The 279,315-nt window shown below is 38.4% G+C and overlaps 1 protein-coding gene and 1 long non-coding RNA gene across 5 annotated transcripts in view; both read right to left on the minus strand.

Annotated features, from left to right (window-relative positions):
* Positions 1-72,668: 72,668 nt before the first annotated feature.
* Positions 72,669-223,153, minus strand: adamtsl4 (ADAMTS-like 4). Of its 3 annotated transcripts, none has more exons than XM_039767504.1 (18): positions 223,009-223,153; positions 208,346-208,450; positions 199,485-199,554; positions 194,644-195,323; positions 187,808-189,002; positions 169,210-169,312; positions 112,132-112,268; positions 98,746-98,950; positions 96,477-96,652; positions 96,212-96,320; positions 93,839-94,093; positions 88,671-88,800; positions 85,736-85,940; positions 84,893-85,066; positions 82,107-82,280; positions 78,409-78,588; positions 78,187-78,331; positions 72,669-75,156 (listed from the first exon to the last, which is right to left on the minus strand). In XM_039767504.1, the coding sequence occupies exons 2-18, from the start codon at positions 208,363-208,365 to the stop codon at positions 75,023-75,025; spliced, it is 4,092 nt and encodes a 1,363-aa protein (XP_039623438.1). In that variant the 5' UTR covers positions 208,366-208,450; positions 223,009-223,153; the 3' UTR covers positions 72,669-75,022. The 3 variants fall into 3 exon arrangements, with proteins under 3 accessions (XP_039623438.1, XP_039623423.1, XP_039623429.1); XM_039767489.1 differs by lacking the exon at positions 223,009-223,153 and adding an exon at positions 222,430-222,808; XM_039767495.1 differs by lacking the exon at positions 223,009-223,153 and adding an exon at positions 208,669-208,810.
* Positions 223,154-273,491: 50,338 nt separating this feature from the next.
* Positions 273,492-279,315, minus strand: part of LOC120538083 — a 36,660-nt gene continuing 30,836 nt past the window's right edge. For both annotated transcript variants that reach the window (XR_005635440.1, XR_005635441.1), the window contains exon 5: positions 273,492-275,913. This is a non-coding gene — a long non-coding RNA (uncharacterized LOC120538083). The remainder of the gene's footprint in view (positions 275,914-279,315) is intronic.

Consider the following 279,315-nt stretch of genomic DNA (forward strand, 5'->3'; position numbering starts at 1 on the left):
GCGATGAGAAAGTCACAAAATCAATGGAATGTTCAAGCAAATTATAGAAAAAAAAAACGATCTAAATCCATTAAGTGCTTCTCTTGTGAAAAGCGGACAGACATACAAACAGGTCTAAAAAAACTATAATAAATTTCGTGCTTGGACCATTTCTATGGGCCAAGGGTAACCTATGTTCCAAATTTCAAGTCCCAAGTCCTCATGGTTCGGGAGATTTTGTGATGAGTGAGTCAGTGGTATTTGGCTTTGATATACTGTACGTATATAGATTATAGTGCTGATCTGCAAAGTTAACCCTCCAACAAGCACTACTCTGTGCCAAATACACAGTACCAGTGTAACGGTAAATAATACAGAATCGTTATAATTTAGTACCTGAAATAAGGAACATAATAAGAGTGTTGTAAAGTGGGTTTTTAGAATTTCCATTCAAAGAAGAGAGAACGTCCGAGGTAAGTTTGTTAAATTCACTAATCATGGTTGCAGAGAGTGGGTACATGTCGCAAGTTAGTTGGCACATACAAGTAAGGTTTTCAATGTACTTTGTGTATGTGACTAATAATGACCCTGTAAATAATTGCTGCTAGGCACACACCACCTTTCTTTGGAAAGTCCCCTTCTTCTCTTTCTTTTGATTGCTGGAGATTCTCTTTTATAGTTTGATATCCCATGCGCTTTCTGTGTTAAGGAATGGATCATTCACGATTTATATTGAGAAATCAACCACAAGACCAGTCCAGTGCCAGCTGTTGACATTAACAACTCTCTTCTGGTTGAATGAGCCCAAATTGACCATTTTTCCTTTTTTACTTCTGTGTCTTTGAAAGTAATTTCTATCCTTGTTTGTTTTTGTTTATCTTAATAGAAATTTGACCACACAAAAAAAACAATACAATGGTATCAGAGAGAGGACCTGCAAATAAACATTAATTTATTGTGTAATCTAAACCAACCCGTTGATGTAAGAATCATAACCAAACTGTCACCCACACAAGTGACAGATGACCAAGCATCAGAATAATCATTAGTAACTTCCTTGAAAATAACAGTATAATATTACCAGTTTAAAGGTACACGGCAGCAAATAATGAAAGTTAGCTAGTATTTCATATCAGTTTCTCTACTTCTGTATTAGGATATAAATAGAGACAACATCCAGAGTTCTGTAAATATTATACTTCAAAAACATATACTTCACCCTGACAAATTAGAAATGAATGTACAGTAAATGTATTCTGGAAAAGTGTGAAAGTTAATTTTAATTAAATGAAAGCTAAAAACAGCATTTCAGCAACTGAACTGTGATTCGTCACTTGGGTATCTCTTTTGCAGCTGTTAATAAAAACTGCTTATCTGCACTTTTTGTAAGCCAGAAACATTGTGAATTGTGTGAAATGTGTTTTCTCTATCAATAATTACACCATACATCTCACTTACCTCAATTATGTGATATTTTTCAGTACCTTAAATTCCTCCTTCATAGGATCAGTTATTTTGTGATGTTAAGAGCACCAAGCAGGCAACTGGATTTCTTATTGGGAAGCAAGGAGAAGAGAATTCCTATTCCTTGACCCTCAGTAGGCACAGTTAGAGGCTTCAAGTAGTTTCTAGAATTTACTTGCTATCACAGACACAATAGAGGACACCAAAGCTTGTCTTAAAAAAATACAGTTATTTTTTAGTACAACAAATACTAAAATTCACATGTTAAGAACATTTTCTGCAGGAAAATGATACTCAAATTCAAATTGCAGTTTTTGCTTTTCCTGTCTAGTTTGCCAGACCATTTTGACCATCCAACCAGACTTCCCTCCTCCTTCCCAAACCTAACGGAGTGGTAACCCCCAATTACCTCAGCTATTTAAATGTATCAGGCTTTCATCTTTGGCTGCCCTATTTAAATTGTCCTAAAACCAACCACGAAGAAGAGACATTGAGCTGGTACCTTCATTTTTTGATTTCAGCGCTCCTTCTTTGTTTTGAATAAGGCTTTGGCTAAGTGTTATGTTCCTCCTTTAGTGAAAGACTGCTCTACAGTTAAACGATTTTGCTTTGTTTTAAAGTTTTCCTTACTTAGCTAACATTTTGGATTTGACCAGTGCTGGCTTAAATGTCGATAGCACCCAGTGCAAGTAAACTAGTTGTCACTCCCTGCCCTATCCCAAGTAATGTTAAATTATTTATTTAGTCCTAAATGCATTATTATCTCTCTATTATAAAAAAATCTTGGGAGGGAGATGAGGGAGACGAGACATGATCTTCTTGGAAGACATTTTGATATCACACAAGACAAGGCAGTGAGACAAAAGGACAGCTTCTGTACAGGCTTTTAAATGATCGGCGCACAGAGCGACAACCAGAACAGGCACTTTGGCAGAAGCAGCACAAAGCCAGTAGCTGATCCGTCGGCTTCTCCTTAGCATGCATTCAGCCCAGAGATTTAACCACGCAAAGGGCAGGAAATAAAGGACAAAGAGCAGAACGTCGTAAAAAATGGTGGCGTGGTACACATGCACAGCAAGTTAGAAATAATGGAAGTACGAAAATGCCAAAGTCTCAGAAAAAGAATAGGAAAGATCGCATTAGCGCAAACAAACGGAAATAATTACTCAGTGAAATAACAGAACAGTAAAAAAAGATGGAATATATTGTTTGGATTTAAACTTTAAGCCAGAGACTTGTATATCATCTAAGTATGTGAATTTCCCCTTGGGATTAATAAAGTATCTATCTATCTATCTATCTATCTATCTATCTATCTATCTATCTATCTATCTATCTATCTATCTATCTATCTATTCGTGTTGCCAGTGGGAATTAAAAGATTCCAAAAGTGTTGTTGTGGTATGAAGTCCCGTGAGATGAAGACTTTAAACATGAGATTCTTTCAAGTCACGCCCTACTTACAGCTATTTTCAAACAAGACCACGGTCATCTAACCTCATTCGTGTGAATGCTTTTGCCAGACACACTTCCTGCGCTCTCAGCACTTTTAAATTTTATCAGGACAATAATTTTATATGTTCTAGATGACAAGTCAATGACAAAGTGAAGAAGAAAGAGCATCGACAAACATTTGAGAAAGCTGTTTTATTTATTAGAGAGAAAGAAATGATATTCACTCACAGGCAGTTATATGTTGCGTTGTCACAATGCAAGTATCAAAATTCAATGCGATCTTGAAGAAAAGTTAATTCCAAATATTGTTTTAAAGTAAAAGTGAAAATAATGCATATGTAACAATTCCCGTGATAATAACAATCTCTTTAAATTGTATATCCGGTAAACCAAACCCGGGGGTGAGAGAGTGAAGCAAGCAGGGTGCAGAGCCACCTACTTTTAAAAATTAATATTTTAATATGCTACTAACATTAAAACACATTTTATAGTACTCTGTGTTTAAAACCATTTAATCTTACTCTCTATTAGATATTTCCAGCTATTCCATCTTTTTTTTCTACCTGAATTATCGCCAATTCCCTTTATTTTGGTAAAAATACTCTGCTGTACTAAAGGTTTATTCTGTTACTGTTAACAGATAAATGGGAAAAGTGCATGAAATTGTTTTAAGAGGGACTTAAGTTATATACCTGTATATAGTATATATGTGTATTTATATAAAATTAAGTTAGTGTAGGGCCATGTCAGCGTGAATCTGACAAAGAACAAAGGATAAAGATTATTTCCACGCTGAAAAGAAAATAAGGTAAAAGACACAATGTTTCATCAGGTGTGCAAATGAAAAGGAAAAAGCAGGTAACAAATATAGGAAGAGAAGGAGGGATCAAAGTCAGGGCAGATGTTAAGAAATGTTAAGAGGAAATGTGATAAAGCTGACTTTAGAGATGATGAAGGGAGAGATTAAAATGTTAGTCATTAAGACCTAGGGCCTCATGTATAATGCATTGCATAGAATTCACAATATAAATAGTCCCTTCCATGCAGTGTTTTGTTAAAAGACAATGGCAAAAGCATGTGGGAAAGAAATTATTTCAGTGAACGTGAAATGGAGGTCCTACTCAGTGGAGTGGAGGCAAGGAAAAAATACTTTTTGGTGGCTTAAGCAGTAGTATAAGCAACAAATGGAAATTGATAGAGATGGCACAGCGTGGCACTTCAAAGTTCAGAAAGTCGCTCAGTGTCTGAAATAAAAACAAGTGGTCAGATATCAAAGTCAACATGAAAAGGCGAGTCATAGCCCATCATCTGTGCGTCAACGCCACTGGAGGATGTAGCAGAATTTCATGGTTCACACTGTTTGAGCAGCAAGCTGCTGCAATTATTGGTGAGATATTTATAACTTCCGTTTTAATGTTGCTCAGTCAGTGGGTTGGCATGCAGAGTGAGAAGCCACTCGTGATGACTGAGAAATACCCAATTGATCAGCCAGTTCACATTGAAAAGCTCCTGTGGCAATAAAGCAGAGGGTGCACATAACTTGCAAAGCAACAGGTATAGCACAATTCCTCCAAGTCTGCCTTTGTAAAGCCGGCACCAGTTCAGCACACAGCTCCAAAAGGAAACCTTTTGTAAATCAAAATAGATTTAGATGCCAGTCATCATCATGAGAGGACAAGAAATCAATATTATCTTTAAATACTCTTCCTAAATTGCATAGTTGTTTTGTTTGTATTCAAATAATTTACCAAACATTGACGTAATTATATCTTTAGCTGTTTTCGGTGCATATTCACATTTCGTAAAATATGATAAAATTTAGGCATAGTACTGCTTGTCTGGGAATAAAGCAGCCAATGATCAATGAACATTTGGTCTGTTGACGTTGCAATTAATAAATGGCACAAGCAGACCATGGCAGGGCCACCAGCTATAATAGTGATTAGCTAGCCAGCAGAGGACCAATGTTAACCCTCTTGGTGGTTACCACTAGCGTTCTAGCAGCTACACGCCATTGATAAGCTATTAACTACTGAGCAACCAGCCACCAGCAAGCCAACAGTGGGCCACCAACTGAAAACTCGGTCAACTGACTGCTGCAACCCAGTTGTTGGTCCTCTCATGATCTGCTGACTGGCATGGCGTGCCGTCCCAAAGTGGACAGCGGACTGACAGATGCTTGCTTACTGGGATGCGCTCTGTTCTAATTCTTCCATTTGTGATATACTCTAACAATGATAAAGCAGCATGGTAGCTGGAATAGTTTGGCCATTACTTGCACCATTATATTGTTACAGACTGATTACAGTCAAGTGCCTTAAATTTGTAAGTGATATGCAATTAATTTCAGTGTATGTGATAAAGGCCTTCTTCATGGATGTGAATCTAAAAAAGAGTAATCTTGTGGTAACAGTACCATCTGACATCCTTCTTTCACAGGATGAACAATCGCTACTCAGTATGGTTCTGTCTTTCATTCCACTATCAAAAAACTTAACAATAAACATAATATCAAAATTCAAATCAACCTTTTTTATATTTTATTGAATTTATTAAAAGCATATAACATTCCATACAATCAAGTCAAACTTAACAAAACTTAATTCAAATCATACCCCGATCCGTGAGAAAGATAGAAAGGCCAACAGCCACAGTGAAACTATTAAGAGTAGTAAAGTGAGAAAGTGGTGTTTTCCCACAATATAAATGCTTATTCTAAAATATTATTGATTGGGTCCTTCCAGTTTTTAAAAAAAGGTTTGAGAATTTGAGAAATTTCTTAGTGGGATTTTGATTTGATCCAATTTCATACAGTATATAACATCAGTTCTTCCATGAGAACCCCGAATACCATGATGACTGATTGAGGTCATTTATGTTTGGTAGAATGCCTAGAGAGGGCTGGGCGGTCTTGTGACCTCTGAACCCCTGTAGATTTTACTTTGTTCTCCAGCTATCTGGAGTTTTTTTTTTTTTTCTGTCCTCTCTGGCCATCGGCCCTTACTTTTTTTCTATGCTAATTAGTGTTCCCTTATTTTAATTCCTATTTTTTTGTCTTTTTTCTCTTTCTTCATCATGTAAAACACTTTGAGCTGCATTATTTGTATGAAAATGTGCTATATAAATAAATGTTGTTGTTGTTGTTGTTATCCACTGACTTAAAAGAGGTGGGTTAGAATTCTTCCAGTTGCGCAAGACAAGGCAATTACAGTTTGTTTGTCTTTCTCCACTTTAAGTCCATCTGGGAGTACACCAAACACAGCTGTTAGTAGATTAGGAGGGATTGTGACACCTATGCTGTCTGATAGGCAGTAAAACATTTTTGTCCAGAATGATGTTCATTTTGGCACCTTTGGTTTGACTTTGTGTCGAATGAGCAGTTGCTCATGGAGTCCCAAATGAGGCACATTAACTGCATTGTGAGGCAGCATCAGTTACAGCACTACGGCCATGTGCCACATTTCCCCGAGGGTGATCCAGCTCATAAGATCCTCATTGTTGGGGACCTGAGTGACTGGACCAGGCCAAGGGGTTGCACACGTAACACCTGGCTGCAGCAGATAGAGGGTCATTTCCGGAGGGTGGGACTGGACTGCGTGTCTACCTGGGGGGTTGCATACCGGGATCCCAAGATGTTTTGTTGTGTAGTGGCTGCAGCAACGCACTGACCCAGTGCATGCTCCCCAACTTGACTTGACATACAGTGGTGTGAAAAACTATTTGCCCCCTTCCTGATTTCTTATTCTTTTGCATGTTTGTCACACAAAATGTTTCTGATCATCAAACACATGTAACCATTAGTCAAATATAACACAAGTAAACACAAAATGCAGTTTTTAAATGATGGTTTTTATTATTTAGGGAGAAAAAATCCAAACCTACATGGCCCTGTGTGAAAAAGTAATTGCCCCTTGTTAAAAATAACCTAACTGTGAGTGTATCACACCTGAGTTCAATTTCCGTAGCCACCCCCAGGCCTGATTACTGCCACACCTGTTTCAATCAAGAAATCACTTCAATAGGAGCTGCCTGACACAGAGAAGTAGACCAAAAGCACCTCAAAAGCTAGACATCATGCCAAGATCCAAAGAAATTCAGGAACAAATGAGAACAGAAGTAATTGAGATCTATCAGTCTGGTAAAGGTTATAAAGCCATTTCTAAAGCTTTGGGACTCCAGCGAACCACAGTGAGAGCCATTATCCACAAATGGCAAAAACATGGAACAGTGGTGAACCTTCCCAGGAGTGGCCGGCCGACCAAAATTACCCCAAGAGCGCAGAGATGACTCATCCGAGAGGTCACAAAAGACCCCAGGACAACATCTAAAGAACTGCAGGCCTCACTTGCCTCAATTAAGGTCAGTGTTCACGACTCCACCATAAGAAAGAGACTGGGCAAAACGGCCTGCATGGCAGATTTCCAAGACGAAACCACTGTTAAGCAAAAAGAACATTAGGGCTCGTCTCAATTTTGCTAAGAAACATCTCAATGATTGCCAAGACTTTTGGGAAAATACCTTGTGGACTGATGAGACAAAAGTTGAACTTTTGGAAGGCAAATGTCCGCTACATCTGGCGAAAAGAAACACAGCATTTCAGAAAAAGAACATCATACCAACAGTAAAATATGGTGGTGGTAGTATGATGGTCTGGGGTTGTTTTGCTGCTTCAGGACCTGGAAGGCTTGCTGTGATAGATGGAACCATGAATTCTACTGTCTACCAAAAAATCCTGAAGGAGAATGTCCGGCCATCTGTTCGTCAACTCAAGCTGAAGCGATCTTGGGTGCTGCAACAGGACAATGACCCAAAACACACCAGCAAATCCACCTCTGAATGGCTGAAGAAAACAAAATGAAGACTTTGGAGTGGCCTAGTCAAAGTCCTGACCTGAATCCAATTGAGATGCTATGGCATGACCTTAAAAAGGCGGTTCATGCTAGAAAACCCTCAAATAAAGCTGAATTACAACAATTCTGCAAAGATGAGTGGGCCAAAATTCCTCCAAAGCGCTGTAAAAGACTCATTGCAAGTTATCGCAAACGCTTGATTGCAGTTATTGCTGCTAAGGGTGGCCCAACCAGTTATTAGGTTCAGGGGGCAATTACTTTTTCACACAGGGCCATGTAGGTTTGGATTTTTTTCTCCCTAAATAATAAAAACCATCATTTAAAAACTGCATTTTGTGTTTACTTGTGTTATATTTGACTAATGGTTAAATGTGTTTGATGATCAGAAACATTTTGTGTGACAAACATGCAAAAGAATAAGAAATCAGGAAGGGGGCAAATAGTTTTTCACACCACTGTATATATATATAGCACAGTCTCAAGAGCATGGAGGAAATTCCAGGAGACAGGCAGTTACTCTAGGAGAGCTGGACAGGACCATAGAAGGTCCTTAACCCATCAGCAGGACCGGTATCCGTTCCTTTGGACAAGGAGGAACAGGATGAGCACTGCCAGAGCCCTACAAAATGACCTCCAGCAGGCCACTGGTGTGAATGTCTCTGACCAAACAATCAGAAACAGACTTCATGAGGGTGGCCTCAGGGCCCGACATCCTCTAGTGGGCCCTGTGCTCACTGCCCGGCACCGTGGAGCTCGATTGGCATTTGCCATAGAACACCAGAATTGGCAGGTCCACCACTGGTGCTCTGTGCTTTTCACAGATGAGAGAAGGTTCACCCTGAGGTTCACTCAGCATATGCAGGCTTGAAAAGAACATGCACAAAATAAATAAGGCTTTATGACCAACACCCTCCGAACCCCACCTCATTAACCCCCACCACTACCACCTACATCCACTTACCCTACCTTTCTTATTTGTTATATATTGTCATGTATTCCTGTATATCTAATCATTTCCCTCTGATTATGATCCTGATAGGAGCTGAAAGCTTAGGAATAAAAAGTAATTTTAAGATATGGGATTCATTTTCTCCATTGTGAATTTCCGGCTAGAAATATATATATATATATATATATATATATATATATATATATATATATATATATATATATATATATATATATATATATATATTCATAGCATTTGTACTTTGAGTCCAGCTCTGATTGTATGGATGGTTACCTACCATGTAACGCATGTGGTTGGTCTGCCATCTGCAGACATCTGCCACAGGCCCTCTCAGTTGCGAGAAGCAGATTATAGAATGTTACATACTTTTACTGTCAAATAATGCAAAGAGTATGCAACATGTGTTTCGCCCTTATTTGGGCTCATCAGGTATACACACTCCATTAAACCCCTCGCGCGGATCGGATGTCAGTGTCAGAGGCAAAGCCTCTTTACACTGCGCCACGGTGTGTGGTTCGTATATTTGGCAGCCTGGAGATCAGAGCAGTTACATTCATAGCATTCATAGTCTGAGTCCCGATCTGTGCAGTGGAGTGTGTACGCCTGATGAGCCCAAATAAGGGCGAAACATGAGTTGCGTATTCTTTGCAGTATTTGACAGTAAAACTATGTAACTATATATATATATATATATGACACAATTACGTATATATATATGACACATTTTCAATATTCATTGAGAAAACTGATAATCATTTGCAGTAAAGCAGATGTTTTACTTTTTGATTTAAACTTTAATAAGGCATGTATAAAGCCAACATTACTCAACCCTATCCTCATTACCCCTAACCAACTCTACAGAGTGCAAAGTTCTGAATGACTGAAATGATAGCCTGTGTGAACCAACAAAGTGAGGAGCAGGAACACATCAAAATTCCTCTGCTGCATAACAGAAAGGTAGAGCAAAGAAGGTGTATAAGTAGAAAAATATGAAGAAGAAGAGGAATATTAATAAAAAGAATGGATTCCAGAAAATAAGACATACCAGAGCAAGAAATAGACATTAAAGGGTAAATCTAAAACATAGTTTCCCAATGTGTTCAATGTATAGAAACTGACAGTTTGTTAACCAGATCAAACCCTAGGTGTATCACTTCAGATTGTGGTTTATAAATGATAAACAAACTTAAAATTGGTCTATTGATAATTTGAGTTCTAGACCCCAAAGAAATATTTTCAAAAACAAGATTTAATGAAACAGAAAGGATACAGGAGTGATTCAATAGCCAAATAGTCTTAATTGGTAATGATTTATACATTGCCTTAGATAGCATTGTGTAAAAAGCAGACACTGATTTCTGGTTAGCAGATAATGTAAGTAAGAACAAAGGGTGAGAAGTAAGAGCAAATGAGACTGGAGGCCAAGTTGTTAGTTAAAAGAACACATCTAAGTTGTAAATAAAAGAAAAGAGAAGAACAAGAAGAAGAATGGGTATATAAAGAAACATATAGGGGTAGAAGTATGTCATGTTGGACAAGGACAAAAATGTCTCTCCAAGTTATGCAAGGTGATTGGAGGATCTATATATTATAATAGTAATGAATAAGATAGTAGAAAAGAAGAGAGTGGGATATTAACCTACTCTAACAAAAAACGTAGACAAGATGGTGTGAACATCATCTGCCAGACAGGATGTCATGGGAGAGTTTTTTTTTTCATAAGAACTTAGACTAAAGTTACCTAAATGGGACAAGAAAGTGAAAACATTGCTTTAATAAAATTAAGGCATGAACAATATTAATTTTTTAAATTGCTAGTAAGCATGCAAGTGACAGAGGCATAAACAACTTGTGTGTCACTGAATCTCTCACATTTTTGAGATCCTGGTAATAATTAAGAGCAATGCTATTTTGCAACAAGACAGAGCAATGTCTAGATCTAAATAATTAATTGAGGTAGCTAAGGATATGGATAGAGGGAAGGTTTAATGTTCATAAGGAGAATTTTGGGATATGAGAGTAGATTTTGAAAAACATCTATTTATTATCTTGTAACATCATACTGTATAGTTCTGGAAACTCTAAGGGCATTATGTAAGGGGAGTAAAATGTCAGTGTATGACAATATTGTCACAATTCCCAATATTTCTCTTTTGTGTATTATTTTTGCATAATAATATTAGATTTTTCATTTGTTTATTTATTTATTTTTCTTGTTATGATGGTGACATATTTGCTTCACCTATTCAGACTTATTTGGGTCATGAGGGCCATCATTTTATTATTGTTTTTTATGGTAGTGAAAATGTTGTTTAATAAGATGATTGCCATTCACAAAAGCTTTGTATAAATTCAACAAATGTTCTTTGCCTGCATTCAACTTTTTCTGGTTAGGATTGGTTGTTCTACAATTTGCTTTTTTCATTTACAAACCCAGTCCGACTGTGAACCATGATTTTGACTGTTCCTTCATGTTCAGTTCATCTCCCAGTCCTTTTTTTATTCCTTTTCCAAGTGTGCATATTTTCTATATAAGATATACACTACACCAAACTTGGACCACTCATGAGTGACCTCAAAATAAACTGCAGCTGCTTCGAGATGAGCAGAAGAAGCTGCACAAACAAGTGCATGAGTAATGAACTCATTGACAAGATAATATGTATATCTTTGGAATTAAATAATTGCTTTCCTTGAAAGAAAAAGAAAGGAAAAAATACTTGTTTATTAGTGACAAATAAGTTTAACAAAAAAGATTCCCATCCTAAATAACAACCTCTCTCAGAAGGGGAACATATGAAACAAGCACAGCCGAAGCTTTGCTTTAATTGTGACAATTCATGGAATTTCAAGAGTAATGTAAAGCTGTATGCTGTTAGAGATAATGAATGATTACACAGATTTGTAATATGACTTTATGATACTAATCCATGCCATGGATCACCAGTAAACAATTGTTTACATTTTTATTGTTTAGATTTTTGGACTTTAATTGGCTTGGGCTCTGTGGAAGATTTTGACATTTCTTAGCTGGTAGTTAAATTAAAATCACCAAAAAACATTTAAAAATAAAGATATGAGTTTTATGAAATTATGGAGGTCTCAAGGGGAAGGAGCTGGTTGAACATACCATCCCTGGAACACACTGAGAATAAATCTTATTTAATATAAAATGAGTGACAGATTTTAAAAATTAAAGCACTGGTAGTTTGTGACACTTAAAATTTCAAATGGACTTGTCCATTAACTAATACTCCACATTATGTGTTACTAATGTCTATATTGATGTAAAAATCAATCAGCAAATGTCACAAACCTAACAGAGTGACATGCTAAAAATGATTTTTAAAGTGTTTTCTTACAAAAGTAGTTATAAATATTGGTTCTCATTGATTCATGAAGCACATCTATACAAATGTTTACATTTCTTTTTGTAATTTGATTTTAAGTGATATTATCTTTCAGTTACTGAAAAATGAAGTCATAAATTAAATTTATGACCAGTGGGTGCTAATAAGCCTACTCCTTATCTTCCAGCTCTTCAGCTTTAGTTCTATCACATCAGAACTACCACTTAATAAGCTCTATATTTACAATAGCAATAGCCTAGTAGTATACTTAAATGTAAAAGCATTCCAGAATCAAATGTGTGTGCTTCCCAAATTGCTTTCAGGTTTATCACAGCTCCTAAAATGAAAATCCAGCCATAAGCTGGGCAGCAGACAATAACAGGATCCATTAAAAAAGTAAAACAGGTTCATTTAGCATTTAAATTTCTGTTGTTCACATTCTCACTCAGCATCTCTTTGCTCATGCAGTCTGTGAAATATTAGATCATGCAGCTACATGCATAAGCTTATTTAAAGCCTGTTAAGCACTATCTACCTTTTATTAATTTATTTAATTGCACAACACACTTTTTACCTATCCTTATTTTTATTAGAAATGTGTGGGGGAAAAACTAATTAAACTGATTGTTATACCTTATTCACACTTTTTATGAGAATAAATGACAGGCTTTAAAAAATATTACTATATAAAGTGAAAATCAGTCCGACTAGCCAGCTCCAGTGGGACTGTTGTCACAGTCTACATACTCAGCAGTAGGACACTCAGACTGCGATCCTCAGTCAGTTCAGTAGCAGCCATCCTTAACCTCAGCATCTTTGAGTAATCTACTGAATGATTTCAGCCAACTCATCTGCTTCCAAGGGCCCAGTGGTCTTCCATCTAAGGCTGTTACAATAATTTGAAGAAAAAAATGTTAAAACTGACTAATCCAGAAATCAATGTCTTGTTAAGCAGAGTTTTGGCTCCAGTAGTACTTTTTTTGGAGAACGTTATAAAACAGGAAATATTTGGTAAGGGTATTTTCCTCTGAAATTCAGATTTTATTTTTGAAATTGTGCATAAAACAATCTTAAATTGAAGACACGGCTATGGCTGAACTTCCTGGTGTTACCAGAAATCATTCATTTATAAGAGATTATCAGTGGCCAGCAATGCACTAAGATATACAGTATAGCTATACATGAAAGGCTGAATTAACACAATAAGCTGTTGTAATGCAGGTCAATTTAACACATTACTTTTTCTTAAATGTCCAAGGGAAAGAAAACTTTTATAATAAAATAAAATATATACAGTACCTGATGACAGAAAGTCCAATGAATAAGCAGCACCTGAAGACAGCTGCAGTAAACGCCTGGCAAAGAATTACTATGGTAGAAACCCAGCATGGTTTCCAAACTTAGTCATTGACTATAAAGGATTTTCAACCAGATATTGAAAATGATCATTATATTTATGATTGTTAATTTGTCCACATACTTTTTGTTAAACCCCTTGAATTAAAGCTGAAAGTCTATATTTCAATCACATCTTGATTGCTTTGCTTCAAATCCATTGTGATGGTGTACTTATGGACCTGGCTGTATATACATTGTGGTCTATGGCCGGCTTGTTATCCCGGCCAATACCCCAAGGCCGCCAGGTGGAGCTCTCCCTTCAGCATGGAGGTGCCCCGAATACCAGCAGGGAATCATGGATGATGCAGTTTTCCTTTACATCCCTGCTGGAAGGGAGGCCCAGAGAGTCGTATGTGCCCTATAACCCGGAAGTACGTAGTAGGCAAAGCGACAGGGGAAATGACATACTTCCGGGATGAAGAAGAGGACTTTTTATTTGACCAGGTAATGATAAGAAGTCACATGGACTGAAGGATTGGAAACACTTCTGGGTTAGGGCCTATAAAAGGACGATGGGAAATCCCAGACGTCGGTTTGAGCTGGGTGGAAGGGTAGCAACGCATCTGGGAGTGGAGGATTGGTTTATTGTATTGAGAATTATTGAGATTTGTATGAGTATTGGGGAGAGGAGGGTGCTTTGTGCTGTTATTAATAATAAAGTCAACTTATTGGACTTTTACCTGGTGTCTGGCGTATAGTCTGAGGGTTCAGGTGGATGATAGCACCCTCTATCTGTCACAACATACATATATATATATGATATGATAACAGCCCAGTTTCGTTTGTCCTAGCGCATCAAAGTCACCACATGCTCAGAAGCTAAAAGGAGCATCTCTGGGTCATCGGAAGGACCCATCTTCATCATCAGATCCTTAGGATTAGCAGGAGGAGCAGGAGGTGGATCATCCTCTGGGTCGGGAGGAAGCAGAACATTTTGAGTGAATTGAAACAACTCCTCAGCATTCATCTGTGCAACCACTCCTGGTACCACTTGTCACACTTGGGTCACAGATTTGCACAGAAACACAGGAGATTGTAGAGACAGGAACTTTATTCAAACACTTCAAACAAACCACGGAAGAAGCATATCACTCAACAGTGCAACCACAAGTATGTCCAGCAAGTATGGAAGCAATGTCAAGGTAGTCTATCAGCATTTTTAAGAGGAGGTTTTTAAGGAGCATCTGTGTCTTCTAGGGGTGCGTTCAGCCACCCTGCTCACAATATATATATATATTGTATATATAAAATCAATAAACAAACAGGTATCGCTAGCTAAGTGCAGGCAAGGTTTCCTCCAAAACACAGAGGTAGACTGACTCAGACAGAAGCTGGCTCCCCCCTCCTGACATCACTCTTCCCCTCCCCTCGGCCAGAGCAGCCTCTGTCTCAGATTAGCATGAATATATTGCTCCTGCAAGTGAACTATGATCCTCACCAAGATGAGAAAAGTTGCAAAATCAACCAAAATGTTCAAGCAAATTATAGAAAAAAACCCAATCTAAATCCGTTAAGTAGTTCTCTTGTTCGCTAGCTAAGCGGAGGTAAGGTACATGTACTGAGGCTGGCATGTGAGTAGTGAGGGCCCCGCCCCCTCCCCTCGGCCCGCTGCATCTCTCTCAGATTCATGCAAATAAATCGGTACCGCAAGCAAACTATGATACTTAGTGCAATGACAGAAGTTGCAAAATCAACAGGAATGTTCAAGCAAATTATAGAAATGAACCCATTCTAAATCCGTTAAGTGGTTGGGCTTGGATGGCCTCAGTTGGCAAGGACAGGGGGAGATGGCATCCACGAGGCATTGTCTCCCGCAGAACACTATATGGCAGCCCCCTGGTTTGCAGCAGCACCATAGATCCTCCTTAGCTCTGTTGGTTCCAGAGGTTGCTGCATTGTCTGGAGAACCTTACTATGTCAGGCTTTGTCTCACCCAGAAGTGCTTCCAGGCCATGCTAATGGACCACCGGAAGTACTCCCAGGTGCAGCATAAAAGGAGCCTGCTGCCGTCATTCTGAGAGCCAGAGTCAAGATATGGAGGATAAACCTTGCTGGAGGAGGAGTGGAGGTGGAATGAGACAGAGATAGAAAGAAGAAAGGTGTGCTTATTGTGCTTATAGTACTGTGCTTGGTGCTGCACTGGTGGGAAACGATTTGGGAAGCCTTGTATCAACATTTCAGGCTGGTGGTGTTGGTGGTGTAATGGTGTGGGAGATATTTTCTTGACACACTTTGAGCCCCTTAGTACCAAGTGAGCATTTTGTAAATGCCACAGCCTACCTGAGTATTGTAGCTGACCATATCCTTCCCTTTTTGACCCCAGTATACACATCTTCCAAAGGCTACTTTCGTCAGGATAACATGCCATGTCACAAAGCTCAAATCATCTGAAACTGATTTCTTGAACATGACAATGAATTCGCTGTGCTCAAATGGCCTCCACAGTCACCAGATCTCAATCCAATAGAACACCTTTGGGATGTGGTGGAACGGGAGATTCGCATCATGGATGTGCAGCCGACAAATCTGATGTTATCATGTGAATAAATGAGGAATGTTTCCAGCACCTTGATGAATCTATGCCTTAAAGAATTCCAGCAGTTCTGAAGGTAAAATGGGGTACAACTCAGTACATAAAGAAGCCAGTGAGCATATATAAAAGACTTCAGGGTTGTTTAGGAACCAAAAGCACATAAAAGGCAAAAAACAACAAAAATACAGTAAGTGAAGAGGGGATTAAATAAGGCTACATTTTAAGAAATGCCTTGTTTTTTGCCAGAGAAATCAGCCTTCTCATTTCATTCATTAGACCTTTTAGATTGTTATTTCTTTAACTTTAGTGGGCTCAAGCAGAACTGCAAAAATACACTGATTTCACCTTGTCTTGCTTTACTGTCACAAACATTATAAATGGTGAACTTGGAGCTAAGACCAAATGTATAGAGGTTACCTGTTTTTTGTGCATTATTCGGTAGCTAAAAATGAAAGTCTGAGACACTTGTCCCTCCTCCTTTTTGATGTCTTATTCATAGCGAGGGGATTATAGAAAGCGCCTTGCTTCCTAGCTTGTTATCTCGCAGGGATGAACTTTAAACCAGGCAGGCGTGGTGTATTGCTCTGATCCACCATTGTTGCTGTGGGAGTAATGGGGGCCGAGACCAAGTGGAGCACGCAGGGATTATGGGGGCCATCTGCTTTTCACGCTACTCATCTTGGTTTAATGCCTTTAAACAAACAGGGATCTCTCTGACACCTGCTCTAATTCTCCTGTTCCCCTGACATTCTCTGCTTAGAAAGCTGTCCTCAGTACACTAAAAGTCAAGTATTAGGGAGCAATCTAAACACAGACATGGGGGAAAAGCAGAGGTGAGAAGAGAGAACATCAGAGAGCATACTGCAGTCACTAAAGGTGTGGCTAACAAAAGGAAAATTCAGGAGATGCAGCTGAGTGAACTCGAGGGAAATATTAAAAGGTTCTGTGGAACACTGCCTTAACGTGAAAATCATTGTTACAGAAAGCCTTCCATTTATACACAGTATGTTCCCTGTATGCATTTTACACTGGGCTTTTAGGTGGTACTAGAAATACAAACTGGGCTAAGACAAACAAAATCCAAACACAGACAACAATGTCTCAGTACAAAAAAAAGTCTCAATTGCTGATGGTTCTCTTTGTGTTGCATGTGGCAGGTAATGGAAAATGAAGTTGATTAAACAATGCTCTTGTCAGTTAGGCGCCGCCGTGTATGACTTTATATTTCTACCTTTTTCGCCATCTCTCTAATCACTCCTACCACTTTCCTTTATATGGATTCGCTTGCTGGACACTTTTTACTACTTGGATATGGATTTTAACACGCCAAGCAAGACATGTCTATTCAGATAGTCAACTTCTAGCGCTGAGAACAAAGGCCTGTGTCAGTGTGGTTCCCTATTTACCTGACGAGGTAAGAAGGCGGTATCGTGGCAGCTGAGCCGACGCTAAGCTAATGGGTAAGCGGCTAGCGAGGAAGAGGCAATACAAGCCTTTGGTGCCTTCTGTGATACTGGGAAATGTGAACCCACTACCACATAAGATCAACAAACTGGCTGCACTGGTGAAAAATGTCAGGACCTACAAAGAATGCAGTTTGTTGTGTTTTTATGAAACGTGGCTAAAAACTAACATCCCAGATGCTAACATGGAGCAACCCAAGTTTAGCACAGTTAGAGCGGACAGAGACGCAAATACCTGTGGGAAGCGGAAAGGAGGAGGACTTACTCTTTATGTGAATACAAGGTGGTGGTGCAGCCCTGGACATGTAAACGTTAAAATCTCTACTTGCTGCAGGGACATCGAACTGTTGGCCATAAGTCTGCGTCCCTATCATGGAGCGGCTGCTACTTCACCATCTGTGGCCACAGGTCCGCCACACTCCCTACCCTCTGCAGTTTGCATACCAGGAGAAGGTGGGAGTGGAGGATGCCATCATCTATATGCTACACCGATCCCTCTCCCACTTGGACAGAGGCAGCGGTGCTGTTAGAATTATGTTTCTGGACTTCTCTAGTGCCTTCAACACCGTCCAACCTCTGCTCCTTAGGGACAAGCTGACAGAGATGGGAGTAGATTTAGACTTTGTTAAATGGTGCAACTCAAACCACCTACACCTGATCACCAGCAAAACCAAGGAGCTGGTGGTGGATTTTAGGAGGCCCAGGCCCCTCCCAGACTCCATGATCAGCAGAGGGTACAGACCTATAAATATCTGAGACTGCAGCCCGATGATGAATTGGATTGGACTGCCAATACTGATGCTCTGTGCAAGAGAGGACAGAGCCGACTATACTTCCTTAGAAGGCTGGCGTCCTTCAACATCTGCAATAAGATGCTGCAGATGTTCTATCAGATAGTTGTGGCGAGTGCCCTCTTCTACGTGGTGGTGTGCTGGGGAGGCAGCATAAAGAAGAGGGACGCCTCACACCTGGACAAACTGGTGAGAAAGGCAGGCTTTTTTGTAGGTATGGAGCTGGACAGTTTGACATCCGTGGCAGAGCGACGGGCGCTGAGCAGGCTCTTGTCAATCATGAAGAATCCACTGCATCCACTGAACAGTATCATCTCCAGTCCCCGGGCGCAGCATCCAGGGGGCACCAAATTGATGTTACAAAATTTTAGATTGAAATGTTTTCCATTCTTAAATGCACTAAAAAGTAAATAAAAACATTTGCATACTCAGTCCATCACTCCATCAGTATGAGGATATCTTTTTCCTATTTTTTTTGTCTCTGTCTAATTTCGAAGCACGAATTAGTTCTACATACCCAACAGACAATAATTTATCCCCTCTACTACTCTAACATGCTTGACTCCCATCCAGAAACATTTTTGACATTATTAAACAGGTCGCATGACTGACATGAGGCATTAGTGTATCATTGTCTAAGTTGCTTTATACTAACTTCATTTTCAGGTTATTATATTATTATATCCAATGTAATGTTTAAGTTTTTGCAATGTTATATTTTAATAATACTTTAGAATAATTATATTTTCGAACTACCATTGTTGTCTTAATTATTTTACTTCATTCTCTCTTTTTAAATTTAGCGAACATATACGCATAAAAGTGCATATACCTGCCTCATACTCTCCACCTTGCATTTTTTAACTTGCATTGCGTTTTTATCACTCTTTAATTAATATTGTTTTTATCAGTGTGCTGCTGCTGGAGTATGTGAGTTTCCCCTTGGGGATTAATAAAGTATCTATCTATCTATCTATCTATCTATCTATCTATCTATCTATCTATCTATCTATCTATCTATCTATCTCTCTATCTATCTATCTATCTATCTATCTAAGCAAGGGCATGTCTCTGGCAAAAGGTTGTCCTGGCCAATTGCTAACTTTTCCATCTGTATTTCAGTAGACTATAAGTATAAATTAATTTACAATGGCTTCCTATACTGCTAGTGTCAATTTCATGGAATAGGTGACTAATTTTGGTATACAGAAACTGTTGTGTTTTTTTGTGAGTAGGAGGATTATTGAGATAGCCCCCTCAAGTGCTCCACTGAACGTCACAGGAAATCCTTCCTCCCCAAAGCCATCAGACTCTAGAACTCCTTTTCCAGTCACTCATCCACATTTTAAGTTATTACCCTTTTTCTTTATTGGATATCCAGGTAAATTTTTTCAAGTACTTGAAATGGGCAACATACAATCTGTTCTTGCGCAATAAATTGCTCTTCATATGAGAATAATCTTATTTGTTCTCAAATTTGCAATATTAACTTAAGGTGCAATTCTCTGTACTTTAGTTTGATACTTACATTTATTATATTTTATTTACATTTACATGATTACTTTATACTTGCTCTTAGTGTAACACGTCCCTTGTCTGTTGTTAGTTGTAACATAAGTAATTTCCTTCAGGATTAATAAAGTCTTTCTGACTCTGATTCTGATTCTGAAAGTAAAACATTTACTAGACTCTTTACATCCAAACAGGCAAACATATTCTAGATCTACCTACCATTCATTTTCTATTCTTACATTTATTTTATTCAAGGTCATATAAATGATAAAAATATCTATCCATTTTTTAAACTTGATTTTTCCATTACAGGGTTAATGGAGTCAAAGGCAAATGGAGCAGCAGCAATTTGAGGAACTTTGGCTACAATGCTAGTCCATCACAGGGCTCAGTCATGTGCAAAGTGACAGTTTCAGATTATTAATCAATGAAACATGATTGTCAATGGGATGTAGTAGGAAAGTGACGTTGGCAGAAAAAGAATACATTTAAACAAAGTAAGGATATGAAAACTCCACATCAGCAGTGAATGGGTCGGAAGCTGAACCCAGATCACTGGAGTTATTGGGCAAACACACTGACAAAAATATCAATCCAGTTACTGAACTCACTTAATCCAATTTTATGGTTTCTGGGAATTAAAGTCTATCCTACCGAACAGTAGTTACAAGCGCACACCCAAACTCATTCTTAAACTGCCAATCAACTTAGAATACATAAGCTCTGGACGAAAGGCAAAGTGCCCATAAAAAACCCTTATTAGCATCCAAATTCCCCAAAACAGTGTCCAAGTCAGGATTTGAACCCAGTCTCCACACAATGTCATGTAGCAGTATGAAGCAATATGCCACATTGGCACTCAGTAATATGTACAGCATACTGTAGAGTAATATATTGCTTGTGAATCAAGTTCTACACATTTTTGTTTTGGAAGACGTAGGAAAATAGGCATTACCCTATTGTGCAAAGCTTTCAGTGGCACACAAGGCCTTCTCTGCTAAATTAAGAGACTTGACAATGATGGAAAAAGCTAGCTGCCCCTTCCCCACTTGTGTTTTTGAAAGGCACTAGAACTTAGTGGATGAACTGTTTGGCCGCTCTAATGTTAAATAAAATGCAGTCTGCTTGCCTTCAGAACTCCATTTGATAATTAAATGTGTTAATTAACATTAGCTGACATTTTAACAGAGGCTCTTTCTAGACAAAGAGCAGCCTGGAAGGACATTCACCTTAAGCTTGAATCTGCAAGGGGAACTGCTGCTTACTTTGATGGACAATTTCATCTGCCTGTAAGCAGTCATGAACCTATACTTGAAAGTGGACTTAAATTGGCTTAGCAGAGGCTATACATCTGTTGTGATTCAGCATCCCACCAATGGCAAAAGATGTGAAGCCTCAAAAGGAAACCAAAAAGTAGACCAGAATCGTTCCCAGAGAAGGTAACACCCCATGGTAGCCTGAGTTCCTACACTATAGGCTGGCTTCAGCAAGCAATAGGCCAAATGTGGCTTTCACTTCAAATGTTCAAAAATATAAGCAATGTCCCAAAATAATTAAACTGTTTCACAAAGGAAGGGATAAATGACATATACATAAAACACATAATACTTACATAAAAGAGGGATTTATTGACACAAAAATGGAGGAATATAACAAAATATTCAAAAAAATCAAAAAGACAAAAAAGGATTTCACTAAAAGGCAATCCAAAGTGACAAAGCTCCAACAAAATAATCCAATAATCAAAATTTGAATGCCCTGAAGACTGAGCAAAATTAATGAAAACCAAGAAAATCAATAAAAGACAATAGACACAAACAAATCACAAATTAACTAAAGCACATCTGTCTTTATAGCAGTGAGGAAAGGGTGGCCCTGTCTCTTGGGGATCCACCCACAAAACACAAGAAATGAAACAGAACAAGATTACTCTCATAGAAACCAAACAATAATTAAATATGTGATAGGTATCTATCACATATGAGTTACAGATAAAGTATAATATGTAGTGAAATGCTTAGTTTCTCAACTACAATAAATATAAAGAACCAATAATATATCATTGGCGGCTGGAGAAAACATTTTGGGTGGACAAACTGAAGCAGCACGTATCTATCATACAATGTCTTTCATATCTATCTACTGTATCTATTATATTGTGCCATTCACATCTACCTATTGTCATTCCAAATGTTCTCGTGGTCTTCATCACAGTGACAATGCACATCTTAGCCTGTCCACTACCAGACCCATAGGACAAATCCAGGCTAAAATGTATTATACCCTTTCCACATGCTGCTCAATCTGATGCCCACTTTCCCATTTCTACTCTGCTCCAAAACTTCAGTCCATGATATCCACAGTCCCCTCATTCTTTCCATAACTTGTCCTAAAAATGAGGAAAGGAACAAGTGCACCTGCCACACAAATTTTATACTACATTTGCCTCTAAATTGCCCAGTTCTCTGCCACCTCCCCGTTCTGCAAAACTCCATACCATAATGTCTGCATCCCCTCCTCCATAATCTTCCAATAATGTGCACTTCTGTCTGTCCTATAACACATTCATAGCATAAGTCTAATCCAAATCTTGTTCTTCCTCAGCTAATTGGGTGCCCAGTGTGACACCCCATGTAGTGGCAAGGTGGGCACCAGACTACACAGTAGTTTGGGACTGACCGGGATCAGACTTGAGAGAAGTCAGAAATGGAGACATGGACACAAAAAGCTGGCATTTCCAAAACAAAAGAGGGTTTTATTTACAGGTTCACAAAAACACAAAATTAAAGTCCCAATCAAAAAAGTTAATTATAATTATATTATATTATAACAGTGAAGCAGTCAGTCCAAAAATGAAAAAATAAAGACAAAAATGTATATACTGTACACAAAACTATAGTCTTCCTAAAGAAAATGTGTACAGGAAGAAGCTACACAAGACACAGTCCACTGAACCCACAAAATATTTACAAGGGAAAAAAAGAGTGAATATACAAGAAAAACAAAAAGTACTCCACAAACCCAAACTATAAGATACCTCCACCAAAACAATACCACAACTAGAAGATAAAAAATATTAACAAATATATGCACAGGCCGTTGTTTTGTATACAAAGTGAAATTACTATACCAACCACGCTAAACACACTATCGAGTCTAAAGACAACCCCTTGAGGCAGGAAGCACCTCTTATGATCGGGGAACAAATTTTCAACCAATCCTGTGACACGATGCTCCTTTTCACCAATCGAAGACTGACGCAGGTGCCTTCTGCACAGGTGCACCTCTCAAGCCTTGCAAGGCATGTATTAAATAGGGCAGGCGGTCTCGCATACATGTGAACTTGAGCGCATCCCCTCGTGCTCCCCTTAGAAGAGCCGACACGCACTACAAAAGTAAATTACTTTTATTTGGGGATCCCGTTCTCAGACTAAGGCATACACAAACTTAACTAAACACTTTGCACAACAGCAGGTTGTAGCAGTGCTACTAAAACTTAAAACTGCATTTCCCAGCAGTCCTTGCAAAGGCTCTGGTTGGTCTTCTGTCTGGAGTGCAGGGGCTGTTGGGGTCAAAGGGGGTCAGCGTGGCTCTTAAAAGGAGGGCAAGTGTCCAATGAAAAAAAAGGTGTTTTTTTGTAGTATTCTGTGTTCCGTGTACCTGTCTGGCTGCCTTCTGTTGATTTACCGTACTTAGTCGTTGTGTCCTGGATTGTTTCGTTGTTGGGGTCTGGATCGTCTGTTGTCTACCTGTGTGCTGATGACTGACAGTGGATTCATGGCTTTCCTGCAAGAAAAGGAGCGCTCCTGAAATAGCCATCCGTGTTCACCTTTACAGTGTCTACTGGTAGGACTGTGCTTTCATTCCCTTTCAATGTACAGATCTCTGGACTTACTATCATCATTGTTTCATTACATCCGGTGCTGTTTTCCATGGACTTTGCTGTGGGAGGTTGTTTGTATTTATGTGTTTAATGTAATTTCGCCATAGAGATGCAGGTGGTATTGTTTTCATTTATTTCATTAATTTTACTGTAATTATATTCTTTAATTGTTGTTTGATACCAGTGTGCATTATTTTGTCTCTGTTTGTGAGTGTGTGCGGGTCAGGCCAAGGCTGGGAACGTCCCTGGGATCTCCTCCATAAAATTAAATAAATCACCGTCATCTTGATGATGTGAATCTTAGCAGCACTGGACCACTACAAGGTGGCTAAAAAGAAATGCTCAACCAGTCACTTGTGTCTCGCTGTGTGAACCTGCCGAAGCCAAAGTAAAAATGACTGCAAAAGCACACCCTGCACTTCAACGATTTAAACAGATAAGTGCTTTAACTTTTATTCCACAAAAGTTGACGTTAGTTTAAACTGGTAATGCCTGGCAGGCCCATTACAACACCCAGTCCTTTCCACTGTATTCCATATATCCACATCATCTAATCACCAGTCCTCTGATTTTTCTTGCATTCCAGTTTATCATTTAACAAACATAGATATTCCCACCCTAATTTTATTCTACACTTGCTGCAAGTTTGGCCAGTCCTATGCAAATGGCCAGACTTCTCTCCTGAGCGTAAATTCACTTTGTAAGATCCACAAACCCCAACATTAACATCTTAAAACATAACTTGTACCCCAACTTCTCTTGTACTACACCCACAGGACAAGTCCAAAGTAAATCTTATACTGCCTTTACAATCAGAGTATTTTCCTTGAACATAAATTTTGCCCTCCTTTCCTTCAGGCCTGAACATTTTTCAGTTGCTTTCTGATTAAACTTGAGTCATTTCATTAAGCCTGCCAAAAAATATAGCCTCATGCTATCATCTAGATCAGCGTTTCCCAACCATTTTTCTTTGATGGCACACTTTTTCTAACCAAAAATATCCCAAGGCACATCACTATCTTACTAACCACAAACACCATATATCTCATACACATGCTCAATTGTCAGAAGGACAGAGAAACTGGAAAAAAAGGAGCTCAAAGATCAGCGATCACAGACACAGCACTTAGTTATTACTTTGATTGCATATCCCAGCCCTTCTCTGCCTCAGAGGCAACTCGTATGCCCACTATGCACTGGTCCTGAGAGCCTCGCTGGCGAGCACAAACCCAGTCAGATGGACTCTAGCAACCTGGAGATGCGTTTTAAGTGTTTGAAATACAGTGTCTGCAACATAGCGATCACAGAGCTGCTTTTATGCCAGCTTCTCCAGATAGTTCTGTCCTCCTCGACCATTGTGGAGTTTGTCCCTCTCACATTCAGACCCAAGTGTGCTACACTATTATTTCCATGGTATACCCGGATAGCTCTCACGGCGCACCACTGTGCCACAGCACACTAGTTGAAAAACATTGCCATGCTGCAGTAACAACACTTTGAAATGGCAAAAAAGGCACTACTTGCGCCACATCGAGTTAGCCAACTCCATTTGTCATTACAAGAGCAGTCTGTTTGTAAGCTCATCCTCGATCTCTTGCCTACTGCTGAATTCTTAAGTCAGGTCAGTCTGGTCCAAGCTCCTTTATCTTCTTTTTTTCCTTCAAGTGAACGATTTATGAGGGGGTATTTCATTAAGGTAATAAATGAATATTCTAGGACTTCTGAAGTTCCACTTGAATTTACCATTTCCGTAGAGTTGCGTTTGTTCACCTTTAGTTATGTAACGTTAAAGGCATTAAGTCAATAAACCCATACTGGTAATGACAGTCCTTCTCTGCCTTCAAATGTGTAAAAGCAGACCCTACAAGGGGATAGTATAGCAAGCAGATGTTTTAGGCCCTGAAGAAAGTTTACCTGAGGGCACCAGAGAGTATGGAGGACTGGCAGGAAATCAAAAGTTCCCAAGTGTTACTGGGGACAGTATGTGGCCTACAGCTGAGAAAGTACAGACTATATTGTTAAGTATGAAGTCAATAAGTCAGGCAGGAGGCAATGTTTCTCCTCCAGCTCTACTGAGAGCACACAGACCCTGATCTAGAGATGGACATGTTGACAAGGACCATTAAGGACAACATACTGTAGGACTTACAAGTTCTTGCCTGATATCCCAGAAATCAAAATGAAACACACCTGACTCTCTAAGATACACTCAGAGGCCACTTAAAGAAGACCTGTCTCAGGGGAAGAACCCGCTTAAAACTGGAAGGAGACCTTGGAGAAATGTTCTCTCTCAAGAAGAAGAGTGGTATGAAATAGGCATAGAGAGACAGAATTGACAGCATATTCTGTTAAAACTGGCCCAGTGAGCACTTTCTTGTGTGTATTTTAAGAAATGAATGTATTAACTGTATTTTAAAGATCCTTGGCATTACTCTAGATAATGCCAAAGACAGCAACAGACTTTCCATAATATGTAATTTGGGGAAAGTTAAAAACAATCAGTATACATTAGATGTAAAGTAAAGTTAGTTATTACCCGGATATTGTAGCTTTCACTTTAATCTAGAGCTTTCTTAAAACACAAGGTTTGTGTTTCAACATTGCTGACTCCTTTGTGTCTGACCTTGCTCCTGTTTTTCATCTTACTTGTCAGCCTCTGTTAATGTATAAAACAAAATATTCCACCATGCATTTTAGTAGGGAGTAATTTAATGCTTTTGTTTGAAGCCCAAATGAAATTGCTCCCAAATGCTGAAGTTACCCTCTCCGTAGAGTCGCACTCGTTCATCTTTAGTTATGTAACGTTAAAAGCAGGTGTAAACTGTGAACCATTGACGTCAATATGACATAGTATGCCAATGATTGTCCAATCATATTAGATTAAAAAACCTAAAACAATACTAACTAGCCGTCAATAAATGTGGGAGTGTCTGGGGCGTAGAATGCTGCATCCCGAGAAAAATCTGAAAGCAAACCAATGATGACACTTCCGGTTCTGGCACATTTGAAGACGTCACTTCCATTTCTGGCATAATTGACACCATTTCCTCCACCAGCCTTTAAAACTGCCATCTTAACTTCACAGTTCTGTTTTTGGACTCAGTCTTGTAAACAACTCGATTATTTCCACCTTTTGCAGCCAGGAGCATAATAAATGGGTGGCTGCCCCAAACCTTTTTAACTGTCTTGAGTCGTTTTGTGACAGTATTCACAAAGAAATTAAACAAATACGAGCCAGAACAAATTTTTAATGGATGCTGTAATACGCTGACACTAGGGATGTTGTGCAAATAAATTTATTTCATAATTATTTCTCATTACCTAACTGATTTAACTAGAGATTTTAAAATATTTGGATAGGGGTTGTGCCTCAGCACCCTGCATTACAAACCACCACTGATTAACAAATAACAATATTAATAGAAAGGGTAATAAAGAGTTAATGAAATGAACAAAAAAGACATAAATAACAAAACATACATCATTAGGGGGGCCCTGGTTTAAACGTAACAATGCCTTCCCCGAAAAACTAGATGCATACATCTCTTCACTCTTTATGAAGTGTAAGCTCATCCATTCCCTTGGAAGGCAGGAAATTCACCCAGGCATGTCTCTTGTTATCTGGAAACCAGTAAAGTTGAGATGGTCTGACTAGCTCTATGATCTCTTTCAAGTTGAAGCTATGCATCAGTGATTGAACCCAGCCAGGAAGAAGTCCTACTGCAATAAGAGAATCTCAGTAGCTAAACCCTTGTGCCAGAAAGAGCTGGAATTTTTTCCTGTGTAGCTCCGAAGTACATGGTAAGGAGCGTAACATTAAAAGTGAGCTGAGGACGACTACATCATATGGCAAAGACAAAGACTGTACTCCACTTCAAACCAGGAACTCGACTGAACCCACAATTACAACATACAACTTCACTTACCATTGGGCATCCTTCTTAAAGCCTGGTGTCATATAACAGTGTCATGATAAACAGAATTCTAGGTTAGCTAAAAACCTACTTTCTCCTGTTAAACCTGTACTGTGTAACAGTCTTATGATCAACTGTGTCCAGTAAACTTTTAGCTTTTACAAGCTTTTGACTCAACAAAGCTTACATTTGTCTAATGGTTTAGCCCTTTCTCACCCATAGCTATGGCAAGCTGTGTCACACTTAATTTTCAAAAGTGAGACAATAAATGAAAAAGTGTGCAATATTAATAAACTTTGGAAAACCACTAAACAAACTAAGAACATTCTTTTCTATCCTTGTCTGTCACGTCCCACCTTTTATGTCAATATATATGAAGTTATCATATTTCTATAATCCTTGTGTTAATCAATAAATTGTATTATGCTATTTCTTAAATGTGTCTACTGCCATGGACTCCCATCCACAGAGAAAAGTAAAGAAAATACAGTAGAAATACAGTAATCCCTCCTCGATTGCGGGGGTTATGCGTTCCAGAACCCCCCGCGATAGATGAAAATCCGCAAAGTAAAAACCATATGTTTGTATGGTTATTTTTATATATTTTAAGCCCTTCTAAACTCTCCCACACTGTTAACATTATTAGAGCCCTCTAGACATGAAATAACACTCTTTAGTCAAAAGGTTCAACTGTGCTCCATGACAAGACAGAGATGACAGTTCTTTCTCACAATTAAAAGAATGCAAACATATCTTCCTCTTCAAAGAATGCGTGTCAGGAGCAGAGAATGTCAGAGAGAGAGATCGAGAGAAAAGCAAACAATCAAAAAATCAATACGTGCTTTTGGGCTTTTAAGTATGCCGAAGCACCGCGATAAAGCGGCATTTTGTAGAGGAGCGTCCGTATCTTCTAAGCAAACAGCTTCTGTGCAAACAGCCCCTCTGCTCACACCCCCTCCGTCAGGCGCAGAGAATGTCAGAGAAGGTGAGAGAGAGAAAAGCAAACAATCAAGCACCGCGCGGGAAGCATATCTTATATCATTGAGGAGTTTTAGTTAATATGTAATACATGCTCTGATTGGGTAGCTTCTAAGCCATCCGCCAATAACATCCCTTGTATGAAATCAACTGGGCAAACAAACTGAGGAAGCATGTACTTTAAATTAAAAGACCCATTGTCCACAGAAATCCGCGAACCAGCGAAAAATCCATAATATATTTAGATATGCTTACATTTAAAATCCGCGATAGAGTGAAGCCGCGAAAGTCGAAGCACAATATAGCGAAGGATCACTGTATTACCCAATTCTCATCAATTTTTGGCATAATTATAATTAATCAATTAATTTGATTAACATTAATCAATCCATTCATATTTCTCACTAATGTGAGTTCTAAAGGCAAAACCTTTTTTTCCTTTGAAGGAAAATCTAACTAAATCGAAATATATAGTTAACTCAAGATAAATTGTATATTTACAATATTAAATATAACATTTCATTCAACTGGCTTCTTCACAGAAAACTGACTCTGACAGAAATCCTAACAAAATCTCAAGAACTGACATTTCATTTCACTTTTGTGGTTTTATTAAGATGTTTTTGTGGTTTTCACCCCTCAAGAATGCCATCACTTTCAAGTGTTTAGTGTTTTTCCTGAAAATGTGATCACATTACCTAATTTATAATAGGATGTTTAAATACTATTACAAGTTTAAACCCTTAACCTAGAAGAATAAGCTCATTGATTTTTCATTGTAAGTAACACAACAGAGCAGTTGGTAGAGCTGCTATGTCACTGCATTTGGACCTGGATTTGAATCCTACCTACGTACATGCCTTTTATACTTGTTTCACTGAGCCTTTGTTGGCTTCCTCCAAGGACTCATGTTTCTTCTCTCACTCAAAACATGGTAGATTGATTACAGAGAGTAAAATGGCCATGCTTTGTGTCTTTCACCCTATCCAGAATTCACTCCTACTTTCCATCTATTGGTACTGAAATAGCCCTTAATTCTTCACGACCCAAAGATTAGGGTAGGAGATCCTAGAGTGATTATATCATTCTATGAACAAAAAGGCTCTTAATGAACACAGATCCCAAGTCTGAACATTTAAAGAACATATTGGAGATTTCATAAAATGAAAGTGCAGAATTACAGAAGAAGACTGTCAGGATCAGAATTTTGAAATACTACTGATTAATAAGCAGAAGTCAAGATTACTAAGTCTGATTTTGTATACCTAAAGGAACAAGATATTCAGTCAGAAATAAAGACTCAAAGATACTTAGAAAAAAGACAAGGATTTTACTATTGTTGAATTTCTCAGTCTGCACAATATTTCTGGGGTCAAGGTGATAGATTGGTATATGACAGGAGAAGGAGCCAGTATTATCCAGAGAAAGACAAGGAAATAGAGAGAGAAAGAGAAAGAGAAAAAGAGAGAGAGAGTTCAATAAACCCATACTGGTAATGACAGTCCATCTCCGCCTTCAAATGTGTAAAGGCAGACCCAACCAGGGGATAGTACAGCAAGCAGATGTTTTAGGCCCTTAAGAAAGTTTACCTGATATGTAATTTAGGGAAAGTTAAAAACAATCAGTATACATTAGATGTAAAGTAAAGTTAGTCATTACCCGGATATCGTAGCTTTCACTTTAATCTAGAGCTTGCTTAACACACAAGGTTTGTGCTTCAACATTGCTGACTCCTTTATGTCTGACCTTGTTCCTGTTTTTCATCTTACTTGTCAGCCTCTGTTACTGTATAAAACAAAATATTCCACCCTGCATTTTAGTAGGGAGTAATTTAATGCTTTTTTTGAAGCCCAAATGAAATTGCTCCCAAATGCTGAGCCAAAGACTAAGCCATGAATTAACACTGGTGAGGAGATTCCGGCACAGTTACAAATTCATGTTGCAATAACTATAGAAACTGGATGAAGGAGCTGAGGATCTTGGCTGCAAGAAGGAATTATTGTAATAAGAACTGGTCATTCAGCATGATCGCAGGATGGAGATACAGCTGGAAACAATCCAATAGAATTGAAGAATGCCAAACTGAGATCCTGCCTCAACCATCAGAATACCATGTATGATAATGGGAGTGTAAGTGGAGGGTAACAAAGCTACAGGTCTTCCAAGCTGCATGGACAGTGTTAGAAAGCATAAGAAAGCTTTTATTTATGTTCCGATATGACTGTCTAGGTTAATAGATAACAGAAAGCTCTCTTTTTGGTCAGGTCTGATTATCTAGGTTAATAGATAATAAAAATAATCCTCAAGTATTTTTAAAACAGTTGCTAATCTAAATCTAATATCATCTAATCTGTCAGGCAAAAAAACCCTGGGGTGTAGACTATCTTGTTTAATGATAAAATTTACAATGTAAGATCCCAGATTTCACTGTCAACTCACAAACGAAACATTGTACTTTCTTTCCTTGTAGTCACCACTTTAGTAGTTATAAATTAATAACAGACACTTAAAACAGTTAGATTGATATCTGCCCCTTAGACCCTGTGCCAACATAAATATTGAAAAGCTCAATGACTGTTCAAGAAACGCCCATTCTTAGCCCCATCAACAGATCATTACTAAAATGCACAGTTCTTGATGTACTAAAAGTGTCAGCTATCAGGCCGTTACTGATAAAATCAGAACTAGAAAAACATAAGCTTAACAATTATAAACTTATTTCTAATTTAACTTTTTTTTTAAAATATTTAAAATAGTATTTGCTACAAAGTTTCAGTCTCACCTTGATTTATTTGAAAAATTACAATCTGGCGTTCGTGTTGGAGACAGTACATGAACAGCACTAACGTAAACAGCACATGTTGTAAATGACTTTCTAAAGTCTTCTGATTAAAGAAATTCCACAGTAGTTATGTTGTTAGATTTAACCTGTAGCCATTTGACACCACTGACCACTCTATTACATAGTCTGGAAAGTTACTTTGGGCTCTCAGACACTGTCCTTGTGTGGTTTAGTACATATTTATCATGTCAATTTCAGTATGAAGAGAAATGTGCTGACAGTACTACATCATTATACTCAAAGGTTAAATATGGTGTCCCAAAGTGTTCAGTACTCGGACCTTTAATGTTTTCACTTTATATACTTCCTTTCAGTGCTATCTTTAGAAAGTATAACATACATTTTCACTCATATGCAGACAATATCCAGCTATACCTTTCTTTCAGAGAAAATTCCATTTATCTAATAGTGTCCCTAATTAAATGTGTCGGTGAATTAAAAGAAGGTAGATTACATTCTCTCTTTGAATACCAAAAAAAATCAGAAATATTATTTACTGGGGCAGTGATATCCTGTTATTTTTTAACTTAGTTAAAAACTTATGTGTTATCTTCTGCAACAGTAGGTACTTTAGAACAAAGTCTAAAACCTGTTTTTTCCAGCTATAAAATTAAGATTAATTTCTTAATGTGGAGAATAATGAGAAAATAAATAATACATTTATTTCAAGTAGGGTGAACTATGCGTTATGTGTTATACACTAACTGTTCAAATCATTATGCATGTTTATATAGCTCTCAGTTAATTTAAAATGCCACAGCAAGAATTTTTACAAAAACCAGAAAGGAAGACCTCATAACTCCTGTTCTTAGTCTTTACATTGGCTCCCAGTTAAACTTAGAGCTCATTTCAGAAGCCTTCTTTTTAAGTATAACACTTTAAATGACTAAGGCCCTCCTTACATATTTGAACTTATTACTTAAAAACCAGAGTGTGCATTAAGATGAATAACACGTTAAAAAAAGCTTGCCTTAATGCTAGATGTTTCAAAAATAAAACAAGTGAGCTGGAGTTGTATGTTGTGGAGATCATTTTTATATTATAGAATATAACAGAAACCTAACTATATAAAAAAGACAGGGATGAGTATAACCTAGTGGGATACACATTTTAGGAAGAATAGATAGAACAAAACAGGAGATGGGGTTGCTGTTTATGTCAAACAGAATTTATTTATTTATTTATTTTATAATTGAGTTGATTTTATTGAAATCACACAACATTCCATACAAATAGATCAATTTTACAAGAATAGAATTGAAAACAAATCAACCCCCACCCCTGAGAAGGAGAGCATGGGCAGCAGAATAAAACTTAAACCAAGTAAAAATAAGTAAATAGATAAATTAATAAGTGAATAAAGATGAATGGAGAAGAAAAAAAATAGGGAGAGAATCTGCTTCCTCAGTGCTTTAAAAGCTTATTCTAAAATATTATTGATTAGATCCTGACAGGTTTTGAAAAATTTCTGCACAGATCCTATAACTGAGAATTTGATTTTTTCCAATTTCAAATAGTATAAAACATCAGTTACCCACTGACTTAGAATAGGTGAGATAGGATTCTTCCAGTTGAACAAGATAAGTCTACGTGCCAATAGTGAAGTAAAGGCAATTACAGTTTGTTTGTCCTTCTTCACTTTAAGTTCATCTGGGAGTACACCAAACACAGCTGTTAATGGGTTAGGAGGGATTGTGACACCAAGGCTGTCTGAAAGGCATTAAAACATTTTTGTTCAGAATGATGTTAATTTGGTGCAGGCCCAAACCATGTGACCCAGTGAGGCTGGAACTTGATTGCAGCGTTCGTAGGTTGGATCTTGCCCTGGAAACATTTGACAGTTTTAAGCAAGACAGATGTGCTCAATATATAATTTTGAGTTGAATAATTGTATGCTTTGCGCATATGGAGCTTGAGTGAAGTCTCTGCATTGCTACCTTGTAACGGCCGACCCCTTTACCCAGCCGGCAGCTACACCTCCAAGACCTGTGGCCTGGATAATTTACTGAGAAATAATCTAACTATCAAGCCGTACTTCTAACCAATTAAACTTTTCCCTACAATCAACGGTGTAAATGTAAGTACACAAAAACAGGATGTAAAATTAAACGGATTAAATGTATTAAATGAAACAAGACATGCAAAAAACAGAAAACAGATATAAATATAAATATCCCTCCACCTCAGCAACAACAAGACACCACCAAATATAAATACAACAAAAACCCTCCCTTGCCCCTGTAACATATAACACACAACACGAATAACAAAATGACTGATAAACTGAATGATTGTGAACTTGAGTCCGGTTATAAAACTGTCCTGAATACGGATGACTGAACTAGCGGTAAATGCGTTGTTTGATTTTCCCGGCGTTTGGAGCAACCTCACCATGATTCCTCGGCGTATGGTGGATGGCAAATCGACCCCGGGGTCTCAGCAGATGGAGGTTGAAAGACAGTCTGGAAAAATTAAAAGCAAACTGGTGAAAAGGCACGATGTGAAAAAACAGCAAGCAAGTTGAAACGTGGTTGAAACAAAAATGGTCTCCTTTCTCCTTCTTCTCTCCTTCCCTCTCTCTTCTCTTCTCCTTCCTGATTACTTAAATAGTCTATGTGACGGCTGTGATTGATTAATTAAGAATTGGTGTTTTCCAGGTTTGCGGCTGTGGTCTCCTTCCATCATCCATCCTTCTTTACGGGGACGGCATTAACTGATACACATACAAACAGCAAACGGGACAATGAAACGAGATGCACTAAGAACTGACATTTAACACTAACTATGTGGCCCCGCTACACCTTCCACTCCTTTTCTGATATGTTGAAGTAGAGATCCTTTTCCCACTGTCCTCTTGGATCATTGAAAGGGAGGGACTGCAAAATGGTTTTATAAATTGCAGAGATGCTGTCTAAGTCCTTGAAACTGATCAATATCTTTTCTAGCATACAGGGAGGTGGAAGATGAGGAAAATTAGGCAGGTTCTGTTTAACAAAGTTTCTAGTCAAACAGAATTTAAACACAAGTCCTCTTCAATAGGATGATGAACCCGAACTTAGTCTGGAAACCATTAGGGAAAGAGGCCTTATTTTAGGAGTGTGTTATAGGCCACCCAATGTAAATAGTAATTTCAATTCACATCTTTTTAGTAATATTAAAAAGGCAAGTTTACATGGGGATATTATACTCATGGAGAACTTTAACTGCCTGAATATACTTGTAAATTGCAGAGTGCAAGAGTAGGAGCATTTAGTATTAATCACTGACTGTTTTTAACACCTGTGGTGGGCTGGCACCCTGCCCGGGGTTTGTTTCGTGCCCTGCCCCCTGTGTGGCTGGGATTGGGTCCAGCAGACTCCCGTGACCCTGTAGTTAGGATATAGCGGGTTGGATAATGGATGGATGGATGAATGTTTTTAACAAAGTATGCTAAAGCACCAATGTGGACTGAAGCCTGTCTGGATTTAGTATTTTGTAATATTCAAAATAAAGTTGAGGGTGTAGAGGTGATTGAACCCTTAGGGTCAAGTTATCATAATATAATATAGTTCACAGGATTTTGGAATAGTGTAGATGCAAAGATCCTAAATTATCCCTAGTGTGTGCTTGGTGTGTGGGTGGGTGTGTGTGTGTTCCCTGCGGTGGACTGGCGCCCTGCCCGGGGTTTGTTTCCTGCCTTGCGCCCATGGTTGGATGGGATTGGCACCAGCACACCCCCACAACACTGTAGTTAGGATATACCGGGTTGGATAATGGATAGATGGATGGATAGATGCAAAGACTAGAGTTTAAGAAGGATAGACTAGAATAAGCTTTTAAGTGTGGAGACAGTCAACGAACATTGAAAAAGATTTAATGGCATTTTACATATAATGCAGGAATGGTACATACATAAATTTGGAATTAGGAAATTTTAAAAACATCCGCATTGGGTTAATGAAGATTTGATAAAGAAGCTGCAAAGGTAAAAAATAGCTATATAAGGCATATAAGACTAATAACTCCAATGTGAATCGTAGGAAAAATGAGAACTTGAAGACAACCATTAAGAAGGATATTAGAGAAGCTAAAAGACAGTTATAGGGGAATATAGCAGAAAAGGTGAAAGATTATCCAAAGAGATTTTGTCACTATTAAATTAGTAAAAGAACAGTCAAGGAGGAGGTGAAGTGCATAAGGAATAGTCAAGGGGGATTAAAAAATACAGACAGTGAAATAGCAGATGCTCTCAATAAGCATTTTTTCTGTGGTCTTCACATGTGAGGAAGTGCATAACCTCCAAATGGTATATGGGATACTAAGGAGGTACTGAGTGATTTGGAAATTGTAGAGGGAGAAGTACAGCTCAGATTAAATATGCTGAAATCAAAAAAATCACCTAGACCAGATAATATATACTGTATATATATATATATATATATATATATATATATATATATATATATATATATATATATATATATATATAAAAACATTGATGCATATTTTAGGAAGTCACTGTGTACTTCGGAAATTCCAAAGTTTCCAAATACTTGGAAAATGGCAAGTATTATCCCATTATATAAAAAGTGTGACATGGCAAGTCCAAGCAAATATAGGCCAGTAAGCTTAACGTGCATCATAGATAAATTAAAGGAAGGATTTATTATCTTTATTGGAAGGATTGAGCAACACATGGCAAGAACAGGAGTTTTACTGAACAGCCAGCATGGGTTCAGAAGAGGGAGGTCATATCTTATCAATATACTGGTATTCTATGAGGAAGCAACAAAAGGATATGATCAAAGAGGAGCATTGGATAATATTTATCTGGAGTGGAAGTGGGAGTTCAGGGTGTTCTTTGCAAATGGGTGCAAAATCGGCTCAGACACAGAAAGCAGAGGGTGATGGTGCAAAGAATCCTTTTGGAAATGGCTGAAGTTAAGAGTGATTTTCTACAGGAGTGAGTGCTAGGGCCAATGCTGTTTTTAATGTATATATACATGATTTGGCTAGGAATATAAGTAACAAGTTAGTTAAGTTTGAAGATGATACAAATATATGTGGATTGGCAGATAACTTTGAATCTGCTGAATTATTGCAGAGGCACTTAAATAGATTTGTGGCAAATGAAATTTAATGTCAGTAAATATAAAGTATTACATGTAAGAAGTAAAAATGTTAGGTTTGAATACACAGTGGGAGGTCTGCAAATCAAGAGTACACCTTATGAGATGGATTTAGGAGTCATAGCTGACATGACACTATCAACTTCCAGGCAGTGTTCAGAATCATTCAGAAGGCTAACAGAATGTTAAGTTATATAGCACAATGTGTAGAGTACAAGTCCATGGAGGTTATGCACAAGCTTGATAACACACTGGTGAGGCCTCATCTGGAGTACTGTGTACATTTTTGGTCTCTAGGGTCCAAAAAGGACATAGCAGTGCTAGAAAAATTCCAGAAGAGCAACTACATTGATTCCAGGGCTACATGGGATGAGTTATGAGGAAAGATTAAAAGACCTGAACCTTTTCAGATTAAGCAAAAGAAGTTTAAGAGGAGACATGCTAGAATGTGTTTAAAATTATGAAGGGAATTAGTACAATGAATCGAGACTGTTATTTTAAAATGAGTTCATCAAAAACATAGGGACACAATTGGAAAATTGTTAAAGGGTAAATTTTGAGCAAACATTCAAATTTTTTATACACAGAGAAACAGAGACACATGGAATAAGTTACCTAGTAGTATTGTAGACAGTAGGATTTTAGGGACTTTCAAAACTTGACAATGTTATTTTACAAGAATTAAATGGATAGGACTAGTGAACTTTGTTGGGCTTAATGACTTGTTCTCATCTAGATTGTTCTAAATATTCTAATGTTCTAAATATCTAAACATGCTGGACTACTAAAGACTCCAAGGCTTAATCAAATAACAGTGACAAGTGAAGCTTTTATTTACAGAACCCCGAAGCTGTGGAAAGATCTACCTGCTAATATAACAGGTGCCCATTCGATTTCAGCTTTTAAATTTCAGGCTGAAAACTCGCTAGCATATCCTGACTAGAGCTGCTGATTAGCTGTGCATATTTCTTCTCTGTTTGTTAGTCAAATGTACAAAAATATTAGTATTACAATAATTATGAACTATTACTAACCCTTCTTTATTTTGCTTCTCTTATTGGTGTCCTGTTGTGGCACTTGGTGCCTTCATTCTACTTTCAAGCTGTTTTCCTGCCAATGGAAATACAATTGTGATAGTGGGAGCCTTAGAATCAACTGATGGGAAGATTATGTCATCATATTGTGATGGTGCGGGTCCACTTCCATGCTCCCTCTTCTCATTCGGGACGCTGATCACAATATTTTGTCATCATTTAACTCAGTTGGAATCCCAATTAATTTTACTGAATCAGCCCACAATCTAGGAGTTATCTTTGACTCTAGCATGTCATTTAAAGCGCATATTACAAAGTTGTCCAAATCATGTTTCTTCCATTTAAAAATGTTCGGAAATGAAGGCGTTTCCTAAATAAAACAGGATTCTGAGAAATTAATTCATGCATTTTTGTTTCTAGTAGGATTGACTACTGCAATGCAGTGTTCACTGGATGTTCAAACTGTTCTTTATGCAGCCTCCAGTTAATCCAAAATGCTGCTGCAAGAATTATTACAAGAACAAGAAAGTATTAACATATAATTCCAGTTCTTAAATCCTTACACTGGCTCCCAGTTAAGTTTAGGGCAGATTTCAAATTTCTCCTTTTAATATATAAAGCAATAAATGGACGAGGTCCGGCTTACTTGTCTGAACTTATCATGACTTACAAACCAGAGCGCACATTAAGATCTTAAGATACCGGTCTGCTTATGATTCCAAGGATTAATAAAATAACAGTGGGAGGTCGAGCTTTTACTTACAGGGCCCCTAAACTGTGGAATGGTCTGCCTGCTACTATAAGAGATGCCCCTTCAGCCTCAGCTTTCAAATCCCGGCTGAAGACTCACTACTTCAGTTTAGCATATCCTGACTAGATCTGCTGATTAACTGTACAGACTGCATCTATGTTGTCAGTCATTAGCACTAAAACATAAGTAACATGATAGTTATAATTTGATACTAACCCTCACCTATTCTGTTTCTCTTCTCTGTACTCAAATGTTCCACTTGGTGCCGCGGTTCACCTGCCAAGTTGTTTTGCCTGCCCAAGGTAAAGTCAACCCTGATGGAGGAGCGCAGGATTCGTGGGGTAGAGGGGTCATTTCATTGGAATGGCTGGTCCAGTGCTGTTTCAGCTGTGGAATGGCCAAATGGGGGAGGCAGCTTGATATCTGAAGTCTCCAGGACTCTAAACAAATCCAAATCATATTATGTGATATCATCTACTGTTAAATTCTGGTCCGTACTTGTAAAATTTTTATTTTTATACTGTATTGAGGACTTGTTCTGTTCTGTGTATTGGTTTGTATTGAACTCCTTCTTTTTGACACCTACTGCACGTCCAACCTACCTGGAAAGGGGTTTCTCTTTGAACTGCTTTTCCCAAGGTTTCTTCCATTTTTTCCCTACAAGATTTTTTTGGGAGTTTTTTCTTGTCGTCTTAGAGAGTCAAGGCTGGGGGGCTGTCAAGTAGCAGGGGCTGTTAAAGCCCATTGCGGCACTTCTTGTGTGATTTTTGGCTATACAAAAATAAATTGTATTGTATTGTATTCGGGAGCCTCTTGAACCCGACACCGCCGATAGTCGTGACCGGTATGAACTGGACAAATGAGGACACCACATGAACCAAGGGGAAGGTGCAAAAATGACCAGTGCTTTTATTAACCAAAAAAAAAAAAACAAAAACAGTGTCCACAGTGCAGTGCTCAAAGTTAATAAATAAATAATCCACAAAATGACTCCCCTGCTTATCCCATACGGGCCTTGCAGTAGGAGAATCGCCCTATCAGCAGGTGCAGCTGACCTTCAGCTGGTCCAGTTGCCTACCGTCCCTTGGCTACATATAGGCTCCATCACCGGACCAAGACTCGGGTTCCCCAACAACCAGGGAGCTCACGCTGGGGCTCTCCTCCCAAGCTTCCTTGACTCTGCTGCCTTTCTGGCCTTACGCAGTGAGCCGTTCACCTTCCTGGTCACTCTTGCTCCTTGGAACTGCTCAGCTGGAGTGACTCATTCCGACTGCACCCGAGTGACAGCCATACACTCTTTTCGGGGCTCTCCTCCCAACTGCCTGCCTTCACTCTCACGAGCCTGCTCTTTCAAAATGGCTCAGCTGACTCCTGCACCGGCTCTTTGCCTTCTGCCTTCATCTTCTCTCCACTAACCTCCGTTCTGTGTTTTTCATCTATTTCTCTTTCTCCCCTCGCACACGAGCTTGTCCTTTTAAAATGGGGACGTGGCACAGGTGTGACAGCAGCTCTCAGCATCAATTACGGACATGGGCGATTCCACACCTGTGCACTTAAGTGCAGGACCACCCACATCACACATGGGTACCACTCTTGCCACACTACCACGCCCCTTAAAACCGCAAGTGCGGCGATTATTTATTTAAAATGGCAATTAACCACGGACCTCACTTTACCACACATATCAGGCAGTTCCATGCAGACGTTACTGTGAATGCCTAGAATGAGGCTGGTGGCCATTTGAACAACGTTGCCAGGACTGTGATTATGTCTCTCTTTGCACTTATCTGTTATAACTTACTGTGGAGTCCCCAGAGTTTTTTTCAAGGGATCTTTGTGACTAGAGATTTGGTTTCACTTTCCTCTATTTTCAACTGGCCACAGTTCTATGATAATGTTAATGGGCAGATATTGTTAACCTAAATGTATGTTTATCAGTTTGGAACTGCTTTGTCTTACTGTGCCTTTATGTACATGCATTATGTGATTTGAAATTTGTAAAGTTTGCATTTATACCTGTTAACTTGTTACAACACTCTGAGACAGCACCCAGTGAAGAGCACTATACAAGAATAGACTAATAGAGAGAGCAAACCAAATGAACAACTTCTTTAATAGGTTTGATCACAGTAACCCACTCTCACCTCGGAGTACTGCATCCTCCAACCATCCTTCTGGTGATACCAGCATAGGTGAGACATCCCCACCCACAATTACAGCAGCCCATGTGAGCAGAGAGCTGAAAAGACTTCGTGCCAGCAAAGCAGCGGGTCCAGATGGTGTATCGCCACAAATGCTGAAGGCATGTGCGTTGGAACTGGGGAGTCCTCTACAGCGTATCTTCAACCTGAGCCTGGAACAGGGGAGAGTCCCAAGGCTTTGGAAAACATCTTGTATCACCCCTGTCCCAAAGGTATCACATCCAAGTGAGATGAATGACTTCCAGCCTGTTGCTCTGACGTCACATCTGATGAAGACCATGGAGCGGCTGCTGCTTCACCACCTGAGGCCACAGGTCCACCACGCCCTCGACCCTCTGCAGTTTGCATACCAGGAGAAGGTGGGAGCGGAGGATGCCATCATCTATATGCTACACCGATCCCTCTCCCACCTGGACAGAGGCAGTGGTGCTGTAAGAATTATGTTTTTGGACTTCTCTAGCGCCTTCAACACCATCCAACCTCTGCTCCTTAGAGACAAGCTGACTGAGATGGGAGTAGACTCACACCTGGTGGCATGGATTGTGGACTATCTTACAGACAGACCACATTATGTGCGTCTTGGGAACTGCAGGTCTGACATTGTGTTCAGCAATACAGGGGCACCGCAGGGGACTGTACTTTCTCCGGTCCTGTTCAATTTATATACATCAGACTTCCAATATGACTCGGAGTCCTGCCACGTGCAAAAGTTCGCTGATGACACTGCTATTGTGGGCTGCATCAGGTGTGGGCAGGAGGAGGAGTACAGAAAGTTAATCAAAGACTTTGTTAAATGGTGAGACTCAAACCACTTACACCTTAACAGCAGCAAGACCAAGGAGCTGGTGGTGGATTTTAGGAGGCCTAGGCCCCTCATGGACCCTGTGATCATCAGAGGTCACTGTGTGCAGAGGGTGCAGACCTATAAATATCTGGGAGTGCAGCTGGATGACAAATTGGACTGGACTGCCAATACTGATGCTCTGTGTAAGAAAGGTCAGAGCCGACTATACTTTCTGAGAAGGTTGGCATCCTTCAACATCTGCAGTAAGATGCTGCAGATGTTCTACCAGACAGTTGTGGCGAGTGCCCTCTTCTACGCGGTGGTGTGCTGAGGTGGCAGCATAAAGATGAAAGACGCCTCACGCCTGGACAAACTTGTTAAGAAGGCAGGCTGTATTGTAGGATTAAAGTTGGACAGTTTAACATCTGTGGCAGAGCGACGGGCACTAAGGAAACTCCTGTCAATCATGAAGAATCCACTGCATCCACTGAACAGTGTCATCTCCAGGCAGAGGAGTAGCTTCAGTGACAGACTTTTGTCACTGTGTTGCTCCACTGACAGACTGAGGAGATTGTTCCTCCCCCACACTATGCGACTCTTCAATTCCACCCGGGGGAGTAAATGCTAACATTAATTTTAGTTTTATTTTTTTCATTTTTTTCATTTTCATTTTTATTACTATTTAATTTAATATTGTTTCTTTGTATCAGTATACTGCTGCTGGATTATGTGAATTTCCCCTTGGGATTAATAAAGTATCTATCTATCTATCTATCTATCAATAAACTTAATTGATTTGAACTCGAGCATGGCATTCAAACCAAGTAAGCTGGATGCAATAGTTTTGGATCTGTGTTTTCCTGTTTTTGTGTGCCACATATTCACACATTGTCTTTCTATGCTTGTCTTTCTTTCTTATTTGCTGCTCACACTGCAGGTAGGCCTGGGGTGAATGCAGCAAACCACTGGAGCGTTTCCTTTTGTATTATAAAGCCACAGTATTTTCTTAAGCGACAGCCGACTGATGCCTGAATATGTGTGGACACGTCCCTTTATGTTTTCTGTATTTACTTTTGTTGATACATATTCATCTGGGTGAGTATTTCATTCCCTTGGCTACTTCTACTAGCCACTAAACAACCTTTGTGATAAGAAATTAATCTGCTTACAAAAGCATATGAGGTCTGCTGCTTACACAGCTTTGTCATTTTTTCCCTGCACCATGCAATTAAGGCCCTTTCTTAATGGTTCAATCAACCACGTAACAACATATTAAAATCCCAAAAGCTTCATAGTCATGCTTGCATTTCTTCCTTAAATATTAATAGATTTCTAAAATTCTGAGCCTCCCGACTCTGAATTATAGAGGTAATGCTTTGCACATTCTGGTCACGGATAATTACTTGTCAAGGGTTATGACAAAGTATAATATCTAAGCCTAAGGCATTGGATGGAAAGAACAACAGAAATTCTATGCCTCTATTTGTCCAGAATTGATTATTTGAAACAGGTGGTCTGAATGTGGTTTAAGACGCCATGTTTTGTTACGCAATATGAAAAGAAGCTACTTCATCTTCTGAATTTACCAAATAATTAAGGTCAGATGCCCTAAGAAAAGAAAAGTCTGTTCTGATTTAATTACACTGTACAGCAGGTATCAATGACTTTTTATGTCATTGATAGTTTATGAAACAATGTCCATCAATCCATCCTAAACCGTTTATCCAGGGCAGGGTAGTGGGGCAGCAGAAGGCACAAGGCAGGAGTAACACCTGGACAGGGCATGAGCCCATCACATGGTGAACACACACAAACACACACTAGAGTTAATTTAGCAATGCCAATTCACCTAACATGCATGTCATCCATGCAGACATGAGGAGAATATGCAAACTCGATGCAGGGAACACCCAGGATACAAACCTCGACTTCCACTGTGCCACCATAAAACCATTTCATTTTTACAAATTTGTAATTATACTGTAGTAACCTAGTCATTACTTACATGGCCTTCTGCAGAGATTGTTCCAATTAACACTTATATAAAAATCAATTATTATATGACATCTTTCCTGCTGAATATCAATCCAACATTTAATTACATGTGCAGTACATTTCGGATGGATCACCAACTGGCTGCTCAGTGTTGCTGTTGTGAGGGTTTGAACCTGTAACTCCAACTTTGCCACGAGACCTCACTGCCTGCAGTCCTTGATCTTTCACTTGAAGAGTGCTACAGTATGTAATTCTAATAATGTTGGACAGCTACAAAATGAACTACTGTACTCTTAAACGTTTGCAGTGATCCAGCATATAAGGACCTTTCAACAGTTTTTTGTGATGATGGTGGCCTCAAAATCTCAGATTACTGGATGGGGAGGCTTAAACTGAGGCATACCTCCTCCCACCAAACATTCATACTGTTACTGCCAACATTTTTTCGGATAATTAACAGCAGATGTACATACTTATATCCACACTCTGCTTCTTTGGACGATCACTGCTTTCTGCATATTGCCTGTACTTTTCCCTTTGGAATTACCTTCAGCGGTGATGGGATTGGGTTCAGTGTCTTACAGCCCTGTACATTAGGGAGCAGGGCTCAAAAAATGGATGGATGCACACTTTTGGTGTATGTATTGAAATTGTTGTTGACTACATGGGAGCAGTCAACCAAAAATTTGTTTGGTTTGTGGGATGCTGGAGTCCAGCAACAGTGGGTGCTGGTTCAGTACCAGACACTCTCAAGCCCAGAAAGTTATGACTTAGAGATTAGAAAGGAAAACAAATACCTCAAACAAAAACTTTGCAGACACAGAAGAATTTACTAACTCACAAAGACTGCAAACAGTCTGAACTTATTCTCTTGGAAGTGTGAGGCTACAGCTGTAACCATCATGCTACATACATACCTACATTCACAAACTCACTTAATCCAACTCAGGTTCAGGGGAGGTAGGAGTATATTCTGGCAACATTGGGTGCAAGGCAGCAAAAAACCCTGGACAAAGTGTCAGTCCATCACAGACCAAACACCCGATCAAGTCCACTTTAAAATCATCAGTCAATCCAATATGCACATCTTTATGGATGCAAAAGGAAATCTGAAGTGCAGACATGCAGAAAATATGAATACAACTGAGTATGGGATTCAATCCCAGTATACAGGATTCATAATGCAGCAGCAACCACTGCACCAACCAAGGTACATGGTTCCCAAAATTAAACATGAATTTTAACAAACAATACAGGTTAAATTTACTAGTCAGAAAAACTGCTGAACATGACCCACGAGTCCTTGCTTTGCCACATTCACAGAATGACAGAGATTTTCAGCACAGTTGCCAAAGTGCCCTTTTCCAGGGAGAGGGCAGACAATAAACTGCATCCTTAACCTCCTCTGATCTTTCTCTTTGTTTTCTAGTCACCCAGCTTCCAGCAGCACGCAGAAACCTCACGACAGCCCATAAGGAAGAGAATGGACTTCCTCCCTGCTTTTGTTCAGTTGCCCATTCTTTCTTGTTTTTTGTAATTCACACACCGCACACACACACACAAACACTCGACCCCACACCCACATCCAGACACAATTGTGGAACTGTGTTGATTGAGGACTGTGGCTGTGACACAAGAGAGTACTAGGCACCTGCCTTTAAGATGCCCTGTCCTTTAAAAATGATTTCATGTTGTCTCTCCGTTTAATGAAGACACCTGCCTTTAAATGTGTCTGTCCTCTACTCTCCTTACAACTGCTACAGTTGAGTCTTAAGAATGTGCTTCACAAACATGTGAACGGCAATCATGACATCCACACTTAATAAGCTCGGAGCATCTGATGGGCTTCTTTCTCATTTTGGCATACTGTAGCAAGATGTATGTACTGTATGTGGAATTGAGTCTTGGGAAAGTGCTTTCATTTTTTAAGCAGAGGTCAAAATCAAATGGTGTTAATGTTTGTATGTAGTACTTGCAGAACTTACATTTTTTACTCTTGTCAGCACAGACTCGTGTAATCTGTAGTTAAAACCTAGGCACTCTTTAAGATACAGAAATTAGGAATTTGTTTGTGGGCAGTCTTTAACCAGGCCTGGAATGTAATTTTAGGAGATAATAATAATAATAAAAATATATATTTTTTAATAATATCTGTTAAACTTCTGGAAAAAGACAAATTTCTCCACTGGGGAGAAATAAAGTGCTATCTATCTAAAGCTGTGAAGAGGTGAAAAGCTGACAATCATCTCCTATTGTAGTGTGAATATCAAAAATAAAATAGAAATACAATTATTCATGGATGTGTAGAACCAAGTAACAGTCTTTATTTTCTGCTGTACCTTTTCATAGTGAAGTGTCCACAACCACAGGATGCATGCAAAATGATGAAGAAAATGGAAATAAACCTGAAATCTTGGATTAGCTAGTTGAGCAGCAAACCCTGCCAGTCTTTGACTTTGTTTTTCTATGTTAAAAAAAAAGAAAACATATTTTCAGTTGTTAATGAACAATAACATTTTTCCTAACCTATCCTTACAAAAACCTTTTGTAATAAACATAACTGGTGCAGTGAATGGTGCTACTGTCTCACAGTTCTTAGACCCGGGATTAATTCTTTCCTGGGAGTTTTCGAGATCTTCTTTGTTCATGTTGGCTCCCTGAAGTTTTCCTTCCACAGTACAAAACAACTCAATCTATTAGAATATTGACACTAAATTGGCTGGGCACTGCACTGGACTGGGTACTGACTTGTACCCTAAACCTTCAGGAACCCTGCACTTATGAGTATTAATATAGTAAAAGAACGGTTAAAGAATAATAAGATTAATAATTGTAATTTACTTATTAAATCACTTACACAAATATAAAGAGGTTAACTTCATTTTTGATGATTAAAACATAAACATTTTTAGTATATACTGAACTTTTACTTACGGTGGCACAGTTGTTAGGACCACCAGTGTCAGGAGAAAGTGTTCAAACTCACTCTGGTCGCTCACTGTCTGTGTGGAGTTTGTGTGTGAATATGTGGGTTTCTCTCCAGGTGTTCCAGTTTATAGGGTCATTCTTGTCACTTTACAAACCACAGTGAACTTCTTATTTGTCAATGCGCTAATTAACATGCAACATGCTGCCACTCTCTTGTGCCATGATTAGTGAGAATGAACTTAGCTTGTTTGGATCCCCCATGCAGGTCTACTTAATTGGAAAGGCTACACTTCCCAGTAAGAGTGAAAGTGGGCATGTGCTCTGTGACTGACTGGCACTCCTCCAGAGTTAGTTTCTGCCTTGTGCCTTTTGCTGTTGGGATAGGCTGCAGCCCACATGAGCATCAACTGGATTAAGCCGATTCAATAAACGATGAATGGAGAAAGTGGACTGGAAGCACTGGAGCTGTGGTTAGCTCTGTTGGCCCCTCTCCGTTTATAGCTTAATGTGAATTTCAATTAGTGGATAATTTATACTAATGCACCCAAAGAGAAAAGCTTTTAGTGCTAAAGAAGATAAAGGATTAATGTGTTTTTCTTTTTTTAATAATATGTAACGCCCTTGGAAAAGTAATCGTGAAATGTATTTCTTTTTAATGTTCTTTTATTTTATTTAAGAAACAAAACACAATTCAATCAAGCGGAATCAACTCAGTATGTACAATATTCTGTCCCAAAGACACTCCATGAAGAGCAGCAGTCAACCCACATCCAACATACCTGACATGGATTTCTTAATAATAAGAAGAATACATTTTATTTTATAGCACCTTTCCCTAGTTCAAAGCATTTCACTTCACAGAAATTAAAAAACAACAGCAGGAAAAAAAGCAGAAAACACATCATGTACACAACATTGGATACAAAATAATTAGCAATGATCCTAAATAAAGATAAATAGAAGAAACACAAAGCTTTAAATTAGAACAACAGTCAATATAACAATTAAATACAAACATTAAAAAAACCCTGAAAAAATATCAAATTTGTTGCATCAATCCTGAGCACGTGCACTGACAGAAAGGGTCAGGGTAAGTTAAATGCCATCCTGAACAAAAATGATTGGCACAGTTTTAATACTGCCATCACCCAGCTCTCGAATCCTGGGTTCTAAGTAAAGTGTACATATTTGCAAATTCATCATGTCTGTATGGGTTTTACTCTGATTATTGTGCATTTTGTCCCACACCCCAAAAATGTGCATAGCAAGTTATCTAACATACCTAATCTGGCCCAGTCTGGAAATGTGGGTGCCCAGTTTTGTGGCAGCCTGGTGCCTCACTCAGGGTTGGTTCCCACCTTGTGGCTACTGTTTCTTCAAAACCTGGAACACCAAACTGGATTAAATTTGGTTGACAACGTATAGATGTCATTCTTAAAATTATACATAAGTAATTTGCACAAAAATCGACTGAATTAAAAAAATTTTACTTTAATGGCAAAAGATTGGTTAACATGCAATGTAAATACTGTAACTGTCCTAATGTTTAGTTTGGAGGATTAACTAATTACGAATCATAACTACAGGCTGAAAAAAAGGGTACGATTTGTGAATAACACATTGGTAAATTTTGCAAATTATATATATGTACAGTATGTATGTATAACTGTTAATCGACACACAATGCCGGCTACAATGACGCCGGCGACTCCCGTAAATCCCTTCGTGGTTACAGACTGCCGAAATGTGGAAGACAATAAATCAGTGAAATTAGAAGAGAGCCCTGGGCCCATTGTCTCCTACCACCTGCCCCTCAGCTGAGGAAAGCGCCCCCGAGCGATGTCGTGCAAACTCTGTTCTCTCCTTTGTTCGTTTTCTTTGTCTGGGCCAAAACTGGCAGGTACAGTAGAATTAAAAAAAAAAAGCAAGCGGATTACAATACGCACTCGGGCTCATGGCTCCGCCGTCTCTGAGAATGACATTTGGCTTGCGAGGTCTGTGCCATCACTACAACCGTTTAGTCTTTTAACGGATTTAAAGCAATTTGCCTGACAATGCAGCAAATTTGATTTCGCTTTATTGTGGCCAAGAGAAAAGTCGCACACCAAATAAAATGTCGTGACCGTCGTGACGCGCAGGGAACCGCTACCGCAAAAAAAAAAAAAATCAAAGTATCGTGCGCCACCCTGTGGCCAAACGGCGGAACAGTATGGAGTCCATTTTGGGACACTCTCATTAATCAGCCGGCCATGAAAGAGCGCGTACGGTAGCGCGCCACCTCGCTTGGTATCACTAGCTGCCATGTCCGTTCTCAATTATTTACCGACATTGCAGTCCAACTATAATGCATGCATTTTTTTTAAATTTAGGGTATCGTCTAGCTAGCGGTGTTTCTTCGACTACGACACAAATGATCGACTCAGACGTCATGTTCATCGGCGCCCCGTCGGTCAGTGAGGGGCTGGGACAAAAGGACTGAGCAGGCGGACACGCCCGACTGGTGATTGACGTTCAGGTGTAACACATTTACGTTATTATTATTATTAGTATTATTATTAATAATAAATTATTTCCATCCACTGTTGTTTCATCCCAAATTGCATCCTTAAACAGTATTGGCAGGTTTAGAAAATGGATGCATACGTTATTATAGTGATATTATATTGTTAGTGGGTTTAGAAAAAAAAGAATGGATGCATAAATTATTACTGGTCATGTGCTCATTTTCTAAACCTGTTTATTCCAGTAGCATATGGCTCAAATCAAAGATATATATTTGATGTGACATCAATCTGTTGCAGGCAGGATTTAAGCACACCTCTACTAATTAAAGAAGGGCCAGTCTTGAATCACCTAACCTGCACAGCATGGGTGTGTATGTGTGTATTATTAATAACTAGCTAAGTTACCTCACAAAGACAGTCAATTGGTACAATATTGGCTTTGTTGTCATTGAAATGCTCCATTTTAATTTTAATTGTTAACAATCAGGAATTGAACTTCACATCCCTATGGTATTGTGTTATAATCCCTACCACTGAGCCATAAAAGCCACACTGACCAATCAGATTGTTCAGAGGGACCGTACACACACATGCACGCATGCACGCACACACAGTAGCATTTTTTTTTCGAGTAGATTTCATCACTCAGTTTTATGCTGATATTTTACCTGAGGTGGTGACTCTAAACTGGCTCTACTTCACTGAGATGTGTACTTGAGCTGCCCTTCTGATGGTCTGGTACCCAAATTCTGAGCTGCTTCCTTACATTTTATCTAACTGCTTTGTGCACTGGCTCCCTATGACCCAGGCCAAGATAAGTGGATTCAAATTTGGATAAATTGATGGATGGATATTTTCATGCATATGTTTAATGTGTCCTCTATTTTTTTGTGTAAACATTCACTTCATTCAGTTACTGTACATTGCTGCATACTGTAGGTATGGAGTCTTGTTTCAGACAAATTGTTTATTGAACTTTGCAAGTAGGTGGTGTAAGTGGCTCAGTGGGTGGCATCACTGGACCTCAGATTGCTTTCTAGAACCGTGCTCACTAACTGTGAATACCAGAAAGAAATCCCAACTTTGTAAAAAAAAAAAAAAACCTTTGAAGATAAGAAAGTCCATCTTTAAAAAGTTACAGCAGTAAAATTAAATAATTTGTTCATGATTTTTAGACTAGTGGTGGCAACCACAGAAAAGTGAGGAAACAGGGAGCAATTTCATGGAGATTAAGATCACTTTCAGAAGCTGGGGAGGAGACACCGATTTCCGGGAGTCTCTCAGAACTTCCAGGAGACTTAGTATGTCTGGAATTCCAAAGTTAACTGTAATCCCACTCAGGGCTGCTTTTGCCCTTGTGTAACTTGCTTCTCTTTGTTTTCCAAAAACCTACTAATAGGAAAGGTCACTTGATGAAATGGTTAGATAGCCTTTTCATCCTAAGCAAAATGTGCTTGATGAATTATTAATAAATTGTATGCCTCTAGGCCTGTTTATCTTATACCATGTTTTTCACATTTAAAGTGAAAAGTTTACTTACCAGATGTATCACACTCTGGTATGATAATTTCTCAAGTTCTGACTGAAGAGCTTTACAAAGGAAAATAAAGACATTCCAGGCACAAAACCAAAACCAGAACCTAAAACAGTCAAGAGCATTTTCTCAATATTCTGCCTCAGGAATTTAGACAACGTAATTCAAGAAGACAGTCACCTCCAACCACAGACTTTTCTTCTTCTTTCTGGCCTTCTGGCAATTTGTATAGGATTAAAAAAGCCAGCACCTGCAGGCTTTCATTTTTTTTTCTTTTACAGAATGATTACAGTTTTTTTTCAATTGCTAAGGCGTGTTCTGCAATACTGAAGTCATTGTCTCAAAACTCAACAAAGTCTGCAACACCAACACACAGCTTGGCCAAACAGTTAATCTCTCCTCCAAAATGCACTACAGCCACAAAAACAGTTAATCTATGCCTCGAAATAAACTCATACCACCAAATCATTAGCATTTTACGTCTTTCTGGAAGGACACTATATCACACATGAAAGAAAGATTTTCAAAATACTAACAACAGAGAGAATTACATAAAATATAAAACAGTTTATCATTAAATGATCCTCTTTAGAGTAAATCTAGATTTTATTTTTCATACTATAGAGTAAATACAGAATATTCATAAAAAAGTTTACTTATTGTCAATACTACAGACAGAAACAAAATTATTTACTGTAATAATACTATAGCGGTAATTTTCTAATCCATCCGTTCTTCTGGACTCGACCACAAGTTCTCATCAACATCGCATCTAGCAGTACACCATGGATAGTATATCTTGGCATGCCTGATCCATCCTTGACATTGTTCTATGGAAATATCTTGGAATCCAGCTTTCATAGCATCCAGTTGTGACATATGATCATGTAGCCAGTGATCATAAATCTTCCACCTCCATGCAGGAAAGAATTCCTCAATGGGGTTTAGGAAGGGGGAGTATGGTGGTAGAAACAATGAGGACATCCTTGGGTGTGCTGCAGACCACTCTGTGACTGCAGTGGAGTGATGGAATGCCAAATTATCCCATACCACAACACATACCAAAGAATTTGTGCTCACTTGCTTTCTCTCATCCTCTGGGCCAATATCGTGGAAAGTTCATCCAGGAACAAGATGAGGCGCTCTGTTTTGTACAGGCCAATGACTGGTTTGTGTGATAACACGGCATCATTGTCCGGCCCCTTCCTGTCCTGGAACTTGCACTGTCGCAGTTTGTCCTACAATATGAATATGAATTTGTGAATTTCCCCTTGGGATTAATAAAGTATCTATCTATCTATCTATCTATCTATCTATCTATCTATCTATCTATCTATCTATCTATCTATCTATCTATCTATCTATCTATCTATCTATCTATATGCCGTTGTTTCACCAGGTTAAACCCAGCTTCATCCACAGATGCATAGCCTCCAACTCCATGATTCTCTTAACAGGAAAGGCACAAGGTACCATATTGTAAGGATTACATTATATTACAGTACTATAATGTATACATAGCTTTGTATGGTGTTTTATCTTCAAAGCCAGAATCACTAAAGAACAAGCGCTGTTACATTTCATTGAATAGACCTCTTACCTGAACATATTGGTATCGCTGTTCTTTCACACATACACTGTTTCTCTCAAATTGGACAGTATATAAGCGGTTCATGCTTACTTTATGCCTCTGCAGGACTCTGCCAATTGTTGTCACGCTAACACTTGCCACATTGCCAAATAATGTACTGTCTGCCATAACTCTGTCCTGGATTTCCCGGTGTTATGGCATTGTTAGCAGTGACCATATCAACAATGAAAGTTTCTGGCTCAGCGGTAAAAATTCTGTCTTTGCCCTCTGTGTGAGGTTGTCTTTGGATCATAAAGAACAAAAACAGTATTCAATGGATGTCACTGTGCTATATATCGTAAATAGTATACAATAATATGCAGTTCTGTCCAAGTCCGCTGAAGAGTGTACATTTACCTGTTGGTTTCGCGGAATGTTCTTATGAGTGATGCAACTGTTGAGCTCTGCAGATTTGGGTGCAGTCATAACCCAGCTTCTCTCAAAAAGAGTCCATGGTTGATAACATGGCCAATGACTGTAACCCTTATTTCATCAGTGACCACTGCCTTTGGTCTTCCTCTCCTTCTTGCAGTACATTTTAATCTTTGACGTTACTGTTCTGCTTGGTTCATGTTTACAAAGGAAGTTATTGCACAAAGATGACCTTGTTATATATGGACGATAAAGAGATTAGCTGACAGCAAAACACCTGGTTAGGTAATCAACTGAAATGGATACCTGATATGTTTGGTCTCATTTGTATTATAAATACCAAACACATCAGGTATCCATTTCAGTTGATTACCTAACCAGGTGTTTTGCTGTCAGGTGTTTATCATATGTAATGTAATTTCTAGAATCTGTTTTACAGAGGTCTTGATAGTGATGCTGCAAATTGTAGTAATGTAGTTTTGAATGTTTAATAGTTTTGACAACAGTATGGTAAACATGTGCAGAATGCCCTCTAAAAACGTAACATTTTGATGGTGGTGGATTATGAATGAAGTGAGGAAAGTATCCATGAATTTTGAGTCAAAGACTTCAGCAGATTCCGTCATTTTCTGACCTGTTTCTTCAGTTCAACTTTAGCTCCACTGGGATTATGTGATTTTACACATTTACTTGATTTTAGAAATCAAAATTCACATAACAAAAAACTCAATTTGATCAAAATAAATGCCCCTCATACAATGGGAATGTTTAGGTATTCCACTTGTGAAGTCCCATCTTCCCAATTCATTGCATTCTCAGAAATTTGTGGTTTGCATTCTGAAGCTTGGTCTGCCCAAAATAAAAAGAAATAAGCTCAGTTTGTTCCTGAATATAAAAATCAAATCAAATGCATTAAATGTGTATTGCATTCTTGAAGTATAATTCAGCTACAAAAATGCAATTTCTCGCTAATTTGGTTATATTTTAGTTTATATTATTGAATGAGTTGAAAGGTCAATGTTAGTTCACTTTGGTGTAATATTGTTTTCTCGGATTGTCCCACTGGAAGCTACTAATTTGAAGGGTTTTCAAATGAACTTTCCCCCTGGAAAACCTATATTCACTGTTTGTCTCTAAGCCCATGATGCTGCAGAGCTATGATGTTCTCCCTAAAGTAACAATACAGTGACTCCATTAGGCAACACAACTGCTTTCTAGGTCTTGTATGCCAGAAGCACATTGTCATACTGTGCAAAGACAAGTTTGAAAGCTGAGAATGTGACATTTTTAGATATCCTATTAAGTGGAAGGCCCATCTCATTGATTGATGTTCAAGAAAGCAGTCAGCCTCTCACAATCAAAGATCACAATGTCAAAAGTTAGATAGTAAGGTCAGCTACATCTGAAAGTTCATGCTGTTTCCTTTCTATTAAACACAATATGGGGACTGGTGTAGAGATGTCATAGGCAACTGTTAGCAGGACATACATTTGATCACCTTAACTTTCATCTAGAAAATAAAAGGAGCATCCTACAACAGCATGCCTTACATGGCTAGATTGAAGCTTTATGGGCTATTAGAAGTAACACTTTGTGCAATTTGTTTAGACACTCACACTTGTATACTCTCCCGGTTTAGTGATGTGTACAGTGGTGTGGACTTGATTAATTTCCTTCAGTGTCCTTAAGAATGTGATTAATATTTTAAAAGAAAACTTTATTTTAGGCAGCACGGTGGCACAGTGGTAGCGCTGCTGCCTCGCAGTAAGGAGACCTTCCCGGGTCCTCCCTGCGAGGAGTTTGCATGTTCTCCCCATGTCTGCGTGGGTTTCCTCCCACAGTCCAAAGACATGCAGGTTAGGTGCATTGGAGATCCTAAATTGTCCAAGTGTGAGCTTGGTGTTTGTGTGTGCCCTGTGGTGGGCTGGCACCCAGTCCGAGGATTTGTTCCTGCCTTATGCCCTGTGTTGGCTGGGATTGGCTCCAGCAGACCCCCGTAATCCTGTGTTAGAATATAGTGGGTTGGATAATGACTGACTGACTTTATTTTGAGTAAAAGTTGTTTAAACATTTGAGAATTTTGAAGAATTGATTTAATTCTCCCAATAAAAGCACGATGAAGTGGTCTGTATTTACATTTTCTGATTGTTTATCTCTTTACAGTGTTCTGGTAACACAAGGCAGAACACAACTAGTCTATCATAGAACTCACATTCACACACACATACACACATTTACACCTAACCTGCACATCTTACAGAGTAACCAGAGAAAAAAAATGTGTGATTATGGAATCCTTGTCTGGTTTGGTATTCAAGACCTGTTCCTTGGATAATGCTGCAGTCCTACGTAAAATTAGACTTGATAGAAATAACCAGTCCAATAAAAGCACAGTAGGTTGATGACTGATAGGGAGAGTAGTAGAGAAAAAGAAAAAATAAATAAAAGTGTACATTAACAGGAAGACATGTTACATGCAGGTCCATTAGTCGCATTAGGCAGTGCAGTATGGCCTAATTAAGGCAATTGACTGTAAACCATAATTCTGACAGTTCAGTCATCACTATTAACTCACTGTATGACACTGAGCACATCATTTAACTTGTCTTTACTCAAAATATAAAAAGATATGCTTTATTTGTAAATGAATACCAACAATGTCCATAAATACTAAATAGTGTGTTTACATTAACTCACACGTGAGATGGATGAACAAAGAAAGATTTGTCCTTCTAAGCCTGTGTCTGTACATATTTGATGGGGCGCCTTTATTCTTAAATGTCCCAGGTCACTAGGGTTTAGGTGGGTGTACTTTTGTTGCACCCTGATTTGTAAATTGCACTTAAAGAATACAGTTGTAATTACAGTATTTCTTTAAAGACATGGCATATAGGCATTTGTCATGTAAAACTGTCTCCCAAAGTTAAGCATTTTCTGTAAATTTTAAAAAATACACAGCCTGTGCTGGAATTTTCTAATGGAAATCATGCATATTCTGTTTGCAAAGAAGTGATTTTGTTTGAAAAACACCACGCTTATCCTTTAAATGGATGAGCCATATGGCTGCTGTTTGGGACAACAGAGTCTGCCCTGCCACTCTCTGGCCTAGGTGAGTTGTATTGGCCTCTATTCAGTCCACCATGGCCCCGGTCTCTAGTGGACTGAGCTAGTGTTCCTGAATACTATAATCTGTTTTTTGGATGCTTTCAATGATTTTATTTCTATAATTTGTGGATTGAAAAAGGTGGATTAAAGTGCATTCCAAAACTTCCCATAAAAAAACAAAAGTTCTTATTTTTATAATACTAATATAAATCACATATAAGTTTGGTTATCTGTACAGTATCTAAGGAAATTGTACCTCAGAAGAGTGGTACAGTGGCTGGTGCTCCTGCCTCACATCTCCAGATTTTACTTTGTGTAGAGTGTATGGTTGAATGTTCACCCTGTGTTTCTGTGTGTGTGTGTGTGTTGTTGTTTTTTCAGGCTCTGTCAGTATCCTTTAGTTTAGTTTTGTTTGATTGGAAATCTTTAAAATTCACCCAGTATTCTTGTGTATCCAGCGATAGACTGGCATCCCACCTTCAGGTATTCAGGAGAGGTTTTGTCTTCTCTCAGCCTTAGAATATTCAGAAAATTACTGAATGCAGAATCAGTTCTGTTTCATACATCAGTTTTCCTACTCATTTATCCAGTTCAGAGGGGTTGATTTGAGTAGTAAAGTGTACAATATGGTCACACAGAAAGTAGTTACAGGGTATACACTCATGCTCACAATGTGCAACTTGAATGTTGTTCTTATTAGGTTTTATTTGGCTGATATCTTTACTCAAAGTGATTTCCATGGTCAGAATGCTTTTTACTTATGAGGCCCAAGCAGGTCAAATTAATTGTTCAGGGTCACAAAGTAAGTAAAGGTGAGGACTGAACCAGAAGCCCTGTTTGTTCAAATTCCATTGCCCTAGCCACCACACAACACTGTAGGGACAAGCCCATAGGATAGCATGTACAATAATTTCATCTTTCATGATTTTATATAGCACTTCCTGTAAAGGTTAAACAAATAAATAAATGAATGCTGCTTAGAATCACAGACTTGACAGACATGTTGAATCATTAGAATTTCTGCAATAAGAGCCAGTGGACAATATCCCATCCTGTTATTTTGCAAAATAAGTAATAGACCTACCTCACTAATTTAACCTAATATAAAGATGTTTACCCCAAACTGCAACATTGTCTTCTTAAGCAGTCAATCATTTCCTAGGGAGGGAGCAAGGCAGGGACAATCCCATAGACAGGGTGCCAGTCCATCATAGGGTGAAAGAATACACACACTCAGGCCAATTTAATATCACTGATGCACGTAAATCTGCATGTATTCAGACTTTGGGAATATGCAAACTCCATCCAGGGAGGACCCTGGTGACAAACCAAGTCTCCCTACTGTGGGGCAGCGGCGCTACCACTGTGCCACTACCTTCTTAAGCAATGTTTTGAAGTTTTCCATCATATACTTAATGTATTGTCTTATCTAGAAAAAAATAGCTTTTTATAGTATGTGAAACTGTCGAATGCTGCAAGCCTCTTTCCAGCTAATAGGGTAGCTCTAATGGAACTGCATGTGCAATCTGAACTTTCTAGTATAGAGATCTGGCTTGAAGACTATAGTATAACTACAGTTATTCTTTATATTAAAATGAAAACTGTCTTTTTTGCAATTCTAGTTTGAGCATTTGACAGTAAGGTCTATGCAGCACAAGGGAACAAATACGTTTGAAAACGATGTAATTTGAAATGAAACACTGCACTGAGTATAGAACTTTACACAGACAACCTGGCTAAATTTGAAAAATCTTTTCAGGAAGACTATGTGTGCTCTTTCAACGTCACAGAAAAAAAAACAGTAAGATGCCACTCTTTTAAAGATATGTTAGAGTCCTGGGGCCATATGTACAGTATAAACCCCTCCTGAGATTCCATACTAAATCCTTACGTGTGCCACATCTCCTGCTAAGTTCCTTTATAAATATCAAAACAACTTAAAACTATGTGCTTTTAGCCACTTCCCATCACCCCTGTCAATAACCATATGTGGTGTAAAAATGCCCTTTTTGAAAATAGACAATCTAACCACCACAAAAATTTGCCTACATTACTGGGTGACCTTTTTACTAAAAATCACAGAAGTACAGAAGAAAAAAAGCTAAAAATGAAACTTAAGTGAATATGAACTTGAGGTATTACTGACTGAAGTGGAGAATCACAAGTACAGTACATCTTTTTGCAGGTCTCTCTGCTGAAGTCAGAAATTAAAAAAAAAAAAAACTGTGCCATCATGCAGTGCCCAGGCTGCCACCAATACACAGCTTGAATTGGCACAGGCTGTATGCGCGAACTGAAAATATTAGGAACATTCTTATTGTACTTGTTAAAAAATAAAATCAAGTAAATGTCCATTCTACAATACTAATCTCATTACTTTCAACGTACAATATCCCAACAGCTGGGAACTGCCATTGCATTGATGTCCTGAGGGTGTCCATGTTTCTGCGCTATGCTGTGAGGTACTGCAGAAGCCATCACAATGTGGCAAACCATTATGGGGCTGTACACTCCAAACACAGCCATCTACCTTTTAATGGACCGATGGTCCGTTTTGTCCCTGATCATGTGCAGGAGTGCTTTTCATTATATCTTGTTTCTTTTGGTATACCCAATGTAACCTAAAAGTTGTTTGCAATGTACTAAAGTTAATTGCATTTCCATCATTTAGGCATACATAGCATCACCCACAGCATGACCTTGAAGCCTGCTTCCTGCACTACTACAGTGGGATGCAAAAGTTTGGGCAACCTTGTTAATAGTCATTATTTTCCTGTATAAATCGTTGGTTGTTACGATAAAAAATGTCAGTTAAATATATCATATAGGAGACACACACAGTGATATTTGAGAAGTGAAATGAAGTTTATTGGATTTACAGAAAGTGTGCAATAATTGTTCAAACAAAATCAGGCAGGTGCATAAATTTGGGCACCGTTGTCATTTTATTGATTCCAAAACTTTTAGAACTAATTATTGGAACTCAAATTGGCTTGGTAAGCGCAGTGACCCCTGACCTACATACACAGGTGAATCCTATAATGAGAAAGAGTATTTAAGGGGGTCAATTGTAAGTTTCCTCCTCCTTTAATTTTCTCTGAAGAGTAGCAACATGGGGGTCACAAAACAACTCTCAAATGACCTGAAGACAAAGATTGTTCACCATTATGGTTTAGGGAAGGATACAGAAAGCTGTCCCAGAGATTTAAGCTGTCTGTTTCACAGTTAGGAACATATTGAGGAAATGGAAGACCACAGGCTCAGTTCAAGTTAAGGCTCGAAGTGGCAGACCAAGAAAGATTTCGGATAGACAGAAGCAACGAATGGTGAGAACAGTCAGAGTCAACCCACAGACCAGCACCAAAGACCTACAACATCATCTTGCAGCAGATGGAGTCACTGTGCATCGCTCAACCATTCGGCGCACTTTACACAAGGAGATGCTATATGCGAGAGTGATGCAGAGGAAGCCTTTTCTCCGCCCACAGCACAAACAGAGCCGCTTGAGGTATGCTCAAGCACATTTGGACAAGCCAGCTTCATTTTGGAATAAGGTGCTGTGGACTGATGAAACTAAAATTGAGTTATTTGGGCATAACAAGGGCGTTATGCATGGAGGAAAAAGAACACAGCATTCCAAGAAAAACACCTGCTACCTACAGTAAAATATGGTGGTGCTTCCATCATGCTGTGGGCTGTGTGGCCAGTGCAGGGACTGGGAATCTTGTCAAAGTTGAGGGACACATGGATTCCACTCAGTATCAGCAGATTCTGGAGACCAATGTCCAGGAATCAGTGACAAAGCTGAAGCTGCGCCGGGCTGGATCTTTCAACAAGACAACGACCCAAACACTGCTCAAAATCCACTAAGGCATTCATGCAGAGGAACAAGTACAACGTTCTGAATGGCCATCTCAGTCCCCAGACCTGAATAAAATTGAAAATCTGTGGTGTGAGTTAAAGAGAGCTGTCCATGCTCGGAAGCCATCAAACCTGAATGAACTAGAGATGTTTTGTAAAGAGGAATGGTCCAAAATACCTTCAACCACAATCCAGACTCTCATTGGAACCTACAGGAAGCGTTTAGAGGCTGTAATTTCTGCAAAAGGCGGATCTACTAAATATTGATTTCATTTCTTTTTTGTGGTGCCCAAATTTATGCACCTGCCTGATTTTGTTTGAACAATTATTGCACACTTTCTGTAAATCCAATAAACTTAATTTCACTTCTCAAATATCACTGTGTGTGTCTCCTATATGATATATTTAACTGACATTTTTTATCGTAACAACCAACGATTTATACAGGAAAATAATGACTATTAACAAGGGTGCCCAAACGTTTGCATCCCACTGTATATGATAAAATAAAGGAATTGTGGTTTTATCATATAGTAACGTTACTCAGGCACATTTGAGCATCATATATTAGTTGTATAAGATGAATGAAAGTGCTTTCTGTGTACAAAACCACATTAATTCTGTGTTGGTGTCTTTATTACAACATTTGTGCAGTAAACTGAGCCCATTTTTAGCCAGAAGTCTACTCCTGTCTGTAATTGAACTTATAATTTTCATGCAGAACGGAGATATAAAAGTTTCTGATACAGTATACAGTAAGTGTATGATGACCAAAGTTGGACAACAGCAAACATTATCAAAACTTCCATGAGAAAAAAAAATCTCACGTTACTCATGATGCATAATCCATATGTGAAGTCGTCACGTCAAAGCTCACAACATCCCAAACATATATATTTTTACTAAATATCTTTAGTACTAGGTTGTTGTACCGTGTTAGCCATTATGAATGTAGAGAAAAGCCAAGCAAAATGACACCTTTTATTGGCTAACTAAAAAGATTACAATATGCAAGCTTTCGAGGCAACTCAGGCCCCTTCTTCAGGCAAGACGTAATACAGAAAATGAAGTTTCCTGTGTTTATATCCACACACTTGGACAAGAAACAACAATGGTAAATTTTTAAATGAAAACTCTTAAATGTAAAAAATTAATAGGTTCATTCAGGCTAAGATTAATTTAAGGAGATAGAAGAACAATGTACGGTCAAGATATTGTTCTTTGTAAACTGTATAAATGCACAGGCAAATTGACCTTTTTCTTTTTGTCTTGGAAATGCATATTCTCTTCTTCATAATGCTGTACATGTCTGTCACTGAACTTTGTACTGTCAATAACACATGGAACTCAATGTTAGCTAATGAATGAGCTGTTTCTATGTCAGATTCCTGACCAATGAATGAGGCAGAGAGGTGGGTTTTCAATTCAAATGCTCATTTGCTTCTGAACGTGTTACAGTTTACTTCTCGACAGCTTTTTCCAGATTAAAAATATTCAATATCTTTTCCCCGATGTGTACCTGTGGTAAAGTGAGGTTCATGGCTGTTTGCCATTTTAAATAAATAATCACTGCACTTGTGGCTTAGGAGGGGGCGTGGTAGTGTGGCCGGAGCAGTTCCTGGGCGTGATATGGGCATGGGAGTTTCCACACTTAAGTGCACAGGTGCGTGATCGCCTGTGTCTGTAATTGATGCCAGGAGCTGGTGATCGCCACACCTGTGCCACATCCCCATTATAAATAGAAGGGCAAATGTGGATGGAGGGAGAGAAGAAAGAAAGAGAATGGAGCTTAATGGAAAGAAGAGGAAGGCAGGAGATGCAGAGACCCGGTGTGGGAGTGAGGGAGGGAGAGAGTGAGCGAGAGAGAGAGAGAGCAGGCTCGCTGGTGGATGCAGGCAGCTGGGAGGAGAGCCCCTCAGTAGGAGTGTATGGCCAACACTTGGTGGAGGCAACAGGAAGCAGTTGCTACTGCTGAGTGATCTCCTGGAGCTGGAGTGACCAAGAAGGTGGCTGGCGCGTAAGGCCACAGAAAGCAGAAGGAGTCAGTGAGGCTTGGGAGAGTGAGCCTCAGTGTGAGCGCCCTGGTTGTTGGGGAACCCGAGTCTTGCTCCGGCATTAAGGCTGTACTTAGCCAACGAAAGGCTACCGGACCAGTGTAGAAGGCAGCCATACCTGTAGGTAGGGCGACTCCCCTGTTACAGGGCCTGGATAGGAGAAGGAGGGGAGTCACCAACTAAAGGAAGAAGGCACAAGGTTTTTTAAAGGGAACTGCTTTCAGCCATTGTTTTTAACCTCGTTTTAATGGATTTATTTATTTGGATTATTTTAACCTCCACTATTATTCACCCTGTTTTTATGGATTATTTATTTAAGGATAATTTTGAAGCACTGCACTTTACTTGAACACTGTTTGTTTGAGTATTTTTTAATAAGAACACTTGTTCACTTTTTACACCATCCCCTCATTACTCAGTTTCATTTGTCCCCATCAGATCAGCTCATCTGGTAACATTACCGATGGTTTTGGGTTCGAGGGCTCCCAAAATGTTGAAGAGACCATCACAGTACATTTACCATTTCTCTTATGACTTTCCTCAGTATCTTCATTTGTCTCAATCTCTCTTGCCTGACACTCCCTGTCTCGGGCAAATTCCCACAAAGCCAATCTCTCAGACTTTGTCTTTTGAGGTACATTTGCTAGTCTGCTGTCCACTTTTGATTACTTCCAATGGTAGATGAGCCCCCATTACCCACTGTGAAAACATCATGTGTATTGTTGTGAATACTTCCTGCCTTTGAAGGTGACTCTCAGGATGTCTCCTACACCTTTACTCCTCACCATGTGTGTCAAACACTCTTGCACAGCACTTCCTCTTATAACTGACCAATCAGATTGCTCAGAGCGACCAGATACACACATGCAGAGAGTAGCATTTTGTTAAATATGAGACATTTTACTAAAAATTCTTTGGGACATTGTCATCACACAACTGGAAGACATTCCATGTGGATTACATGTCATGAGAAATGTGAATTTTATTTTAATGTTTTGAAATTTATTTCTGTAGTTCAGCATTGGTCACTATAGATTCATGTTTCATCAGAAGCTTTTTTTTAAATCTCAGTTCTGCATGAAAACCTGAGAATAAAATTTGTTGGCCATCACCACAGACTGCATAAGGTTAGTAACATATGAAAAATACAGTTTTTAGATGAAGTATTCCTTTAATTGGTAGCTGTAAACTGGCACAGTATGAGTGTATATATATGTTGATTGTGCACTGTAATGGCTGTTGTGACCCTGGACTGGATAAGAAGGTTGGATTGATTTTGTTGACAGTTTATGTTATTAAAACAGCCACTTGATAACGTGACATTGCTACACATTCTTTTAGCATACAGATTAGAATGGTAGTGAATTAACAGCTCCTCTTCAGGACACAGCAGTGCCTACTGTGACTTAATTCTCAATTGGAAAACAAAGTAGTAATATCTATTACAGAGAAAATTGATTATTAAAGGTAATAATTTTAATAAAGAGCTATATCTAAATGCAGATAACATAACATTTGCATATATTTTCATCAACCATCGTTTAAGTTAGATGGTGGGTCTAAAGTGGCTAACAGTGGGTGTGCCCAGCAGTGGACTGGTACCCCATCTAGGAATGGTTCCTTCTTTGCTCTGAGTGATGGTGTTACAATCTTGAAATGGACAAAGCAGTGATTCACACTGGATGGAGAGTGAAGCAGCAGTATCCCAACTCATGACTAGAAGAGCTACTCCCCTAAGCTACCAATGTTACTGATGAAGGTGCAGCTTTTACAAAGCATCTTGGGACTGCTTAGGTCTTGTCTGTTCTAACTATGGAAGATTACTCATGCCAAAATTAAATGCAATCCTACTTGTTAATTACAATACAAAGTACGTGCTGAAGTATGTTTAATTTTGGCATGCTTTTATTGTGTCATAATTAAAAACATATCGACCAAATGATCATTTGCTTTTCTTTATGGCACACAATTGCCACGTGAGTTTAAAATATATTACAAAAGCGTATTGCATTTTTAATTCATGTCTATAAATCACTTGTAAAAACTAAAAGCAAAGCAAACATAATGCATTTTGCTTTGTGGTTGCTCTAAGTTTAATACATTTTAAATACATTTTCCACATTTTTAATCATGCCAAAACTGAATGTAATTGAATGACCAATCAGCATCAAAAGGTGGGGCAAGGAGTGTCAACAGTAAGAGTAAAATCCAATCACGAGTGTGTTCAGCCAGTGCCCGATGGGGATTTCTGGTGAAATACATTACATTGTGCTTTTAGTGTTAAAAACAGTGCAGCATGAGATCAGTTCAGCCAGTTTCCTCATTAGAGCTCTATGGGTCGCCATCAAGGCGTGGTATAAAGAACCTGCAAAAGGAAAAGGTAGAGTGGAAAAAAGAACAGAGGTTAAATTAAGAGGAAGGAGAGAGCTAGTGTGGCAGAGAAGGAGGCATGGCGGTCTGGGAAGAAGCTTCATGCGCAGCAGTGGGACTTCAACAGTGGGGTCGCGCCTGTTGAATGCTACAGAGGAGCAGGAACAGCTAGTCACTCCAAGAGGTCCCATAGATGCTGAGTGACGAAGAAGGCATAGGGAACAGGACTTGCGGTGTTCCCACAGACACCGAGGGATGGCAATGAGAACATAGTGACGGTTGATTGCCTTTGCTGGAAGGCATCTTCTGCAGTTGAGCAGACCTTATGGGAAGGGAGCACTGGGACTCAAGTTTCTGAAGGAACTGACCCTGACTGTGTTTTAACCTAGATTTGTAATCATTTTTGGATTCTGTATGTGTGATTTTAACCTCAACAAGAACAATATTTTTATGGAATTATTTATTTATGTATGAAATGAAGCATTTGCACCACACTTTAATTTGGACACTTTATTGTTAAATACATTTGCACAGTACACTTTGCACCATCTCTTGTTACTTGTTTAAGTCCTCGTTGCACTAATCCATCTCAGTTCATTCCTATCGATACTTGAGTTCAAGAGGAGTGTGCCAGCTGCGGGCAACCCGGGCATCATAGAAATGGAGAGTTGATAAGGCAGGGGAACTTCTGTCTCACTGAACTGGTGCAAGCCGGCGATGTAAATGAACATTTCATTCTCTTTGGTGTTGACTGCTAGAAGGGGCTTCTGTGAGAGAAGCAGCAGCAGGAGAAGATTTTTCAGCTGCTAGAGAACACATTCAAGAGGTAACATCCTGAAGAGCTACAGCAAACAATTACATAAGATTACCAAGTGGGGCTTTCATACACCAAGATTCCACTAAATATGATTTGTAAATACCTGGGGTGACAGTACCGGCTATTGCTAAACATCCTGTAGTATCTGTTAAGCCTATCAAAAGAAGAATGGAGGAATATGATATTAAGCAAACAAAACACAGTGTTTAGACAGCTTAACATAAAAGTAAACCTTTTCAGTGAGACACCAAACATACTTCCCACTGTTTCGGTTAATCACTCCACATTGATGAAACTTATGCTTTCCACCAGAACTTGGACATATTGGAGAAGTAGAACGCCTCTTACCCCAACTGTTGATGCCCCACCTTTTGACATTGATTGGTCATTTGATTTCATTCAGTTATCACATGGTTAATGCATGGTCTTGAATCAAAATGCAATGCACTTGGAGCAGCCGCTAAATGAAATTTAATGAGCTTGTTTATAACATGCGATCTTTGGACATGAATTAAAATGCAATATGCTTTTGTATTTTATTTTAAATTGACACAAAAACTGCATTCCACAGTGAAAAGCAATCAAATTAACTGTGTGATATGTTTTTAATTATAACACGATAAAAATCATGTCAAAATACATGCATTATAATGTAGTTGACACTTTAGAATGCATTTCATTTTGGCACAAATAGTCTTCCATATCGAACAGCAGTCAACCTACCCAACCTGCTGTGCTTTTTGTTAAACAGTTAATAGCCTTTAAGCCTCGGGACTATGGCAAGCCAAATTAACATTTAGAGATATCTCAAAATGAATTTTTGATATCTCAAATTGAATTACAGATTGAATTAAAAATGTATCTATTTTAAGATATCTAAAAAGCATTTTATGATATCTGAAATACATTTCAAGATATCTTGAAATGATATGCTGTACATTTTCAGATATCTGAAATACATTTCAAGATATCTTAAATGCAATTCGAAATATCTCGAAATCACTTCCTGTAAAATTTCCTATTCTTTCAATTGAACTTCCTTTCTATTTTAATATATCTCAAAATGAATTTGAGATATCTTAAAATGAGTGGGAAGTTATTTTAGGATATCTCGAAATATAATTAAGATATCTTAAAAAGCATTTAAGATAACTTAAAATTCAATGTTGTTTGAGGTATCAAAAATACATTTTTTGATATGTAAAATTCATTTCATGGTATCTTAAAATGAGTCTCTGCTCCATTTCAGATATCTTACAATATATTTTTAGATATGTCATGGTTGTATTTCAAGATATCTAAAATACATTTTAAGATATCTTTAAAAAGATACTTAATTATTTCAAGATATCTCAAAAGCATTTTCAGATATCTACGATACAATTTAAGATATAAGAAATACATTTCCAGATATCTAAAAACAGCTTCCTGTCTATTTTCAGATATCCCAAATACATTTTCAGATTTCTCAAAATCGCTTCCTGCTCATTTAAAGATATCTCACATACTTTTTAAGAAATCTTATAATAAACAGGAAGTCCCATTGAAAGAATAGGCATTTTTACAGGAAATGATTTTGAGATATCTTGAAATGCATTTGAGACACCTTAAAATGCATGACAGGTCAATATAAGATATCAGAAAATTCACTTGAAGATATCTTGAAGTGCAGGCACGGTTATTTTGAGATATTTAAAAATGTATTTGAGATGTCTCAAAATGTATTGCAGATATCTTAAAATGTAAACGAAATTATTTTAAAATATCTCAAAGCGAGTTTCAGATATCTTAAAAAGTAAATTACATATATATCAGATCTGAAATTCATTTTGAGATATCTCTAAATGTTAATTCGGCTTGCCATATCGGGACTGACTGTAGTACTTGACTACTTTAAATTCTGTTCTCCGTTGTTTGTTATCTTTAATTATTTAATCACTAAGCGTTATTGTATGTAATGATTTGTATGCTGCCTTGAATTAGGGTGTCTGGTACATGCTATTCATGTCCTTGCAAGTTAGCATTTGAAAACCTAACATAATTCTTAAAGACACATATAATAATAAACCCAAGGCTGACCACTGTGTTTAGTCACTTTACACAGATACTCAGTTTTAAACTCTGCTCTTTTTATCAGGAAGTTACTTTTTGTTGGGATACAATCGATGAACAGTGTCATGATTATATGGGAGCTAAGTTGCATGTTTATATTTCTAAATGTACTTCACTGTTGCCATATTTATAACTCTGTATGTGCTGTTCAGTAAAGAGCATAATTCAAGAACAAAGTGTGCTCTGAGGGATTTGCTTGTCGTCCAGTGTTGTACAGGAGGGTCTTTGTTTTTGCCTGCACAATATGATAACCTCAGGATTAAACTCACCTGAAGTCTGCTGACTTCCTGCAGCTGTAACAATGACGCATGGCCTCCACTCATGGCAGGTTAAAAGCTGCATGTCCAGAACAAGGGCATAAACTAGAAACTCTGCTTTATCATACCGTCTTACTCATTCCTAAATAGTACAGTTTAGCCTTCAAACCATAGTCCACAAGGGCTTTTCCAGGAATTTACATAAAATGCACGTAGGCCAAGAATGTATCTAGAATGATGAATGGTTAAAGAAGATGCTACAGACGTAAAATGATGTCAGAGTCTTTACTGCACAGCTCCACATTTTAACGTAATTGCTTTCAGACTGTCTCAGGAACTTTGGAAATTGATGCCCAGCACAGGTTTAGTCCATCAACTAAAGTGGACGGAAACTCTGGGGTCCACAGCAGATGAAGAGCAGGCCCGAGCAGTATGAAGCATAATCATCTCTCTCACAAGTAGATCTGGATATGAAGGGACTGCCTTCAAGAAGTTATATATGGAAAGCGGTCGGCCTGATAAATTGGCAAAATATCTTCAGAGACTCAGCCTCCAAAAGGAGGAAGCAACGGCTTAACGTGGCAAAGCTTAACTGATTATGGATCTCCTGGCCAGAGCAGCCACTTCATTTATCAGTTTAGGTCAATGAATGTATTCTACTACAAAGCATCATGATGCACCAACATTGATGGACTGAAAGCCAGATGTCTACGTGACCATCATCATCAGGTTCTTCCATGAAAACCCTAAATACAAAGAGGACTGTTTGACTTATGTTAGGTAGATTGCCCAGAGGGGACTAGGCGGTCTCTTGGTCTGGAACCCCTACAGATTTTATTTTTTTCTCCAGCCTTTGGAGTTTTTTTGTTTTTTCTGTCCACCCTGGCCATCGGACCTTACTCTTATTCTATGTTAATTAATGTTGACTTATGTTTATTTTTTATTGTGTCTTCTATTTTTCTATTCATTTTGTAAAACACTTTGAGCTACATTTTTTTGTATGAATATGTGCTATATAAATAAATGTTGATTGATTGATTGATTTTAGCTACAAAAGAAAAGAGCGTTTCAAAAAAAGACTTGGCTCTGAAAAGTGGAACTCCTAAAAGTAGCAGAAGCAGAAATTTAATGACTAATGGAGGAAGAAGCAGTGTTAAGAAAGTTGTGTTTACAGTCATGTTATCAAGGAACGAGAACAATTTTGAAGAGAACACTAACAAGATTGCCAATCTCGTTCACCTAATTTTTCCATTCTTACTTTCTGCCACACTACTACGCTACACTCCACGTGTCTGTGGTCAGTTATGTCAAGATTAACTTTCTAATAGTAGCACATTGGTTACCACTTTGCTGTCAGAAAAATGCTGAGACTGATTTCCACCTCTTTTTTTTCCCCTGCCACACTGCCTGAAACTCACAGGTCTGCAGATTGGGTTCTTTGAAAGCTCTAAATTGTTTCAAGGTTAGCATATGTTGGCATTGATGTACCCTCTGGCGGCCTGATGTCCTGTGCAGGGTTGGTTTGTGTTTTGAGCCTAATGCTGCTTGGATAAGCAAACTCTGGCTTGACCGGATGAATTATTGATATAGTGCCTGAGATTATAAGAAGAGCCTGACCTGAGTAGATTTGTTAGGGTTTGGAGGTTTTCAAAAATCCCAAGCATGTTTTTGAATGCACTTTGTAATTTTCTTTTTCATTTTCAGGTTCTGAATGTTTTCCATCACTTTTACTATTTCAAGCTGTCATTTTGTTTTTCCACTTTTGCTCACAGATGCCACCATTTTGCATGTTTATCAAGACCATGTCCATTATGCTTATGGTTGCTTGGGCCACTTCTGGCTTGAGACATACATCATGAGTGTGTCACAGGGCATTTCCTGTTTATAATTGTATCAGACCATCAGTATCATCCACATATGCTGTATTTTTATTGCAAAAATGTATTTAGGGAGTTAGGACTTTACACATATTTCTTTTTGACTTTGATTTCTGGTTTACATTCAGAGCTTTCACGATTGCTTTCCTTTGTCTCTGTGGCTTTTTGAACTCTGCTTCATTTTCTGGTTTATAATTACTTATACAGCCAGCCCTTAAGTTAGCAAACACATTTTTATCCTGCCTTTTTGCATTTGGCAGAACAAGCACGAGATTTAAAGTTTATATCCTTGTATTTGGGTTGTTCCTTAACTTTTTATAAACTGCTGCTAAATGTTGATTTGTTTGTCATAAATTAAATGTCAATTTTCAGGTATCACTGATTCTTTGCCACCTGTACTCAAGAGCATTCTGCACTATTCCTGATCAAGCTTTTGTTACAGTAAATTTTTTGGCCCACTAGTAAGATGCTCAGCAGATGGCGCCACTTTTCATTCTGCCATGTCACTTTGTCGATCACTTTACTTTTTAAAGATTGTCTCAACCTCAAATTGTTGTTGTTTCCAATTGTTGATTAAGACTGAGATCAACCTTGTAGCCTCTTCGATTGCGAGTGCCAGTAGTTTGCTGCACTGTGTGTGCTTGATGATGGGCAGATTCTGCAGCTGTCCTTCTTTTTCCTATCACGTAATTTCTTCAGTTTCCTTCACACTTAACAGATGTTGCTGGTCTTCTTTTTCTTTTTGCCATGTAATTTTCTCTGTCAATTTGCCATAAAAAACATATAACCCCAGCTTCTTTTGCCAAGATTAGGACTACCTCAAATATGTTGCTTGCTTGTATCATGTCATAAGCTTTCAACAAAGGCCGGCATCAAGGCACTAGCCCCAGCAGTTTGAAAGTGGCAAACAGACAGACCTTAGTATCTCTCTCAATGTATAAAATCCAATGTCTGTCTGTCTATCCGCTTTTCACAAGAGAACTACTGAACGGATTTAGATTGGGTTCTTTTCTATAATTTGTTTGAACATTCCAGTTGATTTTGCGACTTCTCTCATTGTGCTAAGTATCATACTTCACTTGCTGTACCAATTTATTTGCGCAAAACCGAGAGACACGTAGCAGGCCGAGAGGAGGGGCCCTGCTCACTCACATGCCAGCTTTGGAGCGTGTTACTAACCTCCGCTTATTTAACGAACGAGAGAACTACTTCACAGATTTAGATTGGGCTTTTTTTCTATAATTTGCTTGAACATTCTGGTTCATTTTGCGATTTCTCTAATTGTGCTATGTATCATATTTTGCAGGCGGCATGGTAGAACTGCTGCCTCGCAGTTAGGAGACCCGGGTTCGCTTTCCGGGTCCTCCCTGCGTGGAGTTTGCATGTTCTCCCCGTGTCTACGTGGGTTTCCTCCAGGTGCTCCGGTTTCCTCCAACAGACCAAAGACATGCAGGTTAGGTGCATTGGCAATCCTATATTGTCCCTAGTGTGTGTTTTCTGCCTTGTGCCCTGTGTTGGCTGGGATTGGCTCCAGCAGACCCCCGTGACCCTGTAGTTAGGATATAGCAGGTTGGATGATGGATGGATCATACTTTGCTTGCATATTTGCATTAATTCGAGACAGAGGCTGTGGGCCGAGGGGAGTGGAAAGCGTGACGTCAGTAGTGGGGAGCTGGGCAGGGCCCTTTTCACTAATATGCGGGCAGAGCTGCGGGGGACGGCTAGTTTTATGAATACATGGGTTTAGCTGACATCTTTATCTAAGGCAACTTATAACATTTGATAGATAGAACTAATTACATTTCTTTTTTGTTTTTTAAATTGGAGCACAAGCAGGTAAAGTGACTTGCTTATGGTCAAACAGTGTCAGTAGCAGGATTTGAACCAACAATCTGAGGGTTTGAGGGCCATAGTTTTTGCCACACATATATTCTGCCTAATCCAACTGTTAAACAACTGTTAATAAATTTCAGTCTCAGATTTGAAAAGACAAAGCATTCCTCTTTTACTTTGAGGGAAACTTAGCTTTGTTTCAAGGATAATATCTGATCTACATCCAGTGCTGATAGCAGCTTTCTTTTGTCTTTTTGGTACTCGCATTTTCACCCCATCTTACAGAATCTCCTTTGAGCTTTTCAGTCGCTGTGAAGCCTTTTTGTTCCAATGTCACTTGTAGGAAGTCAGGAGACAGTGAGCCACCCTTTAAATTAACCTGCACTCCACTTGAACTGCTCTAGTGGCTGGTTGGCAGCATTGGGATGTTATATACAGAGCACACTAGGCTAGGGAGATGAGACGTGATCTTCACGTGAAGATCACGGAAGACACTTAAGACGCGCAAGACGAAAGAGATTGGCCACAGAGTGTCTCGCGGGGACCTTAAACATAAGACTTTGTGCCAAGAGATTCCAGGACCGTCTCGTGATGACGTACAACATGAGATTCTTGCAAGACTACTTACAACCAATATGAAATAAGACCACAGGCAGCAAAACACTCAGTCGTGTCAAGGCTTTGAGCACACACAGATCCAGTGCTCCCAGCGCATATACAGCGTATAAGGACAATATGTTATAAATGAAACGTAGACGACTAAGCGAAGAAGAAAGATCAGTGCGTAGAAAAGAGACTCAAAAGCGTAGGAGAGAAAAAAATGCAAAAAAGAAAAAGAATAATTTAAGTGCAAATTGAGAAAATAAGGTAATCAGCCCGGAACAATTGGAATTGAAAAAAAGCATGTCCAGTCGGGCTCAGAATTAAAAGACAAAGAGTAAAAGACAAAGTAGAACTTCATAAAGATGTTTAAAAATGTTGGTGCATATACACATGCAGAGCAGGTTAGAGATTATGAAAGCAGTGGAATTCGAAAGGCTCAAAAAAAACGGGGCGATACAAATCCAGAGAAACGTAAGGAATATGAAAGCAGGAAAATTAGAAAGTATCGAAAATTAGAAAGTATCAAAAAAAAAGAAAGTAAAGATCGCAGGAGTGCAAACAAATGGAGATTATTACTCAAAAAAGGGAAAGTAATCACCACGCACCAGGTGTCATTGAAAAACAAGCAGGATAAAGCAAAGTTAGAAATAAAAGACAGAGTAGAAAACAAAGTAAAACGTCATAAAGAGGTTTAAAAACAAGGGGGCCAAACACATGCAGAGCAAGTTAGAGATAATGAAAACTGGAATTCAAAAGACTCAAAAAAAACATATGCGCAGAACACATGCAGAGTAAGATACAGAATATGCAAGCAGAAAAAAACGACAGTGTCAAAAAAAAAGAAAGTAAACATTGCATTAGCGCAAAGAAAGAGAAATTATTACTCGGAGAAATAACGAAAAGGCGAATAGAGATCGAATATATGGACATAGGTGATATGTCAGAAGTATGTAAATATTTTAAGGCTTTGAAGTCAAGAGAATTTCAAAAACGGAGTTTACCTCACATGCATTTAATGGTTACTTTGCAAAACAAATTATTAACTGCTGATGATGTGGATCGTTTTGTCTGTGCTGAAATTCCAAACAGAGAAAACTATCCTGAATTATGGTACAAATTCATTAAACACATGTCTCACTGACCTCATTAAAAAAAAATTCAGCATGTTGGGACTTGAAAAATTCCAAATATTGTTTTTAACGAAGTTCTGAAATAAAAGTGAAACTAATGAAATAGCAAAAATTCAAAGAAAACAAAAATCTTAAAAGTGTGTATCCGGAAAAACAAAAATGGGGGTTGGCGAGCAAAGCCCCCAAGTATATATATATATATATATATACATATGAATGTAAGTTAAGGTACTGCACACTCATTATTTAGAAGGGTTCATGGAGTTGAACAGACTGGTACAACACCTTGTTCTATAGCCTTATTAGTATCTTTGGAATATAAACGTATAATACCACTAAGTAGAAGGCCATTAAAAAGCCAAATGCATATGTTAACAAGGAACCAATGATGAAGGAGAAAGATAAGGGAACACTGTGTGAGTCAGCTTGATAACAAAAGGCACACTGGCACTCACTGGCTTTTATTAACATTGCAGTTTTTAAACATAGAAAGTACTCTTTATTCAGTATATATCTCTATAGGGTTTTCTTGAAAAATAAATTAGTTGTACATAAAATAAATGCGTTTTGCTTTGACCATTAAAAAGACACATTTTCAGACCAAGCTTAAAACACAAAACAAGGAAACTAAGTCACTTTGTATATAAAAAAGTTCTAAATTGTATAACACGTAGACAACAATACTGACAAGGAAAAGCTTGTGTTACCCCTTAAACAATGATGTTTATATCAGCTTTGAGTGGCCTTCTTATAGTATGGCTTCTGCTTATTGTCTTTTTGACAAGCACTGTGATTATTTGGTCATTCTGCCTTTCCACATCGTCCTGCAGCTTTGGGACTCTTATCATGGTAGAGACCCTGCTTCAACTATTAGCGAATGTTGGAATGAACACGAGATGCACTCACAAACACCTAGAGAGCTAGAGATATCTGAGTAGTTACAACACTCATTCCATTTTATTAAAGTTAAGGCACTTTGTATATCTCTTGAAAATCCATAGAGGTGCGTGGATTACCACACTATAAATCAGAGGTTGAAAATGATGTGCTGGTGGTGGTTGCTGTGGAGAGGTTGGCATACAAAATATGACAAAAATCATCAATTCTGTGTGGGAAAAGCACTGCGTCGCTTGTAATGGAATGAACCCTACAGTAATGAGATCCATTAGTCAATCCTTGACTAAGGAGAAGAAAGGAAAGATCCTCAAAATGGAGAAAAGTTCAAATAAACCCTAACACTACTGCTGAAACAACCTGAAAACAGCTCCAGCATATGTTTCTTTTAAAATATTTCTTTTTTGTTAATGTGAATTCTGAACTGGTGGTTGTGTTCATACTTCTTTCTTAGAATGTATTTTTGGTAGTCAACAGGGAGCTGTGTATGCAAACACCAACTTGCACGATTTCTTTGGACTCTCTATTCAACTACAGATCCTTGAAAAGATGCCCTCCCAGCGACAAAGACAGCTCAAAAATGTGAGTTTTACTCCCTTACAATGCTGTCCTCTGAGTGCAAGGCTGTAAGTTATATTGGGTGGTCTGGGAGAATGGGATTGTGTCATTACCATCGAGTGGATTTTTACACTGGGTATGTCACCAATTGAATATTATAAAAGTGACAGAATTTTATGGGTACAAATTAAGAGTAATGTGATCTGCCATGAAGAACCCAAATCCTATTGTACCTCCCTCATGCACTTACCCATGGGGCACTCACGTGCCATTGTATAATGCTTTTCCTCTTGCCATTTTTTAGTCCAGGTATTTAGTCATAAAGTAATCACCTCAAATTCCTGATTGTGTATAAAACCTCATAAATAAAAGGTGAAAGTGGCTTTAAAGAAGGCACAGTTATTTGGTAAGTACAGACATCTTTGCCACTTGGAGTGCTCTGGTCTGCTAGCTTTAAGAAGAGCACAATGATGATAAATAATACCATGCTTCTGCTAAAAGACCATGGCATTCTGGTCATGTTTCACAGCATTATGTCCAAGTTTGTCCTGGTCTTCATGCTCTTTGTGCAAGACAAGATGGTCCTGAAGTCTATTCCATCTTCACCCTCCCAGAAATGTCAGAATATAGGCAAACTTAGATTTATTCTGAAGAACATGGCATTGTCTACATAAACTATAGCCAATACAGTTGATTTTATAAAGTCCACCTGCACTGCACCATCTGAGTCCTGCCAATGTCTGCTCATTTGCACTAGTCTGAATATTTGACAGAGGACACAGTTATAGCTTGTTTCTTGTAGCCACCAACCATAGAAAAATATACTTCACTGGGTGTGTGGCCATCACCAACCCCAGCAACTTGATTCTGTTTGACCCATGATCTGTATTTCCTTTGCCTGTAGTGACTAAATATTTCCCATTTAATCCTGCTATTTAACAAAAACATGGAACATAAATGTCAAAAGTGAGAAAGGGAAATGCCAGCAATTGAAATTATTTGGTTTACAAGCCTGTATAACAAGCAACATTTGCCATCTTATGTACACATCAAAACAGATTTGCTTAGAACATCCTCCAGTACAAAGTTTATATTAACACTATCATTCTTCAAATAAATAATCCAGTGTGTTACTCTGTTTGGATTAACTGCTGGTAGATTTATTTCAGCTGAGCTTGAACATTTCCAGTTTGTCTTTAATGTAAACTCTGAACTGGAGTAGACCTTTATGAAATCTGTCCTTAAATCCTTCAAAAAATTAACCTTTTTTAAATATATTACTCTACATCTTGAGGCAGAAGGGCAAGAAGGCATTGTCAAAGTGTGCATCACTGGTGTCGCTTTGCCCGTTCTGCTGCTCTGGCGCAGGAAGCACAGCACACATTCTTGTAGTAGGCGTAGACACAAAGGCGAGCCTGGACCACAACGGGGCAGTTGGGGTGTTTATCTCGGCAGTTCTCATCTGAGTAAGAAAGAGATAAAACATGAAAAAAACTTGCTGAAGTTCAGGATGGGCGGCATAGATGCAGACTAAGTTCATCTACAAGAGTACAGAAAATAAATCCCAACTATAGCTTCACTGATTTCAACTCAATAGGATTTGCTCTGAAAAGTGCTGGAAACCCCAAAATGATCTTCCTTCTGTACTGATGTGCCAATGAACCACTGACTCTGGCCAATGCAAATAAAGCAAACAGACAATTCTTTATTTTTCACTATATAAGAATTCTGAACCCCTTATTCATAACTGTTATACTTGTCTGACCTTTATTTTTACTTACCACTTCTCCATGAAAAACGCTCTACAGAATAAACTTAATGTTTACTCAATGCACTGGGTTTCTGTCTATTTAGGTTTTCTACACTTTGATACTTGGAAACTCTTCAGCTGCAAGGCGCCACAGGCAGAATAACGCCTTTGACTACAGAAACTAATAAACACTATGGTACAGGCATTTGAACTTTTAAAAACAGCTCAGTAAGTTCAAAGGGTCAGGAGGGGCCTTGTTCCTGGCTTGTTAGACTGCTCGTTGCTCCACAATTGCAGTGAGCCCCTATTAACTTTAACAGACTTCAAAATGCAAGAATAAAACTTTTTCGTTTATTTTAGGTAAACTAGGCACCATGGTGGGGCAGGAACCCTGTTTGGCCATTCACTTGTCCAGAGATATTCAGGTTGGTTAGCTGGTGATTCTAGGGCAATAGTGTGGGTATGTCCATGAGTGGGTTCTGTGATGGACTGGCACCCTGTGCAAAAGGCTTTGTCTTGCTGTGAACCCATTGTCAGTGGGATAAACTCCTGCTCCTTACAGAACCCTCACGTGGATTAAGTAACTTTGAGAATGATGTTTATGTTCATTTATATTTCCATTTGAATAATTATGTCTTTAATTGAATAGTGAGTGCAGGTGGGAGTGATATCATGGTCTGCAGAGCTGATGTCCAAAATGCACAAGTTAAACAAAAAAAAGTTTTTATTTAGTCTCAGTGTTCACATTATAATGCTATTTAATTTTAGTCACATTTAACTAAAATCATATTTTCCAAAGACTAGGAAAGTAATTCTATTACTCATTTTTAAGCCAGTCACTATCCATCCATCCATCCATTTTCCAACCCGCTGAATCTGAACACAGGGTCACGGGGAGTCTGCTGAAGCCAATCCCAGCCAACACAGGGCACAAGGCAGGAACTAATCCCAGGCAGGGTGCCAACCCACTGCAGGACACACACAAACACACTCACACACCAAGCACACACTAGGGCCAATTTAGAATCGCCAATGCACCTAACCTGCATGTCTTTGGACTGTGGGAGGAAACCCGCGCAGACACGGGGAGAACATGTAAACTCCATGCAGGGACGACCCAGGAAGCGAACCTGGGTCTCCTAATTGCGAGGCAGCAGCGCCGTTGCGCCGCCCTCTTTGATTAATATTTATTTTTTAATTTTTAAATTGGCATTTAATAGCACATACTAATAAAACTTTAATTACTTCAGTTAATCCTGCAATACAAAGACAAACAGTTGATTGCTAGATATGAGTGATTGACCATGAGTTTGCCTGTGATAAGACTGTTGTCATGCCAAGGCTGATTCCTGCTTTTCATCAGTTGCTACTCGGATTGGAAGAGACTCCCTTGACCCAAGAAATGGATAAGCAAGGTTGGAAAATAAATGGAAGGACAGCTAAAGGTAGCTCTGCTGCATGTAAGGCTTTACAGATGTAAAATTGCTAAGTGGCACATTTGCTTCCTAGATGCTGACACTGCCACTGTACCCTGAAGCAAGGAGCATCATTTTGCTATAATATGCAGTTATATAAATTAAAGAAATATTGCCATTTTAGATGTGTACACTCCTCCAAACTCCATTTTCATCTCAACTGATGCAGACTGCCCTGCAAGCTGCTGGTCGGTACAAAATGAATCAGACAGCTTATCTGTCTCTTACAGGCAAGTGCTCAACTCTGAAAGCTGTCACACTCAGTGTGTACTACACGGATTTTTGTTGTCTGATTGGCCAGTAGTTGGGGTTTTCTGACCAGACGTTTCTTCCGTCACACAGTGACTAAGTGGGATAAAGTACGTTGCTTTTATGAATTACAGGAGACCAGGTGGGATGATGTTAGAAGTGATCAGATTTCTGGTATTGTGACAGACAACATCCAACTACAAATATGGTGTACTTTTTATAGATCTGTCTATTGAGAAATACGGCTCAAAAATCTTTCATTTCAAACTGAAGGATAATTTGAACAAATAAAATACTTTGTAACATTAAAACTCATTTTGGAATATTCTCAAAGATGTATGCAGAATTAAATAACCTTATGTAGTATTTTTGTCATATCACCATCTTTACCATCAAGCATTACTTTGCCAGCAAATATTTTGTCATAGTTTTACTAAACAAAAACACTTGAGTGGGCAGAGGCTTAGTCTGGCAAAAACTAAACAAAAAGTGCAATTCTGTGAGCTAAGACAAGAAAATTGCTTAATGATGCAATTAATTTGTAATATAATGCCAGCTGCCATGTCATTTTCATAATTACCTATTTACACAAATACTGTTTAGTTGGAACGCATTTATCTCTGCAGTCTTCTGTATGTACAGTAGTTGTTTCTGTGAAACTCTGTATTAGCATTTTCCAGTCACAGTGATGTTATCGCAATTGCGGTTCAGTACAGCTCAGTGTTGGCATGTAAATTGTGCTGAATGCTTGGAGGTATTTAAAAAGGTCACCGATCCAGTGTTTTAATTAAGGGTATTATTAAGCAAACAGAAAATGATCTTACATGCCTGGAGTAGGGTTACCCTGCCTACTGCTCTATAATTTTCTTGAAGTAGGACAGCTGGCATTTTTTAGTTTCATGTAACTGCCAAAAGCCCTTTCTTTTGTACCTGGGCAATTTTCACAGAATGAATGGTAGCTAAATCTTATTCTTGGACTAAGCCAGTGATACTCCAGTGAGCTTGCACTTTGGCTTACCTATTTCCAGTGTGCATGGCTGAGTATTGCAGGACTGTTTTTCCACTGGCTTCACAGAGGCGTCACACTGCTCACTCAGGGTGTTTTGTTCTGTCAGACAACGCACCTCCCTCATCTGGACACCACCCATGCATGACCTAGAGCACTGTGGGACAACACATGTCAGTCTAACAAGTTTAAAATGGGCCGCAATGATATTTCTCCCGCAGCCCTTCAACTCACCGCACTCCACTGGGTTGTGTACCACTTTTCTCTGCAAGGCCCTGGGCTGCAGGTCTGTATTTGGGATGGCTTTTCAAGATGAGCACACTCTGGAGGGTCTGTTAAGTTGAAATCTGTGCCCAGTTTTTTGACACAGATGAGGTCACGGCGCTGTGTTCCATTTCCACACTCCACATTACACTAAAAGAAGGAGACAAAGAAAAAGACCAGCTAAGGTGATGTACTGCTCCAGCATAAATGTTAAGGAATTACAAGATCTTTAGGGCAAAGTAGGCTATGCAAAGAATTCCAGAAATTGTCTGAACAAAAATATCATTCTGTGTTTTCATTTGAAATCCTGCTAACATTTCTTCTAACTAAATTTCCTATAACAATGGTCAAGCCTCAGTCATTTCTTCCATTTTTATTTCTTCTCCATTATATAACATTATAAGACAATACTTTGTTAATAAAATGCCAGTAACCAATATAGCAGAAAACTACAATAATTCACCTTAGGTAAAAAGAATACTTTAAACTACTGTATATAAAAGAATCAGGATCATTATTTTCCAAGTTTTCTTATGAGGTTTGCAGCAGCAACACACAAAGCTGGGCAGACCAGACCTCCCTTTCCAGTCTTATATAAAAGCCCCAAAAATAAATGAGCTGTATGTGATATCGCAGAGCCATAAAACAGCAAATGCGTATTAGAATTGTGAACACCGGTCAACTATGCTTTTCATTTCAGCAATTGACTGAATGTTATATAGCACGTAAACTGGCAAAAACCTTTGACTTGTAGCATGGCACTAAAGTCACAAAGCATACTTTATACACATTAGCTGTAGTATCGTCATCATCACCATGCTCTTCTTTCTACGCATTGTGAAAATAATTGGATCATGAAAGGTGACACAATTTGAGTAACTAAACACATAGAAATGTCAGCCTGGAGGTCTAAAGTATAACAACTTTATTTAAATTTGAGTAGCTACAAATGGCTGCCATGAAATTTGCATACAATATTCTTATTTGCAGAGGACTTGCATTTACTTTTTGTATCGTCATGATGCCAAAGCTGCTATATAGTATTTTACAGGAAGAAAATAATTTCATGAACTGTTATCTTTCATGTAAAAGTCATGTAAAACTGTGTAAGCGCACAGAATCCCATTTTTGTGAAGGTGGGCTTAGAAGGCCACTTAAAAAGTCACGTTGAAAAGGAGCAAGGGTGAATTAATGGAAAGCCTGAGCACTCAAACTGAAAGAAACCAGAGAAGATGCCAGTCAGTACTCCTTACTTTATTATATAGAAATATAAATGGTCTGAGGTTGCTACAGTACTGATGTCAGGATCTGTGGAGGGTGAGGATATTTAAGCATTGAGGGCTGAGGCTTTGCAATTGCAGATGCCTTAGTTAGAATATAGCGGTTTCATTTTTCTTTGCATCAACAAACAAATCTTGCAGTGGTTGTAGGCATGTTGGCATCCCTTGGGCAGTCAAGAGGCTACAGCCGGGTATATGCCTACACATTACTTCATTTGCATGGATTCAGCGTTTTTTTTTTTCTAATATTTTTGTTCCACAGTTGGTTGAATCCACGGATGCTGAACCTGCGGATATGAAAGGCCAACTGTATTATTGTATTTTTTATTTGAAAGAAAAGATATAATTAGGTGGAATGGGGACATAGTGGTTAGTACTGCAGACTCACAGTTCCAGGATTTTTTGTAGGCCTAGTCACTGTGTATGGAGTCCACATGCTCTCCCCAATATCTGCTTGGGTTTTTCTCTGGTACTCTGGTTGTCCTCCCACCAACCATAAACAAGTGTATTAAGTTAATTAACAATTTTACCTGTCAAGAATAATTGTGGTTGATTACATGACTGAACACCCTACAAAGGATGCAAATACCTCTAGTGCTTTTGGTGCCCTGCTTAAAGTGCTGCTGAGTTACAGCTCCCTCAGACTAGATTTTGGATTAAGGGGGTACAGTATGTGATCAGTTGAATAATTACAGTGGCATCCAAAGTTGGGTTGACTGTAATAATAATAATAATAATAATAAATGTAAGCAATGGTTATAAAGTTGTTATTACTATTTATGTTTTACTTACTTGTGTGTATTCTCATACCTGTTTGAAAATTTACATAAAATAAACACACACACACACACATATTTAAATAAATATTTAAATATTTATTTTATTTAAATAATTAAATAATATTTATTTATTTATGTACGTATATAGTAGCTGGATGTGGACTTCAGGACAAAAAACAACCCAGAGACTTCCTACCACTTTTATTATATTGGTGAACTTGCCCAGGCATCAGCTAAGTGGGCCGGGACAGGTTGTATCTTGTCTGAGACGGATGTGTAGCTGAGTGCAGCTCTGACACAAATTAAGCAGGACAGGCTGGAACCTGTCTCAGCCAAACGTATGGTAGGTTGTTGTTTGAATATGAACCGTGCATGTACCACAAAGCTCAGTTTGTCTGCTTGGGTTGAATGAGAAGTGAGTGTATTAAAAAAAATTAAAAGTAAATGCATGCACCATCTTGTGACTGTGGTTCAGCGTGAGCAGAGCAGACTGCTCCATACATACATACACACACACACACACACACACAGAGCTTTTTTGGTTATGTGAAGAAGAGGGCTCTACACACCCCTGGAGGACAGGGTTGCTCCTCCGAGGCCCCCTCTTGAACACTGTTGCAATTGGAACAAATACAGTTTGCCTCCTCTTTGCTCTATTAGATGCTGGGCTGCTGCTGCTCTGTCGTGTGATATGCTTCTCGCACAGCACTTTGTATATTTAAAAGCCTGTATAGCACCTGTCCTTTTTGCTTATTGCCTTGTCTCATTTCTCCTCCAGACATCCTCTGCTTTATGCATTATTATGCTGTTTACAAATAACGTTTATGTTTCTTGAAAACCTTGAATGGATCTGTGCAATTGTGTAACCCAAGCGTGACAATATGTATAATTTTATATATATATATATATATATATGTATATATATATATATATATACAGTATATATATACAGTATATATATATATATATATATATATACATACACATACACATACATAGGTTTTATGCAGTATTTGTGTTACATCATCATGGAACCTTAAATATCTTGCAGAGATGCAAGTCATTATAAATTCTGTCCTTATAAAGACTTTAACACAGAGCTTGACCTTTCAACAATTAAGCAATGGAATGAAGCTGACAAGGAATAGATTTACAAGTGGAATTTTTTATATAATTCATATGTTAAGTTGTAAACAGAGAATGATCTTTAGTTTTGTGTAAAATAAAAATAAAGTATTCATTTTTCTCCCAGAGGTATTATAGCCAGTGCCAGGGTTTACCCCATTCCTCTGTTCTTATGATGGTAGTCAGTGTAATGCACCAGGGTAAGATAAATTAATATTTTTTTGGCAAACACAAAACTACAAGGAGTTGGTTACACAACTCATGGATTCATTCATGAATTATGCGTCTGCTTTAAGGCTTTGTCATAACGGTGTGACTCTCCCGCATTCCATAGAAACACAGTGTGTATTGCATAAGGGAGTCTTATCAAATTTGACGGCTACATCTGTGAATTGTTAGCAGTCTATGTAATGCTAAAAGAACAGCACATTTTTTTTTCTCTTTCAGTGTGCTTGTTCATGAGAAAAATCTTTATAATACCCACCTCACTCCAGGGTCCAGTGAACCAGCGGGTGGTGGGCTCACATGGTCCTTCATTGCAAGCCCGTAGATCAGGAGGCCTTGTGCCACTACATCCTTGATCTGATTGGCCTTTGGGGTAGTTTGACAGACAAACTACTGATCGCCGCTGGACTCCTGTTCCACACTCTGCAGAGCACTGCACAGCAGAAAGGAAAAAATGGTAAATAAGATCTGGCTTTGATTAAAACTATGTGTTCCAAGTTCAACTACTGACACATTCTGTCACGAGTGATTCAAGTGGTTCAAACCATACAGATGCCTAGGTTATTAATAAAAGAAAAAAAACTGCTATGCACTACTGCCTTTTAATGAAGGGACTTTTGTGAACCCTCTGCAGGAGGACATCGACTGGACATTGATGTACTGTGCCATTTGATTTTCTTTAATTACAGTCATGGTTTTCCTTGGTCTCTGGAAAATACATTACTTTTTAAGATTACACTATATCACTTTTCCCATTGTAAGAACAGAACAGAAGCTTTCTGATGATTTTTTGATGAAGTTTTACTTTTTGATGCATTGCAATTGGAGTTGTTTAACATGTCTTGCATGCTATGTACAACATCAAATCAGTAATTGTGACAGCTCAAGAAAAGCTCTTAAAGAACCGCAAAATGAAAATCAGTCAGTCAGTCATTTTCTAAACCTCTTTGTCCTGAACAGGGTCACGGTGGGTGCTGGAGCCTATCCCAGCTAGCAAAGGGCACAAGGCAAGACAAACACGCAAGCACACACAAATACACAACCCAACCACACAAAAGGGGCCAATTTAGTATCTCCAATCCACCTAACTTGAATGTCTTTTGACTGTGGGAGGAAACCAGAGCACCAAGGGGAAGCCTACACAGATATGGGGAAAACATGCAAACTCCACACAGGAAGAACCCAGGGGATGTGAATCCCAGTCTCATTACTGCAAGGCAGCAGCACTACTACTGCGCCACTGTGCCGCCCAAAATGAGCACAGTAACAGAAACATTAGTGGCTGATGTTCATAACTAACAAATACATAAGTAAATACAGAGATTAAGTCCCAGGTTCCCTTATATAATTCTACATTTCTGCTCTCCTCTAAAACTGGCAGATGGTCTGTGCAAAACTGTAGGGTAACTGATACTTTAAATGGAAAACACGAGAAGGGGCAGGGACTGATGATGTCCTGATTGATCAGGCAGTAGCAAATCTTGGGTGCAAAAGCTGATGTATAAGCTCAGGTTAAGCAAGTGCATTGAGTAGTTTGAACATACAGTATAAAGGAGTGATGGCTCTGATGCTAAGCATCTGCACTGGCATCTGGAATGTTGTGGGTTTAAATCCCTGTTACTGCCAAAAAAGATCCTACTCTGCTGGGACCTTGAGCAAGGCCTTTAACCTGCAATCGCTCCAGGGGTGCTGTGTAATGGCTGACCTTGCACTCTGAACCCAAGGGGTATGCGAAAACTAGCAAATTCCTAATATAAGACATTGCATAAGGTGAAATTTGGGGAAAATATACAAAGAAAACTACAACCGTAATGCTGCATTGTCAAGACTAGGTTTTATTATATTATTCTACCTCATGTACTATTATGTCATTATTTGGTATTATTGCCATACTTAATATTTGTATAACTAACACTTTTATAATAATTAATAATGGAGCTTTGCTGTGTCTGCAGCCACCCTGTACATGACATTCTTCCACAAGAGCAGGTAAAGTCATCTGAATTCTATGCAAGAAAAGAGAGTCAAGGAGAATTTGAAACTCCCGAGTCTGAATGATTTGATGTAATTCCCCTTAGTGATTAAGCTTGACTAAAATCTAAGCCTTAGCCCACACATCTCGGCTACAGGTGGACAAAATGATATCAAGTACCAAACATTTTTTATGCAATGTCTCTTTATTTGCGTAGCAGTAACTCCTTTATTGTGTTAGATGCATTACTTTTATCCAGTCCTCAAGGATGTTCAACAAACAAACATTACTCTACTTCAAGTAGTTACAAATAATGTCAATTCTGAAACAAACTAAATCAAAATTAGATAAAACTGTCAGCTTGTCACTGGCTTTTCTTTCCATTTTAGAACCACCCTGCTACTCAGATCTAGCACTCTGAAATCAAACACCCCACTCTGTCTAACTCAGTAAAAAATGGAGCAAAAATTTACACCTGAGATCAGCGTACAGTATATACTTGTAAAAAAAACAAATTGCACACTTTTGTTCTGGAGCTGTCTTCTGATATGCAAACTTTCAACATTTATAACTTGAATGAATATGAAAAACCTTTTTAACTATAATCAAATACTGTTCATTTTTTGGATCTTGATCAACCTTAGCATGATTTCACCTTCACTTTACTAATTTTTTCTGTTACTTGCAAGATATATTTTCAATATAAGGCATGGATGTAACGTGCTTTGTAAAGTCAGTGTTCACCATAGCAGGTACAACAGGCTTTGTAAGAAAGTGGCTGCAGTGACAGCCAGGATAAGCATTTGGCACCAAAACACATTTAAAGTTCAAATTCAAAGTAAATAATTTATGGATCACTTTAAAGATGTGGTATAATGGAGAATAAATAATTTAAACCAGTACTCTCAAATAGTTTATAGAACATGCCATTAGGTCAGCCTGCTGGACTGCTTGTATAAAATTAATATCAATAATAAAAATTATATTGTTAAATCTCTTGGATTAATACAATTTATTTCTCTACTAGAAAGTAAAAATGTGAATGAGGAAAACTAACATAATTTTTTACTCACCATTTTGTTCCAGTCACTGAAAAACCAGCTACGCACGCAGTGCCCCATGTCACAAGTCTCACTGGAGATTGGTCGCAGTTCAGCATTACACTCTCTGTCATTCACAACAGAGCCTTGATTACTAATGCAACGTACAATCCTGGTCCGTTCACCTACACCACACATCACGGAACACTGAACACAAAAGAAATAAAAGCGTTTCAAAGAACCTGGATCTATCACTTAAATCAACAACATTACAGTACTGATTATGCAAAAGCTATAAATACTTGAAATATTGTCAACATTTGCTGCTGTCCCTTTAGATTAACATGAGACTATCAGTTATTCCAGTACACGACTCATTGGCACACGCAGATTTTTAGGGCAAGACATACACTCGGCATATTTTTTACTGAGCAAGGGTCCAGTTTCTTCCTCCCAAAATAAGTGTTTAGTAAATTAATAGATAGAGCATCATGACTGCCAAGTACTTTTCTTACCTAAGCTTGATGGGTCCCCTACAAAGGCCAATATACAGTACATGACCAAGAGTTTCCATTGTGAATAGTAACAATACAAAATTTGATGGTCAGAACTATTCATAACTGTAGTATTTGATTACTCATCAATGTGGTCTTTGTTTCAGTGTTTGATTACTGCAACAGGTATAGACTGCCTCAAGCAGCAGAATTTGGGATGTGGACAAGATTCAAAATTCAGCACCATTTTTGAGTATTTCAACCATCTTTTTGTGGCTTTGTTACTTTGGGACAAGCTATGTTTAGTTTAACATAAGAATATATTTTTCTCTATTTTTCTTGAAAAGCACAAATCAGGAAATAAAACAGAGGCATTACTCACTGCACTCCAGTCGGTACCAATCTCCCAGTGGCTACAGATGCGCAAGTGACAGTGCTGAGTGTTGTTGGGCTTCTGAAGGGTGGCACATAGCTGTGGGTGAACCATGCTGCTCCTATTGGCATAGACCTGTCGGCAGTGCACTTGACGATGCTGGATCCCGGGGCCACAGGTTTTACTACAGTCTGACCACTCACCAACTTCCCAGCTGTGTCCCACACAACAGTGAGGATAAAACACAAAGGATACATAAAATTCCATCATCAGTCAAGCTACCCAACATGTAAGGAAGTGACTCTTAGTATTAAACTGATTAAGAAAGAAAACCAAAAGTGACAAAATTGGGACAATCACTTGCAAGACACATTAATATTTGTTTTCACAAAGACCCAAATAAGGGTCCTTCAGGTCTTTCTGAAGTAATAAAATCATAAGAACAGCTATATCTTTAATGTAATATGGAGACCAAAACTGCACAACATATTCCAGCTGTGCCCTCACAAATGTGTTACATACTTTAACACTAGAATTACCAGAGCCTACGAAAAAACTTGTAGATCCGGCCCACCTTAAATCCATTTGCACCTCTCCATCAGCGTCTTTTGTTCTGTAAATGTGCGGATAAAGACAAGCAGCAAGCAGCCTGGTATCCAATCCCCAACCGCCGCAGAACGTGCACAATGTTCTCCCAGCTCATGCCTTGATTGATTATCTGGGAGAGAAGTGCTGGAGTTTTAGAGTGGAAATAATAGAACGTTATTTGGAACACATGCATTTCATGTGAATTTTGTTTCTACAATAATCTCATATTTTAGTAGTAAGTGACAAAATGTTGACATAAACTATATAATGGGTGAAGCCTTAAGTCCAAATATCAAATAAACACTTTCACAAAAGGTTCAAGGACGCTACAATAGCTTCCGTGGCATAGCGGTAAGATTTGCTGACTTGTAATCAAGAGTCCCTGGTTCGATCCCGACTGCCTCCTATATTTACCGTTTTAATTAGTGAGCTGCTCTTATTGTTAATATTATACAGTACACGCATATATTTGGTTTGTGTCTGTAACAGACGGTGTACATTTATAGCACTTGTAAAAGTTACCGGGGACTCTTGATTACAAGTCAGCAAATCTTACCGCTACACCACGGAAGCTGTTGTATTGTCCTAGAATCTTGTGTGAAAGTGTATATTTGATCTTTGGACTTCAGGCTCACACATTATAAAGTTTATGCCAACATTTTATAATTTACTACTAAAATATGAAAAACGTTTCTGTTTTAACAATGTGTGGCAGTGGTGGGGTGGGATACCAGGCTGCTTGCAGCTTGTCTTTATCGGTATATTTACAGGACAAAAGACGCTGACGGAGAGGTGCGATGGGATTTAAGGTGGGCCGGATCTACTAGTTTTTTTGTAGGCTCTGGTAATTCTGGTGTTAAGCCTAATCTCTCTTGCTTTCCAAAAGGACTGCTGCTGTAGATATCTTGCTTCTGTGCACAGTCTGCCATCCTCATAAAAGAACAAACTCCTGAAGTCCTCTCCTGGTTTAAACAGATTTATTGTATATGTCTGTGTGAAGTCTTTTATTACAGTCAATGGGAAGGAAAAATGTTTATAAAATGACCATCAAATTATTTTTTCTGGGATTTTTTGGGCCACACTTGAGAATGATAAACAGAAACATATGAGGATTGTGCAAAACATACCAGAGAAAAGACAGTACGATTATATTATTTCCCGGGTGAAACCACTGTGGTACATATACCATAAACAAGTAGGAAAGATTACATTTGTGGAAAAAAAAGATTCAGCAGGCAACATAAGCTTTTGCTTATCCAACTAACTTTCATTTACCCCTTCACAAAAATGTATTCATCCTTAATCATTAAATAATTAATGGAACTGCCTTTCTTCAGGGATTCCAGTTTCATCACACCTCCTTTGATGCACATGTAAGTTTGACTGGAGACTCAAGAATGGCATGGCGTGAGTAATTTTAAAAGTGTTTGTGGTTGTGTCCAGTCTAAGGATAACTCCTGTTCCTGCTTTGTAGCCAAACCTTCTGCTCACTGTGACCCTGTGTTGATAACAGCTTATTCAGGAAATGGATGTCGGAGCATTTGTGCTGTATATATATTTTTAAAAATGTTCACTATCCATAATTTTAACATCTATCTCATTTGGAACTTGCCTAAAATCATATGTTATTCTGGGGGAATAATAAAAGTCTCCTCCTAGACCTCCATTATTTTCTGCTTATTTTGGTGTATTTGGAGTAACTCCTTGAAGGGAACCTTCTGCAGTTCCAGAGCTTACTCTCATATAATCATGCCTCTTCACACTATGGTTTGCAAAGTACCTTTATAATTGCCAGGCTTGGTATGTTTAGATTTTTGTCCTTTCAATGGTTTCTTCTATTTTTTTTTCCTATGTTTTTTAGGGAGTTTTTTCTTGTCTTCTTACAGAGTCAAGGCTGGGAGTCTGTCAAAAAATAGGGCCTGTTAAAACCCATTGAGGCATTTCTTGTGTGACTTTGGGCGAGAAGAGAAGTAAATTGATGTTGTTGTTGATTTCTGTGGCCCCTGGCAGGCTTTTACCATGTATAGTGCCAGTTTAACACCGTTCCTGCTTTAGCAGCTCCTTGCCAGTTCAGTGCCCCTTGGATACAGACAAGTGTCTGCTGACATCTTTGACTTGAATTTTCTGGCAGCTTTGAGGAATCAAAACATAATATATTAAGCATACATTGTGTCCTGAAAACCTGATACTTTTCAATTAAGCCAGTGAAAATGTCAGATCCTTCAGCCCCATGAACAGAAAATTGGTTTCCTCAAAAGTTTAATTATGTAGTGAGGAATCAGTCCAGATAATAGAATGACTCATACAGTGTGCAGGGTGTGGGTGTGTGTGCACGTTTCAAATCACATTTACTTACAAAGCTGGACAGGGCTGCACATTACAGAACTCTTCAGTAGGGGTAGGCTTTGCTGCTGGATCACATCTCCTCTCAGGCACCTTCTCCTGGGTCTTGCGATCAATACAGCGATACACAGGGTACTGGAAACCTGCAGAAGAGTTTATTGTTACAATACTTCCTAATATCTGCAGCTAGGAAATGTTTATCACAGCAGTTCAATCAGTGTCACCCTGAATATGTCACAGGAGCCCCTGCTGGTCACAAGGTGCACCAAAGGGGAGCAGATGTTGCTGTACTGAGTATGTCTGTAATAATACATTTTTCTCTCTATACAGCTGCAGTGATCTCATGTTTTCAAGATGACGCCAGTTTGTTGTACAGCACGGCTTCTCAGTCCAAATCTTAGGGGATACCTAGAGTTGCTGGCATTCTTTCTAGCTAAGACTGTTAAGTTATTAACCTATCTGTAAAAGACCCTTCCAGTTTTCAATGTCTTTTACTTTTTCTGCACATAAGCCAAATTATATGACAATAAGTATGCTCAATCTAAAGTTGCAAACTTTTTGTTTAAAAATAGTTTTAAAAAAAGCAGACTATGGTTTGGAACATGTTTTATGGGCCTCCAGGGCTGCTGTGGGCAGCTGGAAAAGGGCTTTCAGTTGCTCTGTATTATTAATACTTCAGAGGCCTCTGTGACATGCATTTTTGTTAACAGGAAGATCAGAGGGCAACATCCTTTCCCTAATTAAGCCGAGGATTAGGGCATTTTGGATCATAGGTTGAAAGGGAAGGATTTAAATAGGTCCCTAGAGGCTGATCCAAGCCAGGGACTGATCTTGCTAGTACTTGTTAGCATTTGGTTTTTCTTTTATACAAATTATTAGTATTGCCTATTACATGTCAATCCGCTTTGAAGATGCCTTGCTATTTGCATTTGTATTCTTATTAGCTGCATTGTAAGAACAATGTAGGCTACAATTAAACATGCATTATATTTGCAAGCTAAAATTAAACATACATTATCTTTGTAAGCATGTCTCAAAGTTGAGGGAAATGGTTCTCAAAAATGTGCACATCTTGTGGGATTTCTTGAGAAAGTGGTTGAACATTTAGAAATCCACACACCCAGGACAAAAACAGGAAAAAGTAGAAATATAATTAAACAAGGAGCTCAAAAAAGGCCTATGGGTGGGAAACTGATTGGAATGAAAGCCAGCAACCACAAGGGTCCCTCTGGCCCAAGGTTAAGGATTATGACATCCTGGTTTTAAATGCATTCAGAGCCGAGGAACATAAATTACAGAGGAGCTCAGAATTAGAGGGCTATGTCAATATTATTATATTATAAACATCTGATAAAAAGGCCACTTTTGGGTCATGAACATCTATCCATCCATCCGTTATCCAACCCGCTATATCCTAACACAGGGTCACGGGGGTCTGCTGGAGCCAATCCCAGCCAACACAGGGCGCAAGGCAGGAACAAATCCCGGGCAGAGCGCCAGCCCATCGCAGTGGACTTAACATTTAGTTCTCATTTTATTTATTTACTTTTTTTTTCACCCAAGACTGACAAAACTCACAAGAAGTAGAACAAAGGTGAAACATTATAAAAGTGCGTCTGATGAATTTCCCCTAGCCTCCAAGCTTGGTTCCAGGCCTTTAAAGGCAACTAAACTCACTGAATATTTTACAATGATTTAATACATCAGTCTGCTGTCTCCAGGTCTCTGCCAAAAGTCTCCCAATTATATTATTACTGTTACATTTTTTTGGCAAAGGAATTCAAACTCCAAGTAGGCAGGAGAGGAAACGGCCATTATTACCTCTGACTAACCATAAACATACTCATTTGGTTTTCTCTAAATCATACTTTTGCTTAAACGTCTCGCTGTGTGGCCTATGTAAATCTTGTAGAACTGTTTAAGTTAGAGATGCTCTGGTTATAATGATGGGATGTGTGTCTTGAAAACCAGTATTAGACAGACATTACCCACTATCAAGTATAACATTCCACCCAAACTTAGATAATGCACTTTAAGAGTTGGCAATATGGCCAAAAATTCATATGGTATAATCAAAAATGTTGACAGTTTTGTTAGATACTGCTATAATACAGTATATATACTTTATTCAGACTAAAACGTTTTAACAAATAACAAATATACTAAAGAAATACTTGTTGTTGTACTACTCAAATGGATATGACAGCTACTCACCTGAATAGCCTGAACCCATGAAAATGCAGCTTCTTTCTCACTAATGCCAAACAAATACAAGCCAAGACCTTGCATTTTTTACTAACTCCTTTTCCTGTTTTGCTGGCTTCAAAAGTAACATTCGCTGAAAACCAGCTAAATCGAATGCAGAGTCATGGTGGGAGATAGCCAGTATCAACTCACCAATCAGGGTGAAACAGGGCTGTGGAGTCGGTAGATAAATCCTTCGACTCCGACTCCTTAGTTGATTGAAAGAAGGCAACATACATGTCACTTAACCACAGAACTACTGTACTGGCTAGGAAGCTGGCTCTCTACCATATTGGCCAGTTTAAACAAATGACAAGAACCCATGAACACACATCATGCCCTAGCACACACCTCCACCTACATCATTACACTTGTTTACATTCATTAGAACATTAGAACACTCTAGACGAGAACAGGCCATTCAGCCCAACAAAGCTCGCCAGTCCTATCCACTTGTTTCCTCCAAGAAAACATAAGGATGAGTTTTGAAAGTCCCTAATGTCTTACTGTCTACCACACTACTTGGTAGCTTATTCCAAGTGTCTATCGTTCTTTGTGTAAAGAAAAACTTCCTAATGTTTGTGCGAAATTTACCCTCAACAAGTTTCCAACTGTGTCCCTGTGTTCTTGATGAACTCATTTTAAAATAACAGTCTTGATCCACTGTACTAATTCCCTTCATAATTTTAAACACTTCAATCATATCACCTTTTAATCTTCTTTTGCTTAAACTGTAAAGGCTCAGCTCTTTTAATCTTTCCTCATAATTCAACTCCTGTAGATCTGTAATCAGCCTAGTCGCTCTTCTCTGGACCTTTTCTAGTGCTGCTATGTCCTTTTTGTAGCCTGGAGACCAAAACTGCACACAGTACTCAAGATGAGGCCTCACCAGTGCATTATAAAGGTGGAGCATAACCTCCTTGGACTTGTACTCCACACATTGTGCTATATATCCTAACATTCTGTTAGCCTTCTTAATGGCTTCTGAACACTGTCGGGAAGTCGATAGCTTAGAGTCCACTATGACTCCTAAATCCTTCTCATAAGGTGTACTCTTGATTTTCCGACTGCCCATTGTGTATTCAAACCTAACATTTTTACTTCCTATGTGTAATACTTTACAGTTATTGACATTAAATTTCATCTGCCACAAATCTGCCCAAGCCTGTATGCTATCCAAGTCCTTCTGTAATGATATAACGGATTCCAACTTATCTGCTAATCCACCTATCTTGGTGTCATCTGCAAACTTAACCAGCTTGTTACTTATATTCCTATCTAAATCATTTATATATATTAAAAATAGCAGCGGCCCTAGCACTGACCCCTGTGGAACACCACTCTTAACATCGGCCAGTTCTGAAGCGGTTCCTCACACCATCACCCTCTGCTTCCTGTGTCTGAGCCAATTCTGCACCCATCTAAAAACATCACCCTGAACTCCCACTTCTTTTAACTTGATGCCCAACCTCTCATGTGGCACCTTATCAAATGCTTTCTGAAAGTCCAGATAAATAATATCATAAGCTCCACTTTGATCGTATGCTTTTGTTGCAACCTCATAGAATTCCAACATGTTAGTAAAACACGACCTCCCTCTTCTGAACCCATGTTGACTATTCAGAATAACTCCTGTCCTTGCCAGATGTTGCTCAATCTTATCCTTAATAATTCCTTCCATTAATTTTCCTGTGATGCATGTTAAGCTTACTGGCCTATAGTTGCTTGGATCTGCCCTGTCACCCTTTTTATATAATGGGATGATATTTGCCATTTTCCAGTCCTTCGGAATCTCTGCAGTGCTCAGTGACTTCCTAAAAATATGTGTCAATTACACACATATTAACTTGTTAAACGCATTACATGTGAAATAAAATGAAAACACTTTTTGTAATGTACCATAATCCAGATTACAATATGTGAATGTCAGGTTGTATAATAGCTCAGCTGAACTTCACACTAGTAGTAACACAACTATGCACTGGGCTTTATTATTCAGGCTGTATTCTTCAGAGAAATACTTAATTATGACTATTGCTTGTGAAATGGGACATTTGAACTTGCTATATTTTTTTTTTCATTACAATTTTAATTTATTAGTAGTCGTAGTCGGTACTATTTTGCTGACTCCGACCCTGATTCCAGGTTCCCAAAATTGTCTATGACTTCGACTCCACAGCCCTGGGGTGAAATGCACATAATGCCAAGCAATAATTTAAAACAGGATGGACTCTTTTTTTTACATAGTTCATATGCAAGTTCATACACAAAGAACTTACCATTAAGACACTAATACACCAGCATTTCCCTTTTTCTTTATTTGCATGTTCTTTGACAAAAGGTGCTTTACATTTAAATATGGTAGTTTTCCACACATTTTGAGCAAACCAGGAGAACTTATTTTTGATTTCTATACCTCAAGAACAATTTTTCCCATATACCAGATAATGGAGATATCTTAGCGTGACACTAAATACTTTATCATTGGTCCCTCTGCTGACTCCCTGTTTATCACCTATCCCTATTGTTTAGGTTCCATGCACGAATACACTCTTAACTAGATGTCATCCTTTGAAGTCTCCTCTAAAAACTTCTACATTTCTGGAATTCAAAATGTGAATAAATACTCTTTTATCTATTTGACATGGCTATTCTTTTTCACAAAATAAATGCCTGATAAACTGGACGTCAACTGAAGTAAAGGCAATGCATGCAGCATGTGGATGGTTTTTACTTCTATCAAGGTTTGAAACATTCCTTGTTTTAAAATAAATGTAAAGAGGGCAGAGGCAAGGCTTCACTCAGTCAGGGGATTCAGATAGGCAAAATGCACAAATACACATCCATTTTCAACCGTGGACTGTATATCAAAACCAAGTATCTTCAGGCATTGTTTTAGGAAGATATTTAGTGCTGGTTTCTCATATGTATGCATACCTTTCCCACAGGAGGCAGTACAGTCGGTGAGACCAGCTTTTATCCACTGGTAATCCGGGGGGCTGTCTAATGGCACGTCGGTCCGTGGCGGAATGCGTACATTTCTTTGAGGTCCTGTGCCACGAGATGGTGCTTCCCCTCTGTAACCTCCTCCTGATGGCACCAGTATAGGATCCCGTGCAGGGGGAACAGCTAAAGGAGGCTCCTGTGGCCCCTGTTGAGATGCTTGGGACAGGGAACCTGTAAGGGCTGGAGCTGCAGAGACAGAAGAGTCATGTGAGAGTCTGTCGGGCATTTGCCATATATATAAAAAATAAAAATAAAATAATAATAAATAATAAAATAAAAATAAAAATGAGGGACATTGAAAAGTTAGAGGTATTGGGATTGCTTTATAAGCCAGAGTAGAATTATAATTTACTTAAGAATTATCAAACAAAGAGACTGAACACTTTATGCAATAATAAACACTCTAGTTGTTTCAGTGAAACTCTTTATCAAGAATTTTATATTTCTAAAATTTCTAAAGATTTTTTATGGTAAATACTCCAAAAGAAATGAAGCTAAGTCATGACATGATGTATTTTGAATACAAAAGCAATAGAATTTTCAAGCTTATGTGTCACATGAAAAAGCATCTACATGTAGTGCTTCATTCATGCTAAAACTGTATGGTATCTTTAATGATTATTTAATGTACTTTTCCATTTAGAGGACTGTTAAACAAATAATAAAATGTCTGTATAGAACAGGGGTCTCCAACCTTTTTTTCCCTGAGAGCTACTTTTACAAAATGAAAATGGCCGAGAGCTATTCAAGTTTTCTAATGTTTCTTCTCATAGCTTATTTCAACCGAAACAACCTGAATAAGCTTTTTTTGCCTGAACATTTAAAAAATGTTGGTGTCCACAACTCACATTTTGCATTAAAACATCACAAAAAATATTTAGTTCATCTGCAAGTGCATTTTGTATGTCTGTATGCATTTTCTAGTGTATCTCACACTATTGAATTAAAACACGAATGCTGTCAAAACAAAAAACAATGCAATTACAAATACACATATATTACTTATTCATTTGTCATTTTCTCACATGTCACTGTTTCACTTCACAAGAGTATTCACATGTCCAGTTGCATGTGTGATGTGTTTTTTAGTTAGTGAGATGACTGGCACTGCTTTTAGTCAACATGAGAGGCATATGGTGGAGTGGAGCCACTTAGGTTCACTCGTATGGAGTCATTTAAATGTTCGTCTGTCAGTCGTGAACTTTGATTTCATGACATTCATGTCAGGCTCACAGAGGTATTGAGACCCAAACAAAGCAGATATTTTTAGAGCTGCTTGGTGAAGACTCTTATAGTTATGTGGCTCTATGCTGAGAATGCTGTTGAGACTTTAACTGCACTTTATTTTGAAGGTTTACTAATATATAATATATCAAATCCAATGTATCTCTGTCTGTATGTCTGTCCGCTTTTCACGTGAAAACTACCCAACGGATTTAGATCGGGTATTTTTCTATAATTTCCTTGTACATTCTGGTTGATTTTGCGACTGTCATTTCTCTATGTATAATAGTTTGCTTGTGGTACAGATTTATTTGCGCAAATCCAAGATCCATGCAAAGCGCCAGACAGAAGGGGGTTGATGTGCTCTCCTCACTCACTCGCCAGTTTCGGGGGTGTTCCTTAACTCCGCTTAGCTAGCAAATGAGAGACAAATTGAATTCAACTTTGTTAAAATGAAGTGTTACTTAGGTCTTAATGAGTTTGAGTCCGGATATTCTCTTACATGTATGCCACATTGAAAAGATAGATTGCAATTCATATTGTGGAAAGTGATTTTGTGTTGAAAGGATCGTGACATGATTTTTTGGAAAGATTGGCCACCCCTAATTTGACTAATCAAGTTTTCAAATGTATGTAAGATTCATTAACGCTTGGAAAGGGGTTGTGAGCTACTGGTAGCTTGCGAGCGACGTGTTTGAGACCCCTAGTATAGAATCTCATCAGAATCTCTTCCAGCCTTTTCCCACTGATGGAATAGACAGGTTGTGTCCCTCAATTTTCTCAGGCTGCAATAAGCAACCCACACCAAACTGGTAGGGGGCTTGTAAAGTGTGGAATAAAAAGCAACCAGGAAGTTTAAATATTCTGTAAATACTGCATCTACGGCACAAATTAGAAGACAAGCATGCCCAGAGATGTTGACAGACCAACTGGAAGCATGCAGTGAAATAAAGATATGGTCAGCTCCCCATTTACAAACGTATTAACAACACAACTGCATGCACATAATCTGGCACTCAACTGCTAGTCAGACAGGAGCACACAAGAGAAAAGGCAGACGGCCAATAAAAAGTTTCTCACTAAATTGCTGCCGAGGGATGAACAGATGCTGGACCGGGGCCATTGCTTTCTTTTCCACTGGCAGGTAAAATTCATAATCTACCCCTGGATTCTTCTTATGAAATATTATCTGTTAAAAAATAAATTCAAGACCTTATTATACTTCATCAACCAAACTATTTGCACAGTAACACATCTGTCTTTTATTAATATATGACAGCCTAATAAATTGAAAACCTCTAAACTCAGCCTGACATTCCTTGAAATGCTCCTTACTGGTACTCACATAGACATGCAACATGGCTGTGGTGGGCCCGGTTGCCATCAAGGTTTCTCCTGCATTGCTTCCCAATTCATTTGGTCTGCGGTATTCAAAAACAGTCCCTGCAGCTTCATATCGGCCAGGGGGATCCACCGCCCACCGGCCATTGATCACTGAGTGTCCACTAGCAGTGCGAAGAGCTGCAAGACATAAGCAGTACATCAAATATTTACCTCCATAGCTCATTTTCCAGTGAACACCAATGAAAACATTTGCCATTTATATGTTGTGAAGTAAGAATAAATTTAGGGTTGATAAATTTAGGATTTCAATCCTACTTTTGCGCACTAAATCAAGCAGCCTGCAGCTAATACAAGTGTCATCTGTGACACATATGTGTACATCTTAAAAGAAGTAAAGTATCCCGTCTTCCAAAAAATGTTATACAAGAGAAGGACAGATGTACAGAAAGTCCACACATGATACTGTGATAGGCCCATGGAACATAAAGTGTAATTATCCTACAGATACTGTATTTTCAGGATTGTATTATTGGTTGTAATTATCATTTTTGATGAGGACATTGCAAAGTAATTTAAATTACAGCAATATACATGTGAGACACAAATGGAAAACAACCCATAACTTCACAAAACCACTGTCAGTTAAAAATTCCTGCCCCATAAAGCACAAACCGCCTTGCCCACTGACTACTTAAAAATTTTTTTTTACTTAAACAGATTGGCCACTAGAGGGCAGTATAACAAAGAAAAGACCAGCAGAGGCACAATTTATGAATTCCTTCACTCCATTAATATTTTTAATCTTTTATGTATCAATACTATAAAGCAAGTTACATTTAAGTGTTGGGGTATGTTTAACAAATTTTTCCTTTAAAGTAACTGTAGCAATTTCCAATTTTTCTCCAACATTTGGGACACACCATCCCTCATTTTTTTAAAACTGGTCACTGAATGTTGGCTTTATTTAGTTACCTATGGCTTTCCTTCCTTTCCCTTCTTTTCCTTCAAGATCTCAATGGTAGCTTGAATGATTCTTTAATTTTAAGCATGTCCAGAAGAAGGACTGATGAAGTAGTTCACTACTTCAAAGCAAATAAAGTGCTTCACATAAACATTTGAATGGTTTCTGATATTAGCTGTTCAGTGTTTCTAGGATTACATCTAGACTGTCATGTACTGCATACTGAGAAAAATGTCATTTTATATATAAAGATAAATGCACATTTGGCCATTGCGAGGGCCATCCATTCATTTTACAGCCCAATGAATCCAAACACAGGGGTCTGCTGGAGCCAATCACAGCCAACACAGGGCACAAGGCAGGAACCAATCCCAGGCAGGGCGCCAGCCCACCACAGGACACACACACCCACACACCAAGCACACATTTGGGACAATTCAGAATTGCCAATCCACCTAACCTGCATGTCTTTGGACTGTGGGAGGAAACTGGAGTAACCGAGGGAAACCCAAGCAGACGCGGGAAGAACATGCAAACTCCACGCATGGAGGAACCGGGAAGCGAACCCAAGTCTCCTAACTGCCAGGCACCAGTGCTGCCACTGCGCCACCATGCTGCTTGCGAGGGACAACACCTTTGAATCTATGGCAGCTATATTCTGCATAATAGTTGGTGTTGTATTACAAAAATTTCAAACATAAACAAAACTTTGTCTGAGACCCTAAGGACACCAAGCAACTCATAATACAGCCTCAACCCATGTGCTGTTGGGTCTTGATAACCCAAACACAATAAATGATTTTTTTTTGTTCTATAGGATGATCATCAATAACTTTCATATCCATAATATTTATGCTTCTGCAAGCTACAGGCCTTAACACCAATTCAAGTAGCCTCTCCATAGTCTCAGCATAATCTTCCAGAAGCATCTTTGCTTCTGTTCACTATCATTTTCTTTATATGCTTACTGGTTTTGGTTGTTTTGGATTGAATTGTTTGGATAGCTGAGCATGTTTTTCTTTATTTTCACCAGATTACCTCCAATGACGGGCCATTTTAATTAAAACGCCCATACATTTACAGTACATTTTACAAGTGCCATCAGTAAAGCTCAAACACAGTCAAGAAGCATCTGGTTCTATTCTTTTCTCAGGAGCCATGTTTCTTAGCAGCTCCAGGTAAACTGGCAATGTAAAATAGAGAACCTTTTATTCAGATGTACTTATCAAACACAAAACAATCTTTGATTTCATACGCACTTTAAAAGATGCCATCACAGAGGATTCAGTGGCACTGTGTGTCAACTCACCAAGGTAGTTGGGGCTCTGCTCTCTTTCTGTGATGTTAATATGGGTTGCACCAGGAGGAATCTCCAGAAAGCGAAAGTAGCCGATGGGTATGCTAGAGTTCTGGAAGGTTCCACCAACACGTTGACAAGTAGTGCTATCACCTCCACAAACACCGCAGCTGTCCACAACACGATTGGAGCCCAGGACTCCATCACAGCCAGGGCTCTGGAAGAGAATGCTGTATTTAGTACACATAGGATGAATCAAAGAGTACACTAGAAATGCTCTATGATCTGTTTAATCCACATACTAATTAATAATGAGTGTTTTTTTTTTAGTCTAGTAAACAGGTTGAGAAAAATATATAGTAGTTAATCAATTTTACATTTTTTGTATAGACTGCTATAATTTAACACAGCATTTCTAAAAAAAAACGTAACCATAGAATCATCAATGTTCACTGACGTTACCTGTGTCCTAATCTTATGCTTAGACAATCAAACCACCTCAGATGGCTTCTCTTGATTAAGAAGTGGTTCTACTCAGTTTATTCCATATTGTTGAGCTTGTTGAGATGATAAGAACAAAAAGCTTAACATTGCTTCAAAGTTAACTCAAAAACATCAATCGTTCAGTTGCTACCCTGAGCTCACAATCTAGGGTGATGAGCAGGAAGTAGACTGACCAGTTGAAGCACTATATAAATGTAAAGAATTATTATTATTAATAATTGAAAACATAGCTCCTACATTACCACCATACATATATAATTTTTAAAAATGCTGCCAATTTGTTGGTCATAATCAACTTAACCCACACTCGTAAACAAAATCCCAAAATCTTGAACCTCTCCACTTAAAGGCATGTTCTCCATTCAGACCTGCTGACAGCAAGCCATTGTATTCCAGAAGTGGGAATATGGTCATATTTGGAGACGCTGATCACATTTAGCTCCGAACTGTCTTCATATCCAGCCCAAGAAAATTACAAACATGTATAATTACAGAAATAGTGAGAAAATCCCCTCTTAGCTAAGGCCTACACAAACATTAAAAAGATCCAAGCACACTTTACCCTGTACACACAGGAACTGAATAGTGAGATGCCCTTGCCCCTAAAGCCTACACTCTTGTAGGATCTTCTAGATAACATGATGAGATATGTGATTATTAACTATAGTGGGGTATAAAAAATTAGTAATATCTAGCATATACTGTAGGTTGATAAATATTTTGTACATTGTTATTTGTAAAGTAAGCTTTGCATTTGTATAATGTTTATAGAGGCAGGAAGCTTGGCAAACTAGTATTTTTCTACACCCAGAGTTTTATTGATAGGATAAGAAGGGAAAATAATGCTGGACTGAGGGAGCTGAGTGCCTGAGCTGTTTCATTTGTGAATGCTATACAGTATATCCTCACACTGTATTATGTTACAGCCAGGGTTTGTTTATTGTTTGCTTAATGTTGTTGGAATTATGTATTTTTTGTTAATACTGTTGTATTTATTTATTATTTTGCATCAAAGTACTATGCTATGTTCTTTTGTGTTCCTTGAGTTTTGTGGGTGGAGCCTCAAGAGACAGGTCCACCCTGATGTCACAGCTGAAGGACTGGCATCAGCCTTTATCTTGTGAAAACTGAGAGCAGGTCATTCAGTGGCTCATTGTTGTCTGGAGTGTGTTGTGTTCACTGCAAGTATTGACTTTTGTGGTTTCTTGAAACATCATTTTTGTTTTACGGAACTGAACGTTTTTGTCTTGGATTGCCTTTTAGGCAAATCCTTTTGCCTTTTTGTCATTTTTGTGTTTTTTTTTCTTTGCTTATTTAAATTCTTATTTTGTAAGTACTCTTTGTCAACTTGTTTCTCAAGCAAACCATTTTATTATGTTTTTCCTTTTCCTAGAGAAGCAATCTGATACATTTTGAGACATTTAAAGCAATTTGAACTTTAAAAGCCTGCTTCCTATTTCTGGTTCCTGGAAATGCCTGAGGCCTGCCTGTGTAGTTGGCCTGTTTTTAAGGTGTTTCCTGAAGCCTTTCACCATTTTGCCATTTCATGTGCAATTCCAATATAACACACTGTAAAGTAGCTGAACTGGTAAAGGGGTTCTGCATAAGCTGTTTCATTTATGAATGGCCTCAGGAACTGTCCAGGGTGAGTGCCATGAGCACAGACAAAATAAGAAAAAGCTTGCAAAGACATGCTTACTTTCTGCCATTGCTCCATGAAGAATACATCTCTTATTTCTGCAACCATATTGAGACATACTGGCTGTTTTAATCTTTGCAGGTGATGGGCTAGCTAAGAAGAATCAAGTGTAACTACAAGTTATGTGCCCTCTAAAAGGATACATCTAGCAATATCAAGTTGTATGGTTTGGGTTGAAGACAACAAATTGTACTCTGCTTCCTTATAATTTGGGCATATTATCACTTATGTAACTTCTGCCTGTTTTTTGCTTTATATAATTGCCTGCAGTTATAGATGTAAAGGGAAAATGAAGAGGAAGTACTAGTACCTGACAGTGTGTAAGCATATGGGATTATAGACATTTTATTAAGGTTTACATAATAAAGAATATCGAATGGAATACCACAAAACTTAACCTTTTCCAAGTTTACAAAAGGTATGTCATCCAGGTTGGCAATCTACCACTATCTCTAAAATAATTTTGTAAAGACAAACAGCTGGTTCACTGCTCAATGTTCACAATGTTATTGTGAGATGTTAAGATTCAACTATTGAAGCTGAAGGTATGTTTTCTTAGCAAGTGGAACATATCTTTTTATCCTTTATTAAAAATGGGGTCTAACCGTCCTGCCTGAGAGTCTTGAGGCACTTAGTACCCTTTCCAAAATAAAAGAAGGATAATAATCATAACTACCCCTAAACCTCAGTACTTTTTGATTTCCAGGCCACATCTGATCTACCAATTCAACCTTGCCAATATAAAGATGTTTAAAATCTAACCAATATTTCTATCACTGTCTCCTCCATGGATAAATTCTTTAGTGTTCCTCCCATCTCTCAATGATATTTCCAATGTACATTAATTCTTTCCCACCCTTGCTAAAAACCATCTGGGGCACTCAATGGTTTCCCAGAATCTCCATGAGGTTACATGAAAATTATAATCCATGTTCTCTTCAAAATCCTCCCATGCCCTTCACTTTGGCTACCATTACCTTGGCCTGCCTGCCAGTACTTATCAGTCAAATATGGAGAACCTTCTAAACCTACTGCCCTGAAGATCTTATTCTTTAACATTATGGCCTTCTTACCAGTAATGTCCATCAAGAGATTCTAGTGATGCCACCATAAAATGCACCAACTTCATGTTGAACAGGATCAATTCAGAGTTCATGCTCATGACTTCCTCTGAGATATTACAAAAAGCACTTTAGGAGGTCAGAACTAACAAAGGCTTCTGCTAGCCATTTCCAGGGTACACAAAATACCCAAATGAGTATTCTAGCAGACATTCTATCTGTCACAACCAAGTGGTAATCAGTTGACAGCTTAGCACCTCCATTTATTTCTTGATCTGAGTAATCTGTCTACAGTGACTCTTAAAATTGAAATTGCTTCAATGTTTTTACAGTTTGAGCACTGGCAGGTTAACTAGCTGACTCAGATTGACAATTTTGAGTCAGTAGTGCAACCTGTACAAGCAGAAATATGGTTTACAATCCTACAATGTAGCCACTAATCCATATTGTTTGATTATACTTTATATAATAAAGACTGACTAAAGGATTAGTACATACTGTAGAGCAGTGGTTGACACTGCTGCTTCACGGCTCCAAAAGACAGGGACAGTCACTATATTTGTGAGGTTTGCAAATTATGCAGGTGTCTGCATGGGTTTTCCAGGAGTACTCCAGCCGTACTCACACTATTCCATATTATTTCTGAATTATGTGTAAATGTGTGTGTCTAGAGCCTGACTGGGTTCCTATTCAGAGCACTGCTTATTAATGCCTGAACTGGATTCAGCTTAGGATGCTAAAATTTGATTAAGACAGTTTGGAAAAGTATGTCTGGTTGCCTAACTTAGTGACTTTGTCCTGTCAAAATCCATGAATGTCCTTGGCAAGAACAAAAAAGGTTAGTATTTGCACTATTTATAAGATAATCTAAGCTGGTTAATGAATGCTCACTATTTTCCCCACCACAATGGTTGCTGTAAAGGAGCATACCTGCACCCCCTCCTGCATGCATAGAGGTTTACATCAGCAAATGTGACCACCAGGAAGAGATATACACAGCAGCTTACACTCTCATGCTAATCTAATGGTACTCTGTAGTGCCCTGGAGAGCACATTCTCAGAGAAAGTACTTTAAACAAAAGTCTTGCTGTTGAAGCAGCTGCAAACATCTGTTGGCTGTAAACCCCATACTGGAAGAGCGGGCTTTCCTTTTTTTTTAATTCAGGAGAGAGAAGTAGCCAAAAACACCCTAAAAGTCATAGCATAAAGAAAAAGCAAGACAAAGAGGCCTTTTTCTTTGTAATTAAAGGCTAGTACTGAATGTTTTCACTTGCTAATTGCCTTCAACTTTAACTCATTCCAGCCACTGTTGCAACCTTATAAATGCCTGGTTATCTAAAGACCAATGTGCATTTAACGCCATCTGCGCAGAGGTTGGATGTGAAAAGTTTATTGTGCTAGGGTCCTAACTCAATGAATGAATCAAAATAAAGCTGGCATATGTTGGGACTTGAGACTGAGCTATGAGAGCGCACATGTCTCACAAATGTGTACTTCATTGATCAGGCCATTTAACAGTGTATGCTGACAAAAATATTCTGTTTAAACTATTGCATAAAGAACAGTCTAACTGAGGATTCTCAATTTTATGAAGATCTGTTGACATTGTTACACGGCCATGGATGCACATTCCAAAAGGAATGTTTTCTAGATCATGATTTAAAAACACATTTACACATTATTCATATTTTTCACCTCACAGTTTGTAAAGCTGATGCCTTCTCATAGTATTTTTCATCTGCTGCTCAGCTTTAGTTTCCAAAGGTTGGCGTGCTAGGTGACTCCCAGATCTTTAGTTAGAAACAACATACTCCCTGCATGTTCTCAATACTGATAACAGATGCAAAGCTCAAGTTCCTCGGAAGCTCTGTTTTTTTTCTGGTGAGATCTGAATCCTTTCCAGCACGACAGAGTTACCTACAGTAGCAATACTACTGGTCTTATGGGCAATGATAAAGGGATCTGCACATAAAATGAACTGAAGGAAACACTTTATATATATACTGTACCTCCTCTGCAGAAGCATGCCTTCTAGCAAGTAGCAAATAATGATAAAGAGCAAGACAGAGAAAAAAGGAACCCTAGAATATCTGTGTTGAAATTTCTGGGTAATACATGGAAATACAGTGAATTCTCATTATTTGCAGGGATGACATTCCTGAAAAACCTGGTGGATACAGAAAATGTGAATACTGAAGCATTAATCCTATGGGAAAAACACAGTTAAGTTCTGGTGGGATAACAATTTGGAGGGAGATGAGGCCAAGTGGAGGTGAAGGCCCCTGCTCTCTGCCCTCAAGGCTTGGTAATGATTTTTCCACAGGTTCACCTACGAAAACCTTGTTACAGTGTTTACTTCCTTTATAGTCAAGTTCATTTGTCTTCTATATACTAATCCAAACTTTTTAATCAATAGTGGAGATGTGCTTATGATCCACAATTACTGGGAATTTTTCATTCATCAGGAACAAATTCAAGCCGCAGTCCCCATCACGAATGTAGTTCAATGTTTTATGCACATTTCTTTGCGCCAGGTAAACACAAGTTGATACATTTAGTGTGGTGTACATGCAACCCTGAACATCTAAGGGCATTGCAGACCTGTTACTGATCAATCACACATGTGATAGGCCTCTCTAAATATTCTTTTCTGCTGCAAATAGCCTTAAAGGCACCCCCCTGGTGTCTGTCCTAGCCTCATCTCGCGGCTCACAATTATCTGTTGATAGATGCCATCATACCGCAGGAGTCACAAAACAGATTACGCTTTTACATTAGAGGGTAGAGATTCCACAGGAATGGAATCCGTGGATATCAAGGATTTACTGTATCTTGTTCATTAATGTACAAGACTTTACATGCCGTTAATCACTGAATTAATTCTGCAAACAATGTGAGAGGCAACTTAGTGTGAAGGACCATGTGTTGCATTACCTTCATAGGAAAATATAATGGATTAACAGACTATGTGAAACCTGAACTACTGGAGCTCATTGAAAAGTCCAGATGTGCTACAGAGGCGTAGACTAACTGAACGGAGGCTGCTATAGACAGAACATATTTAGCGCGTTAGGAATAGCAACTCAAAGATTTTAAGGAGCATATATTTAGGTGGAGACGCCCCAGTAATGCTTTACACACAGCCGAACATTATTGTCTTTCTGTTTTTGAACAGTTATTGTTACTTTTGAGTTATTTATATAGTTGGCTTTGTGGCAAAGGACTTTGGCCTTTAAAACACAATGTAATAACTTTAAATGTCAGTGTGCCAGGCCTCGGTAACCACAATCCCTTTTATAAAACAAGTTGTTTATTTTATTGTTAAAGGTAAATGCCTTTCCATACTGTTTTTCATGAAAGGAGCTGTATAAAATAGTAGACTTATATTTTATATATATATATATATATATATATATTGTGGTCCCCGGCCGGGACGCCCAGGAGGACCGGAGGAGGACTTGTGCCTCCTCCAGACCCGAGGCGTCCGCCCTGGTTATGTTGGGGCCTCGGGTGAAGAGCTTGGAAGCCCAGCCCTGTAGGGACCCGTGGCCACCGCCAGGCGGCGCCCCAGTGCCTAAATATCCGGGAGCCCAGCACTTCCGCCACACCAGGAAGTGCTGGGGAAAACGACAGGGGACACCCGGACGGCTTCCGGGTGCGCAGCCGGCACTTCCGCCACACTGGGGTGTGGCTATAAACGAATGCCGGGAAGCAGCTGGAGCCCATCCGGGTTCCCATTTAAGGGGCCGTCTCCCTCCAGTCAGCGGCGGATGTCGGGTGGAAGAGGACTGAGCTAGAGTGAGGACTGGAGGCGGCCAGGAGAGAGAGGCACAGAGACTGCGTGGCCTGGACATTGGGGGATTGGTGCTGGAGGCACTCGGGAGTGCACATGACTATATTACCTTGTAAATATTGTAAATAAAAGTGTGTTGGGTGCAAAAGCTATCTCCATCTGTCTGTGAAACCTGAACTACTGGAGCTCATTGAAAAGTCCAGATGTGCTACAGAGGCGTAGACTAACTGAACGGAGGCTGCTATAGACAGAACATATTTAGCGCGTTAGGAATAGCAACTCAAAGATTTTAAGGAGCATATATATATATATATATATATATATATATATATATATATATATATATATATATATATATACACATAAATTCAATTCATACCAAGTTCTAAATAAAACTAGATACTGATATTCTGCTGTCATGAGCAGGAGCACCTATAAATGAAGCAAACTAATGGTAAATAGGGTATTGTTTGAAGTGCTCACTTTTTTGACCTGGGTACTGTTAACCTATGAAATGGTGTGCAATTCCTGGCTTTGCTCACTTTTTTGCATCTTTTTCTAAAGGTTTATAATTTGGATTTTAAACAAGCCTAGGTTTGATTTGCAAATATTATGAAAGTGAGAAACACAGAAATCTGCAGAAAACAAACCTGAAAATGGCATTTGCTGCACATTTTGCATTCCTGGCAGAGTGTACTACCCAGATTTTGACAAGATAGTAAAACAATTCCTATTCACTGGACCTTCAAAAGTTCAACAGTTGCTGTGCTTCAGTTTTGCTTCTGATGGTAAAGATTTAAAAAATGTCTGAGATGTGTAACTTGATATTCCATGGCCTTCTGATGTAGTGTTGCTTTTCTCCAGATGAGAGTGATTTGTAGGCCAATGTGCTCCAAGTCTCCTGTGTCCTCCCAAAAGAACCTTTGAATCAGTGTTCACTTGCTCCCCAGAGGCATGGGATTGAGCATTAGCCTTGTAAAAGCCGACAAACAGCCAGGCCAGTGGCCACTACTCATAAAAAGTGTTACCCTTCAAGTACTCAGTGTGACCTCTGGCATTGCTCTAACTGCAGGAGAAAGGGTCATCATCTACAATTACATAATTGAATTGAAAGGCTGTTTGCATAATGACTAAAGATGAAAAGGTGTCTGACTTTTAGCTCCTTCCCAGCTGGTTGGAGAGGTATTATCTGTCTTTGTCTCTTAAAGGTACAAGAGACACAACAGGATACAGTACCCCGGCACATGAATCAGATCAAAACTCAAATGGAAAAAAAGAAACGTACAAATAGGCCGAACAATATTAGAATATAAAATACTGTATATTTTTTCTTTGAGGTTCCTCAGTATTAAAATTAAGCATCTTTTTTGATTCAGTACATTCCAAAATGAAAGATGGCTTTTTAATCTGGATTTTTTATGCTCTTCCGCTATTTTTGGATCGTTTTTGCTGCTGGCTGACCCCTCCATGATCTCGTACTGCCAGGAAAACTGTGATGACAACTGATGAGTTTCCCCTACCATACAAAACTCCAAGCATCCCCGTGAGACTCTTTCTCAGCTACAGAGGTTGCAATAGCATTTATACTCATTGATATTCTTCTGACTAGCCCAATTTTTACACTGTTCTGATGTTGTCTATTTCAAAACCTTTTAGAATTTTCAGCTGATTAACATATTAAATGGTAAGATGAAAACAAAACTATTCAAATTTGAGCAATCATCACAACATTGAAATAGCACTGGGGCAGTTCTATTAAGGAAAGATGACAAACCTGTCTCTATTCCACATAGCATCCATCACTGTTTTACATGACCATGACTGCACAAATTTTAGATATAGAGTGGAAGATTGGTTATGTAATTTGCACTGTCATGCAGTCAATATGAGCTGGGTTTTCTGCCTACAGACTTGTGATTTAACAATTTGTTTCTTAAATTGTTAAGTCACACCGCCACTTTGCCTTTGGTCTTACATTTAGGTACACCTTTTCCGCTTTCCCCCCTGCACTATTAATTTACTTGTGAGGTTCTGTCCTGGGTATGATGTTAAACTGCATCCGGCCCTGCAAGTGGTCCTCCAACTTGCAGGGAAATCATAAGTGTTGGTGGCAGAATTGGCACTCCAGCCACCGTAAAAAAAAAAACTTCAGGCAGCTTGACAGATAGGACTCCTTTCTGCTCTCTGCGGGAGTAGCTCTGCTAGAAGGATGCTCGCATTATGAAGGGGATGGGGGAAAACCCTTGGGAGCCCCATCCCCAGAGGAGTCAAAACCATTGGAGAGCCAATGGGGTCAGGCCTGTTGGGAATAAGACTGATGTGGTGCTGAGGCATTATCCGCTGCACGGCAGCACTCGGGTCCCAATTTGAGGCAGCCCATCCAGGTAGATATGTGGAACGTCTTGTCTCTCCGGCATGATGATCATCTTCCTCTGCTGTTGGAGGAGCTGTGTTACCTCCACATTTCAGTGGCAGCACTCTCTGAGGTGCGCAGACCTGGGACTGGCCAGATCTCTGTGGCTGGGTGCACATTTCATTGGTGTGGTCACTCTGATGGCTGTCATACTCAGGGAGTAGCTGTTGCTGTAGCAGATCAGCTCCTTACGATAGTGTCCAATGTCAATCCTTTCAATGACAGTTGGTACTCCAATACTGGTGGTGTGGTGAAGAAGATCAATCACACACCCGTTGGAGGCACTTACAAAACTCCACGGTCTACAGAAGTGCGCAGTTTGTGAATTCTGACCACAGACTTGTTGCTAGGCTGAAGATCCAGCTTAGATCCAGCAAGCTACCACCTACTAGGAAAATAAGCCTGAACCTGGCCATGTTCCAACATCAGGCTATTTCTGATGAGTTTGCAGGCAGTTTGTGTGAGGAACTTGTGAATTTGGGTGCAACTGCCAATCTTAATGTGATGTGGGAGGCCTTCCATGACAAGACCCTGAAGGTTGCTGAGGGCTGTGTTGGTGTTAACAGTGTTCCCAGAAGGAGGTGTTTCATCTCGCCGTGTACTCTGAATATGATCGAGAGGAGCTGAAGCGCACAGCTTGTTGGCAGCTCTGGTCTGTACCAGGAACGGAGAAGGATGGCTAGGAGGGCAGATAAGTAGGCATTTGTTATAGGAATCTGTGAGTAAGAGACACATCATCTATGGTCTAGTGACCCATATCCTGCTTACAGAGGAATAGAAGTATTACGTATGTCTGAATATGTTTCTTGGAGAGTTGTAGTCAGGGCGGTTAATCGAATGGTCCTTATGGATGACACTGCAGTTGTGACCTGCTGGGCTGGCTACTTTGAGCAGCTGTTTAAAGCTGATTATCCGGCTGATCTTCCAATTAGCTGTGAACCACCCAGTCTCACTGAGATTCAACAGGTAGGTGAACCAGCAGAGAGTAGAAAATGCTGCAGGGATCTGTGGTATCCAGGGAGAACTTCTCCAAACTGGTGGTAAAGCTGTCCTCCTGGAATTGCAAGCAATCTTCGGTTGCATTTGGGAGATGAGCGTCATCCCAACTGACTGGAAAATAGGACTTGTCGTCCCTATCTGGAAAGGAAAGGGTGATCGCCTGGATTGCAGCAACTACAGGGGGACAACACTGCTCTTGGTGCCAGGTAAGGTCCTTGCTAGGGTTATCCTCAATAAGATCCGTGAATCACTTGCTCACCTACCAGCAACCAGATTAGTCTGGTTTTACGTCTAAGAAGTCTACCAATCTGGCACTGAGGGTGGAGCGTAAATGCGAATATCAGCAGAGTTTCTTTGCAGCCTTTGTTGATTTTTTCATAAAGCATTCGACTCAGTTGATCAAGCTACCCTGTGGGACATCCTGAGATGTTTCAGGATCCCCTCAAGGTTGCTGGATATCATGGACAGCCTGTATACTGGTACTGTGAGTGCTGTGCAGAGTGGAGGCAGAACCACTGCATTTCTCCCAGTTGATTCTGGGGTTTGTCAGGGGTGTGTTCTTGCTCCTACTCTGTTCAATGCTTGCATGGACTAGGCAGGGTCGTGGGGTCCAACAGCTGTGGGACATCTGTTGATGAACAGAGATTCGCTGATCTTGATTTTGCCGATGATGCTGTGATGTTCGCAAAGTCAATGGAGGCTCTGAATCAGGCTCTTGAGAGACTGAGCGAGGAGTCTGAATGTCTGTGCTTATGAATATCCTGGATAAAAACCAAGATCTATGCCTTTAATGACCTCTTACGCATAGCCATCAGCAGTGTGTCTGCAGAGAGAGTGTCGACCTTGGCAAGATGTTTACTTACCTCAGCAGTGACACTCATGTCTCTGTTTGACTCTTCCTATGAAGTCAGTAGACAGATTGGGAGAGCATGGGTCATGAGGTTACTGGAAAAGGGATATGTGGCATTACCGATATCTTTGCAAAAAGACAAAGGTCCAAGTCTTTAAAGTTCTGGTGCTTCCTGTCATGCTGTATAGTTGCGAGACATTCATGCTATCCAGTGACCTGAGACAAAGATTGGACTACTTTGGTACTGTGCTTCTTTGGAGAATCCTTGGGTAATGCTAGTTTGTCTGTGTGTCAAATGAGCGCTTGCGCATGGAGTCCTGAATGAGGCATATTACCTGCATTGTGAGGGTGCATCAGTTACGGCACTACAGCCATGTGGCGCGATTCCCTGAGGTTGATCTGGCTCACAGGATCTTCGTTGTTGAGGATCCGAGTGACTGGACCAGGTTACGCCCACAAAACACCTGGCTGCGGCAGATAGATGGCTATTTCCAGAGGGAGGGACTGGACCACGTGTCTGCCTGGGGGGTTACCAACCAGGCTCCCAAGCTGTTTCGTCGTGTGGTGTGCTCTACCAGTGCATGTTCCCCAATCTGACCTGACCTGACATGTTTAGCATGTTCATTTGTATGCACTGTCAAGTGTTTTTGTCTTGTAAATATGTCACTTTGATGTTGAGCAGATTTCCTTTTTTTAAATTTTGCAGTTAAGAAGTGGAAAGAAAATCCACAGTTAATCTATTTAATTATAGATATACTTTTTTATAGACAACTATAAACTGATCCCATGTGAACAAGTGTGAGTGTATAAATAAGTATACCCTGGCACCCCATCCAGAGTTGATTCCTGTGTTGAGCTGATGCTTTAAGCCCCCCTGTAGGCTGGTTAAATGAGCAGAATGGCATACATTGATTTCTTCAGAATGTTTTTCATAAGTGGTCTCTGAAGAAAAACTCATAGTCCCTAGTTACAAATGGGGATCCTACAATAAGTCAAAAAGAGCTACAATTATTTTTGGATGAGACATCCCAGGATGTTATTCTGCCTGTACAAGGCACAGTAGAGCTAATCATGCATTGTAATCAAAAACACTTATATGCTTAGGCAGATATTTTTTAATATGTCTATTTACCCCCTGCGTATCAAAAGTTATGTTTGCCCTTCACACACATACTGTTATCTATGAAGTTACTATGCTGCTGTTATTTACTGTGCTACTGTGATATGCATATTCACATAATCTTTTAAGTCTTCCTTCAATATTCAGTAGACTGTTTTATTAGTTTGTTTATCCAATATTGCTTTTGATTTTCCTAAGCAGAAAAAGTACAGTGGTGCAGTTGTTAGTGTTGTGCCCACAACTCAGGCTCCTGACTTCAGTTCCTAGCCCCTTTACTCTTTTTGTGAATTTTGCACATTTTCTCCATATCTAAATATTGGTGCTCCAGGTTTATCCAAACATATGCTATGCTAACTGGTCTGGTACTTTTGGGCGTGCTCTAAGATAAATCACAATCCCATGTCTGACTGTTTCCTGACTTGCACCTGTAGTCATTAGGATAGGCTCCAGTTCCCAGCAACCTTAAAATGTGACAAGTGGATTCTGAAAAATGGTGGAAAGTCATTGTAATATTAATTGATAATTTTAGAGTTAGCATAGATAAGTGTAGTCATTAAGCAGGATATAGTGTGGAGAATTGGATTATGTAGCTCTTACACACACAGAAACAGTAAATATACATAACTGAAAAAAACATGGTTTAAGTTTTAAACACGTCACTGTCATGGAAAACACAACCTTACACCAGTCTTGCCAAAGAGACAGAAAACAGTATTTTCTTTGGATTGCTGGCTTGTGCATTTGCAAAATTAAATAAGGGGAGGAGCTGTTAGAAGTTTCTGTCCTTCATGATGGTTCCATTTAAACTGAACTATAATTTATTTACAGACAATTATAGTTTTATTTACTATGCCCAGAAGAACCACTTCAGTGAGTAAAACTGTTTTTAATGTGTCACATCTTAGTGTGACGCATCATAAGCCAATTCCCATCTCTTGTTATTGACATCTCATACTCACCAGGCATTCTCCTGCAACACAAATCTCAGATGAATTGCTTTGACAAGGGGTGCCATCTTGGACCATCACAGCATGGCGTACATAAAACTTGTACCCTATAGGCCGACAGTTCAATTCACAGCGCTCGTGCTTTCCCACTGTGGGGAGAAAAGAAAATAAAAAGGTTGCATTGTGTTGCTGGAAGTCCCTAAAGCTAATTTACTGACCTTTAACATCAGGCAGCATGCCATTAGTCAGGTCACCGGAACTGACTACACTTCCCATATTTAACCAAAGACAATAGCCTGAACAGCTATTCTGCTGCTGAAAGACTTCTTGAAAACATTTGTCATTGTTCTACTTGGTATGAATTATGTCCTCATTAACATTGGGCCTCACTGTTCTATGATCATTCTGTCCTACATTCTGTTTTCTGGTCAAAAACTCTGATAAAAGAGCAGTGAGAACACACAGATGAACAGTCTATGTCAGTGGTCCCTTGCCCTTATTGAAGAAGCAGCTGCATGGGGATAGTCAAATCAGAAATCAAGAAAAATACAGCCCATGTAACACTATTTGGAAAGGTCTTGTTTATCAAAAAATAGTGCTTCTTCCGATTACATTACTAGAAATACAGTCAGTAATGCTCGACAGACAAGAAAGACACGAAGGAGTTGTTACCAACAATAAAACAGAGAAACTAAATGAAAATTGTCCTGTGGCTATTAAATCATATACTGTATAAGATTTTATATCTTGAACTACGAGCACCAGTATTAATCAAAAAGAACATTTGGTTAATTTCTGTTACACAGTAGTACTAACCATAGCCAAGGCTGAAACATGTGACATGGCACAACAGGCAATCCCAGGGTACACTTATGCATACACCCACAGTAAAACAGAGCCAGTACAGAAAAGCTAGTTAACCTATTATACATTTTTTCTATACTGGAGAAAAACTTAAAATAACTCTGAGGAATTCCGCACAGATACGGTGATGCTGAATGATGGATCACCCGTAGACATATAATCAACATAATATGGATGTTAAAGATAGCCAATCAACTAGTAGTTAATTTAAACTACCCATCCTCCACGGCTTTGCCCGCATAGTAGTAAAACAGGACAGTGAGCGGGGCCCTACCTAGCTCCCTACTCCTGACGTCACTTTTCCCCCTTCCCTCAGCCCGCAGCTTCTGTCTTGGATTAGTGCAAAAATTTCGCTCCTGCAAGCAAACTATGATTCTTAGTTCAATGACAGAATTCACAAAATCAACCGGAATGTTCAAGCAAATTATAAAAACAAAAAAACTAAATCTAAATCCGTTAAGTAGTTCTCTTGTTGCCTAACTAAGTGGAGATAAGGAACACAATGAGGCGGGCGCGTAAGTGAGGGGCCTCAGTCAGCTGCATCTGTCACGGATTCACACAAATAAGTAAGCAAACTATGATACATAGCATTATGAGAGAAGTCGCAAAATCAACCGGAATGTTCAAGCATATTATAGAAAACAACCTGATCTAATCCATTAAGTAGTTGTCTCATAAAAAGCAGACAAACAGATGTTGGATTTTATATATATGGAGATAAGACTCCACAATCCAGAGACTGAATCCTGGTCCAGGCACTGTCTATGAGGAGTTGCAAGCTCTCCCTCTGTATATGAAGTTTTTTTCTTGACTTCCTGAAAATATGTCACAAGTTTTAAATGGCCCTGTGTAAATAAGTGTGGGCGCAAACAAGAGAATACCTTGCAAAAATTGTGACACTCCATCCAGAGCTGGTTCCTGTCAAACCTGATGTGGCTGATTTTGTCTCCAGCCTCCACACTGTTAACTGGATCAAATAGGCTTGAAAACAGATTAATATACAGTCATATGAAAAAGGTTGGGAACCCTTCTCAGCCTGCGCAATAATTTACTCTTCTTTCAACAAAAAAGATAACAGTGGTATGTCTTTCATTTCCTAGGAACATCAGAGTACTGGGGTGTTTGCCGAACAAAGATTTTTAGTGAAGCAGTATTTAGTTGTATGAAATTAAATCAAATGTGAAAAACTGGCTGTGCAAAAATTTGGATACCCTTGTAATTTTTCTGATTTGAATGTATGTAACTGCTCAATACTGTACTGATTACTTGCAACACCAAATTGGTTGGATTAGCTATTTAAGCCTTGAACTTAATGGACAGGTGTGTCCAATTGTGAGAAAAGGTATTTAAGGTGGTCAATTGCAAGTTGTGCTTCCCTTTGACTCTACTCTAAAGAGTGACAGCAGGGGATCTTCAAAGCAACTCTCAAAAGATCTGAAAACAAAGATTGTTCAGTATCATGGTTTAGGGGAAGGCTACAAATAAGCTATCTCAGAGGTTTAAACTGTCAGTTTCAACTGTAAGGAATGTAATCAGGAAATGGAAGGCCACAGGCACAGTTGCTGTTAAACCCAGGTCTGGCAGGCCAAGAAAAATACAGGAGCGGCATATGCGCAGGATTGTGAGAATGGTTACAGACAACCCACAGATCACCTCCAAAGACCTGCAAGAACATCTTGCTGCAGATGGTGTATCTGTACATCGTTCTACAATTCAGCGCAATTTGCACAAAGAACATCTGTATGGCAGGGTGATGAGAAAGAAGCCCTTTCTGAACTCATGCCACAAACAGAGTCACTTGTTGTATGCAAATGCTCATTTAGACAAGCCACATTCATTTTGGAACAAAGTGCTTTGGACTGATGAGACAAAAAATAAGTTATTTGATCATAACAAAAAGCGTTTTGCATGGCGGAAGAAGAACACCGTATTCCAAGAAAAACACCTCCTACCTACTGTCAAATTTGGTGGAGGTTTCATCATGCTGTGGGGCTGTGTGGCTAGTTCAGGAACTGGGGCTCTTGTTAAAGTTGCGGGTCAGATGAATTCAACCCAATATCAACAAATTCTTCAGGATAATGTACAAACATCAGTCACAAAGTTGAAGTTAAGCAGTGGTTGGATATTCCAACAAGACAATGACCCAAAACACAGTTCGAAATCTACAAAGGCATTCATGCAGAGGGAGAAGTACAATGTTCTAGAATGACCGTCACAGTCCCCTGACTTGAATATCATCCAAAATCTATGGGATGATTTGAAGCAGGCTGTCCATGCTCAGCAGCCATCAAATATAACTGAACTGGAGAGATTTTTTATGGACAAATGGTCAAAAATACCTTCATCCAGAATCCAGACACTCATTAAAAGCTATAGGAGGCGTCTAGAGGTTGTTATATTTGCAAAAGGAGGCTCAACTAAGTATTGATGTAATATCTCTGTTGGGGTGCCCAAATTTATGCACCTGTCTAATTTTGTTATGATGCATATTGCATATTTTCTGTTAATCCAATAAACTTAATGTCACTGCTAAAATACTACTGTTTCCATAAGGCATGTCATATATTAAAAGGAAGTTGCTACTTTGAAAGCTCAGCCAATGATAAACAATGATATGACTGTATATATCGTAGATGGATCGATTGACATTAGACTACAAACTGCATAGACTAAATAAAGCATTCTGTTTGCACAGGGACAGTTCTAGTTTTGAATTGGGGACTCAATCTACCAAAGAAAGTTCAAAGGTGTTCTCCTCAATACATCCAGAACATTCCAGTTTCCATCATCAGGCAGAAAATGGGTAGAGCAAAACCGCAATACATTTGTAGTTACTATAAATCATTATGACTTAATCTTCCAGATTTGGAATGGGAAGCAATAAACATGCCTATCAATATCCTTTTGTAACCTGATAAGGCAAAAGGATCAGAAATCATTTAGCAGCGTAAAGAGAAGCAGATAGGAAAAAACACCATGCACTAACAATCTTCTGTTCATTTAGCAGCCTGTGATTGCAGACTAACTACCTATTACGGCACCAGTGAAAATCACTTCAAATGGCAGAGTGCAAGGACCAGTGGGAGTTATCAAAAACTTGGGTAGACAGCATGCTCAGCTTCTGGGACTGGCAAGCAAGAAAAAACAAGCTATGAAAATCTGCTTGGTCAATACAACAATGTATAGTAAATGTACAGGCAAAAAATAAAGAAATAAGAAATTCAAACTGATAGTATCATAAAATAGGAGAATGGCCAAATGACAAACAGAAAGAGAATTACTTGTATTATGTTTTGTGTGTTGTATTTACCCCATTTTTTGATACCCATTGTACGCCCAACCTTCCAGGATCGGGTCCCTTCTCTCTCTCTGAATTGCTTTTCCCAAGATTTCTTCCCTTTTTCTCCTGTGGGGTTCTTTTGGGAGTTTTTTTGTTTTCTTAGGGAGTCAAGGCTAGGGGGTTGTCAAAATGCAGGGCCTTGTTAAAGCTTATCAAGGCATTTCTTGTGTGATTTTGGGCTATACAATAAATAAATTGTTATTGCTGTTGTTAAACCCTTATCTGCATCTTACAGGCCCTGATTAAATTTAGCAGCCATAGGACTATGAAACAGAGGTATAATAGATGTGTTATTCCTTAGACCATTTACACATAGGCTGGCCAAATGCTTGAAATACTGGGGTGGCCAGCCTTTTCTCACTATGGAGAATATTAAAAATGTGGAAAAGCAAGCTCCTGTTGTCAGCACGCTTAAAGCTTACCTTGGTATGACAGTTAGAAAAACACATTTTGACAGCTGTAATCATTAGATTTTTGCTCATGTGTGGGCAAGCTCTGCATGCTGTTCAATGGAACAAACCATACATATAAGAAAAGGGGCTTGACTAAATGAGCATAATGGAGTGTACAGGAACATAGGCCTGTGTGACCTGAATGGGGCATATCAGCCTCCATTTACTCCTCCTGTCTTGGTTCCTCTAAATTCCCCTTTTATCAGATGCTCTAGTAATTTAAGGATTTTTTTCAATTCATTCTCCAGATAGGTGTGAATTTGAATGAGATGGAGTGCTGCCAAGTTTAATCTCTTGACAACAGTAAGGAACCACAAATGCATGTTTAAGCAACAGTCTCAAGAGTGTAGCCCTAATGCCCTGTTAATCTAGCATGGTGTACACTGATGGAAGACTGCCAAAGTCCTAGTCATCTACAATATTTTTCTTGGAACCTTTGGTAACTCCTGCCAAATAAAAGTACTAAATTATTCATTGTGGCTATAAAATATATGATTATGCCTTTTTTGTAAACAGAAACTTAGACAGAAAAAGAAAAAGATACGCTATCATAGTGCATCCTTAAAAATGTGAATACAAAAAAAAGTAACAGGTTATTGTTCTCCAACCACTTAAAACATCCTCAAGAAAACTTATTAGCAAAAGAAACATCTGCAGTTTGACCTATAATATTATGTAGTCACCATTTCACCAGATTTGAAGATGAATGAACTTCAATCACAATCTCTTTTGTATTCAGATGACAAATATCGAGGGGGAGTTCCGCTTAACAGTGAGGCCTCTAAACCAATAATCCAAGCCCAGTTTTAACTTGCAGAAATTTCACTCTCATTTAAAATTATTGAAAAACCATTAAACATGGGAGAGAGTGTAAGTTAAATGTACTAGCTAGAACTATTTTAGAAAGCTATTTTGAATTGGCATTCATCACTACTAAATACCACAATACCATATACTCCAATAGTTGCCTATATTTAGCATTAGTAATCATGCATAGCCAATCTGAGCTATGTTTCACAAGGCACAGAGGCAAGTACTGAAAAATAAAGAAATGCATTTTTTGTTGCACTTACTATATTTGTATATTGTTCACTGTTCATATGTATGCATCCAACCATCTATCCATAATCAAACACTCACATACAATCATCCATCCATCCAAAATCAAACATTTACAATCTACAACAGTTTGGAATGTGGGAACCAAAAACTATTCATTATCAATGGGCACATCAAAGTGCCTGACCCTGAACACAAATGAACATAATCACACATTTAAAAATTAGCACAGTGCATTATTAGGGTGTAGGAGGAAAACAGGATTACGCAAAGGAACCAAGGAAAACATGGAAAACTTCACATAGACATAGCCTGAGTTGGGATACAAAACTACTGGAAATGTGAGGAAGCAGCACTAGCAATGTGCCACCATTTCAGCCTCAGAAATATGAAACAGTATTGCAACTGTTTTTTATATACAGTAGTACCTTGCCTTACACAAGAGATGCAAACCAAATCCTTATATTAAAATGGAAATTCAAATAAATCATAATGACCTTATACATTAGTGATAGGTTTAAATTCAACATACCCAGTTTATTTTGTGGGAAACCCGGGCTCCACATATTAACTTACAGCACCTTGTTTCCATTCAACACATCCAGAAGAAGAATAGAGCACTGCTTCTTGAAAATGACACTTGGCCAGTTAATGTCAACACTGGAGGAGATACACACAGCAATTAAGACAGGGAAATTATATTTGCCGCATAGTATGAGACTGGTAAGACTCTTCCTATCACCACCTTGCACATCAGTGTGAAAGTCAGCAAAAGAACAGCGGGGACACAGGCATCACTACCTGATTCTTGCACCAACACACAAAAGAATTACAACTCAATAGTATGTCTTGCTTCTTCTCCTGCCGTTGTGGATGAGACAAAACAATCATTAAATGAATACTCCGCCCCAAATGTATCATTTTTATAGCATATCTATTGCTTACTCTGTGTGTAGTAATGACCAAGAAAAAATGTTAATCTCATGGTTTTATGTTGAATAGAGATAACAAATGTCTTGATACAATAGGCACTAACAGGGACCAATGCTTAACAACTGTGAACAACATCAAAATATCCATGAAAAAAACTCTCATGTTACTTTTGTCACATAACCCACCTATCAGATATACAGTTTGTGACGGATGGCCGGGGTCCATGCCTGGCTGGGACACCCCTCACTACATCTGCCAGGGGAACAAGGGTGGGAAGCCCAGTATCTCTCCCTGGATGATAGATGGCAGCCTCCATGGGTTGCAGTGGTGCCTTGGACTCCCCCAGGGCTGCATGGGGGTTGGAGTTCTGTGCAGCTCTGTGGGGTTCCTTTTGGGCACTGGTGTCACTTTACCCGGAAGTGCAGGCGGATGTCGCCAATCAAGCACCTGGAGCACTTCCAGGTACCCAATAAAAGGAAGCCAGCGACCACCACTCGACAGCCAGAGTCGGGCGGAAGGAGGACAAAGCTTGGGGAGGAGTGATGGTTAAAGAGAGAGGAGTGTTTTGCTTGTGTTTTGTGCTTGGGACTGTGTTGTGGCTGGAGGGATTATGGGGAAGACGTGCCCTCCAGCTGAAGAAAAATAAAAAGTCTTTTATTTTATACGTGCCTCCTGTGTCCAGTCTGTGCCAGGTCGGGCACAAGTTATATGCCCCAAACATGTATTTTGGCTAAAATAATCTTATATTAATCACTTCAGGAAAATCTGCTTATGCAATATTGGAGTGTCTTAAATCAAAACCGCCTTTTGAATTGTAGACTCATCATTTGTTGCTCATTAACAATAAATGTAGTACTTCCAGGTGTTTTATCAGCTGTTTATGAAAATGCAGTGTTCACTTTTATCTTTTATTTGTTGAAGCACTTTGGACATGCACAAATATGAGACATAATTTTCACACACCTATCTTTAACTTTTAGTTTCTAGTTGTAAATGTAGCGAATGAATAAGCTGTTACAGGGTATGACTCCTGAATAATGAATGCTCCACTTTCATTGATGAAATGGTTAATTTAGTACTATTTTAGCAAAAATACATATGTTTAGGATTTTGTGAGCATTTTATGGGGTACCTGACATGTAGGTTATGCAACACAAGTATTCTGAAATTTTTTTCATGGACGTTTAATATTATTTGCTGATATTTTTCTTGGCCCCCATTAAAACCTATGGCATTAGGAATGTGGTTATCTCTATTCTCCATAAAAGTAACATATTAATAATTGTATTTGCTAAAAACAACATTTGGTAAGTAAAAGATAAAATCTAAATTTTAATTCTTGGGTGGAGTTTAAGCAAGCATGTCTCTCACTCTTTCTCTTGCCTGTGTACAACTCTGAGTTTGAGTGATGGAAAGTGCATTGGGGTGCACCACTATGTGGCAGAGTGACTGAAATATAACAAGAATATATTGGGGTCTCACACGGGTGTAGATAAGTGTGAAAGTGCTACACAATGAGAGACACTCATGTAGCAGTGACAGATGGACACTGCAAGAGGGCCCTCTTACTGTATACAATATAAGGAAAAAAAGTATGTCACCCTATATCACAACAAATTAAAATTTTGCACTCTTTTATTTTTTATTTATTTATTTTATTTTATTTTTATTATTTGCCAGCTCGCATAAAGCTAAATTCATTTCAGTTGAGGTTCTACTGTATCATGCGTTTCTACCAGCAATCTGTTTTATTCTGTTTTTATAATTTATTTATTCAATTATATGAAGGTGATTCAAGATAGTTGTTCTCAAGTTAAGGTTCTGGGGACCCACTGTGAATGCTGGCTATTTGTTCCAAACAGCTTCTGCTTTTAAATGGACTCCTACATTAATTAAACATGTTGCTATCTCACAGTTTCTATATTTTCTTGTCAACTGAGACATTACTGGGCGTGGTAAATTTTTAATTAAGTTTAGAAAACATTTACAGAATGTATGTCACAAGCAGTCAGTTGCAGTGTAACTGATATAGTAACATACTAACATTGTATCAAGACCAGATTGCATGGTACAGTCCAAAGAAGAGATGATCCTCAGATCTTAGTGCTGTTACAGTGAACAGCAGACCAAGATCCATCCCAAATTAAGATAATTCATGGCTAGGCTTGCTTTTGTTTTGTATTTCTCTGTTTGCTGCACTGATTGACCCATTAACGGCAGCACACCGGCAATTAATGTCCATCCCTTTCTCAGTTTACGACTTGCTACTATACATTCCTCCTGATTTAATGAGACAGAGTACATGTAAAAAGAGTGTACTCATGTAAACTTAATAAAAAAATAATTGCAATTGATAGGCTACATTGTTCAAAATTAGTGCTGCTGTCGTTACTGTAAATAATATTCACTTTGAGCATATGAAAAGGCCCTGAAATCCCTATACGTAAAGTAATGACAACAAAAGACAAACATTAGCAGAATAAAACCTGAAGAATAATTGTCTCCCTGTAACTCATATGCAGATCTATCATCAGCTGGGTGTGCACCCTGAGAACTTAGCATATGTGCTGGCATTTTTTTGTTTCACCAATACCTTGTGTTCTTCCACACAACACACATACGTGGTTACTTATACATTCTATCACCCCCTTTGATCTAATGTACAAATGAACACACACTTAAATACTCAAGGGAGATCACCCCATTTATATCTGAAGTTCATAGACTGTAAATATATGTATGTGACACCCTGGGTTGTGTGGGTGGTGTTGCTGTAATTCATTTCCCATTTCAGATCAGGAGGATCCTGCAAAGACACATCCACGACACTCGGAAGGAATACAGCATGAAAGAAACCAGCATCATCAATCAATGAGCACTTCCTGAAATAGTGGCTGAGTGATTTGATAATTAGGAACACAGACTTTGTGTCTTTTTAATGAAGATTAACACCTTACAATAATAAAAGGTTATCATTCTACTCTTAAAAGGAGCTACAAACGGCGTAAGAGTCATAAGTACAACACTCCAATTTTTTAAAGCAAAGTATTTATGCGATTAAAAGCCTTTGTTTACACCAATATCAACTACACAAAACATTTGGTGATCTAGGGATTTCTGTCCAAAAAACTGGATGTTTTGGTTTTTATAACCAAGACATTTCATGATGCACCACCCTGTAGTCCATTTCCTCTTGAGCTCCAATCTGTCAGCTATCATTGTATCAGGTTTAGATATCCCATACTTTTCTGTTTGGAAATTTGCACATAAACAATGTCTCAAAACAAGAATTACAGTTGTAGTTTTACTTTTTATTTCTACATGGACACATACAACACATACACACTGTATATCACTTTGAGTCCACATGTAAACAATTTATGTACAACTATGCATGTATTATATTACATAGTCATTCATACCTTTACTTGCAAAATTATTTTTTTTGGCCCGTCCATCAAACAATTTCATTTTTACCACTAGACACAGAGAAACAATACATTTTTACAATAGATTGGGGTTTGTGTGCTGCAATTCACACATCTTCTGCTGCTTTCTGTTGCAGTTGCCCCACAGATACTTGGCATGGTTTTATTTGTTTATTCATTTATTTATCTTTTTTCCCTTCTTCTTGCATTTCACATATGGAATAAACTACTAAAGTGCGTATCTACATTTTCGTACCAGCTTCCTCCAGGACTGGGTTACAGGGGTGGGAGAATGCCTTTGCTGGCTGGAACACTTCAAAGTTATAATAAGTAGTACGTACAAATCAAGCAAAGCATTGAGTCCTTCAGCAATTGTGTTGTTCTCAATTGAGTCAAAACTGTGATCAGACAGAAGATTTGTGGGTAATGGTGTATAAAGGTGAGCTGTCACACAAGCAATTTATTCCCTGCCTTTTACATACAGCTGGGACATGTAGTGCAAATGACCAATTTTAGGCAACTTTACATCATTGGAAAGGTTTGAAACTCAGGTATCCAACAGCCTTTCAGTGTATGTGACATTTTAAAACCAAATTCACTCAGCTGTTACTTGTTGTCTGCCTTTGCATATGCACGTGTAAATCTCACATTTTTCAAATGAAATAAAGCAGAGAACATGAAAACTTATGATTAATTTGAAAGAAGACACTCTTGGGTATGGAAAAATACCATTATAGCCTTTGACTGATTTGTGGATTTACTGCAACATACACAAACAACTGTGAAATATGGCCACGTGCATAAATGGCTACTGGAGAAATGTATGTTGAGCTGTATTTTTTATATTATGCAATACAAAAAATTCCATACATCACTTGTCATTTTCTGTGGCATTGAAGTAAATATATTTGATCCAGCATCACCCACAATGCTAAGTCTGTCAAACCTGCTCATAAGATGGCCTAAATTATTATGCATCTTTGTTCCCCTTATCTGATTCCAAGAAGCACACTGCAACAGCACTTAGTCTTAGTTTTGGTCCGCTGCTAGTCTGCAGCTTTGAGACATGCTGTAACAGTGCTTAACTCCAAGGTCAGTCTCGTTACTATAAATACCAGACCAGCAGAGGATCATCCTGAGCTAAAAGCACACTACAACAGACCTAGGGGAACTGTTTAGTCTTTTTTACATAGGCTTTAAAGATTTTCATCATTATCATCATCATCATCTTCATTATGCTTTTCCAGGTGCTCTGATGATAAAAAAATGTTACCTACTATTATATTCTTGTAGCAGGCATGACACTGCAATGAGCTACAGCCTTTCAGCATTCAGTGTCAGTTACTCTGGCATCTACTACTGCAGTTATTTGTCATTATTTGTATACAATTACAGAAGCAAACTTCACAGGCAAAAGGCAAATTTTAATAAGACATAACAAAAATACAAATGCTGTAATTCTTAGTTTCCTTGTAAAATCACTACTATAATTTTCCAAATGTAGAGTAAGAGAAAGAAAAAAAGACCAGCTGATTAAACAAAACACTCAATCAGAGGTAAAACTGATTGGAACCAAAACTGTAGCCACAGTGGGCCCCAAAGACTGAACTTGAGAACTGCTGGTATGAGGCATAGTTCTGTAATCTACCCATAAGAAGGTTATATTAAATGTACCCTTAATTCATTCAAATGTGCTTCAATCAAACTCTCAGTCACAGATGTTCAAAAAACATTCTTCTTATAATATTCCAAGTGACTGGAATCAATAAGGTAGTTTTAACAACTGTCCAGAGTAGGCGGCTGTTATATTATTGGAGATGTGGCCTTCAAAAAACAAATGATGAGACTTTCTTTGGCAGAATTTATGGTACGTTGTTTAATGCTAGATAACTAATGTGTTTATTGGGTTATGTCAGGGTCCCAAACTACTGGAAGGCTGCAGTGGCTACAGGTTTTCATTCCATCCACTTAATTGTTAATTAGTACATAATTACTGCTGCTAATGTAACACACATTCTTTCTTTGATTTAATTGACTCACTTCTTAAATTCACTTATCTAAATTTCTCATTTTTTTCCTTAACTAGCACTAAGTATTGAACTGTTCCAGATTAAAAACCATTTGGAAAATGGACATAAAAAAATAAATAAATACATAATATTAGAAATAAGAGTGAGTACACTGCCAAGCATTATAATTAAATAAAGTAACATGAATCACTACTAGCAGGAATTAGCTTCTAATTATAAAACTGCTTTCAGGCCTCCAGGAACTGAGTTTGGGACTCCTGGGTTATGTCAAGCAAGATGAGAAATACTTTCTCTCAAGGTACCCTGGTCTCTTCTGTTTTATTGACATACTGCAGAGCTCATCAGTTTAACACATCACCATACCCTCTGCATGGTTTCTCTTTATTGGCATGTTGCACAAACTCAGTAAAATGTACATATTTCAGGTTGTGTAAAGCCAAACAACTCAGATTTCTTATAAAAACCTATATTATATGTATATCCACTGCACACAAAATTGTACATTAAAAACCTTATCCAAAATTCTACAATGTCTAAAATAGGAAACTATCAAACTATATTAAACAGGCACCATGCAGAAAGATGGTAAGTCAAAGTGAATTTAAAGTTAATTTAATATATATTAATATAGTTTGCAGACTTTTAAAAGCAAAAGTCTCAAAAACAAGGTTGGTCTCTAAACTCTATACATTTATCTTTAGGGTTTGAACAGAAGAGTCTGTAATGGGCCAATGTGCGTACTTGTCAAGTCAGCTCTTTATAACTCAAGCTCTTTCTGGCAGAATTAGGTAATATCAAACGTTTCCTACTGTAAATTATTTCTGACAGTTAAAATATAAAGGGTTGATGAGAGTTTCTTAGAGTCTTTAACTGGAAGCCATTCTGCAAGCTGCAGGTGACAAGGGAAAACTAATTTAAAACAATACTGAAAATGTCAGAGTAGAAGTAAGTGATGAATGTTCAAGTAAGGTATGAATGAACTCTTGCCTAAAATAAGTACATCTGGGATGGTGGCTTTGTTTAGATTGTATATGCAACGTACAAGGTGAAAACAGGGGCTGCCCAATACTGCAAACAATGGCATAATAATGGCAGAGGAATTGATGCCTCCTGCATAATGGCATGGATAGGCAATTTATATTATCTACTGCGTTTGCACTGATCAGTGCTGTTACTTTAAGTTTGAACTGGAGCAAGACCAAAAAATTTAATCTGCTGTCTACTAAAGTGTGTCAAGTATAATTTAACTTGAGCTTTCTGGAATTCTTCCAACAGAAAAAAACACAAGCTTGACAGGCGGAATAAAAAACCACATCAATTTTATAAGCATCGTAACAGTTTCCTGCTAACTTATATACACACATGAATACATAAAAGACAGGGGTGTATACAATATATAGAAGTGGTATAGCCTGCCAAATTGCTGCCTATGTTAAAAAGCACACCCCAGTATTTCAACTGACCTGTCACTAAAAGTATGCACAGGTTTGAAATAAAAAGCAGTCTGTGGAGAAAGGGGTGTGACGAACATGAAATGAATAACTAAAATGAATAAATAAACAAGAGGTACTATGACTATTAAAACTGTAGGAATGCAGGACCATCTGAGTGCCAGTAGGGATGGAGAATAGTCTATAGTGATTTACTTGGACAATGTAACTAATCCAACTTGTCCCTTTTAATGTTTTATAATAATCTCTGCTATAACCCTAATAACTGTGATATAGTAAACACCATGTGTCTCTCAGTGCGGGCGTGTAACTGGATACAAAACCAGCACCCCATGAGACTGATTTACGACAAGCATGGTCCATTTTAATGTATGTACACACTTCACACAGGTCAAAGGTGACATGGCATAGCCCCCAGCTGAGCAACCGATACTCAGCAGTTGCAGAAAAAATTTCATTGTGCAGGCATTTTTTGGAAATTTAGCTGCTTTCAGAGTTGTCTGCTAGGAATAAAAGCCAGCCACCTGGCATATAAAATCCCATGATACTTCACTGAAAGTATTACTGATAATTTGTCCTGTTTAGGCTGGTAACAGTAAAATACACGTTTGAAAAATAAAGAAAAGTAAGTATAACGTACTATAGTACAAGTACTTAGTTTTAATATAAAAAGACTGGAACTAGACAATTAATTAAATTTACTTTATGAAGGCAATGTATTTTGTGTTAAGAATAATAGACAAAAATTCTCCATTGTAATTTAAAACAGTTATCAAAAAACAAGAGGATGACAATTAGTACTGTGTGAACTACCAATGATTTTTTAAGCCAAAAGATGCAAAGGTCCAAACCCAGCTACAGACTAGCAAATACAATGACAAGACAAAACCTTTCATTCTGCTGCAATCCAGGCATTTCCAGGCAGGTGGCCTGAGAAGGGTGGAGACTACATTAAGAAATGATATTATCAGTTGTGTTAAGGTTTGTTCCATATTCTAATAAATCCCATTTTCTAACTTTAGCTTGACTCCCTCACATATGAACTGACTCGCTTGCCTCTGAACAAGACAGACCTGAAGCATTTCTGTTAACTCAGTTATGATGTACCTTGATGCTTTTTAACCACACCTTATAACTACTACATGTGTAGCAGGTTTCTTTCATAACAGTGATTTATCTATGTAATGAGAATACATTATATATTTAGAGAAGGGAAGACAAAAAGCATGACACAAACCAATAAGATAAGATAAGAACTTTATTCATCCCGAGGGAAATTCTTATGTCATTGGCATGTTCAAAGCAACAAGAGAAATAAAGATAGTACAATAAAGATTTTAAAAGAGAAAAATTGTAATTGTGCAAATATACAAAAATATGACAGTTGTGCAAATGTACAAAATACGACAGCATATAACAAGCATATGACAATTGTGCAAATATACAAAATATAAATATAACAGATTATTATTAAATACAGATTATTAGTGTAGGTTATGAAAAGTGACTTAGTACTTGTGCCTCAGTAAAATGAGCTAGCCGCTTGTGATGACATAATGGGACTAACATACCGCCACAAAGGCTGAAAAGATCACCTACAGAACGAAGAGGAGTTATAAAGCCTTATTGCCACAGGTAGAAAAGATCTCCTGTGGCATTCAGTTCTACATTTGGGGGCAATGAGTCTTTTGCTGTGTGTACTCTGATGGTTCCTCAAGGAGGCGTGCATGGGGTGAGAGGGGTTGTCCATGATACTGAGGAGCTTTTTCAGCACCTCCGTCATATCCTCTAGTTTGACGCCTAGGACAGAACCAGCCTTTTTAATCAGCTTGTTCAGCCTGCTGTCTTCACCGCACTGCCCTAGCTCACAGCTGCAAAAAACATCACACTCTCCATCACAGAGTGATAAAACATTATCAGCATTTTCCTGCATACATTAAACGACCTAAGCCTCCTCATTAGATAGAGCCGGCTATTCCCTTTCTTGATCACAGTGTCTGTGTTCTTGGACCAGTCAAGTTTACTGTCAATGTGTACTCCCAGGTACCTATAGTCCTCAACTACTTCAACTTCCGTTCCTCTGATAGTGACAAGGGTGGGAGGAGGAGCCCCTTTGTCTTTGTGATGTTTAACTGTAAATGATTCTGCTCACACCACCCAACAAAGCTTTCCACCACACCCCTATATCCCTTCTCCTGACCATCCCTGATACAGGTCACAACGGCAGAGTCATCAGAAAATTTCTGCAGGTGACATGACTGAGACCTGTATCTGAAGTCAGACGTGTAGATGGTGAAGAGGAAAGGTGATAGGACAGTTCCCTGCGGCGTCCCCATGTTGCTCTTGATGCTTTCAGAGCGGCAGCTCTTCAGTTGGACATGCTGTGGTCGATTGTTTAGACAGTCCGTAATCCAGGGTACAAGTGGGGCGTCTACCTGCATTTCTGTAAGCTTATTCCTAAGCAGTGATGGTCTGATAGTGTTAAAAGCACTGGAGAAGTCAAAAAACATGACCCTCACCGTGTTCCCAACAATATCCAGATAAGAATGAGCCTGATTCAGCAGGTAGATGATGGCATCCTCTATGACGATACGGGGCCGGTTAGCGAACTGTAGGGGGTCCAGCCAGGGCTCCACCAGCATACTAATAAACTAATACATAATAAACAAGCTATATTCTCCTTAGAAGCACAAAAACCTACATATGAAAGCTCAGGTGTATTTATTGAGAGGTCTGCATCTCCTCTCTGTCAATCCTCACAGTTGTCTTACTTTCAAAATGCTACTTTCATTCAACCACTGTGTTTACATCCCAATCATTTTTTCTTCTTGTACAGTTTATTGCCTTCTGAAATAACACATCTTGTCCAAGTTCTAAAACTAAAATACAATGCACAGGAGTTATTCCAGCTATTTGCTGTACTTTTCCTCATTCACCAGTTCTGGAAAGCATGTGTGTAATTCACTTCTGTACTGCTTTTTGAGTGTACAGACATGGCCATTAATATTAAGGGAGTAAAGTGTAAGGATTACCTTTTTCTTCTGCTTGTTTTAAAAATTACCTCTTGTAAAATAGTTTGTGTCATGATCTGGCTTGTAAGTTTCATGTTTTTCAACTGTAATTGAGTGTGTTTTTTGTATTTTCTGAGGCCAATCAATCTCATAGCTAAATTAATTTTTTGCTTCCATGTATTTTTAACATTGTTAAGACGATTCACATTATCCCACAGTGCCATCTTGTTTTCCTTATAGATGCCGCCATGTTGGCGACTGGTTGCTAGAATACGATGTCCTGTTGTTGGGAGGCGGTTCCTGGGGTCAAACATGATGACATCACTAGCACCATATTTTAAAATGCCAACATCACACATACCTAATCATCCAAAATTGGGATTCATGAAAGAAAAACCTTTGCACCATATCATATTCTTACTTTTGCCCTCAGCTACAATTAAAGTTAACCCCTTGTATCACTGGCTCTGGTTACATGTTCCCTTTTAAGCTTATGATGTACAGTTCTGCTTTCTGACCACGATTCTGGATACATGTTTTGAGATTTGTTACTTAATTTACTGTCTTCCTGGTTACAATCCCTGTGTGAATTCTGACTTTTCTGTGTAATCTCCTGATTCCATTTTCTCTCAAAACTGCTATCGACATGCAATCAATTAGGTACAATGGCAGGCTATTAAAACAAATTTTAAAAGATTTCTTTTAGTGAGGGTAAATGCTAAGTTTTGCAAACTGTTTTTAAAGCATATTATTGTATTTGCTATGCTATTTCCATGTGCTTTTTTGATATATTCTGTTACAATATTTTGTTTCCAAAAGGAAATAATTATAATTGTTTATCTGGCACTAACACCACCAACTAGAATGGGTTCAGGTAAATTTACATTACAGTAATGAACACCAAAGGATGACTTTCTTGTACACCAATTACATCAAATGCAAGAGGTGGAAATTTGCATACTTACTGAAATAGAAGAAATACAGAAATGTACTGTTCTTTTACTGGTTTTTATTATTTTCTTTAGTCTTTATTTTTTCTTGCCACTGACATACAATATGAACAAGATCAGCTTATTTTGTTTATATTTGCCTGTATACTTTCTTGTTAAGATTCAACATTACATTAAACTTTGTTATCAGTCCATTTTCCTGGTGCTGTCTTTGTGGTTAGCTCCAATTGTGACTCCATTTTGAACAAGAAAGCAAGCCAAAAATATGTGTTTAACAAATGATTCATATGGCAGTGATACTTCAAATGCAGCCTATCAATCTGAATGACAACACAGGAAGAGATTAATGAATGGTGTTGACTTCCCCATGGCCCATTTAAAGGCATATTCAGTGGCAGGGGTTCCATACTTAGCGCAAAAACTAAGTGAACTGCAAAAGTTAACAAGTGGTTCTGGGAAAATCCATGGAAAAAGAAAGCAATAAAAGAAGAACTACCCTTAGATTGGCTTCAGATTGAGATGCTAGTAAAAAACATGATATTTCCTTATACTCATTTATTATTATTCCTGCCTTAATTTATAACTTAACAACATGCAGCAAACCAGCAGAAGTTTTTGCATACTGAAAATTTTACTTGTTAGAAAAATAACTTTTATTTAAACAGATACAACATTGTTTTTTGTGGTTCTTAAATAGGATTTCAGAGTTGAGATTGAACAGGTATACTGGGAAAAATGACAAAACACCACTCTACTCCTATTTAATATTTGCTTTTGTTTTGTCTGGTCTATCTTTCTATGTTAGGATCACTAATATTTGTCTTCAACAAGTATTTCTAAATCTTATTTTTTATTATCTACTGTTTATAAACGTCTAATGCCCCTGGACTATACTTATGTAAGTCCTCTGGATTTAAAATGTTTGTTCCGATTTCACTTTTTTTATGGATTCCCATTTTAAGAGGTGAAATATTGCATGGACATGAATCCATTGTGGTTCTTTATACTCATAATGTGGCACAAAAGTACTTTATAATTGAATAATAAGGTCCTCACGTCTGTTCATACAAGCTCCTCTGCATTTAATGCAGCAAATGAATTTGAGCATTAATCATCATTCCAGGTATCACCATGTAAAAAAAAATATATAGTTTGTTGATAATCTTCAATTATAGCCATTCCCAAAAACTGATTCTACTATTGCCAAAAACTAATTCTATATCTGTAGAGTTTAGTATTCATCTTTGTTAGAGCAAAGTGTCCAAGAGGCACACTTTTGTCAGTACTAAATATAAATGAACTCTATTCAGATTGAGTATGTTTGAGGCTGCTTTTATGCTCTTAAGTGTTTAAAATTTAGCCAGTATTTGAAGTTTCTCACTCAAAAGGTGAAGACACTTATTTGGATATGCTTAGCTGCCAGGTCCATGTAAATATCCACTTTGTTAGGGTATGGAACATCCAGTAATGCAAATGGTATGCAGAAAAAGTACATGCCATGCTATTGTTTATAATTTATAATTGGTAGAACAGCAAATGCTAATATGGATTCAGTTGTATATCCACTGACTTAATTCAAAATATGTCTAATTATCTGAAACTACTTGATGAAACTGCACCATCCTGCAATGAACAATCCTGGTGTTATATGCCTAGTATTTACTTAACAAACGACAGGTCAGTGTGCTCACTCTTCTCTTATTACTTTGCACACATTAGTTAAATAGTTCAGTAGGTGGTTTGGTGGACAAGTGGTCATTCAGGAAGTAAATGTTGACACAGTACAGGGGCAGGCCCCAGAAACTCTCTTGGGGTGGGCAGCCTTGGGTGATATCATATGTTATCATGCTTGCTTAAATTACAATAAAGGAAATAAAGAAAGTGATTATGTTTATGTTTAGAAGGTTAACAATCCTAGTAAAGTCAATTTATACATTCACATCTCGATTTGCAAGCTTAGTGCATGTGTTTTGAAATACAGTATCATGATGGAGATACTATTTTTTTAAGATACAAACAAAACTATTTTTGGTATAGCACAACTGAAACCCTGCAGTCATGGGCTGGTAGCCGGGCTGAGGAGCAGAGCCAGGAGAAATAAAGGCAAAGTTAATGAGTCTTGTGCTGTGCCAAACAGGCTGTCTGGTTGACAAAAATCAGTGATATACTGCAATATGCTTTTGTAATCCATGTAACTAAAAAAAAGTATTAAAAATACTTGGTGGTGATATGGAGCATCAAGCCACTCTATTATTTTAATAAGGTTATTACCTTGAAATTTTAATCAATAATTTGGAAATTGCAATTTAAAAAAATTACTTTTTTCAGCCAAAGTTTATCTTCTGTTTTTTGTTTATTTCATACTAGCAAAATACCCGCGCTTCTCAGCAGAGAAGTAGTGTGTTAAAGAAGTAATGAAAAAGAAAAGGAAACATTTTAATAATAGCGTAACATGATTGACAAAGTAATTGTGTTGTCATTGTCATGAGTGTTGCTGGCATATACAGTATATATATATATATACAGTATATATATATATATATAAAACACATATATATACACACACACACACACACATATATATACATATATACATATGCATATCTACATATATACTGTATATACATAAATCTACATATATATATCTACATATATATATTAGGGGTGGGACTCGATTAAAAAAATTAATCTAATTAATTAGAGGCTGTGTAATAATTAATCTTGATTAATCTTATGTAATCACACATGAAAATTTGCCCCAAATCGCAAATGTTTTTTTTTTATTTAAAAGGGTTTTAGTAGGCGACAGAATCAAATAATAGACATGGACATGAATATTGTAAACTCAAGCTCTTTTAATTTCTGAAATAAAAAATGCTTTTAAACTGCATTTCAATTCAAAACAGAAACAAAAATATCATCCCTGGCTAAAATTGGGCAGACTTAAAAATAAAGTGATATTTTAATTACTTTAAGTACATTTTCAGAATGGTATTGTCTTTAAATAATAATAACCAAAATTTCAACATAAAGTGCAGTTTTTCTTCTTAAGAAAATAAGGCAGAAACATAAAAGGTAATTTGACCAGCTTCACCTTTAAACTCTAAGTAACCTTAGCCAAAATTATTTTGTACATTAGGCTAAAACAGTGTGATCATTGAACATTTTGTAATTAGATGTAACTAGAATTACTAACAGTCACGGAAGTCCAATGATCCCCAGTAAGAGCCACAAAGTCCGCTTTCTGTAATGCATCTAATTTTGCTTGCTTTTCAGTGTGCACAAAACCATGCTTTTATCAAGGCTTCCGTCGGGTCTTTTGAAATGAAATTTTCCTCCGATCAGTCGTAGGTACGCGCTTTATTCCGACTTAAACATTTTTGTAGCTGTGATGTGTGCATCAGTGTAATCGATGTACCAGGAAATCATGCATTGACAAAAGTTCCCCTTTGCTTGGAATTGAAAGTGTGATTAAATGTGTTATTTTTTTAACGCGTTATGGAGTACATGCATCGAAGCTTCTCAGCTGTGCTTGTGCTAAGAAAAGGAAACATTTTAAAAATAACGTAACATGATTTTGAATGTAATAGTTTTGTGACCGTTATGAGTCTTGCTGTCATCAAGGATTTGATCATAATTTCTTTCAATCAGGTTCGTATTTGGACAGTTTGCACAAAACCACGCTTTTATCAAGGCTTCCATCGGGTAGTCTTTTGAAATGAAATTTGCCTCTTATCAGTCTTAGGAACGCGCTTTGTATCCATTATTCATTAAGCTTCAATTGGTGATCTGTCTTAACCAGTGAGGGCTTTGCCTTTTATTAGTATAGATTATGTGATGTAGTAGTGATGCTCTGATCAGTCAGCTGCTGATCTAAATGGGACAATTTTTCAGTACAAAAGAGTTGATCAGTGATTGGTAAATTGGCAGATCATTATGTTTTCATCCCCTGCTTTTTTGTAGCAAATTTTCTGTAAATAGAGAGTAGTAAAGCAGACTTAACCACAGAAAGAGACAATTAGGATATTAGCCTTTACATTAAAGGAAGTAGAGTAATAAACTGAGAAAAAGGAAAAGAGTCATCCTGTGCAATTAGACAAGCATCATAATTTAATGAATTCAGACCTTTTTATTTTTTCCTTTAACACTAGAATCCCATAAGCCGATAAAAAAAGTTGTAATGCCAGGCCACCTTAAATTCCTCTGCACCTCTTCACCAGTGTCTTTGTTTTGCAAACGTGTCAATCAGCACAAACAGTAAGCAGCCTGCTATCTGATCCCCCACTAACACAGCTGAAGTTCTCCCAGATCAAGTCTTTTTATTTGGGTGTGAGGTGCTTAGAAAAGCATTGGGTAAATAATATATTGTTATTTGGAATACATACATTTCATGTGTGTTCCATGTCTACAACGACCTGGGTAAATATTGGATGACAGGAAACGCGAGGCAAGAAATGTTGAACATATAATTTTTAATTTTTTTTTATTTTTAATAATTTTATTGATTTTATTTAAAAAATCGCATATCATTCCATACAAATAGATCAATTTTACAAAAATAGGGTTGAAAACAAATCAACCCCTACCCCTGAGAAAGAGAGGATGGGCAGCAAAATAAAATTTAAAGCTAGTAAAAATAAGTAAATAGATAAATTAATAAGTGAATGGACAAAAAAAAGAAATGTGGAGAGAATCTGCTTTCTCAGTGCTTAAAAAGCTTATTCTAAAATGTTATTGATTAGATCCTGCCAGGTTTTGAAAAATTTCTGCACAGATCCTCTAAGCGAGAATTTTTTTCCAATTTCAAATAATATATAACATCAGTTACACACTGACTTAAAAGAGGAGAGTTAGGAGAGCATATACCATATAATTAAACCAGAAACTTTTTTTCATGTTATAGTAATAATGACAAAATGCTGACGTGAAGTGTATAATGTGTGAAGACTGAAGTCTAAACATCACATAAACACTTTCACAAAAGGTATAACAAAAAAGTGCACTTTTATTCAAGAGTGCAACCAAAGAAAAAGAAATACTTCAATTTATATGTTGCAGTCAATAAGTAAAAACCTAAGTACAATATCAATCGACAGAAAATCGACACATCTGCTTGGCTGGTGCAGAGGTAAGAACTGCTACCTAGTAATCCAGAGATTGCCAGCTCGAGCCCGAACTTTCCCAATTTTGATTAGTGAGCTGCTATTATTATTATTACTATTATATAATAAAATACTCTTTTTATTTCTACTTTATACATATCATGTATTTTATCATAATATTTATGTATGCATTATTCTTATCTAATTTTCATTTGTTTGTCTTTGCACATAACCACTTCTTTTACATCTTGTAAAGCACTTTGAACAGCATCGTTTGAATGAGAATGTGCAAGAGAAATAAATGTTATTTTAATTTCTTACTATTTTGCCAGCTCCCATGTTTGGGGCTTGCCAGGCCAGAACCCTGCAGCTAACAGTTGTGAGACTAGCTAGATTGGGGTGACTCACCTCGAGCAAGCTGGTTAAATTGTTGCACTGCCTTTATGGTCCTTTTAGGCAGCCTCATGCCCTTGTTGTTATGTTTGAAACTCCACATCACAACATTACCAAAATGCAAAAAAGGAGAACACCTGCCGGTACAACTCAGTTGCTATGTGTTTTCTGTAATGACATGCTTAAAATCCACATCCACTCAAAGCAGCTTAAAACACTTGCCATTATAAGCTGACCAATTCACAGACATCTTGCACTATAAAGGATTTAAAACAACCACATAGCTTGTATTCGTGTTTATTTATTAGGTCATATCTATCTGACAAATTATTTTTTTAATAGTCATATTGAATTTAAATCACTTGCAAAACATAATTAAAAAACGTTTAATTTGAGTCTGAATGTAGCCTCAGTAGGCTGAGTAAAGTGTAGTCATTATGGATTTTTTTTTACTAATTTTTACTATTATGACTTTTCTCTAGCATCACTCCAGCAGAATTTCATTCCTATATGTGGTGCCTAATGCAATATGTAAAAATCAAGAAAATTAATGTTAATAGCATTTACTAAGTGTTGCTTCGAAATGCGCATGCACCATTTTGATTCTTGAACTTTCACGTGTTGAGGCATCATAAACTGAGTTATGTGAAATTTAGACTTGTACAATGTAAATATTTTTCACAAATTTTAAATGTAGCCTATAAGTAATGCATTGGATTTGTACGTAATTCTTATGGGTCACCTTAACTCTTTTGTATTACTATCCCATAATGTTAAAAAAAGAAAGTTATATGAAAATGCATCCTTGCCAAAGTGACACCTGAGGCAACACACCAGACCTGGATACAACTACAAAAGATCTGGTAATAGTAAAATTAAATGTGGCTTCTCAAAGCTATATTTGGGAAAAAATTACAGTATGACATTACTGTTAACTATGGAGTACCCTAAAAGGTTCTAGTTCTATTAGCCTCAAAGACAGTAACTATGACTGCATGGAGACAAAATGAAGCTGAAGTCTCATTTTCACTTCCAAGCTGTTTTTCTGCGTTTCTGAGTTTTTGTTTTCCTCTCCTCCACTGTCAAATGACCATATCTCATTGATACTATTAATATATATATATTAAATTTTTATGTTTAACAGTTTTAATCTACTTTGTTTAACTTTGTGTATTTTTGTGTGTATTATGTATTTTGTAAAGTTTTTAAATGTATTTTACCCATAAACTTGTTACAGTACTCTGAGTCTGCACTCAATGAAGTGCTACACAAAAATAAACTCAACTCAATCAAAGTGAATTGATAGAAGCAATTCATAATCTTCCTTTTTTTTGCAATAACCTGAGCACTAATTTATTATTCAGTCCAAAGGAAACCAAACTTTACCCTTCACAATACTTGAAAATAGAAAAAGACTGTGATCTCCCCACAAAAAAACATCTTTTCATAATAAAGTAAATGACCAATATAAAAATACAATGATTTTTCCTTACGTCATCACCAAAGGGGTTAGAAGGCCCTGATGGGTCCCTGCTGACAAATTATATTCATAATAACTAATTAAAAATTAATTGTTTTTTTATATCCACTTTCAAACGGATCTTTTCTGTTGAATAGCTTTCCAAATAGTTATTTATCTATCTTTATAATTTAGTTAGGTACTTAAAACTAAAATGGAGGAAAGGAGCCTTCCTAGAGTACAATGGCACCAAAGTGTAATGGAGAAATAAGAGAGCCACACCTTCAAATCATCAACATTTTTTGAGGTCACTACATTCTCAGTAATTTAATTCCACTTCGCATGCAGTTTGGGACAGTTTGAGCAGGTAAGATGAGAAGATATTAACAAACAGATGTGATAATGGATACAGTGCTTTAACAGACCGTTTACAGTATGGCATGCCAGTGTCAGATAAACAATGCTGTCTATATGAGTGGAAAAGGCTGCGTAAAGAAAATCCTTGGATGAAATAAATCTTGCAAAAAGTACAGGTCAGTATAGTGCTGGCCCATGAAATATGCTGTACATTTTGATTTTTATTTTGGGCTAGTAGTTTAAAGCTATTTCTTCCCCAAATTAAATTAAGTATTGTGCTTTCTTTTTAAGCAGGATACATTAGCCTGAAATAACATTAATTCATGTGTCCAGGGCCTAAAAGTAACACTATGAGGCCACAAGGTAAATGATGGGCTGTGTTTTTTTGGTTTTTTTTAATGGCACATAACAGCACTCCTTTCCATTTCATAGCAAATACTGCCTTGGTGGATACTGGTAGCTACAGTACAAACACTTAAATTTCTCCATTACACTTTTGCATCATAATAGACTATCAGCAGTTCTGACTGTTGCAGAGTACATGGTAATATTAAATTGACCAACCAGCGCACACTAATTTTCATAGCCCAAAATATATATCAAAAAAGTATGCATCAATAAGAGCAAAAGACATTCATGCAAGTGTGACTGACTGTTTTCATTTACTGAACCTACAAATACACCTGAAAACTGAAGTTTATTTTTTAAATAGTAAGATATGAAAAGTTACAAGAAAAACGCAGTGTATAATGTACTTGTGATAGATATAAAACAGCAGTATTTCATTCAAAATGCTGTAATTTGCCTAGATATAAATAAAAGTTAACTTATATAATACATATTGGGTATCTCTACATAAATGTAAAAGAATGCAGTTTTGTCATTATTCCTTGTGTAAAGGTTTTTGAATTTATCAAAATAACATGCAATTTGAATGCCACCTGGCTCCATGTCATTCATGCTCTTGACGACAGGGCTCTCAGTTACAATATACAGTGGAACCTCGGTTCACAACCATAATTCATTCCAAAACTCAGGTCGTCAACCGAAGCAAGTTCCCAATTAGGATTGTCTGTAAATACAATTAGTCCATTCCAGACCATACAAACTGTATGTAAATATATATATATTTCAGTTTTTAAGCACAAATATAGTTAATTAAACCATAGAATGCACAGCGTAATAGTAAACTAAATGTAAAAACATTGAATAACACTGAGAAAACCTTGAACAACAGAGAAAACTAACACTGCAATAGTTTGCGCTATAGCGCTAAGAACCGCTCGCTAAAAACACTTTTTTTAATGAGTTTTAAGCACAGGGAAAAAAATGAACACTTGAAAAAATCCGTAATTTAATAAACCATCAAGAAAAATAACATTGCAACAATGCATGCTACAAATCGATTGCTGGAAACAGAAGTGAAAACAATATCAAGCCAAGTGCATTCTTTTACTGCCTTCCTATGCGTCCAGCTCTCTCTCATATTGCCTGTGTATCTGCATCTTGCGCTGCCTCTGTGTGTGTGCACGTCTCTTTCGTGCTGCCTGTGTGTGTGTCGCACTCTCTCTCGCGCTGCCTGTGTGTCTGCATCTCGCGCTGCCTGGGTGTCTCTCTCACTGCACAGGAAATGCACAGGGAGAGACTGAACATGTACAAACTGAAAGGGAAACTGGCTTGCTTGTTCATATACCGAGTGTGTGGTCGTGAACCGAGGCTAAAGTTTGGCGAACTTTTTGGTCGTAAACCGAGTTGTACGTGTACCGAGCCGTACGTCAACCGATGTTCCACTGTATATAGTATTCTGGCAGTGCATTACATTTTGAATATATGATTAAGATACAGAAAGCAAAATAGTAGATAAGAAAGATCACAACATTTTGTCAGGACCTATCTTGACCTTATATTTCAAAAGTCCATGTGTAACAGTTGAAGTGATCTATCTATGAAGTGATTCTAGTCACATATAACATAAATAATGATCATATAGGCTGACATTTAGCAACACAACAATGCACACTGGCATAATGAGTAAGTGCAGATGCCAAAGTTAGGTACAGTAGACTGAACTGAATAATTTGTTGATTAAAAAAATAGGTGGTACAATGATTAATACTATTGTCCTTGTGTGTCCAGTCTTAGGTTCCTGTCTTGCACAAATGGAAGTCATGATAGCTCCAGACCTTGTGACCTTGATTTTGCAACAAGGTGTTTGAGGAAATCGATGGATGAATTAAAAAAATATATTCTTTGGTTTGAAATGAACTCAACTAATTCTAAATTACAGTTAAGTTCTATGCCAGAGGTCTGGCAGCTTATTCTGGCATGTAGTGAACAAAAAAGCCCTTGTCATGAAATGGAAATATTGAGACATGGTAAATTTATGGTAGGGGGTGGTCTGCACTCAAAGCAGAGGCATCACATTCAGATATAAAGACCCTTCTACTAAAAAGCAATGTATCCTGCTGTGATCTGCTCTGGGGTCATATGATGAGGATGAAAAACTATGTGATGGATATACTGTCCTGCATAATCTGTACTAAAACCCACATGCACATACACAGTGTATAAGGATACCCGTATTGTATTGATGGTTACAGATCACAGACTAATAGTAAAGGAAAATATTGCTGTGTTTTATTGTGGATCATTTCAAACTAAGAGATTCACGTGACACATTTTCTGGTTCAGCTTACCAGATTTATGGTCCTGAAAAATGTCTGCTTGCTGTGAATTCTTAATACTTACTCATGCTTGATTATGGGTTTGTATATGAGTATGCCCATGACTGATCCAAAATCAGCCACATTCAGGGCTGTTTGCTGCTTTGTAGCTAGTGTTGCCAGGATATAGAGGACTGGATAGTAAAAAGTACATAGTATAACTAGCAGCAAGCCAGGACGGCACAGGCCTCTTACATTCCATAAGGTCAGCTGTAGCTGTGAGGCCTCTGATTCTTGTCAGCTGGTAAGATTCTGTGTCTCAGCATGACTCCTCACATGCATCTTGCAAAAAATTACATTCCTAAACTAGAATCACTGCTTTAAATATGGCAACCAATTTATGTTTTTTAAATATCTATACAAATTCAAACAGGAGCATACATCAGAATATGTACAGTATACAGTATTCCCATATGGAATGGGACCTTTTTTATATTAAACCTTTTAAGTTACCCAGCTTTTGTATTTATTTTCATTTTGGCACAATGCTACTAACTTCTCAGATTATGTCCTTGATGCTTTCCAAATGTCTGGACTTCAAAAGTAACAAAATAAAATTGTATTTTTTTCAACTGGACAATTAAGTCATTTAAAAAAGTGACTTAAAAAAACACTTCAATAAAATACTTAAATGGCAGATATATTACTATTTTTCAATATCTGTTGTAACAGACAGGTACACAGCATGTGTAATGGGTCCCAGGTGGAGACACATTGCATTTCCAAATGATTATCTAACTCTCTACAGCAGTTCACAGTCAGCTCAACTCTCTGGACTCTTAAGTGCTGGATTTCTTTCAGGGAAGAATTCCAAATTTTCTGAATTTCAAGCATGAACACAGAAACCACAATAGCACAACCCTCATTGTATTTGCTTAGCTGCCACGTGCTCATATTCACATATAAAAATGCATTCTCCCTGGCCTCTGGCAATGAGGAATCATTTTACTGTTAGCTGTGATGAGGTAGGTCAGCAAGTATAGCCATCTAATCCAGGATTTACATGGATTTCACTCTGTCCTCATTTGTGCTTCAAATTCTGTAAAAGTCAAAAATTCTCAATCTTTTAAAGAAATTATTTATAAAGTTAAACTGTACTAAAATCTTATATTTCCCTGAAATCAGGGTACTTCTTAGAATATTCTAAGGATCATGTCACATTAGCACTAACTTTTGCAGCATCACAAGTCTAATAACATATTGCTCAGCCTCCAATTGTTACGTAAATGTAGAAGTGGTTAATGGCTTAAAAGCTCCTTTCTGTCATGGATGCATCGAGTTTGAAGCTGGGAGTGGAGTTAGTGGCAAGGGCTTCCGTAATGGGAGAAAGGTCAAAGTGGATCTACCAAAAGGAGAGGCAGGTAAACAGAGATACACTTTACTGTTTTAGGCAGGCTCGGGGAGGCTTAGGATTTCCTTGTTTTTTGGGATTATTGTGTATTTATATTAATTCTTCCTTATTCATTTAACTCTTTATCATTTGTACCTGGGCTTCCTTGGTATACTTTGTATTTGGGTTAACACCCGAGCACTCGCTTCAGGCAACATATTGAAGTTAAAGCCTTGTGCAAATAACATCATTCAAAATATTTTAGGGATCTGCTTTTTCAGTGAATGTCAGATGCGACAATATGCATCAACAATAACATAACATTTACAAATTTTCAATCCATTTCAGGACTGCAGGAGACCTTAATCTATCTCAGCAGCACTAGTTATGGAGCAAAGACAGGGTACCAGTTCATCCACTTACATTGGGTTAATTTAGAGTCATCATTTAACCTATCTTGCACGTCTTTGTGGATTTGGAACAAAATCAGAGTACCATGCGAAGAAAACTCATGCAGATACAGGAAAAATAAAACACGGACAACAACCAGCCATAGGATTCAGAAATAGTATCCGTAAAGCATCAGAGCTCCTGGATTTGTATGGTGGCAGCATTACCGAATACACAATCAGCATTAAAAATAAATCCATTAAAATAAAAAAGCAGACGTGCCAGCTCCCTTGTTAGAGGAAGATCCTTCTATCTTTGCGTTGTCATCAGCCAGTCAGTCATTCTCCAACCTGCTATATCCTAACACAGGGTCACGGGGGTCTGCTGGAGCCAATCCCAGACAGCACAGGGCACAAGGTAGGACCAAACCCCAGGCTAGGTGCCAGCCCACCGCAGGGCATCTTTGTGTTGTTGTTGTTGTTACATTGACTTTTATATTGTTTCATAAAAACATAATTAAAAAAACACAACGTTAAAAATAAAAATAAATTAACAAAAAATAAAGACTCACTAATGTCCTTGTCTTGTGGTCTTGTATGTATCTACTTGACACTCGAAACCGGCCAACTTTATTTAATTTGAAAAGCAACAGGGGCGCGGTGCTGCTCAAAAATAAAGAATGCTGGCTGTCACCTAGTATATACGAACTGTGTAAGCCCATGCTGTTAAAATCCCAGGATCCTAGAAAGTATTTAAATCGTCAGAGCTACTCTGGGCATCTCTCTGCTAGAAGGATTCATGCTGCCGAAGTGCTCGCATCATTTGTGCATTGGCAGCTAAGCAACTGTCTTTCTGAGGAGGTTTCCTTTTGCCTGTGTGCTGGCCTCGCTTCCATATCCTCGGAGCTGGAGCCCTCACCCTGACTCTACGTCTCACTTCTGGGCAGGACAGACACACACAATTCCATACGTAGAACTCTATTTAATTTCAAAAGCAACAGGGGCGCAGTGGTGCTCAAACATAAAAAATGCTGGCAGTCGCCTCCAGTGTGCCCTCTGGTGGTCGTTCCGAGTGTCAACTGGATGATACCATGCATACAAGACCACAGGATCACCCCCCACCATACCCAGAAGGGGGTGGGTTAGGGCTGATTTCACCCTACAGTATTTTAGTTGACCAATGAAGGTTACATGTGTACCAAGTTTCATGAAAATCGCTCCAACCGTTCGGACGTGATGCTGGAACATACATACAGACATTGACTTTTATATATATAGACTAGCAAAATACCCGTGCTTCGCAGCGGCAAAGTACTGCCTTAAAATTTTTATCAAGAAGAAAATTAAACCTTTTTAAACTGAGGGAAAATATACCAATAACTATTTGTTAAGGATCTCTTTGTATACCACATTGTCAGTTCGGCCCTCCGGTTGTAATATGACCAAGCTGTGCGCTGAGCTTACTCTTGAGCATGCAACGTACAGTTGGCCATGTGAACAGTAATCTTGTCTCAAATCTCACAGCTTGGATTGCAGCTGTCATAATCAGTTTGAGTTTTTATATTATGACAGTATTTGTAGGACTTGTGTTGAAGAGACATTCGGCATCTGTCAAGTGTTGTAAGCATACAACCAGTTTTATCGATAACTTCACATCCAGCTTTTGAGTAAACATTCATAAACATCAAAGTGTCCACTACTGAAATTGTCACCTGTGAATCTAAGATGCTTAATAGGCATTGGCAGTTGTCGAAAGGTGTAAAATATTTGGCCATTTCGGTATACTTGAAAGCGACAACCGAACAATTCAGCAGAAGCCATCAAATCACATGCAGAACCATAGGTGAAGGGCTTAAGCATTTCACTCTTATAGTGATCCTGTGTAGAATAATTACCTCCTGTACCTTCATCAGTCCACACCTTGAACCTGTCCCAGTCATTCAATACATAAGACACAATGTTCCTCCGGATATCAAGAGTAAGCCTGATATGGCAGTGCAATATGTAACAAAGAAAATGGAAAAGGCAGGCGGCATCTCCGGGCATGGAAACCACTGTCACAGTGACAGTTCTTTGATCAATGGTGATCACCTCGATAGACATGTTAATGGGGGTATGGTTGGAATGATAAAGGAAATGGGTACCTGAACAATGTAAAGTAAGTCTAAAATACCTACACAATAACTATAATTGTAATAAGCGAACAATAAAACAGTGGAGAAGCCGTGGATTAAATAAAAAGGCTGTAGTTATGAGCAGGGAGGCGTGAATCCCGTGGCGAAGCAAGGAAGGGAATGTAGAGACCAGAGAGACGGACGGTCTTATATAGGCAGGCAGCCAACAACGTGGGAGGCGTTGGGATGGGGGAGCTGCAGGCTATGGACGTATACAGTATATGTACGTAAGTAGGATTCAGTTAGTGTTGGGAACCCGCGTACCAAATTTTTTGAAGATGGGCCCATAAGTAACAAAGACAGTTGAAAAGTTCAATATGGCGGCCGACAGTGGCAATCTGCTTAACTTTTGTAAGTAAGCTGTAAGGAATGAGCCTGCCAAATTTCAGCCTTCTAACTACACGGGAAGTTGGAGAATTAGTGACGTTGGAAAGTTCAATATGGCAGCCAACAGTGGCTTCATACCACCGAAATAAGTACGTACATTGGTTTCGGTTAACGCCGGGAAGCCGCCTACCAAATTTCGTGAAGATGGGGCCATAAATAGGAAAGTTCAACATGGCGGACATTGTTGACCATTATGACCGTTACACGTAGAATTTCAAAATGAAACCTGCCCAACTTTTGTGAGTAAGCTGTAAGGAATAAGCCTGCCAAATTTCAGCCTTCTACCTACACGGGAAGTTGGAGAATTAGTGATGAGTGAGTCAGTCAGTGAGGGCTTTGCCCTTTATTAGTACAGACTAGCAGAATACCCGCGCTTCGCAGCGGAGAAGTAGTGTGTTAAAGAAGTTATGAAAAAGAAAAGCAAACATTTTAAAAATAACGTAAGATGATTGTTAATGTAATTGTTTTGTCATTGATATGAGTGTTGTTGTCATATCTATCTATATATATATATATATATAGCAAAATAGCTGCGATTGGCAGCGGAGAAGTAAAAAGAAAAGGAAACATTTTAATAATAACGTAACATGATTGACAATGTAATTGTTTTGTAATTGTCATGAGTGTTGCTGGCATATATATATATATATATATATATATATATATATATATATATATACACATACTGTATATATACACACACACATATATACATACTGTATATACAACATATACATATCTACATATATACTGTATATACACATATATATACAAATCTACATATATATATCTACATATATATATTAGGTGGGACTCGATTAAAAAATTAATCCAATTAATTAGAGGCTGTGTAAGAATTAATCTTGATTAATCGTATGTAATCAGACAAATTTGCCCCAAATCGCAAATGTTTTTTTTTTATTTAAAACGGTTTTAGTGGGCTTACAGAATCAAATAATAGACATGGACATGAATATTGTAAACTGAAGCTGTTTTAATTTCTGAAAAAAAAGCTTTTAAACTGCATTTGAATTCAAAACAGAAACAAAAATATCATCCCTGGTTAAAATTGGGCAGACTTAAAAATAAAGTGGTAGTTTAAGTACTTTAAGTACATTTTCAGAATAGTATTGTCTTTAAATAATAATAACCAAAATTTCACCATAAAGTGCAGTTTTTCTTCTTAAAAAATAAGTCAGAAACATAAAAGGTAATTTGACCAGCTTACTCTTTAAACTCTGAGTAACATTAGCCAAAATTATTTTGTACATTAGGCTAAAACAGTGTGATCATTGAACATTTTGTAATTAGATGTATTTAGAATTACTAACGGTCACGGAAGTCCAATGATCCCCAGTAAGAGCCACAAAGTCCGCTTTCTGTAATGCATCTAATTTTGCTTGCTTTTCAGTGTGCACAAAACCATGCTTTTATCAAGGCTTCGCCGGAAGTCGAAATGATCAGTCGTAGGAACGCGCTTTATTCCGACTCTAACATTTTTGTAGCTGTGATGTGTGCATCAGTGTAATGGATGTACCAGGAAATCATGCATTGACAAAAGTTCACGTTGCTTGGAATTGAAAGTGTGATTAAATGCGTTATTTTTAACGCTTATGGAGTACATGCATCGAAGCTTCTCAACTGTGCTTGTGCTAAGAAAGGGAAAATTTTAAAAATAACGTCGTATGTGGCAGGGTGTTCAGGCAATTACAAACTACAAGCCCAATCCACACAGCAGTGATGGTGATGCCTCCCTTCCAGATGAGCTGAACAACTTCTTTGCACGGTTTGAGGCACAGAACAAAGAGCCTGCGAGAAAAGCAACACCTCCCTCCACTGACCAAGCACTCTGTCTCTCCATAACAGATGTGAGGAGGACTCTATCCAGAGTCAATCCAAGGAAGGCTGCAGGACCTGACAACATACCTGGTCTTGTGCTCAAAGAATGTGCAAGTCAACTGGCTGGTGTCCTCACAGACATCTTCAACACATCTCTGAGCCAGTCGTCAGTCCCAACATGCTTCAAGTCGACCACCATCATACCAGTGCCAAAGAAGTCATCAGTGACATGCCTGAATGACTACCGACCAGTTGCACTCACACCAATCATAATGAAGTGCTTCGAAAGGTTAGTCATGTCACACATAAAGACTAATCTCCCTGCCTCCCTTGACCCTCTTCAGTTTGCATACCGCTCAAACAGGTCAACTGAGGATGCCATATGCTCTGCCCTTCACATCTCCCTGACACATCTGGATAAAAAGACACATATGTCAGGATGCTATTCATAGACTTTAGCTCTGCCTTCAACACAATCATCCCTCCAAAGCTGGTGGTAAAACTGAGCAGGTTGGGCCTAAACACCACCCTCTGCAATTGGATCCTGGACTTCTTGACAGAGAGGCCCCAGTCAGTTCGGATGGGCTACAACACTTCCAGCATCATCACACTGAGCACTGGAGCACCGCAGGGCTGTGTGCTTAGTCCACTGCTCTTCACCCTGCTGACTCACGACTGCACAGCCACGCACAACACCAATCACATCATCAAGTTTGCGGATGATACGACGGTGCTGGGACTGATAAGCAGGGATGATGAAAGAGCATACAGAGATGAGGTGAAATGGCTGTCCGCATGGTGTGAAGACAACAATCTATCTCTCAATGTCGACAAAACAAAAGAGATAATCGTGGACTTCAGAAAATCACGTCCTGCCCACATCCCGCTCAGCATCAACGGTTTAGATGTGGAGATTGTTAGGAGTACCAAGTTCCTCGGTGTGCACTTAACTGAGGAACTTACGTGGACACATAACACCTCATCACTAATCAAGAAAGCCCAGCAGAGACTACACTTCCTGAGGCGGCTGAATCAAGCACGTCTTCCCCCTTCCATCCTCACCATGTTCTACAGAGGCATCATAGAGAGTGTCCTGACCAGCTGCATCACTGTCTGGTATGGCAACTGCAACATATCCGACCGCAAGCGCCTGCAAAGGATAGTGAAGACAGCAGAGAACATTATTGGGGTGCCTCTCCCTTCACTACAAGACATATTTTACAAACGCTGTGTCCGCAAGGCCTGCAGCATTGTGCAGGACCCTTACACCCCTCACATGGACTTTTCACACTTCTGCCATCCAAGAGAAGATATTGCAGCATCAAAGCCAAATCTGCGAGGCTGCAGGAGAGTTTTACCCCAAGCTGTTAGACTCCTTAACACCAGGCTGCCCCCTGGGACCTTCCACACGGCCTCAACCTCCTCTACAAAACAGAACTTTTATACATGAAAACCACTATCCTGCAAAGAACTGAAAATCTCATACTGACCTCTAAGGATTTATGAAACATTCTGACCTGTCATTGTTTACACACGTCTTAAACAACTATTATCATACACTGATAATTTCTGTATTATCTATATCTATTATTTATTATTTATTTACTTATTATATTACATATCTTACACATCAATATTGCTGCTACTTGTTTGTCCTATCTTTGCACAATGTCTTGTCTTGTTTGTTTGTGTTTTAATTATAAATTTTAAAATTTTTATTCTATTTTTAATTTACTATTTGCACATCATGTTGTTACACTGTGGACCCTGAGCTTCGCAATTTCGTCTATCTGTATACTTGTATATGGTTGAGATGACAATAAAGTTCACTTTGACTTTGACTTGACTTTGATGATTCTGCGTTAACCTAATATTTTTTCATACGTCCCAAACCAAGGAGATGGGAAGGTAAATGAATCGGGAGCGCATACATAGTCAGTACATCCCTCTCGAATCGAACCTTGAATGTCGGCGTTAGAGGCTGAAGACTCTACAATTGCGCCACCGCTTGTCTATGCTAAAGTATGTATTGTAGATCGGGCTATAGATATACATTTATATATATACCCGTATCGCAGTGGAGAAGTAGAAGTTATGAAAAAGAAAAGGGAACATTTTAAAAATAACGTAACATGATTGTCAATATACAGTAATTGTTTTGTGAGTGTTATTGAATGTTGCTGTCATCAAGGATTTGATTATCATTATTTCTTTCAATCAGGCTCGTATTTGTAGGATGTGTTCAAGTTACATTCTGTGTTTGTCAATCGTTGTAAAGATAAGAGGTTTCATTCATCGATTAGTTCCTTACTGCATCAATAAACAGCTCGCCTTCCTTTTTATCTGTGATGTGACAAACTGCATGCACGGGGTTTTTTTTGTACGCTGTCTTCCTTTAGCGGACATTGACTTTTTCCACCGTGTGCTTTGTTTCCGCAGTAGCTGCATTTATGAATATGCTTATCAGACGCTTCATATTTTTTGATGCCTTTTCAATTGTGTAATTCGGTTTTGTTCAGCTCTTTGGAACTGTTGCTTTTATCTGTGCACTGCGTCCGTTCACGTGAGCCGCCGGTGTACATGCATCGAAGGTTCCCAGCTGTGCTGGTGCCATCTCTCGCTATGTCCATAGCTTTATTTAATGTTACCTTAGTCCTGGCACTTAAAACTTTCTCTGGCAGTTTCGCTGAGTTTGTGTCAAACACCACCCTGACCATCTCATCTTCCTCTCCATAAGCACAGTCCTTCACCCGTGAATATTTACCCGTGGCAGTTTGCTATTGGATTGCCGCTGACGGATGGCCTTATATGGGCAGGCACTAAATTACAAACGCCAGCGGCAGCCTGTCTATGAACTTAATTTAAAGTGTAGGTTTACATCGTGCTTTGTTTCCGAAGTAGCAGAACTCGCTTCTTATTGTTTCGCTGCCTTCTCAATTATATAATGCATGTTTTCTTGAGCGCTTTTTTGAGGTCTTCCTGGTTTTCTATGTACTGCGTGATTACGGGAGGCGTGATGATGTCACACTAAACTCCCCACGGCGTTGAAGCTCATCTCCATTACAGTAAATGGAGAAAAACTGCTTCCAGTTATGACCATTACGCGTAGAATTTCGATATAAAACCTGTCCAACTTTTGTAAGGAAGCTGTAAGGAATCAACCTGCCAAATTTCAGCCTTCCACCCACACGGGAAGTTGGAGAATTAGTGATGAGTCAGTGAGTGAGTGAGTGAGTGAGTGAGTGAGTCAGTGAGTGAGTGAGTGAGTGAGTGAGTGAGTGAGTGAGTGAGTGAGGGCTTTGCCTTTTATTAGTATAGATTAACAGAATAACAGGTTTCATCTGTACCAACAGTATTATAAAGGCCTTTCTAATAACCAATTAGCATTTAAACACAATTAATTAAGAATGCGCTAAGAGAGCTTAACATTATGATTCTGAAATAATGACAGCTGAAAATTGGGATATGCAGTCATATGTGAATAGTATTTATATTCATTTTGTTCATTAATTTCAAGCAGAAATAGCCATTTGTAAAATTACAAATGTCTTGGCTATATTTTTAAAAGCAATTTTAGTAGTACCCTAGTAAAAAAAAATTCTATTTACATAAAAAACAAGAAACTTCCTGAGTAATTCAAAACTTTTAAATGCTAGAAATGGGGAGGTTAGATATGCAAATCAAAATGGAAGTACAGTATACCAGAAAAAAGAAACAAGATGCAACTCATTTATGCTTAAAGAGTGTCTGTCCACTTCATTCTAAATGCTATAAAATGCTATAAAATACTTTATCTTTTAGGGTTGACAGATGCAGCAGATCTCTTCTTGCCCACTGAAACCCAGGCTTGCCTGCTGAGGCAGACTTTGTGCTGCAATTGCAGGCTTTAGAAATTAAATAAAATATGGGTTTAAAATTGCCTGGAAGAATTAACCCTTACTAATCACTCACATACACATTGGCTTCAAGCAAATCAACTCATTCAACAGTTAAAAAATTATATATATATATATATATATATATATATATATACTGTATATATATATATATATATATATATATATATATATATATATATATATATATATATATATATATATATATATATATATACACTATACTGGGTTGTTTGCATACAGTGAGTTCCTGAAAGGTTTTATCTCTTTTTGTTCCTACTTTCTTTTTTAACTTTCTGATGTTTTTTCTTTTCTTCTTTTTTTCTAGTTTGACTATAACGTCATTTGTTGTGTAAGTTTTACTTGATTGTATGAAGGCTTATTTTCTTCAAATAACATTTAAAAAATGCACTTATTTTATTTAGTACGTTTTACATCATCACAAGAATAATATATATATGGGACCCTGGGAAACATCAAGATACTGATTAAGAGCCTTTAACTTTCCTTGCAATAAGCTGGAATAAATATTGAAAGTAATGTACATAAGAATCAATAAACAGTACAGAAAAATCCATATCATGCTTTAGAGAGTTGTTTCATTCAACACTTGGTAAATGTGTGTTCTTCTGCCAGTAAGAGTAATTTGAAACTTTGGGTGAGCTCTTGGTGATAAGTTTACCCTCTTGACTTGTCTTAAGAACATGATGGACTACTTGTTTCTATAGCATTAAGCAGTGAGCACTCCAATAGTTTTGGAGACAGTAAATTTGGATGAAATCGGTCAATTTATCTAAGTTCAGAACACAAGTTATTGAGTATGTGAAGTATAACCAATATATAACAGCTAACAAAATTAATGAAATAAAAATTCAAACAGAGTTATTCGTTAGAGATCCATATAATTAGAAAAGCCAGGAAATGTATGTTTCATAAGTAAAGCTTAATTCAAAGCATAACTCTCTGTGCACATTTTCCTTTATAGCAGAACCGGTCATAAACTGAAAATCTTGTACTCTACGAACGTAGTGTAGGAAACAAACAAGCTGAAAAACTAGAATATAACAATGGCTTACTTTATAGTCATATGAAAATGTTTGGGAATGTCTCTTAATTCTTTGGATTTTTGTTTATCATTGGCTGAGCTTTCAAAGTAGCAACTTTCTTTTAATATATAACATGCCTTATGAAAACAGTAGTATTTCAGCAGTGACATTAAGTTTATTGGATTAACAGAAAATTTGCAATATGCATCATAACAAAAAGACAGGTGTATAAATTTGGGCACCCCAACAAAGATATTGCATCAATACTTAGTTGAGCCTCCCTTTGCAAATATAACAGTCTCTAGACGCCTCCTATAGCCTTTGATGAGTGGATTCTGGATGAAGGTATTTTTGACCATTTGTCCATAAAAAATCTCTCCAGTTCATTTAAATTTGATGGCTGCTGAGCATGGACAGCCTGCTTCAAATCATCCCATAGATTTTCGATGGTATTCAAGTCAAGGGACTGTAACGGCCATTCTAGAACATTGTACTTCTCCCTCTCCATGAATGCCTTTGTTAGATTTCGAACTGTGTTTTGGGTCATTGTCTTGTTGGAATATCCAACCCCTGCATAACTTCAACTTTGTGACTGATGCTTGAACATTATCCTGAAGAATTTGTTGATATTGGGTTGAATTCATCCGACCCTCGACTTTAACAAGGGCCCCAGTCCCCGAACTAGCCACACAGCCCCACAGCATAATGGAACCTCCACCAAATTTGACAGTAAGTAGCAGGTGTTTTTCTTGGAATGTGGCGTTCTTCTTCCGCCATGCAAAACGCTTTTTGTTATGATCAGGTAACTTAATTTTTGTCTCATCAGTCCAAAGCACTTTGTACCAAAATTAATCTGCCTTATCAAAATGAGCATTTTCATACAACAAGCAACTCTGTGGCTTGAGTGCAGAAATGGCTTCTTTCTCATCACCCTGTCGTACGTATGTTCTTTGTGCAAATTGCGCTGAATTGTAGAACAATGTACAGATACACCATCTGCAGCAAGATCTTCTTGCAGGTCTTTGGAGGTGATCTGTGGGTTGTCTGTAACCATTCTCACAATCCTGCACATATGCTGCTCCTGTATTTTTCTTGGCCTGCCAGACCTGGGTTTAACAGCAACTGTGCCTGTGGCCTTCCGTTTCCTGATTTCATTCCTTACAGTTGAAACTGACAGTTTAAACCTCTGAGATAGCTTATTTGTAGCCATCCCCTAAACCATGATACTGAACAATCTTTGTTTTAAGTTCTTTTGAGAGTTGCTTTGAGGATCCCATGCTGTCACTCTTCAGAGGAGCGTCAAAGGGAAGCACAACTTGCAATTGACCACATTAAATACCTTTTCTCACGATTGGAAACACCTTTCCAACCTAATTTGGTGTTTTAAGTAATCATTATTGAGCAGTTACATGCATTCAAATCAGCAAAATTACAAGGGTACCCAAATGTTTGCACAGTCAGTTTTTCACATTTGATTTAATTTCATACAACTAAATACTGCTTCACTAAAAATGTTTGTTCGGAAAACACCCCAGTACTCAGATGTTCCTAGGAAATGAAAGACATACCACTGTTATCTTTTTTGTTGAAAGTAGAGTAAATTATTATGCGGGCTGAGAGAGGTTCCCAAACTTTTTCATATGACTATATGTGGAGTATGAAAGTCCTGGGTGTCTATTGTTTAATGATTTCAGTTGAAGATGGCTTGGACTAAGTTAACAGCCTTCATTAAAGACAAGCTTTGCATGCTTATAGGTGTTCACAAATCTCCAGTTAAAAATTAACTGAAAAGTACAAAATCATGTAATATTTGTAGGTTTATAAGGTCATTACTGTTACGTAATGTGCTAATGGACAGGCAACACATTGCCACTCTCCCTCACCATGATAATTAAATACCTCGATAAACAGATAAATAGGTAAATAACTACTAGTAAATACCTTACCTCAAAACTTCTGCTTTCCTTTCCTGAAAGATCTCTGCACATTTACACACATAATATTAAAGTAGTAACAGTCAGAGCTGGAACTGCTTTGTGTTGGATGGTTTCCAGTAGGAAGCCTGTGTTTACTTCATCTGGCTGGGATGTCAGAGTTGAGCGTGGTGAAAGGTTTACAAAATAATGGAAGGACAGTGGGTATTGTAGGATCAAAGGCCATACACTCTCCAAAGTTACAAATGGTGGCAGCAGGAGACAGCTGCCCATGTCTCTAAGACCCCTGCAGGTTTCCACTGCCTTTTTATTATGTCTGGGTCAGTATGAATGCAAGAATACCTCGGGCCACCAGAAGGAGTTCTGGAAAATAAGCCCTGAAATTTTAAAGGACCAAGTCCAACCCCATAAGAACCTTCCAGAATAACCCAGAAGCACTTCAGGTCCTTCTTGCAAGAGGCAGGATGAGCCTGGAATTGAGTGTTAAATAGCAGCAAAGGCTTGCTTGGCATAGTCAAGAGAAGGCAGAGTGGTTGAAGCAAAAGGAAGAATAAGTGAAGGGATGCCTGGCTGGTATTTACTTAGGGAGGACTAGTGAGGGACTACAACTGGCCCCAAGTGGCACTAGCCTTTATTACATTGTACTGTGTTTCAGTCTTTCTGTGTACACATGCCTGGATTGTCATTCTGGGTTCGGGGTCTGCTCAAGGACCCTGTTTAAAGTTACAATAATCACACATTTTTAAATGAAAATTAATTAATGCATTCCACATACCTTCTCTGCATTAAGAACGAAATCACATTATTATAGTTATTGGATCAGCAGAAAATTAACATATTGAGCACTAAACTCATAACACTGAAGGCTACCCAAAGCACATCTTATGATAAAAAGTTCACTTGACCCTTGGAGGTCCAGTGACAAGAAAGTCATGTCCATATTTATGGAGTCAAAAACACGAATGCTAGTAGACAAATAAAAAATATTGTAGCATGTTATTTAATGAGTTATAGTTTTCCACATTCAGATAGTCTAGTGCAAAAATCAAATTAGAAAGTAGTACGATTAACTGTGATTCACCTTCAAAACAGTGGGATGAATTTTTATGAGCTGTAATAAAAGACAGGCAGCACACTCTAGCTAGTGTCCCCATTCTTTTACCTAACATAACATTCTCTGGCCCACTTAATGAAATTAGGGATAAAAGCCGATGCAGCCTATTCCTGCTGAATTGGGTGCAAGAAAGGAACTAGCCGTGAGCATAGAGACTGTCCATAGCATAGTCCACAAATGCAAACACCCAGAGGGACAATTTGCAATCACCACTGAACCTAACAGCACATCTTTTGTGATGTAGAAGGAAATCCAGAGTACCTGAAGGAAAAGCCATGCAAACAAAGTATAACATGTACTGTAAGCTGCACATGGACAATGAATAGGATAATGTATACATCAGGCAGCAGTACTAGCTACTATGCTACCATATTAACCTTCCACACTTCTAGCACTAGCTTAATAGTATGTAATATCACACATCATAATTTCATTTTCTAAGAGTGGTTTCTAAGAGTGGAATTTTTTTTCTTTTCATTTCATTGATTATTTTTATAAGGTAGTCTATTTTAATATCTAAGGCACCAACTTCAATCTTAAAACAAGACGGAAGAATCTAGGTTACATGAAAGGTGAAATAGGAGTATATTTCATTTTGTATCAGAATCTTCTTGTGTCTTAGTTCTCCACTTAAAAAGAAGGCTGTATATTTTGTGACAGACACTATCAGTACAATAAAAAGACATTTCAATAACTGATAAATTTTTGTATTTGTTTTTACTGATACAGATGCTACTTAGTGTTTTTATTTTGCTTGAAACCATGAAGAATAATATTAGATCCATCCATCCATTATCCAACCTGCTATATCCTAACGACAGGGTCACGGGGGTCTGCTGGAGCCAATCCCAGCCAGCACAGGGTGCAAGGCAGGAAACAAACCCTGGGCAGGGCGCCAGCCCACCGCAGTAGTTCCTCCAATGAAATCGTTAAAATATCATCGGAGTATACCGCAATTTAAATTATTAAAATGCATCAGAATGCTGCAGGGGCATTTGCTAATCAATATCCTATTGCATAGGTATCCAAATGACTCTTTTTTTAACCTTTTAACATTCCAATCAAGTCAAACTTAACAAAACTAAATTCAATTAAACCCCCACCCATGAGAAAGAGAGAAAGGCCAACAGTCAGAGTAAAACTTTTGAGAGTAGTACAGAGGGAAAGGAGTTTTTCTCCCCATTATAAGTGCTTATTCTAAAATATTATTGATTAGACCCTGCCAGGTTTTAAAAACATATTGAACAGATTCTCTAAGAGAGAATTAGCTTTTTCCAATTTCAAATAGTATATAACATCAGTTATCCACTGACTTAACAGGGTTGGGTTTGGATTCTTCCAGTTGAGCAAGATAAGTCTATGTACTAATAGTGAAGTAAAAGCAATTCCAGTTTGTTTGTCCTTCTCCACTTTAAGCCCATCTGGAAGAACACCAAACACAGCTGTTAATGGGTTAGGAGGGATTGTGACACCAAAGCTGTCTGGTAGGCATTTAAAGATTTTTGTCCACAATGATGTTAATTTGGTACATGCCCAAAACATGTGGCTTAGTGAAGCTGAAGCTTGATTGCAATGTTTGCAGGATGAATCTTTACCGGGAAACATTTTGGACAATTTTAAACAAGACAGATGTGCTCGATAAAAAAATTGAAGTTGAATAATTGAATGCTTTGCGCATATGTCGCTAGAATGAATTCGATGCATGGCTGCCTTCCACTCCTGTTCTGAAATGCTGAGTAAAAGATTCTTTCCCACTGTATCCTAATGACTCTTAGTAATTCTGAAGGGTGTGTTCCACTAATTTCCCTATTGTATACAGGAAGAGTTATCAACATTTGCACAGTCTTTGTGAAAAAATGTTGATTGAAAACAGTTAAAATCAAAGGGAGGCTTTTCTAGCAATTATACACTACCGTTCTCTATAATCTTAAAATGAAGAAAGAGAAACCTCTCTTTTTTGTAGAAAGAAAAGAATCCTGCCCAAGGGACAGCTAAAAACACTAATAAATACATTTTCAAGTTTCTTTAATTTATTTCTTCAGTGCTTTAGTCTCAGGCACAGAGAACATACTGTACACGTGCGCTTTAGGCAATGGAATCCACATAATAAATCAACAGGTCAGTCATAATTTCAGTGAGGAGGGAAACTGCAGTTTTTTGCTTATTGAACACATTATCAAATACAGCATAAATGGATGGGAGTGCTTCCGGAACTGTATGCATTGTAACCAACAGCAGTAACTTATTTAAGCATCTATTTAAAAACTGATACCTCTATTATTAATTTTCTGTTTCCTAGGATACTTGTAGATCATGTGGTCAGTTTGATATCTCATCTAATTAAACCTGAACCAGTAGGCTACTCATTTAATGTTTCCACTTTAAGTGGAATTTTACTTTTCATTGATTAGCTAATATGAAAAAATGTACATATTAAGGCTGCTTTATTAATTACTTTACTGATCCATAATAAATCAACTTGAATAAGCAATTGTACACTCTGAAATGGTTATAGTAAAGTTGTTCTACTAGTAAAATATATTTACATTTTATTTAAGGAGGAACTTCTTTTAACCCAAGACAATTAGTTAAAAGATGCTTTTCCTGAAATATATAATTAAAAAAGCCTTTTCTGCACCAGATCTAGCAGTCTGGTTACTGTCTTTCTGCATTACCGTTTGATTAATTATAGGAGAAAAGCTCAAAAAACAAGAATCATGTAATATTAGTTTCATTTATTAAATTTTGACCCAATGTTCTTGAATTTTGAAAACATATTTAAAGGCAATTTTCAAAAAATGTATTTCAATCACTAACAATTTTAAACCCTTGTGCCCTAAAGGGTCATTACCATTACTATGCCAAAATTATGTATCAAAAAATAAATTGCCAATATTCTGCTTATGTAATAAAGGAGCTGCAAATGGCCGAAGAGTAGTGAGTTTAGAACACCAATTCTTTAAAATAAGTTTTATATGAATAAAAACATTTGTTTCATTTACTGTTGTTTAGTGTGTTACACCAGTACAAAATCATTTTAGCTTTGCCTGAGGGGAATAAGAAATAATCAAATGAAAAATGAACAAAACACTGATTAAGGAACGTTCTACAGCATGTGTAACACCATTCACAGCACAAGATGGAATGGATCTGTGGCTCATTTGCTGTAATAATCTGGTTGCTGTAGGTGTATGAACCAAACAAAGACTGACTGTAGTCTCACTCAATGGCTACATGCAATCACCGGTCACCAAATTATTTCTTACTGAAGTGACCAAAGACTGCAAGACTTTTGTAAGATCATTTGGTTAGACTTGCTGTTTTCCTAAATAAGTGTCTGCAATGTGAAACACATAATTCCAGCCTCCATTAGATTGAGCTTATGGCTCAATTAGTTATTAATTAAAACACCAGAAAGATTTAGATAAGAAAAGGCCATCATCCCAACAAATTTTGTCAGTCCTACCCACTTAATTCCTCTAAAATAAAATAAAGCTCAGTTTTTAAAGTCCCTAATGTTCTACTGTCTACAGCTATTCGACAGCTAGATGTACACTCCTTGGCTGATGTGCAGAGCTGTATTAGCTAACACAAAAACAGGAATGGCGTGATTAGAAGAAAGAAGCATTCAATATCAAGTTCATAATCAAAAAGATTAGTCAAAAGAAGATAGGCAGATTATTATAAATAATTACGTTAAACACTAGCAAATAAAGTTAGCCAAAGCAGGAAGCAATGGTAGAAAACAAAAATGGCAAAAATGTAAAAAATTGAAAGAATCACTAAAATCTTTCAGCCAATTAGGGAATCAGTAAAACATAACCAACTAAGGCGCATACAGAACAATATTAATACAAGCTTTTGCATTAACGCTGCAAGAATAAGACTCAATGAAAAGTAAGAAATTTTCAAGTTGCTTTCAATGAGATGGCCTAACGTTCTTATAGACAGACAAATACAGGGGGTTGCATAGCATGACTATACAACAGCAAGAAAGCCAGCGTGTAGTTAAAGGTGACTTACTGGTTCATGCAAGGCAAGCAGTGAAAATACACACTCTGCTGGGTTTGTAAAGTACAACTTTGTATTCAATAGCAATATGTTAAAGGAATTATGTATTCTATAGTGTATTCAAGCAGTCTGATGGGTGATGTGGTCATTGCTTTTGGAATAAGTCAGAACTTTGCCAGAAGTATTTTGGATGTTTGAAATTCTGTAAATAGTTTTTACAGTAAGACAAAGAATGGAAAACCTCAGTTAAAACAAAGCATGTTAAGATGTTTTGATTCCAAGTAAAATAAAAGATTTATGAAAAAGATGGACTGAAATCTATAAAGCTTTAGAAAAGGTTTTTTTTTTCTTAATTCTAAATGGTATCATTTGTACTGATGAACCTTAGGCTAAAGTCTAAGTGCAGAATTTGAGAGACCTGTCTCATCTCTAAATTCACATCTTTCTGAGAATATGGATGTTTTGCTACCACTTTTGCCCTGGTTATACTATACTAAACATATGAATAACAATCAACATACAGACAGCACAAAACAATGTGCACAAGGACATAGAAACAACCTGGCAAAATGAGCTTTTGCTGTAAACCACTATCATAAAAATCAATATTTGCTGAGGGAACTGGTTAATAAAAAGATGTGATTTTATCCAAAAATACAATCATATGGCTATTACATATCATCTCAATGCATACTCAATAATCCAGGTAAGGAAATTGTAGAAAGCCAATTCTGTTCATCTGGATATAGTTTTTTCCCCGATACGTTTCATCACTTATCCAGGTTTTTTCCTCAGTCTCAGTTGTCTGCAGGTTTTTCCAAACTTATAAACAGTACCTTGGCCTAATGACCGAACTAGCACCATTGACTAACAATGGGCCGTGTGATCAATGATATGCAAATTGTCCATCAATGGCCATGAGTACCATTCACAGAGAGTTGGGGAATGGCTGCAATAACTGCATTGTAAGATGGTGAAAGATGTACCCTTAGGCCCCCTCCATGGTTCAGAGATGGTCGTTCCTTTTTCATGTAAATGGCCTCTTTGACTCCTCGCTCAAACCAGCGTTCCTTCCTGTCCAGGATATGCACATCTTCATCACAAGAGTGACCACTGCCCTGTAGATGTAAATAGACTGTGGAGTCTTGGCCTGACGAGGTAGCTCTTGTGTGCTGTGCCATCTGCTTCACCAGTGGTTGTTTGGTTTCCCCAATGTATGATTCACAGAAATCCTCTTGGCACTTAACTGCGTAAACTATATTATTCTGTCTGTGCCGGGGTACCCAATCCTTGGGGAGAACCAATTTTTTTTTGCCGTATCATGTTTTGGGGTTTGAAAGCCACCAAGACCTGGGGCCTCATGTATAAACGGTGCGTACGCACAGAAATGTTGCGTAAGAACTTTTCCACGTTCAAATCGCGATGTATAAAACCTACACTTGGCGTAAAGCCACACACTTTTCCATGGTACCTCATACCTTGTCGTACAGAAGTTCTCCGTTCGGTTTTGCAGACTGGCGGCACCCAGCGTCAAAGCAGTGCTACTGTTCCTGTGTGGTTACTCTTTTATTTTCCTGGCGCGGCTTTATAAATACACTGAAACTAACCGCATATTGTTTATTAGTGTAATGCATCTGATTGTAATGAACTTGTAACCATATAATGGTCCAGGGAATAGCCATAGTATTCCAAATACCATAACTGCTTTAGCGTTGTTACTCTCATTGCACCTTCTTCTTCTTTCAGCTGCTCCCTTTAGGAGTTGCCACAGGGGATCATCTTTTTCCATATTACTCTCACTGCACCACTCAGAGTATTTATATCACTGTATCTGAGTGTGAATCACAGCAGCAGCTGATCGGAAAGAGAATTATCGGTATACAGCTTCAAGGACACGCTACCTCAGCCACGGCAAAAACGTTTCAAAGCCTTTCCTGTACTGACCTCGCGGTTCAGAAACAGTTTCATCCCAAGAACTTTAAACGCACTTAATCAATTGCTCCTTGTAGAACTGTTTGTACTTATAAGTACAATCACCCCATTCTAAACTTGCACTACAATTATAATATCGCACAACCTGAGCCACTTTATAAAGCGTGTATTTACATATGATGACGATATCATTTTTAAGATGAAATGCAGCAAAATATGTTTATTATATTACACAGATAAAACTTTAACTTCATTTAAATAATCTATATTTTTCACTGGGACTGTCATGAAGGATAGAATAATTAAACATGTACTACAAAGATATTTCAATGTTCCTTAAACGTTTTGAAGAATCGGAGCTCTAAGCTTACAGATGGCTTAACATCTATTACAGAGCTGATTGTGTGGCAATCGGTTACTTGGAGAAAGAAAAACAAGGACTGCAGGGGCGGCTACGCCAATATATATTGAATATAAAACAGAAAGAGAAAATAACGACACAGCTAAAAACGCAGCGGCAAATTTCGGCAAAAGTTAAATGCTTGTGTCATGAGCACGAGGCGGCTATGCAGTGTCCGTAACGGACGTGGCCATCCACCGTGCATAAGATACCATATTGACATCGGCGGGTGAAGGGGCCACCGATTCTTCCTCTGCCCAGGGCCACCACGAGCCTAGAGCCACCCCGAGTACTGCTGCAATAAATAATTTCAGCGTAGATCGCACACAATCACTGCGCCGTGAAACCCATGTTTAATAATGTGCTTTAACTCTTATCATCATGAAAATGATATCACGTATACATTTCAGTATTTTAGTTATTCAGAGAGCTGTAATATCACGAATGTAATGGATTCTGTGTCCAGTCGGAGGAAGAGAGCCAGTTTAAGAAGCAAGTAGTGATTCACACACGTAGAGCACATAGAAGATCACATACAAAACAAAGCATTTAATGTGCTACTTTAATTATGATGTGATTTGAGAAACTGGTTAATTAAACGATTTTAAGATGAAGTTTATGATGTTCTACTTTAATGACAAAATAAACTACATGATTAAAGTGGTTTCGAGATTGAAGTTGACATTTCGTGCATACTGTGTGCCTTTTTTTTTCTCTGTACCCTAATAAGCTTTCATATGACATGAGGACAGTGGGCTACAACTCGCCTTTTCACGGCGACTTTGATATGTGACTTCTTTTTATTTCCGGCACTGTGCGATTTTGTGAACGTGAGCTTTCAAGTTTCTCCAACACGCTATGTCACTCGATCAACTTCCTTTTGTTGATTATACCACGGTTTAATTAAACAAATAGTATCTTTTTCCTTTGCCTCCACTTGGTATTTAGTGAAATTCTTATATTTCCCCCCGTGCTTTTCCCATTGTCTTTTCACAGAAGGCTGAGCTTAAGGGCAATTTCTATTGATTTGCATATTCAAAGAGGCGTAATTCTGGGAGGAGTTGGGGCATTACATAAAGCGTGTGCACGAGCATTACTTTTCACGCTGATTGGGATTTATGTAGCGGAAGAACGTGGAAGTTGGAGTACGCACAGATTCCTGCATCTGGATTTTTCTGTGCGTAACCACATTTCGGCTTTTATGCTTACGCCATGTTATAGTGCGAATTCTACGCACGGCGTTATACATGAGGCCCCTGATGTTTTGAAAAAATGCGTCTCAGCTGTTCCGATACTCCTGACACATAAGGGATCACCAAAGGTTTTAGGCAGCGGTTGTCCTTCCTCTCTCCAGGATTGCTTAGAGCATTCTTTAGGTGTCTTCCCTGCTTTGACAAATGTCCAGCTGGGATAACCACATTTACTCAGGGCCTTTTTGATATGATGTTCTTCTGCTTCCCTGGCCACTGTGTCTGTGGGTATGGTGTTTGCTCTGTGTTGCAGAGTCCTGATGACGCCTATTTTGTGCTCTAGCAGATGTTGAGAGGACTCAGGATTCCCCGTGGTTATGGTTCTTCTCGACTTATCTGCTGCTTTCGACACAATCGACCACGACATCATGATCTCCCGACTCGAATCCTGGGCTGGTGTATCTGGCTTAGCCCTCGACTGGTTCAGGTCATATTTCTGCAACAGGACTCTCAGAGTCATACTAGACGATTTTTCATTTGAATCAGTCCCACTCCCATGTGGGGTCCCCCAGGGTTCCATTTTAGGGCCACTGCTTTTTTCAATCTACATCCTGCCTTTAGGTGCAATTTTTAGAAAACATGCAATTTCATATCACCTATATGCTGACGACTGCCAAATTTATTTCTCCCTCAAGCCAACTGACTCCACCAAACCTCTCCTCGACTGCCTATCTGACATTAAGGACTGGCTGGCTGTAAACTTCCTTCACCTGAACGATTCAAAAACCGAGATCATTGTTTTAGTCCCGACTGCAAACAGGCTCCACCCCTTGGCCTCGTTTCTCTTCCCATTCAAGTAACTTCGTCTGTCTCCAATCTTGGAATCAAAATGGATACGTTCCTGAAAATGGATGCTCAAGTCAACAGCACAGTAAAATCCTGCTTTTTCCATCTAAGGCGAATCGCCAAACTCAAGCCTATTCTGTCTAACCACCTCCTGGAATCAATAATCCATGCATTCATTACGTCCCGGCTTGACTACTCTAATTCCTGCCTTTTTGGTATCAGTAAAGCCACTCTTTCTAGACTCCAACTGGCTCAAAATGCGGCTGCAAGGCTTCTAACTGGAAGTAGCAGAATCCAACACATTTCACTGATTTTAAAAACCCTACACTGGCTGCCGGTTAGATTTAGAATCGATTTTAAGATTCTCCTCCTAACCTATAAGGCAATAAACGGTCTAGCCCCCGCCTATTTGAGTGTCTTGCTCCATTGTCACAATCCCCCTCGTGTTCTTAGATCCGCAGATCAGCTGCTCCTAACCATTCCCAAGGCACGTTTTAAAGCTCGTGGTAAAAGGGCTTTCTCCGTCTGTGCACCCAGGCTCTGGAACTCCCTGCCCTTAGTGGTTAGGCAAGCTGCTTCAGTCGCCACATTCAAATCTCGCCTAAAAACGCACTTCTTCACATTGGCTTTTAATTCTTAACCTGTTTCATTTTCCACTTGTCTTTTGCTATTTTCTCTATTTTATTTGGTCCCCTGACCTGTTTTTAGTATCTCTGTTTTAATTCTCTCTTAATGTTTGTTTTTAATATTTTGCTTTTAGTCCTGCTTGTTGTAACTGTACAGCGCTTCGGTCAGTTGTAATGCTGTGTTTTTAAGCGCTCAACAAATAAATACGGTATGGTATGGTATGGTAAACCTTAAATACTGATCTGTATGCATTGGTTTATGGTACACATCAGCTTTCAAATGTCCCCCATTGCTGATGGAAATTTCACAATCTAAGAAAGCTAGCCTGTCACGTTCCATGTCCTCCCTGGTGAACTGGATGTGTTTGTCCACTGAGTTGATGTGGTCAGTGAATTGTGGTACCTCCTGAGATTTGATCCTCACCCAGGTGTTGTCCACATACCTGAACAAATGGCTTGGTGGTGTTCCAGGATAGGATAATAGTGCCCTCTTTTCCACTTCTTCCATATACAGATTGGCCACAATAGGTGAAACTGAGGAACCCATGGCGCACCCATGTTTCTGCCTGTAGTACTGGCCTTTGTATATGAAATATGTGGATTGAAGACACAATTCCAAGAGTAGACACACTTGGTCGGTGCTGAGAGTGGTCCTTTTTCTGAGTGTGGATCATCCTGTAATCACCACCTCCACTGCGTCCGTAACTGGAACGCAAGTGAATAAAGATGTAACATCACACGAGACCATAGTATCATCTACCTCCATAATGACATCTCTCACCTTCTCCACAGAATCCAAAGTGTTCTGAATATAGTGTTTTGAGCTGCCTACCAACAGGTTGAGGACAGTGGCAAGGAACTTTGAGATTTTTATGTAACCAAATTGATCATGCAGACAATGGGTCTTAAAATGCATCCTGTTTATGTATCTTCAGTAAACCATACAGACTTGCTGCGCCTTCCCCTGGGTATAATCTGTGGTATGAGATCCGGTCAATAGTGTTGTCATGTACTAACTGCTTGAGACAATCTATCACCTTTTTCCTGTAACCACAACCTGGATCTCGTTTTAGGAGTTCATAAGTGTTTTTGTCACTAAGCAGAGACAAAATTTTCTCATGATAGTCTGTCAGGTTTAGCACCACTGTGCACCTCCCCTTGTCTGCCAGAAGGATGATGATGTTGTCGTCCTTACTGATTGCCATGAGAGCCTTCCTCTCCTCATTACTGATATTGGGTGCAGGGGGCTTAGCATTGCTGAGACATGCCGAAACTTTTATCCGCAGTTGCTCCGCTTCCACCTCTGCAATGTTGTTATTTCTGATTGCTGACTCTGTGGCTGTAATAAGTTCCACTAGCGGGCTTTGTTTTAGTGTGACAGCAAAGTTTAATCTTTTAGCAAGGATGTTTTTTTCTGCTTGGTTAAGTTGTCTGTTAGACAGATTCTTCACCCACTTGTCCAAATCCTCGGTTGGCTGTATTGTATGCTGACGTTTCTGGAACCCCACAAGTAGATCAAACTTCCTCTGCTGCCTGGTCTTAGACTTTTCATGCTGTGCTAGACAAGCCTTCTCAGTAAATTCAATCCCCTGTTGGAACCATTTTCTCATGTAAAAGCGATGAAAGCCTTTGTTGGATCTGCTCCTCTTTAGATTTCAAAACATCAAAAGTAAAGTTAGTTTGTCTCACCCGTCTGTATAGCAGCTGGCTCTGTGCCTTCTGTAGAATTTTTGTAGCTCAGAGTCCCTTCACTGACGATTTCATCTGTAGACTTTTAAGTGTAATTTCGCTCTGTCTACATCTGAGGCTGAATCTCAGGTGGTTCCTGTAATCTGCTATTTTATGTGCTGTTTGCTCATATTCACGTACAAGCTTTAGGCAGTTCTTGCCAAAGTGAGTCAAAATGTCTCAATGCATGCTCAATAATCCAGGTAAGGAAATTCTAGAAAGTTGGTTCTGTTCATCTGGACATAGTTTTTTTTCCAATACGTTTCATCACTCATCCAAGTGACTTCCTCAGTCTCAGTTGATTACATATCATTTCATGCTTTATATTTTGCAGCTGTAATGTTTATCTACGTAAGTAAAAGGAAGGCTGCAGAGAAGCCTTCTTAAAAATATACTTAATTTCTTTCTTGACAAAGTTAGTATTTATCCAATAAAAAACAGCACCAGTGGTTTACAAGATTGCCTTTCTGATAGCCCTTGGCATTACACTTTCTATAAATGCTGCTGCTGGACAACATGTAACTACCCACTTTGCTCTCTTCCCTGAATATGAGCATCTACTATCCACTGTGATATAGTTATCAGGAGTATACTAAGGTGCAGATATGAGCACAAGCACTCTATAAATATACTTTGCTATCAGTCATTCCGCCTCTCAGCTCATAAAAGTACACCCCTATAGCTGTCAGAATACATTTTGAAGAGGTTAGGGTGCTCAATAGAATCTCTTTCTACATATGAGCCCATCTTTCCTGATTAAACTTAATGCTCTATAATATCACATCAGAAATCATCTATTCATTAATTCTCAAAACGAGTTTATTGTTCTTCTATGTCTACACACCTGTTCACATCCATTTTAGGGCTGTGCATTAAGTTAACATTCATTATTTTGGGTTGTAGGCAGAAAACTGGAGCACCTAGAGAAAAAAAACGAAACACACAAACATGCAAACTTCACAAGGAAGGAGCTGGGTCACTGCTTTACTTCAATTATCTACTAAAATGAATTTCATAGCAACTTCTTCTGCGACAATTGGGATCATCATAAAAATCATTTTTTATAGTAGATAGACAGATGCACACATACAAACAAATGCACACACATACTCACAAATAATTTCACAAGGAAAGCATAATGTAAATAAACAAAAGGACAAATAAAACCCTGTAGCTGCTCCAATGAAATCAACCAAAACAATGGGGTTGTGTTTCTTTTTGTAATATGGATTTAGACTCAGTATTAGTGTGGTGCAGTTATTCATATGAGATTATGGAGCACATTTTTCCAAATAAATAGTGCATTAGATTCATACTGTATACTTTAGTTCTCTATGTGAGAGGCTACTGCCAAACAGAAATTTCCCATTCCTAGCAAAATGGTATCTTTGCTTTTTAATGACGCATTCATTGTCCTCAACAACCCAGCTTTTGTGTCCTTCTAGCCAAATCCAAGTACAATTATTATTCTCAGGAGGACTGTCATGTGAATTGAATTAATGCATGCCCAAGTTCATAGCTTAAAGTTTGCCCTGGTATTTCTCTTGGGATAACCCAATCAGGACAACATCTCAGTATTGCATCACAAAATAAACAAGCCACTCCTAAATCGGTATTAGGGTATTTACTTCTGCATTAATATATACTTGCAATGAATACAAAAGTCAAAAACAGAAATTCATCATTTCAGAGGTATTCTGCAACTAAACAGACAAGGCTGGAGCTGTAATTGTATCCTAATAAACAAGCATGTTGCAGAATATTTGATCTTCCACTCTTCTTTCCATAATGCTGATGACCTAATTCTTTCATTAAACACCCAGTCTAATTGAAACATTACACTAGTCAACTTTTTTTTGCCAAAGCCTTTCCTCTTCTCTAAGACTGAAAATCCATGTTTACCGAGTTTGCAGCAGATCTGAATTTACTGCAAGATTACTTGTAACCCTTTGTATGCTATTACACACCTGCAAACAAATTAAATAAGATATAAATCAGCAGAACCCAAACCCAAGTTCAACCACGCACAGATATTTCAAGAATGTGTCTGTCTGTTTAAGGGATCCCATTCAACATGTCAGGTACAGGACTGTTCATTTTTTGGCCTCTTGAATAAGACTCAGTTAAAACTGGACTGCTGGAGTATCTTACATCTTATTAGATTTACACTTTTCTTGTCAAAAAGGGGCCTCTGGTCAACAGATACAAAGACCATCCCCGGTTTTTGTCAATCTTCATGAAAATACTGATTCCAGACAGGCAGCCACATGTAGTCTATCCCTGTTTTACCACACTCAGATGACACTTCACTTATGTGTACTTCTTCTTATATAGTTAGGATTATTTTTCAAGGCCCTAAGGGTATCCTGTTGTCTGTATATTTGTCATACTTCTTCTTCTTCTTTCGGCTGCTCCTGTTAGGGGTTGCCACAGCGGATCATCCTTGTCCGCATATTGATTTGGCAAAATTTTACATTGGATGGCCTTCCTAATGTAACCGTCCCCAGTTTTTCCGGGCTTGGGACTGGCAGGAAGAAACACTGGTTTGTGCATCCCCTGTCAAACTGCCAGATTAAAAATGTCCTTTTGCATCTTTATCATTTTCTTACATTTTCAAGAAGAGCATATTGCCTAGACATTTTCAGCTTTCTAAATACCTTTACAATACCAGCTTTTCATATCAACTACATTTTATACTTACAGGGTACCCCTGAATGAAACATGTGAAGCAGCAGAAGAAATACATCTTCTGCACTCAATTACTATACTGTATTACTGATAAGCCACTGCTTCAAGCAATGGGTGAAAGCATTAAAATAACACAATTTAGAGAGAGAAGCCAGCACTTTAGAGGTTAAGGAAGCTGGCCAAGCAGGCGGAGTAAGCCTCCTGTCTCATTTCTGACAGTTCTGGAAACTAAAGGCAGATGATATCACTCTCTCTAATGCTTCTCTAATGGAGTCACTGTTGTTTTAAAGGATTGACTTCGGCTCCTGCTCAACTGATGAGGCAAAAAGAAAGTGAAAAAAATAGTATGGGAAGCTAGCATACAAAAGAAAAGAAAGAAATAACACAGTGCTGAGGCCAAGGGCTAAAGGAAACCAACTATCTGACTGCTCGGAGTTTAGTTTCCCTACTTAAAAAATGTCACATCATTAGTCTGAAAAGACATCACACATAAGTAGTACCACACAGTGCAAAAGTGGAAATTGTGTAAGACTAACTCCAAGCATATAGGAAAATCTAAAATGTATACACGTTTCAAGACTATTTAACCCGGAAAATTTCTTTGCAGCTAACACATTACAAAACACATTTCATGCTACCACTTAAATCTGGGTTATCCCAACTTTATGCAGCGTAATTTATTTACTTATGCAGTGTGACAGCACCTTCCTGGTTTGAACTAGGGATTAGCCCTAGTTGGCCAAAGAAGAAAAGAAGAAAATTGAGCCAATTTATGTTTTACATCCTTTAATTGCCACTGCAAAAATATATTTTTGTTTTAACAATCAATGGAATGAAGGATGTGACACTGTATTTTTTGTAGCAAGTTTAAAGCCTTATTTTCTTAGTATGCAGCCCATGTCACACTCTTGCATGGGTTGCAAAAGATGACATTAAAACAACAAACCTGAAGGATCCCTGGGATCTGTCCATCTAAGCTATCTGGCTATCCCAGTACTCCCCTCATTCTGTCTCTCACATTCCAATGCTTAACCCTAATATTAGATTAGATTAGATATATTACTGTAACACTGATTGTAACACACATTTAACTAGAAGAATTAATCTGAACTGCCTTCTTATCTATAAAAAGAGACCAGGCTTCAGCAAATTTCACTTGTGCAGCTTTTTTGATATATAAAAAAAACAATGGAAACCAGAATTAAGATACACCATTACAGCTTGATGTGTACCCACCCATATATGTGTCTTTGGCCTGGAGTCTAATAATAAAACCCAAACAGTAACCACCTATGACCACATTTTTAAAAGGAGGAAAACATAGCCACACCGTGGTCAAAATGCCCACTGCTGAAATTCTTCTCCTCTTCCAAGAGTAATGCATTGCATATTGGTATCCACACCAGCTTTCCACTGATGGTGAAGTTATAGTGAGGACATTTATGTACCTCAGGGTGGATCTGAATGAAAGTCTAAATGGAATACCAATAGATGCTAATTTAACACTAAAATTTCCCTAAGGATTTAATAAAGGTTCTATCTACCTAACTATCTATCTAAACACCAACTGTTGTTACATATCCTTGAGGTGAACATCTCTCATCTACATGTTTATTACATTAATCAATTCAACTATTTATCAGTTTATTTACAATTTACCATAATATGGTTCTTAGAATTTCAGGGAGCTTGTGCCTAACTGCCTATGCCTATAGAAATGAACATAAGCAGGCGCGATCACAATCATAGGACAGGTTTATGGTATGGAATGCTAAAGAAATTTGATCCATAGAAATCTATTTTGAATAACCATTATTATGGTTCTAACAAGTATAATAAGCATCCTAGCCACACTATTTCCCAAACCATTGCTCATTGCAAGCCCTTTATAAATTTATTAATTTACATGAAGAGCAAATACCGCTTAGAAATACATTTTGAATATATTTTACACAGATGGAGACAGATTAAAGACAGAAAAACAAAGCATTTCAGGGATGTTACTTACCCTCAGTGAATGGCTCCCAATCATACTTGCGGCCTATGTACTCCTGTTCATTGTAAGCTGAACACTGTGCTTTTCTAGGATCCACAGGTCCACCAGGACATGGCTATTTAAATCAGAGAGAAAAGACACATTAGATGACTGAAGGCTTTATTCAAAACAATGCAGAAAACAGTACTATAGCGCAGATCACGTGGTGGTTAGCAGACTAGCCACTCACTACTGTTCACATGTAGATTACAGTGTATTTGTTAGCTGATTTTCTTTCAGAAGACTATCAGTTTCAGTGAGGAACTAAAGAAAGTGAAATTAAATTCGTACTGTAATTGACAATAGGATTAGGTTTAAACTGAAAACTATGTCATGCTAGAAATTTGACTCAATGTTGTAAGTTCAAGTTCAAGTTTATTATCATGTGTACACAGTACAATGAAATCCTTATTTGCATATCTCCTCTGGTGAGTGACAATACAATACAAAACATACCAAGAAAAGTATAACACCATGAAATATATCTGTAAAGTTATATACAAGTAAAACATTGTACACAATATATTTTTGCTACTATTTTACATACACATACACACACACACACATATATACTGCTCAAAAAAATTAAAGGAACACTTTGAAAACACATCATATCTCAATGGGAAAAAAATTGTGCTGGATATCTGTACTGATCTGGACTGGGTAATGTGTTAGGAATGAAAGGATGGCACATCATTTGATGGAAATGAAAATTATCAACCTACAGAGGGCTGAATTCAAAGTCCCCCTAAAAATCAAAGTGAAAAAATGATGTGGCAGGCTAGTCTATTTTGCTAAAATTTCATTGCAGCAACTCAAATCGTACTCAGTAGTTTGTATGGCCCCCACATGCTTGCATGCATGCCTGACAACATCGGAGGGAGCATGTTCCTAATCAGACAACGGATGGTGTCCTGGGGGATCTCCCAGATATTGACCAGGGCATCACTAGGGTCCTGGACAATCTGAGGTGCAACCTGGAGGAGTCATATGGACCGAAATACAATTTCCCAGAGGTGTTCTATTGGATTTAAGTCAGGCCAGCATGGGGGCCAGTCAATGGTATAAATTCCTTCATCCTCCAGGAACTGCCTGCATACTCTCGCCACATAAGGACGGGCATTGTCGTGCACCAGGAGGAACCCAGGACCCACTGCACCAGCACAGGGTCTGGCAATGGGTCCAAGGACTTCATCCCGATACCTAATGGCAGTCAAGGTGCCTTTATCTAGCTTGTAAAGGTTTGTGCGTCTCTCCATGGATATGCCTTCCAAGACCATCACTGACCCACCACCAAACTAGTCATGCTGAATGATGTTACAGGCAGCATAACATTCTCCATGGCTTCTCCGGACCCCTTCACATCTATCACATGTGCTCAGGGTGAAGCTTCTCTCATCTGTGAAAAGCACAGGGCACCAGTGGTGGGCCTGCCAATCCTGGTATTCTATGGCAAATGCCAATCGACCTTCACAGTGCCGGGCAGTAAGCACAGGGCCCACTAGAGGATGTTGGGCCCTCAGGCCACCCTCATGAAGTCTGTTTCTGATTGTTTGGTCAGAGACATTCACACCAGTGGCCTGCTGGAGGTCATTTTGTAGCGCTCTGGCAGTGCTCATCCTGTTCCTCCTTGCCCAAAGGAGCAGATACTGGTCCTGCTGATGGGTTAAGGGCCTTCTACCTCCCTGTCCAGTTTTCCTGAAGTAACTGCCTGTCTCCTGAAATCTCTTCCATGCCCTTGAGACTGTTGGGAAACACAGCAAACCTTCTGGCAATGGCACGCATTGATGTGCCATCCTGGAGAAGTTGGACTACCTGTGCAACCTCTGTAGAGTTCAGGTATCACCTCATGCTACCAGCAGTGACAATGACTGTAGCCAAATGCAAAACTAGTGAAAAAACAGTCAGAAAAGATGAGAAGGGAAAAATTTTTTTGGCCTCTACCTGTTAAACCATTTCTGTTTTGGGGGTTGTCTCATTGATGCCCCTCTAGTGCGCCTGTTGATAATTTCATTAACACCAAAGCAGCTGAAACTGACTAACAACCCCCTCTGCTACATAACTGACCAGATCAATATCCCACAAGTTTCATTAACTTGATGCTATACTCTGATTAAAACATGTTGCTTGAGCAATATAAACACATCTGTCAACAGTGACAGTATCCTTTTTAATTTCACTGCAAAAAACCCTATCTAAGTGTGCACAAATGTGTTTTACAGCATTCATACAACAAAGTAAAAGATAGAATGATAATATTGCTTTGATGAAGTGATGTATGTGGCATGGGAGGTCAATCCTTTTCCCAGAAGGAATGTGATAAAAACTCCAGAACAATTTATTCATTAAGTAAATTGCTTTCTGAAAATTGTCTAGTGGGGAGAAACGGTATGAAAGAGAAATTATCCAATTATGTAAACATCTGATTCAAACAGGCAATGTCTGCTACCCAGCACTTTTAAGGTGAAGTTCTTTCCCATGACAGGGTTGGACAGGAAAACCTAGTAATTGAGAGACCTAACTCCATGGTTATCTTTCCATGTTTTACTACTTACACTTCATTGATTTTGTGCTCCTTCAGGTTTTCTAAAAAAGTATGGTTTAAGTTACTTCTCTTTACATCCAAAGCAAAGCAAATATTTATCCTTACACAATGACCCAATGTAAGCAAAGCATGGTACAAGATTTTCAGTAATATTAACTCTTAAAAAATATGTTTAAAATATCCTGTGAGATGCCTGTCTATCTTTCTGTCCATAATATTGAAGTGGCAGAGTCCTCACATTAGACAATCTCAGCCTACAGGTGTACCATATTGTACTCATCAAATTCTGATCGCATTATGGAATCTTTCAAGCACTTTAATGTGAGGTGTGTAACAATGTCAGAGCAAGATAGAAGATGTATTACCTGTTGCTATGTGAACTCTTCCTGTTTTAGGAAACTGAATTGATAGGCCAAAAAACACAGCTGTGACTTGTCCGATGTCTGTTGTCAACTGAGAAGGCTTTCGTACATGCAACAAGCATATGTAACAAAAGAGTACATCTGAAGTGCTGATGAGTGTCCAACAAGCTCATCCAGCCATGAACAGATGTTCTTACAGACAGTACACACTTTGTGAGTGAGACTAAGAATTGCAATTGCATAGCAGCAGCCTCGTCGTTACCAACAGGAAAAGCAGCATAAGCAGATCCCATCTGAGGCCTTTAACAACACAACATTTTTGTTTCACAGCTGCCTATAAAGCCCTATTATGTAACCATTAGAAAGCTTGCCAGGGAGCTGTCTACTTTTCATTTGATTTTCTGCCTTAGCAATCTGACAGGCAGCTTAAATTGCACCATTCAGACAATCAGTTCACTAACTTTGGTCTACTGCACACTCTGTAGATGTAATGCTGCAAAATCCAAGATCTGAACATAAGAGGCGCCTCTATTGCCTTGTTTCCTGTGATCCACTTCAAATCAGTCAGTACTGTTTAGTATGTCCATTAGACATGTTTACAAAAAAACTGTCAGCCTCACCTTGAAAAGTGGCCACAGTCCAAGAATTAGAAAAAAGATCAAAGTTACAAAGAAAAGCTGACTCTGCAGCTACTCTTCTTACTACAGCCACATTACTTAGAAGATAGAAACAGCAACTCTACAAACAGTCCTATTTGAATGGAAAAACTACAAACAGTCCAATGTGAATGGAAAAAAGAACCCTCACCTACCATATTTTTAACACTAGAATCCCTGAAGCCTACAAAAAATCTTGTAATCCCGGGCCACCTTAAATTCTTTTGCACCTCTCCATTAGCCTATTTTGTTTGTAAATGTGTCAATCAGCAGAAGCAGCAAGCAACCTGTTATAAAATCCCCCCAAACTGCTGCAGTCCACCTCTGGCAAAAAGTTCTCCCAGCTCAAGGCTCTTTATCTGTGTGTGAGGTGCCTGGAATTATATAGGGTAAATAATATATTGTTATTTGGAACACATGCATTTCACATGTTTTCTGTGTCTACAACAATCTATGTAAATGAAGGATGACAGGAAAGGCGAGGCAGGAAATGTTGAACACATACCTAAAACAGAAACTTTTTTCATGTTTTAGTACTAATGACAAATTTTGACATGAAGTTTATAATGTGTCAAGACTGAAGTCCAAATATTAGATAAACACTTTCACAAACGGTACACATATAACAAAACAAGTGCGCTTTTATTCAAGAATATAACCGAAGAAAAACAAATCGGGTAAGGGTACAACACTGACTCAACCGATTGGGTGGTGCAGTGGTAAGAACTGCTGACTCATAATCAAGAGATTGCCAGTTCAAGTGCTTCCTAGAGTTAACATTTTGAGTAGTGAGCTGCTCTTATTGTTACTATTGTATTACAAGTACAATGCCACTCCTTATTCAGGAAAAGATCTAAGTCGTCCCACGGTAGAAAGACTTTCCAAAACTAAGGTCATAAAGCTTATGAAACCATTTCTAGACAAAGACAGATCCGTAACAACAGTAGCGTAAAATGCAACAAGAGCTTCCACCAACAGCTAAAGTCGCATTGCACATGTACTTTGTCAACATGTCCATTTGATCAAACACAGGAAGCTCTGGAGTCTACTTGTGACTTTAAGCTGTAAGAAGATAAGTAAATAAATATAGGTAAATACCATTTGATGTGGCTTTTATATAAGTAACATATACATGTTTTTATATAAAGACCATCAAAAAACATAATCGCAAACAGAACTTTGCGCGATACCTTAGCAAGCCTGGCATGCCCTGCTGTTTCATTGAAGGACATGCGTGTGTCAGAGTCACAGGCAGGATGACGCCCAACCTCTTGTTGTATCCAAACGGTCCATCTTTCACCTTTCCACCTGGTGCAGCTTTGTTGTTCTTATGTGTGGGCAGATGTTTCTTGCGGGGATGGCTTCTGTTCTCTTTCTCTGATGTTGACCCATTATCCTCATCTGACTTCACCTCTGTTATAGCACGTTTTTATTTGAAAACAGCATTGTTAGATCAGGGGGAGCATGAACGTGACTGAGAGAATAAAACTGAATAAAAAACAAAAACGCTAACCTTTACAAGTACCACAAATTTATACCGGCTGTTAGACTCAAATCAAATATTTGTTTTTATCCTATAATAGTAACAATAAGAGCAGCTCACTACTCAAAATGGTAATTCTAGGAAGTGCCCGGAGTTGAACCGGCGACCTCTTGATTATGAGTCAGCAGTTCTTACAGCTGCACCAACCAAGCAGTCATGTCAGTGTTGCATCCTATCCCAATTTCTTTTTCTTTGGTTATATTCTTGAATAAAAGCACACTTGTTTTGTTATACATGTACCTTTTGTGAAAGTATTTATTTGATATTTGGACTTATTATACACTTCATGTCAAAATTTTGTCATTAATACTATAACCTGAAAAAAGATTCTATTTTAGGTATGTGTTCAACATTTCCTGCCTCGCATTTCCTGTCATCCTACATTTACATAGATTGTTGTAGATGTGGAACACACATGAAATGCATTTGTTCCAAATAACGATATATTATTCACCCTATATAATTCCAGGCACCTTACATGCAGATAAAGAGCATTGAGCTGGGAGAGCGGTTTGCCCGAGTTGAGCTGCAGCGGTGAGGGGATGGGAGAGCAAGCTGCTTGCTGCTTGTGTTGATTTACACATTTATAAAACAAAAGATGCTAATGGAGAGGTGCGAAGGAACTTAAGGTGGCCCGGGATTCCAAGTATTTTTGTAAGCTTCTGGAATTCTAGTGTTAAATGATTATACTGGAATGTGGTACATTTACAGCATGTGAAAAGATCCTAAAGAAAAAGGCAATGTATGAAAGACATCAGAAGTTCTTAAAAGAGGAAGCACATTTTTTCTTGCTTTATTAAACTTAGAAGCTGCATAACGAATAAGAAAAGTCTATCTGATCATGTTGGCTCACGCTACTACACAAATTTCTAGTAAGCTTAGAATTTCACCTGGACAGTGTATTACTTGCATGAACAGCAATAGTTCTTTATCACAGTTGTAAAAATTTAGCACAACTGTCTTTGTTTCTCTTCACTTAATCCAGCTGCATATCCTGCTAAGGTTTAAACAAAGTTACAAAATCTCAGCACTGACAAGAATAAGGAATCAACCAGTTGTTGAAAGAATGCTTACACACAGTTTCACTAGAACACAGCATTACTCATCAAGGGTAATGATGCAAATGCAGACAGAACAAGCAAACTGCACATAATCATAAAACCTAGAAGTGAGCACTGGGCATGAGTGCAGTAAAGCACTTATCTAAAGTCTCGATGCACAGCTGTCTTCTTAATTTATTTAATAAATTATTGCGTCATTACTTTGCATTTAACAGAGAATCATTTCATCTGTTTTTGATGGCAGTTTCTTTATGCTTTAATTTTATGGAGTGAGCATTAATAGTTTAACCTGCCTACTTAATAACCAAACTATACTGAGCTACTGAAAGACCATAACAAAATAAAGAATACACCACCTAACGGAGATGACACTAAATGCAACTTTTCATAGCGCACAGGAGATCATATCTACTGTATGTAAAAAGGCCTTGCTTTCTTCTGAATGTAGGGATCATTTAGCATATGAAACACTTGGTATGCTTATTAGCTGCTATGGCAAGGAAACACCTGTCAGCTCACCTGATACTGAACAAAGTTTGCATATTTTTTTGCCAACTTATAAAAAAACTTGTGATTGGTATTACATCATGTATCAAAGGGGCAATTAATTTCAACATCCCCTAAAACAAAGAGGCTCAACTGCTTTTTTGGGCAAATGAAAGGGTATCAAGCTATTGCTACATTGGAGTTTACATATATATTACCACAAAAGAATACTTTTATTGGGGACAACATAATATAATGTTAACAGTGTAAATACTTCTGAAATCCATTTATTTAGAGAGTTGACCCAGAAAAAATGTTAATTGCACATGGATTACTTTAGTTACCAAGAAGGATAATTTCAATGCTGTCTTTTGTAACTAGTACATATTATTATTTTACAATATTCATAAAATCTCCCCATTTGATATATGATTTTACATTGTGCTTGATCCTGCTCTATTCATTTTGTACTATATATGTAGCAGTGGTATTTCTTATTTGTGACAGGGACTCTGCTTTGTTGTTGATCTATAATGTGTAAGAGCTGCAAATATCTGAATGCACATTCAGAGTATACTAATCTCTATATTACCTAATGGAATCATGTAGTATATTTAAAATAGAAATGGTATTTGGCCTAAATGACAATATTACTTGTTGGTCCATTTTTTATTAACTTCAGTATCTGGTGACTCATCTTCAAAACTACAAAGCCTTCTGTTGCAACTGTGACTTTGAAAGCCACTACTCTAAATAACTGACTGCTGCAGTATTCAAACACCTATGTTGTTGTAAAAAGCACACCAAAATCTTATTAGTAAATATCATTGTCTGTAAAATCTTCAAGGGGAAAGCCAATGTTTGGCGATGGGCTTCACATCAAAATCACCAATGTCAAATTAACACTTGAAATTCTCATCTCATTTCATTATTATTCAAAATTATCTTAATTCAAATGAGAAAATGAAAATGATTTTTCCATGTAAATTTTATTTTCAAGATTAACATACTATAACAGCTAATCTAATAATACTGATGTTGCTGTGTCCAAACAACCCAGTCTGTAGCAGTGACAGTATTTCTTTTATGAATGCCAGCCAGGTGTTTGGATTACAGGCTTTTTTTTAAACCAGTAACTGACTAAGTCAATAACTGAACTGTCATGTGGAAGAAGCAACAATTCTGTTGCTGAATTTGTGAACACTGCGTCCAAATATATGTATCTGTAACATACTCTGAAAAAGGCAATAGTCGATAAATTAGCATTTTAAAAAACACTTATCTTTCAAATTAGAAATTCTGGACCTTGATGAAAAGCACCAAATTTAATTTATAGCTGACAGTGGGAACATTTATACAACAGGTCACCAACTTTTTGTAGACTGTCAACACAGAGATAAGGAATTTTTTTAACATAGTCAGATGTGCTCTTGAAGTATTCCAACTTTCAGAATTATGTATTGCAAAGGCAGATGGGACATTCCTAAATCCGCTCGTGAAAGGGCAAAAGCTGATGATTTGTGTAAGCAAAAGCAATGGCAAGTTTGGAAAAGTTAGAAAACATTTTATTTATAATTCTTATAGATAGTTACGTTAAATACTGTGTGTAACTTGTATCTGTCAATATTTTTGCTATTTTAATATGTAAGGGCATCTTTAACAATTCTTATACAAGTCTGACTGATGCACATTTTTATTATTATCAAGGGGGCTTACAACTTTTGAGATAAATTTGGTTACATTTCTTTTGTTTTTCCAGTTGGAGCACAGGCACATGAAATGACTTGCTCATGATCACATAATTTCAAGTAGCAGAATCAGAACTCACAACCTCAGGATCTGAATTTAAACATCCAAGGCATTAGCAACTATGCCCCACTGCCCTATCTTTATCCACAAAAATTTCTTTCTGACCTTTCGAGTTGGCTTAAAGTTGCAATGTAATTCTCTATGCAGTATTTCCAGTTCCATATTTTATATACAGAAATATATCTGGACTTGTAAATTTCCTTTTCATGCTCAATATTAAAAGACATGAATATAGTGTACACTTTTTGTACTAAAACTCATTATAAACTAATACAGTTTGGCTCCTACAACAGGGCCCTAAAACTCATTATATTTCCCTTGAGAACGTGTATATTTTTTACATATTAGGAAAAAGAAAATAAACCTGCTAACTTGTCAAAAAAATTTTGATTGTTGTATACAATAAAATACATCCATGTTTTTAATCTGTTTTTTTCTGTTACAGGTTTGAGGCTGTAGCTGGAGGCTACAGTGGCAATATGAAGCAAAATATAAATTAGTTGTGGATGAGACATGAGTCTGTGAAATGCACATTTACTCACACATTAATGTTTACCTATACTAGGCGAATTTAGAGACACCAGTTAAAAGTACAAAATCTACACTGCCATGAGGAGAATTACCACATTCATTACAAATGTAAAGCCATTACGGAAGTGCAACTAAAGGAATATTTGACTTCTGCATAAAGCCATCCATCCATCAAATAATGAAAAAAGAAATTAAGTTTATTAGCACAGTAGTTTAAAGCAAAAATGGCAGAATTTGAGAAAACAGCATATCAAACTCTAGGATAAAAACTCCTAAGCACAATTGGTATACAATATTCTTAAATACTTCTTCTTCCTAGAGTTAGTCCCACGCAATTGCAGGGTCCGCTTGTCTGCAACGTCTCCTTCATTTGGCGCGATCCATGGCATCCTCCCGGGTAACACCAGCGATTTTAGATGTTCTCCTTGATCTGCTTCCTCCAATTTTCTTTGGTCTCCCTTGCAGGCATCTACCTTGGGTGCTCAGGCGCAGTGCCATTCTGGTCACTGAGTTCTCATCACCGCGGGCAACATGCCCATACCATCATCGCCTTGCCTCACGCATCTTTTCTATGATTGGTGCAATTCTCATCTGTTTCCGGACGTCAGTGTTCATGACATGGTCCCATCTCATCAAATCAAGGCACCACGCAGCATCCGTGTTTCCATCACACTAAGGACCCGTTCGAGCTTTGCAGTAGCTGTCCAGCACTCTGAACCATAGAGGGCAACTGGGCGCACCACCGTTTTGTATATCTTGGACTTAAGACAGTCTGGCATGCAGTGGTCGCAGAGGACTCTGGTGACCTGTCGCCATTTCAGCCATTCAGCATTGATCCTTGCCTTTCCAGATGGGCACCGCCGTGCTGGTCATCCAAGCTGCTGGGGTTTCTCCATCTTGGATGATACAGTTGAAGAGGGTGATGAGGATCAGAACACCCCCGTGGCCAAGGAGCTTCCAAGCTTCTGTGAGGATATCGTCAGAGCCACTTGCTTTCCCATTTTTCATCTTTTTGATGGCGGCTTCAACTTCCACATTAGTGATTGGTGGCACGGTCTAGAGACAAGGCCAGTGCTTTGGATTGGTGGGTGGGGAAATTCCTCATTTCAAATCAGTGAGAAGTAGTCGCTGCAGCACTGGAGGAAGGCGAATGGATCATGCAGGACCTGATGGTTGTCATCCTTAATGTGTTTGACTTGGCCGATATCTTGCATAGAGTGGTTGCGCCTGCTGGCCTGGCGGTAGATCTTGTTGACTCCTTCTGGTGCGCTTCAATTCATCATCATGCCACCACCTCTGCCCGCTTTGCTGCTGACTTGAGGGCCTTGTACCACTGATAGTCCCCACTGGCATGGGAAGGAAGCCACTTTTTGAAAGCCATCTTCTTCTCCTTGACCACTCTCTGCACTTCCTCGTTACACCACCAAATTCAGTTTGGTTAAATTTGTATGTACCCCATTTTGTTGCTAAACCCCTGGTTAACATCTACACTTTCAGAAAATATTTTTTTGGTTTTTAAATGATTCCATTAATGTATTGTTTGTTCCATAATCATCTGTTTTCTGAATTAATTTTTCTAGATAACTGTCACAAGTCTTCCAAGTAGCAAGGCAATATTGATCCTAAATTGGACTCAATTTCATCCTGAGGCGAAAATGTTAATATTCCACAATGGTAATGGCTAGTCCATTTATGTGTCTGTTCACCTGTACAATCATGTCAGGGTGACTGAGGGAATGTGTGTATATGCGATAGATAGATAGATAGATAGATAGATAGATAGATAGATAGATAGATAATGTTTATGCATACAGTAATTTTTTCTGGTTATGCTTAGGAACCTTTCTTATTCTGACTCTTAGTCAACAAATTTAACTTTACAGCTTTTATAGTTTTTACTTTACAGTTTCAATTGGATATACAGTATTACAGATACACAAAGGAGCACATTGCTCTGTATATTAATATATAAATAATTTGAACGTACTTTAGAAATGACTGTCACAGATTCTGGAAGCAACTGAAATGATGCAAACCATTTGGCAAATACTGCTGTTTTATGGGCAGCAAATCTATGCTCTGAATGAGAATCAGTTAAATATTACAGCAAATGGTTACTGTTCAGTGGGAAACAATTTTAGTATATGTAGAGGTTCTACTGATTTCACATGCAGAAAATTAATTTGATTTGAGTTTATATTTTCCTAACGGTGGCTGGACCTTTAAAGCGAATCACCACAGACTTCTTTATGAATGTTTTGAGGGCAGCATATCTTGTAACTCAGATATATATTTACACTGAATCGCTGAGTGTAATTTTTACCTTTGCTACTTTTCTTTAGTATTTCTTCTGGACACCCATAAACACACCTTCCTCCCATTTCCCTGCACCTATGTCAGTATGTATAAATCAAGAAAACAAATACAAGTACCACGTACTGACATATTTGTAAAATGTGTAATTTGAAACTTTTAAATAAAATTTCATTTCTCAAAATCTTTAAAGATAGTATACAAATACTGTACTGGATGTGTATGTAATTCTTGAGCTTCACACTTAAATGTTTTGTAATATTGTTTCATAATGAAAAAAAAATACATGAAAGTTTTGCCCTGACCAAAGCACTGTAAATTATTAACTGGATGCATTGCATCTGTGGTTTTACATACCTCACATTTACATATTAACATGATATGCTACATTGCTCATTATTGGCTAAAATCGTAATTACAATTGGTACATTTTATTGACTACAAATGAGGCTGCATCTCAAGACAACACAGATTACTATCTTCTTTGATAGAAACTGCAATCTGCTGGAAATAGCAGGTGCAGTTAAAAGCACTTGACCCAAAGGAGCTGAACTGTCTGGGTTGGATCTCTCAATTAGAATGCAGTTCACATTCTCCAATGACTACAATAAATTGCATATAAACATCACTTGCAAGGTATAGGGTACTTCATTACTAATGACGTTAATGGCATCTTTCTCTATTTACATATTAATAATAAATGCAGGCATATCAACTAAAACAAGACTATTGTTTTCTCATTGCCTAATAGATGTCAAGCCATAATTCGAAGGCTACAAGTCCTGATACAAAAAAAAACGTGGTTCAGGCTCCAGCTGGTTTGTTTTATTTTGTTAAAAGAGTAACTCTATTCAGTGCACGTTTACCAGAGATTTGTGTTTCTCATATTCCATGAAAGTAAACACTGCTGTGGTTCAGCAGGATGAGGAAGAGTAGGAATGCCACTTGCAGTACAAATTGTCTAACAGGTTGAAAATTATTCTTGTTTTTCAAATATATTTACATTTGGTTCAGGCTTTTACTTCACAAGCTTAGTCTTATCCTCAAGCTGCCCACATCTGTCACAATATGACCAGAAAGTATTTTCCACAGCCATCAAATGCCTAAACCAAGATTACTCTCTGAAAGGCTGCTTCAGTACTGGTGACCACAGCTGCAAGACAGCAGCTACTTCTGTCAAAGTGAATGTGTCTTACGAACCAAAATGATACTTAGTGTGATATTATGGCATTTTGAGATTTTGAGCATGTCTCCTAAATTTTAACAATGTCTCGGCAGAAAAACATTTGAAATTACAGCTATGTTGCACATTAGGAATATCTACCCTATGACTAAATCTTTATCAAATGCTACTGCATTAAATACAACAACATAGTGCTGGGCAGTATGACCAAAATTCTATATCACGGTATTTTTCAGAATCATACCGGTTTCACGGTATTCAACGGTATTTTTTCCCCATGCATGAGTGGATGTTAACCACATTTTCCACTGCAATTACTGCAGAACACTGGATAAGAATAACCTATTCCACTGTCAAAAAAATTTTAATGTGCACACAAGTATTAATACAGGTTTGCATGGCCCCATGAAATGATAGTTTTGAAGGGGTGGCACCAATGAAGAAAAGGAATCACATTGCATGACAGTTGCAGTCAAAATAGAGAACCTTTTTATTGAACAAATTTTGCAAACAACTTAAGTTAAAAATTTGACAACATATTTTCAACCATCCAAAGAGGCATTTAGACTTAGTAAAATATTCAGAGGTGCTTGTCAAAGGTTGTATTACATTGAACATGTCTTAGAAAAGGAATAAATAGTGAATATTTTTTGTAAACCAACTACACTTTCTATTAATGTTAACAATCTCTGTCCACTGACAACTTTACCATCACTAAACTCCATAATATTTAAACTAATAAATAATAACAATAAAATAAATAATAGTGCAACTTCCAGTAATAATACTATTACTTTAAGACTTCAAGCCCAGGTGAATTACACAGTATTCACCAAATAAAAATAAAACAAGTGCAACTTGGTTAGACATTTTTACCAACTGAACCATCATTAAGGCAAATTGCATTAATATGGACCTTGCTTCAAGCTCAGCTATATACATAAATAATAAAACTGCAACTTTATAATGCTATTTGTGGTATAGCCCTACAGAAGCGTATTAGGGCCACAGTGAAGAAAAAAATAACTATATGTCGAGAATAAAGTCGACATGTTGACTTTATTCTCGACATTTCCATTTTAATCGTGACGTTTATCTCGAGATTAAAGTCGACATTTCCACTTTATTCTCATAGTTTATTATGTCATTAAAGTACTTTGTAGAATATCGTAAACAAAACTTCATCCTAAAATCAATGTTTAATTTACTAGATTTTCTCAAAACCCATCATAAGTTAATGTAGCACATTAAATGCTTTGTGTTAAGTGTTCCCCGATCCAGTTGTTAATTGCTACTCGCTTCTTAAACTGACTTCCTCTTGTACTGAGGAGGCACAGGCAGGAATCGCCGCACAGAATACATTCACTTCATGATATTCCTGCTCTCTGAAAATTTACAATGCTAAGATAAATACTTGATATCATTTTAATGATGAAATGCATTAAAGCCGATATTAAACATGCATAGTATTGAGGCGGTAGTGCTGCTCCCTCGCAGTAAGGGGTCCCCAGGTGTATGTTCAGTGTAGATAAATTTATGGCAGGTGTGACAAGGCTTCAAAAAACAGGATGTATGAATGAGTATCACACAGGTTTAACTTAAATATTGTTTAAATGTTGGGTTCATGCATGCATGCTGTCTCTATTTGACATACCAAACCCCCAATTCCTATCCTTCCTTTTTCTTTTTACACATAACCAATCACCACATGATAAATGTCTTTGTGAAATTAAAACTAGTTATAAACTTAGACCACAGAGTTTTCAGAACTTTAAAAAAATCTTCGTTATACATGTTTAAATATGCCATCCATTCAGGATTGCGCCCATCCCAGCAAGCATTGTGTGTGAAGCAGGAGCAAATCTGGAACGAGGCACCAGCACATCGCAGGGTGAATATGAGCAACACATACACTAGCAGGGTCAATATAGCATAATGAAACCCCACATCCTACATGACTTTGAAAGGAAACTGAAGCACACCGAGTAAACCCACCAGAAAAACATGCAAATTCAAGACAGGGAACACCCGGAACCCTCTTGCTGTGAGGCAGCAGTGCAACCTTCACGCCACCATGCCCCCAACATGATTAATATATTCTTTAATGCATTTCATCATGAAAATTATATCAAGTATTTATCTTGGCATTCTGAATGTTCAGGGAGCAGGAATATCATGAAATTAATGTATTCTGTGTGGTGATCGCTGCCTGCGCCTCCTCAGTGCAAGAGAAAGTCAGTTTACGAAGCAAGTATCGATTAACATGGCTTGGGGAGCACTTAACACAAAGCATTTATGTGCTACATAACTTATGACAGGGTTTGAGAAAATCTAGTAAATTAAATATTCATTTTAAGATGAAGTTTAGTTTACGATATTCTATTTTAATGACAAATTATGAGAATAAAGTCAACATGTCGACTTTATTCTCGTCATAAGCGTCGAGATTAAAGTGGAAATGTCGAGAACAAAGTCAACATGTCGTCACACTGTTACACAGTAACCAGGTACATTACACAATATTGAAAAAAAATAAAATAAGTACAACTTGGCTTGCAGTATTATCCAGTAGTATAGAAACAGTATTCACACATTTGAATATAATGGTCCACATCCAACCTTTTAAAACCAAAGAATATCCAGACAACAGACACGGCTCCTTTTTTCGGCAAAGGTTCTTCTGTATCATCATGTTCAACTTTATCGTCTGTTACAGCTTCAGTTTCGGAATGTTCTCTGTCCATTTTAACCGCTGAATATCTCCACTAACGCATGTACTCTGCATTGGTGTTTAGCGGTGCAGCAGTGAAAAAGGTCCCCCCTTAAACAGTTTCCCGCTGGGCCATGTTCCGAACATTGTTTAGGCTATTTAAACCGGTGTTGCGGTATAAGAAAAATCCATATCATAACAAAATAAAAAGTGGTTTTTGGTATGAACCGTATACCGCTCAGCACTACAACAGCATCAGAAAGGATGTGCTTGCATTCTAACCTAATATGCATTTACTCTGAACAAGACCAACAGCTACATGTACACACTTACAGAGTTTAGGTGGAAAGGTGTAAGTGATATGTGTAGCACTGCAAACCTCATTAATAATGAGAACAGCATAATAAGGTTTACTTATTATAAAATAATGACCCTTTAAAAAAGAATTGCTGTTAATTTAATCACACTTACCCAGCTGTAAAGCCTCTTACAAGTCAGAACAATGTAGGTTAGGGAGGCCATAATGCATTGCATCTTAAACTTTGAGATAAGCAAAAGGTTTAATGGCTTATTCTCACAATGGACCTGGGCTAGGCATTGCTGTTGCTATCTGCTATCAGTAAATTTTGATCTACTGTAGATTAGACGTTTTACTAATATTCTACAAATATCTCTATGCAATCTATGAATCTGATTTCTTAGATTATGTAAAAACTCATTTACTTTTAGCTAATAATAGTATAACTGATTTCTTTGAAATAGGCAGCAAATAACAGAAATACAACTTAAGCTTGCAGGAAATAAAAATATGTTAAAGACTATGAATATTTTCTGTTAAATGTCATAGAGAAGAAACAGCTACAAACTCTCACCTATCACCTGACTGTTTTATGAAGACCATTGTCCACATGATGGGAAAAACTACACACTTCCAACCTGAACTGTTATTCTGAGGATTGTGATATAGCAGTTTATTATTAAAGAAAATGGGTATTTGATGCATCAATTAGACTACTGGGCACTGGCCTAGTACTGAATGTTGAACTTCATGATTTATTCTTAATGACTACATTGAACAACACATAATCATAAATTTAATTAGAACTATACTTGTGTCACATTATTAAAATCAAATGGCAGACTTTGCCTTCGATACTAGACCATACATAAAAGAATGAATGTTTATATTATACAGATAAAACAAAAATACCTATATTATGGAACACAGGACCTTACTCCCTGAATATCATATTTAGATTGTTCCATAAGTTTAAAAATCATCAAGGGACTATTAAAGTTTATCTAATCTAATCTAATCTATTCTAATCTAATTGTAGCTAAAAGCCATAACTGCAAATTGCCCTGTAAAACCTGATGATGCCCTTTTACTGCAGACCAAATTAGGCGAGTGGAGTTAAGAAATACTTTTTTATTCTTGGCACCTGCTTTACTTTCTCTACATTCATATGACTTACTACTCTGCAACCTAGTTCTCTGTTTAATGAGGTTATACAGCTAGGTTCACTGATTATCCATTTAGATTCACACAGATATAAACAATGACAAGAATCCTGCAACTTTATTGGTCCATGACTCTATTGGAATGTTGTTATTAGGCATATGGTACAATGTAGGTTTAGCTGTATTACTCAGACCTTCTCAATCTGCATTCATTTTGCGTATTCTATTGCATCCCCTTGCATAAGTAACAATATTCAAATTTCATAAGTACTATAAAGAATATTCTCAAAAATACACAGGAACTGAAGGGAAACCTTTATGCTAAAGGTAAATGCTTCCAATCCTTATTTTTGTCTGTATTGCAACAGTGTGCTGGACAAAAATTCAGAGGTTTCACAGAAGTTTATTCAATGCTGCCTGAAACAAAGATATCTGGAATTTCATAAGGCACATACATATTTTACCAAAAGTTCAGAAATAAAAAATCAAAACCTCTTTTATGGGAAACTGTTTCATGTGGAGTGAGATCAAGAAGAACAATTGTAGAATTAACTTCTATCAAGTTACTTCCACAGTGGCTATGGATTCATTTGGCCAAAAGGTTAAGATATCTGGTAGTGTACATCAAGCTCATCACATCTCACCTTAACCTTCATATGTGACCTTCATCATATCTACTAACTAAGATGAAAGCAAAAAAAAGTGGCATTTTGCAAGTGTCACATGTAAGAAATATTGGTCACCATGCAAGGTAATAAATACAATAAACATGTACCAACACTGTTATACATGGCAAATGTAACAGCTGTCATCTGCCTTCTACTAAACTGCACAACAACACACTCCTTGGAGAAATAGCAAGTGGTTGGGTTTTCATTTTTGTAAGTGTTTTGTTCAAATAAGATGTGCTAAAGGATATTTAGAGAATAATTTTGCAAGGCACAATAGGGACCATAAAATATATTGTTTGTGTGATTTAAAAACAATTATTGCCCAGAAGATACTACTAAATACAATTCAAAAGTCCTACCTTCCTTTTTCATTGCTTTAATCTGGACTTTCTTAAAATTCAAGGGAAAGTACACTTTAGCAGTTGAACCTCTTTGTTAGCATAAAATCAAGATTAATAAAATCTGAATAAAAAATCCTGCCTAGAATTGTATATTGTTGTACCCATTTCAACTTGCTTCCTAATGAAGAAAGGGAAAAAAAGAATGGAATAGATATAAATATATACAATGGCAAACATTTACTGAATACGACCCCTTCATTATGTTTAGATATTGAAGTTCCCTGCCAAGTGTTAAAGTTAACACATCACTAACAGAGCATACATACAGCTGCACAAAAGTTCACATGGAGTGTAAACGAAGACGCCAAACATCTGACACCAAGCAGGCAGCCAATATCTTGCCAAAGATCAGACAAAGTGGACAGTTTTCTTTAAAGAACTTTGAAAATGGACTTCACTCGAGTGGTTACTTTAATTGATTTTATAAAGTTAAAATTTAGCAATATCCGCCTTAGGATAAGTACAGACCAACTTTAACCCTGCTAACTCAGTTTGTGGTAGTCTTTTCAACCTCCAGAGTAAACATTGACTTAGAAGTGTATTGATATTTTCTGCTGCTCAGTGAATTCAATGGACCCATTGACTAGGACTGTGTTCCTGTTTTAGAGCAGGATCTTGACTCACTGCTTCCTCCACTTAATTTAATTCAGCCACTCACACACACTAGGTTTATTATTTTCACTTTACATATCCATGCCCCCTCTACTCCTACAGTACCAGACTCCCTGTTTGAGTGGGATCAAAGAGTCATGTTAACTACTTGTAAAACCGTTATCAATGGCATTAACTGTGAATATTCAACACATGATAGACTGCTTAAAGCAGCATGCCCCACTCACCTCCAAGTGGCATGACTTATATTCCTTTTGTTTCCCATCACAGGTGTAGCTAACAGATCTGGGACTGTACAGATTCCAGTTGGTTGTTGAGATTGCATCTGCATTTGTAGCCACCTCTCCTTCTCTGTTGAAATTCATTAAAGGAGCAGAGTCCCGAGAATGCAGATTTAAAATATTTGGACTATGCTGAAGATTGTCTGGTTTTGGGAAGCGAGGAGCACCTTGCTGGGGTTGAACACTGGGGTCTATATATGTTCTATCCCATTGCCTCTGTGTTCTGGATCTTGACAAATGAGAAATTGGTGCAGCTGACTGAACATGAAATCGACCTGAACTTCTAAGATGGTCATAAGATGGGTCTTGATGAGTCCTGGACAAGCTGCGGGAATACTGCTTAGTGTCTGCACTGTTCAGGACATGCTGTTGGCGAGACTGAGAAGAATAAGCAGGTGCACTGTAGACAGTCTGGTTAATATGTCCATCTGACTGAGAAACTTCTCCATAAAATTGTTGACTTTTACTAGAACTTCCCCGTGGAGGCTTTTCCGTGTGCTTATATACTTGTGCTGCTCCCTCTGATAAAGTTTCAGCTGAACTCCTTTGAGAGAGTGTGGACACAGTTGCAAGCATGTCACTGATTTTCTCAGATTCAGCTGCCCTTCGTTGTTTTGAATTCAGAAGACTGTGACTTTCATGTACGCTTCTCCGATTTCTACTGTTCAGCAGTTTGAGGCCAGTATCCAGATTCTCTAATACACTCGCCCTCTGCTCAAACTCAGATTCATCAGACTTGTGGAAATCCTCTTTTGTGAAGTTATGCAAGGGTTGAGTTCCCCAGTAATCCCTTTGTAATTCAACCATCCTTGTGGATTCTTTTCCTTTTTCCTTTCCAGTGGAGCTAGATTCTGTGTTCATGCTCATAAGTGTTCCTAGGAGCTGTTGTGGATGTAAAGAAACTGAATGTTGTGTCTTCTCTGATTTATGTTTTTGAGGATCATCTAGTTCCATAAAGGTCCTTGATTCTTCATCATGGGTGGAATTGTGGTGGCTGACTTTTATACGTTTCTCATCCCTATGATGAGCTTTCCTGCTTTTACGTACTTTATGCTCTGATCTGTCCCGATGAAGTGGTAAAGAAAATGGGACTTTGCCATAACCGTACTGTCCTGGCCTGATAGAATTACGAGCAGAGATTCTACAAAGAAAATAATAGAAAATGAAAATTGTAAGAATGTATTTTCAAAACAACAGGGCATTTAATGTTCCTAAATTATTGTTTTATGTTTAATTACAGGTACTATAAAAATAATGAGAAGTCAACAATGTATTGAAGATTGTTGCAATTAAACAGAGAATAAAAACAGAGAAGGTGCTTGAAAAACTGATATAAACAATTATAAGGTGAAAAATATGTTGGTCTGACTCAGGATCAAGTACTCCAAGTTTTTTCACTATAACCAAAATGGCTAGTCTCTCCATGCAGATGCTGGGTGGTATTTAAAGATGTCACTACCATACCAATAACTATTCTCACTTTCCTCTAAACTTACTTTTCCACTAACATGCATATCTCAGGGATGTGGGAGGAAACCAAAATACCAAAGTAGCAACAACATGCAAGCTTCACAAAGACAAAAATCAGAAATAGATCCTGGGACCTTGTTGTAAATTAACAACCACTATAAATGATAGATAGATAGATAGATAGATAGATAGATAGATAGATAGATAGATAGATAGATAGATAGATAGATAGATAGATAGATAGATAGATAGATAGATAGATAGATAGATCTTTATTTGTGCACAGGGGGAAATTTGACAATACATTTGCCATTAGCAGATACAGTGGATATATATCCTATTTCTAAAATATCAAAATTACTACAAAGGAGTGGTGCTCAGTAAGTTTAAAATGTACTGCTAGACATGCTGGCCTGTCTTAAGTACCATACAATGAAAAGTCTCCTGATAGGCAGCGAGATAAAACTACATGTTAGATAATATTAAAAACGTGATGATCTTTGTAGTGATATTAAAAAGTCTAAGTATATAATGTGAAGATGAATGTTTGGATCTTCGTTTATGAATAATTAAGGTATCCATGCCATTTGGTAGCAACAGCACCAACAGTTGATTTCTTGTATAGGCCAAAATCACACAAGGAGTGCCTCAATAGGCTTTAATTGGCCCAGTTTTATGACAACCCCCCCAGCCCTGATTCCCTAAGAAGACAAGAAAAAACTTCCAAAAAACCTTTGTTTTGGAAGAATCTTGGGAAAGGCAATTCAGAAACAGACCCCCTTTCAGGTAGTTTAGGCATGCTATGGATGCAAAAAATGGGGTAAATGCAATACACAAGACAGAACTCAAGTAATCTCCTTCACAGAGCTAGACGGCCAATCTATTATTGCCACCTCAGAAATACAATACAATAGTACAAACTACAAGGCAAAATGCAAGAATAGATTATATCATTCACTAACCTTGGCAGACATTTAAAAAGTTATATTTGCTACTAAGAAGATTTTGATGTTTAAGCTTCTTTTTAATTAGGTGGCCTAGTGGTTAGTGTCGCTGCTTTGTAGCTGAAGTACACAGGGATTATATCCCAGCCCACGGAATTGGCATATTCTCTCTGTGTTTGCTTGGTCTTTTTCTCCTGATTCTAACATTCTCCTTTTACATAACGAACACAAGCTAATTATATTAACTAATGACTTCAAATTGGTCCATCAGGTATATGTGTATGTAAATGTGCCTATGATAAATTAGATCTCTTTATAGGGATATGCTCTGCCCTGCAACTAATGCTGTCAGGGTAGATTGCGTCTGCTGCTACATATACACTAATAGAGTATAACACATATGTACATAGACCAAGATTTTTAAATTTACTTCCTATAATTTTACACCTATCGTATGATTTCCATTTTAAATTATTAAGAGGCCTTGGTGATTTAATGTATAAGCGGGTTTAGCACTCTGATCAGTTAACTATTCCAAATAATACTGTATATAGAAAAATAAAAACCTTTACTTGGAGATGATATTTTTAATTAATTTTCAGTAGTCATTATTCTTAAAATTTAAAGACAAAGCAAGACATAGAATGATGGACAATTTCATTAAAAAAATAAGAACCACTAAAACAGTGGAATGGAATTTGAATTTGCATTTCACTATCTCCTCAAAAGTGCTTAACCTCCCCACCATCTAATTCTCCAACCACAGATAAATAATAAACTCACAAAATACTAAATAAACTACCACAACCTGTAATTTAGTAATTACAATAAATAAACCATGATTATACTGTGCCACAGAAGGTTACAGCATGAAACACTCAGACTGCTAAGCATGTGGGATCAGTTAGGAGAAATTTTTGGATTCAGCTGAAAATCCGCAGTGGCTTGGATTAAAGGCTTTCAAATAATAAGGTACATTTTTTAGGCTATAAAGAAATATACATAAGGATCTCCCAAACCAGATGGAATTTTACAGAAGGTAAAACAGCAGAAAGAAAAATTACCTAAATTTTACTATTACTATTTTGTCTTTTTCTTCTGCAAGCTTTTTGTAATCCAGTCCTTTACACAGTAATTAATACATAAATCTAGCCACACACCATTCAGATTTACATAAACAGAGAGTGGGCAACTCAATATTCCATGAGGCAGTCCATTAAGCTATTAAAAGTAATGGAAATTTTGTCTCACACACTGCTGATAAAGATCCTTACTCAATTTACTAATGCAAAAACCAGATACGCGTATTGTATTGAGGATTACTTATGTTCTGTTCTGTGTATTGTATTGTATTGACCCCTTTTTTGACACCAACTGCACTCACCCATCCACTACCTGGAAAGGGGTCTCTCTTTGAACTGCCTTTCCCAAGGTTTTTTTACATTTTTTTCCCTACAAGGGTTTTTTGGGGAGTTTTTCCTTGTCTTCTTTGAGAGTCATGGCTGGGGGGCTGTCAAAAGCCCTTTGCAGCACCTCTTGTGTGATTTTGGGCTATACAAAAATAAATTGCATTGTATAATCGTCAGAAAAGGTAGGCAACATGAATCACCTTAGACAATGGGTGGGCCTCTCTGGCAGCATCTTAAATTGGTTTCAGTCTTACTTAAATGGTAGAATGTTAGATGTGGTGATTGCACTTCAACGACCCATAATATTGTATATGGTATACCACAAGAATCTATTCTGGGTCCACTGCATTTTTCAATCTACACGCTTCCATTAGGTCAGATTATCTCAAAGCACAAGGTGAGCTACCACAGCTATTCAGATGATACAGAGCTTTATTTATGGATAGCACCTGATTACCCTGATGCTCTTGGCCATTTGATCCAATGTCTTAGCAGTATTACCAATTGAATGAGTAGAAACTTTCTCAAACTAAATAAGGAAAAAACAGAAGTCTTCATGACTGGCAAATATGGAAACAGAATGGGTATTAGAAATAAACTTGATTCCTTAAGTTTAAAAATAAAGGCAGAGGTAAAGACACATATTAACCAGATTACTAGGACTGCTTCTTTCCCTTAAAGAATATGGCAAAATTTAGCCCTTTTATAACGTGACAAAAATGCATTTGTTTAAGACTGCTTTTTCTCTTTAATTACAATTGCTCTGTCCGATTTAAATTTTTGTATTTTAGTTTTGTTTTTAATGTGTGTTTTATCTATTGTTCAGTGTCCTTGAGTGTTTAGAAAGGCGTCTACAAATAAATAAAATGTATTATTATTATTATTATTATTATTATTATTATTATTATTATTATTAAGACTGTGCTGGATGCATATTTTTTGTTGTAGTATTGTGATTTTCTAATTTTCTGCCCTCATATATTAAGTTAAATATAAATTTTTCTATCTTGCTGTCCTAAGTTCAAGAGAATATATCTTATAACAGAAATACATAAAAAATGAAGCATGCCTGAAAAAATTAACAACACAGTTTACCACCAATCATCAACTGCATACTATGTTTTGGTATTTCCTTTTATTTGTCCCTTATACTGTATTTACCATAATCCATTCTTAAGAAAACTACCACTGGAAAACCATTAAAGTTTTTTAACTTTAATCTATTGTATGGCTTTGTTTGGTTAAGATTAGAAATACAGTCATAAGTCTGTAAGAAGTCCTGAAATGTTCTGTAGAGCAGTTTAGATCCATATGTGTGATGTAATCCTGCTTTCTACCCAGAGCTGCTGTCAGAGATGACAGTTATATGCTATGACATATGGAAAAATTACATATTGAAAACAAATACTGTATAAGTGATTTATATCAGAATATTAAAACAACGTAAGGGAGAATAGGCCATTCGGCCCAACACCATTCACAAGTCCTATCCACTTTATTCTTCCAAAATAACGTCAATTCTAGTTTTGAAGGTGACCAAAATTCTACTGTCCAACACACTACTTGGTAACTTATTCCATGTGTATCAGTGGTTCTCTGTGTGAAGAAAAACTTCCTAATGTGAAAAATTTACCCTTAACAAGTTTCCAGCTTGTATAGCCTTTTACCAAGGGTTAAATTGCGTTATATTTTTGTATAAAACCAAGTCATGATTAAAGCTGAATGTTGCCATACTAAAGACTCTGGATTGCCCATGACAAATTGTCATTTCAAAGTATTGATTACTCTTGGAAAAACTATTACTCTTGCAACTGTTTTGTTCTTCGTCCAACTCTTACATTGACCGTGTTATTGCAATTACTTTTACGCTGTAACTAAGAAGGAATAAAGGACTCTAGCCACAGGCATCATTGCACCATCACTACCTGTAGCCCACAAAAAAGATACCTAAAGTAATCTCTAACTAACATTAACACAGACTGATGGCAGCTTTTGCATTAATAAGCAGAACAGATGTTTATAAATATACCTATCAGCCTTATCTATGTCCTTTTCTGGAAATGCCTTCATGGTTTCATGCCAGAAATTTCTGAAGTAGTTAAGATCAGAACAAGAAATGACCCTAAATTACACATCAGCTCCCAATAAGGGAGGAACACAAAAGACTACAAGTGATCTGCAAGGATATGTTCTCTTTTATATTATTATTAGTTTATTTGATCCTTGACATGGATGTGTTGACAATGAAAAACTGTAAGATCACCAAAAAGCTGCTACCAATAGATCCATTGCAGAAAATAAGTGCATTTCTCCTCAATCAAGTAAATAGCAATGATATGATGTTTCTGAACTGGAGTATAGTGTACTCAGACAAGTAAAATTCAGGAACATTACAAATGGTTACTAGTCCCTTCAGTGAGTCCTGTGGAAATGACAGGATGCTCCTTTTTGATAAAACATTTACATTATATTGAGTAAAACATCACAACCATAATGCTTGCTTTGATAAGAAAATTGATTCTATAAACAAAACAGAGAGGAGGTCTTTCAACCTGTCAGTTTGTTCTCTTTGCTAGTAATTTAACAAGCATTTGGTAATGTTTTTAAAATTAACACATGGGAATAAAAAATTGGTCAACTAGGTTTTTGCTTGAAAGTGTATTCGTAACAAACAATTGAAATCGTATTTCTCTATATACTTTTTATTTTTTGAACTAAAAATCTACCCTTCTGTGAAACAGAATATCATATCCAAGGTAGTTAGTGTACATTTTAAATAGATACAGTATATATCTTCCAGTTATATACATTAACTGGAGGTTAGTAAGAACATATGATATTAAAATCAAAGCTCTTACCTAAGAGAAAAATCTCATAGGTCTCTTGTCCTAAATGCACATCCTCTCACTAAATAATTTACTATTTGAAACAACATGTGTGTACACAGTCATTATCTTACCTTCTTGAGGAGTGTGACTCAGAGCTGCCATGCCTGGATCCACCACCTGGTCTTCCCTGTTCAGATGGCTGCCTCTGGCCCCGGAAAGTCAAGCTATCAGTTCTGGGCAAACTCCAAGCTTCTGAAATTCCCTGTGATGGCAGACCTGGGTCCTGAGCGATACTTGGTCTCCATTGTGCTGCAGAATCCCCAACGGGGTGAGAATCCGGCCTGTACAATGAAACTACTCTTTGACTTGATCCCAGCTGGTCCTGATGGTGGAAAGAAGCTGAATCTTGTCTGTTTGGAAGAGCATCCTGTGTTTCAGAATCAGATCTGTATACTGATATTGGGTTGCGACTGGCTGCTGCAGGGTACCTGCTTTGGCTCGATGTTTGCCTGTTTCTGTCTGTGTGCCTTGTGAAAAATGAGGCATCCACTGAGGAGTATGCCTGATTTGACCCAGGTCGTACAGCAGATACAACTGATCCGTAATCCCTGTGATGTGGTGTGTCATGCTGAGAGTATGGCAGGGATGCCTGTTCTTGCCAGGCCTCTAGAACTGGAGATTGGCAGATTCTTTTGCGCTCCATAATTCCAAATCCACAGCTTTGTGTACAGGCAGACCAGGGACTCCACTGACCCCAGGCCCCTATGTGAATTAATACCTCTGGGACTTGTCGTGGCTTTCTGTTTGTGTTCTGAATGAAAATAAAAATAAGAAACCTTTTTCAATTAAGTTTCAATGTTAAAGCAGGACATACATCCAGTGTCACTGTTATTCAGAATCCACTTAAATGTGTTTGAAAACTTAAATCTGCAGTACATCCGAGTCTGATTCTAGCTAAACTAGAGACAAGCGTAAATCTTCAAAATTTGATAATGTTACAAAAATGTAATCAACCAAATATATTGCAGTGACATTATTTAGCATGAAATGACAATAGCCATTCCTTAAAAGAAGTGAAAAATTCTCTCATACATACTCAATCATACATGGTCATTCAAAGATTGACAAGACAAGTCGAAAAATGATTAAATGTTTAATGACAATTAACAGTAAAGAAAGAAAGAAAGAAAGAAAGAAAGAAAGAAAGAAAGAAAGAAAGAAAGAAAGAAAAAGAAAATGTTTAAATACCTGTTTGCATCATTTAATAATCATCATAATAAAAGCTTACGACCCTCAAAACACACCAATGTTAAGATTCTTTAGTGTTGATTAGATCTCAAAAACACAAACAAAGCTACTAATTCTGTAAATTTTAGCTCAGGGCAGTATGCAAAATTCCTAAAGTGGAAATTCTGTGGCTAATTTTAGAAGTGATGTAAGAAAATCGAAAGACTAATGGGATCTGTTTAGTGGTCCACAGACTTGCTTCTCTGCTAATAGCAGCAAAAGAAAACCTCCGCCCCACATTTTTGGCTAAAACCATTTGCTCAGGATTCCTCAGGGAAGTATAATGCTTTTTAACTGCCACAGTATTCTTACATTATTAGCACCAAAATTGGACAAGTTTGGCCAGATACAGATATGTGAGTATATGTGAGTTATATTCTTTTTTGCTACGTCAGCAGATTTAACAAAGCATCATATTGGTCAGGCTGTCATCCTAGAAAGGAAGTATGCTCAGCTGAAAAAATATGAATGTGAACGTCAGTAGGATTTGCACTTAACCAATTTACCTGCACTATTCTAAACCATTTTAGTGATTATATACTATTCTGATGCTGATCTTTCTGATTATAAAATAGGTCATTACTATAGCAATTGATGAGAAGAATTCATAATTAATTGCAGAATTACGGTGTTTGAGGGTTCTTCTAGAGTGCCTCTTTCTCTTGAACAATTTGTGACTCCTCAATAAACTGACTGGGGCTGCAACGATTAGTTGATGTCATCGATGATGTCGACTACAAAAAATCGTCAACATGGATTTTCATTGTCGACGCATCATAAACAGTACCTTAAATAGAGGCTCCAGTCACAAACAACCACATTGGTTTTTGTAACTGAAATGCACTACATGAAAGTCTGGGGGCAGTATTGTTTGTTATTGTTTATCAAGACTGCATAGAGTCCTACCAACGAAGAAGAACATCTGAGGAGAAGAAGAATGGAGAGGAAAATAAACGTGGTTGCAATGGCGAGTAGGATAAACGAGGGGGAATGAGATGGAAAAACATTGAGACAGAAACTTCTAAAGTGAGGGAGCACTTCACCGAAAAAGAAAAAAAAGTTGACTGCAGTTTATGTAAAGTGGAGCTTTCTTTTCACGGCAGCACCATCGCAATGCATGAGCATCTGAAACGAAAGAATCCTGGAGATGTGATGCCGCCGTCTCTTGATAATTTATGCTGGCGCTGTTAGTTAGTTAGGGTCAGATTAGGAGGGGAGGGAGAGCGTGAACGAGACTGAGAAAATAAAAGTAAAAAAGCTAACTTTTACAAGTAACAAATTTACACCCGATCTGTTCGTTTTCAATAATATTGCATTAGTGTGATGATGTTTTCTTATTGGTACTATTCAGGTCATACAATGATTTCTTCAAAATGTTACATATATTTGTCTCTTTTTTTTCCTCTGTGCTGCACGCTGACACCAAAAGGCGTGAGCTTATTCAGTGCGAGCACGCAGGTGGCCAGTTGCTTGTGCTGTCACAAGTCGTCCTGGCGGCGATCAAAGCAAGGCATGCATGCGGTCCACTGATAAAAGGAGTGTTCATGGCACACCTTGCAGAGCAACGTTCTTTCCTCTGAAAATCCTGGAGTCCTGTGTGCAGACAGCGTAAAATCGGGGGGAAAAAAAATGCAGTCATTGATTACAACCGCTAGAAGGTACGCGAATGAATATGAATAATGTTGCATCCATGCCCAATGTTTTCTGAAATGTACTATAAGGTCATAAAATGAATGATTCCAAATATCATATATACATATGTCTCTGTGTTTTTGTCAGTGTGGCTCTGACATCATGGGACTTAAGGCGCATACTAATTCAGCGTAAGCAGGAACACTCAATAAAATTTTATAAAAAACAATCAAGTGACAATGAGACACGAATAAGGCAGATTCGCCAGCGCTTGTGTGTCAGCTTTTATCCATCCAGATCAGAGAATTTCCAGTTCCATTGTCTCAAAACACCACTCACATCTACAGTTATTACCAGTTGCAGATAAAAAGTAACAGCGTCGGATCCCTGGGGGGCGGTAGTATGTATCGTGATCGTGACTGACAGAATAAAAGTAAAAAAAAACAGTAACTTTTACAAGTACTATACATTTAATACAGTGGCTGTTACAGACGCAAATCAAATGTATGTCTTTATTGTATAATATTTACAATAATACTGTACAACTCACTACGCAAAACGGTAAATATACGAGGCAGTCAGGATCGAACCGGGAGACTCTTGATTATAAGTCAGCAATTCCTATCGCTGCACCAAGGAAGCTATTGTATCACCCTTGAACCTTTTGTGAAAGTGTTTATTTGATCTTTGCACTTCAGGCTATACACATTATATAGTTTTATGTCTACATTTTGTCATTTATTACTAAAATATGAAAAATGTTTCTGTTTTAATGATGTATTTTTTGGTTAAGTTAAATGCACTTCTTTGTTCAAAGACTATGTGCATGTGCACTTTAGTTTGTATTGTTTAATGTATTTCTTTTTTATTGTGATGGTCATACTAATATAAAAACATCTGATTATTTTCAAATTCATATGTTTCACTGGTTATTTTAATTTGATTATTATTAATTTTAATCATGTTAATGCAGAGACATCAGGATGACATTCACATGTTGACAGATGTGAGCAGATGAGGTAAGACATGCACTGGAGCCCAGAACAGGATATGCAACCCACAGGTCGTAGGCATCAAAATAGTCAGGCATGAAATAATCGTAACTAATCAAAAAATAAATTGAACGATTAGTCGACTACCAAATAATCATTAGTTGCAGCCCTAACTGTGACACAGAGACACAGACAGACACACACCCATCATCAAGATATCAATGTTTTCAGTGTCAGGGGACCTTAAAACTTCAAAATCCGTCGAAAACTAGGGATCAAATTTTTTGACGAATCTAAAGCTTTTGCTCCTCCCCACAGATGATAGGTTATGGTGGGGGAGGACACAAAGCAAAAATGTTTCTTTTTTTGAACAGAAGACACAGGAAGCAGACAAGATGCAGGCAGGAGATTTTGCCGCCTGGAGGTTCACACTGGGAAAGGTATCACTTCCTTGGTTTAGAAATTCATTAGTGCCTACTGTACTTACAATTCATTACTGATTTTTAAATAGCAGACTCGCACCCTGTCTACACTCTTGTACAACGTTGCCCTTTACATTTTTGTTTTGGAAAAATTTTTGATGGTATTGGATTATACTTGACAGACTGATACATATTTTAAACCTGTTTATGATCTATTCAGGGATTGCATGGCAGGACAGTGAACTTTCCTTCTCCTGCACAGCTACTAGGACACACGTTCAATTCCTTGTATGGTCAATGCCTAATTGAGATTTGCATTTTTTCCTTGTGTTCATATAGGATTACTTCTGGGAGTTTGGTATCTTCTCATACCATACAAATGAATGTGTTATGCTAAACCATCATAACCAGAATAAGTCTGAGCCCTGTGGTGGGCTGGCACCTTTTCCGGGGCTAGTTCTTGCATTGTGCATTCTTTGTGTGGGCTAATTAGGCTCAGAAAGTGTATATATCTACTCATCTCGTGTGTTTTGTATAACATATTTACATTAAACATTTACATTTTTTAAACTCAACCTAAGCATTATCTGGAAAAATCATATTGAAATATTTCTTTTGAATAAATATAAGGTAACTTACTTTATTGGTAGCACTGGAAAGCTGAACTGCCCTCAAACTGGAACAGAATAAAAAGAAAAGACACAAAACCCTGCAAAGAAAAATAGTTTTATGAAAAAACAATATGTCAATTATCATCATATAATCCATTCAAAAACAGGAATTAGGACAGAAGTCAGCTAAAACATATTTTTTCATGATTTTTCCCACTAACACACCAACACATCAGAGTAATTTTAAATGTGTGTGTGTGTATATCTGAGGTCATTCCACCCTCAATGCTGCTTGTATGTGTAGGTACTTCACTGTTGCTTGAGCAAATATACTTCCACATGTACAGACAACTTGACCAGGAAATTATATCTATCCTAAACACACAAACATGCATATGCCAGTTCTTAGTTTACTCAGAAGAAAAGCTGGTACCTGGCAGCCACATGTATTTACATAATAAAGACACAATTCAGCCACAGAAACGTTGTGGGTGTACATGGTGACTCAGGTGTCTTACTCTGCAGGAAAATGATTCACCAGCTTGAAATGATAAAGAGAAACATTATGTTAACCTGCAAAAATAATGAAATTCCAAGGATGTAGCAAAAGAAAATGGAGTTTGAAACATTGATGCTGTCAGGGTTACAAGTAGAAAGATTGTGATGTATGTGGAACATGTTTCACAAGTCTCATTTTTTTTCAGAAAACCCCAGAGACGACTGTAAAAAAATTGAAAATGACAAGGCATAGGAAAACTGCCTTTTTCAAACTGAAAAATTAGAGAGGACATAGCATGGCAAATTGAACAACCATGTCTGAGGATCAGAAGAAAACCTGCTCTCAAAGCTGAGCAATCGGTATTTTTCTCAGACTTCATGTTAGCCAAGCTGAGAATTTGTACTAGGTCAATGCTGCTAATGGCTCATTTTCTAATGACAGGTATGAACAAACATGAAGATCAGAGGCTGGACCTCCCTTGATAAGCTCACACTTGCCTTCTCTGTCACAACTCAGCAATAATCTGGAAAAGACCAATAAGAAAACCTGAAATTTCCTGTATTACAAATATAAACGGAAAATATTTTAATCTGTGTTTGGCTATATTATTTTTCCTCCAAGCCCTTTTGGTGACTTGATTGTTTAGGAGAGTGAGATAATAATGAAGAGTGTGGAATGTGTTTAAAGTTAAAGTTTGAAGTAAAGTTCCAGTCACGATGAAGGTAATTTCATTGAAACAATTATAATATGAAATAATGATATAAAACTAATGCAATTCAAAAATATTTTTTGCACCTATTCAAGTAGTTTTGGAATAATATTTTTGGTATCATATACTCAAAACTTTCTAGAATGGTGAGAAAATTGATTCTGGTTTATTTAAATTTCATTATTTTAGTTTAGAAATATGAAATTAATTGATAGATAATGCAGTTCATATTTGTTACTCATATTTCTTAATGAGCTAGATTTAAGAAAATCTTATAAATAATGGAAAAAGAACCATTAAACATCCATCCATTGTCTAACCCGCTGAATCCGAATACAGGGTCACGGGGGTCTGCTGGAGCCAATCCCAGCCAACACAGGGCACAAGGCAGGAACCAATCCTGGGCAGGGTGCCAACCCACCGCAGGAACCATTAAACAAAAATTACATATTATGGAAGGTCCTCATTGTGAATAAATAATCACTACATCCATAACACCTTATTTCGAAAAGTGATGAAATAAAAGTTTTTTTAAAAAATGACTACTGTATCAGTCAGTCAGTCATTATCCAACCCACTATATCCTAACACAGGGTCACAGGGTCTGCTGGAGCCAATCCCAGCCAACGCCTTAAACAAATCCCATGGCAGGGCATACGCACACACACACCAAGCACATACTACGGATAATTTAGGATCACCAATGCACCTAAACTGCATGTCTTTGGACTGTGGGAGGAAACTGGAGCACCCACAGGAAACCTACGCAGACACAGGGAGAACATGTAAACTCCACACAGGGAGAACCCGGGAAGCAAACCCAGGTCTCCTTACTGCGAGGCAGCAGCATTACCACTGTGCCGCCGCACTACCTTATCACCTTATTTTAAAACTAGACATTAAGCCCATTACAATAACGGGCGCTAGAACAGTAGTGCATAAACATTAGTAGGAACAGTCTATATTAAATGGCAAGGGACCCTGACCTCATTCTGTTTCTTGTCTTAATTTCTTTTTTTTGTCAAAAATATTTTTGCAAGAAGCCTAAAGTAAAATAATAATAAAAATAAAATAGAAACGTATGACAATACAGTAAGTATAATTAATATTGCCTTAGTGTAAAACTTTGTAACAATCTGTAAGACACAATATCTGAAGAAGATATTTAGGAAAAAGTTTCTATTTTTTTATCTCATGAAATTTTTCTATAAAATTTCATTATAGACAACATTTCTTGTAAACATTCTGTCTGAGTTTGGCAAGAGTTTGCCTTGTTCATGACCATCTACAACCTTGGCAACAACATCTGGAAAACTTCTAACTCTTGATAATGCAACATATAACTGACCGTGGCTGAATACTGGTTCTGGCAAGTAAATGCCAACTTTTTGTAAGGTTTGCTCATCTGAGTCTTTCTCTTTTAGCGTTTTTCTTCAATCGATCTATTTGTTCGTGTTTTTTTTTTGTTTTTTTTGTCTTTCAGCCTTTCTTTTGTTGATGTTTACTTGTTGAGCTGACCATTCTTCCAGGAGATGTTACTTATATAGGATCTGATTGTCTGTGTCTTTTGTCCAACTTGACGTGTCCTTTTTTATTTTGGGTGGCATGTTGTTAGTAGATATGTCCGTAATATTTTCTCTTACAGTAATACTGGCTTGTATGTGGCTGTAATATGCGTCAGTGTATTGTGTGCCTTTAAATTTCTCTCGTAGTAATACTGGTTTGTATATCCGTAAAATTCCTGTAATTTTCTCTGACAGTAATACTGGCTTTGATTTTCGTAATATGACTTTAATTTTCTGTCACAACAGTGGTCAATCAGCAGAGTGTGCCCAGCAACTGATGTAATTTGTCGCGTGCAGTTGATAATCGTGACTGTGTCGTCTCCCCAGCAAGTATTTTAATCTGTGCTGGCGTGTAGCTGATTATTTTATGTGTGGCGTCTCCCCAGCAACGGATTTTATGTGCGAGGCCGCGACCACCTAATCAGCACTCTCCCCAGCGATGATGTCTTTTATTTGCTTATCATGCGCTGCCACGGCAAGGCCATTCACTATGTGCCCAGCTTCCAGTGTGTGTGCTTTATTTGCTTATTATGCGCTGCCACGGATAGGCCATTCACTGTGTGCCCAGCTTTGAGTGTGTGTGCGACCAAGGTGCTATGCGCATGGGCGGGGCACGGTGCGTTGTGCGTCGCGGCCCCGCACACACGCACTTCACCAGAAGACACACACACACGGACACCTGGACGCACACAGGGCTTTTATTAAAGAGGATGTTATAACAAGAAAGACTCAGATTGATTAAGCTAATTAAATATAAAATATATATTAAATTATATTTGCATGTCGAGAACATGAAAATGCAGGGTGGAAAATGAAAATGCAAAGTGGAAAATTAAAATTAAATGAGCATCAGGTAGTGCCAATGCTTATTTGTGTTTTACTTTTTATTTTTTCAGATTCACTATAATGAAATTGCAAATGGTGTTATTTCATTTTATTTTAATTCTTACAAAATAGACTGAAAAATAAATGGCAAATGACAGACTGCATTTTCATTTTATAAGTTTAATTTTCATTTCCTTTTTTGCAGAAAATGCCTCCCAAAGAATTTAAGGCAGACAATGAAAGTAACAGATGTAGATCTAAATCTAGACTTTATCATAGAGGTGCAGCATCTGCTCATCAAGAAAACCTCTGTGCTGGACATAGGTAGTTCATCCTTTATAATCTTCCTGGTAAAGCACATTTTAGCTGTTTGTGGCAGTATGTTAGATTTAATTAAAAACAGTGTGGTCAGGCTCAGGGTGGGTGTAGGTAGATGAGCTGTCCTGGGATATTGACGGAGGTAATTGGCAGAGCAGTTTTTCATGTGCACACCGTTGCATTTTGGCCAACAACCTCATTAGCACTCTGGGGTGCAAGATTACGCACCTGCACCTACTAAAGTATAAACGTATGCTGAGTGGGACAGAGGGGAAGAAGGAAACGAAAAACAATAATGAAAGGAAAAGAAAGACAAAGTCCGGAGGGGAGAGGGAGAAAGAGAGAGAGAAAAAATATCTGAGAGGCAGGATAGTGACTAAGCTGGTGCTGTGAAGGTGAAGCAGGCAGACAGTCGGGAATAGTCCTAAGAAGAGCAAGTAAACAGCGTTCGAGGGCCAACAGACCTGGGGCCTCATGCATAACGCCGTGCATAGAATTCACACTAAAACATGGCATACAGACAAAAGTGGAAATGTGCATATGCAAAAAAAAAAATCCAGATGCATAAATGTGTGCGTGCGCCAACTTCCACATTCTTCCTCTACATAAATCCCAGTCAGCGTGAATAGTACCACACGTTCAGTGCACGCGCCTGCCTCCACTCCCAAACTCCACCCAGAATTACGCCTCTTTGAATATGCAAATCAATATAAATAGCCCTTAAGCTCAGCATTTCTGTGAAAAGGCAATGGCAAAAGCATGGGGGAAAATAGAACAATTTCAACGAATACCAAGTTAAGGCAAGGAAAAATGCACTATTTGTTGGTTTTAACAGTGGTGTAAACAAGAAAAGGAAGCTGATTAAGTGACATAGAGTGTCGGAGAAACTCGAAAGCTCAAGTTCATAAAGTCGCACAGTGCCCAAAATAAAAAAGAAGTCACATATCAAAGTTGCTGTGAAAAGGCGAGTCGTACCCCACCGTCTGAGTGTCAAATGAAAGCTTATTAGGGTACAGAGGAAAGAAAAAAAAAATAGGCACACAGTGGGGAAAAAGCTCGAAATGTCAACTTTAATCTCGAAATTTCCACTTTAATCACATAGTTTATTTTGTCATTAAAGTAGAACATCATTACCTTCATCTTAAAATCATTTAATTTACTAGTTCTTTAAATACCATCGTAACTAAAGTTGCACATTAAATGTTTTGTTTTGTATATGTTCTTCTATGTGCTCTATGTGTGTGAATCACTACATGCTTCTTAAACGGGCTTTCACTTCCTCCAACAGGACACAGAAAAAATTACATTTGTGATAATACAGCTATTTGAATAATTTAAATACAGAGATGTATACTTGATATAATTTTCATGATGATAGGAGTTAACGCATGTTATTAAACATGGGAACACGGTGGCGAAGTGATAGTGACAAGCTGGCGCCTCATCCAGAGATTGTTCCGCCTCACGTAAGATGCTTGCTGCGCTGTGAGCGACATTCTGTGAAATTATTTATTGCAGTAGTACTGTCTCTTTCAAAACATACTAACTTCTAACTCCTAATTCCTGTCCTTCCTTTTCTTTCTCCAAGTAATCAATCGCCATACAATCAGCTCTGTAATAGATGTTAAGCCACCTGTAAGCTTAGAATGCCGATTCTTCAAAACTTTTAAGGAACATTGAAATATCTTCATAGTATACATTTAATTACTCCATCCATCTATCCATCCAGGGTCACGCAAGTCCCAGCAATCATACAGCACGAGGCAGGAACAATCTCTGAACGGGGCACCAGATCGTTGCAAGTGCTACACCACCTTGTTCTCACATGTTTAATTATTAACAATATAGTCTATTTAAATGATGTTAACATTTTATCTGTATAATGTAATAAACATATTTTGCTGCATTTCATCTTAACAATTATATTGTCATCATATGTAAATACGCTCTTTATAAAGGGGCTCAGGTTGTGCAATATTATAACTGTATCGCAAGTTTACAGTGAGGTGATTGTACTAATAAGTACAAACAGTTCTACAAGGAGCACTTGATGGACTGATTAAGTGCGTTTATAGTTCTTGGGATGAAACTGTTTTTGAACAGCGAGGCCCGTACAGGAAAGGCTCTGAAGCATTTGCCGTTTGAGAGCATTTCAATAGACTGTGTGCATGGTTGAGGCAGCGTGTGCTTGATGCTGTATACCAATAATTCTCTTTCCAATCAGCTGCTGTAAATCTGTGATTCCACACTCAGATACAGTGGGATAAATACTTGAAAGTAACAATGCTAAAGTAGCTATGGTATTTGGAATAGTTTGGCCATTTCGTGGACCATTATATTATAACAGGTTAATTACAATCAAATGTTTTAAACTAGTAAACAATATGCGGTTAATTTCAGTGTATTTGATTAAGCCATGTCAGGGATGTGGATCTAAAAAAGAAAGGGAAACCACACTGGAACAAAAGCACTGTTTTGACACTGGGTGCTGGCAGTTTGCAAAACCGTGGAGCGGAGAACTTGAGTACACCAAGCATTTAGCTGGCATGAGAATGTCTGCGGCTTTACGCCAAGTTTAGGTTTTATACATCGCATTGTGAGCATGGAAAGGGGCTTATGCAACATTTTTGTGTATACGCACCGTTTATACATGAGGCCCCTGGAGGTTCTCTATCGATTGTTACTTCGGCTTGGGTTTTTCCTCATTGCCAGCAACATTGTTAATTGAATGATTTATTTTTCTTTGGTTATATTCTTGAAATAAAGTGCACTTGTTTTGTTATACCTTTTTTGAAAGTGTTTATTTGATATTTGGATTTCAGTTTTCACACATAGGCTACAGTACACTTCACGTCAGCAATTTGTCATTATTACTATAACATGAAAAAAGTTTCTGTTTAAGTTATGTGTTTAACATTTCTTGCCTCACATTTCCTTGTCATCCTACATTTACCCAGATCATTGTATATATGGAACACTTGAAATGTATGTATTGCAAATAACGATATATTATTTACCCAATACAATTCCAGGCTTCTCACACCCAGATAAACAGACTTGAGTTCTACGAATTAGCGTCTGACTTGACTTCAACTGCCTCGGTGGTGTAAGAAATAGTAGGCTGCTTGTAGCTTGTGCTGATTGACACATTTGCAAAACAAAGACACTGACAAGGAGGTGCAAAGGAATTTAAGGTGGCCCCACATTACAACTTTTTTCGTAGGCTTCAGGGATTCTAGTGTTAATAAAATCACTTGCAGATTTACACCTTAGTCTTGCATATTTGTGGCCTCATTGCTCTATCCTAGGGCATGACTATCAACGACCCAGGGTTTAAATGAGTATTGCAGATGCAGTTAACCTGGGCTGTGACACCTCAGTTTCTTTCTGGAGGAGCCTGGTTTGGATTCTTTATATAGAGAACTGACTTCTACAGCAGTGTCTATTCTAGAAATAAACAAGCCGCTAACCTTAGCCAGGGACACAACACCCACTCTTTGTTTTCTCAGTGGCAGAAGCATGCTGTGTCATTCATATATGACAACCTCTGATCTGGCTGTGGGCTAGATTCACTCCTTACTTCCCCAAGTGGAGCTAATTTTGAGAAGCTTGTACAATACAATGATGTCATGCTCAGGCCTTATGCAATAAACACTTAGGGTGTGTTGGGCAGGGGGGTTTGTGTATCTGCTTTATATATATATATATATATATATATATATATATATATATATATATATATATATATATATATATATATATAAGCCAATTGATTTTCACCTGTGTAAAATGTAAGATTTTTTACAGGACAGAGACGGAATACTTATGCAAACAACATATCCATTTTAAGATTTTTTTCCTAACATAACAATTTCATATAAAACAATTTATGCTGAGTTGTACAACTTTGGATAAAAATCTCAAAGTGCAAAATTTCAAAGTAGGATTGGCTATTCAGTAAATTTAGAGAACTGGTCAAGGGTCCAAATACTTTTAAATGATTAGATAAAACAATCTAAAGGATAAAGCAATTCCTCAAAAAGTGAACTTCCTCTTTCAAATCCCTCCCAAAAAATATTGTGAAAGATTCTATCCTTCATTATTTTCGTTTGTGTTGCAGTTCATAAGTACAAAATAAAACTAAAATTAAAGTACCCATAGTTGAATACATGCCTACTTGTGGAAACTGAAAAAACGCTACCGTCTTATGAAAAAAAAATAAAATATTAGTTAAACTTATTGTAACATTATTAAGAACTGGAAAAAGAAACAGTCGCCTGTTGTCTCCTAATTTTTCAGATGGAGGATTTGCATTCATGAATAAGAATCGCACAAGAGTCAATAGCGCGGTCAAGAACAATATATTAGGTTTGTGTATGACTGAGTCCTAAAGTATAAATACAGTATATCTGGAATTATTGGCATTACTGTTTCAATCAGTTTAAAACTTGAATTCATAAATATATAAATAAATGCCATAAAGAAAAACACGAAAGAAAAGGATTTCAAGCAAATTTTGGATCAAGTCCAAGGATTCTGCACCTGTTCTTTCTGTTTCCTAACTTAAATCTGTTCCTGTTTCTTTCGTTTTAGGCTTAATCAGATATATCTCCTCGAAGCCAATTTAATTTTACAGAAACAAGTACAATCCGGTCATTTCGTGCATAATTTAAATATATATATATATATATATATATATATATATATATATATATATATATATATATATATATATATATATATATATCAAATAAAAACAGCGATCTTTCCCCCACATTATGCTATTATATCAGATTTTCAGAGGTCTGGATCTGCGGTCTCGCTAACAAACTGTTGGCAGGTCTTCTGTTCAAACTGCTAAAAAAAAAAAGCAGCGCATCTCCGTCACTACCCCTAGGTATGCTAGGGATATCTGGCTCGCGTTCTTATTCTTGTCCCCTCTCAGGTGCGGTATTTTTGCAAATTGACTCTACCTGCCCACTGGCTGCTCCATTCCTTAAAATGAGCCGATCGTCTTCAAGCTCTGCAGTCCTTGTATGTCTCGTTGCATGTAGAAGACTTCCAATCTCGTATGAAATCTGTACAATTCAGAAGGAAAAGAAAATTACAAACAATAACACTTTAGTATTATGACCTTGTCGCATACACAACAAAAATCCGCATCTCACATTAAATAGTCTACATGCCACAGGCAGAGGCGTTTCATCAGATGGAAACTATACCAGGTATTGCCCAAGAGCCATGCGTGCTTTTGAAAAAAAAGTCTGAAGTCTAAAAAGATCGTGTGTGTACTTGCATTATAGTAGGCAGACGTTTCCAGCTGACAACGTTGGATCCGTTACTGCTTCTTTAATATACTGTATATACTTGATCAGTGAAGCTTTGTCTCCGAGTTGCTTTCTAGTCTGTAGAACTGCGCTTCGCTCAACAGTCCATTCGCGCGAAAGTGCACACAAACACTGCCGAATGTCTGCCTCTCTCTCTCAATGTCTCTCTCTCTGACACACACACACACACACACACAATTAGGAGAGAGTGGGAGGGGGCAAAGCTCCTCTACTCTCCATGTGGCACTCGGTCCCCCGATTTGTGAAGTGGGTTAAACTCCAATAATTTTCGTTTTAGCTGCAGTATGAGTGGCTGGGTGGCGCTGCGCTTGCCAAAAAAAGCACTCACAGTTAAACTAATTAATACAAAGCATCCAACTCCATGGGGCTCCAAACATTTTCTTCTTCAAAGAATACGCTGCAGAATATGCTTGAAATGATGCAAGTGAAACAGAAAGAAGTCCCCACTGAGTGTGACTTCTGTAAAGAAAAAACCCATTAACAGATTATCTAAGGAAAACGGTAATAGATGCACACACACGCGTTTGTTAAGATCTTGCATTGTACTGCTATTTACATTATCACTCATGACTTCTAATTCTTTTCTCTTTTTAAATTTAACAATCGTTTATAGCTTTCGATTTAAATAGCTTGTGCTTTTCAAAGTTAATTACAGTTTACAAATTTAAAAACACAAATAGTGTGGTTTTATGTGGGCTTAAAAATGCATTACCATCTTCTTACACAAAGTACAGCACTGAGTAAACAGAAAAAAATACTAGTCACAGTTTAATAAAATATGATGTAGTATCCAATATCAAAGTGTACCGAAGCAAATAAGTGTCACAGGGCCATCAGTTAATAACAACAGCATACTGCATGTTATAATAAATGTAAAAGTCATATAAACCTACTGAAAATGAAACTTCTACAATATTATTTTAAATGATTCATCTGACCTGACCTTTTCATATTTTACTGCCTTACACTACGAAATATTAATTATGTTAATTTGAAGTATTGTCACTTATCAATACTGAAACTGGTCAAAGACCACCCAACTATTATCAAACCCATTTCATTAATTTCAGGGTTGCAGGAATAATGTTGAGGTGAAAATAAAATTATGAATCCACCCATAGGCCAGCATTTTCCAAAAAAGGATACACAGAACTAGAGACTGTCCTAGTAACACTGAACACAATGTAGGAATCATTCCTCATTTCCTCAATTACTCATAAGGTGCTAATTTTGATACCCCATTATCCATACATGTAAGAACTGGAAAGCCCATAGAAAACTCACACAAGCATAAGGGAATGAGCTAACGTTGTACAAACGTTGACCAGCATTTGAACTGATGCCCTTGGAAATAAGGCTCTTAATAGTATTACTGAGCCACTATGGCACAACAAAATTTTACAGGCTCATCTAAACTAATGATAAATTAAAAAGGAAAGACATAAAATAATTAACTCCATAAGTATTCACCCCATGTTAAAACACCTAAGTAGCCTCTGGTAAAATCAGTTATTTTTAGTAGTTACTGTACCTGAATGCAGTCAAGCTATGCACAATAAAGATGTTTCAGAAGAACTCAGGCGAAATACACCAGTTTGTTGACAGTGGCACATCTGTTAGTGCAGTGGAGCTTAGTACAAAATATAAATCATTTAGACATAGAAACATTAAAATGTGGAATATGGTCCCAAGGGTGACTAGAAAGCTGGCTGGGTTTGATAAGAGTCAGCTGCTGACCAACAGCCACAAGGCCCTGTCACATTACACAATCTTTCCAGCAAATTTCAGCCACAGATTTGATTCAAAGAATTTTAGCAAATCAGACACTAGAGTCATGCCCCCATGACCTCCATTTGTGTAGTCTGACACAACCAGTAACCCCATTCAATGCATCTGCAACTTGTCCCAAATAAATCAAACATTCCTGATTTTGTCTTAAGTCAAAGTGGCAAGTTCTGTGTGTTTCATAGTTGAGAACCAATGAGCGCTCACCGAGAAGTACAATGCATATAATGCAGCTATGAGAAATAAGGAAAACACGTGTTTTAGATATTCACAACAACAAGAGGTGCTCATCTGTGTGATGTTTTTGTGTTTTACATACCACAACAGAATGGAAAAAACAAAAAAGAGCAGAGACTGTGGCTAAACTCGCCATACCTGGAAAGCTTTCATAGAGCACCAGCTTTATCTGGCACAACATTATTGGCTGTAAGAAAAAGGGGACAGCTTGTAATACTTTTGAAATGTGAAACGGTGCTGGAAAGTTGTAACAGGGTCACATAATTTGCTAAACCCTGTGATTTATAGTCCTGAAATTGAACATTCTCAAGTGATGAGATCAATAGCTGCAGGTTTGACATCCTCTTCCACTAGAAGTCATGTAATGTGTCACTGGCTTTAGTGCACCTTACAAGAGTAACAGCAATAAAGAAAGATTACAGTTGTGTCTGGACAAAAATAATAATCTGTAGCAGATTAAGGTGGATGTGCTGGATTGCCGATTAGGCAAAAAGGTTGTCAGGATAAAAGACTGGCACAAGCAAGAAGCAGATTTCAGGAAGGTCCGGTGCAAAAAAACACTCAGTGGTAGTGGTGAGAGAAAAAGGCACAGCTAGAAAGCAGTAAAACCTGTAAATTAATTGGATTCCGTAGAAAGGAAAATGACAGAGACTCTGATGAAACAAATAGAAAGAGAGAAAGATGAGCTACCTGGGATGAAATTATTCAATTATTTGCCCATAATTTTAGGGGTCTGGCAACCCTGCATCTGTTTGAAATACATATTCTTCTGAAGATGAGTTAAATAATTTGGAGTTATTAGGAGGATGAAACGCCTCCAGGATGGCAGGGAGCAGCACATGGCTCCAGGGCAAGACTAATCGACCCATAATGCCCTTTTAAAAGTTATGACTATTAGAAGATTCCAGCACACATTCCCAGAGCATATGTAGAGGCCCCATGTTTCCATTGTAAGTAAGACAGCTCAGAAGTTGTATAAATGCCGAAAGTTTTAAGGGCTAAGAATAGTCCAGGGGTTCAGTGGTCTCGTGCCACCAAGAGGAAACTTTATATACTTCAGTGGACACTGGAAGTAATTCTGTGCTTGATTCTGGGAGGGATTTAAAGTCATTTACATTCAATGAGTTTACAGTCAGGGGTACATTGGGGTAAACACTCAACTAACTAGAAAATAGTGTAATCAAAGAAAAGAAAGGGGAAGAGAGAGATTAAGCAGATGAGCAGGGAGGTGCTTGTGACACAGTAGTCTGAATGGTGGGCAAGTAGATAAGTCATCCCACCATTTAGGGAATAGTTCAGAACCCATGAAGGGAGGTTTAGACAGGCAGTAACATTTTTGTTTTACTTTTGTTTAGTCTGTACTTGAAGCTGCCTCCTTTTGTGTTTATTTCACCATTGTTAGTTCTTTGTTTAAAAAGATCCCCATTCTTATGCGTTTTGGCCTTCTTGGCTTCATTCTGGGTTGAGAGGGGTGCTGCAAGTGCACTGTTATACATTACCAAAATTAAACATATTTATGGGCAAATTGCCTATGACTGGCACAATTAAGTATCTGTCTAGTTAAGCAGTTAGTGCTACAAATCAGCAATTCCTCACTACTGCACAAATGTCTCTCACTGTTGTGAAAGGGAAACTGAGCAGCAACCACTTGTAAGACAGGAAGTTTACTCACTCATACATTTGCCTTGTGTAAAGCAATGGGCTTATTTGTAAAAGCAAAATTTGGTCAAAGGTAATAATAAAGGTTTTCTGTAATACTAGATCTACTATAGATAGAAGTGAGCAGTAAACTATAAACTGCTGGGCTGATTAAAAAAATGAAACAACCAACACTTACTATAAAACTGTAAGACATACTTTTTGGCCATCAAGCATGTGAATATATAACCTCTATAGCCTATACTCAATTTTTGTTTAAATGGCATGAATATTATGGATGCACATTTCAACAAAACATTTAGCTGTACTATAGGACAAGATTTAAAATTAAATCAAAATAACAGTATGTTTCTTCATAACATAATAGCAAATGACAAGTTTGTAAAAATTCTAATGTAAACACATAAATAAAGGCTTCCACATTGTTAAACCACCACATTAAGGTTCTTTAACATGTATAAAAAATGGAAATACTAATTTAGACTTCTGGTGCAGGTCACTGCCACATTATCTAGCAGTGAACCAGCTTTCCCCCTTTTTTAGAAGCTGTCAAGTTCGGTTCATCAATTTTAATTTTCTCCTCACGCGTCCTACTCGCCTATTCTATTCCCTTCACCATGTCAATGCAGTTCACCAGTGCAAGGAAAGCATAGATTAATCATAAAAAAGATTCACAAATTTTAGTTATCAAACTTAAAATTGTGACACCCCCATTCTTTCTCTTGTTAAAAAGATGAGACTCATTTACAGTAAAAACAAGTAAACAAAAATGTTCAAAGCAGAAAGTGTCTAACATTTTTAAGAAATGTGTAACACACCCGAGTTTGCACAAATAATATTTAATAAACATATTGGGGCTGTTTGGATTAAAAAGTGATAATGTTAATGACTCACTCAATAGATACAAATGCTCAAAGTAATAAAACCTGTTACACTGTATATTAAACAAATTTATTTCAGCAGACTTTGGTTTTAACTCAATAGATTGAACAAGAATTGTTCAATTACTAGTGTATGTTTGGGGATTAATCTGGTATCATATAGTACCCCGTGATCATGAATTAGATTAGGCACATATGAGAATTACATGTTATAAATACATAAGTAACATGATAGTTAGAATTGAATACTAACCCTCACCTATTCTGTTTCTGTTCTCGGTCCACCTGCCAAGTTGTTTGCCTGCCTATGGTAAAGTCATCCCTGATGGAGGATCACAGGAATCATGGGAAAGAGGGGTCCTTTCATCGGAGCAACGTTTCAGCCGTGGAATGGCCAAATGGGGAGGCAGCTTGATGGATGAGGTCTCCAGAACTCTAAAAATATCCAAATCTTATTATGTGAGATCATCTACTGTTAAATTCTGCTCCGTACTTCTAAAATTTTTATTTTTATGCTGTACAGTATTGAGGATTTGTTCTGTTCTGTGCATTGTGTTGTATTGACCCCTTTCTTTTGACACCCACTGCACGCCCAACCTACCTGGAAAGGGGTCTCTCTTTGAACTGCCTTTCCGAAGGTTTCTTCCATTTTTCCCTACAAGATTTTTATTGGGAGTTTTTCCTTGTCTTCTCAGAGAGTCAAGGCTGGGGGGCTGTCAAAAGGCAGGGCCTGTTAAAGCCCATTGCGGCACTTCCTGTGTGATTTTGGGTTATACAAAATAAACTGTATTGTATTGTGTTGTATTGTAAATAAAATTTTAGGAGAGCCTGAAACAAAAGAGATTAGCTTTTCTCAACGATTAGTACTTTGTTAAACATCAGCAAGGAAACGTCATTGTGCAATAAAACTACAGTATATTATGTCTAATAGAAGCAGATCTGTGTATGAAAACACAAAATATGTTTCTTTTTATGTAATAAACTTAAATGTGTACATTATGTTTAACCTTCTTTGTAATTTAATACCCTAAAAGGTGAGGTGGGGCTGGTTTACATTATTTCTTAATTAAAGACTAATTTTCATGTTTTATTGAACTTCTTGTTTAATTAGACTCAAATTTCTGAGTTTAAATCTAGGACTTGAATGAGCTCACAGTTTACCTTAGTTTTTCTATGAAAGTTTGTGAACATGAGTTCAGTGCAATGGGCCCTAATGTGACTGATTGTGGGTATCTAAAAACATGAGGGCTGCAGGAGAAGGCCAGGGTTGGCCCCTGCTTTGTATCTGATATTGCCAAGAATGGCTTTTTCCACCTATGACTCTATTTTGTATTAAATGGATTATAAAATGAATGTATGAGAATACATTCCAACATTTGTGTTCACAGAAATGTACTCTGCCTCTTTGATGTGTACATTGGGCTACCTTTCTAAACAATTTTACACTAGCTCATTTAATCATAATAATCATGCATTAGTTGTTACACCTGTTCAATGCAAGCTCCTGAAGTTTGGGAAAGAAGGTTAAGAAACCCTGCTGTAGAGTAAATGTACCCATATGGACCCAGTTGTTTCTGTATAAACACACAGCCTTACTAGGTTTCATACATGAACTTGAATCTATATGTTTAGTTCATTTGGCAGTGGTTATTTTTTGTTTGTAGTGGAAAAGGCAGGATCAGAAAAATACATATGAATATTGTAAAGTGTAATTTTTTAATTCTTAATTTTAATAAAAAAAAAACTGTACTTTCCGAACCTATACAGAACTGTAATGGGGGCTAGTTTCTGCACTCACAAACCTAAGTATAATATTTCAGGGTTCATGTAGCATACCCAAGAAATGCCACATTCACATTGGTCATTAATATTTTTTTTCATAGAATATTAAAGCCTATGGATGCGATATATATATATTTTTAATATATGCTTCCTTGTACCCTATACAATAACAACTAAATGTAAATTTTAGCACTCCTGGCTTTTTTAACTTTGGCCATAAGGTGCAATGTTAAATTCTTTTCCATTATTTTAAGAGACTTGTTTACTGGTTTTTTTTTCAGTTCTAGTGAGTGTGTGTGAAGTGAAAGCATCAAATCAACACACTTTGAAACACTGTTAAAAAATTACTTCATCTAATACATTGATAACCATCAAATTATGAAGCAATTTAATATCATTATAAAAAGTGTCTAATAAAGTTTGAAAAATGCTACACCCATTTGCAGCCTAAAGCTATGATTTTTATGTAGTTGCTTACATGTTGTTTTTTTTTTTTTATATATTTATAGCCCAAGGCTCATTCATACTGTTTGTTTGTATCAGCAAAGCAGTCTCTTGGTAACATGGAACAGGAGAAAACACTTTGAAGCAAGTTCCTCATTGGATGCCCACACGACGGACTAAACAAAAGTATGTGATGCAAACACCATAATATAACAACCACTGTACACGTTCTTGCCATATTTTATGCTGTGCACTAAATTGAAATCCCCACCTCTTCCTTACTTTAATGACATTTCCACAACGTTTTTTACCCAAATAAAATATCAATATTATTTTAATCTTTGGCTTTAGTTCACAAACTTATACCAAACTCTGTTTTGTTTTCCATTGCTATTATACTCAAAATCTCTTTCAAACCTAAAATAACATGGGGGCAAAAAACTTCAGATAAGGAAATCATTCGCATTTTTTCAGGTGACACAGAAGAATGGAACAATGGACTGCTCAAACATCTAGTGTAACAGTTGATCTGTCAGTCTCACCATTTAAATCGAGGATAAACATCCCTAGCTTGGACACTAGCCTGCAGTTTTGTTTTCCTCTCCTATGGTACAATCCGGTCTTCTCAATTTTATAACCCATATAAAAAAATTAGGGTTATGTGGAGCTTGTGCCTAGCCCATCAACATTAGGCAGGAGCTGATCGTCGAAGAGACACCAGTCTACCACTGAGCACAATGATGTGCACACCAACATTAACTCACTAAAGGTCAATATATATTTACTAATTACTTTAACATACACATCTTTGGTAAGTGGAAGAAAAGCTGGAATACCCAGAAATGAAGATATACAGATGGGCTAGAATGTAAAACTCTACATAGGTAGAGCCAGGGTTGTGCTTCAGTCCTAATACTCTGAAACTGTGAGACATCAGCAATAGCCACTGCACCACTGTGCTGCCTCTGTAGAAAACATAATCGACAAAAAATAAACATCTACAGACATAACACAGATAAGCATTTGCAAATCTTAAGACAGATTTGTATTTATACATATACGTATAAACATATACAGTAAATTACAAAAAAATCTGTGTAAATATACATATATTGTGGGAGTGGCACAGTGGCACTGCTACATTGCAATAAGGAGACAGAGGTTTGAGTCCTGGGTACTCCGCATGGAGTCCGCATGTTCTACTTGTGCCTGTGTGGGTTTTCTCGGGGTGTTCCGGTTCCCCCACAGTTCAATGACATGCAGGTTGGATGGGCTGGCAATGCTAAATAATTGACTGTGATGTACAGTATGTATGAGTGTGTGCAGGTTTTTCAGCCTGCAATGGACTGGCACCATGTCAAGGGATTGCCCTGTCTAGCACCAATTGCTAGCTAGGTTAGGCTCCAGCTTCCCAGTAACCCTCCTCTGGCGAAGTGCATTAAGAAAGTTAATAGATGGCTATGCATACTGTATACTGTATGTATATATATATACTGTATATATATACAGTATATATATGTATGTGTATTTACTGTATATATACAATAAAATGAGAAACTACAATATATTATATGTTTACTTGCATGACTTTATACTGAATATTATTTTATTTTAGTTTAGTTTATTTGCAAATGTGAATGGCATGTTAAGCTTGTAGTTTGAGGGTAAGCAGAAAATGTAATTAAACAAATATATATAATGTAGTGCGCCAGGCTACTTCGCCTAGACTTGGATTTAAATGTAATTTACTTAGATTTTGTGTGAAATACTGCATACTAATTTTTGTGTCAGTTACACATTAGTGCACTATGATGTTCATCCTGAAATGTAAAATACAAAATAAAAGACAAGCAAAATGACACCTTTTATTGGCTAACTAAAAAGGTTACAATATGCAAGCTTTTCATAATGGCTAACACGGTACAGCACCTTAGTACAGGGGTCCTCAATCCCAGTCCTGGAGAGCCGGAGTGGCTGCAGGTTTTTGTTCTGACCTGGTTGCGTAATTAGAAAGCAATTCTTGCCAATAAAGCAAGCTATGAAATTAAATTAACTCTGCTATGTCAGGTCATTCTCATATCCTAGATTTTCTTTCCCTTTCTATCATGCAAATGATTTGAAGGCTAAAATGGACGAGTAATTCTCAGTCCTTCACTTTTTTCTCTTCATTTTTCTTCTTCCAAGTATTTAATTAAACTCAATAGTGCAGATAAATACACACAGGTGTAAATGTAAATAAGCTAAATGGAGAAATGCTGCTCTCTCTTGTCATTTGCATGTTATTGATAATAAGGAGCAATTAAAACAGCTGTTTAAGACAAAATTAAGCAATAAGGGCTCAAAATCACTAAAGTGAAGCAGAAGTGTTACTTTAGCAATAAGTGCTTTTTATTAAGCAACTGGGTTGGAGCAAAAACCTGCAGCCACTGCGGCTCTCCAGGACCGTGATTGAGGACCCCTGCCCTAGTACTACAAAAATACAAAATAAAGAATTAGTACAGCATAGTCTTTCTTTTCAAAGTCAGTAAAAATGATGCATACACTAATTCATTTTGACTTTTTTTGTACAGTACGTTTCACTGATTAAAAACTCAGAGCCCTTACAAATATTTAACACTACACTCAGTGGCCACTTTATTAGGTACACCAAACTAGTACTGCATAGGAACTTCCTTTGCCTCTAAAACTGTCTGAACTCTTGGCTTTAGCAAGGTGCTGGAAACATTCTTTATGGATGGTAGTCCTCACTGACTTGAAAAGCATCACACAATTCCTGCAGATTTTTGGCCACAGTTTCATGCTATGAACTTCCAGTTCCAACTTATACCTGAAGTGTTTAGAGATCTGGACACTGTACAAGCATTTAAAATAAATTGAAAGCAGTGTCTGGCTCTTGGAACTAGCTTGAAATGATCCATGGTTTGTGAAATAGCAAACTATCCTGCTGGAACATTCCAATTATTATATAGGTATGCAAGAGCATTTAGGTATGCCGTGGCATTCAAATGATGCTCAATGACACCATATGTTTGAGCAGAAATCATTTCCTGCTCTATTACACTATCACCACTTACCTTTACCAGTGACACAAAGCAGAACAGATACATTTTTTTACAGTTTTTACATTGTTTATACCAAATTCTAAACCTACAATCTTCAAATTTTTCAAATCCCAAACAATCCAGTTTTGCTCACTGTAGCCTCACCTTCAGCTGACAGAGGTGGAGTCTAGTATGGTCTTCTTCTGCCATAGCCCAACTGCCTTCAAGGTCTGATGCAGTGTGCGTTGAGACCACACGTTCAGAGATATCACAGATCTTGCCCATTCTAATATGTGGTTGAACAAAAAAAAAAACTTCTTGCCCATGCCTACATTCTCTATATACTGAATTTCACCCAAATAACTGGCCATTTGAAGGAGCAGGATATTTTGTGTATGAGCAGGTGTACCTAAACAAGCAGCCATTACCAATAAATTGTATGCAACACTTTTGTATAAACACACAAATTACATTGAACACACAGTGAAACTGAATTAATTTCTATTTGTAACAAAAAGAAATATGACAATATAAAATCTGTTAATATCCACCCATCCATCCATTTTCCAACCCGCTGAATCCAAACACAGGGTCACGGGGGTCTGCTGGAGCCAATCCCAGCCAACACAGGGCACAAGGCAGGAACCAATCCTGGGCAGGGTGCCAACCCACCACAGGACACTTATTAATATTGTTAATATCATAATTGATATATTTACAGATGATGATGAAGAATAGGGAAACCAAAACTTCATTTCACAGCATTCCTGGTGAAAAAAGAAAAAACTCCATCCATTTCAAACCTGCTTTATCCAACTATAGATACATGGAAACCTATCCTGACAGCATACAATGCAAAGCAAGAGCCAAATCTGGATGAAACAACAGTCCATTTCTAGGCACATTAACACACACTCAGACAGAGCTAATTTGAAACTGCCAAAGCGCCACATACCTATTTTCCTTGCAAAAGGGACGAAAACTGAAATATCCAGGGTAAAACCTGTGCAGAAACAACAAGTATATGTAAACTTACAGTGACCAAGTCAAAATACAAAGCTAGCCTTCTCAAGCTCTGAAACAGCAGCCTTGGGAATTGTGCTGCCCATTGACAAATATTTCCTCAAAACTATAATTTCGAACTAGGAAGCATCATTGAATTACTTCTGGAATGTCTGTTTAACATGGAAGCCAAAAATAAACTGGGCATCTCCAAAACTTTTGTATGCTTTATTCAATTGGGAAAGCCTGTCAGGTACAGTTCACTCTTGAGAATCTATCTGAAGTCTGTCCAACTAGTTTATTTTCACTTCACTCACGGGACTTCCAATACAAGAGTTTTAGCCTAGGGTGATGAAATTTAAAACTTGTTCAAACTCTACAACTTATGTAAAGTATCCATTTACATTCTCTCTGTGACCAGGGTTATTTTTTTAAACCAATCTTCATTTTATATTCTTTTCCATTTTTTGCAAATCATTTAAATGTTATGGCAATTAAGTCGCGTTACAATATAGTACAATACAGGATATTACTCGGAGGAAACGTAAATCATTTCACAATCCTGCTAAAGGAGATTCCAGCTCCCACACGCTCAATATAATACACTTTAAATCTACACAAATCAAAAGCAGTAAGATAGTATCATCCACCTCAGAATACCATCATGGCCATCACAATAAGTCCGTTTCCCTATTTTCCTTTTCATCATTAAAGATACGCAGAAATCTCACGAGTCAGCTGTGATCTCTAACCTAGAGAACCACTGGAGCCGTCAGCGAAGGCTTAGCCGCGTGCCTAGTTTCTGTGCAACACCAACAGGGTCGTTTTACATTAAACTTTAGAAATCATGTACATTTACTGAAATACAATAATATACAATAACTTAGTAGTTCTCGCCAAACACAACAGCATTTGTCGACCTGTTTTATTTTTAAAAATTGATTTTTTTCCATAGGATGAAGGGTCCAAATAATATCTTATGCTCCACTTCGAGACTTCTGACTCTGAGGCGCTATTAGGCACTTGAAATATGATCCGCGTCTATGAAGACACACACACACACACACTCTGAATAATATACATAACACAAAATAGGTTTTACTATACTTAAGAAAATTCAACTCAATGGTGTGAAATGAACAGACCTCATTAACAAATCTTCAGGCAGTAAACGACTGTGAGCAGTGTAGTAAACCCATCAGTGGGCACTCAGCTTCTCCACACCTACAACGTATGTCCGCGATGGCCCCCTTACTGAAAGTTTTACTAAATCAATTCTCCCACTCCGAGATATCCGAACATAATTTTACCTACGACCCTAATGAATCGTTCCAATATTTCCCCGTAGTGTTAAGTACAGTAATTTGCTGCGCTACAAAACAAATCAATCAGCGCGAGTGTAACAAACACCGGCTTCGTTTTTAAAAAAGTTTTGCGAAACTTTAAGATGACCAATAAAGGAAATGAGCTGCACATTAAAAGGCACATTTTACATGTGGTTTCGCCACACAGGCATCGCCAATATAACAGTGAAAGTCGGGTGACGTAAAGAAACAAACAAACGAAAGTCTTGGAGCAATTAAGTTATCGGGCTTATTTTTTTCTACTAGTTATTGAAACGTGATGTTAAACGGTGAAACTGATATTTATAACGAAGTGCGTAAGCGACTTTAAGATACACTACAAGTGACACTGTATTTGACATAATGAGGACGTCTGCACGGAGGTATTTACGTACAATATACTGTACATTGTGAATGTCGAATATTAACTGACGGGAAGTCCAATTTGAAGTTACAGAGTCGGTGCACTCTTAATAATGGTTGTTAAATTGCACTTTACTGGGTTGTATGGTTCATCGTAGAACTATTGCTTGATAAAGCACCGATTCATTCTCGGAGTTTTTTTAATATGAAGTTAGTTCATTATGCGTGGAAAAACTTCGTTATATGTGGAAGAAAACAATTTTTTTTAATGTATGGTGAGCTAGCTAGTAGGACACTAACAAGTTAATAAAACCTGGATTTAGCCTGCGCTATTGTTTGTATGCAGCAAAATTCCTTTTAAACTCATGACCCACTAGTATTACACAAATCTAGTCATGTTTTTTTTTTTTTTTACTCAGCGGAGCCCGATACGGATGTTCTTTATGGTACCTTCATGTGGATGGGTCTATTGGGAACCTAACTTGGATCCTCTATGGCATCGCTCTGGAGAACCACTTTGGTACCTTAATTTGTAAGAGTGTAGGCATTGGCTTGGTCATTATTTGTGAGAGATCTAGTATATAAATGCACAGGGCGATGGAAATGTGAAACCTCAAACACACACATTGTTGATTTTTATTAACATTGCTATCATCATCATCATCCTCATTATTACTATTAAAACGCGTAAACGAATAACTTCAGCCGTCACTGGCAAAAATACAGATTGACAGTTCGCGGATATTTACCTTAATGATCAATTGGTTGGCTAGATCAACATTTACTTATATGACAAACAAGTAAATTACCTTCAATTTATATTGAAAACGCCATTCCAAATATATACACACACACACACACACACATATATATATATATGACAGCTGTTTACATATATTTTACCGATGTAGCAGGGTCAGGTTAAGTGACTTGCTCAGGGTCACACAGACTGTACAGGATAGGAACCAGAACCCTTCTCCTTTTCACCACAACAGCACCGCCTTCATAGATAAACAGAGAGATAGATATGCTACTAACTAGCATCTGGACAGATGGACCCAGATTTAAAGCAATAATGAAATACGTTTGAAATACAAAAAACACGAAACGAGTACCCTTGACATTTCAAGCAGAGTAACCTGTCACTTCGGAGAGGTAATCACGGACGGTACCTTTTAGTCTTTCCCTCTGCGTCCCGTGTTGTTTTCTTCCTGTTGTTTTTTTTTTCCCCACAATCTCACTGATAAAAGCTCCGCGATCGGCGCATGTGTCGTGAAGTTCAGGGCTCTAGTTTATCTGTGTCCCTCGTGAGTCGAGGGCGGACCTCAGAATTTTTTGTGGTTGTGTCGCAGTAGTAGCTATCCCGCGCTTCAAAAACGGGTCCGTAGAGTGTAGCCGCAGGGGCAGGCCGGTTAGCACGTTGAGTTCTTGGCCCAAAGTTAAAAGGGCTGATCTGCCTCTGTGGCTATCCCACGCGCGGCAGCCACTCGCTGACAAACAGGCAGAAGCGTTAGCGCGCGAGCGAGCAAACATATACACGGGCACGCACGCACACACACCTGCGGCCCCGCTTACGAGCTCTTTAAAAAGTCGCTGCTTTGTGTTTTCCCCATTTTCAAAGTGGGTGCCAAACGTGTAACCTTTCCGAGTTGTATTGCTTAAACAGACGCAGTCTCGTTTCTAAAAAGAAGCTCCAGTTCCATTACGAAGACGCCGGGAGGTCAAGAAAGTTCCACAAAATACAGAATTACTTTATTTCTCAGAAGTTTCTTTGATCGAAAGGTAACTGTGATTGGGTCACGGCGGCTGTATCCTCTGCCGTTTTAGAGTCGGTCTTGTGTTCGAGCCCTCTTCGTGTCCGCGGTAATTGTTTCTGACTGGTCGCGAGTTCAGACTGAGCTGTTGCCGGAGTTGCGGACGTGCACAGGGGAAAACTGCCCCCCTCCCAGCCTCCCGTGACGCGGCGCAGAAAGAAGTCACTCACGCGGGCCACACTCAGTGACACGGCGGGTTCAGTCCTCCGCCGGGGCTTTACTTAATACCCTTTGAACAAAAAAAGATTATCTCTGCCACCCCGCTGAATGTTTTCATTTTGAGTTTGTTTAATTGTTGTAATTCCAAACATTTGGTTTCTGTGTTACTTTTCGTGTTACCAAAGCACCTCCTTCATACTGCATTTCCATGTTTTCTGTACTATACAATGTATTTTAAAGAAAAGCAGTGGGAACATCGTGGAGAGATTTGGAAACATTCCAAAGAGATTGTGGGGATTCTCCGCAGGAATCCCATAAACATCTAACCTCTAAACAAATAAAAACATTTGCATACAGGCGCTGATATTCATAACTCTTCATAAACTTAAGTGTACTTGTAATTACCATACAGTATATAGTTTATGCCTCTTGTCATAAAAGAAATAAAACATACTTTTTCAAAAATACTATGTAATTTAAGTATCTGTTTGTCATATACAAGCCTAGACCCCCTCAAGCCATGGAATCTTTGAGTTATGAACAACAAAGTGATGTAGATTTTAAAACTATGACATTCCACTGTTTTCAAAAATGGCCCACTTGTGTAAATATCATGAGAATCTTTACAAGTACACTGATAGTTGAACCTAAACTGTGTGGGGAAACTGCTTTGTATCATTCTGCAGCAAGTGTACTGATAGATTTCTTTATCAAATAATGTTTGGCCACATATGTGTTTTTCCTTCCAAACATTAAGTAGTTTAAAACCTATGTAATAGGTTGTGTGTTGTAGTGGTTAAGGCTTTGGACTTCAAAACTGCTAGATGTGGGATCAAATCCCTCTACCTACATTGTGTGACCATGACCAAGTTACTTCACCTGCTGTGCTTTTAATTGGAAGAAGCCACGTAACTAATTGTATTTCAAATGATCATGTAAGTTGCCTTGGATAAAGGTGTCTGCCAAATAGGCAATAGTAATACTCTGTTTAAATCAGAAAATATTTTTATAAGACACAGGGAACATGGCTCATAGCTAAGCAGATGAGCTTAGTTGTTTTCTGGTTTGTCACCAGTCATATTTAAATCATGTTGGACTATTGCCATTATCTATTTTTCATTGGATGTTTTATATAATTGTATATATCTACCCTGAAACCCTTTGCAAGCATTTCCATAAAATGTGAAAATAGAAAACTGTCTTAAATTATCATTTCTTTATTGTAATAAGATAAGTAAAAAGTGAAATATACTGAACATACTTTTATGGGAGGGGGTGACCTGAGGACTAGTGCTGCTTCTCCCTCACAGATTCAGTGTCCTGGGTTCAAACCCAGTGTGCATTAGTTACCTGTGTGGACCCTGACTATTCTTTTCATATCTGCATGGGTTTTCCTTCCACATCCCTAAAGACATACATGTTAGGTTATATGGTGAATCTAAATTGGCCCAATGTCTGTGTGTGTTTCTGAGCCTTGTGATGGCCTTGTCCCTAATGCTGCTGGAATAGACTCCAACCTTCTGTGACATATAATTAGATTAACTGGCTTTGAGAATGTGATGATGTATTACAGTTACTGTATAGTGAGTCACCAACTTAAACTCGGAGAAGCCTACATTTGTCAGGGTGCAGACTCAAGAAAGTGTCAAGTGTGAAACATGGTAGTGCTGGGGCATTTTGAATCAAATGTTTCCTATAGTAGTTACAAATTAGCTGGTGGTAGATCTTCATATATGTTGGATTAGATTGCAGCCTGTTGATTAACATGCATTCACTCTTGTATTCATGGAAATATTTCAAGATATTTCTAGCCTTGTTGTATAGAGCAATCTATTGGTCATTTTTAGATGAGTATGCTGCTGCCATGAAGACCTGCAAGTCTTCAGCAACAATGTTCAGATATCAAATATTTGTGTTTTTGTATCTGTAGACCTAGTGTGTGTAACATAAACATACTCTATGCCATAACACCACCATTGCCAGCCTGCTTTTTCTTTTAAACCTGGGAGGGTAGAGCCACGGATGTGTTGAGGAAGTCACCATGTCCTGCTCTTTTTAGTAGCATGAATCAAAAGGAGCTAAAATTCATCAGACTAGGCACATTTTCCCACCCTCTGTTGTCTGTGTTTCATAACCTTCCTGGTAATTTGTTGACATTGTTGAGTCATTTACAGCTATGCTCAATCTGTAACAAGGTATAGTACAATGAGATGAGTGTTGTGATATGTCCCTTTCCATGTACAGTAATTGTTATATTTACCATTCTAGCTGATGGTGTGCAGTTAGTTGTGTCAGTTTCCTTAGACCTCATTTATCAATAGTCATTTCCAAGCTCATGACTGATGTTTTCCATTTTTCCATGAGTGGTTACACATTCGCAATACACCTGTGACATAAAAACCTTACCAGATTTCTGATTCTCGATGTATTCATGCTAGCATGTCTGGCACCCGATTGTATGTCACATTCAAAGCCAATTAAGTTTTTAATCTTACCAAGTCCTCTTGTGAATAATACCCACCCACAATCAGTCAGTGTCTGCCTATCTGCTTTAAATACAGTAAAGCTGTCTGCTGCTGGCCAGTCAGTTTCTTGGGAAGAGCTGCCACCTAGTATCACCTAATATTACTTAATAAACATGGTCCCTTTCATTTTTCTGCTTCTCCTGAAGGTGTTCACCTCTCCGTATTGCATATACAAATTCCAAAGAAGAAAAATTTGGGACAGTATGAAAAATAAAAATAAGAAAAACATGATTCTTAAATTTGCTTTGACTTTTATTTCATTGCAGTCAGTATAAACCCAAGATATGTTTTGTCTAGTCAACTTCATTTCATTTGTTAATCTCTATCCATTCCTGCATTTCAGGCCTGCAGCACATTCCAAAAAAGTTGGGACAGTAAAGCATCAACTCTTTAGTAATGTCACCATTCCTTTTCGCAATATTTAAAAGATGTTTTGGCACAGAGGATACCAAGCGATTCAAAGTTTCAGGTGTTATTTTGTGCCATTCTTCCTGCAAACACGTCTTAAGGTGTGCAACACTACAGGGTCATATTTGTTGCATTTTTTGTTTCAAAGTTCTCCACACATTCTGTATTGGGGACAGCTCAGGACTGCAGGCAGGTCACTCCAGTACCCATACCCTCTTCCTCATAGCCATGCCTTTGTAATGTGTGCAGAGTGTGTTTTTGCATTGTCTTGTTGAAAAAAGCATGGTCATACCTACAAAAGATGTTATCTTGAACACAGCATATTTTGCTCTAAAATCACAATGTACTTTTCTGCATTAATGCTGCCATCAAAGACGTTTAAATTACATTTGCCAATGGCACTGACATTACCCCATACCAGTAAAGACCCTGGCTTTTGAAATTTTCCTGTTTGTCTTTGGTTCTTTCTTCTGACCACAATACATGTTTCCACTATGTGATGGTACATCCCAGATGCATCTGAACCCAAAGAAGTTGATGCTGCTTCTGGACATGGTTAACATAAGGCTTCTTTTTTGCACAGTAAAGTTTTAAGTTCCACTTGTGAATGTAACTCTGCATAGTAGTGCTAACAAAGGTTTGCCATAGTAGTCCCTTGCTCAAGTGGTTAAATCAGCTATTGATGAGAGACTGTTCTCGATGCAGTGCCATCTGAGGGATCAGAGATCACAGGTGTTCATCTTAGCCTTGAACCCTTGCCCTTTAAGGAATGAAATTTCTCCAGATTCTTTGAATCATTTAATGATAGTATGCACTCTACAGGGAGAGAGATGCAAATCCTTTCCAATCTTTCTTTGAGGAGCATTGCTTTTAAACATTTAAATAATTTTCTCATGCATTTGTTGACAAACTGGAGATCTGCCCATCTTTGTTCCTCAAAGATTCAGCTATTGGTGGATACTGCTTTTGTACCAAATCATGATTACAATCACCTGTTGATGTCACCTCTTTGAAATATTATTATTTATTTACTTTACATCATTACTGGCCCTAATTTGACCCTGTCTCAACTTTTTTTGGAATGTGTTGCAGGCCTGAAATGCTGAATGGATGGAAATTTACCAGACAAAACATGAAGAATCTTGGGTTCATACTGTCTGCAATGAACTAAAAGTAAATATAAGAATTTTTTTTTTCTTATTTGCATTCTCCATACTATCCCAACTTTTTCTGATTTGGGGATGTAGTTTCTAGCCCTAATCTACATTATAGCCAAAACAGACATTTGTGTTTTTAGGAGGTCACTTCAAAAGAGGATTGGCAATAGATCCATGTCCAAGTTTTTAAATGCTTATTCTGTGTATCATTTGCCTTTAACTTATTATTCGGCTTTTTGGCCAGTCTCTTTAAAGTGTACTTTAATGTAAACGCAGACTGTAGCCAAAATGTCCTGGAAGCTGGAACTGAGGGAAAAGCTTTTTGTATTTTTGGATACTGCATTGGAAAGCTAACTCAGCTGGGAGCAACTAAGTTTAACTCATTAGCAGCCTTAAATTAATTGGGAAGCATAATGCACACGAGTGTTGCAAGCAGGTGATTTCCAAAACTTTTTGCTTTCACCTCTAGTTAACATATTATCATGGACTATATTTTTATGTATACCACAGTGAGCTTGAGATTAAGCTACCCCTGTTTACATTTGGCAGATCTTCAAACGTGACATAATCTTGAGTGAAGGCTATAGAGGATGCAAGTATGTTAGTGCATCTTTTGTAGGACTGGATTTTCAGTACAACTGGGGTTGGTTACTGCATTATACTCCCGATGAGGCCGTGATAAGCTCCTGTTGAAAATCCAGTTTAGAAAATTGGACAGACTTAACACTTCAAGTTGAAAAGATCAAAACCCATCGCTGTGTCACTTCCTATTCACTGTTTTACAGCTCTAGTGGGTCTTTAATTTTTTGATATAATCAGTGAATTTTTTTAGCACAGTACGTTTAAGCCTGTCTAGGTTTAGTATTTTGTAATAACAAGGAGAGAATTCAGGGTGTAGAGGTTATTGAAACACTAGGTTCAAGTGACCATAATATGATTTCCAGTGTTTTGACAGAGTGTATTTGCCAAGAATAAAACTATTAAGTTTAACTTTGTGGCATCTGTTCAAAATTTGCCATACCAAAGTCTAAAAGGAATAAAATGGGATAAGCTTTTAAGTGTAGATACAGTCAAGGAGCAGTGGAACAGGTTTAAAAAATATTTTACATATAATGCAGGGGAGGTGCATTCCAAAATTTTTAAAAAGTAGTAATCTAAAAAAACACAATGGGTTAATAAAAATTTGAAGGATTTGAAAAAGAAGCTGCAAAAGAAAAATCAGCTGTGTAAGGTGTACAAGACTGATAACTCCAATGCAAATCGTAAGGCATATGCATCATGAGGGCAACCATTAAGAAGGATACTAGGGAAGCTAAAAGGCAGTTTGAGAGGGATATTGTAAATAAGGCAAAAGCTGACCCAAAAAGATTCTTTCAGTATTTTAGCAGAAAAAGAACAATCAAGAAGGAGGTGAAGTGTATCAGGAATAGTGAAGGGAAATTAAAATATACAGGCATGAAATAGCATTTTTCTGAGGCCTTCACATGTGAGGAAGTGTAGTAACTCGGGCTACTAAGGGGTTACTGAGTGATTTGGAAATTGCAGATGAAAACATACTGGTAATATTAAATAGGGTGAAATAAAAAAATTACCAGAACCAAATATTTATCCTGGAGTGCTTAAGGAGGTTAGTGAATATAAATATATATAAACCCATCATGCATATTTTTAGAAAGTCACTGCACACTGAGGAAATTCCAAAGGACTGGAAAACGGCAAATATTATCACATCATGTAAAAATGGTGATAGGCAGATCTAAGTAAGTATGTTACAGGTAATGGAGGAGATTATTAAATAAAAGACTGAGCAACATATAGCAAGAATAGGAGTTTAACTGAACAGTCAGCATGGGTTCAGATGAGGGAGGTCGTGTTTTACTAAAATGATGGAATTCTGTGAGGAAGCAACAAAAGGATACAATTAGAGTGCTGCATATGATTTATCTGGACTTTCAGAAAGCATTCAATAAGGTACAACATGAGAAGTTAGACATCAAACTAAAAAAAGAGGGAGATCAGAGTGTACTATGTACATGGTTGCAGAATTGGCTAAAACACAGGAAGCAGAAGGTGATGGTGCAGGTAACCTTACCAGAAGTGGACGAAGGTAAGAGAGGTTGTCCCTCAGGGGTCAGTACTAGTTATTACACGTAAGTAAAAAGTAGAGTAAAAAGTATTAGATCCGAATACACAATGGGAGGTCTGAAAGTTGAAAGCTCACCATATCAGAAGGATTTAGTGGTTGTAGTAGACTCATCACTATTACTTCCAGACAGTGTTCAGAAGCCAATGAGAAGGCACAATGTGTAGAGAATAAGTCAAAGAAGGTTATGCTGAAGTTTTACAACTCACTGGTAAGGCCTCATCTGGAGAACTGGGTGGAGTTTTGGTCTCCAGTAGATTCTCCAGGCTACAAAAAAGATATGGAAGCTCCAAAAGGTTTGGAGAAGAGTGAATATGCTGTTTCCAGGAGATTAGTTATGAACACAGTTGGGGACTTGTTAAGGGTAAATTTCACACAATTATTAAGATATTTGTGTTCACAGAGAGCAATAGACACATTGAAATAGTCACCAAGTGGTGTGGTAGACAGTAGGACTTTAGGGACCTTCAAACCTAGACTTTATTTTGAAAGAATTAAGAGGCTAGGATTGTCAAGCTTTGTTGGCCTGAATTGCCTCTTCTCATGTCAATTTTTCTAATGTTCTCTAAGTCAATGAAATTGAGCTGTGCTTTGGGATAGTGTTTGCTTTTCAAGGCACTATATTCAAAAACAGACTAATTGATTAGACAATATTGGTAATGTTGCTGGTTCTTGCACTTTGATTTGGCACCCAGCTGGATGACCTTCTTTTGTGTAGTTAGCATATTCTCTCCTCACTCCAATGACTGAAGTTGAAATTCTGTATTGTCCTTGTGTGTGTGTGTGTGTGTGTGTGTGTGTGCTTTAATAGTATTCTGTCTAGAGTTAGTACTTTTCTTTTTTAGCTCCCTACATTCCTGACCAGGAGATATCCGGTTTGAAGCTAACTGCCAACTCACAGGCCTCAAACTCTGATTTGGTTTTGTTCTCACAGTGTTCACACAGATCTCATACAGGACTTTCCCACATAGATATACTGTATGTAGATATGTACAAATGCTCAGTTTAGGATTTGGTCCTGCCTTGCTACAGGCTCCTTGCATTGTTTACCAAAAGAAGCAGGGAAACTGGAATGGATGACTGAATGCGATCAGCACTTTGGCACCCTGGTTTGCACTACTGTCTCACATTTTCAGTTTTATAAGTTTCATTCTTGACCAGGCCACTGTCAGCATAGAGGTGTCATGTTCTTAGTTCCTTTATTGAACGTTGTGCCACAAGGACACACTACAAGAGTAAAACAAAGAAGATATAGGGTTAAGTAAAGGTACTGCGGAGGACTGGCGTCCACTCTGGGGTTGGTTTTTAGCTGCTGCCTTATCTTAAAGCCCTCTGGGTCAGCTCTACACAAATCTGAATAGAATGATAAATACATGGTGGTCTTAAGACACATTATGAAAAAACAAAAGTGTCAACAGTTTGTATTTATAATAAAAAATTAGGTTCAGTGGGTTGCATACAAAAAATGGAAAACAAAGAACATGCAAAACACGGAAAATTCTAAAACTGTATACAATCTGGCCTTACTTTAACAGTTTTGATCCCTCTGACTATAGGGTGGTTTATCCAGCACTACAGTATTAATGCTTATGGCACTCCCTTGTCGCCTACTTTCTTTTTTTTTCTTTCTCACAATCCTTTGGCCTGTTTTTGTCACTTACTTGTTTCAACTCTCCTCCAAGCCCTACAGTGAATGGATCTTTACGGGTGAAGTCCATGAAGACATTTCCGAAAATACTTAAAGGGCACACTACACCATTATAATAACAAAGATACAAGCTGGGAACTCCCTCTGGTGGTCTTTGTTACCCCTGCACCTTTGGATGTTTGAAGGCACTTAAAGGGCCGGGTGTCAAAAGTTGCCCGTTCTGCATAAGAGCCAGTGATCTTCCTTATCCAGGGTCATGTGTCCACTTGTTCCCCGAAGGTCAAGTAACAATGCAGGGTAGCTGGGCTATCCTGCAGTGGTCTGGAGGTTGACAATGTCTTGTCTTCAAAATATACAGAGACTGAGGAACAGGCACTTTGACATACAGCATTGTTCACCCTGTTGTCATTAACTGTTCTGGGTCCCATTTCCAGCTTTTTATTATATTTGCCCCTTACTGGTATAGGCCATGGGCAGCTATTGTTCAGGGGCAAAATGTCAGTCTTTGTGATATTTGTTTGTATTAAATTGGGGTTGTGTTGTTAACCTATGCACCTACCACAACAGAAAAAGGCAGTATTAGGAAAATGGTAGATAATTGAATTGATCCCAGACTTCTCCCTATGAAACATGGACACTAAATCTTAAGTCTACGTAGCAAACATTGACTTTTTTACATTATTAGCATTCTAGTTACACTGTTTTAACTTACATTTGGCATAAGATTAGCATTTAATGCCAGAAAGCTTCACTCCAACTTCTTCACAAGTAAAAATGAATAGTTTGCCAGTGAATTTGTCTTTTGAAATGTAATCCTTTTGGACTCAATTTAACACTTATTTGAAATTAAATAATGTTTTAAATGAAAACAGAGTGGTGACTGCTTCCAACACAAACTCATTTGAATCCTTAGCATTATCAATCATTCAGTCCATTCATCTATCAATGGCTGCTCCACACAATACCTTCCAAAATCATCAAAACAGGGCATCATGAAAACAAGGCAATGTAAACATAAAGGGTGTAAATAACACAGCACAACATCAAAAATATCACCCTAGATAAACAACCACCAAACAGTTCGTTTCCATAAACGCATACTGGTAAAGTGGCGATCACTAGCATAAGACAGCACAATGAAAATAAGTCGTCCAGCTTCCAGGATGTGTCACATTCTTTTTGCCTATAGAGTTCCATTGGTTTTTGGGAACAGAAGACATCCTCTGATAAGTAGGCCCCACTATGTGTTTCAGCCGGGTGTTATAAACCCTCTGTCAGATAAAAATAGAAAGCAGCTGACAGAGGAACAAACAAGAGGATGCGCTGAGCCAGCGGACAGAATGCTGTTTGATTGTTCCCTCTGTATATATGAGGAACAATGAGCTTCCTCCCATCAATTCTGCACTGGAGCCAGGGAGTTGCACATGCTGCTCATGCCCAGGAAGGGAGGTGGGGAAAAAGAAGATCATTCAAGGAAAGGCTCATGACCAGCAATTTTAAAAAAATCAGCTCACAGTCTTTTGCCATCTTTCAACCAGGGTGCAAAATATGGAGGGGTCTGAGACCCCCTAATAAACCCTGTGGAACACCTGAAAGCATGAATATCAAAATTATCTAGGGCACCCTGAAAAAAGAGAAAAATAAAAACATGTTATCTATATACAGTGGTGTGAAAAACTATTTGCCCCCTTCCTGATTTCTTATTCTTTTGCATGTTTGTCACACAAAATGTTTCTGATCATCAAACACATTTAACCATTAGTCAAATATAACACAAGTAAACACAAAATGCAGTTTTTAAATGATGGTTTTTATTATTTAGGAGAAAAAATCCAAACCTACATGGCCCTGTGTGAAAAAGTAATTGCCCCCTGAACCTAATAACTGGCTGGGCCACCCTTAGCAGCAATAACTGCAATCAAGCGTTTGCGATAACTTGCAATGAGTCTTTTACCGCGCTCTGGAGGAATTTTGGCGCACTCATCTTTGCAGAATTGTTGTAATTCAGCTTTATTTGAGGGTTTTCTAGCATGAACCGCCTTTTTAAGGTCATGCCATAGCATCTCAATTGGATTCAGGTCAGGACTTTGACTAGGCCACTCCAAAGTCTTCATTTTGTTTTTCTTCAGCCATTCAGAGGTGGATTTGCTGGTGTGTTTTGGGTCATTGTCCTGTTGCAGCACCCAAGATCGCTTCACCTTGAGTTGACGAACAGATGGCCGGACATTCTCCTTCAGGATTTTTTGGTAGACAGTAGAATTCATGGTTCCATCTATCACAGCAAGCCTTCCAGGTCCTGAAGCAGCAAAACAACCCCAGACCATCACACTACCACCACCATATTTTACTGTTGGTATGATGTTCTTTTTCTGAAATGCTGCGTTCCTTTTACGCCAGATGGAACGGGACATTTGCCTTCCAAAAAGTTCAACTTTTGTCTCATCAGTCCAAAAGTCTTGGCAATCATTGAGATGTTTCTTAGCAAAATTGAGACGAGCCCTAATGTTCTTTTTGCTTAACAGTGGTTTGCGTCTTGGAAATCTGCCATGCAGGTCGTTTTTGCCCAGTCTCTTTCTTATGGTGGAGTCGTGAACACTGACCTTAATTGAGGCAAGTGAGGCCTGCAGTTCTTTAGACGTTGTCCTGGGGTCTTTTGTGACCTCTCGGATGAGTCGTCTCTGCACTCTTGGGGTAATTTTGGTCAGCCGGCCACTCCTGGGAAGGTTCACCACTGTTCCATGTTTTTGCCATTTGTGGATAATGGCTCTCACTGTGGTTCACTGGAGTCCCAAAGCTTTAGAAATGGCTTTATAACCTTTACCAGACTGATAGATCTCAATTACTTCTGTTCACATTTGTTCCTGAATTTCTTTGGATCTTGGCATGATGTCTAGCTTTTGAGGTGCTTTTGGTCTACTTCTCTGTGTCAGGCAGCTCCTATTGAAGTGATTTCTTGATTGAAACAGGTGTGGCAGTAATCAGGCCTGGGGTGGCTGCGGAAATTGAACTCAGGTGTGATACACCACAGTTAGGTTATTTTTAACAAGGGGCAATTACTTTTCACACAGGGCCATGTAGGTTTGGATTTTTTTCTCCCTAAATAATAAAAACCATCATTTAAAAACTGCATTTTGTGTTTACTTGTGTTATATTTGACTAATGGTTAAATGTGTTTGATGATCAGAAACATTTTGTGTGACAAACATGCAAAAGAATAAGAAATCAGGAAGGGGGCAAATAGTTTTTCACACCACTGTATATATGTAATTCTTTTCGCGTTTGAAAAGGAAATTACGTATGACCACGCAAAACGGAAATTACATATGACCACAGAACTAATCACTTAATTTGTGGACGCTATTTTTATATCGTCTTTACGAATTGTTATTATTTGTGTGAAAGTTATTTAACTAATATTGAAAAGAAGTAAACACAAACACGCCAATCTATCCCATAGCAGTGCGCCCCGCGTCGCCCTCTCCCAGCCCTCCTCTCTGGACTCCAGCACTGAGCCATCCACCACCAGGCACGTTCTGACAGAGAAGTTTTATTTATTCATCCACGTGACTGTCGCGGAAACTGCCATATCATAACTTTTTTTTAATTGGCAGTACTTGATAGTAGAAGAGATGAGGAAAACAGCTTTGCGTCTTTCTACTTTTTAACTGCGCCAAGCTGTAAACAATGTGATGACGACACCGCCTTCCGCGAGGGGTCGTGAGAACAAAGTGGACACTGGGAGATGCGGAATGTCGGGCTGCTCCGTCGGGTTGAGAGCTTCACAGTTTCGGGCGCCGTCCTCTCTTTTTGCACTGTTTTTGGCACTTAGAGTCCCCCTTTTCTCCTGGGAGAGTGGAAATCTTTCCAAATGAGTGTGATCGGCACCATCGAAGCAAAACTCTCTTTGTAAATTGTGCTGCACAACTACTTACTGTCCCTTAAGGTGAGTTCAGGTCACTAAAACCCCGCAACACTCAAGGTTGCTTTTGTGAAGAATTCTTTTAAGAAGCTGGAGGGTTTACATCTAAGAAGATGTACCGACCTCTTCATGTTAAGTTTTAGACTTGGGAATTGTTTGGACCTTCTGCCCGTTAAGCACGAAAGGGCAGCGTCCACATTTCTCAGAATAATTTTTCTCTTAAATCACAGGCCTGTAGTGCAAGGGTGTCAGGCAGAAATTTGCAGGATTGCATAAAAAATGTAATTTTTATACCACAGCGGTCGTGTAGCACCTTTCACAAGGGATCTGCTACCGAGAGATGATCCAAATACATTTAAGCTACTGTTAGTGCTACTTACCTGTTGTCTTATACCGCCTTTAAAATGTACTTTACCTGAAAGCACTCCAGTACTGCTCAATGTATCTTTACTTCTTACATGTTAATGTTTTACTGTTTAATAATTTATATACTACATTTTATTTTTTTCCCTTGCATTCAGTGAGCGAAGCCACTGGGTAATCAGCTAATAGTATTATAAATTCCTCAATGTCCATTACAAAGTTTGCAAGAAAAGCTTGTAAAGGAGTGCAGGAACCTCTTTACAGGCTGTACTGGAATTTCACAGATTGGATGGGTTCAAATGTGTGTATGGCAGCAGTTCTAGGGTTAGATAAATGAGTGACAGAATTTCATTGGCAAGCAAGCAGAATGCATTCTTTAAATTAGGAGGTTCTGAGAAAGAAGATGGAGACTTTCTTAGGAAATGAATAAATCAGAACTCCACACAAGTGTCAGTGCTTGACTGTACAGGGCATCATCTCAGTGATGATGAAGGATGTAATTATGATTCCTGACACTGTGTTCAAGTCAGAAACAGCATATCCCAGTATTGTCCCGTTCACAGTTTGTATCAGTTTTGGGGGGCATTTCCTGTGACATGTAAAAGTGGTAAAGAGAAATCATCGGCCTTGTTAGACTTTCAGAGTGCAGTGTTGCTTTTTATTGTTCAGTAAACAAGCTTGTTATTGAGATGAACCTGTTGCAGTGCTAGTGAAAGCATTTAAATTCCCTGAAGTCTGCAGGAGTCTATGGCAGCTGACAGGAAAAGACCTTGACCGACAAGCACTATAAAGTGAGTTGATATATAGAAGGAAAAAGTCAGTGGTCATTGTCAGAGAGTGACTAAGTGTTTATGGGTCATCAAAAGTGGCTTTTCAACATGATGCTGGTGTGTTGTTTGTTTGCAGACTGCATTTTTATGTATAATGCAAATCGTCTACTTAGAGTATGCGTAACATAGCTGACAGCATTCTCCCATATCTAATGTACAGTATTATGTATCTGGAGAGAGATCTCAATGTTAAACCAATGGAACCCTCAGATTACCACAAGGTATTTTGCTCATTGTTTGCAGCATAATACTACTGATTTTAATTCTGGACCTACATCATCCAGTGTAAATTCACATCACACAGAACTGAAGATGCAAGGTAGAACTGAACCATAGGTAGAAGACTAATCCTAGAAGGTACTGTACATACTACAAGCCTAAGTATAGGAAGAACAGGAAACAATACAAGAGAGAAAATTCTCCCTGCAGGCAGCTGGTACTGGGCACTGCTATTAGGAGGATTCCTCCATTATGATATTGCAGAGGGGTGGGCATTTTGGGGTAACTACTTAGAGCAGAAGTGGCTTGGTGGATCTTGCAGGAAGCTTAATTAAGTGCACCTTCCACATAAACCAAACTCTCCCCTCCCCTTTTAGGAAAGATCTAGCAGCTTATAAATTAGTTCTGGGAGTTTGGACCATTAAATAAAAGCTAAAGATTAGGTATGCAACTAAGTAATTGGGATTGCATCCCTTGGTAGGATCATGAACGCGACTGAGAGGATGAAACTGAATAAAAAAAAAACAAAGCTAACCTTTACAAGTATCATACATTTACACCGGCTGTTACAGACTGAAATCAAATGTATGTTTTTATTCTAAAATAGTAAGAATATATATATATATATATATATATATATATATATATACAGTGGAACCTTGAGATACGAGTTTAATTGCTCCAGCACTGAGCTTGTATAGCTAATTTCGTATCTAGAACAAACTTCCTATTGAAAATAATGGAAATCCAGTTAATCCGTTCCGCACCCCCAAAAATATCAACATAAACATAAAAATCAATTTTCCTAACAAATAACACTGATAAATAATATATACAAGTGGAACCTCGGTTTGCAAGTAACTTGGTTTACAAGTGTTTTGCAAGACAAGCTAAATTTTTAAATTAATTTTGACTTGATAAAACGAGCAATGTCTTGCAATACAAGTAGTATGGATACACTTTATCTGCTGAGCGTCATGTGAGCATAACTGAGCTGATGGTTCTTCTCTCTCGTACGCATCTCTCTCTCCTTATCTCTCTCGCTCGCGCAAGCGCTCTCTCTCTCTCTCTCTCTCTCTCTCTCTCTCCTTATCTCTCTCGCACGCGTCTCCCTCTCTCTCTCTCTCTCTCTCTCTCTCCTTATCTCTCTCACTCGCGCCTCTCTCTCTCTCCTCTTGAGGGCAATCGTCTCCTATTCTCCGTGTGCATGTCCGCGATATTTTTGGATACGCTTATACAGCGAACTGCTACAGCGAAACAATGAAATCACAAGCGCACAAACGCGTAGATCCCATGCTACGGGAGAACAAGGAACACTGAGTGAGCTGACGGGTTGGCAGCCTCAGCTAGGGTCAAGGCGGATCGGGAAATGCGTCACGCATAACCACAGCCTGGCTCGTGGCTCGTTACGTGAGCCAATGCTCGTATTTAGATCCGAATTTTTCGCTCATACTTTCCTCTTATCTTGAATTTCTCATATACAGAGGTGATTGTATCTAGAGGTTCCACTGTATATATATATATATATATATATATATATATATATATATATACTGTATATATCTATACTAATAAAAGGCAAAGCCCTCACTCACTCACTCACTCACTGACTCATCACTAATTCTCCAACTTCCCGTGTGGGTGGAAGGCTGAAATTTGGCAGGTTCATTCCTTACAGCTTCCTTACAAAAGTTGGGCAGGTTTCATTTCGAAATTCTACGCGTACTGGTCATAACTGGAAGCTGTTTTTCTCCATTTACTGTAATGGAGATGAGCTTGAACGCCGTGGCCTCACACGCAATCACGCAGTACATAGAAAATCAGGAAGACCTCCAAAAAGCGCTGAAGAAAACATGCATTATATAATTGAGAAGGCAGCGAAACAATAAGAAGAAGCGAAAGTGACATATACAACCATATTGATGAGTTCTGCTACTTCAGAAACAAAGCACGATGTAAACCTACACTTTAAATTAAGTTCATAGACAGGCTGCCGCTGGCGTTTGTAATTTAGTGCCTGCCCATATAAGGCCGTCCGTCAGCGGCAATCCAATAGCAAACTCCCACTAAATATTCACGGGTGAAGGACTGTGCTTATGCAGAGGAAGATGAGATGGTCAGGGTGGTGTTTGGCACAAACTCAGCGAAACAGCGAGAGAAAGTGCCAGGACTAAGGTAACATTAAATACAGCCATTGACATAGCACGAGATGGCACCAGCACAGCTGGGAACCTTCGATGCATGTACACCGAGCAGCTCACGTGAACTGACGCAGTGCACAGATAAAAGCAACAGTTCCAAAGAGCGCTGAACAAAAACCGAATTACACAATTGAAAAGGCAGCAAAAATATGAAGCGCCTGATACATACAAGCATATTCATAAATGCAGCTACTGTGGAAACAAAGCACACGGTGGAAAAAGTCAATGTCCCGCTAAAGGAAGACAGTGTAAAAAACCCGTGCATGCAGTGTGTCAGGTCTCAGATAAAGAAGAAGACGAGCTGTTTATTGATGCAGTAAGAAACGAATCGATGAATGAAACCTGTCATCTTTACAACGATTGACAAACACGGAATGTAACTTGAACACAACACATCCTACAAATACGAACCTGATTGAAAGAAATAATGATAATCAAATCATTGATGACAGCAACACTCAGTAACACTCACAAAACAAATACTGTATATTGACAGTCATGTTACGCTATTTTTAAAATGTTCCCTTTTCTTTTTCTAGCTTTTTTAACACACTACTTCTCCGCTGCGATACGCGGGTATATATATATGTATATATATATCCCGATCTACATACTCGAATAATGGATACTTTATTCGCCATCAATGATTGTTTTGGTAAAGCCATACTCAGTGTATTCATTAGATGAACGGTAAAAAAGTAAGAGCGAGGGGAGGATGACTTATTGAGGCATGCAGGCTGTAGCGCCAACTCTATCTGAATTGCGATCACATTTGAAAAATATATCTTTTCAAGTTCTATTTAGTCCATATGTGTCAAACTCAAGGGCGGGCCACATCCGCCCGGCGTAATTATATCCAGCCCCGAGATCATTTTATATACTGTATTATTGTTATTAATGGCCCGGGTATATGAAGCGCTGGTAACACAATAAACTACAGATCCCATAATGCAGCGCTTCAGCTGCCTTGCCGAACATTTACCGCGTTAATCAAGTCTAGCTTATGATGCTGCAAGTTATTGCGAAGCTAGCTCACACGATGCTGAAGAGAAAAGTTGATTCTGAAAATAGAGCCTTTAAAACCGATGGGAGGCTGAGTATATGTTTACTGAACCCGTGTGTCTCATTTGTGGAGCTAATGTGGCTGTAATTACAGAATTTAATCTAAGACGGCACTATGAGACAAAACATCAGGGAGTTCTGTGTTGTGGAGATTCTCAGGATGGATTGCAGGTGCTCATCAGTGAGGCTGAAAGACCTGAATGCAATGCAGAAGATACAGAAAGCAGAAGAATTAAATAAGAATCTGACACTTCAGCGGACGTTTTTACCCGTTGTCAGGGATGCCAGGGGCCATGACCCGGCCGGGACGCCAGGAGGGACCGGAAGAGGGTCAGAGCCCTGCCTGGATCACGTGGGGTTCGCCTTCCGGGTTGCTTTGGGGACCACGGGTCAAGGGCATGGAAGCCTTTCCCTGTAGGAGCCCGTGGTCACCGCCAGGAGGCGCCCAATGCCTTGGGGACTTGTTTCCCCAGCACTCCTGCCACACCAGGAAGTGCTGGGGGGAAGATTTATAATGCCGCCCGGAGAGCAGCCGGGAGGACAGCCGGCACTTCCGCCACGCTGGGCGCGGGCGTAACGGCGACTGCCGGGAACACCAGGTGCTCGTCCGGGTCAGCTATAAAAGGGGCCGTCTCCCTTCATTCTGAGCTGGAGTCGGGTGGAAGTAGGACGAAGCAAGAGGAGTGTGGAGGCGGCCCGAAGAAAGGCATTGTGGCCAGGACTGTGACTGTTTTGGGGTATTGTGCACTGAACTGGGTCTTTGTGACCACTATTTGGGGGTCTTGGTGACCAAAGAACTGTAAATAATTTATATAATAAACGTGTGGTGTTTAAAAACAAGATGTCCGCCTGTCTGTGCCCCGGGAGGCGTTCACATCTGGCGTAGTCGGCAGGATGCTCCGCCTGTTGCAAGGCGGAGACCTGCAACAAATAAATTTGTTGTGGACGGCCGGGCGCAGCAGGGGACACCACCACGCTCGCTGGTGCTGCGTGCACACAGCCCCGCTGGAGAGAAGAAACCCCACGGACCACCAGGGGTCCGTTTGATGGCCATACTTCCCTGACACGGGCGGGCGGGATGCCGAGCTGGAGAGCAACGGCCTCCAGGGATCGTGCCATTACTGCAGGCCGAGACGGCATGGCGTCGGAAGAAGCCTCGCCGAGGAGGTGTCCTCGGTTGGACGGGTCCGGGAAGGTGAGTCCCCTACCTAGTGGCAGCCGGCCCGGGAGGGCCGGGCGTGTTCTTTCTTTCTCAGGCAGGGACCTCCCGGATTCACGTCGGTGGCGGGCGCATGCCGGTCTGCAGGGCGCTGGCAGCACGGCGGCAGCCGCGAAGGCTGCGGAGAAGGAGACGCTGCGCCTCAAGACTGCTGGCAACAAAGAGCTGCCGGCAGGCATATCGACCCCGAGAAAAGGGAGGCAAGATGGCCGCGGACCGGATGTCCCTCCCCCTGACAGGCACGCGGTTGGACGGTGTGTCTTGGGTGCCCGCCAATGACCGAAGAGAGGCGGGACCAAGGAACGTTCATCACGGAGCGGGGAGACCGATTGGGCCAGAGGAGAGGGCCCACAGGAAGTGGCCGACGCCGGAGGCTGACGACAGGTAGGCTCAGCGCCGGTTAACTTTCTGTCCTTGCCGCTGCTCTGACGGAGCTGGGGCGGCCTTCAGCCTGCGGAGCAGAGTGTGTTGCAGTTGCTACGCCCTCCGGGCTGCAGTGCGGGATCTGGAGAAGAAGGCGCTCGCGACCTTATGGAAGTTTCGACTGACAGCGGGACGGCGCGGGCGCGGGAATCTCCAGCCGGAGAGGGACCGCGGATTTGGTGAGTACAGCCGACTCCATTACAGCAACTGGGAGGGTCTGCCGAAAATGGCTGTGATAACGATGAGCAGTTTCGAGTAAGCAGCCCTCCGACAAATAGTGCGGCGCTAATGGCTGTATGCTTGGCGGAGTCGCGAGTCCGGGCGCGCAGAATGGACACGGGCTGCTTAGTGCCCGGGTCCTAGCGCCCGCCCTGAGTTGGCTGCGGCCTCGCGCTGTACTGTAGGGACGCAGACGGAAAGGGGCTTGTGTTTGTTAATACAAAGTCGCGTACCGTCAAGGCGTCCCAGAGTAAAGGGAGGATTAAGCGGCTGGGTGCTGCTTCCTCCAATATGGTGAGACGCGTTGCTGGGTGCACGCGTATGGCTGGCGGCCCTCTGGGGGAACAGAGGGAATCCCTGAGGCAGGCAGAGAGAGAGCAGCGGTGCCGGCGACTCCATCATCGAGAGGGACACGGAAGCCGCGGAGAGGGTGCCCATCAGGCAAGTGCCGGGTGATTGGAGGGGAACGCTGCCGTGCATGGCACGAGCTGGGTGCTTTGGCAGCGGTTCTGCCCTGTGTTCTCTTTGTAGGGACGGACCCGGCGGGCTGAAGGAACCCTTCGTGGCAGAACAGCCCTCTGATGTCGGGCCGCCAGCGGAATGATCTCTCTGCGGTGCGCAGCTGCGCCACAGCTGGAGGAGCCTACGGGGAACAAGTGGCTCGGAACAAAGGGGCGCGGAGGTCTCGGAGGGGGTGCCGACCGGGGAGGCCCCGGGGTGCCGGTAAAAGGGGGGAGCACAACCTGTGCGAGGCACAGCGATGCACAATGGGTTGGTGCTCAGATGTGTCTCCGCCCCTGTCCCTGCTAGGAGTGCGGGGCCGGACCCCGGTTATCCTCGGGTGGGACCCGTTTCGGGACTCTGCTGCCCTCGCGGGACGGGTCGCTCTTTCCCACGAGTGGTCTTCGCTGGCTGTGGGGCACTGTCAGGGATGCCAGGGGCCATGACCCGCCGGGACGCCAGGAGGGACCGGAAGAGGGTCAGAGCCCTGCCTGGATCACGTGGGGTTCGCCTTCCAGGTTGCTTTGGGGACCACGGGTCAAGGGCATGGAAGCCTTTCCCTGTAGGAGCCCGTGGTCACCGCCAGGAGCGCCCAATGCCTTGGGACTTGTTTCCCCAGCACTCCTGCCACACCAGGAAGTGCTGGGGGGAAGATTTATAATGCCGCCCGGAGAGCAGCCGGGAGGACAGCCGGCACTTCCGCCCCGCTGGGGCGTGGCAACGGCGACTGCCGGGAACACCAGGTGCTCGTCCGGGTCAGCTATAAAAGGGGCCGTCTCCCTTCATTCTGAGCTGGAGTCGGGTGGAAGTAGGACGGCAAGAGGAGTGTGGAGGCGCCCAAGAAAGGCATTGTGGCCAGGACTGTGACTGTTTTGGGGTATTGTGCACTGAACTGGGTCTTTGTGACCACTATTTGGGGGTCTTGGTGACCAAAGAACTGTAAATAATTTATATAATAAACGTGTGGTGTTTAAAAACAAGATGTCCGCCTGTCTGTGCCCGGGAGGCGTTCACACCGTGCACAATCACAAAGTGATTTCAAGTGAAGTTGCTTTTATGGGAGACACAAATGCACCAGTGCAACTTTCCCTGTTGCCAAGTAATGTTAAACCAAGTCGTCACTACGGTGTTCCCAAATACGCACTTTGCTGATAAACTGAGCGCAGAGTTTGCACGGCGCTTTGGTGACTTTGAAGAACAAAAAAAGTCCGTCTACATGCGGCTCGAACCTTGTGCATGTTTGGTAGCACATATCTGTGTGAGAAGCTCTTCTCAGTGATAAAGAATAACAAAACAGCACACAGGAGTCGCCTCACTGATGAGCACCTGCAATCCATCTTGAGAATCTCCACAACACAGAACCTCACACCAAACAGAAACGAACCTGTGGCCAAAAAAAGATGCCAGGCGTCCAGCTCTAAAATGACATATGAGCAAAGACAACTTAATGATTTGATTTGTTATTGCTGAAAGGAACACGTTTTATTTATATTTCCAGGTTTTGTTATGCAGCATGTTCATATTTGAATTTGTATAATTTTGAAAGGATATATTTTTATGGAGAGCAAAATCTTTGGGATATTTAAAATCTAAGTTTATTTTTTATATAAATTTACATAAGAGTAAAGAAATTTGAATGTTTGTTCTTTTAAGTTATTTAAGGTTTGAGTTGATTTATTCATGAATAATATTCCTGTCTGTTTTTACCATTCCTACCAAAGATATTTCTGTCGACTAAATAAAAATTCCTTCTATTTAAAATTTAAATAGAACTTGAACAAATACGATAGTTCATAATATCCACGCAGACTTGCACGTAAGAGCGGAGTTATCCGTTTTAACAAGCAGCGTATTGCACTGATACGAAATAGCTGTGTGTGTATATATGTAGATATGTATGTATATGTATATATATGTGTGTATATATGTGTGTGTGTATGTATATATATATATATATGTGTGTGTATATATGTGTGTGTATGTATGTATGTGTGTATGTATATGTATGTGTATATATGTAGATATATATGTATGTATATATGTGTATGTGTATATATGTTTATATGTATAGATATGTATATATATATGTTTATGTGTGTGTGTATAAATATATATATATATATATTTATATATGACAGCAACACTCATCACTCACAACAGTGACAAAACAATTACATTGACAATCATGTTACGTTATTTTCAAAATGTTTCCTTTTCTTTTCATTGCTTCTTCAACACACTACTTCTCCGCTGCGAAGGTATTTTGCTAGTATATTATATTTGTACCTTTTGTGAAAGTGTTTCTTTGATATTTGAACTTCAGGCTTCACACATTATAAACTTCATGTCTACATTTTGTCAATTATTACTAAGACATGAAAAACGTTTCTTTTTTAACGATGTGTTTACATAGATTGTTGTAGATGCGGAACACACATGAAATGCATGTGTTCCAAATAACGATATAGTATTTATAAAAGGTGTGATTTTGCTTGACTTCTCACTCTATACAACTCCAAGCAACTGACACGCAGGTAAACAGACTTGAGCTGAGAAAACTGTGTGCCGGTGGGGGATGTGATAGCAAACTGCTTGCTGCTTATCAACACATTTAAAGGACAAAAGGTGCTGACGGAGAGGTGAGAAGCAATTTAAGGTGGGATGGATCTACGAGTTTTTTCATAGTCTCTGGTAATTCTAGTGTTAACAAACATTACAAGTGAGCTTTCCAGCTACATCTTTTAATTACTCACAGTAAGCTGTAGCCTCAAAGTCATAATGTGTGTTAGGGATATTGGATGAAGTTGATGAATGTGGCACCAAAGGGACTCCCTTGATAATGTTCCTTTTTTGGCAAATAGTCCTATAGAAAGGAAATACAACTTGTAACAAATGAATAAAACAGATTAACCTCTCACGCTATGTCTACTGAAATGATATAGGCTAGGATTTTCAGTGTGCTTGCTCTGGCCTGTCATACCCATTATGGTGTTTTCAAAGGATCATCACAATTTTATGGAATCACTCTGATCCTGCCAACATTGAACTAACACAAGATAGTTCACTGTACAGTGGAGCCAGTCCCTCGCTGACCTATTTATTTGTAGCAATGGGAGAAGTGGAGAAGCCTCTGCATTTCTTTATTTCCAAATCTCAAGAGAAAAGTATCTGTGCAGCACTTTGGCTGAGTTCAGTTCTTAGTGTAATATGAAACCTGAATCCCACCCTCTTTTCAAACACTGTATGCCTAGACAGCCAGCAAACTATAGCTGAAATGTTAAATCCTTGCATGGCACACAAATGTTCACTTGAACAATTTAGAATCATGAGTTAAATTTCTTTTTCTTATGTGTTTGTGTTGTGCTAGGCATCATTGCCATTTTATCATTATTATATCTCACCTGTCCTTGGAAAAGGGCTTCATTTTGAAAATGGACCAGACCTTCACCATCTTCTACAAAGGTCAAGGACACTAGCAAAAACTGTAGTTCATTGTAGAATGTCAGTTTTATTATTCTACATCTAATAATGTAGCCTGAAGCACTGAACCAAACTGAGTAAATTTGAGAGTGAGGAGATTTATTTATAAATAAACTGAAACATTACTAATTACTTACATTATTAGTTTATTTATACCTTATGATTACTTTTTATCATATTTTATGCATTTACAATATTATGTTTATACATCTCCATTTTCTTGTTACTATTTGAGATTCAGTTAAACTAATACATAAGGTCTATAAAGGTAATGCATTGTAGATTGCAGGGGTCTCCCAACCACGAGACACAACTCAGCCAAACATAATTTCAAAATTAAAAAGAAAAAAGTGTATTTTAGTTTCACCTTAACACAGTAAGAGGCAGTTCAACCAAATATAATGGAAAGAACTAGATTTATTCCACCACAATGTCTGATGTCTGGGTATGCTAGTAAGAGCCCCTAAATTCCTCTTTCAAAGTAGTAAAAACATTTGGCATTTTCATATTTACAGTTGTGGTTAGGAAAAAAATGAAGGGAAAGATGAAGATGGAGAAAAGATTGTTTAAGCACCCTTCTTTCAATGCTCCTCTTGCTACCATTCTAGCCATCATTTCAAACAAGCAGGTTTAGCTCTGAGAATTACAGATATAACCCTAAACTTTCAGACTTTTCAAATGAGAGAACATCAGATCAACCCGTGTCTATTTTTTCCCCTAATCAGCACTAGTCATTTGATTTTATTTCACTTAATTTGGATCTTCTTGCCTACAGCTTTCAACGTCAACCTTTGAGACATTTCTTCTTTAGGTGTTGAATTGTTTTCAAGCATTTGCAAGATATTTTTACACACCTTACCGTTTTTACTTTTTAATCACTTCATGACTCAGACAACTCCAACCTCTTTCATTCTTACTGGTATGTGTCATGCTAAATGCCACACCTGTGTTTTCAATACCCTTTTTCTTTGGTTTGCTCTTCATTCATTTTTCTGTACAGCTTTTTCCTTTCTTAAGATAGTTCTGAGGTTTCTAACTAAAAAAACAGCCTCACTTACATAACCTTTTTACCATCTACAGTAAGGACCTTTAAATCAATTGCTGCTTGCCATTTGTCACCATCTCTACAAATGTTCATTATTTTCTTCTCCTTTACTTTGATCATCATTGAGACCTTCCTCAGATTTGGCAGCCATGACTTGATTTGCAAACCTTAGCCTTAGTAAGCCATATTATTTATTCATAAGCTATACTGCGCACAATTCGGGGCACACACCAGGAAGCCCTACTATTCATGTGTTTGGGTGTTCCAAGTTTCTCTGCATTAGGGGTGTCAAACCCAGTTTATTGAGGGACAATAGTAACACTTTATGTATTCAGAGCAGGCCAGAATATATCAACACAAACATTAGGAAGTTTTTCTTTACACAAAGAACGCCTGACACTTGGAATAAGCGACCAAGTAGTGTGGTAGACAGTAAGACTTTAGGGACTTTCAAAACTTGACTTGATGTTATTTTAAAAGAATTAAGTGGGCAGGACTGGCGAGCTTTGTTGGGCTGAATGGCCTGTTCTCGTCTAGAGTGTTCTAATGTTCTAAATGTTCTAACAAATAACTTCCGCCACATTATGTTTTCAAACAAGACACACAACTACCTCTCTGTTCATCACCATTGTGTACTCTGCCTCACATCTGTCTTAAAACCAACTTCCCTCATTATCAGCTTTTCTGTTCTTGGCCAGTGGGTTAGGAAATATGGAACCAAAATCGATATTTAGTGTAAAAAAATGACATTAACTCTAGTGCTAGCTGTAGTATGTTTGCCACCCTAAGCAAGGCTGTGAATGTCCCCAGTCCTATCCCCGCTGTCCTTGTTTAAGCAATTATACCAAATAAAACTAGCAGTTTACTGCAGGTAAATGGATATAAATTTGACTTAAGAATTTTATATTTAGTTTATTTTATTTACAAAATGTGTAAATGTACTGTAAATAATATATACTTTTAATAATATAACATAATGGGTGGGTTATTTAAGTGATGGTAGTTCAATTTTAAACACAATACCAACTTTAAAATGTAAATAATAATATGTTTAACTAAAGGACAGACCTGACAGCTATGTTGTATGATTTGGTGCTTTGTATAATTTTCACAAATTGCTCACATTAATACTAGGAATAAAAACAATAATATAAAACAGGTATTATATACATGTATTAAATATGCAATTCAAGAAAACCTAAGGTTGTGAAGTGTATACTGATTAATACAGGAAAACATCCAGGCATGGAGTATTTTGATTTCTAATATTTTGAAGATTTATAATGGGCCCATCAGTGATCCTAAAACCACTTAAAAAACTGAAAGAAGAAATGGAAAGAAAAATCTATGTACTGTATGAGTACGTATCCAAAATCTGAATCCGGACACTGAGGAAATTAGGGTGAAAGAGAAGATAAAGGACTCACTTACTAAAAATAATACAGTAGTAAAACAAAAATAAAAGTACATACTTGCACCTGGAGAAATTAAAGAAAGACGGACGCTCTCTAAAGAGCACCTCTATGAAGCCTAGTACATTGCACCCTGGGATTTGGAAGACCACCTGTAAAGGGTGCCCTGGTCAGCACATAAAGTTGAGAAAGACTGGCAGTCCAGAAACAGGCACACATTTGTTGTTTAAGCAAAGTAAATCTGTTTACACTGGCCTTGTTCTGTGCATCACAATCAATGGCACTTGACCTCGCTAAAACAAACTGATGGCGATGGAAGATTGAGACCACATTTGGGGTTGTTGAGTAACCCTCTGCAATGACATTTAACACGAGTGGAAATACTAATGCATTTTCTATTCACATATAACAATCAAGTAAAGGAAAAGACAAAGGAATTGTGTAGGGTGGCAGCAGCAGTCAGGTAAGCAGAACTGACTCCTGTGCAACTTTTAAAAAGTGAATTCAGCAGCATGTGTGAAATTGAGCTAGCATTTCTTTTGTGAGACGGTCTCATCTTTTGTATACTGTCAAAACACTTAAGTTTATTTGTGGTAGTGTAGCATTTCACCTTCTTTTTACTTTTTCCTTGTTGGGTCATTATAAGCAGCCTGTTTTTATTCTTACTACAGGTTAGTGGCTGCAGTGTGCTGTGCTGTGCACAAATGTGATGACCACTAGGAAGGAATTTAAATGCTGAGCATAAATGTAAATTACAGATAGAATCTATATATGAACTGCATACTAAAGGCAGTCTTTGAAAAAAAACGAATGGTCATTGCAGGCCATATGTACCATATTTTGATTGAATATTGATAATGCGGTCCACATTAAAAACATCTAAGAGTTACATCATGCCCTTGCTCTATATTCACATTCTAAGGTTGTTTAAGAGTAGGACTAGAAAGTATGCATTGGGAGAAATGAGGAACAGGGTGCCAGTCCATCTTAAGGTACATAGATGGATATATTGTCATACAGAAAGAGCCACTTAGCATTTCTTCACACCTAAATTACTACTACTGTAACCCAGAAATATATTGGTTTATTTGTCAATGAAGAGGATAGCAAAGGCACAGCACATAGTACTAAAAACTTCCAAAATATAAACAAAGTCCTTATCTGTTGCTCAGGTCCTACCTTCTGTATAAAGGACACACTGCGTTGTCTCCAACCTCCTGTCTCTCTTCCTTGCTCCAAATTACTGAATTTATCCTACCACTGTCACTGCATCCCCACATTGTTTTTTGATGTCAAATGCATTGGTTCACTGGTAAAATGAGACCTTCAAATCTTATACTCGAATCACTTCTAGGAGTCAGTGGTAGGTTCATAAAGTCTTGGGGGCAACAGGCCAAACTGCCCTCTAGCACCTCCTGAGATTAATGCATTGTTGAAGTCTGGAAGCCTTAAAAGGACTAGGACCATAAAATAGCTCTTAGATTTCTGGTCATCCTAAAAATGCCAGATGGCCAGTACAGCCCAATTCAGGAATTTTTGTGCTGCCTCCAAGTAACCTAGTGAAACACACATCAGCCTCCTGCCAGCTCTCTTAATCAAAGGTCAGACATTTTTAATAAAAACTGGGTTGTTTGCTATCTAGTGTTATGGTGAGAACATTGTCCACTTCCTCACAGGATGCTACTGTCTGTTTCTGCCACCCTTGGGTGAATTGTTTCTGTGGCTTGGTGCCCTCTGGTGGTGCACTTCTACCCACAACACCAACTCAAGTACTGCTAATGGTTGATTTTAGTTGTTGCTGTAACCTACTCATGTTCTGTGCTACTCTCCCCTTTCTAGGCAATACCTTCCCAACAGAGCACATAGACTATCCATTAATGTATTTATAAAAAAATTAGAGTGTTAAAGCTCCCAATAGTAATGTAATAAATAAACACCTTGTGTTTATGATGTTGGTGTAATATAACTAAGTCCTGACTCTGCGTCTCAAATCTGTGCAAAGAGCAGAAGGGATAACTTGTTAATAGCAGTAGAGCCACAAGTTATACTGCAGGACACCTAAAACAGCAAAAGAATGGAAACGCCAATCAAGATGATTGTCAATTATCAAATTCGCATATGAACATCCTCTGCAGCAAGTCCACTTTACACATTTCCTTTTGTTTCCTTTCTACGTGCCTTCCTTCCAAAGTACAGTTAGTCCTAGGAAGAATATGGCCTTGGTTTCCCCTGACCACACCTATAGAATATCTTCACTCACACTTTTTTTTTTTTTTTAAATGGATACTATTAATTCCTTCCAGTACTTAAATACACTTATTGTCAATCATGCAATGTGTTTCTCTGACTCATCCTGGCTCTTGCTTATATTCTGAGTGCACGATACTTTCTGGAAACAAATCTGTGTTGTTGCTGTTGTTCCAAGAGTTATGTCTGGCTCCTCAATTCAAGGACTTAGATTCTAGTCTGTGTTTAGGTGGGGCTGAAGCTGCAAGCGAAACTTTGACCCTAGAAGAGTGACAAAAAGGAAGCAGATTGTGTAAGTGAAATGCAAAGTGTGGAAACATTCTTCAGAAGATTCACAAGTTGCTCAATTTGTTTAAAGCAAACTTCATGTTTAAAACAGACCCAAAACACCACACATAATGTGTCTTATACTAAATACAACTAAAACTTTTAACCAAAATAAATATAACAAGTTTCATAGTGAGTTGCACCAAAAAAGAAAACATATTGATTAAAAACTCACACAAGCTATTAGCTAATTTTATACCATTAGCCTGACAGAGAATGTAACTCGAGTACAGAATACTGAGAGGTGCTTCTTCTTTTGCTTGCACTAACTGGTTTCACTTAAGAGCTAGCAGTTCTAAAACAGAATATTTTGGTTAATTCTGTTCATAGGCACACAAAATCTGAGAAGGTGTGTACTGCTTGGTGGGCAGAAGCAAAAGCATAGTGTGCCTGTGTGCCACTGTTTGTTCTGCACCAATTATGAAGAAAGCCCTGTCAAAAATAACACCGATCAGCCTCATTTTTTGATCAACTGCAATTTTGAACAGTGAATTTTTTCACAAAGCACAATAGAAAAACTTCATATTGATATTTGAAAAATACCATAATTTGCAGTAATGACCAAAGTTATTAATGTGATCAATCAGCTTCATATAAACCAAGTCTTAGTTTTAGTCTTTCGTGCCACACTACGCTTTCTTTTGCGAAAAAGAAGGAGTTCTGTTCCTTCAGATAAATATAGAAATCATTGACTGCAATGTATCCTAGATCTTCCATGTACTGTAATTTCTTCAAAACTGTATTTTTTTCAAGAAGGTAATCCTGCTCAACTCATCACCCTAAAAAAAGCCTCTCATCACCTACATTGCACAATAATTATAAATTAGTTTGGGAAGCTTTTATTTAGGACAGCTATTTATAATCCAATTTTTATATAGCACTTTATACAGTACTGCTTGTAAAATTATGCATAATTGTGCAAATTTCATGTGATTCTTAACTCAAGGTAAATTATAAACTTAGGATAAATGTACAATTTGTCATATATTTAAAATTTAACTTCACCATTCAGAGATAATAAAGCTTGCATGTACCTTAATACAGTATACAGCACGTGCAAATGTATGTATCTATATATATATATATATATATATATATATATATAATTTTTAGTAACTGCAGCACAGTCTACTGTAATTGAGCAAAAGGCCACAGTGTAGCCACATGTTGATATTGGCAATAACTCTGATCAAAGGACACGTTATTCAGTGTAAATAGGCACAGAGATTATCATCCCATCTTTTTTTTTTTTTTTTTTTGAAGCCACTTTATTCGGTCCAGGATTGTGAAGAGCTGGAACTCACCAAAGCAATATATAAATATACTATTATGTATAGTATAACAGTTTATTACAGGACCCACCCAGCGTGGGCCAATTACAAGTCAAGAGTAAACAAGTACTGTATATCAGCCTGCGTAAGGCCTAGCTGAAATTAATGAGAGGCAAACATACAGTAGTTGCAATAGTGGTGCAGCCTGGATGGAATTATGCTAGAATCAGACTTTCTCTGTCACACAGATTTCTTTCATTTGCATGCCATACAGTGTTCATAATCAACACGTACTATAGATGAACCTCAAGTGTCTATTGTTACATTTCAGGCAGTGGGCTGTGGGTTTTCCTAGAAATGTGCTTTAATATGAAATAGTTCAGCAGCATCTTGTAGCACCTGTTGGATTTTTGAAGAAGCTCAATGGATAACAGGTTCTAGTGTTTACAGAAAAAAATATACACACATGTAAAAACAATGTTGTAATGTTGCACATTTCCTGCATGGCATCTGCCAACTCCACTGCCAGAAGAGCAAGTGCCCAGCTCTGTCACCCTAAAAATAATTGAAACAAAAAAACCCTCCAGCCATTTGTAAAAAATATATATATATAAAAAAATGTGGGAAATTTTCTTGAATTGTTATGGGAAGTGTTTCCTGCACCATTTTAAATCTTGCTAACAATGTGTTGGGAGGCACACTTGTAACTGGTCTGTTGCTCTGTAGTTTGTTGTGAAAGTACTTGAAATCAGTCCCTTTTCAGAAAGCAGAGTCGATGTATGTTTGTTTGTCCGCAATACAAATCTGCATCGGGTGTCCGATCGCCACCAAATTGGGCATGGGGCTCCTTTGTGACCAGGAGGAGGTCATGGGGTATGGTTGGTTGGGAAAAATGTTTGGGGTGAAGTGCAGGTAACCTTTTCACCAATAGTTCCGCACACGTCCCCGTACTGCCAACAGGAGAAGAGCTGCTGATGCAAGACCGGATGAATCATCTCAAGAAAAGGGAAACCAATAGTAGAAGGGCTGCTGATGCAAGCCCGGATAAAACATCTGAAGAAAGGGAAGGGAGGCTGTAGTTGTTGTATGTTTGATTGTCCGCCATACAAATCTGCACCGGGCGTCCAATCGCCCTTTCAAACTGGGCATGGGGCTCCTTTGCGACCAGGAGGAGGTCATGGGGTATGTTTGGTTGGGAAAAATGTCTGATGAAAGAGCAGATGAAACATCTCAAGAAAGGGAAACCAGGCTGTCTGCCAACAGGCGAAGGTCTGCTGATGCAACACGTGGACAAATGCAGAACGATTTAAAAAATATGGTGTTTGCATATAACCGACAAGGTGCATATCATGAACATCCAGTCGCTGTTACTGGCCGAATGGATCATATCTGTGTTCATTGTAGAGCTTCGCCACCAAACTGGGCATGGGGCTCCTTTGTGACCAGGAGGAGGTCATGGGGTATGTTTGGTTGGGAAAAATGTTTGGGGTGAAGCGCAGGGGACCTTTTCACCGACAGTTCCACTCACGTCCCTGTACTGCCAACCGGAGAAGGGCTGCTGATGCAAGACCGGATGAATCATCTCAAGAAAAGGAAAACAACAGGAGAAGGGCTGCTGATGCAGGACCGGATGAAACATCTGAAGAAAGGGAAGGGAGGCTGTAGTCGATGTATGCTTGTTTGTCTGCCATACAAATCTGAACCGGGCATCCGATCGCCACCAAACTGGGCAAGGGGCTCCTTGTGACCAGGTCATGGGGTATGTTTGGTTGGGAAAAATGTCTGATGCAGTAGCGGATAAAACATCTCAAGAAAGGGAAACCAGGCTGTCTGCCAACAGGCGAAGGGCTGCTGATGCAACACATGTACAAATGCAGCACAATTTAAAAAACATGGATTTTGCATATAACTGACGGGCTGCATATCATGAACATCCTGTCGCTGTTATTGGCCAAATGGATCATATCTGTGTTCATTGTAGAGCTCTAAAATGGAAAGGAGAGTCACCGGGATTGTGTTGCTCAAAGGGGAAGGTGAAACTGCCATCTCTACTTCGTCTACCTGAACCTCTACACTCTTTGATGTCAGGATCAACACCAATTTCAAAGCATTTCTTGAACAACATCAGGAGGTACAATTCCTGTTTTCAAATGACTTCTTTTGGTGCAACTATACAAATATAACAGGATGGGTTCATGCCCACATTCAAAGTGCATGGTCAAGTTTACCATACAATAGGATCATTACTTCCATTAACTGATGGGACAATTGAGTTCCTTCAGATCTACTTCATGGGAGATATTTCTACAACAGCGCATCATAGGCACAGCAGAATACCGAACATGAGACTGGACATTGTGATGGATTTAGAACAATTCCTTCATAAGAACAACGTATATGTCACCCTTTTCATGACTGCACTTCAACATATATCATCAGATGATTATAAAGTTGTCATAAGAGCTGACAAAATGCCACAGGAAGAGCATCACTGACGATTCAATGCTCCAACACTTGATGAGGTTGCCATTGTAATGGTAGGCAATGACTTTGGGAAGTGGGACATTATCATTGAGAAAAAGAACAGAACTCTTCAGTGTGTGGCACTTTTCCATCAATACATATTATTGAGGCAACTATCATAACAGGTTGTGCAAGATGTTAAAATGTTTTCACACCAAGAATACCACTGATTTACCCTTTGATTTCAAACAACTACAATTTCCTGTTCGTTTGGCTTTTGCTATGTCAATTAATAAGGCTCAAGGGCAACCACTGCAAGTTGCAGGCATCAATTTGGAAAATCCATCCTTTTCACAAGGACATCTCTACGTAGCATGTTCTAGAGTGGGTAATCCTCAGAATTTGTTCATTTTTGCACCACAAGGGAAACAAAAATATAGTGTATCCAAAGGCTCTGGAGTAACCACTTGTATTACTTATTACAATAAAATGTGAATCAGAAAAATGTTTGTTCTCTTTCTATGTTGTGTTTCTTTTTTATTTGGGAAATTCTTTATACATTCCCGGTCAACGCCGGGTACTCCTGCTAGTTTTTTTATAAACTCTGTAGTATCAATACACAGACAGTAAAAGATACAGGATATAGTTTACCCCAAACACGCAACACTTTTATTTAAGGAATGTCTGCCGATGGCGATATCTGCCTGTGACATGTGAAAAACATGCTAAACTAAACAATTATTGAGCATGTTCATTTAAACTCTGATATATAATAGTTCAGCTTCATGACTCTCTAAGCTGCTTAGAAATAATAGTAAACATAAAACAATGCAAGGGGAATGGTGAGTGAGTGAGTGATGATGATGATGATGATGAAAACTGGCCAGTCTGCACAGCATTGTTTAATGATGCAGTCAGGGCCGTCTTAACAGCATTATAGGCCCCAAGCAAAGCAGTGCACTGAGGCCCCTACCTTCACAACCACTCAGCAAGTCACAACATACATACACTGCTCATAAAAATTAAAAGAACACTTTTTTATTGGGCCTGGCATGAAATCAATTAAACCTGTCTGATAATTTTCTGGTTGGTTAAGCAGCTGAGGTCATTGTTAATCACTTTCAGCTGTATTGGTGTTCATGGACTTAACGACAGGTGCACTAAAGTGGCAACAATTAGAAAACCCTCAAAACAGGACTGGTTTTACATGTGGAGGTCATTTCAAGTTTCTCCCTCTTGATCTTTTTTGGCTGGTTTTCCACTCGTGCTAGTTTTGGCTTGAGTAATCATCTCTACTGGCAGTATGAGGCGATTCCTTAACCCTACAGAAGTTGCACAGGTTGTCCAACTTCTCCAGGATGGCACATCCACACGTGCTGCAGCAAGAAGGTTTAATGTGTCTCCCAGCACAATCTCCAGAACATGGAGGAGATTTCAGGAGACTGGCTGTTATTCTCGGAGAGCTGGACAGGGCCATAGAAGGTCCTCAACCCATCAGCAGGACCGATACCTGCTCCTTTGTGCAAGGTGGAACAGGCTGAGCACTGCTCGTGCCCTACAGAATGACCTCCAGAGGGCCACTGGTGTGAATGTCTCTACCCAAACAATCAGGAACAGACTTCATGAAGATGGCCTGAGGGCCCGACGTCCTGTAGTGGGCCCTGTGCTCACTGCCCAGCACCGTGGAGCTCGACTGGCATTTGCTCAAGAACACCAGAATTGGCAAGTCCGCCACTGGTGCCCTGTACTTTTTACAGACGAGAGCAGGTTCACCCTGAGCAGCTGTGATAGACGTGAAAGAGTCTGGAGAAGACAAGGAGAACGATATGCTGCCTGCAACGTCGTTCAACATGACAGGTTTGGTGGTGGGTCAGTGATGGTCTGGGGAGGCATATCCATGGAGGGACGCACAGACATCTACTGCGTAGGAAATGGTGCTCTGACTGCCATAAGGTATTGAGATGAAATCCTTGAACCCATTGTCAGACCCTACGCTGGTGCAGTAGGTCCTGGTTTCCTCCTAATGCCTGGCCTCATGTGGCAAGAGTATGCAGGCAGTACCTGGAGGATGAAGGAATTGAAACAATTGAATGGCCTTCACGATCCCCTGACTTAAACCCAATAGAACATCTGTGGGACATTATGTTTCGGTCCATTAGGCGCCGCCAGGTTGCTCCTCAGACTGTACAACAGCTCAGGGATGCCCTCATACAGATCTGGGAGGAAATGCCACAAGACACCATCCGTCGTCTCATTAGGAGCATGCCCCGACGTTGTCAAGCAAGCATACAAGCTCGTGGGGGCCACACAAGATACTGAAAAGCATTTTGAGTAGCAGAAATTAAGTTTTTGAAAAAATGGACTAGCCTGCCACATCTTCATTTCACTCTGATTTTAGGGTGTCTACACAATTGAGCCCTCTGTAGGCAGAAAACTTTTATTTCCATTAAAAGACTTGGCATCCTTTTGTTCCTAAGACATTGCCCTGTCGTTATTTGTATAGATATCCAACTTCATATTGAGATCTGATGTATCTAATGTGTTTCTTTAAAGTGTTCCTTTAATTTTTGTGAGCAGTGTAGATTAGCATGGGACCCCTATGCTCGTAGGGGCACCCAGGCAACTGCCCAGCGTGCCAATGCGTTAAGACAGCCCTGGATGCAGTGGCATAATTGCAATATGAGAAAGTGCCAACTTCATACTGTACGTCTTTAGACTAAAATAATATACAGTACTGTATTTATGAAAAACATTTTTAAAAACCACGATTATATTAAGTTAAAAAGTGTACTAAAAAGTAAAAAGGTCTCTCATACATCACTCGTAAAATAAAAGGTGGGTGCTTTTGCTAAGATTTTAAGAAGTGTTTTTTGAATGTTGATTGATGAAAAGCACCCATGCTTTTATTTTTAAGAGTGATATATGAGAGGCTTATTTTTTGCAGCCGAACAAGAAGTACGTACACTTTTTAACTTAATATAAGCATGGCTTTTAAAAATTATTTTATATATATATATATATATATATTTTCAACTTTTTAGTCTTGGGTTTGTTTTAATATAATTGTGTAATCAATATTTTAACATTTCCTTCAATATTTCTATTCATTAATAGTGCCATCTATCCATCCATTTTCCAACCCGCGGAATCCAAACACAGGGTCACAGGGGTCTGCTGGAGCCAATCCCAGGGTACAAGGCAGGAACCAATCCTGGGCAGGGTGCCAACCCACCGTAGGACACACACAAACACACACTAGGGCCAATTTAGAATCGCCAATCCACCTAACCAGCATGTCTTTGGACTGTGGGAGGAAACCGGAGCGCCCGGAGGACAGCCATGCAGACACGGGGAGAACATGCAAACTCCATGCAGGGAAGACCCGGGAAGCGAACCCAGGTCTCCTAACTGTGAGGCAGCAGCGCTACCACTGCGCCACCGTGCCGCCCTAGTGCCATCTATTGGTGAAATATTTAACTATTCTTCATATGAATATTTCATTTCTTAACATGGATTAATTGATCAGTTAGTGAAACTGATTATTGATTCATCAGAAGTGAACAAGTGTGCAAAATTTCAAGTCATTTGGAAAATAGGAAGTGGGTTAAATATCGAATACAAGATTTGTACCAGAAAACAAACAGGTAAAGTTAAAATAAGCGTGGTAATAATAATAATAATAATTCATAGTTCATTTTGTGCTATACCTATACTTTATAAAGAATTGTTGGATCAAAGCAACTGCACAGAATGAGCCAGCTAGCTAGATGGATGGATACTCATCGAAGCACAGCAGTGCTTTTAATACATTCTGTTTCTATAACCCCTTTTGATATGTGCACTTGATATGCAGCACTCACTTGGAGATTGTGATTCCTGTAAATGTTTCTATTTATGGCATGCAAAGCTGGTTTCTGATGTTTGTGTTTTTTTGTCCTCAAATGTGTTTATGTCAGTACTACTGAACAACAATGAAAAGTTTGGCAATTTTAATGCTAACATGAGTAGCATGACTTATTAAAAAAAATCCTACTGAGACCATTGCAACTCCTTACACAGAGTGACACTTCTGGGAAGCAAACACGCAGTATGACATACGTATGCAAATACAGAACACATATCATAACATTCTCAAACATACTTAACCTAATTCATGACCATGCAGGACAGAGCACCAGCCAGTTACAAGGGATCACATCTGTAATTAAGAAAATGTGTGTCCTGATGGTTTGGAGAATTATTGTTTTTTTTATTACATACTTTTTATTACACAGTCTGGCTGTATTTAACCATTCCATCCTCACCTGTATCCTCATTTTTGAGTGGTCACCATAAGACTGAGTCTATAGATGCAAGAGGGTAATATGAAATCTCTCTGTGAGAAGCACAACATGATAATATCTCAGAGTAGAGCTACAGCTGTTTTTTTTTGTTTTTTTTTTTGAGGTGATCTGCATATGCAGTAAGGGGTCATTGTGGTGGCTCTAAAGATGCATTAGATACAGAAAGCTGGGAGCAGAGTTTCAAAAGACCTGAAACATGCTGGTGGAATTATATCTTATGGCTGGCCTGGAAATTTAATTGTTGTTAAAGATGGGAAAGCCTTCTTAATGTGCTTCTAAAGCTGTATGTTCTTTTCCCAAGCGCAAACAGGTATGGCAATTAAGAAAAAAGTAATCTGAGCTACTTGACTGAACTGACTGTTCCAGAAGTCACACACAATCATAGTCATTCAAGCCAAAGACAACCATTAAATGGCGTCCATTTCTTGAATAGAAAAGTTACAATGACAATATAAGCAGGAATGAGATCAAATAAATCAGCTGAAGGCATCCACTTCAAATTCTAAATGTTAAATAAAGGAAAACCAAGGCCTACAGATTATATCTTCTAAAGTGTTTTGCCTTTGTGTTTACTGCCAGGCAGTTTGTGTCCTTTGTAAAACACAACTCACCATGCTCTTTTTCCTCCTTAAAATGATGAACAATCATTCATGCAGAGATTTGCAGGAGAATGTACATCTGCCTGTGGATATTGTCAATAAATCAATTATTAAAAGTCACAAAAGGTATACTAAAAAGTACAAGATACAGTACGTGTATTTATTGTTTTTGTTTCAATTTTGTTATGAAGGTTATTTGGGTGCACTATGGACAAGTGAAATCAAGCTTTAAGGGACCTTGCTATGAATTGACACTACCAATGCTTGCAGTGATGCGTTCATCGGCTTTGCGGCAAGTTGATATGAACCAAACGCAGTACTGCTTCAAAAACAGTGGAAGTCGGTCTACTCCAAATGTAATGCACACCCAGCATATGAACTTTGCATACAGTTGTGCAGGTTGGCTTCTGTTTTATCAGTTTTGAGTATATAATCATTTTGTAAATGATTGTTCATCAATTTTGTATTTCTGATGGATGTAATATAAAATAATGTAAAGCTATATCACAAAATATTAGGAGAAAGACCTAAAAATGACCCCTCTGTGTTAAAACATATGAAAGAAATTAATACTTTTTGATATATCTGTAAACTGACAATCTGATACACTACATTTACTTTATAATGCATGGATCACTGATACAAATAGAGCTTTTGAATAAATGAAAAAAAACTTTAGACAAAGTCAGAATTTAAATTTTGATTAAGAAGAAATGTCTGAATAAAAAATGACAGCCACATGTGGTTGTCAGGTCTGAGTTTGAGAACTCCAGATCTAATGATAAAAGCTAGGGGGGAAACAAAGATGAAACACTATACAGTACAGTGTTCTGTACAAAACATTGCTTTCTGCTTCTCTTATGTGGCTTAAAAGTAATGCTGAGAACATGATTACACCATCCACATTTCTCCAAATAACTTTTAACATTTTGAAACAGTGGACTAATCAATAACCAAGAAATGCTCCGCAATAAAACACAAAAGACATCAACTCTAAAAACCCTAAGGCTGCACTCCAAATACATTGCAGCCCTGTCATTAGAAGTTGTATATGTCTGAGTGGTAAAATCCAAAGACAAGACCTACTTCACCACCATGACAACTGAAAAAGACCACACTGCTGCCCACCACCATGACAACTGAAAAAGGCAACACTGCTGCTTCTTATGACTTAGTCTGCATCTTAGAAGAGTTTGAATCTTCCTCCTGTGCTCACTTGGGTTTTCTGTAGATAGACCTTGCATTAAAGAAAAACAGTTTTACTGATAAGTATAAACTGGTCTGGTATGAGTACTTACAGGCATGGCATTCTGTCTGTTAGCCCACATGGAATTCTATTTGAAAAGATACCTACTCTTGTCTTCTCCAACCAGGCAATACTCAGGACAAGCGGCTTTGCTGTATACTGGAATTTGAAAGGATGGGGTTTTCCATACATTTTTTTTTCTCATAACCACACCACAAATTTATCTCAATAGGGCAACTTAGCTGCATCAATGTCGAGACGTGTCTTTTCTTCAAAGGTAAAGGATTGTAATTCAAGTACCAGTGCATTGCAGCAGCAGGAGGCCTTTTTGTAATTATTCATTATTGTTCAGAATTCCTGACGGCCTTCCCCTGTGACTAAGAGTTTGCAACTTGAATGCATTCTGTCCGTTCCACTTCAAGCACTGGCACATTGCGTATCCTTGAGCAACTCATTTAAACTGCCTGCGCTCGAAGTTTAACAATATGTGTCTGTCTCTCAAAACATTGTCCCAAAAACGTCACCTGCTTGCCAAATGGTGCTCACCATGCAAGGCTCCATTTTAAAAGGTAAATCAGAAATGGTGAGACCAGGACATGCAAACATGTGAACCGTTGAGGTAAACTAAAAAGGCTCATCTTGTCTGCATTTTTTGTTTCAAGTACTGCCCTCACTCACTGTGTAGAGCTTCCACATTTTGTTTCCTGTCTGTGAGGCTTGACAACTTTAAAATGGCTCAGCATAAGTGAAGAAGGTTGTACTTGTGGTCATGTGGCACCCACTCCAAGGCTGGATCCTGCCTTGCATCCACTGTTGTCAAGACAGGCTTCTGCTCTCTGCCACAACTTAATGTAAAAAGCTTTAAGAAAATGGATAGACAGTTTGTTATAATGTTTTGGAAATTACCACAGCATTAAGACTTAGCTGCCTGAAGCAAAACCTTTCTATTATCAGAAATACTTGAGCAGTTTTTTTTTTCTTTTTAGCTCAATCAATGTCTGAACCTCTGACAAATGACTAAAGGAATCTCATGGAGGCTACACGAGCATTTTTCTCTTTGTAGCAAGTGATACAGGCATGTCTGTAGTGTGCCCAGTGGTGTGAAACTTGGGGAGGATTCTCCTCTGATAGTAGTCTTCATCTTTTTCCACTTTACCGAAAGGAGTACTCACCCAGCCAAGCGTTACTACAGTAGTCACAGGGCCATCACTGAATGCATCCTTACTTTATTCATAAATGTTTGAATTGACAGTGCCTCAGTTTTCTCAAAGCAAAGATTGCATCAAATTGTTCAGGAGACATAACACACTTCACATTTCCAATGAATAAACACAGGTATTATGTGTGAAATATCACATTCAAACAAGTAGTAACAGCTATTGGGGAAAAATGTTACAGGTCACCCAAAACAATGACCATTCATCATGTCCTCAGTTTTTTTTTTCCTGCAATAGATAACTTTAGTCAATTAAAATGTGTGGTACACGTATGCTGCTTTCTGTATACCTCTAAATCCAAATCTCACATATTTTATAGTTAAATGATAGAATTCCCCCTGTGTCTGTGTGGGTTTCCTCTGGATGCTCCAGTTTCCTCTCCCAGTCCAAAAACATGCAGGTTAGGAGACTTGGCAGTGCTAAATTGGTCCTAGTGTGTGGTTAATGTGTGTTCACCCTACGATGGACTGCTAGCTGGGTCTGGCTCCAGCACCCCCATGATCCTGTTCAGTTCTAAGCTGGTTAGAAAATGACTGACTCAAATGACTGATAGGATGTGCAACTTTACAGCAATTATATAGCCCATGATATTGATATGCATATAAGTATGCAGATGTTACACATTTGCTGCTGTTTTATGTAAGGTGCAGTGATATAAGCTATTGTATATTTTGTTGTCTACATGTGGTGTTATTTTTATATTTATTGATGTAACATCAAGATAAATTCCTATCAAGTATGTTACATGGCAAGAATGTTTTCAAACATTTTTTTTAAATTGGAGATCAGAAGTATTTCATCTGAAAAACAACGAACTGGAAGGTTCAGGAGTGAATTTGTTATGTAAAGAGCTTAGGTTACAAAACCCGATTTCAAAAAATTATATACAATACAATTTATTTTTGTATAGCCCAAAATCACACAAGAAGTGCCGCAATGGGCTTTAACAGGCCCTGCCTCTTGACAGCCCCCCAGCCTTGACTCTCTGGGAAGACAAGGAAAAACTCCCAAAAAAAAACCTTGTAGGGAAAAATGGAAGAAACCTCGGGAAAGGCAGTTCAAAGAGAGACCCCTTTCCAGGTATGTTGGGCGTGCAGTGGGTGTCAAAAACAAGGGGATCAATACAATATACAGAACAGAACAAATCCTCAATATAGTATAAAAATAAAAATATTACAAGTACGGACCAGAATTTAACAGTAGATGATATCACATAATATGATTTGGATATTTTTAGAGTCCTGGAGACTTCAGATATCAAGCTGCCTCCCCCATTTGGCCATTCCACAGCTAAAACAGCGCTGGACCAGCCATTCCAATGAAAGGACCCCTCTACCCCACGAATCCTGCGCTCCTCCATCAGGAGTGAATTTACCTTAGGCAGGCAAAACAACTTGGCAGGTGAGTCGTGGCACCAAGTGCCACATTTGAGTACTGAGAAGAGAAACAGAATAGGTGAGGGTTAGTAACAAATTACAACTATCATGTTACTTATGCATGCTAATTTCTGTTGTTTTTCTTTTCTGTAAAAGGTAAATGTTACAAGGTGTGTGTCATGAAATGCTACTAAAGCTCCCTCCTACCAACAGCAGTATGCCTTTACAATACATCATTGTCGCTGCTCTTTTATCATTAGCCAAGTCAGAGGTGTTTTTTTGTCATTCTTGTGTATGTTTGAAGGAGGTTGTTGTTGCTATAATATTTCTGCAGTGTCTATAAAGGCTACATTTCCCTTTGGGACTGAAAACTCATAATAGTTTTTGATATGAGCCAATTTCAAATGCAGGTTGTGTAGTTATACTGTCAGTGCATTATGCGGATATACAGAATTGTAATTTGCAGTGGTACAATAATGTTCTGAGTGCAAGAGCCTATCTTAGAATGTTTAATGTTAGAATTGCTTAATTTCAAAAATAGACTGCCACTTCCTCATAGTTACAGTAGAATATGGTATAGCCTTTTACCCCATACGTTAACACGAAACAGAATGTTCTTAGCTATATCTGTAAAACAGTTTAGTGTTAGTTAAGCTGGTTAAGAAACAGTCTCACTGCTAGTATGGACTGTTATACAAGTTTGCAATTAGTGGATTGGCATACAGTTTTCTGGCCATGCTTACATACTTAATGACAGTATGAACAAAATTTGAGAAATGATATATAAGCCTTATTCAGAATTTTTCTTAAACAAGAACTTTTCTTTAATGTCAATATTTGTGTGAGTTGTTCTGCCTTGAATTTTTGCTAATGCTATTAAAACAAAGATCTTTGGTCTGTGGAATTATTTGAACACGAATTATACTATTGCCAGAACTACTCTATGAAGCAAACTGTAGAATTAAAAACTGTATAACTTTAGTTATTTGGGACATATTAGGCTACACTGAGATTTGTCAAGTTAAGAAGACAGACTTTTGGAGGTAGGGTAGTTCTGTTCATTAATCATGGTGCTGGAGAGCATGTTGACTGATGATTAGTGCATGCAAGTAACAATTTCAAAATACACATGACACTAACAGTCTTATAAATGTATAATGGGTGCAACCAGCTGCAACGGTATCCACCCATTAACATCAAACATTTATTTGCTTTTGTTTTTGGTGATTCATGACCATAAGGGGAGACAATTGAGCACTAAATCACATTAAGTTACTGACCTGAGGCACAACAACAGAGGCAATAGCAGACCAAAAAAAGCAGAGTGTGACACAGGGTCAGAAACGCATGGTCAAACCTAAATATGTGGCAAGGCAGAGACACATTGGTGGGTTTGTCCCAGTTGTGTAATCAGATCCCAGCACGACAGGGTGCCCACTATACCATGGGGTGGGCCTCCATTGTTTCCAGGACCTCTTCCTGCTGATTATTTCTGTGGCGGGTGGGGTCCTCAGGAGTGGGCAGTCAAAGCTGACAGCTGCTGGAGGAGTGCTGCCAGGTTTTTTTTGGTCTGGCGCCTCTGCCAACATTCCTTTTGGCTGCCCTTTGCCACTACCGGACCTCCCCAGTAAGCTTTCACTTGGCACATTTACATTTTTGTTTCTGCAGTGTTTTAGATAAAAACATGATAAAAAGACAACAAACAAACCCATTTCCCACCCTTGTGTTGCAATAGCTTTCAGGTCTGTAATTCTTTACTTGCTGGGATATCTAAACTGCTTTACTCTACCTAAATCTTGCTATGGCATCCAGAGGCAAGATACTTGATTGCAGCCCACTTAGATAATAGCTAGCACCCCAACATGGATATCAGCCAGCACCCTGCACAGCCATATTTTCCCAATGATCTGATTCTTGTAGTAGTAAAGGAGGAGTTCTAGTTAAAATAATAAGGACACAATGTACACTGAAGACATGAGACCATAAGGGGTGTGGGTTTCTGTTGGAGTTTACACAGCACACAAATATGTTTGTCAAAGGTATTCACTTATGCTACAGATAAAGCCAGTTTCAAATCCAACTTTTTTTTTTTTTTTCTAAAAGTCTAATTTTATCTAAGGTTGCTCAGCAACTACCTAACTTCCCTTTCAATCCTTCCAGTTTTATTTCAAACCTCATCACACCACTGTAATGACTCGTGCCTAAATTGATGATGCTTTCTCCCTTTGCAGTATTTCTGTATTCTCACTATAATTTCTGAAACATCTGAAGAATTATGCTGGGCTGACAGAAGCCTGCTGCACTTGAATGTCATCTTAACCTCCTACAGGCAATCATTTATCTCTGTTGTTGACTCTCTTTAGCTTCCCTCCCGTACCATGTCTAATAGTTCTATACTTTGTTAAACTTCTACGTGTTGTCACTGGGTAGACTCTGTGTTGCATGCCTACTCTCAATACTTGGCTCAAAAGAATAAACATATCCATCATAGAAAATATGTCTTTAGCCAGCTTAACACCTGAAAATTTGCAAATCTTTGCCAACTGAACACAACTAAAACCAAATCACCTCTTGTGGGAGCATTTAAAAAACTCCTGTACACCTGACTCCTTCACATTGGACATTAGTTCTTGAAAAGTCCTCTCATTATCCCCTCATGCCAACCCTGAAGTCATTCCCTGAACTTTCAGTCCTGCATGTCTGCTCTTCACAAAACTTGATTTTATGCTCTATAAAACATCGCACAACTCCAAACCTAGCTTTCAGTGCTTGGATGTTTTGGAGTAGCTGAATACTGAAGTACTCAACTTTCATAATTTCTCAGTCATATGAATGCAGTTTTCTTTAAATTGGCCTTTGTGAATACTTTTGCCAGAGCCTTAGCTCAAACCAAGCACTATCTTGCACCCTTACCAGCCTCTCTTCAAATTAGGGTTGTACAGTATACCGGTACTAAAAAGGTACCAAACAACCCAATTTTAAAAACTGTATGGTTCCAGCATTACCTAGTTTTCAAAGACCTTGTGCTCAGCTCTTCATTCTTCCACTCTCAGATGCACTGGAGATTCTGCAGGGGCACCACCACCTGCTCTTCACCGTGCTGAAGACAGTTCGGACTTAGAATATATCAAGGCAGGGAGGCTGAAGTATGATGGGAGGGGGTTATTATTGGCTTCAGTTACCATTTCAGGACAAGTACTGAGGTCCCAAAGCTGATAATGATATCAAAGTCAAAATTTTAATGCCAATCCAACACTACTTCAAATAGTCAGTCATCCTCAGAACTCAGCTAACTCAACTATAAAACTGTTTGCTCTGTTCAAATCTACTTAAACACCTACCTGTTCTCTGCAGGTTTTGTTTTTTAATTACTGCCCGTTCATCCAGTTTCAATAATCCTGTCTATTCATCATGACAGTAGTGAGAGCACTGGGCTTTATGCTAAAATAACTGCTAGCTGTAAATCATCTATGACGAGTCCCCTTGGCTTCCTTGTCTTATTTCCTCACTCTGTTTATTTGTTAGACATATTTTGATGCCACACACTGTTAAGATTTGTCCAACACATTTCCACTCTCCTTCCACTGGCTTTCTTGTATGGTTTTTATATACTTGCTGTTCCTAATTTCTGTTGTACTGTTCACATTTGTATATTTAATATCTTACAATAATCCTGGCAGGCTCTGTTAAACACCCAATGACAATGTATGCTGTTAAAGGTGCTATATACAGTGGTGTGAAAAACTATTTGCCCCCTTCCTGATTTCTTATTCTTTTGCATGTTTGTCACACAAAATGTTTCTAATCATCAAACACATTTAACCATTAGTCAAATATAACACAAAATGCAGTTTTTAAATGATGTTTTTTATTATTTAGGGAGAAAAAAAAATCCAAACCTACATGGCCCTGTGTGAAAAAGTAATTGCTCCCGAACCTAATAACTGGTTGGGCCACCCTTAGCAGCAATAACTGCAATCAAGCGTTTGCGATAACTTCCAATGAGTCTTTTACAACGCTCTGGAGGAATTTTGGCCCACTCATCTTTGCAGAATTGTTGTAATTCAGCTTTATTTGAGGGTTTTCTAGCATGAACCGCCTTTTTAAGGTCATGCCGTAGCATCTCAATTGGATTCAGGTCAGGACTTTGACTAGGCCACTCCAAAATCTTCATTTTGTTTTTCTTCAGCCATTCAGAGGTGGATTTGCTGGTGTGTTTTGGGTCATTGTCCTGTTGCAGCACCCAAGATCGCTTCAGCTTGAGTTGACGAACAGATGGCTGGACATTCTCCTTCAGGATTTTTTGGTAGACAGTAGAATTCATGGTTCCATCTATTACAGCAAGCCTTCCAGGTCCTGAAGCAGCAAAACAACCCCAGACCATCACACTACCACCACCATATTTTACTGTTGGTATGATGTTCTTTTTCTGAAATGCTGTGTTCCTTTTACGCCAGATGTAACGGGACATTTGCCTTCCAAAAAGTTCAACTTTTGTCTCATCAGTCCACAAGATATTTTCCCAAAAGTCTTGGCAATCATTGAGATGTTTCTTAGCAAAATTGAGACGAGCCCTAATGTTCTTTTTGCTTAACAGTGGTTTGCGTCTTGGAAATCTGCCATGCAGACCGTTTTTGCCCAGTCTCTTTCTTATGGTGGAGTCGTGAACACTGACCTTAATTGAGGCAAATGAGGCCTGCAGTTCTTTAAACGTTGTCCTGGGGTCTTTTGTGACCTCTCGGATGAGTCGTCTCTGCGCTCTTGGGGTAATTTTGGTCGGCCGGCCTCTCCTGGGAAGGTACACCACTGTTCCATGTTTTTGCTATTTGTGGATAATGGCTCTCACTGTGGTTCGCTGGAGTCCCAAAGCTTTAGAAATGGCTTTATAACCTTTACCAGACTGATAGATCTCAATTACTTCTGTTCTCATTTGTTCCTGAATTTCTTTGGATCTTGGCATGTTGTCTAGCTTTTGAGGTGCTTTTGGTCTACTTCTCTGTGTCAGGCAGCTCCTATTTAATTGATTTCCTGATTGAAACAGGTGTGGCAGTAATCAGGCCTGGGGGTGGCTACGGAAATTGAACTCAGGTGTGATACACCACAGTTAGGTTATTTTTCAACAAGGGGGCAATTACTTTTTCACACAGGGCCATGTAGGTTTGGATTTTTTCTCCTAAATAATAAAACCATCATTTAAAAACTGCATTTTTTGTTTACTTGTGTTATATTTGACTAATGGTTAAATGTGTTTGATGATCAGAAGCATTTTGTGTGACAAACATGCAAAAGAATAAGAAATCAGGAAGGGGGCAAATAGTTTTTCACACCACTGTAAAATAACAGTCAGCTGCCGATAGCAGGCTTTCCAAAGACATAGTGAAATACAGCAGCTGGAACCAAACTTAAGAGTCATGTAGGAAGGTGCGGGGAGGCCTGCCTTAACATCTTCACCTGCACAGGAACACTGATTTATGTTTGTAAAGTTCTGGCAAGACTCCATGTACTAAGATTATAACAGCTAATGCATTCATTTCAGCCGAATACTGAGGGGATCATAGACAACAAGATAAATGTCACACATTCTAAACCAGTTTTGTTAGCATAGAAACTATGCTTGTGCTGCCAGTGCGGCTTTAAAATATTCAGAATGCTTGTAAATAAATAAAAACACCCACTTTTTTGATCCTGTTGAAATACACAAATATAATTTATCCTGGCAGTATTGGGTGAAGACTTGGACAGTATACAACTAGAGTTGGGGGTGATGTACCCAATATACACACACATGTACACATCATTCTTATTTCGGACAGATAATGACTCCCCAGGAATTGCAGATGTGAGGGAGTATCACTGTGAATGGTGATTAAAAAAATAACAAGAATGAAAGCATTAAGTTTATCTCAAAGGCCAGGAGAATATTGTCTTTATTTGTATCGTTTAGCATCCATAGACTGCCCATCAATCTGTAGTGGACACAAATACAGGACTAATAGTTCATTAGCCTTTTTAGTTTCCTGTAACATTAATCTGCCTCCTGTGTTATTAAATTGAAAATTTACAGAGTGCATTGAATTAATAAATTTGATGCAGCATTTCATTGTAAGGTGTGGCACAGTGATTAGGGGTGCATTTCCAAAAATGATGAATCATAGCAGTTAACAAACACCTTTGCGTTTCCCCAAAACCTTCTTAAGCAGCCACATTACAAGCAAGCGTAAAGTACTATTTAGTTTACCCCACCCCAAACAGGCCTACAAAAATGCATCACAAGTCAATTACAATATAAATTTAGTAACATAATACTACAAAATAACAAAGCACAAAATCCCATTCTTTTAGACATCAGATAATCATGGTTTACTAAGACAAACAGTAGTCTTTCCAACAGCAAAAAAACTGAGTGAGGTGGTATAAGGAGAGTGGGTTGTTCCTTGTGTGGAGTTTGCATGTTCTCCCCACCCAAGTTTCTTTAACATGCTCGGGTTTTCTTACACAGTCTAAAGAGATTCAGGTTAAATGAACTGGCATTGTTGAATTGTCCCTAATCGGTGCTTGTGTGTGCCTGCACCCAGGAATGGTTTCGCACCCAGTGTTTGCTGAGATAGCCTCCAGCTTCCCTGTAACTCTATCCTAATAAGTAGGTTAAGAAAGTGGATGGATGAATAGAAAATGTATAATACAATGATGACAATAAACCTGCACATCATAACCTATATTACCGTCTTTCAAACATACAGTCAACCACATAGACTGCCTGGTGCAAATTTACAAATTATTTGTGTATCCTTAAATGAAGTAAATTAATTCAATTATGCATTAGAAATTCCCACACTACTTCAGACAGTACACAGTGTGTTTATTCCTCAAATATGCATTGAATAACTAAAGCATAATGCAATGCAAAAAGCATTGCTATTTACAAAGATAGTGGCAGCACATTTGAGCAGCAATTCCTATACCATGCATTCCACTACGCTGCGGGTTTGCTGATGCACTGTATTGTATTGTATTGTTCTTTGGCAGCTGCCTGAGGGTTATTTACGATTGTCAACAGGAAAGCATGAAGGGGAGACCTGCTAACACCCAGTAACCATCCCTTTCTTCCCTTTTCACACAGTTCAATTGCCTCAGTGAAGACACTGTGGGTACTACCAGGCTTCTTTAGCACAATATCCGTGACAAGTCTTTTGTGACTGCAAAATCACCTGTGCGATTGATGATGAGAATCTTTACGCCAGGTGTAATGAGGCACCAAGAGGCTGAGTGTATGAATGGGTATCGGTTACACCTCACTGGTTTTATTTAGAGTGTTGGACTTCTGAAGTGGTGGCTGAAGTCACAAAAAAGGACTCAATAACCGTTACTCTTGGTGGGCTTTGTTTATTGCTGCTGCTGCACTATATCCAAACATATCAACCAGTCAGATTAATGGCAACACTTAAGACATCTTTGTGAAAGTAATGCAAGCTGCCACTGACTCTTGAAAATGTTTAAATTAGAGAAAAATCATGAACTTGTACATTTAATGCAATACTTAAGAACAGTATAATTTATTTAAAAGAATACACAAAATGCATTTCATGATGAGGATGATAAACTCTCAATAAAAATTGAGGTTGCCCATTTCAGAAGCACATAGAGATTAACAACTACTGTAGGTTGGAGAGCACATAGGTTGTGAAGAATTTGAAATTACAGTTTAGTTGCGATAGAATTTGAGAAACACTCTTAAATTAACGATTGATCTTAAAATGGAGGCTACGATGTTTTTAACATTACAACGATTTTAGGAAACCCCAGAGCTGTTGCCTCACAGATAAGTTCTGACCCCTGAGAACCTGTAAATTCTTTAAATGAGTTTTAATAATAAATGACATGCAGCTTTGGTGAATATTTACTTTAAGAAGAGGAAGGAACATAAGGTTACGTACAAGAGTGGAGGAAGATGCACACAGGTAGATTACATCCTATGCAGAAGAATTGATCTGAAGGATATTGGAGTCTGCAAAGTGGTGGCAGGGGAAAGTGTAGTTAAGCAGCATAGGATGGTGGTCTGTAAGATGACGTTGGAGATCAAGAAGAGGAAGAGAGTGAGGGCAGAGCCAAGGATCAAATGGTGGATGTTGAAAAAGGAAGACTGTAAGGTTGAGTTTAGGGAGGAGGTGAGACAGGCACTGGATGGCTGGGAAACTACTGTAGATGTAGTAAGGGTGACCGCAAGAAGGGTGCTTGGCGTGACATTTGGAAAAGGAGGAGAAGGAAACCTGGTGGTGGAATGAGGACATACAGGAGAGTATACAGAGAAAGAGGATGTCAAAGAAGAAGGGAGAAGGCATAGACAGTGATCACCACACAGAATACATTAATTTCATGATATTCCTGCTCTCTGAACATTTAGAATGCTAAGATAAATACTTGATATCATTTTCATGATGAAATGCATTAAAGCATGTATTAATCATGTGGGGGCACGGCAGCGTGCAGGGTGCACTGCCTTGAATTTGCATGTTTTTCTGGTTTACTCAGCGTGCTTCAGTTTCCTTTCAAAGTCATGTAGGATGTGGGTTTTTGTGATGCTAAAGTGACCCTGCTAGTGTATGTGTTGCTCGCATTCACCCTGCGATGAGCTGGCGCCCTGTTCAAGATTTGTTCCTGCCTTGCGCACAATGCTTGCTGGGATGTGCGCAACCCTGAATGGATGACATAATTAAACATGTATAACGAAGATTTTTTTAAAGTTCTGAACACTCTGTGGTCTAAGTTTATAACCAGTTTTAATTTCACAAAGATATTTATCGTGGTGAAAGAAAAAGAAAAAGGAAGGATAGGAGCTGAGGGTTTGGTACGTCAGATGGAGACAGCACACATGCAATAAAGAAAGCCCACTCAGAAGAACATCAGTTGAATTTTGTGTTCGTGTCTCCGACCACCAAATCACGAACCCAACATTTATACAATATTTCAGTTAAACCTGTGTGATACCCATTCATACATCGAGTTTTTTGAAGCCTTGTCACACCTGCCATAAATTTCTCTACACTGAACATACACCTGGGGACCCCTTACTGCGAGGGAGCAGCACTACCGCCTCACTACTGTGCATGTTTAATATCGGCTTTAATGCATTTCATCATGAAAATGATATCAAGTATTTATCTTAGCATTCTAAATTTTCAGAGAGCAGGAATATCATGAAGTGAATGGATTCTGTGCGGCGATCGCTGCCTGTGCCTCCTCTTAGTGCAGAGGAAGTCAGTTTAAGAAGCGTAGTGATTAACAACTGGGTCGGGGAGCACTTAACACAAAGCATTTAATGTACTGCATTAACTTATGATGGGTTTTGAGAAAATCTAGTAAATTAAACATTGATTTTAGGATGAAGTTTAGTTTACAACATTCTACTTTAATTATAAAATAAACTGAGAATATAGTGGAAATGTCGACTTTAATCTCAACATAAATGGTGAGAATAATGTGGAACTGCCGAGAATAAAGTTAACATGTCGACTTTATTCTCGACATATCGTTTTTTTTTTCTTCTTCACTGTGTCCATATTTTATTTTCTTCACTGTGGCCCTAATACGCTTCCGTAGGGCTATACCACAAATAGCATTATAAATGCAAGTTGCAGTTTTATTATTTATGTATATAGCTGAGCTTGAAGCAAGCTCCATATTAATGCAATTTGCTTTAATGATGGTTCAGTTGGTAAAGATGTCATCATCAAGTTGCACTTGTTTTATTTTATTTTATTTTTATTTGGTGAATACTGTGTAATGCACCTGGGCATAAAGTCTTAACATAATAGTATTGTAACTGGAAGTTTCACAATTATTTATTTTATTGTTATTACTTATTAATTTAAATATTAGGCAGTTTAATGATGGTAAAGTTGTTTAAAATGTCACTTTAACGTGTCAGTGGACAGAGATTATTAACATTAACAGAAAGTGTAGTTGGTTTACATAAAATATTTAGTATTTATTCCTGTTCTAAGACATGTTCAGTGCAATACAACCTTTGACAAGCACCTCTGGATATTTTACTCAGTCTAAATGCCTCTTTGGATGGTTGAAAATATGTTGTCAAAATTTTAGTTTAAGTTGTTTGCAAAATATGTTCAATGAAAGGTTCTATATTTTGACTGCAACTTTCATACAATGCGATTTCTTCTCTTTATTAGTGCCACCTCCTTGAAAACTGTCACTGTATGGGGCCATACAAACCTGTATTAATACTTGTGTGCACATTAAAATATTTTTTGTACAATTCTCATGACAGTGGAACAGCTTATTCTTAGCCAGTCTACTGCAGTAACTGGGGAAAAAAATACCGTTGAATACCGTGAAACCGGTATAATTTTGAAAAATACCGTGATATAGAATTTTGGTCATACCGCCCACACTACTTTCACTCAATTAGAAATGGCATTTTTTTGTTGAGCATTATCACCATTCACGGTCCAGTTTAACTACAAGAGGACCACTGCCGTCACTGTGCTTTAGCTTTAGGTCAAGAGGTTCATTTTCCTCAAGTGCTTCTTTAGTTAGTAAATAGCCATGGTTTTATTAGGTGACCAAATGAAAGTTCTCAAACTACTTATTTTTACATTGAGGCTTCTGTGTAGCTAATCACATTTTCCAAGTTCCATTCCCTATAGTGAAGCTGTACGCATTTTCCCTGCCACTTGGGTTTGATCTAGAATGCAATAAAACAGGTCTTTTTGACAGCTTGGCACCAACAGTACAACCCAGGTTGTGGACTTATGTTTCACTACAGTGAGGTCATTAACTATTTATGAATGAATTCTATTTCATTAGCTGCATAGTTAGTTACGTGATCAATCAAAATTGATCCTGAGGGAGTGTAGGTATATATTAATGTGTCTGGTGATGGACTGGTTTTCCTGCCTCATGCTAGATGCTCTACAATAGGCTCCAACACTGTTTGAACTTGGAATGAAATTATTAGATGGATCAGCACTGAGAATTAGCCTAAGCAGTGGTCTCTTAAAAAAAAAAAAAAAAGAACCATGATCTACTTTTAGGTATTGTCTCCAAGCTATAAAAACAAACAAAACAAAAAAGGCCCACCAATTCTAAAAAGATGATTTTGTGAATCAAATCGACTCCACTCATTCATTTGAAAAAGCTAATGCATAGGGTGCAAGTAGTATGGATACCTTTATAGAAAACCTTTTTCTGGATGGAATAAAAGCACAGACTTCAGTCTTTATACTTCAAGTACACAGTGAACTTTAAAGTAAAGAAAAAAAGACAAAATTAAAATGAAGAGGTGTGCCAACAACCTAACGAAGCAGCACAAAAGACCACCCTGAAATACACAAAAGTGAAAAGTTGCCCAACCAGTCTCACTCACTCCCCCCCAAATGAAGGACATATCCCCCACCCCCACCTAACACACAGTTTTTTTCCCTGCATGCCGGCCTCTTCAACTAACCTTGAGGATCCTCCCACCGACCTGTCTTGAAGTGAAAAGTATGAAGGCGTGTGCACCCAAGCCCAAGAGTGACAGAGGGATACACAAAGAGGGCAGCCCTCGAATTAGGCTGGGATAGAATGTGCTGTAAGCAAGTGACCCCAGTACTGTACTATACTCTCACACAGCCGGGCTGTTTAACTCCTTCACAGCCTACCAAATGAAAGTCATTTCAGCTTTACACATTTGTTCAGCTTTAGAAAAACAAAAAATGGGAATTATTTTAAAAGCACCTAAAACTTTAGGATTCTTCAATTGTGAACTTGATCCTCTCCTTAGTAAGGTGGCACAAACTTGTTAGTTTTTGCACAGGCAGCAGTACCGATGGTGGGGAAAAAAGAAAGAAAAAAAATATCATCAGACCAGGCTTAAGGAACAGACCCACAATGTCAAAGAAAATGCAGAATTCAAATGCAAGACACTGCTTAAAACCCCACTACTTCTTTTTGAAATGAAAGTTCAAATCAAAACTTGGACTACAGTGTTATACTCAAAGCATCTATCAGTTCCCATAATGTACCTACATAGTTCTGTTCCAGTTACTTATGCACATGTGACTCATTCCAGAAAAAAAAAATAAAAACAGGAATCATCACTAACTGGAAGACAGGATGGAAAGTTTCAAAATAACGATAAGTTTTGTTGTAACACGTTTACTCCCACCTTGCAAGAATAAAGTAGATTTGAGTTTCCATTTCAGTGCCAGTCAAGATAGGGGAAGTAATCTGATGGCTGGAAAGTTGCAGTCCATATAAAGGTAGACAAAACAGATCCTAGTTATTACACATTTGTATGCCATACCTCTGCAAGGTCAGAAGTCAATAAACAAACACACACAAACTGTACATCCATCCATTTACTGAAACCACCTTTTCTAAGAGAGAGTCACTGCGATCCAGCAACTATCTTAGTGCCATTTAAATAAATGTCAAGAACCATCCTTGGTCAGTCAAATGCAAGGCACATATGAGAACACCCGCTCCCACTGGACCAGTTTGGAATTACTGATGAAGCCAACAAAGTGCAAAATCTTTATAGACAGCCTGACCATCCAGACTGCTCCATGCTACACACAGCTCCTGAGGTTAGACGCCTTACTTATCTATAGTACCACACATTCATTTATTTTCTATATGATTCTGAGTCATAGGAAGTTTGTGGCAAGTTAGGAAATTGGAAATTAAGTTACTTAACGGACAGGAAACAGGAGAACAGTAACCTGTGATGAAGTGCATAATGGAGTGTTTTGGGCATCTGGGTTAGGCTCATTTTTCTTAATATACATCAGCAATCTGGAATCAGATGCAGCAAATAAACCTACAATGAAGAAAAAAGAAAATAAGGTGAGGTAGCACAATAATTTAACAAGATGGATAACCTTTAAAACCAAACACTCAATGCAAATCAGTGTAGTCATTTTTTAAAACTTGTTCTATGTTATAATTGTTTACTGGTTTTATGATCATGTTTGTAGCATTTTTATTTGAACTGTCAAATCAAATATATTTTTCCTTTAAATTGTCTTTTATTCTAAGTTATCATGTTACACTCCTGCTTTTTATTCTGTCACTTGGTTTTATTATATAGTACTTAGGTCAGCTTTCAGCTGCATAAAATGTGCTTGACTAGCAAAGTCTCCTTGTAAATAACAAAACTAAATACAAATGAAAGATGGAGACGCTAAGAAGCACATTTTTAGGGATTTGTGAATTGAGGTTATGTGGAGGTAATTAGGGCAGCATAGTGGGAGCACTGCTGCCTTGCAGTAAGGAGACTGGGGTTTGCGTCTGTGGTGTTCCCTACGTGTAGTTTGCATGTTCTTCCTTTGTCAGCGTGGGTTTCCTCCCATATACAGTACAGGTTAGGTGAATTGACTTTGCTAAATCTGCCCTAATGTGCGTTTGTGTGTGAGGTGTGTTCACCCTGCGATAGGCTGGCACCCTCTCCAGGCATTGCTCCTGCCTTGTGTTGTATGATCGATGGGATAGAATTGAGCTGACTCATAACCCTGCCCTGGATAAATGGGTTAGGAAAATGGTTGGAAGGAAGGAAGCGACTAAAAAGCCTAATTAAATGATGAAGCACATTGTAAAAAGTGTTGAACTAATAGGCTTAACTCCACAATCTTGTGGTGGTCCTACTTTTAAAGTATTTAAAATATTTCTTGGTGCAACACTACATAATAAATAAAGCTACAATAAAATCTGTTAGAAGAGCTACTAGGTACATTCCAAAACATGTCTTACTTCAAATTCAAATGTGTTCCTTAGTATGGGAGACCAAATGCAGCATTGCAGAATTATCCAAAGCATCTACCAAGTGAATCTAGCAGAATTCTCTTAGCTAGGATTTGAATTCAAGGCAACCCAGGAAGTATATCATTGCTTTCTGAAAGAAAACAGACATTCTACACCCCTATATAAAGGGATAAGAAAAGTTTGTAAGTCTTTGTCATCAGTAAGAATCTCGAGTGATGGTATGCCTATAGAATTCCCCTGATTACCTGGAAAGTATGAAAAGTTTTCTACTAGATGAAAACTGCATAACAAAAAAAAATAGGTGTTGGTATCATTGATTAAAAAGTGGACACAATTTATATTAAAACATTTGAATTTGGTTAACAATGAAAAACCCTGAAGAGATATGTGCAGATGGATGGTGGGAGCCACAACGTAATGGTGGGTAGGCAAGGTGGTGCCCTGTAAAGTGAAAGGAAACAGTTCTCAATTCTGTGTTTAATAAGTCTCGATGGAGCAATTGAGAGTTCACATGGTTGTATTTTGGTATAGTTGTGAGACCTACCTACTGTACATACACATGTGAAATGCAGGTAAACAAATGCATTTGCTGTGATTCACTGTTTGTGAAAAAGGGTGTGTGCAATAGCTGCCATGAATGCCTCATCACATTATATACAGAGAAAAATGACTTCCTCCACTCATGGCATGAGAAGAACCTTTCCTTAAGGAAAAAGGATAATGACTAATGTAGTTCTTCTTAGCTAAAACAGCATACTGAATTCAGCTGTATCCATATTCACAGAGCATATACTGTATCCTGAAGTGGATGTGGGTAGGTGCATTACAAATAAGCAGTTAAATCTCCATGGGAAGGGACTGTTTCACCAAGTGTGAACCTGAGAAACGCTGCTTGCTTGTCTCCGGATTCAGATAATATACTCTTGCAGTTTGCTGTTCCTCTCACTCTCCTGCAAGATGAATGCTTTAAACCATGTAAGTCCACTTCCACTACCCAACATATAACGTAGGATGGCATTATTAGGCCAGATGAGGGGCTGGTAAAATTTCAGAAACACCAACAGTGTCTACAGTTGATAAGGAATGGGCCAATAAGCAAAAAATATTCAGCGAGCAGCAGTTCTGTGGGGTGAAAATGTTTTTGTGTTTAGGAGAGAGGTCAGAAGAAAACAAACTGTATATACCACTAATACTCCAGCAACAGTGCTTTACAACAGTGGTGTGCAGAAGGGCATTTCTGAACATGACACATGTTGAACCTTGAAGCAGATGGGCTACAGCTGCAGACCACTGTGCCAAGTTCCAGTCTTGTCAAATAAGAACAGGAAGTTGAGACTGCAGTGACCATGTAATCACCACAAATGGCTGACTGAAGGGTGTTAATATATGGCCTTAAAAATGTCAAGTTCTACTATGATTTACAGACTGTAGGATCAGAATTTGACATACAGAATTTTGACATGGCTCCATTCTGCCTTTTGTCCGGAGTATAGGCTGATGGTATGAATGTAATGGTATGGAGGTTGTTTTTTTGTCTTCAGTAGGCCTCTTAATACCATCTAAGGCAGGTTGAAATCTAAATAATCAACATAGCCTGCAGTGTATTCAGCATTAAACATTTGTGGTGCACTATCTATTGGAACATATTTTATAATGCATAAAGTAATTAATTTCATTTGTCATATGGCATATATCCATGGTCATATTCAACAGATGGTTTATTACAAACATTGGCATTAATTTTACAAATCCCATACCAAATGAAATATAACTGAGACAAAGCAATCAAACAGATATACAAATACATAGACACTTGTCCTTTTATTAAAGTGGAATGTTATTTATATTAAAGTTTTGGGTTATTTTGGGTGACTGTTGTATTTGTTGATGGCTGAAACAGACTTCCATAAGAAGGCCACAGTTGGGCAGAACAAATTACAGTAATAGTATGTCTCCTTTTATTGTAGTTAGGTGCACTTTCATTTAAAATAAAAATGGTGTGTAAAAATATGTCAGAAAATGAAGAAAATCACATTTTTCATAAATATTTTCTTAGTAAATAAAGAACAAGTTCTAAACTCGGGTCAAGATCATATCAGTTTCTCTTTTCCAAAAATGGATGTAGAAATGTGAATATTTCACAGTACACAGTGAAAATGCACATGAACATATTGCTTACATCTTCAGTATCCCAGTTAGTATTTTCTAACCCGCTGAATCCGAATACAGGGTCATGGGGGTCTGCTGGAGCCAATCCCAGCCAACACAGGGCACAAGGCAGGAACCAATCCTGGGCAGGGCGCCAATCCACCGCAGGACACACACAAGCACACCCACACACCAAGCACACACTAGGGCCAATTTAGAATCGCCAATCCACCTAACCTGCATGTCTTTGGATTGTGGGAGGAAACCGGAGCCGGAGGAAACCCACGCAGACACGGGAGAACATGCAAACTCC

Source organism: Polypterus senegalus, chromosome 1, assembly GCF_016835505.1.
Source record: "Polypterus senegalus isolate Bchr_013 chromosome 1, ASM1683550v1, whole genome shotgun sequence".
Taxonomy (NCBI): Eukaryota; Metazoa; Chordata; class Cladistia; order Polypteriformes; family Polypteridae; genus Polypterus; species Polypterus senegalus.

Coding starts and splice junctions, on each gene's coding strand:
- adamtsl4 (XM_039767504.1), bottom strand. CDS start 208,365: ATGGAGCAGCCAGTGGGCAG. Junction 96,653..98,745: donor GCAGAGCCCCAACTACCTTG/GTGAGTTGACAC, acceptor TATGTCTTGCAG/CTCTTCGCACTGCTAGTGGA. Junction 96,321..96,476: donor CAGCCATGTTGCATGTCTAT/GTGAGTACCAGT, acceptor ATTTTTTAACAG/ATAATATTTCATAAGAAGAA.